Here is a 288,358-nt window from a genome sequence, read left to right on the forward strand (position 1 = left end):
GTGCGTATGTGGATGTGGAATAATAATAATAATAATAATAATAATAATTAAAAAGGTAAAACCTGTTGTTAGCACATAGTCTACTCCTGTCGAATAACACCAAGAGGTCTGCTCAAGGCTTTACATCCTCATCCGACGGACAAATCAACATCAACAGCGTCATCCTCACTCCTCACAGCGGAAAGGTTTGGAATTTAATCCAGGCTTTTGGTATGCAATCTAGTGATTAGAAACTGTATACCACCACCTCCCCTACCCTGCCGGCCAACATTCTGATGGTGAACATTTTTTCAACCAACGGGACTTGAACCGACTAACCAGGTGACAGAACATAGACTTGACGCCTTAATGATCATGGCCACCAGGCTGGTTACTTAAAATATGAAAACTAGGGAGATAGTTGAAAGATAAATATAATTTTCAAGAACTGGTATGACTTTACTTTTAACATGAAAATATACATTTCATCCTTCACCTGGAGAAAGGTAACAGTGACCTCTCTTGCTCTTAATATAACCTTCAAGTTTTTTCAGTCCGACGAAACACAAAATACAACTGAATCAGTTATTTGACAAACCACACAGGTCCATTTTTGGACAAAATATCTTTAATGCATATTTATATGTTACAATTATGTGTATTCCCATACTTCAGAAAGAAAGCTTATATGTCAACATTATAAGGTTTAAATGAGACCCTGAAAATTTTCTCCTGGCCTACTGTTAATAGGCAGAACATATCTGAAGAACTTAAATAACAGCATGACATGACATTCCCTTGGCGTTACTGTTAACAGGGAGGATATCAATACGTGATATTGTTAAGACGAACAATGTTGGAAAATGTTCTAAATTTTTACTTTAATGTTGTTGTATGAAGGGAAATTTAAAGATGATACTTAATTACATAATTAAAATTTGATATGTAGTACGCTTAAATATTTGTAAGCATTGAAAACATTTCTTTTTTTTAATGAGCAGAATTATTACAAAAGATCTGATAAATGATTTGTATAAAAATCAGACACAAATTCTAAACATCAGAAACTGTAGGCAGCTTTTTTTCACTTTTCTCAAAACTAGTAGTAGTGGATGTGTGTGCTTTCTGAAATAACCGATTCAATCTATAAAACTGTTTGAGATCATACTGTTATTAATGCGTTCTTTTACAGGTAGACCTATTTTGTGTTTCGAAAGACTGAAAGAAACTTAAAAGGTTATATTAAGTCAGTTGACACAGAAGAATATAGCTTTCTTCTTAAACATCCCTCGCACTTTTCACATTTCTGTGACAAAGTAGTTGATATCACTGCAGTGAGTTCTTTATGTACACGACTATAAACACAGCCCACACGTCACGCCTCACAAGCTGCTACTACACCTGAAACAGCAAAATGAAACACCATTCGTTAGTCAACCTGCCTCCACCAAACTTCAAAGGAAGTTCCTTTGGAACGCCATTGAGCAGGGTGTAAGCAGCTCTCAGGGTACACCACAACATGCAAGGAAGTGATGATGCATACAGGATAACAGGAAAACTTCACTTTCACAATATTTAACCCTACAAGTGCCAGCTTTATATCCTGGAATGTCACCATACAAACCTGCAATTTGTAGCCTGCAGATTAAATGCTAAGAGTTACCACAAATTTTATAAAATGTCACATATGTGAATTTTTAGAGCAGATTCTGCAGTATAATTATATGTAGTAAATAACTTTACTTAAGAAGTGGAAAGAACTAAAAATGATAACATTTAAATCAATTTAAAATTCAAGGCAAAATTATCAGAAAAACATTATGTAAGTTGAAAAATCTAATATATACAAATTGTTCCTTGATATTTTCTCAATCACCAGTAAAAGTATGGTTGCCATATTTGCAAAACTAGGATCTCAACAGAAAATAATATGAATGGACATGTAAAGCAGGAAGTTAGGTTATGTTACGTTGCTTGAGTTTTCTGAGGGGATCTCTCTGTTGTTCTTCCTTGTTGGAATGTTGTGGTTTTCTCATAAAAATAAAATGTCGTGTAAATATCTTGTATATATCTTAAGGAAGACAACATTGAGGTTATGTGTCGGTAACTCAGATAATTGAGTGGAGTGGTTTATCTTTGTTTGCTTTTGTTCTTTGAACGTTTGAACTGCTTCGTGTGTGTGATGCTCAGTTGTAGTCAACAGCTCGTAATAAATGGATGTGTGTGATGAAGCTGGTGTTTCAATGGTATAATCTGATAACCTAAACCGGTGTAACGAGCAGAAATGAAGATATATCAAGATTCCTTTGCATCACTCCTCTAAGGCCTGTAATAGTGTTCTAGTTGTCGAAAGCATTGTAGGCATAACTTTATCTGCATTAGCAGCATCGAAAAGTTACATCATCCTCGGAATCACGCGATCACTGTTTTCTGGCATTTGAGTCTGCTCTGGCCCACTATCACTGTCACTACTCGTATCAAAACTATTCATTTTCACTGTGTTCCACATCAATAAATTCACTTAATCAATTATCCCACAATAACATCAATATCGCCAACATCGATATCATGAGTCACCATTTTGGCCGCTTGTAAACACTGAAATTCCAAAGCAAAGAGGATACATAACATGGAATATTTACTGTACATGGTCAGTGTTCTCCCTAGGACCTTTTTAATGGGTGTACCGCCCTGTTGTTTATACGGACTGCCTGGCTAACATAACCTACGTAGATGCTAGTTACATAATATTAATGCATATTTGAGTCACAGGGTGTTCCAAATTAAAATGAAAAACTGTTTATTTAATAATCTTCATTATTGTCAGCAAAACTGCATCAATTACATAGGAGTTTAAATGTTCATCTTGACTATCATATAGTGCCATGCGCGAATGGCGTATAGATTAGCATGGAATCATATGCGAGCACTCGATTCTGCAGGACGTAGCAAACCAACATGGTACTCCACAGCAACCGAGTGATAAGCCCCGGAGTTATATGATTATGAATGAGCAATACAACACTAGAAGTTCAAAATACTATGTTGTGTCTTTTTCGTAATAATAACACTAAAATAGTTCAATTTTATAATCAATGTTTACCTGTCTAATATTATTGTCATTGCCCTGAGGGGAATAAATTGAGATTTTATCATATTCATTTTTTACGTAGCGTTCACCGCCCGGCTACTCATTCCTGCCACCCAACTGATGAAAGTTTCTGGGGAGATCACTGGTGGTTATGGAACTCGTTACGGCAGTAAGAATAAACTTTCAACTACGCGTGATAACTTAGTTTGTGTCTTATATCAATAAATATTGCCTAAAATACCTTCATCATGACTTTTAAAATTTTTAAAATTAAAAAAAAGAATTTTTTAAAACAATTTGCTTTACGTCGCACCGACACAGATAGGTCTTATGGCGAAGATGGGACAGGAACGGGCTAGGAGTGGGAAGGAAGCTACTGTGGCCTTAATTAAGGTACAGCCCCAGAATTTGCCTGGTGTGAAAATGGGAAACCACGAAAAACCGTTTTCAGGGCTGCCGACAGTGGGGTTCGAACCTACTATCTCCCAAATACTGGATACTGGCCGCACTTAAGCGATTGCAGCTATCGAGCTTGGTATGAAGATATTGATTCCCTTAGGGAACCTGAAATATTTGGGGTGAAACGCTGGCAACCAGTGATGAGTTAGCTGGAAAATTTATAATGTACAATAATGGACCAAATGTATTGGTGTAACTTTTATGAAGGTCGATTTTTTTAATGCTGACACTACAGACAGTTGTACAACGTTGAAAAATTGACCTTTGGCTCTTATAGGTTAAATTAAATGTAGATACCGGAAATGGAACAAAAGATCAGAAGGCGAAAGATCAAAAATGAAGTGAACAGGAAGGTGCTATTTGCTTTACGTCACACTGACACAGATATGTCTTATGGCGACGATGGGATAGGAAAGGCCTAGGAATGGGAAGGAAGCGGCCATGGCCTTAATTAAGGTACAGCCCCAGCATTTGCCTGGTGTGAAAATGGGAAACCACGGAAAACCATCTTCAGGGCTGCCGACAGTGGGGTTCAAACCACTATCTCCCGATTACTGGATACTGGCCGCACTTAAGCGACTGCAGCTATCGAGCTCGTTGAACAGGAAGGAAGCCAGCATCAAGGTTCCTATTGCTAGCGTTATAAAGAAGCGTAGATATGTAATGAGAATAGACAATGAGAGAACTGCAAGGGAACACTTCAACTTCAAAGTGGAAGGAAAATGACCAAATGGAAGACCAAGGGACTGTTGAGAGTGAAATCAGGCTGGAGGTAAAGGGATTCACGTGGTAAATGTCCAAGAACAAAAAAGTATTTTGAAGATATAAAGAAGTAGCGAGCACTCGTATATCACATCTGGGAAACTGGAGTTGGAGAATGACGATGATGCAAAGGAAAGGAAGGAAAAAGTGAAAAATGAAGTCATTTAATGAAATACAGGAATATGAATAGGATAAACATGACGACAAGCCTCCGAGGAGCAAAAGAAAATGAGACGAAAATTTCTTCACAATGGAAATGTAGAGTTGGAGAATGACGATGATGCAAAGGAAAGGAAGAAAAAAGTGAAAAATGAAGTCATTTACTGAAATACAGGAATATGACGACAAGCCTCCGAGGAGCAAAAGAAAATAAGACAAAAATTATCTTCACAACGGAAATGGCTCTCTGCTCATCAGTTCCAGTTCTTCTCAGACATCTATGAGCTTGTTTCTACTTATCAGGAGGGCAAGCATCTTCACAAATCTCAAGTCTTGACGTGGAAAGTGCATGATAAGCAGGGTAAAGAGAGGAAAAATGGAGAGACAAAAAGACAAAGAAGAATCATCATCATCACTGGGTCCTTCTGCGCAAAGCACATAGGGCACCAAGCTTCTGCCAACGAGTCCTGTTCGAAGTGGCATTCTCGATATCGTCCTGCCTGATGTTAACTATTCGTAGATCTTTTTTTAATGTTTAACACAATGTTTTGCGTGGAAGCCTGATTACCGCCCGCTGCCTAGTTTGCATGGCAGTCTTCAAGTATCGGCTGCCTGGTTAAGTGAAGAACATGGTTGACTAGATGCATTCGATATTCTGCCACAATTTCCTGCAACCACTCTGTCATAAAATTTCCTCACTGGTGATTTAGTCGTGCGAAGTAAGCAACATCTTCTGCGTGCGTCGACTGCGTTATGTTTCCATGCTGTCTGCGCCGTAATTTTCTAAGTTTCACTGGCAAAGATTGCTGTTGGCATGATGAATGTTTTATAAAGTTTGAGTTTCATGTCTTTATTAACCACTGAAGTGGACCAGCTGGGTCGCAAGTGCTGAGGCTTTGCCGATTCTGTAGCGGACATCTACACTGCCATCTTGCAATAAGACTTTACCGAGGTAAGTGAATTGTTTCACTCATTCGACTGGATGCTGCCCAAAGGTGATTGGCATGACAGTAGTGTGATTACCATTCAACACTGTTTCCTTCATCAACACTAACAAGTCCAACTATTCCAGCCTCAGTGCCATGTCTTGTAGAGAGGTACAGATGGTAAAACGCTACAAAAGGAATACAGGATAAACACAGAAGAAAAGAAGCCCAAGCAGTTATATAACAAAAAACGAAAAATCTTGCATATATGGGTAAAAGGTAATTACATAAGGACTCAGTTATATTGAAGAAATTCCTATCTTTGTTCTGTACAATGTTATTTGAGTTAATCAGGAACTCAGAAGAATTAGGATTGATAAGGAGAGGACTTTGGAACCATGTTGGCCGTCATACGTGATATATCTGCTCAAAGACTGTGTCACATTAGGTAATAACTTCAATCTGAGGCTCTTTTACGTTTGAAAGCAATAAAAGAAGCTAACCACTGGCTTGCTGGGCCTATCGTGGATCTTCGCGCAAGTGTTTGGTTTTGCACTAGATGGTCAGTACCTGACAAGCATTTCCTCATGTCAGCTAGATCTATTGTTTTTCTACTATTTCTAGACATGGAAAAGGTTTATGATAGCTTACCAAGGGAGCATATCTGGAAATACCAAAAAGAGCTGGGAGTTCATGACAGTCTTACTGCAAAAGTGAAGATGCTGTGTGATAAAACCAGAAGTTGTGTGCAAGTGGGTTGCAGGCTGTCCAAATGGTTTGAAACAAACAGAGGAGTACAAAGAAAGCGTTTTGTCACCTCTCTTATTTATCACTGTGATGGATGCCATAATAAAGGCTCTAAAAAGGAAGGAACAACAGGACTTGCAAGCTTTTATCTTTGCAGACGACGTGGTGATCTGGGGTGAAATTGAAACTGAAATGGAGAAAAAGCTGCAGAAATTGAGTCAAGAGTTTAAGACGTATGATTCAAATATCAACAAGGCTAAGACAGTGGTGATGAAGATACAGAGGGGAGATGGCAAACCACAAATCAGAATAAATGACACCAAACTGGACAGTGTTCCAACGTTTAAGTACTTGGGTAGTACAGTATCAAAAGACAACCTTGCAAAGTATAAGGTGGACAGTCGAATTAGCAAGGCAACTCAATTTTACCATCAAGTAAGACAGCTGCTGTGGGATAAACAAGTACCATTAAAAGCAAAGATGACATTATATAAATCATATTATACACCCATCCTCACGTATAGCTTGATCCACCTTAACGAGACAAGAGAACTCAAAACTCCAAGCTGCAGAAATGAAGTTCCTACGCACCATGATACAGAACTTTACAAATAAAAAGTATTTATATGCTCCTCCTTTTCAATACAAAACAACCATCTATATTACGCTGTAAGCTTAGTGTCAATGTGACATGAGACTGACAAGGTCGCACCACTTGAGACGACTGCCTTTTAACAAATGATGCACACTTATTAATCCTGTTACTGATGGTCTCGCTACGCTGCCCAACACAGTGTCTCATTTTAAAAAAGAATCAGCAAGTTTTATGTAAATACGACTTTTCAAATGAGAGGATTTTTTATCTCAACATGTTTTTACTTTATCAATCATGATCACTGTATTTTAATTCCACTTCAGTATTTTTAACTTGTTGGTATAACGTAATAATTGAATACCTGTCGGCAAAAACGTTGTAACCCTCAAAATGAAAGTTTTTCCATTGATACAACATTTCTGCACCCGAACGACACGTGGCGAAATTTAAACAAAAGAAAAAAGGCGCTCAACGTTCAAGTTTGCCAATATAACTTCCTACATGCCTCACTCTTACCGCATACATCGTTTATGCACGGAAACCCAGCATTCTAGAAAAGTGAGGGTTACAACGTTTTTGCCGGCAGGTGTTCAATTGAACTTCTACTGAGGGTGGCCTTTAAATTGAGCCACATCCCCTCCCATCGAGGACACAATCCAGCACAAATAAATACCGTGAAAGAGATTTGAGGCGTAGATTGTGACTAGGAAAGGCCAAAGAACACAGCCTTGAACTGGAAAGTAGTCTGATTACCAATTTAAGAAAATAGTAAGAGACTAATTCTACAAGTAATAAAATTCAAGTACACGTAATGAGGGTTTATTAATATCGTAAAATAAAGGCAGAAGGAAAGAATAAAAGGAATCAATTAAAGGATAAGAACGGGTACATACATTAGTAGACCTGGTCCAGTTGGTGGCATAACATTGGTACGTGAGCATGACGTTATCAAACTTCAAGATAAAATTAAACTTTCAACGAGCTCACTCATTTAAATGGAATATCATTATTGAATATGCCAGTATAAATATTACTGTCATAGATCAAGCACATCGTTCTTCCCATGAGTTTAATATCGTATCATCTTTCTCACACACGTTTCAACACCCTCATACCAACAATCACCATAGATCGTCCAACTCCCACGCATCAAGGAGAAAAAACCCCGAGCAGGAAAAAATAAAATATGTTAGATATCAGTATGGCACAGACAAACATCTCTGGACCAAGGAAACAATATAAAATAACCAAAAGGAGAATCCCAGGCATGCGCATAGCCCAAATATAAGAAACATAAACATGGCGGCCCCATGGGTAAGTAAGCGGCCAAGACAGGTGCGAAGGCAAAAGAAACAGCACCGCATGAAAAGCAAAAAATAAGATACAGAAACAAGATTAAAATGAAAATTTAGCTGACCGATACGTCATTTTTTCACTCCCCCCTCACACCAACATACGTGCACACATTCAGACACAGCCGGGATCGGCAACCAATGTGAGCACAGGGCCGGTTAAAAGGCGAACTCAATTTCATATAGCATGACTCCAAGGTCACAAACGAGGTCTCATTATTATTAGAAGTTGCGTGCCCGGCACAAAGGAATTAGCTGCGGGATCAGAGAAATCCCACAGTCATGCACAAACCCATCAGGGTTAGCACTTCGTACGACACGAGTGGAAGCTTGCGCCGACACGAAGGGCAAACAGTCATTACATGGCGGATTACATTAGAATGCAGTGCACATGAAAAGAAGTAATATGAGACCCAAGTATCAACATATCATAATCAAAATAACCACAGGGACCCAAGTATCAACATATCATAATCAAAATAACCACAGGAAAACATGTAGCCCATTTATACTGTGGAGCGAAAAGACGCATATCAATCAGCTATGAATAATAGAACAAATATTACGAAAGAACAGTCGAACAAATAATAACATGAAAGAATTACCATACCTGGAATATATTAACGAGCAAAGTAAGGAGGAGGATGGTAGTATAGGCTAAGTTTAAATCTTTTAAAAACCCTTCTGTAACTCAAAAACGCCACTCCGATCTGCGTAGGGTCCATTTTTATACTTCTCTCTAAACCAAAACAAAGATTCGAGTCAAAGAGATAAAATTAGTATCTCGTGGGAAAGATCGACCATCCGCGTCCACCATCGAGGGAGCTGCCCTCTCTAGTACAATCATGGGAATAGTTAAGTTATTTATGGCGAGGCCGGAAGAGACCATTAGCAATAACAGAACAGTTACATTTATGAATTTGCCGTGCAGACATGGCTCAAGATTAGGCTGAAAGATGTATAGATATCGTCCCATCTAATATAGCTGGTTGTTTTGTATTGAAAAGGAGGATCATATAAATACTTTTTATTTGTAAAATGATACTCATCAATACGGAATGAGATTTATAACATGCAACCATGATACAGAAGACCAGGATGGACAAATTCAGGAATGAAAAACTCTCAGAGGAGGTGGGAATAGGAGACTCCCTACTACAGAGGATTCAGAAAGCAAGACTGAAGTGGTTTGGTAAGGATGAATGCAAGCAGAACTGCAAGAAGAGAATGTGAAAGAGAAGTAAGAGGAAAAAGATCAGTGGGCAGGCCCAGAGGAAAATTGACAGATCTGATGAAGAAAGATGTCGAGAGAGGACAAGAATGGGAAAAGATTATGAGAGAACAGTGGTTCATGGACAGACAAAGATGGAGGAGGCTCATACACCACACCCGGGCAACTGGAGCTGGAGATGGATTATGATGATGATGATGATGGTGGTGGTGGAGATAACCCATCTCTTTGAAGACAAAGGGTGTATGAAGATGCAGATTTACGTTGCACCATCACAGACAAGTCATTAAAATTGAAATAATTGATAAAGAGATTCAACCTATTCAATACAAAAGAATAAGAAATGTAGTGAATTACATTCTTATTTAATAATAAGTAGAAGAAAAGAAGTCACCATAAATGGTAATAAAATCAAAATAGTAACTCAGTTTAAATATCTTGGAGAAGTAATAACACATAACTTAAATGAAAAAATCTCAATCCAAGTAAAAACAAATAGATTAGTTAAAGCACAAAAATTAACATGGGATATCTACAAAAAGAAATGTCTATCAATAAATACAAAAATAAAACACTACAACACAGTTATAAAACCGGAAGCTACATATGCAGCAGAAACACTCTTTTACCTGAATAAACAATCAAAGACTGACAGACTTCAGAAAATTGAAAGGAGGATTGGAAGAACCTGTATCAACAAAAAATATCAGAAAGATGGACAGTGGCGGTTAATACCTAACAAAGTCGTGTACAAAGAGCTAGAACCCATTACAGATACTATGCGTAAGAGGAGACTGGGATTCTTTGGACATATCATGAGGATGCAGGACTCGAGACTTCTGAAACAACTAGTACAACACAATCTCGTCTCAAAAAATACCACAACAGGATGTAAATGGATCAGAGAAGTAAGAGAGGATCTGAAGGAAATAGGCCTTACAACAGAAGACACCAAAAATAAGATAAAATTGAATACAAAACTCAAGAATACAAACCTCCGCTTTACCCTTACACAAAACAAACCAACAACACGCACATTTTCAACTGAGGAAAGGGCACGAAGATCGGAGCGTCTGAAGAAGTACTGGGAGGACCGCAAAGCCCGAACAATCCCTTCAAAGAGACCTGAACGACGGACTGACTAAAGTGATCCTATGTGGTCATAAAAGAAGAAGAAGAAGAAGAAGAATAAGTAGAAGTGGTACCGGTTTCGACCCTAGTCCAGGTCAATTCTATAGGAGAATTCTATAGGAGCACAATTATTTAATTATATTAAATTATATTATCTTTATCTATATACAGTAGAGTCTCGCTCATCCGACCTTCGCTTATCCGACATTCCGTGTTATCCGACACTGTTAGACTTAATTTCAACTTTTGGTGGAGACTAAATTCAGGCACACCCACTGTGGAGGGTGCGACCATGGGACAAGCACTGGCCTGAACGCTGGCGGTAGGACTGGGTTTTTCTCAAGGACAGGTGCAGTGAGTCTTCAGTCATTGTAGTATTGGTTGGGTGCGGATGTTATAGTTTTCATATCCTCTGTGAGTATGGCGAGTAAATGGAAGAAAGTGACTGTTTCTATGGAACACAAATTGAGTGCATTAAAGAGACTGGACAAAGGGGAAATTCTTCAAAATGTGGCTTCAGATTATGGTGTTGAACGTGTTACAGTGGGAGACTGGAAAAAGAAGAGGGAAGAAATTGAAAAGTTGTGCTCTACCAGAGCAGAGAAAAACAATGAAAAATGTCAGTACGAAAAAGTAAGTGAAGCACTATTTCTTTGGTATCTCAACACCGGGAAAAGGGCCTCCCAATATCTGGCACCATTCTGCAGGAAAAGGCTGTGTATTTCCAGAAGTAGTTTAATGAAGGGGACCCTTTTCCTGCCAGTGCTGGGTGGCGTGATCGGTGGCAAAAACGGTACGGTATTAGGTAGCTTAATATCTGTGGAGGAAAGTTTCTTTTCGTAAGACATCTGGAATGTTTTCGTTTAATACTGCATGTACTGTACAATTGAATTGGTAATTCAATAAGTAGAGCACCGTAAAACATGTCATTATTTTAGCCTTCCTGTTTGTTTCAGTTAATTTTCAAAGTTATTCTGAATTATCCGACATTTTCGGTGATCCGACGTACTCCAGGTCCCGTTTACGTCGGATAATCGAGACTCTACTGTACTTACTTTCCCGCAACCGAAGAAAATTACTGGATCATCAAGCTATTCTCCATTTTACTTTGGTGTTTGAAACCACAGTGCCTGATGTTAAATATACCGCGCTGAGCACTGGGAGCTGGCAAGTTACTTCAATAGATCTACTTATCTTCAACTCCTGCACGATTATGGATCTTGGTATGTGTTTGATTATGATATGACTTTGTGCCTGACAGTGTTTAAAAATTAGCTCATTTTACCGTTCTCCGCTACTCATAAACATTATAAGACTTTGCCTAACACTGCGTGTGCCATACTGCCGCTCAGAAAATTACGCACCGTTTTCTTTTAAGTGACTTACATTTTACTTCTTCTGAATTTTACAGTGTCTACCCCGTTCATTTTTATATCGCCTCTTCTACTGATCCGGAGTGTACTTGATCTTTTATTTCCTTTTCCTCTGCATTGTTTTTCATGTTTTAATCGGCTGATGATGACCTGGACTAGGATTGAAACCGGTACCACTTCTACTTATTATTAAATAAGAATGTAATCCACTACATTTCTTATTCTTTTGTATTGAATAGGTTGAATCTCTTCATCAATTATTTCAATTTTAACTGTAATATTCTTCAATATGGAACAATGAAATTTTTAACTTTAAATAGATAAGTCATGGTGACGATAGGAAAGGCCTAGGAGTTGGAAGGAAGCGGCCATGGCCTTAATTAAGGTGCAGCCCCAGCATATACCTAGTGTGAAAATGGGAAACCACAGAAAACCATCTTCAGGGCTGCTGACAGTGGGATTCGAACCCACTATCTCCCAGATGCAAGCTCACAGCCGGGTGCCCCTAACCGCACGGCCAACTCGCCCGGTTTTGGTGTTTTCCATTACTCACTAGTACTAAAAGTGATGCAGTGAACAGCAAGCCTGTTTAACATAACTAACTCTTACCCGACAAGATAGAGGAGAACGCTTGTGAAGCTGGAGACTCGGGCAAGTCTGTCAAGAAGTTGTTACCCTCGTCACAACTACGAGCAAGTTGAGGATCCAGAGGAAGACTACCCAGGAAAGGTATACCCAGCTCTGCAGCCATCTTGCTGGCACCACCGGTGGTTGCCTGGAAAATCTGAGACTGCACCTGAAAGAGGAACCGTGCTGGAGAATATGTACTATTACAGAATACACAGCAGAGTGTGAACACTGCAGTAGCTAATACCTTGCACTTGGGACAGACGAAGGTACTCATATTCTCGATGACACCCAGCACTCTGATGTTGACCTTGCGACAGAAGTCAATCTCCTTGCGTACATCGAGCAGAGCTACCTCCTGAGGTGTCGTCACGATTATGGCCCCTGTGAGCCCAGCTCCCAGGAGATACTGGGCGGCAGACAAGTGCTCGTCAGATGTGCCAGGGGGTGTGTCTATCACCAGGTAGTCCAAGTCACCCCAGTCTACATCGCTGAGGAACTGTCGGATCATCCCTGACACACACACAAAGTTGATTAATACATCTTTATCTTGAGTGGGGAAAAAAAAAAAAAAACAGAACTATTTGGTCACCTATACACAAATCAATACAAGAATAATGTGTTTATGGAGGTGTGTTTATAATCCATTACTGTCAGGTTCTTGTTGTTGCTGTTATAGTCACACACACATTATACTCATTTTATGGAACTGCAACACTATGAGAGAAACATGAAACTTGCAATAATTGCTGAGTAATGTATGAGAAACAAGGAATTAGAATTCCAGAGCGATTTGCATTCCTAGGCATAGCAATGCCTTCAGGACTATCCAGTTATGTGTATAAATAGAGGGCTGTTAAAGACCCAAGCTAACAGAGCCAACAGGTTGTGAACACCAAGAGTAACTTTGCCTTGTCATGTTAAAAGGGAGCAGAGTTTGAATGGGGATTATCCACCTATGAGATGTGTTAACATCACACTGCTGTTTGTATGGGAGGTGATGCCAAAGCAGTAATGCAAATGTGGAAGCAACGTGCAGATTTATGTATTTATTCCTGTCAGAAGTACAAAATATGAAACATGAAAACATTTTAAAAAGAAGAAGGAAATGGACACAACTACACAAATGTGTTCATCAAGTGACTTCAAACAGCTCCTGCTCAAAACTTATCCGCATTGAGAGCACTTAAATTAGCTGGTTGCAACACGCACACGAGGGCGAAATGCAGGCAACCAAGAATGAGTTGGCTGGAAAATTTGTAATGTCCAATAACGGACCATTATATTGGTGTTATAAATTTACTCATTCGGGACAAATATTTTAGGTTCCCTATGGGAATCAACATCTACATCATTTGATGGCCAGGCAGGCATCAATTTTTGAAAATGAGACATAGTTCTCATAGTGCATTGGCACTGCTGGTGGCTTCAAGTAGCCTATGCAGTGGCCTCCACGATATGCACTAGCCTTGCGTCTTGGGTGGTGTGCTAAGTCCCAACTGACGAGCCTAACTTAGCACACGAGGGCGAAATGCAGGCAACCAAGAATGAGTTCGCTGGAAAATTTATAATGTCCAATAAAGGACCATTATATTGGTACTATTTTTATGGCAGACGGATGACTTTTCTCCACCAGACTTTCAAGTAACTGAGACACACTCTGGGAGCCAAGTAGTGTTTGATGACAACCCAAAAATCATTGATTTTTTAAAAACTATTATGCCAGTGGAGTTGGTGCAGCTGGTTGTTGATGAAACAATTCAATATCATAAACAGCTGGTGTTTCACCACCACTGAGCTGTCACCATATTCCAGGTTTAGAAAATTATTTAAAATATCAACTTATGTACTTTTAAGGAGTTACTGTATTATTTGTCTACAGATTTTAGGAAATAATTTTATTTTGGGCTCTTTACTTTGTATAAAGATGATGTACACATGGGCATAAAAAGAGTAATTTTGTTTTCTCTCAAAATAATATTGAACATAAGGATAGGATTTTCCATTTGCATTTAGATTTATAAAGAACCAACATTTATAAACATTTTCAGCTAACCACCTCGCTGAGAAGTTAAAAACTGAGGCTTTTAGAATTCTTTTATATATAAATGAAATAACTCAGCACTGGTAACTCAGCACTTAAAAGGTTAAGGTACAGCCTGGTATGAGAGGTATTACTTACCAAGTATTGCTTAGTGTCAATGACCAGGCGTCAGGCGTGATGGTGTGGAGCACAACAGTGTATCGTTCACAACCTTTGCTGGTAAATATCGAGGGTAATTTCAACAGCAACCAGTACATCAGTGTACTCCTAATCCTACGAGCGAGACAACACCCATGCACATGTCAGGAAAGTTCACACTTTCGTCCGAGCAACAAACATGTCGTATTCAATATATGTGGGATATAGTTCATCAAGAACTAACCCGACAAAGTCCTCTGGCAGTCAGCATCAATGAATTATGGACTTGTACACAAGGAGCCTGGTAAGGATTTCCCCGGGAAGACAAACAAGGCCTCTTCGATTCCATCCCATAACTTGTTGCAGCTTGCGGAAGCTTCACAAAATGCTGCTGTTTTTGTATGTGTAAGTGTGAAATTTTAATGATTCATTTACATCAGTATTACAGTAGTAATTATGTAGAATACATTTGATTTTTTTCACATGACTACTTCTTGGTGTTGCAATTTTCATCGACATGAGTATACATTTGCTACCGACTGCTTTTGAATTCAGTCTGGATTTGGTTAAAATATTAGACAGTTACCGTTCTTCTTGGGTCCTCTCCAGATGACAGCTGAATCCGGGCTCTCCAGTAAGAAACCAATGGACATGAGAGCCAGGTTGTCCTCAACATACTGCAACAAGTAAACCACACATGAGCCTCAACACTTCCTCAGTCAACTTACTGTGATTATAGCACTACACAAAATTAATTCTTTATAATTCAATGACTTATAAACATTAGCGTTATACTATGATTTGTCTCTTTTGTTGACGTAGTCTTCCTGGTCTTATCTCAATAATGTGTACTCCAAGGATACTCCAGCGCATCTGGGATTCCATGCAGCGGCAGGCTGATGCGCAACGGAGGGCATTTTGAACATTTTGTGTCGTATGCTGGTATGTTCTGATCCTGTGTATTTCCCATGATTAACTTACTATATAGAGTTGTAGAAAATGAGTTCTATTTTTATTTTTGCTAGTGGATTTACGTTGCACCGAAACAGATAGGTCTTATGGCGACGATGGGATAGGCCTAGGAGTTGGAAGGAAGCAGCCGGGGCCTTAAGGTACAGCCCCAACAATTGCCTGGTGTGAAAATGGGAAACCATGGAAAACCATCTTTAGGGCTGCCGACAGTGGAATTTGAACCACTATCTCCCAGATGCAAGCTCATATCCGCGCGCCCCTGACCACACGGCTAACTCGCCCGATGAAAATGAGTTCTAACGTGGAAATAAAGCATTTCCAGCCCCATATCCATATAAAATATTTCCTTCTTCTACATGCGAGGAATGCGTTCTGAAAATGTGGCCATGCTTCATTGTTACACCCTGTAGATGTGTGTGCAAAAGACATGCCACGCATTCAGCAGATCATTATACTTCTCCATACAAACTTACATCTGGTGAAAAAACTATATCTTCTACATTACTGTTTATTTACTTGTGCATTGTTTTTTCTGTTTTTGAGTGATCGGCTGATCATGACCTACAACTTAGGGTCGAAACCAGTACCGTTTATGATCAACTAGCGATGTAACCTTACATTACTAAGTTTACATGTATTGCAAAGGTGGAACTATTACATAATTTTATTAATTTCAATTGTGAAACTTCAGCTTTCTGTACTTAACTTACAACCAGCTTTGGTTCCGCGAACATTATCTTCAGTGCCCGAGCCTGGACTGATTTCAGGTCACTGGCCTCCACTGCGGCTTGCTAACACAAACCTGTCTGTAGGGAAAGTGGAAGTAGAGACAGAAAAGTGCTATGTGGCTGTAGTCTGTCTGTCTTTATGTGTACAAGAATGCTTGTTAATGATCTTTCAATGAAATCAATGAATTAAAGAGTACTTTGTATGACTACCGTATTTACTTGCGTATTAGACCCCTTTTTTCCCCCACTTTTACAGCCAAAAATAGTAAAGTGGGGTCCAATATGCGATAACCTCAAAATTTTGTGCAGCGAACACACGACTTCTAGGCTATAAAGAGCTATAAATTGTACGTGTAAACATTCTATACTATTATTTAACAAACTTAGAATGTATTTAAGTTATACTGGCTATTTTCGTTGGAAGGCAGTATTTCTAAACGTAAAAAGACAGTAAATGGTGAACATGACTTTTAGACCTACGGTACTTATAGAAGTCTGTTTTAGTTACTCATATCACGTCATTCGTTATATCTCATTAATTCCTCTGGTGAGGCTGACGTCAGGAAGGGCATACGGCCATAAAAACTCGCTACGAAGATTCGTCTCACTTCATACTCGACTCTGTAGAAAAAAGGGATAAGGGCATCGTGTTATCATATAATTAAATATTGATACAAAAGAACTTATGATGGTGATGATGATGATGCTTGTTGTTTTAAGGGGCCTAACATCTAGGTCATCGGCCCCTGATGGTACAAAATGAGACGAAATGCAATGACAAAATAAAAATTCAAAATCCTCCACTGAACAGAATTCAAAGCATGAGGACGAAAAATGAACGGATGGATATGAAGTTAAAACAATCAGTAGAGCCGACCCGCAATGCCTCAGTCTCGGAAAGTGACGGAAAACAATAGTAATACTGACCAAGGGACTGCATCTATAGCTCAATACTGAATCGACGATGCTTGCAAGCTAAAGGGATCCAAAATATAGGTCATCGGCCTCTCATAATGGTACTTATCGCTTGGAAAGTAGAACCATGGTATTTGACATGCTGCGGTACTAATCATAAGTATCGTAGACTCGCAGTATTCCACACATTATGGTACTACTCACAGGTAATGAAATTCGCACATGTAATACAGAGCTATGGTGTTTCACATATAGCGGTGCCATTTACAGGCAACGCAAACCTATGGTTTTCATCACATAAGTGTACTAACCACAGGGACTCGTACTATCCCGTGGTGTTCCTTATATAGTGGGTACTAATCATAGGCAAGCCAGAACCCTGGTGTCGCTCATATTGTGCTACTTATCACAGGTACCGTAAAAGTCTGACCGCACGGTGCTCCTGATTGCTACTAATCAAAAAGCCAATTTGGTACCTAACATAGTGGTACTACGTGCAAGTAATAGCGAACCATGGTGTTCCCCACGTGGTGGTATTAATCACAAGTAGTTTCATGGTTCTAATCCAATCATCCCTTGGTCGCCCCTTTTAGTCGCCTCTTACGACAGGCAGGAGATACCATGGGTGTATTCTTCGTCTGCATCCCACACCCACAGGGGGTTCTGTGTTTGATCCGCGAGAGGTATTTTATTTCCCTCAAGTCCGCCGGCTAGGACCCTGCAATCCGCCACCTGGGGCGCACCTCGTGGGAGTATCACCTTTCCCCCGGCTACGCCAGCGTAGTAGGTTCGTGGACAAAAGAACTTAATGGCCAGTCATTTGTCTCTGTCAGTTCAGCAGTAGGCCTACCACACAGTAAACTTGATCACTGCTTTCATTTGAATTATCGCTGTGCGCCGCCAACTTCCCTGCCCTGCTACCGGCGTGTTGGCAATTCAAGTGACGTTATCTTCACTGCCATCTCGTCAGTCGTGTTGTGACGTCCCCACTCTGCCCACAAATGTGTGACAAAATTATGACGTGGCAGGTCGCCTTAATATTAATATAAATAAATAATATATAATTGTTTCTCAATAAACAATATCCCATGGACGCCAGCCTTCAAGCTTATGGCTTGAAAACGATAGTAATGAATAATAACACGTAAAGAGACTCAAAAAAACTCCCAGGGGTGGGGTGACGGAATACTAACCATTAAGTACACTAACTTGGAATTTATGGATCATTAATAATAATTTCAGAAAATACAAATTAAAACAGTTATTTATTAAGATGAAAAACGTGACGTAATGGTGTATTAACGAAATCTGAACTTACGGAAGCAAAAGAAAAAATGAATGAAATAAACTCTAAGAACATGAATTGTAACGCGTAGACTTGCAGTAATTTATGCCATTAGCTCACCATTTGTAGACTCTTATCTGGATACGATCTATGTAGTAGCTGATGATTTATGGATCTCTCGTACAGGCGGCGCCATCTCTTGTGGATTCCAGTCCTACTTCTGTTTTGTGCATAGTACACTGGTTGTACCATAACTTTCCTGCCTTTAGCACTTCCTACTGTACTCCTTACATAAAGTCGTAATGAGTCCTAATTTTAATAGCAGAACCACCATGGGTTACTTTCATGGAGTGAATACACTTGTATTCTTCCGTATTATGGAACAGTAGCGTAACTAACTTCATAACAAAAGCTCTCCTACCCTATACTAGCCAAACCGGTCTCTCGTTGACTTTACCTCTCGTCATTGAGATAACAGGTCCCAATGAGAGTAACTTTTGAGTAGTACACTATTCAGATGCGAAGTGAACTAAGTTAAAATCTTCTCCAACGTGCAGACGTAGAATCGTCGTAAGATTGTCTTCCAAGAGTACGAGTACAAGTGTGAATGTGAATGTTCTCTCCAGCTCTTGTCGTCGAGTATATAGCTTTCAAAATCTCCCTCCATCAACCATATCACATGGTCCAGTAAGATTCGAGGTCTCATCCCTTCTCCTATGTATTGCTGTGAATCCATCATCTTGCTTCATTACGTCCATTCACATAGGCTGAACTTTCCCGCGGAAATAAAGCGTCAGGTAGCGAACTTCGAAAAGTAGACGTTAATAATGTTTCAACTGTCTCTTCATAGTATGGAAGGGGTTCGGTCTCTCGTAAGCTTGATGACGTACATTTCCTGGTAATGGGCTGAAATTAGCCTGCTGACTCTGGTCATCTCACTACGGCTATTTGAAAATTTACTGCAAGATATTAATACAAATCATGTTGAAATACTTTACACAATAAGTTGTTAATTCAGAATACGTTATAGCCGCGATACAAAGAAATGAAATGATGATGTGAAATAGATGATTAAAACCCTATATATATATACATAATAATTTACAAATGACCTACCAGTGATTAAATATATGCATCTTATCAATTAATTATATAGTTCAATAATTTAATACATGCACTGATGTCCCAAACATCACAGTGTCAGCCATGCTTCATTCTCTTTGAGCCATGCACTGCAATCAAGAGCATACGAGGTCCCTTCTTTTTGAACCTTTTAAAAATAATTTCGTTCCCGACTATAGAGTCTAAATAGTGTGAATCTATTCCCAAATGCTTTCTGGAGATGGTCTCTGATATTCCCAGTTGGTGTATATGTAGCAGAAGCCACTCCTTCTGAATAAAGTTGTGCTGTAGTAGGCATGCTAAACCATCAGCTGATAACTAGCATTTGTTACGAGTTGTACTTCCGAATGTAGTACATAGTAACTGGAAACATTATTTTCATAACTGCGGCTGTTGAAACATGGGCCCTTATTTTTAAGTACATTTCATGCTTGTTCTCTACATTTATCACATCAGGATTTACGTAAACAGCTGTCCCTGAGATAAGACAGACCACATCGTTTAGGTTAGGTATATTATCGCCCTGATAGTGCCAAAGGTTCCTCGACGGAAAGAATAAAAATAAATAACAGGAAAATATACAGCATTTATGGATATCTACAGGTGTGGCGGTAATACATTTTATTATTATAATGTTTAATTTCGTCCTAGTATGTTTTGTTTGGCGTCTCCGAAAATCATTTAAAGTACATGGGGACATAAATTATTATTATTGTACCGGGCGGTACACCTCTACTCTGTTTATTCAAAAGTTGCGCCAGTTGAAACTCCTCTTCTGGAGGAAGGTTGAACTTTATCTATTCTATTAATTCTCTACTTTCTCAGAAGATGTCACCACGTGGAAAATTTTGAGTTTTTGAACTGTGTCACTTTTGATGTGTTTTTGTTTCGCTTGAAGTAAGAAGTGGGAACTTTCTCTTCTAGAGGACACTACTGAAGAATTACAATAGTGCAACCTAGTGCGAAATCAAAGAACTATTTTGTTGGAGAAATTTTTATTTCAAAAGTTTGTTTCTTGTTAAATTTCTTTCTGTTATTGTTTAAGTTGGCTGTATACCCCTCTTTTTCCCCTTAGTTTGGATCTAGCCAATCCCGAATTTCTTTAATTAATTTTCCACCAATAATGTGTTTCTTTTTCCTCTATGTAGGGGTTTCTTTTCCCGAACCAATAAAGATTTTGTGGGAGGGTGTTTTATTTCCCCTAACGCCTAGAATCTTCCGCGAGAGGATATAAACTGCTGATTTTGGGGTCTCCGGGCCACTTCTGTTCCATCTTTCAGTGTATTAAGTACATAGCAGGAGGCGGGAAGCGCCTCTTTCCTCGGCAGCGATCTACTACCAGGTAATGGCCTATTCATATCTTCTTTTCTTGCTAGGTCGGCAGTTTAACTCTCGCGGCGGGTTCGAAGCGTTTTCCATCATGTAACCTTTTCCTAAAATGTAACTACTCTTTTCTTCTTTGGGATAGAGAGTGCTAACCCTCTCGAGCTCCCACTCACATTTGTTTTGAGGTGAACTTATTTTCTCAAACTTTTCTTCGTTTATGTAATGTAAAGTGTTCTTCTCTAAGTCACCTCTGTAGTATGGGATTAGCCCTTGCGTTAGTGGCCCAGAGCCAGATTAGGTTTTAAAAGCAAAGTGTATTAGGAGTGCAAGTTCGCCTCCTCTCAAGTTGTATTTTAGAGGTCATGTATTAATCTTTTCTCACCTAATAGACCTCAGTAGGTTGGGTATTTTACCCCTGTGTATATGTCCTTTGAGGACAACTTGAAAGTTGAGTTTGGTGTGGCCTGGGAGAGGCTTAACTTTAAGAGCGAGTGGCTCTTTTCTAAAACTGAGAGTTGTATGCCTCGAGGAGGCTTTGCTGTGTAATTTGGAGCAAGGGCTCCAGGGTTTGAGTGGGGTCTTCTGCCCCTTTTGTTAAAATTGGTATATCGTAAAGTTGAGCTAGTTGCTCAAGAATTGTGTTTTCAGGGCTCGAAGCCCAAATTCTTTAATCCCTGTAATTGTACATTTCAAGTTGTATTTCGGCTACTAAGTACCTGTTCTATTTGTTGTTACCTAATTTTGAAAAGAAAATATAACCTTGTTAAATTTTAAAATTTAATTTCTCTTTAGTAGCTTGAGACCTATTCACCACCCAGCACCTTCTTTCATGCTTAACTACCACAAAAACTCGGTAACAAGTGGTAGCAGAGCGTGGTTGAATGGGTCTCAATTTAGCCCCTTTTGACGGCTAAACATTGCTTTGATTCGAACTCTAACAATTTTCTCAGTTGCTGGAATTTTTTGAGTTTTTCAAAATTGTTCTGTCATCATGCCCGGCCCTCGCGATGTTCTCCTCCTTAACTACTTGCGCAAAGAGGAGTTGATATATGAGTTAACTATCAGAAACGTTCAATCTGGAGGCACGGTTGCAATAGACACTAACAAGCTTAGAGAGTCCCTTGATTTGCCCATTTCCATCCCCAATTTGGGAGAGAAAGAAATTGACGACTCTCTTTCCACGATTGTCGAGAATATTACTGGGCTAGCATCGGTAGTCAGCTTTTTTGATGAAAACGATCCATCTCCTAATCAAATTAAGCGTGTGCAAGGCAGGCTGTATCACTTTGCAAATAGAGTTAATGATCTATTGTCTCTAAAGGTGAATGACGTTCAGAGGAAGCAAGCTAATACGCTCCTTGAAACTATTTCTGAATTGTCTAATAAGGTCACTCAATTGCTAACCGGCGAAGCTCCTCCCAAAACTGATCAACCCGCCACGGTGAATGTAGGTAACGAGGAAGAGCCTCCTCAGGGAGAAGTCAATAGGATAACCGTTGCTGCTCAAACTATCTCTGCCCCATCGAACAACGAATCTGAACGCCGTGCGTCATTGAGTAACATCCGCTCTGAATTAACTTCCTTGCCCTTGAAACCTTTAACGACTATGACACCTGGGTTCAGCAGCTTGCCTCATCCATTGGCAATGTTGCTTAGAGGTATCTCTAAGTTTTCCGTCAACACCACCAGTGACGTAATTTCATTTTTAAGATTTCTAGTGGAATTTCAGGATCATGCCCTTGTGTTTTCTCTTTCCCCATGTCAAATTTTGCAAATTATCTATCCTTATGCTATTGGTGTTCTATCTGACAAAATAGTTAGAGCCATTGCCGAGCAATCTTCTATTGAGGATTTCCACGCCCATTTGCTAGCTAACTTCATCCCGGCTAGGGCCAGGTCCTACCTTATCCAGAAATACTATTATCGGGTACAGCGCTTGGATGAAAACCTGGCAGACTTCATCCAAGATATTAAGTTTTATACTAGGGTGTTTGCTCTCCACTTCCCTGAGGATCAGATCGTGCAAGCTATTGTTGAAGGGATTTCACCACCCTACAGGTCATATTTGTGTTTCGCGGCGTGCCCGCAAACCTTCTCTGAACTGGAAGCATTAGCCGTCTCTGCGGAAGGAGTTAGGTATGCCGATTCCTTGCGTGTGGCGAAAGAACCCCCGCCTTCCTTTAGTAACACTCGGCCTCCACCTCGCCGACCAGTCAATCCCCGTAAATGTTATGCTTGTGGGTCGCCTGACCATCTGCGGAATAAGTGTCCTCTGATCAAGTCAAGTGGGACAAGGAATGGAGTAGGGTCATCACAAGGCTGTTTTAAGTGTGGGGCCTTCTCACATATCGCCAAGAATTGCCCAAACTCAAATAGCACCCCCTCCTGCTCAACTTCTGGTGCAAATTCCAGCTATTCCAATAATAAAAAGTGACTAGTGGCGTCGGCTGAGCCGACTAATCCATCTTCCCGAGACTTAGCCCCTAGTAAACAGGTTGTAAATGCAGAGAACGACCAGCCTTCAAATTCATCTTTTGAATGCCCTAAAGAGTGTCTTAGGATTGCGGCGGATACCCCCGCACCTGTTCCTTTTCTTAAGATTGAGTTAAATAACGAGCCTATAACAGCTCTCTTAGATTCAGGCAGTGTTTGTTCCATTATTTCGGCTGATTGGTATTCTAAATTGAAATCTGTTTGTAAACTCCCTGACTATGTCTCTTCTCCTGTTCAATATGTTTCGGCTAATTCATCTCCATTAGAAATTCTAGGTTCCATACATGTCAAAATTCGGGTTTTTAAGTTTACATGGAAGATCAAATTGTTTGTGGCCAAGCGTTTGTCTTGCCCCATCATATTGGGAGCGGACTTCATTTCTCACACTGGTCTTGTGCTCGATCTCCAGAGTAGGTCGTGCATATTCAAATTTGCGTCCAATTGTAGAATTCCCTTGTTAAAGTGTAATTCTGTATCATGTTCATCTATTTCGCCTACCCAGGATGAGATGTTGTTAGACCTTAGACATCTACCTGAGGAGCAGGCTGATAGTATTCGGAAACTGTGTCAGTCGTTTCCCGAGGTGTTCTCTGATACTCTTGGTGTTACTGACCTTATTGAATACAAAATTGAGGTCACGGATTCAATTCCTGTCCGTTTTCCACCGTATAGGCTATCTCCACCTAAAATGAAGGCTCTGAAAGAAATCATCGATCAGATGTTGAAGGATGGTATTATTAGGCCCTCTAAGTCAGCGTATTCTTCGCCTATTTTTCTAGTCCCGAAACCCCAAGGAGGCTTCAGGCCTGTCATTGATTACAGGGCTCTCAATCGGAAGGTGGTGTTGCAATCTGTGCCCCTTCCCGACCTTCATTCTTGCTTTTCATGGTTTCGTAAGGCCAAGTTCTTCACCATCTTGGACTTGAATCAGGCCTATAATCAAATTCCCCTTGCCGAAGAGTCTAAACATCTTACAGCGTTTGCCACGGACTGGAATTTATATGAATACAACCGCGTGCCTTTCGGGCTCCCCACGGGGGCAGCTGTGCTCACTAGGCTACTAGATAGGGTCTTTTCCGACATCAAATTTGAGTACTTATATCACTACTTGGATGATGTCGTCGTATTTTCCGAAACCTTTGAAGAACATCTAGATCATTTGCGAGAAGTTCTCAATCGCCTTCGTAAGGCTGGGTTAACTGTTAAGTTGTCCAAGGTTGCCTTTGCTAAGCCCTCTATGTCATTCCTAGGGCATATTGTGTCACCTGATGGTGTAGCAGTCGATCATTCTAGAACACAGGCCATCCGTGATTTTAAACCTCCTAAGGACATCAAAGGTATCGCTAGATTCATTGGTATGGTGAATTTCTTCAGGAAGTTTATTCCTAACTTTGCTAATAGAGCGGCGCCCTTAAACCTTCTTCGTAGGAAAGGCATCAAATTCGAGTGGGGACCTTCTCAACAAGCCGCTTTCGAAGATCTTAAATTAGCTCTCTGTAATGCCCCTGTACTTGCTATGCCTGATTTCTCGAAGAAATTCATCGTCCAAACGGACGCGTCGTCGTCAGCTGTAGCTGCAGTCCTTCTTCAAGAGACTGAACTAGGGAGGCGTCCCATCGCCTATGCATCTAGGACTCTATCGGTTCAAGAAGCCAAGTATTCCATCTATGAGCTCGAAGGGTTGGCAGTCTTATTCGCCTTAGAAAAGTTCCGTCTCTATCTGGAACATGTCAAATTCGACCTGGAGACAGATAATCAAGCCTTAAGCTGGGTCTTAGGTAGGCCGCGTCGTACTGGTCGTATAGCCCGTTGGGCCATCCGTATTTCTGCCTTCCAATTTGATGTACGACATATCAGAGGTACCGAAAATGTTGTTGCTGATGGACTCAGCCGTATGTTTCATAACGACGTCGAGACCCACGAACCGGTCGATAGTTCATCACCTTCCGAGTCCATACTATCTGGTGTTAATGCCATCTTAACAGGTGCTCCCATGCTTTTTAGGGATATTGAGAAATACCAACGTGAAGATCCGACGCTGGCTCCTATAATGGAAACCCTTTCTTCTGGGGAACATGTTGTCCCTTATGTTCTGAGGAATGGTGTTCTATGTTGCCCTTCGAGGCATGATAAGTTGATGAAAGTTGTTGTTCCAGCGGTTCTTGTACCTATGATCTTCAAATACTATCATGAGACCCCATTGGGGGGGCATCTTGGAATCTTTAAAACTCGTGAAAAGATTCGTGAAATGTTCATATGGAAAGGTATGGACGGTGAAATTCGAGAACTTGTAAAAGCTTGTAAATCTTGTTTGATCAGTAAACCCACCATGTCCACTAAAGTAGGCCTTTTGTCTTCTCATCAAGCGTCGCGCCCCATGGAACGCCTGTATATCGATTATGTGGGACCCTTCCCCCAGTCAAAGGGTAATGCCAACAAGTTCATCTTTGTGTGTGTAGATGGTTTTACAAGATTTTCCTGGTTATTTCCGACTAAGCTGGCTACCGCTCAGTCCACCATTACTTGCCTAAATTCTATTTTTGCTTCTTTTGGTCCGTGCCAATACATTGTATCTGATAATGCTAAAGCTTTTACATCAAATCTGTTTCGTAAATTCTGTTTTGACTTGTCCATCTCTCATGTAACTACATCTGCTTATTACCCTCAACCATCTCTGGCTGAACGGGTTAACCGCAATCTCAGGTCCGCACTTATTGCCTATCATCATGAAGATCATTCTAGGTGGGACACGTCCCTGCATTGGTTAGCTTTTGCTTTGAATTCGGCGGTTCATGAATCTCACAAATTTACTCCAGCTTCTTTGATGTTTAAGTTCGTTCCCAACACGCCGCTCTCTAACCTCTGGTCTCTGAATGACATTCTGCCCGAGACAATAGATCCGGACAACATTAAAGATCTTTGGAAGAAGGCTAAAGCTAATCTTAAAGTGTCTCATGAAAAGGTTAGGGAAAGGTATGATCGTGGACGGAGACCCACCACTTTGAAGGTAGGTGACCAGGTTATGGTCAAAAATTTTGTTCCCGCGGGCAAGCTTGCCCCCAGATTTCATGGGCCTTGTATCATTCTCGATTTTCTTACGCCGGTTACCTTATTGCTAAGTAATCCAGCCACCGAGAGGATATTTAGAGTTCACCTATCCCAGGTGAAACCGGTGTAATTTCTGTGTTAACTTGCTCCATATTATTTTGAAAGGATATGAAGGTTATATTTTTTTTGAGTTTCACTTTTAAGGCATTCTGCCCCTTCTGTAATATTTTGGTTTTAGATGTAAGCCTTATGTAAAACCTGCCCCGACCCGTTAAACTGCCATCCTGTTCTTGCCACGGCCATTACCACGCTCCCGTCTCCTGCTCCACTCTACACAGTGGCTTAATGAATACCATGAATATCTGCACGCCGCTGGCCCCTCACTCTCTCTACAAGCCTGTACCCTCAAAGAAAATAATTGTCCAACACAATTCTGCCGCCTAGCTTTAATGTTTCAGCGCCCCCGCAGCCGCGCAGCGCCGTGCAGCGACTGGGGAGGGGGATGGGCCCCCTCCTCTCCAGCGAGGACGACATGTGCACGGCGAGCCGGAGCTCACCTCCCGGCCAAGGCTGATGTGCGGCGCACGACCTGCTACATGCCCGCAGCCTGTATCTGTTCACCGCGGGCGCGGCGTACTTCAACACCTCTGCTCCCCTCATAGTGCGGGCGAGCGGTATCTCAGGGTACTTGAGGGGTCCGAGCGGCCTCCGTTGGACGCAAGCTGCAACGGCCGGTCTGGCCATCCGACTCAATCTACATCAACTACATGGACAGTCACCATAAGCAATAATTACATTTGGGAATTTAACAACAATATTTGGTGGACATTGCAAAATTTTTCTTCACCTTTAAGTATTAAAAGTTTATCTTCAGAAATACAAATTCTACAAACATAAAAACTTTACTGCACCGGCAACAACAAAATTTTGAAATTGCAACCAACCAAATTACTAAAATCTTATAAATGCTTCCGCAATTAATCTTAATATCAGCATCAAAACTTGGACCTTATTTTGGAAACAAAGCTTATGTTCTTCTGTGTTACCCCTTGGAGGAACTTTTGGGGGGGGAGGTCTGTACCGGGCGGTACACCTCTACTCTGTTTATTCAAAAGTTGCGCCAGTTGAAACTCCTCTTCTGGAGGAAGGTTGAACTTTATCTATTCTATTAATTCTCTACTTTCTCAGAAGATGTCACCACGTGGAAAATTTTGAGTTTTTGAACTGTGTCACTTTTGATGTGTTTTTGTTTCGCTTGAAGTAAGAAGTGGGAACTTTCTCTTCTAGAGGACACTACTGAAGAATTACAATAGTGCAACCTAGTGCGAAATCAAAGAACTATTTTGTTGGAGAAATTTTTATTTCAAAAGTTTGTTTCTTGTTAAATTTCTTTCTGTTATTGTTTAAGTTGGCTGTATACCCCTCTTTTTCCCCTTAGTTTGGATCTAGCCAATCCCGAATTTCTTTAATTAATTTTCCACCAATAATGTGTTTCTTTTTCCTCTATGTAGGGGTTTCTTTTCCCGAACCAATAAAGATTTTGTGGGAGGGTGTTTTATTTCCCCTAACGCCTAGAATCTTCCGCGAGAGGATATAAACTGCTGATTTTGGGGTCTCCGGGCCACTTCTGTTCCATCTTTCAGTGTATTAAGTACATAGCAGGAGGCGGGAAGCGCCTCTTTCCTCGGCAGCGATCTACTACCAGGTAATGGCCTATTCATATCTTCTTTTCTTGCTAGGTCGGCAGTTTAACTCTCGCGGCGGGTTCGAAGCGTTTTCCATCATGTAACCTTTTCCTAAAATGTAACTACTCTTTTCTTCTTTTTCTTGTAAAGTTACATATTGGGATAGAGAGTGCTAACCCTCTCGAGCTCCCACTCACATTTGTTTTGAGGTGAACTTATTTTCTCAAACTTTTCTTCGTTTATGTAATGTAAAGTGTTCTTCTCTAAGTCACCTCTGTAGTATGGGATTAGCCCTTGCGTTAGTGGCCCAGAGCCAGATTAGGTTTTAAAAGCAAAGTGTATTAGGAGTGCAAGTTCGCCTCCTCTCAAGTTGTATTTTAGAGGTCATGTATTAATCTTTTCTCACCTAATAGACCTCAGTAGGTTGGGTATTTTACCCCTGTGTATATGTCCTTTGAGGACAACTTGAAAGTTGAGTTTGGTGTGGCCTGGGAGAGGCTTAACTTTAAGAGCGAGTGGCTCTTTTCTAAAACTGAGAGTTGTATGCCTCGAGGAGGCTTTGCTGTGTAATTTGGAGCAAGGGCTCCAGGGTTTGAGTGGGGTCTTCTGCCCCTTTTGTTAAAATTGGTATATCGTAAAGTTGAGCTAGTTGCTCAAGAATTGTGTTTTCAGGGCTCGAAGCCCAAATTCTTTAATCCCTGTAATTGTACATTTCAAGTTGTATTTCGGCTACTAAGTACCTGTTCTATTTGTTGTTACCTAATTTTGAAAAGAAAATATAACCTTGTTAAATTTTAAAATTTAATTTCTCTTTAGTAGCTTGAGACCTATTCACCACCCAGCACCTTCTTTCATGCTTAACTACCACAAAAACTCGGTAACAAGTGGTAGCAGAGCGTGGTTGAATGGGTCTCAATTTAGCCCCTTTTGACGGCTAAACATTGCTTTGATTCGAACTCTAACAATTTTCTCAGTTGCTGGAATTTTTTGAGTTTTTCAAAATTGTTCTGTCATCATGCCCGGCCCTCGCGATGTTCTCCTCCTTAACTACTTGCGCAAAGAGGAGTTGATATATGAGTTAACTATCAGAAACGTTCAATCTGGAGGCACGGTTGCAATAGACACTAACAAGCTTAGAGAGTCCCTTGATTTGCCCATTTCCATCCCCAATTTGGGAGAGAAAGAAATTGACGACTCTCTTTCCACGATTGTCGAGAATATTACTGGGCTAGCATCGGTAGTCAGCTTTTTTGATGAAAACGATCCATCTCCTAATCAAATTAAGCGTGTGCAAGGCAGGCTGTATCACTTTGCAAATAGAGTTAATGATCTATTGTCTCTAAAGGTGAATGACGTTCAGAGGAAGCAAGCTAATACGCTCCTTGAAACTATTTCTGAATTGTCTAATAAGGTCACTCAATTGCTAACCGGCGAAGCTCCTCCCAAAACTGATCAACCCGCCACGGTGAATGTAGGTAACGAGGAAGAGCCTCCTCAGGGAGAAGTCAATAGGATAACCGTTGCTGCTCAAACTATCTCTGCCCCATCGAACAACGAATCTGAACGCCGTGCGTCATTGAGTAACATCCGCTCTGAATTAACTTCCTTGCCCTTGAAACCTTTAACGACTATGACACCTGGGTTCAGCAGCTTGCCTCATCCATTGGCAATGTTGCTTAGAGGTATCTCTAAGTTTTCCGTCAACACCACCAGTGACGTAATTTCATTTTTAAGATTTCTAGTGGAATTTCAGGATCATGCCCTTGTGTTTTCTCTTTCCCCATGTCAAATTTTGCAAATTATCTATCCTTATGCTATTGGTGTTCTATCTGACAAAATAGTTAGAGCCATTGCCGAGCAATCTTCTATTGAGGATTTCCACGCCCATTTGCTAGCTAACTTTATCCCGGCTAGGGCCAGGTCCTACCTTATCCAGAAATACTATTATCGGGTACAGCGCTTGGATGAAAACCTGGCAGACTTCATCCAAGATATTAAGTTTTATACTAGGGTGTTTGCTCTCCACTTCCCTGAGGATCAGATCGTGCAAGCTATTGTTGAAGGGATTTCACCACCCTACAGGTCATATTTGTGTTTCGCGGCGTGCCCGCAAACCTTCTCTGAACTGGAAGCATTAGCCGTCTCTGCGGAAGGAGTTAGGTATGCCGATTCCTTGCGTGTGGCGAAAGAACCCCCGCCTTCCTTTAGTAACACTCGGCCTCCACCTCGCCGACCAGTCAATCCCCGTAAATGTTATGCTTGTGGGTCGCCTGACCATCTGCGGAATAAGTGTCCTCTGATCAAGTCAAGTGGGACAAGGAATGGAGTAGGGTCATCACAAGGCTGTTTTAAGTGTGGGGCCTTCTCACATATCGCCAAGAATTGCCCAAACTCAAATAGCACCCCCTCCTGCTCAACTTCTGGTGCAAATTCCAGCTATTCCAATAATAAAAAGTGACTAGTGGCGTCGGCTGAGCCGACTAATCCATCTTCCCGAGACTTAGCCCCTAGTAAACAGGTTGTAAATGCAGAGAACGACCAGCCTTCAAATTCATCTTTTGAATGCCCTAAAGAGTGTCTTAGGATTGCGGCGGATACCCCCGCACCTGTTCCTTTTCTTAAGATTGAGTTAAATAACGAGCCTATAACAGCTCTCTTAGATTCAGGCAGTGTTTGTTCCATTATTTCGGCTGATTGGTATTCTAAATTGAAATCTGTTTGTAAACTCCCTGACTATGTCTCTTCTCCTGTTCAATATGTTTCGGCTAATTCATCTCCATTAGAAATTCTAGGTTCCATACATGTCAAAATTCGGGTTTTTAAGTTTACATGGAAGATCAAATTGTTTGTGGCCAAGCGTTTGTCTTGCCCCATCATATTGGGAGCGGACTTCATTTCTCACACTGGTCTTGTGCTCGATCTCCAGAGTAGGTCGTGCATATTCAAATTTGCGTCCAATTGTAGAATTCCCTTGTTAAAGTGTAATTCTGTATCATGTTCATCTATTTCGCCTACCCAGGATGAGATGTTGTTAGACCTTAGACATCTACCTGAGGAGCAGGCTGATAGTATTCGGAAACTGTGTCAGTCGTTTCCCGAGGTGTTCTCTGATACTCTTGGTGTTACTGACCTTATTGAATACAAAATTGAGGTCACGGATTCAATTCCTGTCCGTTTTCCACCGTATAGGCTATCTCCACCTAAAATGAAGGCTCTGAAAGAAATCATCGATCAGATGTTGAAGGATGGTATTATTAGGCCCTCTAAGTCAGCGTATTCTTCGCCTATTTTTCTAGTCCCGAAACCCCAAGGAGGCTTCAGGCCTGTCATTGATTACAGGGCTCTCAATCGGAAGGTGGTGTTGCAATCTGTGCCCCTTCCCGACCTTCATTCTTGCTTTTCATGGTTTCGTAAGGCCAAGTTCTTCACCATCTTGGACTTGAATCAGGCCTATAATCAAATTCCCCTTGCCGAAGAGTCTAAACATCTTACAGCGTTTGCCACGGACTGGAATTTATATGAATACAACCGCGTGCCTTTCGGGCTCCCCACGGGGGCAGCTGTGCTCACTAGGCTACTAGATAGGGTCTTTTCCGACATCAAATTTGAGTACTTATATCACTACTTGGATGATGTCGTCGTATTTTCCGAAACCTTTGAAGAACATCTAGATCATTTGCGAGAAGTTCTCAATCGCCTTCGTAAGGCTGGGTTAACTGTTAAGTTGTCCAAGGTTGCCTTTGCTAAGCCCTCTATGTCATTCCTAGGGCATATTGTGTCACCTGATGGTGTAGCAGTCGATCATTCTAGAACACAGGCCATCCGTGATTTTAAACCTCCTAAGGACATCAAAGGTATCGCTAGATTCATTGGTATGGTGAATTTCTTCAGGAAGTTTATTCCTAACTTCGCTAATAGAGCGGCGCCCTTAAACCTTCTTCGTAGGAAAGGCATCAAATTCGAGTGGGGACCTTCTCAACAAGCCGCTTTCGAAGATCTTAAATTAGCTCTCTGTAATGCCCCTGTACTTGCTATGCCTGATTTCTCGAAGAAATTCATCGTCCAAACGGACGCGTCGTCGTCAGCTGTAGCTGCAGTCCTTCTTCAAGAGACTGAACTAGGGAGGCGTCCCATCGCCTATGCATCTAGGACTCTATCGGTTCAAGAAGCCAAGTATTCCATCTATGAGCTCGAAGGGTTGGCAGTCTTATTCGCCTTAGAAAAGTTCCGTCTCTATCTGGAACATGTCAAATTCGACCTGGAGACAGATAATCAAGCCTTAAGCTGGGTCTTAGGTAGGCCGCGTCGTACTGGTCGTATAGCCCGTTGGGCCATCCGTATTTCTGCCTTCCAATTTGATGTACGACATATCAGAGGTACCGAAAATGTTGTTGCTGATGGACTCAGCCGTATGTTTCATAACGACGTCGAGACCCACGAACCGGTCGATAGTTCATCACCTTCCGAGTCCATACTATCTGGTGTTAATGCCATCTTAACAGGTGCTCCCATGCTTTTTAGGGATATTGAGAAATACCAACGTGAAGATCCGACGCTGGCTCCTATAATGGAAACCCTTTCTTCTGGGGAACATGTTGTCCCTTATGTTCTGAGGAATGGTGTTCTATGTTGCCCTTCGAGGCATGATAAGTTGATGAAAGTTGTTGTTCCAGCGGTTCTTGTACCTATGATCTTCAAATACTATCATGAGACCCCATTGGGGGGGCATCTTGGAATCTTTAAAACTCGTGAAAAGATTCGTGAAATGTTCATATGGAAAGGTATGGACGGTGAAATTCGAGAACTTGTAAAAGCTTGTAAATCTTGTTTGATCAGTAAACCCACCATGTCCACTAAAGTAGGCCTTTTGTCTTCTCATCAAGCGTCGCGCCCCATGGAACGCCTGTATATCGATTATGTGGGACCCTTCCCCCAGTCAAAGGGTAATGCCAACAAGTTCATCTTTGTGTGTGTAGATGGTTTTACAAGATTTTCCTGGTTATTTCCGACTAAGCTGGCTACCGCTCAGTCCACCATTACTTGCCTAAATTCTATTTTTGCTTCTTTTGGTCCGTGCCAATACATTGTATCTGATAATGCTAAAGCTTTTACATCAAATCTGTTTCGTAAATTCTGTTTTGACTTGTCCATCTCTCATGTAACTACATCTGCTTATTACCCTCAACCATCTCTGGCTGAACGGGTTAACCGCAATCTCAGGTCCGCACTTATTGCCTATCATCATGAAGATCATTCTAGGTGGGACACGTCCCTGCATTGGTTAGCTTTTGCTTTGAATTCGGCGGTTCATGAATCTCACAAATTTACTCCAGCTTCTTTGATGTTTAAGTTCGTTCCCAACACGCCGCTCTCTAACCTCTGGTCTCTGAATGACATTCTGCCCGAGACAATAGATCCGGACAACATTAAAGATCTTTGGAAGAAGGCTAAAGCTAATCTTAAAGTGTCTCATGAAAAGGTTAGGGAAAGGTATGATCGTGGACGGAGACCCACCACTTTGAAGGTAGGTGACCAGGTTATGGTCAAAAATTTTGTTCCCGCGGGCAAGCTTGCCCCCAGATTTCATGGGCCTTGTATCATTCTCGATTTTCTTACGCCGGTTACCTTATTGCTAAGTAATCCAGCCACCGAGAGGATATTTAGAGTTCACCTATCCCAGGTGAAACCGGTGTAATTTCTGTGTTAACTTGCTCCATATTATTTTGAAAGGATATGAAGGTTATATTTTTTTTGAGTTTCACTTTTAAGGCATTCTGCCCCTTCTGTAATATTTTGGTTTTAGATGTAAGCCTTATGTAAAACCTGCCCCGACCCGTTAAACTGCCATCCTGTTCTTGCCACGGCCATTACCACGCTCCCGTCTCCTGCTCCACTCTACACAGTGGCTTAATGAATACCATGAATATCTGCACGCCGCTGGCCCCTCACTCTCTCTACAAGCCTGTACCCTCAAAGAAAATAATTGTCCAACACAATTCTGCCGCCTAGCTTTAATGTTTCAGCGCCCCCGCAGCCGCGCAGCGCCGTGCAGCGACTGGGGAGGGGGATGGGCCCCCTCCTCTCCAGCGAGGACGACATGTGCACGGCGAGCCGGAGCTCACCTCCCGGCCAAGGCTGATGTGCGGCGCACGACCTGCTACATGCCCGCAGCCTGTATCTGTTCACCGCGGGCGCGGCGTACTTCAACACCTCTGCTCCCCTCATAGTGCGGGCGAGCGGTATCTCAGGGTACTTGAGGGGTCCGAGCGGCCTCCGTTGGACGCAAGCTGCAACGGCCGGTCTGGCCATCCGACTCAATCTACATCAACTACATGGACAGTCACCATAAGCAATAATTACATTTGGGAATTTAACAACAATATTTGGTGGACATTGCAAAATTTTTCTTCACCTTTAAGTATTAAAAGTTTATCTTCAGAAATACAAATTCTACAAACATAAAAACTTTACTGCACCGGCAACAACAAAATTTTGAAATTGCAACCAACCAAATTACTAAAATCTTATAAATGCTTCCGCAATTAATCTTAATATCAGCATCAAAACTTGGACCTTATTTTGGAAACAAAGCTTATGTTCTTCTGTGTTACCCCTTGGAGGAACTTTTGGGGGGGGAGGTCTGTACCGGGCGGTACACCTCTACTCTGTTTATTCAAAAGTTGCGCCAGTTGAAACTCCTCTTCTGGAGGAAGGTTGAACTTTATCTATTCTATTAATTCTCTACTTTCTCAGAAGATGTCACCACGTGGAAAATTTTGAGTTTTTGAACTGTGTCACTTTTGATGTGTTTTTGTTTCGCTTGAAGTAAGAAGTGGGAACTTTCTCTTCTAGAGGACACTACTGAAGAATTACAATAGTGCAACCTAGTGCGAAATCAAAGAACTATTTTGTTGGAGAAATTTTTATTTCAAAAGTTTGTTTCTTGTTAAATTTCTTTCTGTTATTGTTTAAGTTGGCTGTATACCCCTCTTTTTCCCCTTAGTTTGGATCTAGCCAATCCCGAATTTCTTTAATTAATTTTCCACCAATAATGTGTTTCTTTTTCCTCTATGTAGGGGTTTCTTTTCCCGAACCAATAAAGATTTTGTGGGAGGGTGTTTTATTTCCCCTAACGCCTAGAATCTTCCGCGAGAGGATATAAACTGCTGATTTTGGGGTCTCCGGGCCACTTCTGTTCCATCTTTCAGTGTATTAAGTACATAGCAGGAGGCGGGAAGCGCCTCTTTCCTCGGCAGCGATCTACTACCAGGTAATGGCCTATTCATATCTTCTTTTCTTGCTAGGTCGGCAGTTTAACTCTCGCGGCGGGTTCGAAGCGTTTTCCATCATGTAACCTTTTCCTAAAATGTAACTACTCTTTTCTTCTTTTTCTTGTAAAGTTACATATTGGGATAGAGAGTGCTAACCCTCTCGAGCTCCCACTCACATTTGTTTTGAGGTGAACTTATTTTCTCAAACTTTTCTTCGTTTATGTAATGTAAAGTGTTCTTCTCTAAGTCACCTCTGTAGTATGGGATTAGCCCTTGCGTTAGTGGCCCAGAGCCAGATTAGGTTTTAAAAGCAAAGTGTATTAGGAGTGCAAGTTCGCCTCCTCTCAAGTTGTATTTTAGAGGTCATGTATTAATCTTTTCTCACCTAATAGACCTCAGTAGGTTGGGTATTTTACCCCTGTGTATATGTCCTTTGAGGACAACTTGAAAGTTGAGTTTGGTGTGGCCTGGGAGAGGCTTAACTTTAAGAGCGAGTGGCTCTTTTCTAAAACTGAGAGTTGTATGCCTCGAGGAGGCTTTGCTGTGTAATTTGGAGCAAGGGCTCCAGGGTTTGAGTGGGGTCTTCTGCCCCTTTTGTTAAAATTGGTATATCGTAAAGTTGAGCTAGTTGCTCAAGAATTGTGTTTTCAGGGCTCGAAGCCCAAATTCTTTAATCCCTGTAATTGTACATTTCAAGTTGTATTTCGGCTACTAAGTACCTGTTCTATTTGTTGTTACCTAATTTTGAAAAGAAAATATAACCTTGTTAAATTTTAAAATTTAATTTCTCTTTAGTAGCTTGAGACCTATTCACCACCCAGCACCTTCTTTCATGCTTAACTACCACAAAAACTCGGTAACAAGTGGTAGCAGAGCGTGGTTGAATGGGTCTCAATTTAGCCCCTTTTGACGGCTAAACATTGCTTTGATTCGAACTCTAACAATTTTCTCAGTTGCTGGAATTTTTTGAGTTTTTCAAAATTGTTCTGTCATCATGCCCGGCCCTCGCGATGTTCTCCTCCTTAACTACTTGCGCAAAGAGGAGTTGATATATGAGTTAACTATCAGAAACGTTCAATCTGGAGGCACGGTTGCAATAGACACTAACAAGCTTAGAGAGTCCCTTGATTTGCCCATTTCCATCCCCAATTTGGGAGAGAAAGAAATTGACGACTCTCTTTCCACGATTGTCGAGAATATTACTGGGCTAGCATCGGTAGTCAGCTTTTTTGATGAAAACGATCCATCTCCTAATCAAATTAAGCGTGTGCAAGGCAGGCTGTATCACTTTGCAAATAGAGTTAATGATCTATTGTCTCTAAAGGTGAATGACGTTCAGAGGAAGCAAGCTAATACGCTCCTTGAAACTATTTCTGAATTGTCTAATAAGGTCACTCAATTGCTAACCGGCGAAGCTCCTCCCAAAACTGATCAACCCGCCACGGTGAATGTAGGTAACGAGGAAGAGCCTCCTCAGGGAGAAGTCAATAGGATAACCGTTGCTGCTCAAACTATCTCTGCCCCATCGAACAACGAATCTGAACGCCGTGCGTCATTGAGTAACATCCGCTCTGAATTAACTTCCTTGCCCTTGAAACCTTTAACGACTATGACACCTGGGTTCAGCAGCTTGCCTCATCCATTGGCAATGTTGCTTAGAGGTATCTCTAAGTTTTCCGTCAACACCACCAGTGACGTAATTTCATTTTTAAGATTTCTAGTGGAATTTCAGGATCATGCCCTTGTGTTTTCTCTTTCCCCATGTCAAATTTTGCAAATTATCTATCCTTATGCTATTGGTGTTCTATCTGACAAAATAGTTAGAGCCATTGCCGAGCAATCTTCTATTGAGGATTTCCACGCCCATTTGCTAGCTAACTTCATCCCGGCTAGGGCCAGGTCCTACCTTATCCAGAAATACTATTATCGGGTACAGCGCTTGGATGAAAACCTGGCAGACTTCATCCAAGATATTAAGTTTTATACTAGGGTGTTTGCTCTCCACTTCCCTGAGGATCAGATCGTGCAAGCTATTGTTGAAGGGATTTCACCACCCTACAGGTCATATTTGTGTTTCGCGGCGTGCCCGCAAACCTTCTCTGAACTGGAAGCATTAGCCGTCTCTGCGGAAGGAGTTAGGTATGCCGATTCCTTGCGTGTGGCGAAAGAACCCCCGCCTTCCTTTAGTAACACTCGGCCTCCACCTCGCCGACCAGTCAATCCCCGTAAATGTTATGCTTGTGGGTCGCCTGACCATCTGCGGAATAAGTGTCCTCTGATCAAGTCAAGTGGGACAAGGAATGGAGTAGGGTCATCACAAGGCTGTTTTAAGTGTGGGGCCTTCTCACATATCGCCAAGAATTGCCCAAACTCAAATAGCACCCCCTCCTGCTCAACTTCTGGTGCAAATTCCAGCTATTCCAATAATAAAAAGTGACTAGTGGCGTCGGCTGAGCCGACTAATCCATCTTCCCGAGACTTAGCCCCTAGTAAACAGGTTGTAAATGCAGAGAACGACCAGCCTTCAAATTCATCTTTTGAATGCCCTAAAGAGTGTCTTAGGATTGCGGCGGATACCCCCGCACCTGTTCCTTTTCTTAAGATTGAGTTAAATAACGAGCCTATAACAGCTCTCTTAGATTCAGGCAGTGTTTGTTCCATTATTTCGGCTGATTGGTATTCTAAATTGAAATCTGTTTGTAAACTCCCTGACTATGTCTCTTCTCCTGTTCAATATGTTTCGGCTAATTCATCTCCATTAGAAATTCTAGGTTCCATACATGTCAAAATTCGGGTTTTTAAGTTTACATGGAAGATCAAATTGTTTGTGGCCAAGCGTTTGTCTTGCCCCATCATATTGGGAGCGGACTTCATTTCTCACACTGGTCTTGTGCTCGATCTCCAGAGTAGGTCGTGCATATTCAAATTTGCGTCCAATTGTAGAATTCCCTTGTTAAAGTGTAATTCTGTATCATGTTCATCTATTTCGCCTACCCAGGATGAGATGTTGTTAGACCTTAGACATCTACCTGAGGAGCAGGCTGATAGTATTCGGAAACTGTGTCAGTCGTTTCCCGAGGTGTTCTCTGATACTCTTGGTGTTACTGACCTTATTGAATACAAAATTGAGGTCACGGATTCAATTCCTGTCCGTTTTCCACCGTATAGGCTATCTCCACCTAAAATGAAGGCTCTGAAAGAAATCATCGATCAGATGTTGAAGGATGGTATTATTAGGCCCTCTAAGTCAGCGTATTCTTCGCCTATTTTTCTAGTCCCGAAACCCCAAGGAGGCTTCAGGCCTGTCATTGATTACAGGGCTCTCAATCGGAAGGTGGTGTTGCAATCTGTGCCCCTTCCCGACCTTCATTCTTGCTTTTCATGGTTTCGTAAGGCCAAGTTCTTCACCATCTTGGACTTGAATCAGGCCTATAATCAAATTCCCCTTGCCGAAGAGTCTAAACATCTTACAGCGTTTGCCACGGACTGGAATTTATATGAATACAACCGCGTGCCTTTCGGGCTCCCCACGGGGGCAGCTGTGCTCACTAGGCTACTAGATAGGGTCTTTTCCGACATCAAATTTGAGTACTTATATCACTACTTGGATGATGTCGTCGTATTTTCCGAAACCTTTGAAGAACATCTAGATCATTTGCGAGAAGTTCTCAATCGCCTTCGTAAGGCTGGGTTAACTGTTAAGTTGTCCAAGGTTGCCTTTGCTAAGCCCTCTATGTCATTCCTAGGGCATATTGTGTCACCTGATGGTGTAGCAGTCGATCATTCTAGAACACAGGCCATCCGTGATTTTAAACCTCCTAAGGACATCAAAGGTATCGCTAGATTCATTGGTATGGTGAATTTCTTCAGGAAGTTTATTCCTAACTTCGCTAATAGAGCGGCGCCCTTAAACCTTCTTCGTAGGAAAGGCATCAAATTCGAGTGGGGACCTTCTCAACAAGCCGCTTTCGAAGATCTTAAATTAGCTCTCTGTAATGCCCCTGTACTTGCTATGCCTGATTTCTCGAAGAAATTCATCGTCCAAACGGACGCGTCGTCGTCAGCTGTAGCTGCAGTCCTTCTTCAAGAGACTGAACTAGGGAGGCGTCCCATCGCCTATGCATCTAGGACTCTATCGGTTCAAGAAGCCAAGTATTCCATCTATGAGCTCGAAGGGTTGGCAGTCTTATTCGCCTTAGAAAAGTTCCGTCTCTATCTGGAACATGTCAAATTCGACCTGGAGACAGATAATCAAGCCTTAAGCTGGGTCTTAGGTAGGCCGCGTCGTACTGGTCGTATAGCCCGTTGGGCCATCCGTATTTCTGCCTTCCAATTTGATGTACGACATATCAGAGGTACCGAAAATGTTGTTGCTGATGGACTCAGCCGTATGTTTCATAACGACGTCGAGACCCACGAACCGGTCGATAGTTCATCACCTTCCGAGTCCATACTATCTGGTGTTAATGCCATCTTAACAGGTGCTCCCATGCTTTTTAGGGATATTGAGAAATACCAACGTGAAGATCCGACGCTGGCTCCTATAATGGAAACCCTTTCTTCTGGGGAACATGTTGTCCCTTATGTTCTGAGGAATGGTGTTCTATGTTGCCCTTCGAGGCATGATAAGTTGATGAAAGTTGTTGTTCCAGCGGTTCTTGTACCTATGATCTTCAAATACTATCATGAGACCCCATTGGGGGGGCATCTTGGAATCTTTAAAACTCGTGAAAAGATTCGTGAAATGTTCATATGGAAAGGTATGGACGGTGAAATTCGAGAACTTGTAAAAGCTTGTAAATCTTGTTTGATCAGTAAACCCACCATGTCCACTAAAGTAGGCCTTTTGTCTTCTCATCAAGCGTCGCGCCCCATGGAACGCCTGTATATCGATTATGTGGGACCCTTCCCCCAGTCAAAGGGTAATGCCAACAAGTTCATCTTTGTGTGTGTAGATGGTTTTACAAGATTTTCCTGGTTATTTCCGACTAAGCTGGCTACCGCTCAGTCCACCATTACTTGCCTAAATTCTATTTTTGCTTCTTTTGGTCCGTGCCAATACATTGTATCTGATAATGCTAAAGCTTTTACATCAAATCTGTTTCGTAAATTCTGTTTTGACTTGTCCATCTCTCATGTAACTACATCTGCTTATTACCCTCAACCATCTCTGGCTGAACGGGTTAACCGCAATCTCAGGTCCGCACTTATTGCCTATCATCATGAAGATCATTCTAGGTGGGACACGTCCCTGCATTGGTTAGCTTTTGCTTTGAATTCGGCGGTTCATGAATCTCACAAATTTACTCCAGCTTCTTTGATGTTTAAGTTCGTTCCCAACACGCCGCTCTCTAACCTCTGGTCTCTGAATGACATTCTGCCCGAGACAATAGATCCGGACAACATTAAAGATCTTTGGAAGAAGGCTAAAGCTAATCTTAAAGTGTCTCATGAAAAGGTTAGGGAAAGGTATGATCGTGGACGGAGACCCACCACTTTGAAGGTAGGTGACCAGGTTATGGTCAAAAATTTTGTTCCCGCGGGCAAGCTTGCCCCCAGATTTCATGGGCCTTGTATCATTCTCGATTTTCTTACGCCGGTTACCTTATTGCTAAGTAATCCAGCCACCGAGAGGATATTTAGAGTTCACCTATCCCAGGTGAAACCGGTGTAATTTCTGTGTTAACTTGCTCCATATTATTTTGAAAGGATATGAAGGTTATATTTTTTTTGAGTTTCACTTTTAAGGCATTCTGCCCCTTCTGTAATATTTTGGTTTTAGATGTAAGCCTTATGTAAAACCTGCCCCGACCCGTTAAACTGCCATCCTGTTCTTGCCACGGCCATTACCACGCTCCCGTCTCCTGCTCCACTCTACACAGTGGCTTAATGAATACCATGAATATCTGCACGCCGCTGGCCCCTCACTCTCTCTACAAGCCTGTACCCTCAAAGAAAATAATTGTCCAACACAATTCTGCCGCCTAGCTTTAATGTTTCAGCGCCCCCGCAGCCGCGCAGCGCCGTGCAGCGACTGGGGAGGGGGATGGGCCCCCTCCTCTCCAGCGAGGACGACATGTGCACGGCGAGCCGGAGCTCACCTCCCGGCCAAGGCTGATGTGCGGCGCACGACCTGCTACATGCCCGCAGCCTGTATCTGTTCACCGCGGGCGCGGCGTACTTCAACACCTCTGCTCCCCTCATAGTGCGGGCGAGCGGTATCTCAGGGTACTTGAGGGGTCCGAGCGGCCTCCGTTGGACGCAAGCTGCAACGGCCGGTCTGGCCATCCGACTCAATCTACATCAACTACATGGACAGTCACCATAAGCAATAATTACATTTGGGAATTTAACAACAATATTTGGTGGACATTGCAAAATTTTTCTTCACCTTTAAGTATTAAAAGTTTATCTTCAGAAATACAAATTCTACAAACATAAAAACTTTACTGCACCGGCAACAACAAAATTTTGAAATTGCAACCAACCAAATTACTAAAATCTTATAAATGCTTCCGCAATTAATCTTAATATCAGCATCAAAACTTGGACCTTATTTTGGAAACAAAGCTTATGTTCTTCTGTGTTACCCCTTGGAGGAACTTTTGGGGGGGGAGGTCTGTACCGGGCGGTACACCTCTACTCTGTTTATTCAAAAGTTGCGCCAGTTGAAACTCCTCTTCTGGAGGAAGGTTGAACTTTATCTATTCTATTAATTCTCTACTTTCTCAGAAGATGTCACCACGTTGAAAATTTTGAGTTTTTGAACTGTGTCACTTTTGATGTGTTTTTGTTTCGCTTGAAGTAAGAAGTGGGAACTTTCTCTTCTAGAGGACACTACTGAAGAATTACAATAGTGCAACCTAGTGCGAAATCAAAGAACTATTTTGTTGGAGAAATTTTTATTTCAAAAGTTTGTTTCTTGTTAAATTTCTTTCTGTTATTGTTTAAGTTGGCTGTATACCCCTCTTTTTCCCCTTAGTTTGGATCTAGCCAATCCCGAATTTCTTTAATTAATTTTCCACCAATAATGTGTTTCTTTTTCCTCTATGTAGGGGTTTCTTTTCCCGAACCAATAAAGATTTTGTGGGAGGGTGTTTTATTTCCCCTAACGCCTAGAATCTTCCGCGAGAGGATATAAACTGCTGATTTTGGGGTCTCCGGGCCACTTCTGTTCCATCTTTCAGTGTATTAAGTACATAGCAGGAGGCGGGAAGCGCCTCTTTCCTCGGCAGCGATCTACTACCAGGTAATGGCCTATTCATATCTTCTTTTCTTGCTAGGTCGGCAGTTTAACTCTCGCGGCGGGTTCGAAGCGTTTTCCATCATGTAACCTTTTCCTAAAATGTAACTACTCTTTTCTTCTTTTTCTTGTAAAGTTACATATTGGGATAGAGAGTGCTAACCCTCTCGAGCTCCCACTCACATTTGTTTTGAGGTGAACTTATTTTCTCAAACTTTTCTTCGTTTATGTAATGTAAAGTGTTCTTCTCTAAGTCACCTCTGTAGTATGGGATTAGCCCTTGCGTTAGTGGCCCAGAGCCAGATTAGGTTTTAAAAGCAAAGTGTATTAGGAGTGCAAGTTCGCCTCCTCTCAAGTTGTATTTTAGAGGTCATGTATTAATCTTTTCTCACCTAATAGACCTCAGTAGGTTGGGTATTTTACCCCTGTGTATATGTCCTTTGAGGACAACTTGAAAGTTGAGTTTGGTGTGGCCTGGGAGAGGCTTAACTTTAAGAGCGAGTGGCTCTTTTCTAAAACTGAGAGTTGTATGCCTCGAGGAGGCTTTGCTGTGTAATTTGGAGCAAGGGCTCCAGGGTTTGAGTGGGGTCTTCTGCCCCTTTTGTTAAAATTGGTATATCGTAAAGTTGAGCTAGTTGCTCAAGAATTGTGTTTTCAGGGCTCGAAGCCCAAATTCTTTAATCCCTGTAATTGTACATTTCAAGTTGTATTTCGGCTACTAAGTACCTGTTCTATTTGTTGTTACCTAATTTTGAAAAGAAAATATAACCTTGTTAAATTTTAAAATTTAATTTCTCTTTAGTAGCTTGAGACCTATTCACCACCCAGCACCTTCTTTCATGCTTAACTACCACAAAAACTCGGTAACAATTATTATTATTATTATTATTATTATTATCATCATCATCATCATCATCATCATCATTTGTTACATACGTTGGCGAGTAAAACAATCATTTTAATTGGATAGCTTTTACCACATTTTAAACTTACTTCTCTCCAAAGATATACCTATATTGGCCCGAGTTACGAGATATTAAACGACCACTTTGTTAATGATCTCGCCTGCTTTATAAATAGAGACAACCGCGAATATTTCTCAACTAAAGTAAACTCGTGTCCTCATCCCGAGGTGGTACAGCTCTTTTTAGGCACACCCCCAGTGGAGGGAAGTTACATGTACCGCTTTTACCGCATATCAACTTTCCTGCCATTCACAAATCTCTGGCAGTATGGTACCAGGAATCAAAGACAGACTCCCGAGAACAGCAACTAATTGTGTTAACCATTACGCAGGAGGACATTATTAACTACAAAAAACAGACATACAGCATGACTGATGCATGCTTGAAATGCGCGGGTCGGACACGAAGCTAGGCCTACTCACCTATTTGTGCGACGTCATCAGAGCTGCAGTAGACCTACGGTACGGCGGCGGACATTTCTTAACTACGAAACACAGATGTACCGCATGGATTCGACGCGTTTTCATTGCGTAGGTAGTAAGGACGAAACTATTCACAAATTTGTGAGATGTTATCAGAGCTGCAACAAAACTTGTACCCGCTTCGAAGCAGAATCGTTGTTCTTCTCTGATGAATTACGTTGGGGGTCTTATATGTGAGATTTATTTTTTTCATTTCCTTCGTCTCAAAAAGCCAGGGAGGGGGTCTAATACACGAGTAAATACGGTATCTTTGGTGATAAAATTACAGCCTGGACATATCGATCTGGCAAGAAGAAAAGACAGATTGAGAGGACACATCCAGAGACAATCAGAATATGTTCAGTTAGTTTCCGAAGAAAGTGCAGGCAGTAAGAACAGCAGAGGTACACCAAGGCATTAATATGACAAACAGATTAGAGCAGATGTAGGATTTGCAATGATTTACATCAAACCAGTCTATGGACTGATGATGAAAACAACAACAAATGTATCATAAACAGTAGATACTGGGCACAGTTTCCAAAAAATTTCTTGTATAAGTCAAACTTCAATTTTGGCAGATAGGCTGCATTAATTAAAACGAGTGCATTCTACTGTAGTAACTGCTAAGGTACTCACCACCGGAGACCAGCCGGAGCCACTCTGATGAACCTAGAGAGAAATAAGGACAATTAATAACTGAACATGACGCCAAGCGTAAATGAATGATGCCTTTGGAGTAGATACATACCTGCTCACCAAGAACACCAAAGACTCTGGGCATGGACGGCCCGCATATGTCTATATCCAAAACTGCCACCTGCAACAAGAACAAAGGTCAGCTTTTAAGAAGTGTAGACCATATTCAGGGTAGTCAGACCACAGTCGATAAAACCTCCACACTGTCTAATTTCCTTTTCAGATCTCATCACTTCATCAGCACCATTGAGATTCCCATCCTGTTAACGTCTCATTATGGCACCGTGTCTTTTCATAATACATTTTTCCTAAATATCAGCAATGGTGGCATCCTCCTTAATTTTTTTGTACATCTCCACGAGGCTATTGTAAGACAGGTTTGTAACACAACAGAACTGACTGCTTGACTATGCTCCACACATCCCAATTTACAGAGGAAATGTGGAAGGGATGTCTTCTAAGTCAGCCAGTGGAAAGCACAAGACTAATTGGGGGTCCGACAATTTCGTAAGGATGACTACCTGCAGCTGGATCCACTCTCATATGACACAGTTTCAAAGTTACATACCGTGCACCGACATTTGCAACAGGGTTACAAGTTGTCCATTTCATGACCTTATCGATGTTTAATCAAGAAGTAAGTATAAATAACCACCTAATCGATACTTTATTAATGCCTGAGTATCGATTAGGTGGTTATTTATACTTACTTCTTGATTTGCAACACGGGTTTGAAAATCACAAAATGCAATAGACAATTTTTTCTCAGCAAAATAAGAATGATAAATCTGAAGTAACACCGCTCAATCTCATACAAGGTGTTTCAAAATCAATTCAGTGAAAATGCTTGTAACTCATCATCATCATCATCATCATCATCATCATCATCATCATCATCATCATCAATGTCCCACTCCAGTCGCCCAAGTGTAGTTATTTTGATGATGATGATGATTGATGCCTGTTGTTTAAAGGGGCCTAACATTTACGGTCATCAGCCCCTAATGGTACGAAATGGACGACATGAGATGATAAAATATTAAAATGTATCCACTGACTAGAGTTTAAAATAAACGGTGATGAAAAATGATTAAGAGATTAAAACAATCAGTGGATCTAATTCGCAATGCCTTATTTTCGAATAAAGGAATAGAAAATAGAGGTGATAATGGAATAAGGCATTGCCTGGACATTAAGATATATACATAAAATTCAAGTTATTAGCTAAAATAATACATTAAAATATGCAACACGAACTACAATAGTCAATGGGATAAAAGCGCAGTCGACAAAAAATACACTAACACTAGAACAATATTACACACGAGAAAAAAGACCACTATCCCTCATAAAACGGACGACGAGGTCTGCGGACTGCCGTAATCGCGCAGGATGAGGGAGATGGTACGAGGGGGGGTTTAGACTACGGCGCAGACTGACCATGTCCACGCACTCCATAAGGATGTGTACCACGGTAAGATGATCGCCGAAGTACACACCGGAGGGGTTCTCCTTTCAATAAATGGGAATGCGTTAGTATACCGTGGCCGATCCGAAGACGACATAATACCACTGCTTCCCTCCGAGAAGCCTGAAGGGAAGTCCTCCATACCTTCGTTGTACCTTTTATCGCTCTCAGCTTATTTGGAAGAAGAGTGGCCTACCACTCCATCTCCCAATGGGACATAACCAGATGTCTCAGCTGAGAGCAAATATCACTTGCCAGAACCTTGTAAGGCAACCTTGGCAGCCTGTACCAGACCCATAACTCCCTCACAGATAATGTATTAAATAACACCAAATGTAAAAAAAAAAAACCACACACACACACACACACAGGGGAAAATGAGCCGTGAACCGCGACTAGGTAAAGCCAAGAGAACACAGCCTTGAGCTGGAAATGACCCTCATTGTTGCTGAACAAGGATATGAAGAGGGTTTATTGATAAAATTAAAGAAAAAACATTAAACAAGAAAAAGGAAGCCAATAATCAAGAAAAAATACCAAGTGGATATTTACATAAACGTACCTTCTCGAATGAATGTCATCACATCGACGCGTGAGCGCAGCATTACTATTATTTCAAGACCCAAACAGATATAATTACAAGCTCACCGTCTCAGAAATACCTTCATTACATCATATGCCAATTTTATTATCATTATCATGGCCCAATTTAGGTCGTCCTTTTTACGAGATACGTCTCATTCATAACATGGCTCTTCTCCACTCAACAATACCCATAGCACTCAAAGACCCACGCGTCACAGAGGATAAAAAGGAGCAGGTAAAAATCAAAAGCAGAAATCGGGATGGGACAGAGAGAAACATCTCTGCACCAAGCGAACAATAATAAAATCAAAGAGTATCACAGGCTTGCGCATAGCCTAAATATATGAAAGAAAACATGGCGGCCTCCTGGGCTAGCAAACATCCAAGACAGATACATGGCAGGAATAAATAAAGCTGTACCGAGAACTAACATACGGTACAGACACCAGACTTAGAATGCAAATGGGGCCGATCGACATAGCATCTTTCCTCTCCCCTCGCTCAGCAGCACACATCCAAGCATTCACACATATGAAGGTATCGGGAAGCAATATGAACAGCCGTTCCAGTTACTAATGTCAAAATAAATTTATATAGTGTGACTCACATGGCCACACACAACAGGTCTCGCATATACCAAGCAGCAGCGTGCACCACGCAAACAATTTTACAACGGGATTGAAAGTCACCCGTGCTGAAATCCATCAGGTCACGCGCTTCGTACGACAAGAATGTAACTTTAAGTCGAGATGGAGGGCATAAACACATCTGATGGTGAAGTACCATAGAACGCAGTGCACACAAATAGAATCAATCAGAGACCCAGTTACCAACATTTCATCACCACAATAACAACCACACACACACAGCAGTTCCACGCAGCGGAGCAGAAGAGATGCATGTCAATCTGCTATGAATGGAAAGTTATGAATCATCACAATACCAAAAACGAAAGCAAATATCAACATACCTGTAATATCAATGGTCAAAATAAAAGGTAACATGCATGTATGGGCTAACTTTGATTATATTCAAAACCCATTTAAAACATAGAAAGGTTATATCGATCTGTGCAGCTTCCATTGTAATTACCTCTCACATAAACAAGGCAAATAGTCGTTTCAAAGAGATAATACTACTCCTCCTCTCGTAAAATGAACGATCTTCTGGGTTTACAACTGAGGATGCTGCCCTCTCTAGTACATTACCAGAAATACATAATGTCATTGGAATAGAGGCCGTAAGAAGCCATTTGCATATGAGAAACGTCACATTGGTGAACATGCTATTTAAGCATGGGTCAACAGGTTGAGGGTTGATATTATCTAAAAAGGGAGGGGTTTGGTTCAAATGGTAGCAGATGCGTGCTCGATTAGGATATCTCCTCTGGAAAAGAACCGGACGAGATAGAACTGGAAATGGTGTTATATGTGATATAGTAAGTGAATCCTATTTCCCCTTAGATTTAGTTTTGTATCATTAGTCCAGCCCGTGGACCGCTATTCACACAGACGCGTAACGACTGTCGTTTGTTTTCTCGCTCGCGGCCGCCTTGGAAAGGATGTTCTGCACCAGTGCTCAGTGCTGCCAACCTCTGTACTAAGGAACTATGCTTCAAATTGTATACGTTTAGGACAGGATCTAGGCAAGACGATTGGTCTGGACGGTTAGGATTCTTGCCGTGGACAAGACCATTGGTCTGGACGGTTAGGATTCTTGCCGTGGACAAAACCATTGGTCTGGGCGGTTAGAAGCTGCGAAGCGGCGTTAGGCCCCTAGTTTCGTATACAGTTAGGATAGGATCTGGGCAAGACCATTGGTCTGGATGGTTAGGATTCTTGCCGTGGACAAGACCATTGGTCTGGACGGTTAGGATTCTTGCCGTGGACAAGACCATTGGTCTGGTCGGTTAGAAGCAGCGAAGCGGCGTTAGGCCCCTAGTTTCGTATACGGTTAGGATAGGATCAAGGCAAGATCATTGGTCTGGACGGTTAGGATTCTTGCCGTGGACAAGACCATTGGTCTGGACGGTTAGGATTCTTGCCGTGGACAAAACCATTGGTCTGGACGGTTAGGATTCTTGCCGTGGACAAAACCATTGGTCTGGGCGGTTAGAAGCCGCGAAGCGGCGTTAGGCCCCTAGTTTCGTATACGGTTAGGATAGGATCTAGGCAAGGCCATTGGTCCGGATGTTTAGGATTCTTGCCGTAGACAAGACCATTGCTCTGGACGGTTAGGATTCTTGCCGTGGACAAGACCATTGGTCTGGGCGGTTATAAGCCGCGAAGCGGCGTTAGGCCCCTAGTTTCGTATACGGTTAGGATAGGATCTAGGCAAGGCCATTGGTCTGGATGGTTAGGATTCTTGCCATGGACAAGACCATTGGTCTGGACGGTTAGGATTCTTGCCGTGGACAAGACCACTGGTCTGGGCGGTTAGATGCCGCGAAGCGGCGTTAGGCCCCTAGTTTCGTATATGGTTAGGATAGGATCAAGGCAAGACCATTGGTCTGGACAGTTAGGATTCTTGCCGTGAACAAGACCATTGCTCTGGACGGTTAGGATTCTTGCCGTTGACAAGACCATTGGTCTGGGTGGTTAGAAGCCGCGAAGCGGTGTTAGGCCCCTAGTTTCGTATACGACTTGCGCTTTTATTGTGCTGCGGTTGGTAACGGATTATCATCAACATACTTGACGGGAAGGAGATCACGTGCCACTTTACATTGGCCAATAAGAATACAAGTACCTACTTCAGAAATGAGCATGGCGTGTAATAATCTTTATTAGGTTATAAAAGTAAATATACTTCTTGGGGCGGGATAGTGGGTTCCTGGACATCGCAAAGAACACACCTCTCCTCTGAGACGCTCTCCAAGTAAGATTTCACTAATTCCACTCACTTGTAACATTAAAAATTACGCCGGTCTACAGGCTGTACTAATGCCGTTTTGTGAAGTCAGAATTTTCTTTATCTTAATCCTGTGTGTTATTTGTAATTTATGCATTGTTGTGTCCATTTGCATGTGTGTGTGTGTGTGTGTCGTCTTTGGTTACCGTTGAAACCTTGCTTGGAATGTGGAAAGCGAGATACCCTCAAATATGAGTAAAGAAAGTGAAATTTTTGCTGGGGAAATCACCGACCTTGAGAAAGAAGAGAGGGAATGTATGGATGAGGTTAATGCATCGCTTGTGTCCGGTAGCGATAGTGGTAGATGCCCTAGCGATAGGAATGCGGTTGTTAGTAGAAATTGTGCCCTCGACGAGACCCGTGTAGAGATAGGTTCCCCCAATTCTAGGCCCACTAGTGATCATAGCGCTAATGTTAACCCTTTTTTTGACGTCGTCAGAAAATGGAAGTTCAATTTTTCAGGAGAAGGGGATAACTCCAGCGTCATTGAATTTCTTGAGCGGGTAGAGGATATTGCCGAATGTAGCTCGATTCCCCTTGACCTGTTCGTACCTGTCATCCCGGGGATGCTGGAAGGGCCAGCATTAAAATGGTATAGGCTGATCAAGCCAAATATTCAGTCATGGGACGATTTTGCCACTCGCATCAAACAGCGATTTAGGTTGTCCGATATGGACTACTGTTTGAAACAAGAAATTTTCCGAAGGACCCAGGGAGTAGGGGAAGGTATTGATGATTACGCCACCGACATTTTAACCCTTTTCAACCGTTTATGTGTTAAGGTGCCTGAATCCAAAATTTTTTACCAGTTTTATCGAAATCTAGCCCCTGACTACAAATTATACATTAAAAGATCTCAGGTTGAATGTGTTGATGATATCATCAATTTAGGTTGTGAGTTCGAGTCGACAGTCAGCCAGAATAAACTGTACCGTTCGCCTCCTACTCCGTCCAACTGTTCAATTCCCGACGTTGCCTATCGTACGCCCGTCAGATCGGTCTCTTTTGGTGCAAACCCTTCTCTGTCTCGCCCCTTTGGCAGTCCCGAACGCAGGTCCAGCGTGGTATCTCGGCCTCGACGCTGTGTTAATGCCATTCAACCTACTCGAGCAGCAGCGTCTACCTTTTGTCTCAGCATATTTTTGGAATTTATGGCCCCCCGAAAGTGTTAGTGACGGACAATGCATCTACTTTCAGCAGTCGTAAATTTCATCACCTGTGTTTTGGGTGGGGAGTGAAGCAGGTTTTTCTGAGCCCCCACTATCCCAAAGCTTCTCACGTTGAAAGATTTAACCGCAACCTCAAATCATGTTTGAGTGCTTTCCATAGCGCTGATCCGCGCAGTTGGGACGATAATCTGGATTTTTTTGTTCTAGCGTTCAACAGTGCTGTGCATGAATCGCACTGGCACACGCCAGCTAATCTATTTCTAGGAAGGAACATTAATGACCCGCTCCAGTTGAAATGGGACATTGGGTATCTATCCGAGCCATTGAGAAACATGGATGTTGAGGGAAAATGGAAGGAAGCCGTTGCGCACTTGGTCAGAGCCCGAGACCGGGTGGCGAAGAGGTTCGACCAGGAGAGGAAAAGAGTCACCCTGGAAGTTGGAGACCTGGTGGTGGTAAAGATGTTCCCGATAAGCTCGGCAGCGGACCATGTCGCAGCCAAACTCTGCCATAAGTGGTCTAATCCGAAAAAAATAGTAAGGTTCCTGGGACCAGTAACAGTGGAGTTAGAGGATCTGACCAATAAGAGGTTATCCAAGGCTCATGTGAGTCTGTTAAAGCCATATCATCAATGGAGCCAGTAAAGTTTGACTCAATTTCAATTTTATTTTAGTAGTAACACATGTTTGATTGGCTTGTTGTACAATTACCTGTCTTCTAAAGTCCTTTTTCTTTCAGGGGAATTATGATATAGAGGAAAAAAAGGGAGAATCAAAGGAAATATCGCTGACACTGATTATAGACGAGATGAAATAAGTTGCAAATCCCTTGGAAACGTATGGATGTTGCGTTATTGCGACTTCCCCTTGGTTATCTGATGCCAATGGAAGGAAGTGTTAAATGAATTACTTGAAATAGACTGATTGATTCAGCGTGGTATTGTTTATGAAAGTACTGAGCCTCAGATCGAGGTGGACTGCATACTTTTATGCTCTGTTGTAACTCCTTTGTAATTATGCATATGTGTGTTGTCCTAGTTTTAATTTAGATCTTAAGGTCTTTTAGTATTTAGCAGTGCGTGCAGTTTAGATTTAAGAATTGAAACCTCATTTTAAAATGTGTCTCCTTGTCTGATCAACAAGAACAGATACATTTTAAAATGGGGGCAGCCTGAAGATGAAACATGCTAATATGGCATGTTCATTAAATTGATGTTTTCTATATTGCAAAGAACTTGTGTCAGCCTCACCTCAATTGACTTATGTATTTCCATGATTGTACCCTAGAGAGCAGCTCCCTCGGTCGTGTGCACGGAGGATCGTTCTTTTGGCGAGATTTTTGTCTTATCTCTTTGGAGTGAATCTTTGCATTGTTGGAGCAGCGTTCTTATGTTATAGTTATAAATGGGTTTATAACAGATTCAAACATGACCCATACTACATTGCTTCTTATTATTTAAATTACTGATATGGCAGGTACGTTAATCTTTATTTTAACCATGCTTTTACGGTGTTTGTAAGACATTCTTCACTATTATGCATAGCTGACTGATATGCGTCCTTGTACTAAGAGCGAGAATGGTTTGTTTGTCTTTTGTTGACGTGATATTATTGTGTTCGTGGCTGGGTCTCTGATTGATTTATTCTGGTGCACTGCATTGTAAAATACTTTGCCATCGTATGAATGTATGCCCTGCGTCTCGGCTCGGAGATCCATTTCGGGTCATGCGGAGTACATAAGAGATGGGCTTATGCGTGACCGTTAGGTCACTAATATGTTGCTGCTAATTGCCTGAGCTGTGCATGCTATCCCTACATATGTGAGACCCCATATTTGTGATCAGGTGAGTCACATTATACGAGTTTGTGTTCAACTTATTTATTGGTGCAACTGCTCGTATCATTTGCCGATGCTGGCAGTGTGTATGTGTTTGTTTGCATGTGTGGGTGTATGAAAGGAGAGTACGGATGACGTATCGATCAGTTTATTAAATATTTTAATCTTTTCTGGACCTCATGCTTGTCGTGGGTAAGGTTATTCTTGTTTTGCCTTGGTGTCTGTCCTGGCTGTTTGTTGACCTGGAGGCAGCCATATTGTTTATTTTCATTTGGGCTATGTGCTTGCCTGTGCTTCTCTTTGGTTTTGAACTTTAATTCTTTGGTCCAGAGATGCTGCTCTCTGTGCTAAGATATGATCTTGCGTGTTTGATTATGTTTCTCTGGGTTTATTATTTACTATTCTTTTTCTGCTCCTCACTGCGTGGGGAATTATGATGTGTAGTAATTGATGAGACGATGTGGAAATAATAATAGACGCATGGGCTTGGAATTTTGTTATGCTCGCTGAAAGAATGATTGCATTAATTTGTGTGGATTGTAATTGCATCACGGTATTATGTAGCGAGACTACTGTTGAAAAGGTGAGTGCGAACCTGGTGTTTACAAAAGAAAAGATGTGGTCACACATCAATGATATGATCTCCAGTTGGATGGGTATTGAACGTGTATGTATTATCTCTTTTTGATTGCTGGCTTCATTTCTTATTTGTTCCTTTTTTTTTGTTGAATTTTTCTATTATTTTCAATAAACCCTCATTTGAATTTAATTTGGTTTTTACTGTTAGCAGTATACTGCGTTGAAATGGGGGACATTTCCAGTTCAGGGCTGTGTCATTAGCCTTTCCTAGTCCAGGTCCACGCCTCGATTCACCCGTTGTGCGTATCATATGTCTGATATTATCTAAAAAGGGTGGGGTTCGGTTCAGAGTATCACAGGCATGCTCATAGCCTAAATATATGAAGGAAAACATGGCAGCCTCCTGGGCTAGCAAACACTCAATACAGGGACATGGCAAGAATAAATAAAACTGTACCGAGAACAAACATAAGGTACAGACACAAGACTATAAATGCAAATGGGGCCGATCGACATAGCATCTTTCCTCTCCCCTCGCTCAGCAACACACATCCAAGCATTCACACAAATGAAGGTATCAGGAAGCAATATGAACGGCCGTTCCAGTTACTAATAACAAAATAAATTTATATAGTGTGACTCACATGGCCACACACAACAGGTCTCGCATATACCAAGCAGCAGCGTGCACCACGCAAACAATATTACAACAGGATTGAAAATCACCCGTGCTCAAATCCATCAGGTCACGCGCTTCGTACGACAAGAATGTAACTAAGTCGAGACGGAGGGCATAAACACATCTGATGGTGAAATACCATAGAACGCAGTGCACACAAATAGAATCAATCAGAGACCCAGTTACCAACATTTCATCACCACAATAACAACCACACACACACGGCAGTTCCACGCAGCGGAGCAGAAGAGATGCATGTCAATCTGCTATGAATGGAAAGTTATGAATCATCACAATACCAAAAACGAAAGCAAAGATCAACATACCTGTAATATCAATGGTCAAAATAAAAGGTAAGGTGGGCTAAGTTTGAATATATTACAAACCCATTTAAAACATAGAAATGCTACATCGATCTGCGCGGACTCCATTGTTATTACCTCTCACATAAATAAGGCAAAGAGTCGTTTCAAAGAGATAATACTACTCCTCTCGTAAAATGAACGATCTTCTGGGTTTACAACTGAGGGTGCTTCCCTCTCTAGTACATTACCAGAAATATATAAGTCATTGGGATAGAGGCCGTAAGAAGCCATTTGCATATGAGAAACGTCACATTCGTGAACATGCCATTTAAGCATGGGTCAAGCTAACTCGTTTTCCTCTACACCCATGTGGCTTCGAAGCCACAGAAACATGAATCTGGTGCCGGCATCCGAGCACCCGGCCAGTAGGTCCTGGATCTGCTGCACCAGAGTGTGCCGAGGGAAACAGGTATCAATAGACTGTAACGAGCTCAAGGAGTCAGTACACAGAAGAAAGTGTCGGCGCTCATCGGACAGTGCGTACTCAGAGCTTCACAGATAGCACAGAGCTCTGCTGTATACACACTACAGGTTTCCAGGAGATCAAAAAGAAACCTATCAGTGTTGACAATGTACGCATAGCCCTCTTTAGTGTCTGTTCTAGAGCCATTCATGTAAACGATGACTGAACCTGGATATAGGCCAACAATGGACAGAAAGAGCCTCCGATAAATCGAAGGGTCCATGTTTTTCTTCGGGCCAGTGTACAGATCCAGGATTATTTCAGGACGTCATACTACCCACAGAGGTACCCCACTTGGTTGTCTGACAAGGCAAGGAACCGAAGGTACGTGAAACAATCTGTGACTGCTATCCAAGCGTATTCCAACCAGCCGCACTGCTCGAGGACAAGCAGCATACAGCCAACAGTGTCTATTGTTGAATACGCAAGGATAGCTTGGGTGAAGTGGCATCTGTCGCAAATTTGCAGCAAACAACAGAAGGAGCTGCTGGCGCCTTAGGTTTAAAGGTGGCACACCAGATTCAGTGAGCAGGCTAGCTATGGGGCTTGTACGAAAAGCTCCCATCGCCAGCCTAACCCCGCTGTGGTGGATGTTGTTCAGTCTCGCAAGTACGCTTGGTCTTGCTAAACCATATGCTGCACTGTCGTAGTCTAACTTGGATAAAATATGTGCCCTATAGAATCGTAGGAGCACCGTGCAGTCAGCTCCCCAATTAGTGCTGCTAAGAAATTTCAAGAGATTAAGCCTCTTCGTGCATTGAACTTTTAGTTGCCGCACATGTGGCTCCCACAATAATGTACTATCGAAAAAGAGCCCAAGAAATCAGTAAGTGTCAACTACAGGAATAGCAACATTTCCTAAATAAAGTTCAGGAGGAGGGTGAAGAGTACGTTGACGACAAAAGTGGCAAACATAGGTCTTTGTGGTGGAAACCCAAAAACCATGTTTGAAGGTCCACTGCTCCACTCTCTTAATAGCTTGCTACAATTGTCGCTCTGAGACTGTCGTATTACGTGAGCTATAGTGCAGAGCAAAATCGTCCACATATAGCAACGGTATTACTGCTGAACCAGCAGCAGCAACAATACTGTTTATGGCAATTGCGAAACAGAGTGACACTAAGAACCGATCCCTGTGGGACTCCATTTTCCTGAACGTGGTATTGCGAATATGCCCTCCCTACTAGGACACAGAATAGACAGAAGGACAAAAAATTCGCAATAAATACCGGCAAATGACCACGGAATCTCCACTGATGCAGGACTAAAAGGATACCATATTGCCATGTGGTGTCATAAGTCAAAGAAAACAGCTACCAAATGCTGTTTGCGGAGAAACGCATCCTGGATAGAGCTCTCCAGGCATACCAAGTGGTCAGTGGTCGAGCGAGCGGTTCGAAAACCACACTGGTACTCTGACGAGAGTCCTTGTTTCTCCAGACACCACAGAAGTCGGCGATTTACCATCCTCTCAAATAGCTTACACAGGCAGTTTGTAAGACAAATCGGTCTGTACCTTCCTGCATACTTAGGATCTTTGTCAGGCTTGAGGACAGGAATGACTATGCCTCTCGCCACTGAGATGGAAAATCACCCTCTATTCATATTCGGTTGAACACACGAAGGAGATATAGTAGACTATCCTCACTAAGGTGTTTCAACATCTAGTTATGGACATTGTCTGGTCCAGGAGACGTTAACGTTGCAAAGCGTTAAGGCGCTGCGGAGTTCCCACTCCATAAAGGGCAAGTTGTAGTCCTCTGGAGTTTGAGTGGCAAAACTAAGGTGATGACGTTCTGCCTCCCGCTTCAGAACGAGGAAATCACAATGGCAATTCCCGGAGCCAGATACATCTGCGAAATGACTAGCTAGATGGTTAGCAATCACGAGTGGTTCAGTGACGACACTGCCTGCAATGGAAATTCCCGGTACAGAAGATGAACCTTGGATACCCAAAATACGTCGAAGTTTAGTCCACACTTGGGATGATGGAGTATGTGATGTCGTAGACGACACATATCTCTCCCACAAAGCTTTCTTACTTTGGCAAATAATAACTCGCGCCTTAGTGTAGACTTTTTTAAATGTGACCAAATTGACCACATTAGGCTACCTACGATAACGTTTATGAGCGCGACTGCATTCTTTGATAGCTGCTGCAATTGCGGCATTCCACCAGGGAACAAGTTTTCGGCGAGAAGTTCCTGAGAAGGAGAGAATCGATTATGCAACAGCAGCAAGAATAACTTGGGTGATGTAAGTTATTTCCTCGCTGACGGACCGCCTGGGCTCGTCATTAAAGACAGCTAGTGATGTGTACTTTGGCCAATCAGCATGTTTAAGAATCCATCGAGGAGGAGCCTAGACGGATTGTTGTTTCAACAAATTAAGGATGATGGGAAATTGGTCAATGTCGCAGAGATCATTGTGTGTATTCCACTGAAACAGCGGAACCAATGTTCGGCTGAATAGACTTACGTCTATGCGAGAATACGTGCCGTAACGTACACTAAAGTGAGCTTGATTTTAAAGCACCCTCCACAAAACTAGGTTGTTTTATCATTATTGTTTCTTAGAACGCATGTTGCAATTCTCATACTCCTCTGGCAAATGAAATATCCAGAAAGAAATAAGGACAGTTACAGACATAACATAATGCCATGGAATCGGGAGATAAGAGGAATATGGAATGAAAATAAGCGCGGAGAAGAGTAAGGCTATAGTGATGACAAGAGATAGTAGAGAAGGGGAATATTGAAGTAAACGGAAGACAATTAGAAGTTGTATAAAGCTTCAAATATACAAATACTGCACCGCTCCCGTATCCAGGTCGAGTCACAAAGAAATCCTGACTAGCTCAATTTATCATTATCAATCAATCCAGTACCAATTTCGGGTCATAGATTCCAAGAGTAGAGTCATCGGGTGAGATAAACAGTTAAATTTTCATAATATCAGCTCGTTGGAAGTCTCCATCTCGCGAATTAATTCATATCGCTTCATTACTAACTATCATACTTAATCCATGGATACTTATAAGTACTCATTTAACCTAAGACATCATTAAAAGAGTGAATAAATTCATCTAACATCTCTTTATTAAATTAAATGATCTTGAAATAGAATTGAAATAGAATATTTTGTTGAAAATCTGACTATTTCCCCACCTAACTAATCTAATTAATATCAATATGAAACTATTTAAAGATCTTTGATGTCAAAGAAAAATAAATCCTGACTATATACATTACTTCTGTTGAAAAGTAGAAAATAATTCAGAGATGCTCATCAATATGACAAATTATTAAATTAAAATCAAGTTTAGGTTATTCTTTTCTTTTCTTAAACTCAACATAATTCCTTAAATTCTTCTCCTAAAATTTTTATATAACACCGTATTTACGTGAATAATCCCTACCACCGAATAATCCCCGCACCCTAATTTTAGGAAGGCTGATTTTGATAAAAAAATTGCCAACGTTGGCGCAAATAAAACCCGCACTCCAATTTCGTGCCTCAATTTTTTTTTTAATGTGCGCATATTATTTGCGTAAATACAGTGTATTGCAGATCTATTCACAAGTTATCAGTCTATTTGCCTGCATGTATCTGTCAATATTTTACAATTATGCTCATATCACGTTCATTAATTGTTAATATAAGGAAAGCATTCGTTTTCTTATTCATTTTTCGAGTATTTGAGATTGAATGTCTTTTATCTTTGTACACACAAAGAAGAAAAATTAAAGATAAGTCATTTAAACATTGCTTCATTTTCAAATGATCAAAAATTACCATTACTAATCATTATGTCGATCATTTAACATAAATAAAAATAAATTCCCAAAATTAATTTAAGTGCCAATTATTTATATCATGTGCGATCTGTCAGCGTGTCACCAGTAACTCCTAACACCTTATTCAATGTTATTTCTGGAAATTCTGTGGCCTTTCATCTAAGAATGTCATCATCGTCTAATTATGGAGAACCTCTTCGGTGATATCATTGAAATGAGCAAGTAAGCATCCTAACTATTTATTTAAATAAACATGATTGTGGTTAAGAATTCTGGATAATGTGGGCTAATTCCACTCTCTCTTCCCTATATGGATTCATTTTTGATGATCTTCGGGTATCTATCCGACATATGTAAATTACATGGATCATATTTAATGCTGGATGTGGAATACTGAAGGATTAATATATTTTATGGAATTAAATATATTCACTCTTAACCTTAAATAGCATCAACTAACTTAATATCACCATTAAAATACATCCATCTCTTCTATCTCGATGAAATAGTAATCATCACCATCATTATTCTTCTTATTACACAACCATTCTTCATAGATATAACATCTGTTTCATATTCTTTGTATCATATCTCATCCTGCATTTCAATAACCCCAATAATTTATCTTAACTTGACGCATATGACCTCATAATTATTATTTATTCACTTATATATTCCATTCCCTTCTCAATTTTCTTCAGATTCATCTCATATTGCTCATATGTCTTCTTATGATCCCAATATAATCTGTAATCTGGATGTCATTTCATGGTATAACACACTAATTCAATCATAACATTAACCACACAGTCGGTATAATATTCACAACCGAAGCAAATTAACCTCTTATTTAATACAGACAGCATTACAAACGCATAACCTGGTTATCACTGATTAAATACATCCTAACCAAAGGATTGTCATTTTAAGTTAGATGACTACCTATAATCCTCCTACGTCGTTATATCAATGCTATTTCACACATGAATTCACTCTGCTTGAACATATCTCTATGACAGCACTTCACACTTATATTACATGCAATTAGAAAATGGCATTTTTCAAAACAAGTTATTTAAGTTACAGTAATGTTATCTCAATAAATTTATCTTTTCTTCCCTGTATTCCCTCGCTGCTGTGTCCAAATGAGTTAGGACATCTTGTCAAATATGACTGCTCCATCATGCCGGTCTCTGGGAAACATATGGGTAGATCATTCTTCTAGTCCGTCATCTAGGGATAGCTCCGCCGACTTCAGGTCACCTTGGTCTACTTAGTGCATGACGCCGGCCATCTCTTGTGCAGTTAGGACAAAAATACAGATAAACATGGTCAGTTTTGTCATCTTCGTACTCAAAGCCTTCTAACATTCATAAACTTATTGGAAAGAATGCTTGTTTCGATTAGATTCAGCTTAGGTCTTGCAGACTACTAATATGGCTATTAAAATCTCAATTATAAACAGATTTAGTTTCCTATAGCTTATTTTCAATCACCGCAGTATTTATTATTTCTTGCCAGTAGCTTAGAATGCTATCTCGTGTGGTGTCTTGTGACGTAGCCAGTTACGTAATTATTTCTAACAAATAGTTTTAATTTCTCAGCTTATTAATACGTGATTCTACGCAACACTTGTGTAGCCTTGCTCTATTTTCTTGATGTCATTCCTATTTCTTTTGGTTCAAGCCTTTTTCTATCCTCACTGACTTCTTTACGTATTAATATGTTGTATCGATAAGCTTGAGATGGTTTCTTCTGGAATGATTTTTGTAATAATAAATTTGTAACAATCCTGTATCCTTCATTCTTTTTCACCGCCTTCTTGATACTATTTCTCGGCTTATCCCTGATATGAATACAATCTTCTCGACATTGACGATTAACTTTGTGTGTCGTGTTTAATTTTCTCGCGGCATAGCATCCATTTTTGTTCCAAGACGTTCACTCCTAACAGTGAAATGACACAATACAAAGAATGCAAAAGTCCACCGTTTCAACGTATATTCAGATAAATAAATCACAGAATATAAACTAGTAGTACACATTTCATCCTAAATATTGGACATCTTCAGGTACTTGTTGTGCAAAGATTAATACAGTACATAAGTTAATTAATCTCATATAATTGAAAAAGGGAAAAATTGCCTTCTATGTTAAATATTATGCAAAAAGATCCATTAAGTTAATGTTACTGAGCAGAAGAACTGGAAAAATCCAAAGAAAAGCAATTCGATTTGTTCTGGGTGATTTCCGACAAAAGAGTAGCGTTACAAAAATGTTGCAAAGTTTGGGCTGGGAAGACTTGGGAGAAAGGAGATGAGCTGCTCGATTAAGTGGTACACAAAGGAGAAACAATAAAACTTGTATCCACTATTCAATACATTAAAAGCAATTATAAAATTAGGATCTCATCCTTATTTTATTGCTTAAATATTAAAACATTAACATTAAGCAATTTCAACAGATTGTAAATGTATTGACATTGTATTTTAAATACTAGAATAAGGTTTTAAAGGTTGAAACTTAATTATTATTTTCTAATATAATAATGTTATTTGTTTTACGTCCCACTAACTAATTTTTAAGGTCTTCGGAGACGCCGAGGTGCCGGAATTTAGTCCCGCAGGAGTTCTTTTACGTGCCAGTAAATCTACCGACACGAGGCTGTCGTATTTGAGAACCTTTAAATACCACCGGATTGAGCCAGGATCGAACCTGCCAAGTTGGGGTTAGAAGGCCAGCGCCTTAACCGTCTGAGCCACTCAGCCTGGCAATTATTATTTTCTATATGACGACGTAATGTACAAACGTTTTAATATTTAAGAGGTTTTTCAAAGCTCATTAAGGATAAGTTTGTCAAGGGCAAACCATAAGTGTAAGTTCTAAAACAATGTTATCATTTAACCTTGTGAGGATATTTATGGCTGAAGATGTTCAAAATATGAATGAAACATGTCCTATGTTTTAATATTTAAGCAACAAAATACAGATGAGATCCTAATTTTATAATTGCTTTTAATGAATTGAATAGGTGGATACAAAAGTTTTATTATTTCTCCTTTAAATGGACTTTCAATACGGAAAAATGAGGATAGTCTCTTGCAATAAGTGGTACGTTCCAAGCTGTCGGTGGAGAGATGGCGTGGGGGGATATCAGTAGACAAATAAGTTTGAGTGATGTCTTTAAAAGTAGGAAAGATCACAATATGAAGATAAAGCTGGAATTCAAGAGGACAAATTGGGGCAAATATTCATTAATAGGAAGGGGAGTTAGGGATTGGAATAACTTACCAAGGGAGATGTTCAATAATTTTCTAATTTCCTTGTGATCATTTACGAAAAGGCTAGAAAAACAACAGATAGGGAATCTGCCACCTGGGCAACTGCCCTAAATGCAGATCAGTAGTGATTGATTGACTGACAGAATTCGTAATACACAGCGTTCTCTGATAGATTAAAATATCTAGGTAATCATTAAACAAAAATTCAGCATTAGGCCTTTCCTGCGTCCAGGGCAGGTCATGAAAGAAATCCAGGCCAACATACTCTCAGGGTGCACGATTAATATTTTTATCGTGAGTTCCGAGAAAGATGAGAAGAGCTTTTCGACGAGTGCATTACCTGCCAGTAGTAACGATGGATGTCTCCATCCTACGAATCGTTGGTTTCCGCAAGAATATAATTTATATTCCTCCTTAAGTCTAAATATATTCAAATTGCTGAAGCTAATTGATGAATAGGAATCCCAATATACTTTAATCATAATCATTTATTCAAAGTCTTAAAATTGAGAAAAGAAAATGAAATCTAAGGAAAACTATTATCTCATATTAAATTCATTAAATCTGTTTCAACGTAGTAAATATGAATGTTGATCAAAAACATGTTAATTATGTACAATCAAAATTATTGAAATTCAAAATGAACTCATGTATCATCATCACATCATCAATCAAATTATGAAAATGTACATCAATCAAAGTTAAAGTCTCTTTAAATTAATTACAAATCAACTTGGAGAGCACAGGATAATGTTACCTTGTTTGGTCTCTATCAGCATCACATTTCTTCACGTGATAACTTAGGATGAGAATTAGGCTTCGTTTGTTGTAGGATTATCAAATTATTTATACGCATCAGGAAAAAGGTAAGTATATCTGCTTAGCAGAACATATGCTAATATTCATCTTAACTTCAAACATCATTTATCAATACATATATATCATTCATCGCATTAATCTTCGATTCAATTTGACCATAAAATGTAACTAATGAAACATATTCTCACACGAGTGTCTGAATTCTAACACATTACCTTGTGTCATTTTAAAATATGTGAGGGATATCTTTCACGAAGATTCTTGAAATTATCTAACCTCCTGGAATTATTTATAAGGAAATAATAATGCCTATGCATGTGACTCGATGTATGCCATGCTCATTTTTAAGGAAAACACAACTTTATGGTAGAGATACTAGGTTAAAATTCATCAAATTTCTATGCAAAACTTCCTAGTAAGATTCATTGCAATGATCTACTTATGCCATAACTCTTTATAACTACCTCAACATGTTGTCACTATCGTAGGATATGGATTTCTTGTCAATGAAATATCATCATGGTGTCACAAACATAAATGATCCTGGATTGCATCATGTATCCTCATCTTTCTCATATAAAACAATCATTTTCTTCTTTATCAACGTAGCAACATATATTCCATCTATCCTTCATTATACTCATATAACCTTACAATATCACTTTCTTCTCGCATATCATCTCTCTTCCATTTCTCTTCAGTAATTCTCACATGTACTTCATCTTGACGCTTAAAATCATTTCATTCCCAATTGATTAAATCTCTTCATATCTATTCTCATATCCTTATATTAACCTACTCTGACTTACTATGGCACTATCTAAGCTTTATATTCCAAAATATCGATCATCACTTCACATGTAACCTTAAATATTCTACCAATATACACTTCACAATTTACATAGAATAATAACCTTCCAATATTTGATTTCATAGCAATGGCATTATTGTATAATTCACTTCACACTCCCTAACTTAGGATTGGCTATATCTTTAAGATGACTACATGTAGGCCTACATTGACACAAATGTAAAATTATTTTGCGAGAATCTTAACATAATTGAATCATCTCGAAGATAACAACGATCTAACATCTATTCATAAACAATTAAGATGACTACATTGGAATTTATAACACTTATTTACCTTACTTTAATGAAAAACTTATCTTTTTCCTTCGGCTCCGGGATTGGATTATGTCTGCCTCAACATCTGCGGGTCGGGTTTGGCGTTCACATTCTGCCGCTGGTCATCGGAATGCTCTGGGATATGTGGTCCTTCGTTGCTGTCATCTTAGCTTAGCCTCCTCCAGACAATCTCACCATAGTTTTCTTAGAATTTCATGGCAGCCAGATCTTGCGCAATTGGGATACAAAGACACATATATGAAGTTGGTTGTGACATTACGTTGAATTCAAAGTCTTCTAACATAACAGTTTCATCGATAATTCTTTTATCTCAAATTTAATCATAATAACGTTTGCAGATCACCACTATGTCTTACCCTTATTTCACCTTTATATATTGTAATTAGAGGTTTAGAAGTTCAGTTAGCTATTGCCGCGTTATAATATTCAACTCCTTTTTTCCTAATTGAGTCAAGGCCTAGTCTTCGCTGTGATAAAACTTCAGTATATGAATTTCCTTTTAATTTTCTTCTTTTTTCGTAGATTCAATTACTGCTATTGTAATTATATGTTATTTAGCTACTTCTGACATTGCAAATCTGTTTTCTTCTGAAGATTTTCTTTCAAGTCTTGAGTTTATAAGTATGTTTCTAGCCTCTTCAAATTAGCATGTCCGCTATTTAAGATCACTTATTCATTTATCATTTTGCAATAGTACAGTGTCTGAGTCTTGTTTTATCTCATGTTGATTTTTACTACTGTATTCCGATCTTGTGCTGTATCAGATCTCCTTGATGTGAATGATTGAGTTTAGGCGTTATGTTTAAATTTGATATCGGCAATTGTGACCATCTTAACTCCACTGAATTATAATCTTAGGGCAGTGAAATGGCACAGTAAATAAATAAGAGGGAATCAATATTAAAAGTCCTATGTGCTAAATATTATTGTAAAGTTTTAATAAATAACTACAGATGTTGCTTAAACAAAACAATCCATACATGCAGTACATTCATTAACACTACAAAGGTAGGTACATCAAATGGAGCACATAATAGGAAAAAGCCAGGCTGAGTGGTTCAGACGGTTGAGGCGCTGGCCTTCTGACCCCAACTTGGCAGGTTCAGTCCTGGCTCAGTCTGGTGGTATTTGAAGATGCTCAAATACGTCAGCCTCATGTCAGTAGATTTACTGGCACATAAAAGTAACTTCTGCGGGACTAAATTCCGGCATCTTGGCTTCTCCGAAAACTGTCGAAGTAGTTAGTGGGATATAAAGAAAATAACATTAAATTATTAATAGGAAAAACACACCTGCAGGTCAGTGTGAGAAAAAGAGAGAAATAGCAGAACAACTTTTAAGGGAAGTTTACCTTATAGTAAAAATCATCTCCTGTACTTTATATTCAGTTTCTTTTTTATACTATAAATTATCTGGTACTTTAATTTAGATTTTTTTTTAAATCATCTATACTTTATATTCAGCTTTTTCTCTTTATACTAAAATCTCATTTCTTATACTTTATATTCATTTTCTCCTTATACTAAAACATCTCCTGTACTTTACACTTTGTTTTTACAAAACATCATCACCTCTACTTTAAATTCAGCCTTTTCTCTTTATACTAAAACATCGCCTACTATACTCTATAAAGTTTCTCTTTACAATAAAAAAAATATCCCATACTTTATATTCAGTTTTTCTTTATCCTCCTCAGTCCGTATGTAGCATATGCTCTACATGTGGTTTTGTCTACTTACAATAAAACAAAGTAATTTAAAGAAAAAGGTAATAATGGTAGGAAAGTCAACTCTGAGTCCTGATGTAGCATATATGCTACACGAATAAAACAACTTAGTGAAACACACTAATTTTCTATGGTGAATTTTTAAAAATTATTTGAGCAAAATATAACACATCGAATGCATCAACAGGCTCGGGACTGAAGAGCTTATACTAAAACATCATCTCCTGTACTTTATATTCGGTTTCAATTTATACTAAAACATCATCTCCTGTATTATCCGCGAAACTTTTGGTGATACTTCGGTTCCCTAGTGCTGAAACTTCGAGATTCGTATTGGCAACCTTTAACACACAGACTATGAATCACTATGAGACATCTGGCATACACTTTACGTACTACTACTGTTGTTGTTTACACAGCAAAGCCAAAATATAGAATTCATGCTAGGAACAAGATTTGCAATGAGAAATGTTATATAATGTGGGCATGACATAGTTGTTGGCTTAAGATAATAAAGGTTATCAATCGTTCATACTATCGATTTAATTCAGATTTCATTTCCATTCAGTTGGCAGTATTACCGGAACTGGGATAGCTGCCTCCTTACTCCTCACCCCCGTAAAACCCAAGTATCACTAAAATTTTTGCGTATAATACTTTATATTCAGTTTCTCTTTATACTAGAACATCATATCCTGTACTTTATATTCAGTTTTTCTTTATACAAAAACACCATCTCCTGTACCTTATATTCAATTTTTATTTATACTAGAATATCATATCCTGTACTTTATATTCAGTTTCTCTTTATACAAAAACACCATCTCCTGTACTTTATATTCAGTTTTTCTTTATACTAGAACATCATATCCTGTACTTTATATTCAGTTTCTCTTTATACTAGAACATCATCTCCCGTAATTTATATTCAGTTTCTCTTTATACAAAAACACTATCTCCTGTACTCTATATTAAGTTTTTCTTTATACTAGAACACCATCTCCCGTACTTTATATTCAGTTTCTCTTTATACTAGAACACCATCTCCTGCACTTTATATTCAGTTTCTCTTTATACTAAAACACCATCTCCTGCACTTTATATTCAGTTTCTCTTTATAATAGAACACCATCTCCTGTACTTTATATTCAGTTTCTCTTTATACTAGAACATCATATCCTGTACTTTATATTCAGTTTCTCCTTATAGTTGTGATAGGTGTCATCAAGAAAGAACAGCAGAATTGCATTTTTGTCATCAAGAAAGGACAGCAAGATTTCATTTTTGTTTGTAATATTTTGTAATCTGAGAAATGAAGAAATAAGAACTCTGGACTCTGCTGGAATATTTTTTTATGTAATTTAAATATGTTTGTAATAAATGTTTTTAGGTAAACATCAAGATATATTGAACAGTATGAACATTGCAAGATGCAAAAGTATTTTGAAGTGATTGTTGTATTCAAATTTTATGTAACTTGACCAAATGTTGATTTGATGTTTGTAATGTGATCCGTATATCAAGATGTAATTTTGTAACATTTGAAACATGTAAGGTGCTTTAATTTTGAGGCACCCCATACTGCATGTGCAGTTACCGATGTTGAAACAGGTGATGTAAGTCCTCTTGCATCAGTAGGCCAGGAAATGACTATATATGGTCATGCAAATGTATTGGCAAACGGGAATCTAGTGGAAATTGCATCCCATTGGTGAATTGTGATTTCTCAATTTCCGGCCTTACGCCGCTTCGCGTGCGGGTTGCGATTAGGCCGCGTTTATTCCATCTGATCGCCCTCGAGTGCGGTTGTGATCGAGAAGTTCCCCTCGGGAACTCCCGCTTTCCCCAGTAAGGGCTATTTTCATGTTATTCTCAATGTTTTCTAATTTCGTTGATTTAATTTCATTCCTTTGCGTTTTGGTATTTTCTTGCTTAACGTCATTTTCAAGGTTTTAAATTCAACGTGTCTGAGTTTGCCCTAGGTTTCCGCTATTTGTAATTTCAAGTCTTTCACCTGTTTTCATTTGTGTTTTTGGATTCATAATTGTATCCGTTTGTCAAATGTGTTACGGAACAGCTGCTCTATCATTTAACTTTGTTTCTTGTCATTTTTCATTTGTTATTTTTTAAATATATTTGTGCTAGAGGGTGATTCTTGTGAAACAATCCCGAAAATGGTACATTGTTATCAGAGTGTGTGTTATGGAGGAAGAGAGGGTTGGCGATAATCATTCTCGGCTGGCTTTTCTAGAGTTAATTTTAAATCTTAAGTCTGAATATAGGTTGTAATTGTTACATGTGTATTCTTAATTTCCGATTTTGTTTTTCTTGTTTCTTGCCCGAGTTTTCGCACCACGTGATTTTTGTGCCACGAGGTGCAGTCTGAGTTGCTAAGTTTAATCTTGAAATTGGTGGTTGGAGGAGGTGGTGCGTCACTGTTTGTAACAAGTTTTTTTGGTTTAGTTAATTTTAATAAATTTTCTTGTGCGGCAGGATTTCGCTTGACTGCGTGTTTTGTAGTAGGGTGATATCTTCACATTTCGTGTGCTGTGTTCGCGTTCCAAAAGTTTTCTTTGATAAATTTTAACACACCGGGCGAGTTGGCCGTGCGCGTAGAGGCGCGCGGCTGTGAGCTTGCATCCGGGAGATAGTAGGTTCGAATCCCACTATCAGCAGCCCTGAAAATGGTTTTCCGTGGTTTCCCATTTTCACACCAGGCAAATGCTGGGGCTGTACCTTAATTAAGGCCACGGCCGCTTCCTTCCAACTCCTAGGCCTTTCCTACCCCATCGTCGCCATAAGACCTATCTGTGTCGGCGCGACGTAAAGCCCCTAGCAAAAAAAAAAAAAAATTTAACATGTTTGATTATTTCAAGTTTTCTTCGATAAGTGTGTTTTCATCTTAACATCCGAGTTATTTGTTGCTTTAAACTACGTCGTGAAATCATGCTAAGTATTGTACGTTCTTGTCTGACTGCATGTTATCTTTGAACAGCTGGTGTGATTATCTGTTAGACACCTGGTTACCGACTTATACCTCGAGTCTGCACGCGCATTTTCCATCTTATAAATTTACTCGTGTCGTAATCTTGTGTTTCTTCCAGGCCACGTATATTGTAGTGTGAATTGTCAGATTGATCATTGTGTTTTGGTTAATTTTAGCATGATCTCTTATTAAGTTTCTGAAATTTCTGTTTTGGTAAAAATATTGCCATATTGCCATATTTTGAGGTTAAAGTTCATAAATTTTCGTCTATTTCTTAGTGTTTTTCTGTTTGTAAATCTCATGTTTTAGCAAAGTATGTTCAAAATTTTGTTTCTTGTACCTGTTGTGTTTTCTTTGGCAGTATTCTACGTGTGTGATCTTTAAAAATTATTTTGTGTCGTATTTTAGCTCGGTATGTATTTAAATTTCCGGTCATATGGTGGTGTTTTTGGTCTGTTGCTGTATCTGGGTTCATTTCTGGAACGGTTCCCAGCTAATTGCTAAATTCGATGTTTTCCTAGTTTACTTGTGGTGCTCTTCAATCGTGTGTCTGTTCCCTTGTCACGTACATTTTTTTACCCGTATGTTCCTATACTTCCTAGGAAGGGTACTACATTGACTGTGATAGTCTTCTGGGTGAAACGTGCTCACCATATTCATAGACCAGCGTCACTGAGGCCATTTGGGCAAATTTGACGGGTTACGGATCTGCACTTGTGCTCGTGACATGTTTCAAATCTAGTGTATCTGATATGAGATTCTTCTGTGATCTTTTGGCCCAGTATTAGGTGCATAGACGGAAAATAATGTCCTTTGTGATTGCAGAATGATTACTAGGAAGATTTTCTGCAAATGTTCATTTCGGTGTCCTTATGCTGACCTATAAATTGTTAAATTCATAGTAGGTTTGCAGGTTGTCAAGATTTTCGTTTCTGTTATTTGTCACTAGTGAAATTTTGATGGTCTCTAGATTGAGCTAAGCCAGTCAGTTAATTTTCCTGCTTGTTTTGTCTTGTTCGATTTTAAAAATTTCTTGCATTACGGGTTGCATGTCTTTTAAATTTATTTGCTCAATTTGCGGAAGTATGGGATTCTGTAGACTGAGTGAGGTTCAAAATTGGGTAGCCACGCAGTATCTGTCCTAATTGTGTGTTTGTCTTGGGTGCCTTGGGAAGGCACATATGCGTGTACGTACTGAGACTTAGGGCTTAAGGTGTTGAGAGGCCATTCCTCTCCTGGGAGTACGATATTGGCCCTAAGAGTCTCATTGTCATGTGATAAGTTCAAGTGTACTTGAGGTCATGTACTGTCCTTTTTCTATTGCGGGTACTTCTTGATGTGTCATCGCACGGATGTTTTTGTGTGTGTGTACTGTGATCTTGTGATGTCGTGTGATGGGAGTCAGTGTTGAGGTCGTTCGTGCCTTTTACCATTGGTTGGTTACGCTGATTCAGAAGTCACCGCACTTGTGTCTTGTGTGTCGGAGGACAGATCGGCTTGCTAGTCTTGTGTCGTGCTGCTGATAGTCTCTGGTATGAAGGTTGTATTTGTGCTTTTTTATTTCTTATATCATTGAGCTGAATTTCTGTATGTGCACTCTTGCATCGCTTTCATTTTTCATTTTTGAGTTCCTGTTGGTAAAGTAATGTGATTTCGATTTGGTATTCCTGGCTTATTTGTGCCTTAATTTGACCAGTGCGACACGTAATGTGCGTTTATCTAAGCAAACATTTTATGAGTACATGACATGGTAAATGAATAGTGACTTACTAACCTCAATTCCTTGAAAATGGTTGCAAGCTAACGTGATTAGGTATTTATTTCCCTGTTTTGAGTTCCCTTGCAACATTCTAATTTTTTGATTTTTATTTGTTTGGTTCTTTTCTTAATGTTGGGTGATTAAGAATGCACACTGTAATTTCATTTAGTAGTTATTAGGAGTTTATTTAGTTGTAAGTCAAATTCTAGTTAATGGGCTGCACAGACGTATCTTGGACCTTATAATTAATAATTTAATTAAGGGTTGCCTTCGTTGTAATTAGTATGGTCATTTGTGACCGTATTAGGTATATTGTAATGTAATGTATTTTGGGGTAAGATTAGAATTTTATTGATGTGCATAGTTAGGGATTTTGTAATGTTGTTGGTACTAGGGTAAACTCTGGAAGATTTTCTTTTAGTCTTTTAAATTGTCGTAAATTCTGAAATAGCACTTGCCAAGGGGGCTGGGGTATCCCAGAACTATGGGAGGGGACCTCCCTACGGAGTCTTGTTATTGTTACTGAAAAAAAAAAAAAACACCCTTGAACCTCAACTTTAAGTCTTCAATAGTTCAGGCCATTGGCCTTATTTCTTCAGTTCCAAGTTTCTGCTGCGTCTGTTTATGTTCCAGTGACTGCAATACCATGGACTCTGTTCAACCTGGGGTATCGGTTTGATGCCTGCAACACACCTATTGGCCACTAATATCTGATGATGGAATGGGAAGGTGTTTCTGATGGCGGCAGTAGTCAGTGCTGTGCCAGCAACCTTTGCCAATCATGAGCCAGTTCACTAAGCTGGTGGGCTGTACTGAGGCTGTAAGAGAGCTATGGAGGGACTGCAATATGGATGGAGACGTTGGCATCGAGCGCGGTCAGCGACTTCGTTTGACAGCGATACCAACGCTCTACTTGTTTTTACATGCATAGACGTTCCTGAAAAGAACGTAAGTATTGTGATGTACATTGTCGGATGTAGTATGGTCACAAACCCCTCACTAAAGTTTAAGTGTTTTTTGTTTTGTTTCTCTCGAGTACAAATAGAGTTTGAAGGAGGGGAAGATGTGATAGGTGTCATCAAGAAAGAACAGCAGAATTGCATTTTTGTCATCAAGAAAGTACAGCAAGATTTCATTTTTGTTTGTAATATTTTGGATTCTGAGAAATGAAGAAATAAGAACCCTGGACTCTGCAAGAATACTTTTTTATGTAATTTAAATATGTTTGTAATAAATGTTTTTAGGTAAACATCATGATATATTAAACAGTATGAATACTGCAAGATGCAAAAGTATTTTGAAGTGATTGTTGTATTCAAATTTTATGTAACTTGACCAAATGTTGATTTGATGTTTTGTAACATTTGAAACATGTAAGGTGTGAGGCACCCTATACTGCATGTGCAGTTACCGATGTTGAAACAAGTGATGTAATTCCTCTCGCATCAGTAGGCCAGGAAATGACCATATATGCTCAAGCGCGATTTTGCTCGAGGAGTTCCCCTCGGGAACCCTCGCTTTCCCCGGTGAGTGCTATTTTCATGTTATTCTCAATGTTTTCTAATTTTGTTGATAAATTTCATTCCTTTGCGTTACGGTAATTTCAAGTCTTTCACCTCTTTTTTTAAAGTCAATAATACATTCATTTGTGTTTTTGGATTTGTAATTGTATTTGTTTGTCAAATGTGTTAAGGAAAAGCTGCTCTATCATTTAACTTGGTTTCTTGTCATTTTTCCTTTTGTTATTTTTTTAATATAGTTGTGCTAGAGGGTGATTCTTGTGAAACATTTTCTCCCCCATAACACCATACCTTCCAATGGACCTCCTAGCGTCCCTGCACCTTCAACAATGCTTTCTTAGTTGTCATTATTAGGCCTATAAGTTCCTAGCGTATGATTTGATTTTGAGCATTCACAGCTACTGTCTCGCTTCCAAGTTTGATATATATTCACCACCACTGTGTTATTTTACGACTTCCCTATCCATATTATTAAGTGTCAACATTATTTACTATCTCCTTATTCATTATAAGTGCCAGTATTATTATTTTCTGTGTTTATAATATTATTATTATTGCATTATTATTATTAGTAGTAGTAGTAGTGGTAGTAGTAGTATGCGTAATTATCCCGATAATGGTTACAATACTAAAACACCATCTCCTGCACTTTATATACAGTTTCTCTTTATACAAGAACATCATCTCTGTACTTTATATTCAGTTCCTCTTTATACTAGAACATCATATCCTGTACTTTATATTCAGTTTCTATTTATACTAAAACACCATCTCATGTGTTTTATATTCAGTTTCTTTATATTAAAACATCATCTCCTGTATTTTATATTCAGTTTCCCTTTATACTAAAACATCGTCTCCTATACTTTATATTCAGTTTCCTTTTATACTAAAACATGATGATGATGATGATGATGCTTGTCGTTTAAAGGGGCCTAACATCGAAGGTCATCGGCCCTATACTAAAACAACATCTCCTGTACTTTATATTCAGTTTCTCTTTATACAAATCATCATCTCCTGTGTTTTATTCAGTATCCCTTTATACTAAAACTTCATCTCCTGTACTTTATATTCAGTTTTTTTATATTAAAACATCTCCTGTGTTTTATATTCAGCTTCTCTTTATACTAGAACATTAAATCCTGTACTTTATAATCAGTTTCTCCTGAACAGAACATCATATCCTCTACTTTATATTCAGTATCTCATTATACTTAAACATCATCACCTGTACTTTATATTCAGTTTCTCTTTAACAGAACATCACATCCTGTTCTTTATATTCGGTTTCTCTTTATACTAAAACATCATCACCTGTACTTTATATTCGGCCTATCTATTACAAGAACACCATCTCCCGTACTATATATTGTTTCTTTTTATACTAAAACACATTCTCCTAATCTTTATATTCTGTTTCTCTTTATATTAGAACATCATCCCCTGTACTTTATATTCAGTTTCTCTTTATAAGAACATCATCTCCTATACTTTATATTAAGTTTCTCTTTATACTAGAACATCTCGTCCTGTATTTTATATTCAATTTCTCTTTATACTAAAGCATCACCCCTGTACTTTATATTCAGTTTCCCTTTATACTAAAACCTCATCTCCTGTACTTTATATTCAGTTTCTTTTTATACTAAAACATCTCCTGTACATTATATTCAGTATCTCTTTATACTAGAACATCACCTCTGTACTTTATATTGTTTCTTTTTATAATAAAACAACATCTCCTGTACTTTATATTCAGTTTCTCTTTATACTAGAACATCATATCCTGTACTTTATATTCAGTTTCTCTTTATACTAAAACATCATCTCCTCTGTTTTATTCAGTTTCTCAATACTAAAACATCATCACCTGTATTTTATATACAGTTTCTCTTTATACTAAAACATCACCCCCTGTACATTACATTCAGTTTCCCTTTATACTAAAACAACATCTCCTGTACTTTATATTCAGTTTCCCTTTATAAAAACATCGTCTCCTGTACTTTATATTCAGTTTCTTTTTATACTAAAACATCTTCTGTACATTATTTCAGTTTCTCTTTATACTAGAACGTCATATCCTGTACTTTATTTTCAGTTTCTCTTTAACAGAAAATCACATCCTGTTCTTTATACTAAAACCTCATCTCCTGTACTTTATATTCAGTTTCTTTTCATACTAAAACAACATCTCCTGTACATTATATTCAGTATCCCTTTATACTAGAACATCATTTGTGTACTTTAATTTGTTTATTTTTATACTAAAACAACATCTCCTGTACTTTATATTCAGTTTCTTTTTATACTAGAACATCACCTCTGTACTTTATATTGTTTCTTTTTATATTAAAACAATATCTCCTGTACTTTATACTCAGTTTCTCTTTATACTAGAACATCATATCCTGTACTTTATATTCAGTTTCTCTTTACACAAAAACATCATCTCCTCTGTTTTATTCAGTTTCTCAATACTAAAACATCATCACCTGTACTTTATATTCAAGTTTCCTTTTATACTAGAACATCATCTCTGTACTTTATATTGTTTCTTTTTATACTAAAAAAAATCTCCTGCACTTTATATTAAGTTTCTCTTTATATTAGAGCATCAACTCATGTACTTTATATTCAGTTTCTCTTTATACTAGAACATCATATCCTGTACTAAATATTCAGTTTCTCTTTATACTAGAACACCATCTCCCGTACTTTATATTGTTTCATTTTATACTAAAACACCATCTAATGTACTTTATATTCAGTTTCTCTTTATATTAGAACATCATATCCTGTACTTAATATTCAGTTTCTCTTTATACTAGAACACCATCTCTCGTAATTTATATTGTTTCCCTTTATACTAAAACATCACCTACTGTACTTTATATTCAGTTTCCCCTTCATACTAAAACATCATCTCCTGTACTTTATATTCAGTTTCTCTTTATACTAGAACATCATCTATGAACTTTACATTGTTTCAACTTGTACTAAAACAACAACTGCCGTACGTTATATTCAGTTTCCCTTTATACTAGAACATCATCTCCGTACTTTATATTGTTTCTTTTTATACTAAAACAACATCTCCTGTACATAATATTCAGTTTCTCTTTATGCTAGAACATCATCTCTGTACTTTATATTGTTTTTATACTAGAACAACATATCCTGTTCTTTATATTCAGTTTCTCTTTATACTAAAACATCATCACCTGTACTTTATATTCGGTTTCTCTTTATATTAGAACACCATCTTGCATACTTTATATTGTTTCTTTTTATACTAAAACACCATCTCCTGTACTTTATTTTCAGTTTCTCTTTATATTAGAACATCATCTCCTGTACTTTAAATTCAGTTTCTCTTTATATTAGAACCATCTCCTGTACTTTATATTCAGTTCCTCTTTATACTAGAACACACATCCTGTATTTTATATTCAGTTTCTCTTTATACTAAAACATCACCCCCTGTACTTTGTATTCAGTTTCCCTTTATACTAAAACATCATCTCCTGTACTTTATATTCAGTTTCCCTTTTACTAAAACATCATCTCGTGTACTTTATATTCAGTTTCTTTTTATACTACAACATCTCCCGTACATTATATTCAGTTTCCCTTTATACTAGAACATCATCTCTGTACTTTATATTGTTTCTTTTTATAATCTAACAACATCTCCAGTAATTTATATTCAGTTTCTCTTTATACTAAATCATCATCTCCTCTGTTTTATTCCGTTTCTCAATACCAAAACATCATCCCCTGTACTTGATATTCAGTTTCCCTTTATACTAAAACATCATCTCCTGTACTTTATATTCAGTTTCCCTTTATACTAAAACATCATCTCATGTACTTTATATTCAGTTTCTTTTTATACTACAACAACTTCTCGCGTACTTTATATTCAGTTTCCCTTTATAATAGAACATCATCTCTGTACTTTATATTGTTTCTTTTTATACTAAAAAACATCTCCTGCACTTTATATTAAGTTTCTCTTTATATTAGAGCATCAACTCGTGTACTTTATATTCAGTTTCTCTTTATACTAGAACAGCATATCCTGTACTAAATATTCAGTTTCTCTTTATACTAGAACACCATCTCCCGTACTTCATATTGTTTCATTTTATACTAAAACACCATCTAATGTACTTTATATTCAGTTTCTCTTTATATTAGAACATCATATCCTGTACTTAATATTCAGTTTCTCTTTATACTAGAACATCATATCCTGTACTTCATATTCAGTTTCTCTTTACACTAAAACATCATCTCCTGTACTTCATATTTAGTTTCTCCTTATACTAGAACACCATCTCCCGTCCTTTATATTCAGTTTCTCTTTATACTAGAACATCTTCTACTGTACTTTATATTGTTTCTTTTTATACAAAAACACCATCTCCTGTACTTTATATTCAGTTTCTCTTTATACTAGAACACCATCTCCCGTACTATATGTTCAGTTTCTCTTTATCCTAAAACATCATCTCATGTGTTTTATATTCAGTTTCTCTGTACTAAAACATCAACTCGTGTACTTTATATTCAGTTTCTTTTTATACTAAAACATCATCTCCTATACTTTATATTCAGTTTCTTTTTATACTAAAACAACATCTCCTCTACTTTATATTCAATTTCTATTTATACTAGAACATCATCTCTGTACTTTATATAGTTTCTTTTTATACTAATACAATATCTCCTGTACTTTATATTCAGTTTCTCTTTATACTAGAACATCATATCCTGTACTTTATATTCAGTTTCTCTTTATCCTAAAACATCACCTCATGTGTTTTATATTCAGTTTCTCTATATTAAAACATCAACTCGTGTACTTTATATTCAGTTTCTTTTTATACTAAAACATCATCTCCTATACTTTATATTCAGTTTCTTTTTATACTAAAACAACATCTCCTCTACTTTATATTCAATTTCTATTTATACTAGAACATCATCTCTGTACTTTATATAGTTTCTTTTTATACTAATACAATATCTCCTGTACTTTATATTCAGTTTCTCTTTATACTAGAACATCATATCCTGTACTTTATATTCAGTTTCTCTTTATATTAAAACATCATCTCCTGTGTTTTATATTCAGTTCCTCTATACTCAAACATCATCTCCTGTACTTTATATTCAGTTTCTCTTTATACTAAAACATCATGTCCTGTACTTTATATTCAGTTTCTCTTTATACTAAAACATCATCTCCTGTACTTTATATTCAGTTTCTCTTTATACTAGAACTTTATCTCTGTACTTTATATTGTTGCTTTTTATATAAAACACCTTCTCCTGTACTTTATATTCAGTTTCTCTTTATATTAGAACACCATCTCCTGTACTTTATATATAGTTTCTCTTTATACTAGAACATCATATCCTGTATTTATATTCAGTTTCTCTTTATACTCAAACATCATCTCCTGTGTTTATATTCAGTTTCTCTATACTAAAACATCATGTCCTGTACTTTATATTTAGTTTCTCTGTATACTGAAACATTATGTCCTGTACTTTATATCAGTTTCTCTGTATACTAAAACATCATATCCTGTACTTTATATTCAGTTTCTCTTTAATAGAACATCATATCATGTACGTTATATTCAGTTTCTCTTTATACTAAAACATCATCTCCTGTACTTTATATTCAGTTTCTCTTTATACTAGAACACTATCTCCCGTACTTTATATTGTTTCTTTTTATACTAAAACACCATCTCCTGTACTTTATATTCAGTTTCTCTTTATATTTGAACATCATCTCCTTACTTTATATTCAGTTGCTGTTTATACTTGTACATCATATCCTGTACTTTATATTCAGTTTCTCTTTATACTAAAACATCATTTCCTTTACTTTATATTCCGTTTCTCTTTATACTAAAATATAATCTCCTGTAATTTTTATTCAGTTCCTCTTTATACTAAAAATAGCAGTTACCCGCAACTTTGCTCACACGGATTTAATTTGATAAAAGTAATCGTTCCTCGGTGCCAGCCCTGTGGTGTAGGTGTAGCGTGCATGTCTCTTAGCCGGAGCCCTGGTTCCGATTCCCGGCCAGGTCAGGGATTTTTACCTGGACCTTGGGGCTAGCTCGGGGTCCACTCAGCTTATTTGATTAAAATTGAAGAGCTATCCGACGGCGAGATAGTGGCCCTGGTCTAGAAAGCCAAGAATAAGGGCTGAGAGGATTCATCGTGCTGACCACACGACATGTTGTCATCTGCAGGCTTTCTGGCTGAGCACCGGTCGCTTGGTAGGCCAAGGCCCTTCAAGGGCTGTATAGCCATAGGGTTTGGTTTTGTAATTGTTCCTTGGTACTGTACTGAGACATTATCTGAATGTCCTTAAAGTGTTCAGAAAGAAACCATATTCTCCAGTGTCGATTTATTAAATGTCGTAAGAAATTTCCAGTCCTCAGACACACAAAAGTTTCAAATGTAAATAAAAACACTAAAGCATACCTGTAAACATCACATATTATATACAAAGAAAGTTTTGATTATATTTAATAAGTTAACACTGGAAAATATGGTTTCTATATCAACAAAAAAATTCTTTGTATGTGTGATGTTTACAGGTATGCTTATAGTGTTTTAATTTACATTTGAAATTGTTGTGTGCCTGACAGATTGAACATTTTTTTCTTATATACGTCCCTAAAGTATAAAACTCACTGAAAAATTGATATTCATTTCTCTTTGTAAACTATGTTTGTGGTATTGCCTTTTGGTGTTAAGATGACCAGGCAACATGCACTGTACATGTGTGAAACAGTTTTCTCTCAAGTCAAAAATAAAATAAATAAAATTACATGTTTATTTTTAAAGGAGATTCCAAATACCTATTTCCACGCCTGTAACATCTTCAGTTTTTGTGATCTAAGTATCCCCGTAAAAAGAATTCAACCCCTTTATCAGTCCTTCCCCCAGCCCCTACCTGACCTCAGTGGATTTACCAAAAATAAAAAAACTGCATGTTTACATTTTAATGGAGACTCCAAATATAAATTTTCACGTCTGTAACATCTTCAGTTTTTGAGATATAAGTATTCTCATAAAAAATAATTTTTTTTCACTTCTGTTCACCCCCATTAAGTGCCTTTTCCGAAAACAAATAAGTACATGTTCCTGTATTTTTAAGGGACTTCCCAATTACCAAGTTTCTTGTCTGTAACATGTTAAGTTTTTGACATATACTGTAGATATACCAGTACTCATTTTTAAAATTCACCCGCTTTTGCAATTCCTTTTAGGCCCTTAAGTGGATTTTCCAAAAACAAAAACAAAAAAATATATGTGTTTTCCCATATTTTAAAAAGAGATTCTAAATATCAGTTTCCACGTCTGTAACATCTTTACGGTTTTCGGAGACGCTGAGGTGCCAGAATTTAGTCCTGCAGGAGTTCTTTTAGGTGCCAGTAAATCTACCAACACTAGGCTGAGGTATTTGAGCACCTTCAAATACCACCGGACCGAGCCAGGATTGAACCTGCCAAGTTGGGGTCAGAAGGCCAGCGCATCAACCATCTGAGCCACTCAGCCCGGCATCTTCTTCAGTCTTTGAGATATAAGTATCTTCATTGAATTTAACTTCTTGTTCACTTCTTGTCACCCTCTTCCCCCCTTAAGTAGACTTTCCCAAAAAAAAGTACATGTTTCTTTATTTTTAAAGGAGATTCAAAATACCAACTTTAACGTCTGTAACATCTGCAGTTTTTGAGATGTATCCTCACAGAAAGAATTCAACTCCCTCTACTTATTTTCAACCTCCCCCTTTAAAAGTCCATTTTCCAAAAACAAAAATGTTTATTTTTAAAGGAGATTCCAACTACCAATTTTCACATCTGTTACATCTTTATTTTTTAAAGATGTAAGTATCCTCATACAAAGAATTCAACTAATTTTTCAATTTCTTCACACCCCCTAAGTGAATTTTCCTAAAACAAAGAAATAAAAAGGCTATTTCTTTATTTTTTCAGGAGACTCCAAATACCAATTTTTACGTCTGTAAGATATACAGTTTTGGGGATAACAGTATCCTAATAAAAAGAATTCAACCTTCTTTTGTATCCTTTTTACCCCTTAAGAGTTTTTTCCAAAATAAAAAAACACCTCTTTATTTTTAAAAAAGATTAAAAATACCAATTTTTCCATCTGCAACATTCTACATTTTTGAGATATACTGTAGATATGCACATTTTAAAAATTCACACCCTTTTCCAGTTCCCCGTAGGCTAAGTGGATTTTCCAAAAACAAATCATCTATGTTTCTTTATTTTTACAGGAGATTCCAAATACCAATTTTCACATCTGTAACATGTTATGTTTCTGAGATATATTGTAGATATAATCTTTATAAAACTTCACCCCCCTTTACATCTTCATGGTGGTCCGTATTGAAAAGTGTATACTATCTTAAAACAATTAACTTTATTAAAATGGTCAACCTATTCAATATAATACATTCATAAGAATATTTATTAACATATACATGACATTCAGATTGGGACATGTTTCACCCTAGTTGTGGGCATCTTCAGCCTAACTTTCATCCTCAAAATCAAATGTTATCGGGATCCCGATATTTGCATATTGAACCATCTTAATAGCTAAAATAGTATGAGTTAAAAATACAATATGTCGGTCTTATTACTGACAGGTGAACAATTATTTAATGGAGTTCTTGAAGCAGTCTTTAAAATAGATTCACATTAAAATATCTGTTGTTGGCACCTATTAAAATATTATCATGTGGTTAGATACCCTTCATATTCTCCAAACCATTACAGCAAGTGAATTAAGTTGCCAGACAACCATAGATCGTTTTTAAAAAACAATGAACCAAGTGCTAGGCTACAGCATAACTCCCAGTTGTTTCGACTTCACAATGTGTTAATGTGCCTTTTGTGAAGAAGACTTGAACTTAGAAAAAATAGGATTATGATTTTAGAAACATCAAGAGGTTTTTTCTAATATCCTTTGAATACTGATGATAGATGTTATCAGTCAACAAACATTTTAATTAACACCCAGATAACTTAACTTAAATCTCTTCATCCTGTAACTGTACACAGTGTCCTAATATGGTGTTTTTTTGTATCAAGTGTTAATGTATCTTTATTTGCTAAACATTGATTTATAAGACGAAGGGTACCTAACCACATGATAATATCTTAATAGGTGTCAACAACAGATATTTTAATGAATCGATTTTAAAGACTGCTTCAAGAACTCAATTAAATAATTGTTCACCTGTCAGTAATAAGACTGACATACTGTATTTTTAATTCGTACTATTTCAGCTATTAAGATGGTTCAAAATGCGAATATCGGGATCCCAATAACATTTGATTTTGAGGATGAAAGTTAGGCTGAAGATGCCCACAACTAGGGCGAAACATGTCCCAATTTGAGTGTCATGTATAAGGCAAAACATTCTTATGAATATATTGTACTGAATAGGTTGGCCGTTTTAATAAACTTAATTGTTTTAAGATAATTCACTCCCTTTGTCACTCCTGTTCACCCCCCATTAACTGGATTTTTCAAGAATAAAAAAGTAAATGTTTCTCTTTATTTTTAAAGGAGATTCCAAGTATCAATTTTTATGTCTGTAACATATTTAGTTTCTGAGATATAAGTCTCTTCATAAAAGGTATTCAACCTCTCTTTCATCTTTTTTTCACCCCCTTAATGGGATTTTCCAAAAACAAAAAAATATGTGTTTACTTTTAAAGCAGATTCCAAATACCAATTTTTACGTCTGTAAACATATAAGTTATAGGCACTAATTTAAACAATTCACCCTCCCCCATTTCCACCCCCTTAGCGATGGAATATCCAAAAATCCTCCCTTAGTGAGCACCTACACTCTAATATATATGTGTCCTCAAAATTTCATTTTATTATGTCCAGTAGTTTTGGCTCGGCGATGATGAATAGGTCAGTCAGTCAGGATATGTTATTTTATACATATACAGATATCTCCTGTACTTTATATTCAGTTTCTCATTAGAGTAAAACATAATTTAAATTGCTTTATATTCAGTTTTTACATCATCATTTCCTGTACTTTATGTTCAGTTTCTCTTTATACTAAAACCGTATCTCCTGCATTTTATATTCAGTTTTGCTTTATACTAAACCATCTCTTGTAGTTTATATTCAGTTTCTCATTAGAGAAAAACAAAATTTCATTTGCTTTATATTCAGTTTTTACATCATCATTTCCTGTACTTTATGTTCAGTTTCTCTTTATACTAAAACATAATTTCCTGTACTTTATATTCATTTTCACTTCATACTCCGGTATTTTATATTTAGTTTCTCTTTATACTGGGATAACGTCTCCTGATACTAGAGTATTTTTGTTTCATCTCACATGTCATGTTAGGATACTTTATCGTGCAGAGGGAACCTACCTGTACCTTGCACGGGTAAAGTCTGTCCCATAAGTTAATGAACACTGTTCCACATTTTATTTTACACTGAACCAACAAATGTTTAATAAAGCCTCATTGTTTTTGCTTGGTTGAGTGGTTGTTTCTTGATCTTTGGACCACTGGGCACCAGGGTCGATTCCTGAACAGGTTGTGAGGTTTTAATTGCAAATGATTTTTGCCCTTGGCTTGGGGACTGGGTGTTAGTGATGTCCTAAATACTCCTGCAACTCACACAACACTACCCTCCACAACAGAAACATGCAGTTTCCTATACACTGCAGATGTGGTCCAACATCATCAGAAGGTCTAGCTTACAATGGCTGCACCTAGCTGTAATACCCACGTGAAATAATTATTATTTAAAAATATTTTTCTTACAATTTGTTTTACGTTGCACCAACACATTATTATTGCTATTTACTACAGTGATAATTCTCTTATATTTCACCTTTATTCATCATTTTCTTTATAGAAAAATTTTCCCCTTTAATCTGGTGAAGTAACTTAATTTTTCTTGACCACTTTAAAAGACGTGTTTGTAAATGTCCATGCCTTATGTCTATATCCCACTCTCTCAATATGTTTGTTGCACATTTTCCATAAAATTCATTTGTACACAGTGCGGATATCATCCATCAAAAAAGTCTGAAGATATTTACATCAAATTTTGCATGGTAGTTTATTTTAATGTATGAAGATTCTTTCTTTGACGTAAGTTAGTTATCTTTTAAAAAATAATTAGAAAAATGTATATGAAATATGATTGAGTGTAGAAGCAGACCCTCTTGAAGAAGCTGGGAAGAAGAAACAGGCTTAACAGGGGCTGAGAAGAAATGGATATAAAAGAACTGAGATTAATGACGAGAGAGCAAATCTATTTGAAGACGGCAGTGTATGAAGAGTGGAGATTGTCCTTGCCCTTTTAAGTTGCCTTCCTATTTGCCCTCTCCCCAATCTGACCAGTGATTGTGTTTTTTCTATTATGCGTTCCTTCTGATGTGCCTAGCTTTCTAAAAATTGTTTGTTAATGAATGTATGTATAGAACATTTTGTTTAAGCAACATCTGTAGTTACTGAGCGATAAAAATGTGAATTTTACTTTTTTTTTTTTGCTAGTTGTTTTACGTCGCACCGACGCAGATAGGTCTTACGGCGACGATGGGACAGGAAAGGGCTAGGAGTGGGAAGGAAGCGGCCATGGCCTTAGTTAAGGTACAGCCCCAGCATTTGCCTGGTGTGAAAATGGGAAACCACGGAAAACCATTTTCAGGGCTGCCGACAGTTGGGTTCGAACCTACTATCGCCCGAATACTGGATACTGGCCGCACTTAAGCGACTGCAGCTATCGAGCTCGGTTTTTACTCAATTTAAACTAGGGAAAAGGGTATCTCCGATCGTAAGGATACTGGGACATGAGCATGGCACATTTTACACCTATGAATACTCACATTTCAAAGTTACATTCCATGTACCTCCATTTGGAAGAGGGGGGTTTGAAAATCACAACATGCAATGGAGAATTCTTTTTAAGCTGCTCAATCTCACACAAGGTGTTTCAAAATTAATTCAGTAAAACGACTTTAACTTATATATTCTGCTAATTAGAACTTTATAGATCAGTTGAAAAGGCCCACCCATTCTTTCCTAGAATATTAAGAACACACATCTTGACAAAATAAGGGTGTTGTTATTTTTCTGATAATCAGAGACATGAGCTATAAAAAAAATTAACAAACACAAATTACATTTTCCTCTTCATAAAGTAATTCTTCTAAATTTTGAATTATCTCCATTCATCCCATAAAACTACAAACCATAAAACAGACAACTTGAATATTTTTTGAGAAAAGTGTAATCAAACCTACAAAAATTGTTTTTACTGAGCTAACACCCTCCACAAAATTAGGCTGCTTTATCATTATCATGTTGCTGTGAAAGAATTTCCCACGGCATGTTGTGATTCTCATACCCCTCTGGCAAATGAAATGTATTTATTCAACACGTGCTAGTATCACCAGTGAGATGTCACGGGACGGACTGTACGCACACGAGGTCAGTAGGTCACCGCTCCCCCTACTTTCACTTATAAATAGTGGAGCAGCTCATTGATCTGAAGCATGCAGTCTGGGGGCAGCAACGTGCATGTGAGGAGTCATCACGCAGCGTCACCCTGGCCGGCATTTACATCCCCAAGACGAAGCCTGGAGATGTCGAAAAGGTAATAATTACTCATTACTCACACTACTGACTTCATTGTCACAGTCCTGGTGGGCCTGCACTTGGCCCTCAGCGGATCAATACTCCTGCTCCTGACACAGTCTGGTACACACACAAACTCAATAAAACTCCCTTCAAATATGTGTCATCTGTAGGGCTCGGATGTCTATGATTATTTGTTCTTCTGTTATGCTGATAATCCTGTTATATTTCTGCTTATAGGGGGAGGCGTACACCTTTATGGCTAAAAAAAACATCACCTTAAAAAATATATATATTCATTGAATTTCCTCTGCTACTTCTAGAGATACAGTATGTTTGTAAATATCCATGTACCATTGTCATGTTTGCAATGGTGGGAAGAGTACAAGAAACTGGGCTGAATTACAGTTGCCTAAGAAATATTTTACTCAATTACAATTACAAATTAATTTTTCAAGAAGTAATCAGTAAAATTCTAATGACTTTATAGAATGCCAGTCTTAAGGAAATCACTGACAACTCCCCACCCCCAGATAACACAAAGTTTGCAAAAAATATATATTACTTTGTTCTGTGTTTTTTCTCTCTCTCTCTATCTCTTTTTTTTTAACACAGAAACATCGAGTGGCTATCATCAGTAGGTGAAACTAAACATGATACCTTGGAATTTTCAAAATTATCGTTTTCATCATTTTTATTTTAGTTAAGGACTTTTAGAGTTTTAAATAATTTACCACTTACTTTGCAAATAAATTAATTGGTTCTTAAGGTTCTCATTGCTAAGCCTCAACATCTCTGGGGGAAAGAACTTTGCATTTAGTGAAAAGACGCCCTACAAGGGCACGTGAAGGAATACCTGTGTTTTTTTTAAGAACACTGTTGGTATAAGTATGATGTCTCTGGAAGTACTGGAAAGGTAAAAAAGTACTCTCATCTGGAACTGATAAAATTGTTAGTTTTACTCTAACAGAACTGCAAAAAAAAAAAAAAATCCCTGTTTCTGCTTCCGTAAGATGTACATGAATTACTAGAACATACCGGTCACTAAAAAGTAACAATTACAAGTTAATTTCAAGTAGTAATTTACACATAAAAACATTTTATAAAAGAAAGTAACGATTACAAGTAAAAATGACTAAGAATGTTACAAGTAATTCAATAACTTTTACTAATTACTTCAGAACTCCCCATGTTTGTTGCTCATCTATTATGTATACTAACATATGAGGTAGTCAAGTGAAAACAGTTACCCAAAAGTTATCACCTGATCTGTTAAAACATTTATCCCATTGCGTGATAAATGTGCTAGTTACCAACTGATGAGCCCAAATTGGCACACTGTGGCATAACGCTGGGAACCAAGAATGAGTTAGCTGGAAAATGTATAATGTCCAATAGTAGCACACTCGTGTCCTCATCCTGAGGTGGTGCAGCTCTTTTTTTCAGGCACACCCCTAAATGGAGTTGAGCTGCATGTACCATTTCAACCACATACCAGCCCTCTAGCTATTCTTAAATTTCTGGCAGTACCGGGAATCGAACCCGGGAACCCAAGGATGGCAGCTATCAACACTAACCATTATGTTATGGAGGCTGACATAATGTCCAATAACAGACCATAACAGGACAAATATTTCAGATTCCTCATGGGAATCAATATCTAGGCCCTATATCATCACCACATTGATTGATTGTACAATGATTGTGGCCCCATGCTTGAGCTGTAGAAAGTCTTTCATGTATGTTGGTTAACACTGGACGACGACAGGTGTATGTCTGGGTACAGATGTGGTTCTCTCAACAGCCCGCCAGCTTCTTCAGGAATGGTATTCAACATCTCATCACCCAGTGGATAAATATCTTTACAATTCTGTTGATTACTTTTGAGGTACGAAATGTTCTAATACACTTTTTGGCAGGTGAGCTGTTTTCATTTTGTTGTAACCACAAAGATGTACACACGTGATGCTGTCAATTGTGTACACTGTTTTATTTACAAATTAAATACACATTATACACACACATTAATAAACCACCATTTTGAACAAAACATTAGTACAAAGAAAAAGAAGAAGAATGCAACATTAGCATGTCAACCAAGTACCAACACAACAAAATCACAAAGTGAGTTCACGACTTTCACTAGCAACTGTCGCTAACAACTCAACTCTAACTCGCAAGACTGCCTCCTTTATATACATTGCCTTTCTAGGCTTCTAGAAAAGTATGACATAGCATGTTTTCTCGTAATTTCTAGATTCTCCAATAACCTATTTATAAATGGATCGAATGTTCTGTAACTCTAGTGACAAAGATACATTGCTCTGGACTATTACCCTGTGTTGCACAACATTATATTGGATTTATACATCATATTTACAGGTAATAATAAGTTATAGACTATTAATTACATGTTCTTACATTAAATAAACGATTACTAATATACATACAGCAGATGTGTCGTGACATAATCTCACATGTTTCGTTACACAAGACACAAATAATAAATTATACGACCATGATTTATACCGAATCAAGTCCATACATAACTAAACAAATAATAATAATACTAATAGATGTAAACAACTTCATAACCATACCTCACAAGTCATAATAATAATAATAATAATAATAATAATAATAATAATAATAATAACAACAACAACAACATCGTCGCCATAAGACCTATCTGTGTCTCCAAGTTATACTAGTCCATTACACTTGCATCTATTTGAGTGCCTCATATATTCTAAAGCAAGCTGCAGGAAATGTATGCATGAGACTGTTGAAAGAGAGCACACTGCCTAATCTGTAAGAAGTAACAATTCCCTGAAATTAATATTGGTGGCAGAGGAGAGGCATGAAACATGAAAGAGAAGTTGAGCAGCAGTGAATTATTATTGGATTGTGCATTTTGTTACCAACAGAGCACAAATCTAATTCTAACTTCAACACAGGTACTGCTAGTTTTTCATAGTTTTCATTTTTACATGTGGTTTTTATAAATTGAAATCTACTGAAGAGTTTAGCATCAGTGTTTCCATGATAGTACCACACTTTTAAAATTCTCAGACAAATTTCTGTCATAGTGCAAAGGGGAAGAAGATAATAAGGGAATAAAGGTGTGTGAAGTTGTGTACTGTTCTTTGCTACAAAGCATTCACATACAGCAACAAATATTTGAAAGTGATTTATCAGAATTATGACAAACGGGTCTTGTTTTCCACCGGAAAATGTAATTTTTCATTGTAATTTTTTATTACAGTCCCTATAAATTTTAATGGTGACTGTTCTGAAAATATTCACACAGCTAAAAGCATTTCACAGAATTTAAAGTTTACTTTTAACACCAATGAATATGGTCTTCTGATACGTTCGTTCTTAATCTGCTCAACCCTTAATCATCCAGGCCTGCAGCCTTCCCATTTCGACATTTACTCAGGGCGAGATCTAACTCGGCCTGAGTAAAGGGTCGTAGCAAGGTAGTAGTTTCTTGGTCAGATTGTCTCTCAAATGTCTTCCTACCGGACTTGACCGTAGAAGGTGGTTTCCCATTTTCTAGGAGTTGATGGGCAATTTGATCAGCTCGAACATTCGCATACATATTTGCCTGTGAAGGGTCATTATTCAGTTGTCTTAGAAGTCTCCAAGCATCTTGTCTGCTCCAGCTCATATCACATTCTGCCAATTCTGCCATAAATTTTTCCCCGCTGTTTCTTCTTTACCTCAGATATAGAGGAGACTTCTTTTTTTTTTCTTTTCTTTTTTCTTTTTGCTTTACGTCGCACTGACACAGATAGGTCTTGTGCCGATGATGGGACAGGAAAGGCCTAGGAATGGGAAGGAAGCGGCCGTGGCCTTAATTAAGGTACAGCCCCTGCATTGGCCTAGTGTGAAAATGGGAAACCATGGAAAACCATCTTCAGGGCTGCCAACAGTAGAATTCGAACCCACTATCTCCCGGATGCGAGCTCACAGCTGCGCGCCCCTAACCGCATGACCAACTCGCCCGGTAAATATTGAGGAGAGAACGGATCTAGCTTTGTGGGATGTTTCCTTCCTTCTATTCACGTTTCCAGTCTTCTGGGTCGGGTTGTGAACCAAGGACCTCCACAGATTTCTATCTTTCCACTACTCCCTTCCTTCCTCCAATATTTCTTCTTGAGCAGTGTAACTGTTTCTGAAGTCACACCTTGCAACCTCTTGGAATATATGCTCAAGAACAGATTGTAGCAAGCTCAACAAATTGATCATGGCTATCAGGTCCAGTCTAGTAAGATTACTAAATTTGGAGGAAAGCTAAAGTTATAGCTATTTGTAAACCAGGAAAGGATAAGGATGATCCTAGAAGTTACCATCCTATCTCTCTCCACTGTCATTTGTATGAAGTTCTTGCAAAGCTCATTCTAAACAGAATAACGGAGAAGCTAGATTCAGTCTACATACCACAACAGGCTGGATTCAGATCAGGGAAGAATCACACGCCTCAGGTGTTGACACTAACACAGCACATAGAAGATGGTTTCGAAAGGAAAGAGATTACAGGAGCTGTATTTATTGATCTAACAGCAGCTTATGATAAAATAAATCACAGACTACTTCTTATGAAACTATATAATGCTATCAAAGATTACCAACTAACTGGCTTCATAAGGAATATCCTTGTAAATAGAAGATTGTTTGTTGAATTTCAAGGACAAAAAAGCAGATGGAGATCGCTTGTGTGCTTGCTCCTGCGCTGTTCAACGTTTATACTAAGGATCAACCATTACCTGAGGAAACGCAGATGATTGTTCCATACTTGTCCAAGCTCATTATTTTGAAAATGTTGAACAGACACTTACTAAGGCATTGACAGAATTGTCTATTATAAGGAGAACCACCTGAGACCAAATTCCAGTAAAACACAGACTTGCACTTTCCACCTTAAAAACAGACAGGCAACAAGAACCCTTAACATTACCTGGGAAGGAATCACACTAGAACACTGCACAACTCCAAAATATCTAGGCATCACCCTCAATCATGCTCTAACTTACAGGAGGCATTGGTGAATACCAAACAAAAAGTGGCAGCCAGAAACAACATTATAAGGAAGTTAACAGGCACAACATGGGGAGCTAATCCTACCACTGTAAGAACATCTTCCCTTGTACTCTGCTACTCTGCCAGGGAATATGCAAGCCCAGTGTGGTCTCGATCTAGTCATGCCAAATTAGTAGATGTTGCTCTTAACGATACTTGTCGGATCATCACCGGGTGCTTAAAGCCCATTCCGTTTGACAAGCTTTATTGCCTTGCTGGTATTGCACCTCCTGACATCTGTAGAGAGGTAGCGGTAAAACACGAGATGTCCATCCTTCTATTCCCGTTTCCAGTCTTCTGGGTCGGGTTGTGAACCAAGGACCTCCACAGTTTTCTATCTTTCCACTACTCCCTTCCTTCCTCCAATATTTCTTCTCCTTTTCTCATCTCTTCTCTATGATCTCCTTCACCGTATCTGTCCACCTCTTTCTGGGCCCTCCCTGCTGCCTTCCTACTATTATTTTCTCCATAAATATTTGCTTTGGAACTTTATCCTCATCCATTCTCATTAAGTGTCCATACCATTTCAACTTATTGGTTTCTATCTTCCCCTTCAGTTTAGGGAATCCATTCCAGTTTGTTTATCCTATCTTAATCTTCACAGTACTTACACACTTTTCATACATGGCTTTGATCATTTGTACTTCTGCTCTACCTACCTTCTTTTTTATCAATGCATCCCAGTTGCTGTGGTACAAATGCCTTCTCAGTATCTATAAATGTCATCAATAAATCCTTCCTGAACTCCCATCTTTTCTGCATCAAGGTGCAAACTTCTCAAGCACATCCATTACATGGATATCTACCAGAAACCCCATGACTAAAATCAAGGAACAGCTTCCTCAAAACAATAGAGGCTCTTATCGGGACACCACAGCATTCCCGAACCGATCTCTGGTGTGCAAAGTTTAACAGCCCTGAGGGATGGCTCACACCCTGTGAAAAACTTCCTGCTGGATACACAGAGAAATGGACCACATGGAGATCGCTCAATAAATTACGGTCAAGAATAACTTAATGAAATGGGGTTTCTGTATGGAGTCGCTGCAATGTGAATGTGGCGAAGTGCAGACGTCCTCCCACCTGCTCCAATGTAGTCAGTGTCCAACATCATGTACTCTGGAAGACCTAATTTGTGCTACACCAAATGCAATCGATGTAGCTAATTTCTGGGCGGCAATAGTGTAAACGAACTGTCAGTGTTATACTGTTCATGTATCATGTTTTCATGTACATGTTATGCATTATTACCATATTAACTTCTATCATTGTAAGTGCTTCTGACACAAATTTTAAAAAATAGGTTTGTTAAGAAAGTCCATTTAACATGTTCTTGTGAATAATTTTTAACATAATCTATACTAAATATCAGCAATAAAAATAGAGAATTTTAGGACAATATTTAATTTTAAATAATGCAAAGTTAAACAATAAGCATGGCATGTAGATTGTTGTTTTAAGATTAAGTAGTGGACTGCTGCGATGGGAATGGAAGAGGGAAGATGAATGGATTTCTAGAAGCATAAAGTACTGTGGTATGCGTAGAGCAATCATGCAGCCCTTTAGTTACAGTAAGCAGTGGAAAGAAATTTCTAGAACTCACATTTTTGTCTGGATTGCTTAGAGCAATACCACGTGACAGCAGAGATGTGAACGTCGTCTTTCCAACGCCTCCCTTCCCTGATAACACAAGGATCTTGTGCTTCACCGTGGCAAGGCGACTACGAACCAGCTCAATTCCTGGAAAAGGTCGGTTAACAGTGTCACACAACATTCCTTTTTTAATTCTGAGCAATGTACAAACAAAACTCTAAAAATAACCACATACAGTACAGGATGGCAACAAAAACTGAAACAACAAATATGGTTGGATCAAACAAATTGGAAAAGGCTCATTTAAACCCATACCCGATTTGTATGATGATGATGATGATGATGATGGAGGAAAAGAAAGATTTGTCATTTACAGCAAAATGACTGCAACAACATGAGGAAAAATGTAAATGATGTCACAACATCCTGGTGGGCCTCTTCAGTGCTGAGAGAACAAGGGTGTTAATGACATATTTGCTGATTCTGAGTTTGTCGCAGAAGTCAACAAATACGTAACCACAGATAGTAGGGTATACATGGGTTATTGTTTTCTTCTCCTTGTCGACTCCTACATTAATTTTTTTTGTTGAAGGCAGTTACATCTACTCGATGAGTGCTGCCAGCAATGTAGATGCCACGAACTTCTTCACGGACAACCAAGCTGGAATGTTTTAAACTCTTGGTTAGGACTGCATTAATGTCAGGGTCAAACTTTATGAGAGCATCCTAGTCTGCATGGTTTATACCACTGCTGCAAGTACTGCTGTACGATGCTTGTTTGTTTTTAGGGATGTAGATGTGTGTGTGTGTGCGTGCACTCGTGTGGATGCATGAGTTGTGCAACCAAAGACGTCACTGATATTACCTAGCAGTATGCCACAAAAACGTAATGACATTAATAGAGTATAGCAAGAACTAAATGACAAATACCCATTCGGTAAAACTTAACAACACCCTCCCCAGTGCAAATGGATCGCATCACACCGGCAGAACTGCTGTGTGATACTCGTTTCTTGCTAGGGATGTACTCAGTTCACTGGAACTGCAGCCAACTGAAAACATTAAAGTATGTTTCACTTTTCATCATTGGTTTCTTCACAGCATATATGTTGAGCAAACCGAGGCATACGGGGTTTGAAAACTTATCACTACGGGTTTATTTACAGCATTTATTTACAGTGTACATGCCAAGCAAGCCCAGCTGGTGCCTATGATCGTTCAGGAGTCGAATCTACAGAGCCATCAGTATGTTGGATGATAGGAGAGGAGAGAGAAACAATTTCTAATCCCTAGATTGCACGACTAAAGCCTGGATTCAATTACAAACCTCTCTGCAGTGTTCATGTGGAGTGAGGGCATATAACAGTGTTGATGATGTAGGCTATGTGCTGGCAATGGGTTTAATGCTCTCCCTTCCTACCATCATATATCATGTCATTTATTTAATCTCATTAACTCCTCTGACGAGTCTGATGTCAGGAAGGATATCCGGTCGTAGAAACTTTTTACCTATGGAGATTCATCTCACTTCATACCTGACCCCGCAGAGAAAGGGGAAAGGTTGGACACACACATACTGTATACTCATATATGCCAAGTGAAAGGGGGGGCAGGTGTGGGCAGGTGTGGGCAGGTGTGATGTGATAGATTGTATAAAATTCAGCCAGTGGTAAAGAAAATGTTCTACAGTTTATGAAATTATACTCTGCAGGCTTTACTTCTAAATTGGCATTTCGCAAAACAAATAAGCATCGCCATACCTCTGTTGCCAACGCACTACTGTAGCGAGAACAGCTGATGCACTACGACCGCGATAAACTGCCTTCATAAAATGTAATACTGTACTCAGAAAAGCTAATGCATCAGGATTGGAAACAAATTCACAAAAACTACACATACTAACAACATCCAACACTAAAAAAAATATATTATTATATATATATAATTAAGAATATATTATTAAGAATACAAAATGAGGAATAATACATCACTCACCATTAATGGCTGGCACAGGAAGGAGGTTATGGCCTATAAAGGAAACACTCCACTAATCTCAGAGTCACTTTCTTGCCACTCGTCTTTCCTGAACTACACTGATACATTCTAAACATGCACAAACTAAGTACACTAACTAATACATGGACGTAAATAAAACTACAGCTATTTTTATACACTGAACTAATAAATCTGTATTTTACTAACTTATGCTAGGCTAAACTGTAAACTATGCTATACTGTACTATACTGGAAAGATAAAGACTAATATGAAAAACACAAGTTTCTGAAAGAAAAAAAATGCAAAAAATCGCGAACCGTACCGAATACCATACATGCTGAGCAAGTTACATTAACCACGTGGTGAAATGTAAATATCAGAGTTGGCAACTAAGTTTCCAGATCGCACTCTGCCAATATAAGTCCATATGAATGGCAGCTTCGGATTGGTTGAATGTCTATGTTTCAGCGCATAACCACCAGAGCCAAAACGTCAATTTAGAAGTAAAGCAGTGCGGAGTATATATAGGTTATAAAAGTAAATATACTCCTGGGTGCGGGCTGGTGGATCCCTGGCCATGGTAATGAACACTCACTCTCCTTGTAGCCTTTACGAGGTAACATATATATGATTTACTTGTCATGCTTTCGTTGATCAATCGTGTGTAAAAATAGATTAAAAATAAATATTTAATTGCGCACAATGTGCATGAATACAAGTATACAAAGTATTACACTGTCTCACAAAAGTTTCTCAGAGATTCTGTTCTCAATTTGCACTTTAGTACATGGTATCTCTCACAGAGTTCACCACATCTTCTGCACTTACAGTCATGGCAGGGTTCATGAAATTGCTTGGATTCACACAGTTTATGGTAAAATCCATGCTCGGCGAGCCTTGTTGATATATGTCTTAATTTATAACCTCCTTGCATCCACTCTAAGTTCACTGCGTCACTGAGGTAAAAATCGTCCGATATGTTGTTCCTCTTTTGAAGAAGTTCCTGCAGTAGTGCCTTATACGTTGTGGTGGTGGGGAGCAGGAACTTCAGACGCAGCTCTTCTACATAGAACAGTTCTGTTGTCAGTACGTAAACGAGGCGCAAAGGAGTGTACTTGGATAGACAAAGTACTCTTTTAAGAAATGCTGAATTTATATTCTCTAAACTTTGCAATTGTGCCTTGGTAAGATGCACCCATATGTTTTCTATCCCGTAGGACGCAACTGGACTGACTTTGAGATGAATCAACTCTATGGCCGTCGTCAGCGACAAGCTGCTGAGAAGTTTGATGTCACTCATTGCTTTAATGGCCGCGTTTAGTCTTTCTTTGACATAAAGGGAAAGCAAGATATAGCAGATATCTTGGATTCTGGAGGTCAAATGGACTGTATCGCGATTGACCTGTCTAAAGCATTTGATAGGGTGGATCATGGGAGACTACTGGCAAAAATGAGTGCAATTGGACTAGACAAAAGAGTGACTGAATGGGTTGCTATATTTCTAGAAAATAAATCTCAGAGAATTAGAGTAGGTGAAGCTTTATCTGACCCTGTAATAATTAAGAGGGGAATTCCTCAAGGCAGTATTATCGGAACTTTATGTCTTCTTATATATATAAATGATATGAGTAAAGGAGTGGAATCGGAGGTAAGGCTTTTTGCGGATGACGTTATTCTCTATAGAGTGATAAATAAGTTACAAGATTGTGAGCAACTGTAACGTGACCTCGAAAATGTTGTGAGATGGATAGCAGGCAATGCTATGTTGATAAACGGGGTTAAAAGTCAGGTTGTGAGTTTCACAAATAGGAAAAGTCCTCTCAGTTTTAATTACTGCGTTGATGGGGTGAAAGTTACTTTTGGGGATCATTGTAAGTATCTAGGTGTTAATATAAGGAAAGATCTTCATTGGGGTAATCACATAAATATGATTGTAAATAAAGGGTACAGATCTCTGCACATGGTTATGAGGATGTTTAGGGGTTGTAGTAAGGATGTAAAGGAGAGGGCATATAAGTCTCTGGTAAGACCCCAACTAGAGTATGATTCCAGTGTATGGGACCCACACCAGGAATACCTGATTCAAAAACTGGAAAAAATCCAAAGAAAAGCAGCTTGATTTGTTCTGGGTGATTTCCGACAAAAGAGTAGTGTTACAAAAATGTTGCAAAGTTTGGGTTGGGAAGAATTGAGAGAAAGAAGAAGAGCTGCTCGACTAAGTGGTATGTTCCGAGCTGTCAGCGGAGAGATGGCATGGAATGACATTAGTAGACGAATAAGTTTGAATGGCGTTTATAAAAGTACGAAAGATCACAATATGAAGATAAAGTTGAAATTCAAGAGGACAAACTGGGGCAAATATTCATTTATAGGAAGGGGAGTTAGGGATTGGAATAACTTACCAAGGGAGACATTCAATAAATTTCCAATTTCTTTGAAATCATTTAGGAAAAGGCTAGGAAAGCAACAGAAAGGGAATCTGCCACCTGGGTGACTGCCCTAAATGCAGATCAGTATTGATTGATTGATGATTGAATTGTTTTCCAGCTAATTCTTTGACATGAAGGGAAAATTGTTTTCCAGCTAATTGAAATGTTATTCCCAAGTACCGGAAACTTGATACTGATCTTAACTGCCGGTCCCCATAGTAGAATGTTCCCTTCTTGCCTCCTCTCCTAAAAGTCATTGAGACGGACTTATCCTCATTCAGTCTCAGCTTAGTATCTTCTGCCCATTTAGGCCTACTCACTTTGTTAAAATGACTTTGCAGGTCACACTCTGAGATGGACGTTAAGGCCATGTCATCTGCATACATGAGTAAATTGACATTACTACACGTTATCGATTTTGTAATGTCTGCCGTTGCAATAATGAAGAGTAAAGGACTCAACGGGTCACCTTGGTGTACACCAATAGTTTGTAAAATAGGACCTGATCTGGTAATGCCGTCACTGATTTCTATCCGATTGCTGGAGAGCAGATCTGTAGTGATATCGAGTTCTGTAACACTGGGAAAGTATCTTTCAAATGTTCGCTGAATAAGAGATCAGAGCCACATGCTTTCTTGTCTTTCAGGTTATAGATGGTATCTGATATTTCATCAAGTGTGAATTCCTCGTAATGGAAGCTAGCCTCCGTGCGGGGTAAATGAAAGTTAACCGGCCGCGTATCTCTCTCCTGTAGGATTGCAGTTAGATGTGTCTCCCACACACTCATTAGTATATTCTTTGGAAACGATGGTTGCCTTGGGCGAAGGGCTTTATATGGAATCTGTTTCGCTTCCTCAATTAGTAGTTTCTCTTCCTGCTCTCTGAACTATTTTTTTGCTTCTGCGACAATGACTTTATAATCTCTTCTTAACCTAGCGTAAACTACTAACCGTTCCTTTGTCCGTTGCACTTTTTCATCCTGTAAGGCTTGTAAAGCAATTTTCCTTGCATTGAAATACGCCATAGCAAACCAAGGCTTTTCTTTTCTTTGGCAGATGTCGCTGGAGATGACAGCGTTTTTAATGATCTTTTCTAGTTTTGTTACTGCCTCTGACAGAGTGCCACTTTGTAATTTTTCAATAACTATCATATTTTCCGAGTCACCAATTAAGGACAGATCAATCCGCCTGCTCACTTGAGTTGGTAGTACTTCTGGGCACGTGTAAAAGTTAACTAGTTTCAATCTCGTCTCAACTGGTAAATGTTTTTGTTTTTTTCTGTTTCTGCTCTAACTACTTGACTGATTAAAGTTAATTTTGAGTTAATGAATACAAGGTCTATCGTACTCATGCCATAGTAGCAAATATATGTCCTCTGATCCTTATTATTGAGTAGATGAAAACCCTCCTCCTCTAAGTAACTACCGACCTCTTTTGTTTTCTGAAGTGGAATGTCTATACGACAGTTAAGATCTCCCGCAAGGATTAATGTATCCTCTCTTTTTGTCACTTGTAAACAGCGGCTGATTTCATCAATAATGTCTGTTGAAGTGACGTAAGGTCGAAAATAAACACCAATAAGAACACACAGTCTAGTGCGCACTACAAGAGCATTCTGGGACTTTCGCTGTACAATGAAAGGCGAGAATTTATCTGAGGAAAAAAACAAGAAATTCCTCCTTTAGGTCTTCCAGTAGGTCCTTTGTCAGCTAGAACATGCGCTGAGTAGTGGCTATTAACATTCCATTCCGATGTTAAAAAAGTTTCCACAAATATTGCAACATCACACGTCTGCAGCATTGCTCGAATTGAATGAGCTATACCTAGTAGTCCTTCAGTGTTCCAAGACAGCAGCTTGATTTCTTGAGGGGAGGGGTCATCCTGTCGCTTAATTGCGTGTATCGAGATGCATACTGGTTTTTTTTAATGGAGTGAAAAGAAAATCACCTAACCAGCACATCCTTAGGCCAGAAATGTGAACAGTTAACCGTGTCTAAGAAGTTAAAATCTATACCGACACAAAAATCTTTGTTTGTGCCTTTGGTGTTCAGTTGAGAACAAGATATGTTACAGTTAATCCCATTGTCTTGTAGATATTTCATGAGGTCCTCTGTCTCTGGATGTAAACTGCCAACATATAACCAAGGAACCCTGGCTGCCGCTTGAAGTTTGTTACCTTGAGTTTGTTTAGATCCTCTAATAAATGGTATACTTGAACGATTGCGTTTAACTACCTCCGACCAAACTTCACACTCCTTATCTGTCTTTTTGTCTTCATCTTCCCCGTAACTGATTAGCGGAGCAGTGAACTGGATGTTGGTATCGGATACCTGGGAGCGATCCGGCTTGACAGATGAGGCATCAAACCTTGACTCAAGGTCATTTGATGTTTGATTGTTGAGCTGTAGAGCAGGTGGTTTAGGTGCAGTTTTCTTCTTGGTCAGACTTCCCTTTTTTCTATCATTGTATGCTGGAACCTTTGAGTGGCTCGAAATTTCACTCATAGGCCTATCTCTCTGCTTCAATTGCGGTAAAACTTTTCTAATTCTCTCTGCGACTGTCTGTTTTATAATATCTTTCATGTTATGGATTTCTTTCCAGATTGCCTTCAGCTCTTCTTTTCCATTCTTCAAAATGGGAAAATCAAATGATCATAAATAGCTCTTTTAATAAATGAAACTCAAACTGATAATTAATTTCTTTGCATCTAATGATTAGTTTTCGAGAGACAAACGTATGGAATTTGGAGTCGACAAGTGTAGGAAATGGTGCATCGCAAGAGGGAAACTGACTCACGGCCTATGAAAATATCACGAATGAAATAATCAGTTCTCTAAGTATGATGAGATGAGGCCTCTTTGATAAAAGAGCCTTCTGTATGTCTCTAAGTCATGGCCATCCATCAATATTTTCACATCAGAGCCTGAAAGATCACATCGATCATCTGTACTCAACATCGCTGTTTGATAATATGTCTCTCAGTCATGGCCATCCAAAACAGTTCATATCAAGCCTGCAAGATCACATTGACCATCTTTGATAACGTCTCTCAGTCATGGCCATCCAATAATACTTCACATTACAGCCTGCATGGTTGCTAGATAATATTGTGTCATATATTTTGAATTGCTAATTTTAGATGACCCCAGCCAAAAGACATTATGCTCCCAGATCAATGGTCTTGTCCAAACCTGTCTTCTCTCCTCTAAATTTTCCAACACTGGCAAACTTTTATTACTTGTGGTGTCATGAAGCTGCACCATGTTGGATCTCTATCTATCTTTCGCAAGTGGTCAACGGACGTTTTACCGATTTGTCTTTGGAAATAATATGATTCATTAAGTTCTGCCATAACACTTTTAACCTAGACAACTTCTATGGAATATTCACCCTATTAAGGATTACACATTCTAGAATTAGCATGAGCTTACTACAAGCTTTCTGAGGGATGCACATAATCAATTCCTATCTACATTAAGCTGGGACAATGAAAAACTTATGAAATTAAGCTGATCAGTATACCTGGATCAGGTGTACGGGCCACTCCTGAACTGCATATAGCTTGGTTTGGGCAACCTTGACATGCTGCTACCTTACCGGCAGTATCACTTTTGGTTCCAGGACAGTCTATAAAAGAAAAATTTGTTATGTTAATACCGAGATTACACATAGCATTTAAATCTACAACTTTCAAATACTTATTTACAATACGCTGGTGTTTTCAAAGTAATTATTTGTAAAAATTGGGGATTAGGAAAAGGTCACGCTAACCTTTCCTCTAACGGTGACACTTCTGAGTAATGAGACGAAACATCAGGATACGGGTTGAGGTTAGGAACGAATACTTCTCATAGATCGACCACGAAACAAGTAATCAATCAGTTTAACCAAGTGGGCATTACATTTATGCAATATCAATCAATAACATAGTAAGTAATGCTAACAAATTGACAGTGATAATTACGTTCAGGAGCATCAGTTGGAACATCACTTCTAACATCCTGGTCGGCCATAGTTTATTATATTATCAACAACATCAACAAATCATCAGACACTGCCATTTTGATGTTTTGAACGCATCCTTTCCACACAATCGAGAACGATGAATGTGATCGAGATGGCATGGCTCGAAATTTCGAATTTCCCAAAGTTATTGTCTTTTTAAATATTTAACTTTTCACAACCGCAATTAGGTCTATTTGAAAAACATTTTCAGCTTATTATAAAATAGGCCGTGTAGAGAATAAATTGCTTTTCGTCCTGATAGGACTTTTTTTTAAATTTTGTTATTCATTGCCCTCTGATAAACACGAATTTACATTTTTTTTAAACAAAAAATCGTGCTACATGTGTGAAAGGATGGCTCGCTTAACTGAACGAAGACACTGGAATTTATGAACCGTACATATCAAAATGTATTGTTATTTTGCAAGAATTATTTTATTTATTCAAAATTTGAATTCCTTTGCACAGAAACCCTGTTACCGTGGTTACCATTGCAATAAACAACACTGTGGACATGGAATCCTTAGGACTCAACAATACTGCGCCCGTCTCTTAACAAATGCCTCGATGAGGCGCCGACGGGCACACGGTGCTTGACATACGTCATTTTATTATTAGGAATTAAATTATAGAAAAATATCGAAAATGTCGGCCGACACTATTATGTACTCCGTAAGTATATCCACGTTTGAACACATTACATTTTTATTGTATTAACAAAACCAAATATAAACATTTTCGAGCATGTTATAAAAAAAGGAATTATATATATATATATATAAGGAGCACTCGAATGAGTATTAAGTTTGTTGTGCTAATTTACATTTTGTTGTATTCTGTTAAGAGTCTTTACTCTGTTTTTGCACTTTAGCAGATGGTAGTGGTCGCACTTTTCCTTACACAGTGTACAAACACAGTCATCTGTTGGGTTGTGGAATTTTGTCTTTGCGCATACTGAATTGATACAGATATCTGCATTTTTCATTACACAAATTATTTATCTTCTTTATTTCTGGACGGCTGACGTTGAATATAGCCGTCATAAAATGCAGCGGCAGCTGGTGGTATTTGAAGCTGGCTGTTGCACCAACATTTTTAGTGTCACATTTTTATAGCTTACAGATATACCGGTAACAAGAAACTCTATTATCGTAAAGTAATGAACTATGGTACCGTACATTCCTACTAAAACTATAATATAACTGGCAATTACAACCAGGAAATAAGAAGCTAATTATACACTGTAACTACAGTTACTCTTAATAATAATGTTATTGGCTTGACGTCCCACTAACTTTTTACGGTTTTCGGAGATGCCGAGGTGCCGGAGTTCTTTTACATGCCAATAAATGTGACATGAGGCTGACGTGTTTGAGCACCTTCAAACACCACCGGACTGAGTCAGGATCGAACCTCCAACGTTGGGGTCAGAAGGCCAGCGCCTCAACCGTCTGAGCCATTCAGCCTGGCACAGTTAATTTTGCCTCACTTGAATTGAAAATTTTCCGTCCTATTTTTCATTGAAGCAAGATGTTGGTAATATTGTGGGTGGTCTGGTATGGCGTGGAAAAGAAATTACCCAGCAAGTTGGCCATGCGGTTAGGGTCGCGTAGCTGTGAGCCACTCTCGAAAGCCCTGAATATGGTTTTCCGCTGTTTCCCATTTTCACACCAGGCAAATGCTGTGGCTGTGCCTTAATTAAAGCTACGGGAGCTTCCTTCCAACCCCTAGTCATTTCCTATCCCATCGTCACCATACAACACATCTGCGTTGGTGCAACGTAAATTAAATTTGTAAGTTTAAAAAATAAAAAATTAATTACCTTTGCGAGAGGAGAGAAAGTAGGAATGAAGTAATCTCCGCAGAGTGGCGCAATCTAACGGGGACATTTGGAACTGTTTCTCGGTAGGGGACATGCTAGTCTCCCTGAGACCGATACTGGCGAGCATGCTACCTGATGTTATGCAGGCTGAGGCTCGTCCCTGCTGAGGTACATTGCACCACGCTGTCCGCTAGGGAGTTGCCATAGGAAAGCAAACCCCCTGAGTTTGATTCGAAGCCAGCAGCGTTTGTTGGTCCGTTATGAAGCATTAGTACAGCGAACGACCAAAGATAGTTGATTTTAACATGTTTTCGAATACATGTTAGGTTTATTAAACTAAAACATTAGAAGAAAAGACGACACATTTGTGCAAAATTATTGGGAGTTGTGCAACACTGCAACAATACCACGCACCGCCCCTGATAAAATGTGAATAATTGTCATAACTTCACCAGACCCAACTCCTCCCTTGACCCCAAAACATGATGGTCATTTTCAGTCATTAGTGTGCCAACCATAGAATGCCAGCTGAGCATAGCAATCCCCTTTGACTGGGCAAATGTTATTCCTTTCCATTCCAATGGTGTTGAGTTTGCAAGGCATAGGGAGGTACTGGTATTTTCTGCCTGTTTATTCTTTAGCTGATACCATTATTCTTCAAGGGGTCATAACACTTCACATTTCTCAAGTTACTAATGTTAATGAGCACTAATAATTCAGCAACTTTTGTCCTTATACCTGCAATGGTTGGGCTCACTTCCGTGTACTTCCGTGCACTGGAAAGATGACCCTTTGTGCTATTTTAAGTGCCTTTCAGGATATGAATTAATTTCAGGGCATTTCAGAGTAATCATGGTTCATAATGTGGGTTGTTGTAGTCCCATCCTAGTCACGAACCATGGGCAACGCTGAGTGGCCTAGAAAACTTAAGTGGTCCTGAGAGTCGGGATACCAGTTGCTACAGAATAGGAGTAGGCTTCTTAGACATATTTTGAGTCATGGCCCTCCTTGTAATCAGGAATCCACTGGTGGTCCCTAGAGGAAAGATCATCACTGAGACTATGTGTAAGTAGGGTAGCATCTTGCTTCACAGAAGTTTTACAGAGCACACTCAGAACCTTTCAAGCGAGCCTCAGACCTATGGGAGTAATGCAGCCCCACTTGTATTTGACAAGCGAGTGACGCCTTGGAAACAACCTGGTGAATGAAATGGAATTAGATGGGGAGCTATCAATGCTAATGGGGCTTAGTCAGCAAAGAGGAATAATCTGGGTGTGTTAGGAGTTAATGATATTCTAGTAAGGAGATATAATGAGTAAGAGATATGTTGTTTAAGTCATAAGTCCATAAACTGATTCAATGCAGCTCTCCATCTTATCCTGTGCTAATCTTTTCATTTCTACATAACTACAACATCCTACATTTGCTTGTCATATTCATATCTTGGTCTACCCCTATCGTTCTTACTGCCTACACTTCCTTCAAAAACCAACTGAACAAGTCCTGGGTGTCTCAAGATGTATCCTATCATTGTCTCTTCGTCTTCTCAAATTTAGCTAAATTGTTCTCCTCTCACCAATTTGATTCAGTATCTCTTCATTCATAATTTGATCTACCCATCTCATCTTCAGTATTCTTCTGTAACAACACATTTCAAAAGCCTCTATTCTGTTTCTTTCTGAGCTAGTTATTGTTTTTGTTTCACTTTCATACAATGTCACGCTCCATACGAAAGTCTTCAAAAACATTTTTCTAATGCCTATATCAGTGTTTGAAGTGAGCACATTTCTTTTCTTAAGAAAGGACTTCCTTGATCTTGCTAGTTTGCATTTTATGTCCTCCTTACTTCTGTCATCATTAGTTATTTTACTACCCAAGTAACAATATTCATCTACTTCCTTCAAGACTTCATTTCCTAATCTAATATTTTCTGCATCACCAGACTTCATTCAACTGTACTCCATTACTTTTGTTTTGGACTTGTTCATTTTTATCTTGTAGTCCTTCCCCAAGACTCTGCCTATACCATTCAGCAATTTCTCCAGATTGGCAAATCTCAAGGATTTGATTTCCTCTCCTTGGATTGTGATTCCCTTCCCAAATTCCTCTATGATTTCCTTTGCAGCCTGTTCTATGTTAACATTGAAAAGAAGGGGGGACAAACTGCAGCCTTGCCTCACTCCTTTCTGGATTGTTGCATCTTTTCCAAAGCCCTCGATTCTTACCACCGCAGACTGATTTTTATACAGATTGGAGATAATTCTTCATTCTTGGTATTTGATCGCAATCATCTTCAGAATAGCTTGGTCCAATCAACATAATCAAATTATTTTTCTAGATCTCTGAACTCCACGTATGTGGGCTTGTCCTTCTTAGTTCGGTCTTCTAAGATCACGTGTAAAGTCAGGATTGCTTGACGTGTTCCTACATTTCTTCTGAAGTCAAATTGATCTTCCCACAACTCAGTTTCAACTTGGCTTTCCATTCTTCTGTAAATAATATGTGTTAAAATTTTGCAGGTGAGATACTAAACTAATGGTGCGGTAGTTTTCACACTTGTCACCACCGACTTTCTTAAGAATAGGTATAACAACATTCTGCCGGAAATCAGATGGCAGTTTTCCTGTATCATACATCTTACACACTAAATGGAATAACCTCGCCATGCTGCTTTTTCCTAAGCGGTCAGTAATTCAAAGCGAAAGCCATGAATTCCAGGTGCCTTGTTTTTATTCAGGTCTCTCAAAGCTCTGTCGAATTCTGACCTCAAAATTGGCTCTCCCATTTCATCAGCATCAACAGCCTCTTCTTGTTCCAGAATATAAGTTCATCCTTCGTCGACTACAGCGACTCTAGCAACACTTATTGTTACTGTCTGTCGACACCCACTCACCAAAATCTAACACGGCAATTTACAGTTGCTTGAAAACATGTCTAGACAGGTGGATTGAGTGGTACTTGAATTGAGGTTTCACCTCAGGACTCGTCCTAAAAGTTCAACAACGTACTACTGTATCTTCTGCTCACAACTCGCTGAGAGGATTTTCGAGATTTCTGCCATTTCCACCAGAGGTCTCCATCGAATAGTGTACAGCAGCTAATTGAACTTTGTGGATCGTCACGTATCACTACACAGTCACCACCAGTGACACCTGCACCACCCCTACATCAACAACTTCTGTTGTATCAGCCGCTCTCCACTCTGTCACCGCAGCCTACCATGCTGCCATCATATCCTCCTTTGCAGATCCCAAGTACCAGAAGAGATTTCTTCCATGAGTTCCATCTCCAACGTGGGACGCCAACTGCCTTCAGTATAAAAGGTCTGTCTCCCCGACCACCCCTCCTGAAGATGCACAACAAATCCAGCGCTTGGCGGTCAGTCTAATAGATACTCATCAGGTCAGTCTTGATCAATCTCCAACCCTCTGCATGGAAACTGCATCTGAACGCCTTCTTCCTTGTATCGGAGAATCATTTCCAGTCTCAGGAGCCTGCCATCCTCTCAACAATTCACGCTCTCTCCAGACCCCACCAACTGGTACCCACGTCTATCTCCTTGAAAATCCAGCTCAACAATTCTACTCCCCTCACATCCTTTCCACCCTCCTCCAATATAATATGTGCCGAGAAGATATAGCAGACATATGGCCAACCACAAATGGTGTTGTCATAAAGATGAATGAAGACCTCATCGCCCAAAAACTCACTACGTCCATAGGAGCAGCATGACTTGGTTCTGCCGCTCCATTCAAACTTCTCTCGCAACCAGTGCTCAAGACTCCATTCCCGCCTCCTAGACATAGGCTTTTCAGCTGTGTGGTATGTGGGATAGATCCAGCCATCACGAAGGAGGAAATCATCACTGAATTACACTCCGAAGGTATCCCAGCTTGTAAAGCCTTCCGAATACGGAATGCAGCAGGTCCAATTTACATGGTGCGAATTCTACTGCCTACCACCGCAGATCTCAACAAGGTACTAGCTTCGAGTGTGTCCATTTACCACTGCCATTACAAAGTTGAATCATCCTGTGCACTCCCACCACAACCTACTCACTGTGAAAGACGTTTGACATACAACTCTGAACAGCACCAACCAGTGTCAAGCTCCGAACCGAAAGTGCGGATATTGTCTACAAGAACATCCATCCTACAAGTGCCCTAACACTGTGCAACCTCCTGTCTGTAACTCTTATGGAGAAGCACACCTGACCTACGCCTGCAGATGTAAAGCTCATCCCACCCCTCCTCCTGATAATCCCGAACTTGTCGCACCTATCCGCACAGTTGATTCACCTACCAGTCCTAGCCACTCTCTTCTCCCCTCTCCTACAATCGCGGATTTAATCCGATTCATCACTATAGCCCTAAACAATATTCACCCCTACCACCATCCTCTCATTCTAACACACCTACAAGCTGCTGCAAACTAAACCCTCAATGTCCACTTTCAGACTTCACATTCCGGACCTCAGAAACCCTTTCTGAATCCTGTCGCTCATCCCTTGCCCCTACCACTGATTTTTCTCTTCAGTGTACTCACCCTCCAGACAGGCAAAAAAAAAAAAAAAAAAAAAAAAAAAAAATCCCCCTAATAAAGCAACCTTAGCCAAGTTACCTTGATACAACTGTTGGATATATTCTTGCCATCTTTCTGCTTTGTCATCTTTCCCTAAAAGCGTTTCTCTGTCCGAGCTCTTAATGCCCATACACCTTGCTTTCGTTTCTCCAAAGATTCCCTTGATTTTCCTGTATGCAGCATCTACTTTTCTGAAAACCATACAACATCCTTATATTTCTCTTTCAGCTATTCTTCCTTAGTTGTGCTGTACTTTCTATCCACTTCATTCTTTAATCGCCTGTGTCCTCATTTTTTCATTCTTGTACTTTCATCGTTCATCAATCAGGTCTAGTATCTCCTGAGTTAACCACTGATTCTTAGCTGATCTTTTTTTTTTCTCCCTAATCTTTCTTCAGCAGCCCTACTTACCTCATTCTTCACGATTGTCCATTCTTCCTCTGTTGTGTTTCCTTTAGCCTTTTCATTTAGTCCTTATGCAACATGTTCCTTGAAACAATCCCTCACACTCTTTTTTTTTTAACTTTCTACTGTAGATTCCATCTCCTTGCATTCTGTCCTTTCTTCAATTTCTTCAACTTCAGATGGCATTTCATATTCAACAAATTGGGTAGAAATTCAGTATGACTTACCATACTTTTATAGCATGATAAGGATGCAATATGTTAGAAATCTTAAGTGGAATACCTTGTACAGGAGAGATGTGTTCACTGTGACAGCCAAGAACCCACCCGCCGTCCCCCAGAAATAATTTTGCTTTTATAACCTAATACAATTTACCACGTGCCATAGTCCATTGCCTAACTACATACCAGCATTTCCATTGGGTGAGACACAATGGGATATGACAACACTCCCAGCAATGAAGTAAAATGAATTCCGTTACCAACCTGTGCACAAGAAATACACAACTGCACAATAAATACACAAGTGAATGCATCTGTAAAGAAAGAATGTATAATACAGAAGAACAATAATTCTCTATTCAACTCACCTTAGGCTTGATCGTTGTCCAGTGGCTTTGTCACTAACCTACCCTAACATATCCACACCAGTTGTTTTGTCACTAACCTACCCTAATGTATCCAGACCAATGGAGGTGTCACCCGGGATACTAGAGGCCTAAGGACGTCTAGCCCTGCGGTGTAGGGGGCAACATGGACGCCTGCTACCCGGCGGCCCCAGGTTCAATTCCCAGCTGGGTCAGGGTTTTTTAATTGTAAATGATTAATATCCCTGGCCTGGGGACTGGGTGTTTGTGTCATTCTTAACGTTCCTTTCCTCACATTCAACACTCTATACTTTCGCATTTACACTTACACACAGGTTCCTATCATATGGTGAAAATAGTGGCAAAAGATCTGCAGAGGTTGACGCCACAAACAAATATCATTTTAAAAAAAGAGCCCTAAGGGCTTCTAACCGGGGGGCTTACACCCCCAGAGCCACTTTGCTTGATCCAGACCAATGGCCTTTGTTACTAACCTACCATAACATATCCAAACCAATGGAGGTGTCACGCAGGATACTAGAGACCTAAGGGTTTTGCCACAAATTGTGGTGAGAGTCCACACCTGTTCCTAGGAAAGTCTTGCAATTCAACACCTGGTTTCTGAATCTCTCCCTAATCATAATGAAGTCTATTTTATACTTCCCAGTATCTACGGGTCTCATCCATGTATACAGCCGTTGTTTGTGGTGACTGAACCAAGCATTAACAAGGACTAAATCATGAATGGTGTAGAATTCAACCAACTGACTTCCTCTTTCATTCTTTTGTCCCAATTTGAATTCTCCTACTGCAATATGTTCTCTTCCTTGGCCTACCACTGTATTCCAGTCTCCCATCACAATTGGATTTTCATCACCTTTTACATATTGCATTGAATCTTCTATCTTTTCATATATTCTTTTGATTTCTTCATCATCCGCTGAACTAGTAGGCATATAGACCTGCACTATTGTGGTGGGCATTAGCTTGGTGTCTACCTTGACAACAATAATCCTTTCACTATGCTGGTTGTAGTAGCTTATGCGCTGCCCTATTTTCTTATTCATTATTAAACCAACTCCTGCATTTCCTCTGTTTGATTTTATGTTGATCATTTTGTAGTCACCTGATCAAAAATTCTGCTCTTCCTGCCAGCGTACTTCACTTATACCAACTACATCTGACTTTAGTCTATCCATCTCCCATTTCGGATTCTTTAATCTACCACAGTGATTCAAACTTCTAACATTCCACTCTCCGGCTTGCAGAATGTCAAAAACATATCAGATGTAAGGCTTTTCAGGCGTTTGCTCTATTAACCAGCATTTCATCTTAGGTCTGACACTAGACTCATCAGAGGAGGGATGGGCGGGCCGACAGCTATACGCGTAGCTCTTTGGCCATTGGGAAAGGAAGAGAGTTGTGAGAGTGAAATATACTTATATATATGTATGTCTTGTACATACCATAAAAAGAAAATTGAAATATATGAAACCTGTAAGCGCAGAGTGAAAACCATGACAACAGGGTGGACCCCAAGGGAAGCCCACAGAGCACCCCACCCAGGAGATAGACCCCCCCAAATACCCCGTTTATTGATCAGAAAACACAATACAGAGTAGGCATGAGGCAGTATTTACAAACAGACCATGGGTATGGAAACAAAAACAAACAGAGGAGTGGTTGGCCTTGAGCTTGCTGTGGCCATGAAAAACAAGTACTGAGTCCAGAAAGAAACATAAACAAAGAATAAGGTCATAGACCACACTGTACGTAAGTTCATAAGCGTCTTTTAAAGCAGATATATCACAAGGCCAAACGAATAAATATACAGAAACTGAGATTACGTTGTGACACAGAAATGAAAACGGCTAATACACTGTACCATAGGAAAGGAGAGTAGCCTTGAAAAGGGACATGAGCACAAACACTGAAACAGACTAAGCACTACAGTACACAACACGTACTGTGACTAAGAGAGGTAGGAAGAAAAGAACTGTGTCACAAGAGATATATAAGTAATTTATATGAATAATAATAAAGAAACAAAAATCACGCAGTACAACAAGTGTGGTGTGCACCACTGTACTCAGGAGCAGAGACAAGTTGATTGAAAAGAAATCGAGATAAATATAAAGTGACAGTGGTGGCAAAGTGGGGAAGCTAAGTAATAGGAGGAGGGAAGAGATGAAAATTGGCAGCGATACGGGCGTCGTTCAAAATAGCCATGGCAAGGGGGGAAAGGGATAATGATTCGGTAATGAGAGGATGGTTATGAAGTTGTCCTGTGGTGAGGTATTTCTAACGAAGAGAATGGAGATGTTCGAGAATGGTGGGAAAAGAGTATAGGGGAGTAAAGTTGGCGGAAGGTGTATCAAGAGGAAGGCGATGAGCGATGCTTAGAGCGTGGCGGTCAAGTTTAAGTAGTTGGAAATACTGTGGTACGTCGGCAGTGATCCAAGTGAGGGAGGCGTATGTAATGATGGGACGAATAAAGGATTTATAAATATTTATAATGTGAGTGGGTTTGAGACCCCAGGTATGTCCGGTGAGCATATGCAGGGTACGAAAACAGGAGTATGCTCGCTTATAAGCAGTAAGATGATGATTTCAGCGGAGGTTGTTCTGGAAGAGGATATCAAGGTATGTTAATGTATTAGTTTCTCATAAGGGGGTGTTATATAGGGTGAGGGGGACACGATTACGAGGAGGGCAAAGATGGGACTTTTTACGAAAAACAAGGAATTGAGTTTTAACTGGATTGACAGAGATATGCCAGGAATTGAACCAGGATTCAAGGACATCAAAGTAGGATTGGAGTTTGTTAATAAGGGAAACAGTGTTATTACATAGGGCAAGAATTGCAAGATCATCCGCATATTGATATAGGCGGAGGGGAGGATCAGGATTGGGAATATCGTGAGTGAAAAGAAGATAGAGGATCGGAGATAAAGGGCTGCCTTGTGCAACACCGGAAGTGATAGGAAAGTAATATGATGGGGTATGATGAATAAGAATGCAAGCAGTGCGGGAGTGCAGAAAGTTATAAATAAAGCGAATGAGCGTAGTAGGGAGAGGGAGTAGGCGGAGTTTGAATAGCCAAACAGAGTCGAAGGCTCGATTGACATCCAGGCATACCAACGCTGCGGTCTTACGAGGGCGAAGGAACATATGAAGAGATGCTGTAATATGGAAAAGATGGTCATGGGTAGAGAACTGAGAACGAAATCCAGCTTGAGAAGATGGGAGGAGGTTTAAAGAGGTAAGATAATGGGAAATTCTGCGGGCTAATATTCCTTCGAAGATCTTAGATCTTAGCGTTAATCCATATCCCCCTCGTACACCACTGCTGTCCCCACCGCTCCCCACCTCTACTTCGTCCATAGTAACCACTACTATTACTAGTACTTTCACCGTTTCTGCCCATACTACCCCCTCTACTTCCGTCCTTACTACCACTACTTGCCACCCCTCTCTTATCATGTCAACGTCCACCACCTCCCTACCTATCACATTACGCAGTTCCCAGCAACCTTCTGCCAACCACACGGATGTCACCATCGCAGCTCCGCCAGATTCCCATGGTCAAGCAGATGACTCAACTCCAGCCCAGCAGCAATTTCCATCTCCGAGCTGTGTCGTCCGTGGCATTGACCCTACCATCCCCGAACAGGATATCCTGCATGAACTGCAACTGGCAGGTGTCCCCGCCCGTAGGGCATTTCGTATCTTCAACACCAATGGCCCGACCTTCATGGTTCACCTCCAGCTCTCATCAGCTGCTGATGTAGACCATCTACTCACCACCAGCGTCCATTTCTGCAGGCGAACCTACCGAGTGGAACACTCTCGCTCCCCACCCCGTCCCGTCCGCTCCCCTCCTCTTTCCCCTTCTCATAGCCCACCACCCGCCCTGCCACCGCAAGCCATCTACCAACCTATCCCACAGCCACCCTCTTTCCTACCTCCCCTCCCCATCTTGGACTTACTTCGCCTACTCGCCACCTCAATAACCAATATCACCACAACCCTCTATTACCTCATGTCCCAATATTACCCTACTCTTTACGCCAACTTCACCCTGAAACCCCCCCCCATTGTACCAGCTCAATATATGTAACTACTTCTGTAACTCTCTGTAATAGCTGAGGTGGTACATCACCTTCCCCCGACATATACGGCACAGCAAGTGCCATCAGTGACTCATGTGTTCCTCATGTAGTGTTTAGTGCTCAAGCTCTTTTTTCGCAATGTTGTTCCTTACTTCGTTTCTTCCCCTGTTAAACTCTGTTTAGTTAAGAGTCTTTAATGGTGTTGACTACGTTTCTAATACGTGTACTGATTTATTACTCATATTAGTTGTATTCTCTTCATTTCTATGTTCTTTTGTGGCTGTAAATGTTTACGCTGGGCTCTATGCCGGTTTACATTCTTTCTTACAGGTATGCACAACGCATACTCCTACACTTTAATATTTTACAAATTTTTCTCTCTATTTCTATGGCCTAAGAGCCGCCCGTTCGGCTGATGGCCTGCCTAACCCTGTTGGGTTAGGAGTTGAAATAACCTTTTGAAATTAAAAAATGAAAAGTTCACCTGCATACACCCCAGCGTCAGTTGGTAGGGTCTGACGCATCCCACTCTGATGAGTCTAGTGTCAGACCTAAGACAAAACGCTGGTTAATAGAGCAAACGCCTGAAAAGCCTTACATCTTATATGTTTTTGACATTTTTGACATGCTCTATTGGTGAAAAAAATCTAATTTCCTCCATGGGAATTTAGAATTTTCCATCCATTGCAGAATGTCAGTATTCAGCTTCCTGATGATTGCCCCTCTCGTGTAGTCCCCACCTGGAGATCCGAATGGGGGACTACTTTACCTTTGAAGTATTTTACCCGGGAGGAAGCCATCATCAGTACATCATTCATATAGAGAGAACTACATGTCCTCGGGAGTTAGTTACGGCTGTAGTTTCCTGTTGCATTCAGCCGCGTAGCAGTATCAACACAGCTAAGTCATGTTAAGTATCGTTACAAGGCCATATCAGTCAATCATCTAGAATGCCACCCTTGCAACTTCCGAAAGGCTGTTACCCCCCTTTTCAATGAACCAGTTGTTAGACTGGTCTCTCGACAGATGCCCATCCAGTATGGTTGCACCTGCGGCTTGGCTATCTGCTTCATTGGGATGCACAAGCCTCCCCACCATGACAGTGTCAATGGTTCACAGGGGAGGGAGGAGGAGATAGGAGATTATGAAGTACTCTTAACAGGTGTTAGAAAGGGAAGGGCAGAGTGTAGAGTAGGACGGTTCAGTAGAAATACTACTGCATGCAACATACTGTAGTTTCTGTTAGGCACGTAAATGAGCGAATGATGTGGGTAGATTTAGCTGTTGGAAGAATTAGGAAGAGAATTGTCTCAGTGTATTCACCATGTGAGGGTCAAGTTGATAAGTTTTATGAAGCAATGAGTGACATCGAAGTCAGGGTTAACAGCAAGGATAGGATAGTGCTAATGGGCGATTTCAATGTGAGAGTTGGAAATAGAACTGAAGGACATGAAAGGGTGATTGGTAAATGTGGGAAAGATATGGAAGCTAATAGAAATGGGAAGCATTTAGTAGACTTCTGTGCTAGAATGGGATTAGCAGTTATGAATACATTCTTCAAGCATAAGGCTATCCCCTGCTACACATGGGAGGGTAGGAGTACCAGATCCGTAACAGACTATATCATAACTGACTTTGAATTCAGGTTATCTGTTAGGAATGTGAGGGTATTCCAGGAATTTTTGATGATACAGACCACTATCTGATCTAAAGAGAACAAAGCACAGGATAGAGAATGTGAAATCTGTCTGCAAGACAAATAAGGGTAGAAAGTCTCGAGGTCAAGGTAATTAGACAGAAGTACATGGATATGATTAGTAAAACGTTCCAAATAATAGACTGTAATAATAATAATAATAATAATAATAATAATAATAATAATAATAATAATAATAATTTATTGATGGTAATACCATTTTACACAACAATAGAGAAATGAAAACAAAACAGTAAGCAGGTTGAGGATAAACAAAGAGAATGGGTGTCATACAGGGCTGCTTTAGCAGAAACAGCAAGGGAATGTCTAGGAATAACTGTGTGTAAAGATAGAAAAATGCAAATATCTTGGTGGAATGATGAAATGTAAATGTAAAAGGAAATCGTATCAAAAATGGCTCCAGGAAAATAAAATGTAGGCCAGTGAAATTAATTTCTGTAAGAAGTGTGATAGGAAAGAGAAGAAAGGAGAGAAGAAGAAATGAGGATGCCAGGTAGTGGAGAAGCCTTAAGACAGAATGGATAAGACTAAAGAGGTTGAAAACTAACAAGAATATTAAAATTACAAGAAACGTGGATTAGAACACATTTAAGGAGGAATAATGGTGGTTGGATAGAGAATGATGGAAAGGTGTCATAAAGATCCCAACCAGCAGGTGCTGGACAATGGAAATTAATGATAATGATGGTTTTAATTATTATGTTATTTATTTATTAAATTATTATGATTTGGATAATAAATAAATAAATAAATAAATAAATAAATAAATAAATATTATTATTATTATTATTATTATTATTATTATTATTATTATTATTATTATCATTATTATTATTATTATTATTATTATTATTATTATTATTATTATCATAAGTAATTTTTAATTGTCATGTATATTTTGCTTCTAGTTTTAATGTCTTTTAAAAATTCTTCTCTCATTATCATGAAATTTCTTGTTTTGATATAATTCCTTGTAATGTTTTGTTTCATGTTAGTAATAATACTTATGTGCTATGTTTCAGCAACTCCAACCATGGAGTGTTGTGGGAGCTCCTCCATGCATGGAGCAGGTGGCAGGTCCGGGTGTGGCTGCCCGTATCGGAGCATATTACCAGACTCCACGACCACATCCGTGGAGACCAACCCTTGGCTATGAAAATGTTGAGGTCATTCCACTGTAAGTTACACAATTCATTGCAAGGAAATGTCTGATGCATGAGTAATGTCTGACGCATGAGTAAAAATGCTTAGGTTTTCATGGCCAGCATCTTCATGAACATGGAAGATATTATTTTCCAGTCTTACAGGCCATGATGAATTCGCACTGCAATTCCCAAAATTTATCTGGAAATGAGTCCAGCATTTTCAAGAGGTCCATCCTTTACAAGCTCTATAAGATATACAGTAATTAGAAAAAAAAAATTCAACCGTACTGCTTGACAGTACAGGATTGACAGTATGGCCACAAAATATGTTACACAAAATTTAATGGACATACTCTCAACCACAGTACACTATCATGGTCACTTAAAATGGGGAGCCATGGAAATTTTCAAACATACCAACTGTTTCAATGGGAAGAAAGACAAATCTGAAGGGGTAAATTGAACCTGGATACCTTCTCTCAAAACAGCTAGGGGAAAGTACAACCAACCAGCACAGACCTCTTCAGCAAAGTAAAAGTTTGGATTGCGCTCAGAACAGTGGGTCACTGCCATATATATGTTGGGCTATCTCAGTTCCCTCCACACATATCACCTGATTAGTTGAAGATAGTGAGTGAAAGGTTTTTTTTTTGCTAGTTGTGTTTTTTTACGTCGCACCGACACAGATAGGTCCTACGGCGACGATGGGGCACGAAAGGGCTAGGAGTGGGAAGGAAGCGGCCGTGGCCTGAATTAAGGTACAGCCCCAGCATTTGCCTGGTGTGAAAATGGGAAACCACGGGTGAGTGAAAGGCAGTTTAATAATAATGTTATTTGTTTTTAGGTTCCACTAACTACTTTTATGGTTTTCATAGATGCCAAGGTGCTAGGAGTTCTTTTATATGCCATTTAATCTACCGACACAATGCTGTCGTATTTGAGCACCTTCAAATACCACCGGACTGAGCCAGGATCGAACCTGCCATTTTGGGGTGAGAAGGCCAGCACCTCAACTGTCCAAGCCACTCAACCCGGCAAAAGGCAGTTTTCACTTAGATGAATAATTACAGATGTATGCAATGTGTTTGTGCTTTAATAAGCACCAAGGCAAGAATACCACGTTGTTTTTCTTTAAACAGAACTCTGCTCATTTCTGTCGTCTACAGTGTGCATGTTTTCATATGTGGGGCTGACAGTCTGTAGGTGAAGATAACTCATACAGTATGCAGCAAAACAAACATCACTCCTCTAACAAGTGTTACAGTCCCTAAAGTGTAGTCTACCACGAACATTGCTGCACAGGATCCAAAAACACTTGACCAGGTAGTCAATAGAGTTTTCATTTGTGCAGGGTTTGTGCTGTTTTTGCCGTGCCAGAAATGTATCCCTCCAACGATAATGGATGCAGCAAGAGGCAGCAAAATCTCACACTCTAAAAGGCAGTCACTTGCCCTCCTGCAGTGACATTTTGGAGATTGCCTAATTTCTTGTAGAACTTCATTCCCATACCTCTCCTGCTTTCCAGATCTTATGGCCCCAGAAGCCTACTATACGGGGCATGTTGAAACAATCAGTTTTCAAGACAGATGGTCTACCAACAATAATTCCCAAAATACGCAGGAAGATAACGTCATTTTTCGTATCCTTACAACAACATTTATTCATCACATTTTGCTTTTTCTTTTGCTTTTCATCACACCGACACAGATAGGTCTTATGGCGACGAAGGGACAGGAAAGGCCTAGGAATGTGAAGGAAGCAGCCATGGCCTTAATTAAGGTACAGCCCCAGCATTTGCCTGGTGTGAAAATGGGAAACCACAGAATACCATCTTCAGAGCTGCCAACAGTGGGATTCGAACCCACTATCTCCCGGATGCGAACTCACAGCTGTGTGCCCCTAACCGCACAGCCAACTCACCCAGTCATCACATTTTGAACACATACTGTACATCATAGCATGATTACAACAATTATATGATGAAACCAAGAGTCGTGTACAGGTCCATGATGGAAGTTCTTTTTTTACAAGTTGCTTTACGTTGCACCAACACAGATAGGTTTTATGGCGAGAATTTGCCTGGTGTGAAAAGGTCTCAAAATCAGCATAACCAAGACAGTTGGCTTGATGATGAGTAGAAACTTTCCAGCTCTTCATCTATGAACTGGAGACGAGGAGATATATATAGTAGACACCTTCCTTAATTTTAACAATTTGCTTTATGTTGCACTAACAACAGGATAGGAAAGACCTAGGATTGGGGAGGAAGCAGCTGTGGCCTTAATTAAGGTTCCTTCAGTACCTGGCATTTGCCTGGTGTGAAAATGGGAAACCACGGAAAACCATCCTGAGGGCTGCCGACAGTGGGGTTCGAACCCACTATTTCCCGGATGCAAGCTTAAAGCTGTGCGCCCCTAGCCACACGGCCAACTTGCCCGGTAGGGCAACTTCCAGTACTTGGGTAGTATTCTGTCCTTAGACAATACCATACATCAAGAGGTAAGCGACAGGATACAGAACGCTTCCGAATTCTATCACTCTGTACGTCAAATACTTTGGGATGAAACATTTCCTTTAATTTCCAAGATCAGCTTGTACAGAATGTATCTGGTACCTATACTGACATATGGTCTGGAATCAGCAACACTTACTGGAGCAACAAAGAGTCATTTTCAGGCAACAGAAATGAAGTTCCTCCATTCCTGTCTACAAGAAAGCAAAAATGGGTAAAATAAGGAATGTGAATATCCAACAGCAGCTTAGATTGGAAAGAAGCTTGCTGGAGAGACTCGAAGTGAAGGGATTACAATGGTATGGTCACATGAAAAGGACTCCTCAAGCATACTTTGTGACTGCAGTGTTCCTGGGAAGAAACCAAGAGGAAGACCTCGTGATGTTTGGGAGAATCAGATTTTCACAGACCTTGAAATTAGAGATGTAAACTGGTATTGTATATATGAGCAACATCTGTTGATCAACTGGACAGAGTGGAGAAGGCTCGTACACAACCACACCTGGCTTGCTGGAGAGAAGAAATAATGATGATGACTGTATCAATGCAATTAAGTAATAAATAAAAGATAATTACAAGAGGAAATCGAAGATCAACACTAGATCCTGACTTCAGTATGATGTAATTAACACGTTGAGTGCCAGACCGAATTTCATAGGACTGCCGTCTAGTGCCGTGAGCTAATAACATCTTGTTACTCCCTGGTGCCAAAACGTTCACAGGCTTAACCAAGCAAATGATCGCTGAAATGACGTATTTATGATATATTAGGTCAACTTATCATGTATATTAGGTAAAATATTGCGACCCCATGTGGGGTCGTATTGATCATTACGAATTGTACACGAACACGCGCCCCCATATGGGGTCGCACTTATACAGTAGTTACTGTCCCGACACTCGGTCTTACTTACCTTTTCCTTTGCAGGGACGCGTTATATGCTGTTGATTATGAGAGATGTGTTAGCTTGTTCATATTGGAGCCATAAAAATGTACGATCCCCGATTTTAGGTCAGGAAATTTTTGTAAATGGCGATCTTCCGATTTTAGGTTAGGAAATATTCGTATAAAATGTTGTTATATAAAGTAGTGAAAATCATGTAAATTTGGTTAATGAGGATGTAACAGAATATTATTACAAGAAGAATTAGTAGTTACGGAATATTGAATAAGTATATAATTTTATTTGTATAACATTTTAATTTGAGTAAGAGAACCTAGCAGCGATGATTGTGCGACATGGGAAACCACTGACTATATCGTTGAAGACGGTCGTAATTGTTGCAACAGCTGGCTTGGAAACCCGAAATACAGCGGCGATGTGTATGCTGAAGACTGTAATTTATCAATATGGATGAACGTGCTAGATCGCTATTTACTCTGTACTGGGTTCAAAATCACTGTAACTATATACTGCCCCCATCATGCCGGGCTCAGCTCGCCGGTGAGCGAGAGTCTCAGAGGTAGACCATTCGCTTATCAGCTGTGCAGAAAATTTTAAAGGCAGGAATAGATGAAGGACTAGCGACAAATGAAAAGAAGCTAAAATAGGTTTATACATTTATTAAAAACTATCACTCTTCCAATAAACAATTAAATTTACAAAATCTGGGACTAATTCTTGAAAATCTCTTCTCCTCGTGCTATCGTCTATAAGGAATCTTGATCAAATTAAAGCTCAATGAATGTTCTTGTCTGTAATAATAATAATAGGGATCATTAATTTACTATAAACTGGATTGAAAATCAAAATACTATCTGGTATCACTCTCTCCAATAATGATAATTAAATTGCTTAAATTAAAATATTCCTTCTGGATCTCACTTAATTCTACAAGAAAATGATCATTTTCTTTCCCTTATTAAAATTATTGAAAATTTTTAATTCAAGAAATTGTGGTTAATAAGTCTTCCTTAGACTTTCCCTTCATCAATCGATTCATTTTTATAATTATTAAGTGACTGAACTTCTCATAATTAATTCTTATTTGATCTCATATCAACCTAAACGTTACTCGTTGTTATGCAATAAGTGACTGTACAATAACTAAAAATTCAGCCTCGTGACATCAATCCACGGACGTTGCCTTCTCTTATTCAATTTATTTTAGTGAATTAGATCCTAATCTACCTTAAATTATAATAAAATCTTCTAAAGATTCATAATTCATCAAATCACGGACACACGAAAATAACGTAAATCGGTCAAAATTTGACGCGCGCTGTGGAGAACATCATCATAAAACCATTCAAGAAAATTCACAAAACACAGAATATAATCAAATCACACATCACACATTCACACATAGGTACACGACAATATTACAATATTATTTACACGAACACTAACCCATTATTATTAAATTGTGGATTTATTCCAAATTAGGGAAATCATTCTCTAGATGACAATATCATGTATATTCCAGGTATCGATCTAGGACATGATAGAGTTGAGGTTATCACTTTTATGCAGAAATTAATTATACAACGATGTTCAAGGGAATCCTTTAAACAGAAATCATTCAAAATAAGCAAGAAAAATACCTACAGCACAGGTCAAAATATTAGAATACGCGCTTACGGTACATGAGTTGCGGCATTTATTCTTATTCTCCTACTATATTGTGGCTCTCGATTAATCTGCACTCAAGCTCGAAGAAATCATGTCCAGTGACACATTTCTTCCAAAAATGACTCTAATGGATGCATAAATTATCACACAAAATATAATGTCCATCTGCAAGTCCTAATCAAATTAATAGCACAGTAAAATATACGTATAATTCATCATTACTCCGTCCAGAGGATGCCATGTTCCAGGCCTACTTTACATAAAGTGAGCACACGACAATTCTTTCCAAGAACAAACCAACATTAAACCCATGACCTTATTAAAATTTTAGACCGTAATTAGGTTTAATTATTTTTACTCATTATTATTATTATTATATTTATTGACCGTGCCTAATCACACTTGCAAAGCTATCGTATGAAATTATTCAGATGACTCTAAACGAACTAAAGTCCACAGAAATGTCGTATAATCGTAGAATGAAATTTGACACTTAGAAAAACACTAGAACACTGTCCTAATCTGTCTCAATTAATTTTCAAACTATTTCAAAATCATTCAAGATTTTTTTTTTTTTTTTTTTTTTGCTAGGGGCTTTACGTCGCACCGACACAGATAGGTCTTATGGCGACGATGGGATAGGAAAGGCTTAGGAGTTGGAAGGAAGCGGCCATGGCCTTAATTAAAGTACAGCCCCAGCATTTGGCTGGTGTGAAAATGGGAAACCACGGAAAACCATTTTCAGGGCTGCCGATAGTGGGATTCGAACCTACTATCTCCCGGATGCAAGCTCACAGCCGCGCGCCTCTACGCGCACGGCCAACTCGCCCGGTGCATTCAAGATTAACGCGGAGGTCATTTACTTTTATTTCTCCTGCCGTCTTAAATTTTTAGGACAGTTGAGGTCTCTCTCGATGACATTCACTCTTATCTCTTAACTAATAGAACCGAATACACATTCATTCCAGAGCACATACTACCTCCCACCGAGGAAAGAAGAATGAAAAGTCAAACTACTGCTAAACTAATAGAAAATCTAAATGAATAAGGTAAGGCTACGTTTTACAGACATTTTACAGAAAGATAGAAAGATGAATTCTTAAAGAATACTCATGTGGCTGGATTCTGGCTGATGACCTAGTACGTGGTCACATCACCTTCCATCGAACAAAGTCTTGCCCATGTCCGACGCCTTACATAATTAGTGACTCATGGAGAAGATGAAGGTGCACAGGAAACAGTAGGATTCATCTCGGAAAGGGATAGCCATCTTGAAGCGAGCTTGAACCAACGACCTTCCTTCTTCTGAGTTCTCGTAGAAAAGCTGAAACTAATAAAAGTCTTAGCAATAGTCCAGGATACACACGCGATGTTTAATAATTTGGAGATGGACACTTATCTTATGACAGTCATAAATAAATCGTAGAGAAGTTTTTCAAATGCCTGAATTGCAGTTTATTCAGTCCTCAGTGCCTTCTCTAATGCAAAGTCTCCCAGTAAAGCAAACGACGCCCAGTCTCGACCGTAGCTGCATTCAGAGTAACGCTCAAATCAAGTGTATATCAATCTATAAAATTTCCTTTGGAATTACCATAAATTCACTGTCTTAAGACGGAGGTGTGCCTCTTGATTATATCTGATTGGTGGATCTGTTGCATTCCTGTGAAGGTTGTCATTTTTATTGGCTGCCCTAGTTTCACGTCACACGACCTTGCAATTATTGATCGATTATAATCACGCTGCCCGCCCAATCACGTGGCACACACACACATGTGTCTGAAGGACACCTAACAGGAATTTCACCCTGCTTCCTCGTTCTTTTGGTAGGTTGGGAAAACCGGTTCGCAGGCGGCTTGTTCACGCTAGCACGGGAGTGTAAAATCTCACCCTCCTGGCGATCGAAATAATGTTTCAACTCACTGATGAAATAAATCATTCTCCCTTAATAAATTATTTCCACTTTTGAAGGGGACAATACTTAGTTTACATCATTGTCCGACTTGTTCGATATATCGTCCAGACTATCTGCACTAAGTATTTTACTGCTCGATTTACTAGTAACGACTTAGAAATGAAAAGGGAACTCACAGCACTGCACACTTACATAAACAATCCGTGCGTGAGATAGACAATGACTTTGCCACCCTACAAAGCACTCATGATGTACCCATATGGGGTCGCGCCAAAACAGGAATTGAGGAATGGAAGGTGAACTACAAACGTACTTAAATAGACGACCAGCAGATGGCAGGAAGAGAACTTATACAGCTTCGAAACACATACTTACTGCGCACCCAAATGGGTTCGCACACTTCTCGATTTAGAACGAACGTACGACCCCATATGGGGACGTGAAGTTCAAAAACATGACTACTCTCACGTACCCATATGGGGTCGCTTGGCACTCAACGTGTTAAAGGAAAAACACTGGGAACACAGAAGGCTTATGATAGTGTACCCAGAGCAGAGGTATGGAAAGTAATGCAATGGAAAAGATTTCAAAAACAAATTATAGAATATGTCCAAGCAATGTACAAAAATTGTTGCAGCTTTGACCAGACACATGTTGGGAGGACAGAGTTGTTTAGAATGAAACTGGACAACGAGACGGAATTATGCTGTTACCACTGATATTCATAATGGTTACGGACGAAAATGTGAAGGATACAAAGGTAAAATATGTGGGCAGGAAGCTGAAAGAAATGTTTGCAGATGATATTGTGGTGTGGGGAACAAACAGAGAGGAAGTACAGGAGCAACTTGGCATATTGAGTGAAATTACCAAAAATTATGGAATGAAAATTATTGTAGAAAAGAGTAAGAGAATAGTTTTGTCTAGAGGAGAAAGGGGAAGGAAAGGAATTTTTTTTTTTTTAATTACAATTTGCTTTACGTCACACCAACACAGATAGGTCTTACAGCCATGCTGGGATAGGAAAGGCCTAGGAGTGGGAAGAAAGCGGCCGTGGCCATACTTGAGTTACAGCCCCAGCATTTGGCTGTATGAAAATGGGAAAACATGGAAAACCACCTTGAGGGCTGCCAACAGTGGGGTCCGAAGCTACTATCTCCCAGATGCAAGCTCACAGCTGTACGCCCCTGACCACATGGCCAACTCACCTGGAATTTAAAAAATAAAGGGGTGCTTAAGGTACTTGGGAAGCAAACTGATGTAGGATACAGGACTGGATGTAGAGATCAGTAAAAGGATTCAATAGGGAATTTACATCACACCAACACAGATAGCTCACAGCTAATCACACGGCCAACTCACTCGGTGGTATGGAGGAAAGAAGTACCAATGAAGAGCTGATGTATAAGATGTACTACTGACTAGAGACCTGGATACTCACAAAGGGACAGGAAGATAAAGTCCAGGCCAGTGAAATGAAATTTTTAAGAAAGACAAGAAAGGACAGAGTCAGAAGTGAGATCACTAGGGTTTGGAAGTTTATGACCTAGAGAAGTACAAAATATGCAAGCAAATATTCCCTAAAAATTAGCTAAATATGACCTAAAACAGGGCCTCTCAGGGTGCATGCATGGCGCAAGGTGCAGGAGACAACTTCACTAGGTTGACCAGAGTGCAAGACCTCACTCCTCTCTTCCTACATCTGTTTCACCCTTTTGGCATGTCTCTGCCTTCTTCACCTTCCCCGCTGATTCTCCCCTCGCTGCGACATATTTATGTGCGGTGAGCAGAGACACTCTGTTGTATGGGACAATGTTACTTGTGTTAAGAAACTCTTCTTTCAATCTGGTTTGAGCAGACAATTTATATTCTCTAGCTCTTCTTTTCCTTTTTCTTTGCAATTATACCAGTATTGTCTGGAACAGGGGATCGGCTGACAACAATTATGAGAGCCGTCTTTGAATTGCGATCAGAAATAGGCCTACTCGCATGCAATCTAGTTTTCGTACAAGTCAAAACAGAAAAAAATCTTTCATATATGCATGTGGAACCAAACTTCTCAATGCAGCTTAGGAAAATCTTCCTTTGACAAATTCTCGTAGAATTCAAGCAAAGCTGTGATAGTACATATATCACACCCTCGCACTATATGTAGAGGTGAGAGATATCATTGTCAGTATTCAGTTTATTATTATTATTATTATTATTATTATTATTATTATTATTTATTTTTTTTAGTTCCATTTGGGCCTGCTATGGACCACGTGGTTCTTATCTCTAGCAGCTTTCTTCTTTGACCAGTACTCCTTCATTCTTGCACTGTGAATGTCTTTTCGCTCCTGAGTCCATTTCACACCTCCTCCCGGACGTACTGTTTTTTCTGTTAGTGACTGGAGAGAGTTTGATGTTCTGATCAACGTTCTGTACCTATTCCTGTCATAAATTTCACTGGGAGCAATGTCCAATTCTTGAAGGTCTTTTCTGACGAGTCTTGCCCACTTGGCATTAGTCGCTTTCCCTCTAGAGATGGTGTGAAAGATTCTGGAGGTGAGCCTCTGATTGTCCATTCTCATGACATGACCGTAGAAGTTCAATCTCCTCTTCCTCATAGATGTTGTAATGCTCTCCAATTGTTGGTACAGTTCGTTGTTGTGCCTGATTCTGTACTTGCCTTCTTCTTTAATGGGGCCCATGATTTTTCTCAGGATCTTCCTTTCCTTCAGCTCCAGTTTTCTAAGTTGCCCTTTTCTTACCATGTTTAGGCATTCTGAGGCATATAGTACTGACGGTCTCACTACAGTAGTGTAATGCCTGATTTTGAGGTTAAGGGAGAGGGATTTGGATTTGTACATACTCTTACATAGGTGGTAGGCATTTTCCAATTTGATGCATCTGCTGTTCATGGCCTGATCTTCATTCATGTTTGGGGTTATCCATTCTCCTAGGTATTTGAAGGAGTTAGTCCTTTGTATTGTTTTGTCCCCCAGTGGGATTGATTTGGGTGCATCTTTGATGTTGGTGATAAACTGTGTTTTGTTGATGGCGATCTTCAGCCCTACTTTAGCTGCTATGTGGTCGAGAGAGGATAGTTGATGGATAGCTTCCTCCACACTGGATGCCAGGAGTGTAAGGTCGTCTGCGAAGGCTAAACAGTTGACTGTTAACTTGTCTTTCTTGTAGCCAATTCTCAATCCAGAGTCATCCTGTAGCATTTTCGTCCACTCACGAATGACTTTTTCAAGTAGGCAATTAAAGAGGATTGGAGATAGGCCATCCCCTTGTCTAACACCTGTTTTGATCTCAAATCTCTGGGACAGTTCCCCTCTGAATTTGATTCTGGCAGTAGTGTTGGTAAGAGTTGCTTTCACTAGATTATTATTATTATTATTATTATTATTATTATTATTATTATTATTATTATTATTATTATTATTATTATTATTATTATTATCATCTGTATTTCATTTGTATATTTATTCTTATTTGTAAGTTGGAAGGTCTCCATATGTAGGTATGAGTAATTTGTTTTGTACAACGGCTGGGATAACATTGCTATATTGGACTTGGAAAATTTGAATGAGTCATGTGTCTACCCCAGTGTTTGATGAGATATACTTGTTATTGTCGTTGGGAAGTTCTATGAACCATGTGAATAGCCCAGAATCACATGAGCTTGTTGATGTTGTACTCGGAAAGTTCTATGACTCATGTGAAACACCCCAGAGTTTGTTATTTTCTTGGGACCAAGAAGAATTTCATGGCATGGTCTTGACTAGATAATACACTCATGACTGGCTGGCCAGGATCAATCTTGGCATATCATGTGAGAGGAAGGGGAATGCTGATGTCTATAAAGGTTGATCATATGGCGGGAAACCACACACACTGTACGGGAAGGAAGTAGTGCTAACACACACGGGAGTGAAACTGGATATACGGTACTGGAGTGAGACTGCTGCACTGTACTGGACTGGACTTCAAACGTTGGTGGAACGTACTGTTTTTATGTTTGTGAAAAGTGATTGACATACAACTATGTATTGTATCACTTTGTGGTGGCCTGGTATTACATGTTGTTGAAAGCTGGGAGGTGCTCTGTCTCAGACTTTCCATAATTTATGCTCAGGAACGACAAGCATGTGTTGCTCAAATGTATATATCTTTACAACAAGTGTTAAAGTCTGTGAACACAGTATTACGAGGTACAGTATCTGTGTAATTTTATAAGTGCTGATTATGAGAATCGCCAAGTCGTGTTGATACAGAGACAGTGAAGGGTTCTTATATACATATATGTACATTAACTACAAATGGTGGCTTAGTTCTTGCTTTCGTTTTCCCACTGTTTTCTTTGGTGGTGTTGTAAATATGGAGTCTTCCAGCAATCTTTTGTTTGTGTATTATAAGTGTACTTTGGTGTGTTAATGAGGTGCTCATGCACAGATTTTATTGAGAATATAGTTAGATATTTTAGAATCAGTGGAGTTATTGATGAACCTAGGTGCAGTTCCTACCTATTTAGTCGTTTTCAGAAGGTTAGGTAAGGCCTGAAGCAGATGTACCAGTACGCAGCATTATGTACACGCCGTGGGGTATAAAGAATTATCATGCTCTATCTAAATTCGAGAGATCCATTCTGGTGAACTCTGGCACCCTACTATGGACATTTTGATTAATTATTTTTATTAATTCATTTTATTTCAAGTATTTTATGTTTTTGAGTAATTTTAATTATTCAGTTATTTATATTTTATTTATTCAAATATATTATTTATTTTATTTATATTCACAATAAGTTTGTATTGAAAAATAGATTGTTTTGATGATCACTTAATTATTGTCCCACAGATTAAGCATTCGGCTTTATTGTCATGACTGAGAAAAAAATACGAAATTTCCCAGTTCGATTGAAATGGACTTTTGGAAGTTTTTGTTTTCTTCGAAACAGGTTGTTCCATTATTATGTTATTGTCGTGCGCTTATCTATTTCACTGATAAACAAGTCGTCTATCACTGAACGCTTCGTCGCTCTCAGCACACTACACCATGCGAGTCAAGCCGAGGTGACCCGAGTTGGACCGATGCACAGTGCACAGAGCCTCTGTGCATCGGTTTGCATGCATGAGATTTTGGGCGTTTGAGAGGCCTTGACCTAAAACATAAAATATGACTTACGGAATTTAATGATAGGTAGCAAATATGAGAGTATTAAAAAAGCAAAGCCATCTCCGTACAGGCCATGAAGGCCCTTGGAGGGGTGGAAGGTAAAGGCTTCCACTATTCATAACCTCAGCACTTGATGGGGTAGAGTGGTTAGCTCTATGCCCGGCCGCCTTTGCGCCTAGGAATTAACCTGGTACTCATTTTTGGTGTAGGCTGAGTGAACCTCAGGGCCATATGCACCTCCAGAAGTGGAAATTTCGTTTCTTAAATTTTATGACTTCCTGACGGGGATTCGAACCCACATCCTTCCGGGCAAACCGAGCACGTCTTTACCACCTCGGCCAGGTAGCCCCTAAATATGAGAGTATTACTAACAATAAATGTCTTAAGTACCAAAGAGTGATTAGTGACAATACAGTAGACAGATTAAATCATGCAAACTGACAGAGCTACATAGTATGTTAAAACTTGACCAAAGAGAATTGTCTTTCAGTGAGCCTACTGAAAATGCCTTCACTGAACTCTTTCACATGATTTCTTAAGTTTACATCTTCACTGCGCTTCACATTAGGTATGACAGGATTCATGGTAGGCAGTAGTGGCGCTTAAGAACCTCGGGGCACCCCCACAATAATTGAAGATGGGTCCTTCTTTTCCTGATAAGGAAAGTTACAAGTTTATTTTGTAATACAGGGTTGCATATTATTACAATGAACAACAACGATGCAATGATAACAACAATAATAATAATAATTACATAATTTTGTTTTCAAATCCAAAGGAATTAAAATAATACGCTTATATGGTACGAATACACACATACATACACAGGAAATGCATATTCCAATTATAGTAACAAAAACACGCTGACCGTCACAGTATTAAGAAATAATCTCATTCCTAGCACCAAATAATTTACAACTCAGCCGTCCATCGTAACTGACTGCCGAGTTTTATAAACAGGCTCGAAACTTCAGTATTTACAGTTTAGATAAGGAGAATATCTTTGTTATCACATCTTTGCTGACTACTAGGTTCTCAGAACTGACTAATTACTTCAAAAGTCTTGTTGATTGTTGTGAGTGGCAGCAAGGGATGGTTATTATTGGAACAGGTTGGGAAACCCACATTGTTTCAGAAATAACTACTTTACTCCTATTGATGAAAGAAGCTCTGCACTACGACGGCCTAAGTTTGAAATAACCCTCTGTAATACAAATAATACTTCATTGTGTGCTGTAGCTTTATCAATATGTAGAATCACTCTTCAGCTATTGAATTAAGAAACAGTCATGGGCCCCTCACAAGCCATGGGCCCACCCGCCCCGCGGGGTCTGCGGGGTCCTTATCGCCGCCACTGACTGTAAGTCTAGAAGTGTGATCAATCAGTTGAAAGTCGTTGGTAGTGACAGGGGAAGAGGGTTGTAACTGGACTTGTCAAGGATGAACTGGGCGAGAGAAAACATGGAATTCCCTTGTTTGCTAATTGCTTCTCAGCCAAGTATATCTACAGAAATGACATCCTTGTCAATAAGACATCTGCACAGGTTCTTTCTTGGAATCAGGTTTTCTAAACCTGCTGCCTTTCTATTCCGGGAAAAGAAAGAAAAGTATGCCTACTACAGTATTTAGAAATCCTGTGTTCAAAAATCAGCGTAGATAACATTTATCTTGTTAAAAATGACACCTCAATTTTAGCAAAAAAGCTCAAAACATAAACAAATATGACCTTATATAATTAAAATGAACAAAATATGAGCAAAAAACATTAAAATGGCCAAAATATGCATTTTTAAGCAACATAAAGTTGCTTTTAACAGGGTCAAGGATCCATAATTTACAGTTATTTTTCATTTTTTTGCTAAAATAAGCTCCGGAATAATATATCACTTTTCTTTAACATCCAAACCTCAAAGATCAGTAAAGAAATTGGAGTGGAAATGCTTTATAATATAATGGAGAGTGATAAATTTAAATGGTTTGGACGAGTTAAGGGGATGGAAGAGGGAAGGATGTTGAAGTAGATGACAAAGACTCAGATAGAAGGAGGGAGGGCGAGAGGAAGACCCAGACTAAGGTGGTTGATAATGATCGAGAATAGTATAATTAGAAGAAACCTGGATTGGAACACAGTTAAGGAGGAACAATGGTGGTTGGATAGAGGAAGATGGAAAGGTGCCAAAAACATCCAACCCAACGGGAGTTGGAAGAGGGAAATGGATGATGATGATGGCAGCACTATTTCATCACCTGATGACATTATTCTGAGGTCAGACTCTTGTTGCTTGGTCCTTCCTATTGAAAATTAGATACTACTGTCGGATTTTTTATTATGGACACTTGAGTTTAGGCTATAATTACAAATGAACCAATAAGCCTGTTGCAATGCGAGTTATACCAATATTTTCCTTGTTTAATTCTACATAAGCATATATAAGACATATTGTTTTCAACGTTCATTAAATATTTGTTGTTTGTGGTTGTAATCAATGTTGCCAGCGTTTTTGGCTTCTTCTCTAGGAAGCGCTCACTTAGGAATATATAAAGGTTAACAACTTGTCTGATGGTAATGAAATTTTTATGTTATAACCACATGCATTTGTAGTGTAATACTAACGTTTTAATATTTTTCAACCACCCTGAAAAAAGTTCTTATCATTTTTCTAAAGCAACTGTTTCTCAGCCCAGGATAAACATACAGCAACAAACTTGGGCTTGTTTTGAAGCACTCAGTCATGGTTATCGGAAACTACAACAACTGTAACCGTACAGTGTGGTACCAAATTTATGAAGAGTAATATTGAAATGAGGTTTTGTGTATGCCGGACAGTGCGATTAACAGCAGGCCGGGTGGTGAAATTGGGCGCAATGTTGCTGCGTTCAGTAGTATTCATGCGTGCAATGAACACAGCTTTTTGTTTACTTTCAACCTTTAATATTTCTGCTTATAAATTCCACTTCTCATCACCTTTTCTCATAAGGGCTTTGGACCTTCAATGGCAGGTTTAAAAATGGTTGACTTCCTAATTTAGAAATATCACACTGTACAATTTTTACAAGAGTTATTTGCATTATTCTTTACATATATTCACAATATTTAATTCTATAAATTTTCTCCATCTGAAAAATCACTGTGTTTCGATGAATCGGTGCTGCTGTCATTCATGTTGATTATGACTGGCTCAAAATAAGGGATATTTTCAGACAGTCCACCTTTTTTCCCAGTAGTGGTCTTCAATTTTCTTAACGTGTTTAATACATTGTTTCCAGAGTTCAGGGGTCACGGTACGTAAGGCTTCTCAGCATAAAGCGTTAATTGCTTCCATACCTCTACCATTTTCTAATGTGTTAGCCATATTTGTTTTTTGTTTTTTGCACCCCACTGTCAGCAGCCCTGAAGATGGTTTTCCGTGGTTTCCCATTTTCACACCAGGCAAATGCTGGGGCTGTACCTTAATTAAGGCCACAACCACTTTCTTCCCACTCTTAGGCCTTTCCTGTCCCATCATCGCAACAAGACCTATCTGTGTCTGTGTGCCGTAAAGCAAATTGTAATGGATTAAGCTCGCAATGGGCCACTGGTAACCAAATAAGCTGTACATCTGTTCAAAGTCGTTTAGTTAGTTGTTCCAGCTTCTTTACTGGTGTTTGTAAATAAGGCCTGGCAAGGACAATCAGCTTTGATTTAGTTAATTTGTTATAATCGTCAACTCCAGGTGGTAGTAAAATATTCTTTGATGTTATCCAAGATATAATTTCAGGTTTCAGCCATGACATGTTCGGGTTTTTAGATGAATGATCGACCATCGTATGATATGGAGATTGATCTATAACGACAGCCGACCTTTGAAGCAATAAACTCGGGACTTTCGTGAACCATTCTTCATAATGAGTCGAGTTCATCTCATTGTGGTAATCACCACTTCCTTTCTTGCCAATAAAACAAAGTTCTGCACCGTCAAGAAATCCTTCTTCACTTCTGATGTGTAAAATTATGATGCGTTTCCCAGCTCCAGACGATGTTTTGAACCCTCCATGCCATCCATAAATTTGCTGAATGTACCCTCTGTACAGATTATAGTTGTCAAAGTCAACCATTTTTAAACCTGCCATTGAAGGTTCAAAGCCCTTATGAGAAAAGGTGATGGGAAGTGGAATTTATAAGAGGAAATAAAATTAAAGGTTGAAAGTAAACAAAAAGCTGTGTTTGTTGTGCACGTGTATACTACTGAACGTGACAACACTCCACCCGATTTCACCACCCGGCTTGCTGTTAATCACACGGTGTGGCGTGTACAAAACCTCCCTTCAATATTACTCTTCATAAATTCGGTACCATACTGTAGGGTTACAGTTGTTGTAGTTTCTGATAACCATGACTGAGTGCTTCAAAACAAGCCCAAGTTTGTTGCTGTATGTTTATCCTGGACTGAGAAAGAGTTGCTTTAGAAAATTGATAAGAACTTTTTTCGGGGTGGTCGAAAAAAATTGTAACTTGTGTATTACACTTCCAATACATGTGGTTATAACATATAAAAATTTCATTACCATCAGACAAGTAGTTTTCCTTGTATATATTCCTAAGTGAGCGCTTCCTAGAGAAGAAGCCAAAAACACGGGCAATATTTATTACAACCACAAATAAAAAATATTTAATGAAAGTCGAAAACAATGTGTGTCATATATGCTAGTGTAAAATTAAACAAGGAAAATATTGGTATAACTCGCATTACAATAGGCCTATTAGTTCGTTTGTAATTGAAGCCTAAACTCGAGCATCCATAATAAAAAATCTGACAGTAGTCACTGTTGTTGCACCTGTAACTTGAAATTATTTCAATTTTAAAACTTTTCTATTTTAGTAACAATCACCACCCTAAGTATGGTTCCAGGGCAATAGACATATTTCTACATTCAAAAGAAACTTAATATTGCTGCCTCAGTACAGTGTACCACTATCTTCATCTAGCCAAGAGATATTTGAGCTGAAAAACTTAGGTGGGCCACCGTGTTGGAGCATGCAGCCACAGCTTCAGTCTACATCTGGCCTTGAGAAAGAGCAGACCCCTTAAAAACTGTAGGAGCATTTTCTGATGTAATGAGAGCTAGAAACTCAATTCAACTACAGCCCACTAGCCTGGAACATAATTTATTCTGCAGTTCTCATAGTAATGTGTTTCTAATTAAAGAAAACTTTGTTCTCTAGTTCTAGGTCAATCAATCAACCAATCAATCAATCAATCAATGATCTGCATCTAGAGCAGTCACCCAGGTGGCAGATTCCCGATCAGTTGTTTACTTAGTCTTCTCTTAGATAAATTCAAAGCAAATTTATCAAACATCTCCCTTGGTAAATTATTCCAATCCCTAATTCCTCTTCCTGTAAATACTTGCCCAATTTGTCCTCTTGAATTTCAAGTTTATCTTCATATTGCAACCCTTCCTGCTTAAAAAAAAAAAAAAACCCACTCAAGCTTATTCATCTACTAATGTCATTCCATGCCATCTCTCCACTGACAGCTCGAAACATACCACCTAATTAAAAACATTAATATAGTTTACTAGTAAAAATTATCTCAGGAATGAAATATCACTTTTCTTTAACATCCAAACCTCAAAGATCAGGAAGAAAATTGGAGTAGAAAGGCTTTATAATATAATGGAAGTGAATGCGGACATAATAAAGGCAGCAGGCATCCAGGATATACAATGGCTGCACAGAGTACTAAATGCCATATGGACAGACAACAAAGTACCTACAGATTGGAGCAAGGGCATTATAATTCCCCTGTTTAAGAAAGGCTGCAGATGGAAACCCATCAACTATAGAGGAAAGATACTGCTGTCTCATGGGTTAAAAATTCTAGAGAAGATCATAGAAGGGAGATTGAGAACCATCATTGAACCACAGTTAGAGGAGGAATAATATGGATTCAGAAGTAACAGATCAACAATGAATCTAATTTTTAACACCCGCATGCTGATGGAAAAGTATTGGGAGATGCAAAAACCTGGTCATTGTATTCTTGGATATAGAAAAGGCCTATGATACTGTTATAAGAGATAAGATCTGGGAGTGCCTGAGAAAAAGAAATGTGCCTGAAGGACTGGTAAGGAAAATTCAGATGTTGTACAAAGACTGTACTAGCTGTACTAGCTGTGGGGAAGGTCGATCATCATGGTTTGAGACCAAGAGTGGAGTTTAGCAAGGAAGTGCACTGTCCCCACTACTGTTCATCACTGTTATGGACAATATAATGAAGAACGTCAAAGAAAAGTTAGGTGAACTGAATGCAGTGACCTTTGCTGATGATATCATGATTTTGGGTGAAACAGAAGAGGAAGTACAGACCAAACTCAATGTATGGAAATCTCAGTTCCAGGAATATAACCTCAACATCAGCGAGACCAAGACAGTGGTGATGGCAGTCAACACAGAAGGGCGTCTAGCAAGTGTAAAACTAGGAGACCACCAGCTACAGTATGTGGATAGTTTTCCTTACCTTGGAAGACAGTGTAATCTTCAGTGATAATTTGGTCACAAAGGAAATTACAGACAAAGTGCAAAAGGGATCAGAATTCCACCAAGAAGTGAGAACACTTTTATGGGATGACATGATTCCAAAACCGGCCAAACTGATGACGTTTAACAGCTATTTTATACCAATATTGACCTATGGTATTGAAGCGTGCACCCTCACAAAAAGAGATTCATCAAGACTGTAAAGCACCTGAGATGAAATTTCTTAAATCCACCATCCAGACGACCAAGATGGACAAGTTAACAAATGAGGAGGTGAGGAAAGAAGCCGGAACAAAGACATCCCTATTAGACCGAATTGGCACATCCAGACAATGGTGATACGGGCATGTGATGAGGATGGAGCCTACAAGAACAGCCAGAATAAGTTTGGAAAGACAGGTGGAGGGGCAAATTCCTGCAGGAAGGCCTAAAACCCAATGGATGGACATGATCAAGGTTGATCTAGTTACCAGAGGACGGACAGTGGATGAGGTTCTCCATTACAAGTTGTATATGGACAGGAAGAAGTGGAAGAGGCTCATTAACAGTACCTGAGAAACTGGAACTGTACAATGATGATGACGATGATGATGAATTTAGATTACTAGTCCACCTAATCAATACACCTCCACTTTACAACTGAAAATTAATTTATTCGTGAATTATTTATGCACAATTTGGTAGATGTTTCATCTTCTTTTGAAGAATGTCACTGTCCAATTACATAATATACTAATGAGTACATGTCCTTTCAAGGATATTTAAAAACATTTTTTTCTGTACAAGCAGCTTTGTTGTAGTTCTGTTCTAGCACATTCTTGAAATAATTGTAATATTACATGTTAAAAAGAACATTATAAAATTGTTGAATGAAGTTTGGTTTAGCTTCAATGTACTGATTAAAAGTTGAAAGTTGAGTTGTAGCTGTAGTTTTTATTCAAACATGTACCAAACTGTGCATAAATAATTCAAGAATAAATGTATTTTCAGTTGTAAAGTGAGGTGTATTGATTGGGTGAACTAGTAAACTAAATTAATATTCTTAATTAATCCCTGAATTAATTAATTAATGTTTGGGAAAAACAGATATTGAAGGACCTTGAAATTAGAGATGTGAACTGGCATCACATATATGAGTAGCATCTGTGGATGGATAGTATAAACTGGAGGAGGCGCGTACACAACCGCACCCGGCTTGCTGGAGCGAAGAAATTATGATGATGATGATGATGATGATGAATATTCTTAATTAAATCATATAAATACGGACCACCGGACGAGTTGGCCGTGCGGTTAGGGGCGCACAGCTGTAAGCTTGCATCCGGGAGATAGTGGGTTTGAATCGCACTGTCGGCCGCCCTGAAGATGGTTTTCCATGGTTTCCCATTATTATACCAGGCAAATGCTGGGGTGCATCTTAATTAAGGCCAGGGCCGCTTCCTTCCAACTCCTAGGTCTTTCCTATCCCATCGTTACCATAAGACCTATCTGTGTCGGTATGATGTAAAGCCACTAGCAAAAAAAGTAAATAAATAAATAAATAAATTCGGACCAAAATAATGAAATTTGTTAATTGTAACATACCACTTAGTTGAGCAGCACATCTCCTTTCTCCCAAGTCTTCCAAGCCCAAACTTTGAAACATTTGCTGATGCCACTCTTTTGTCGGAAATCACCCAGAACAAATCAAGCTGCTTTTCTTTGGATTTTTTCCCATTCTCGAATCAAGTAATCCTGGTGAGGTTCTAATACACCATACTCTAATTGTGGTCTTATCAGAGACTCCCAAGCTTTTACATCTTTACTACAACTCTTAAATACCCTCATAATCATAACCTTTATTTACTATCCTTTTTATGAGATTTTGTGTATTTTTGGATTTGGGAAAAACTCATGATACAGTTAAGAGAAAACATGTATGGGAATGCCTACTGGAAAGGAATGTACCAAAATCATTAATTAACAAGACAAAAACGTTGTATCATGAGAGTAAAAGCAGTGTACAAGTGGGGAGCAGTGACTCTCAAACATTTTATACAAAAAAAGTCTCAAGCAAGGAAGTGCACCGTCGCCATTATTGTTTATTATATTGATGGATGAAATCATAAAACATGTAAAACAGAGTATCAGTAGTGAAGAAGTGAACGCTTTGGTAATTGCAGATGATGTGATTTGCAGAAAGGGAGAAAAGTACAAAGGAGACTCGACATTTGGAATGAAATTCTGAAGGAGTCTGGAATGGAAATTAGTAAAAAGAAAACTGTAATCATGCACTGTGGAAAAGAGAAAACCGTTCACCGTCTACATTCACTTAGCTTCAAGTGAATGTAGACTTAGCTTCAAGTGAATGTAGACGGAGAACGGTTAGAGAATGTAGAACAGTTTACATATCTGGATAGCATTATTAATGGAAGTAATGAAATCAACCCTGAAATTACTAACAGACTAAGTAAAGGTACAACATTTTATCATCAAGTCAGAGATCTTTTATGGGATGACAAAGTACCCAAGAGAACGAACTTAACATTATATAAACAGTATTTCATACCAGTTGTTACATATGGACTAGAAACGCTGGTAACTAATAAGAGACAAGATAGTAAGATCCAAGCAGTAGAAATGAAATTTTTAAGAACATCGGTTAAAAAGACAAGAAGAGATAGAATCCAAAATATTAAAATAAGAGAAGAGCTAAATATAGAACCGTTAGTACAGAACATACAGAAAGCAAGACTGAGATGGTTCGGATATGTAAAAAGAATGGAAAAGGAACGGGTAGCAAGAAAGGAATTAGAAAGAGGAGTTAAGGGAAATAGACCCGTAGGAAGACCGAGAAGAAGGTGGGTGGATCAGATTTGGAAGGACATTAGAGAAGCTGGATTGGATGTGGCAGAAGTAATGGAGCAGGTAAAGTGGAAGGACAGAAGGGAGTGGAGGAAGCTTGTTAACCACACCTGGGCGACTAGAGTGGGACACTGATGATGATGATGATGATGATTATGCAATTACCCCAATTACTCCCACACATATAATTAAGAACTTTAATTACAGTATTTGATATAAATTATGCAATATTGAACATGGCCTGAGTTCTTATGCTGAAATATTACACATAGATTTTTGTGGGGTAATGTCCACATATTATTTGCACTTGTTCTTTTCTGTTGCTGTAAAACATAGTTTGAGTTCCTGGTTTCTCAGAAACTGTTATCTGTTGTTAAGCCAAGTCAGCCTGTGACCAGTGCAATGATGGATCCTTGCTACACCCAAACTGGGATGGCAAGAGATACCAACACAGTAATTAAATCTGAGGGGACTTTCCCTCTTTGTAAAACTCACAACCTGACTTTTCACCCTATTCCACAATGTGATAACATTGTCAGAGAAATAGTGACCCATAGCACACATATAATTGAAATGAAAATAAAAATCCACAGCCTGTTTCCAGTCATTTGACCGGCTCAGGAATGAAGTGAATGAAGCTCTGATCTAGCAGTGACGATAGAAATTGTGCCGGTTGGCGAAGTCTGTTGCACTCCTCTGGGGAAATGATTAATGACTGAAAGATGAAATGAAATTATGTCAGAGAGTATTACTGGAATGCAAGATGACAGGGAAATTAGGAGTACGTGGAGAAAAACCTGTTCCTCCTTTGCTTTATCCAGCACAAATCTCACATGGAATGAACAGGATTTGAACCACAGAACCCAGCAGTGAGAAACTGAAGTACTGCCATCTGAGCCATGGAGGCTCCCGCGGATATAATAAAGAACTTGAATTATTTGATATAATATTTGATATAAGAAACTGAAGTACTGCCATCTGAGCCGTGGAGGCTCCCGCGCATATAATAAAGAACTTGAATTATTTGATATAATATTTGATATAATGTATTATTGATGAGAGGAAAAAGGCAAGGAAAGGGCACTGTGAAAATTGGAAGTCAGAGCCTGGAAATTGTGGATAGCTTTAAATACCTAGGAAGTGAATTAATGCAAAATGCTAGGGCGGATATGGAGATTAGCAGGAGGGTACAGCAGGGTAATGCATTGTACCAAAATGTAAGGAAACTTGTTTGGAGCAAAGAAGTACCAAGGAAAAGTAAAGAGAGAATGTACAAAATGTACAACGTACTCATACTGACTTAAGCAGCTGAGACTTGGACTACCGAGCTTGATAGCTGCAGTCGTTTAAGTGAGGCCAGTATCCAGTATTTGGGAGATAGTGGGTTCGAACTCCACTGTCGGCAGCCCTGAAGATGGTTTTCCGTGGTTTCCCATTTTCACACCAGGCAAATGTGGTGTACCTTAATTAAGGCCACGGATGCTTCCTTCCCATTCTTAGGCCTTTCCTGTCCCATCGTCGCCATAAGACCTATCTGTGTCAGTGTGACTTTAAACAAATAGCAAAAAAAAAAGAGAGAGAGAGAGAGAGACTTGGACTTTGATTAGCAGGCAAGAGAGTAGAATTCAAGCCAGTGAATTCCTAAGAAGTATGATAGGAAAGACAAGGAAAGAATGAAGATTTTAGGAAGGAAGTTGGGATAGGAAAGCTAAGTGAGAGAGTTGAAAAGAATAAACTAAGGTGGTCTGGACATGTAAAGAGGATGGAGGAGAATAGAATTCCAAGACAGATGCTGGAGGCAAAGTGCAAGGGGAAGAGAGCAAGAGGAAGACCTAGAACAAGGTGGATTGAATCAGTGAAGAGCATCATAAGAAGACAAAACTTAGACTGTAACAAGATCGTGGAAGAGGAATGGTGGAAGGAAAGAGGAAGATGGTGAAATCCCATAAATACTCTGACCTGGTAGGAGCTGGATAAGGGGAAATGATGATGATAATGCAATATTGAACATGGCCTGAGTTCTACGCTGAAATATTACACATAGTGGTTTTTTTATGGTGCAATGTCCACATGTTATTTGCATTTGTTCTTGTCTGTTGCTGTAAAACATAGCTTGAGTTCCTGGTTCCTAAGAAATTGTTATCTATTGTTAGGCCAAGTCAGCCAGTGACCAGTGCGATAATGGACCCTTGCTACACTCCAACTGGGATGGCAACAGAGCCACTCCGTTTTCCTAATCTGGTGACTGGATTCGAACGTAACCCAGGACATGCTGCACGTGCTGCCCTCTACACCAGATACACTCCCTACGAATGGACTCAGAACAACATCAGCAACTTCAACGAGGCAGATACCAACAGGAACTATGCCGAGAGGCTGCGTAATGATGCAGTGAGGGTCATGAGGTGAGTATGATTATGACAGTTTTTCTATAGAACAACTCATGATTGGTATCATGTTGGCCATCGTGTATTTCAGAGCGACAGACGAGATCACCGCCGCAAACCAGCGTGATTCTGGACGTCGACTGGGTGAGCGCATAACGGATACCACCTTCTGGAGGAACGAGGTGGCGACCGAGCTGGAGCGATCTTTGGCACAGACAAACCTCCTGCAAGACAAGCGCAGGGATCTGGAGAAGGCCATCCAAGATATTGAAGGACCATTACACATAGCCCAGGAGTGTCTGTACCATCGCGAGAACAGGATAGGTCTGTCACTATTTTACACTGCTACATAGTTACAGACCAGTTCAAAGTTTCATTTTAGAAATTGATTTAATTAACTGTTACCAAATTATGGAAAAAATATTTTGAAAATCTTGTCAATAAAAAAGGAAATATTTCTATTGAAGTCTATGCTTTACAGTGTTGAAATTCTTCATTATTTAAGTAAGAACACTTTATCTGTGTATGGATAATAATTCATATGATTATTATTTTTATTGTTTCTCCCGGAAAAAAATAAACGAGTGACAGCAGGGCAATCTATCCTTAACAGTGTTGAAGATTTTTATTACCTGCTCAAATGCTTATTCCTTTCATTCTTTCTACAGTCTAAAATGATGATTAATGTGTCTGCTATATTGCCCGATTACTTTAGGACTTTTAATTGTCCTGCAGTTGGTCATAACAACTCGCTGCCTTGAATTAGGGGAGTGATATTACATTGGGCAAATTTTCAGCCAATGGCAGAGTCCATTGGTGCCTGCCATAATTATTATGTTATTCATTCTGGTAAGAGCTTCATAAAGTTTTGAATAATATGACAATTGGTTCACAGATGACCCAATGGCACCCTTACCAACCACTCAGTAGCTGAGGTCGTACGTTATTAATAACTTATGTACATCTTGTTCGTTCCTACAGGAATTGACCTGGTCCACGATCAAGTGGAGCAGGCCTTGCTGCGAGAGGTAGAAATCCTGAGAAACTGCCAAGAGCGCATCAAGAGCTTGCACGAGAAGACCGTCCAGCAGGTAAGAAAGAAGAATTTTGATGTGGCATCACTGAATCATTCCTCCATGCAACACTGGAAGGAGACTGTAACTCAGTTCAATAAGGAGAAATGATTTTAGCATTGCTTTCACATTTTCTCTCTGACATAGTAAACTACTTCTTCTTTTCTCATCCACCCGCAGGTTGATTGGCAGCAGCTCGCCAATGCCTCTCTGCTTATAGGCTTCAGTTTGAAAGCTCTATATGTCAGGCAGACAGTGTCTTCCATTATCTCAGCCTGCCTTTGGTGTTCTTATCCTGAACTTCTTCCTCGATTACTGTTTTAATGAGACCCTTGTGTTTTAACAGAGGTGCTATCCAAATGTTTTTCTGGTTTGGATGAGTTTCCAAAAACATGGTGATGCTCCCTCTCTTCTCAGTAGTACCTCATCATTTGATACCTTGGCCACCCAGAAAATCTTGAGCATCCTGGGATAACACCACATCTCAAATGCCCTCAGCCCTTTTTTTCTGTCTCTCCTAGTGTCCACATCTCGCTTCCATATAGTAGCACATTCCAGACAAAATTTCTCATGAGATATTTTCGGAGGTGCATATCTTTGCTGTTAGTTGTAAAGAGGTTCCGTTTCTTTTTACACATTTTCTTAGCCTAACAGATGCGCTTACAGCATTCGTACTTGACCTACTGTCCAAAATAGTGAACTTAACATTTTGAGAAGAAGAATAACAGAATTAAAAGTCTTCAGTCTGGAGATTGGCTTGCAGCAATTCTTCACTGTGCTCTATTTTGAGAGTTCCCTTTTAACTGCTCATACGTTGTGCATCTAGTGTCCTCAAGAATGATGTACTGCTGATGTGGTGCCCATCTGCAGTTCTTGCCATCAACTTGTCCTTCAGTCACTGTTTTCAGCAAGTTTTCTTGCTTTTTTTTTTTGCTAGTGGTTTAACGTCGCACGAACAGATCAGAGGTCATCAGTGACACAAGGCTGGGAAAACTAGAATTTGAAAATGGAAAACAACAGAAAACCATCTTAAGGGCTGTTGTTACTAGAATTTGAACCCACTATCTTCCAAATGCAAGCTGATAGCTACGTGACCAAAAACGTATGGCCATTTGCTTGGTTTTTCCAGTTTTACACTAGGCAAATGCTGGGGTTGTACCTTAATTAAGGCCATGGCCGCTTCCTCCCCGCTCCTAACCGTTTCCTATTCCATTATCGCCATAAGGCCTATCTGTGTTGGTGCAATGTAAAGCAAGTAGTAAAGAAAATGGGAAACCATGGAAAACCACATTCACGGGTGCCGATGGTGGGATTCAAACACACGATCTCCTCAATTCAAGCTAACAGCTACATGACCCTAACTGCATAGCCAACTCACTTGGTAGCAAGCTATCTTGCAGAATGTGTCCGATTAACTGCATAGCAGGTAACAGTCAGTCTGCACATAACGCACCGGCGAGAAGGTCATCATGGGTGAGAGGGAGCAAGTCCAAATCTTATCACACACATCGCATGTAGGATTTTTTCAGATATTATTTGCCGATCAACAAGTACTAGTTTTTCTGTTTCCGTTGCAGGTTCCGTTCTTTCTTCAAACCAGTACATGCTGGAACCTAGTAGATTGAAACACAGTTTGATTTCCCAATTTCATATCGGTCCATTTGACCTTTAAACAATGCGTAGTAATTTTTTCATAAGGCCCCACCAGCTTACTTCCTTTTGTAACAACATAATATTACCACTGTCAGCGGTAGTTTCACAACACTAAATTACAAGGGATTGTATGTATTACTTTCGCCGGTTACCTGTCAACAGTAAAATTTTGTAAATAAGGTGTTTGCTTTTACTTCAAGACATAAATGTGCAGTACGTTTTTCAACAACTAGTTTTAAGGATGGTGCATTTTGTCGAATGACAATCAGAACTTTTTTAACTTACCTTTTTTAAAAAACATTCTCATAATTCATACGACAAATCTTAGAGAAGTTTTTAGGATTATAGAGTGTGGATGTTTTTTATTGAACCTATGAATTAGGAGGACTCATCTCAGATCACGCAATCTTGATATTGTCACATCATTGTTTATTTATTTTTATTTATTTTTGCCTTCATTTGTGGCGAAGTTAAGGCTCACGGCTCTCTCTTACACTTAATGTGTTTTTTAGTTCTTAAGTTTCTTTATATGTAGCTGAGTAGGGTCAGATATTGACTGAAAGTAGTAGGCCTACTACTTCTAATGAGGTAAATTAAGAATTTGTTTTATTTATAGTGTTGATTAGGTGGGAGTTTTAATTCCTTTTTTCACACAAAACATACCACATATGAAAAGTTAAAAAGATGAAATTAGACTTGACGTAAGAAGAAAATAAGATTTACACCCCTAATGATAATAGCAACAGTATTTCCTTCATTGAACGCGAACACATTCTTAACCTTAAAATGAAAATTAAAGATCATAACCTCATTATTACAAAAGCTGACAAAGGTAATACTACAGTAGTAATGGATAAATTTGATTACATCAAAAAAAAAATTTCTTCAGTAGTAATACCTTTTTTATAATAAAGAAAGACCCTACTCAACAGATCCAACATCTCCTTAAACAAACCCTAAAGAACTCTTCATTCTTATTTACTGAGCATGAAAAAACAATATTATTGAGTATGAATCCAGGACTGCCAACCGCAAACTGTTTCCCTAAGATTCGTAAGACTGATGTCCCCATTCGACCAATTATTAATTACAGACCCAGCCCACTTTACAAATTAGCACAATTCATTCAGAAATGTCTTAAGAATAACTACAAATTTTTCTCGATTAAGTCTGTAAAAAACACCATAGAACTAATTGAGATTAAATAACTTCAAAATTCAACCACACCATTCTCTACACACTTTCGATATTGTCAAGATGTACCCCAGCATTAACATCAAAAAATTATTTCCTATTATTGAGAAGAATTTAAATACATATAGTTGCTTAAGCAAACTTGAAATTAATGACCATCTTAAAATTAGTAGTTAATAACAACTTCTTCATCTTTGACAATATAATTTATCAACAGGATGGTTTGGCAATGGGTTCACCAGCCTCAGGGATCTTAGCGGAAATATACCTAGATTCTTTTAGAGCAAAATTTCATTGATAACAACAACGACTTTAAACACGTATTTTTTGAGCCAGGTATGTAGATGACACATTTATGATCCTAGATGACAGAGCTTTTAATGCAGCATCTACTCTTAATAACCTCAATAAAATTGATCCGCATATTAAATTCACTCTTGAAACAGAAACAAACAAATCAATTAATTTTCTAGATATAACAATAAGCAGATTATCTTCCTTATTATCATATATGATTTATAGAAAACCCACACATACAGCTAATACCATAAACCAAGACTCTTTTCATCCACAGACACATAAACACACCTCGTACAACAGTATGGTTAACCGTGCTTTCAAAATTCCACTATCAAAGGATAACTTAAATAAAGAACTAAATATCATCCGTTCCATTGCCAAATTTAATGGTTATAATAGATATTTTATTGAACGAATGATTAACAAATTTAAACACCATCCTAATACAACACTCTTAAAAGATAATCCTAAACCAGCTGCTTACTCCACATTCACATTCAACATAAATGCCTACAGTATTGATAATGTCTTCAAAAAACACAACACCATGATTTCTTTTCGAACTAATAATAGAAACCTTGAATTATTACATAACTGCAATCCCTTAAATAAAACCAGTGTCTTTTCTAAATCAGGCATATACCATTTTAAATTCAACAACTGTAACTCTTCTTACATAGGTTAAACTGGTCGTAACTTCAAAATTAGATACTTTGAACACGTTAATGCAATAAAATACAACAGATTTTCGGCAGTGGGACAACATATACATGACACAAAACATATTTTCACTACAATAGACCAGGATATCAAAATTCTCAGCACTCCAAATTAAGGCCCTCTCCTAGACATCACTGAAAACTGTTCTATATACCTTGACCAGTTTTTCAATCCAAACCTTAACCTGATGATATTTCTGAGAAGCCTAATGCCCTTTTCAATTTTCTCATCTCCATTTTAACTAATCTCAAGTCAACAAGTAAGCGATCAATTTTTCACAATTTACACTATACCCTCTCATGCTACTTGCCCCTTCCACAATGCCCCCATGATCCTCCTTAGATATCCCCCCCCCTTTTTTTCCCCTTTCCCTCCCATCCTCTAATAAGCACTCATTATTCCCCACCCTTTTCTCTATTTATCGTCTCTCATACATTTATCAATCACGACGGCAAGCTGTTTGAGTTGACCCTTACATTGTAATTCTTTAAAATTTTCTTCCTATTTTTAAAATATTTTTATTTGGTGTTATTCTTTTTTAATGATTCAAATTTCTTTTTAAGATTTATATATCCACTTTGAATTGTTGAAATTAAGTCCTACACGTTATTCCTTAGACTTCAATTACATCGCTTTCCATTCTTCGGACGAAAAAACAAATGCTAGGTAAGCAATCAATCAATCAATCAGTCAATACTGATCTGCATTTAGAGCAGTCGCCCATGTGGCAGATTCCCTATCTGTTGTTTTCCTAGCCTTTTCCTAAATGATTTCAAAGAAATTGGAAATTTATTGAACGTCTCTCTTGGTAAATTATTCCAATCCCTAACTCCCCTTCCTATAAATGAATATTTGCCCCAATTTGTCCTCTTGAATTCCAACTTTATCTTCATATCGTGATCTTTCCTACTTTTATAAACGCCACTCAAACTTATTCGTCTACTAATGTCATTCCACGCCATCTCTCCACTGACAGCTTGGAACATCCCACTTATGTCTCAAATATTATTACAATATTATAAGTCCACCTGTTCAATACAATACAATATGATCCACTATTTCATATGGTCAAAATTTTTATACATAATACATAAAAGTCAGTGGTACATGTTTCACCCTCCTTACGGGCATCATCAGCCTATATCAATCTTAAAAATAATACATATGGAGTCATTCTAATCTTATAAATTATAGGTTAAAATGTTGAAAAATGATTTCGTAAAACATTATACAATAACATCTAAAATAACGATAATGCACCAAAGTATGTTAAAAGAGAGTAATTAACTGTTTTTGAAGATTAAAACGTGGTTAAACATGAATTTTGAGAGTTTAAAACTAAAATGGATCCTTTTTTTTATAATATCATTAAGACTGTGATGGCCTTGAGTGTAAACACAATCATCAAAGGGGGATGTTTCTTCAATTCCCAAGGTTTGAATCGAAGATGGTAAAATCACCAGTTATTTAAAACGGAAGTGTGAACGTAACAAACATGTTAAAATGTATACGGTTGGTATATCTGGAAGTAGAAAAGAAAATGGAACTTCTTGTAGAGGCGTTGCTAATGATAAAACGTATGTCAAAGCTAGCGGATGTCAATAATTATGTTGGTAGTCGATTTGATTTAAGACAGTCAAGTTGATGTTATAATTCCGTTGAAACATTTGTTGGAAGAAATGATCAAGTTTTTCTGAAACAAAATGTAGAAGAAAATGGTTAAATAATACCGTACTGTACAAGAGACTTCCCGTACGTCAAAAATGCCTAAGGCGGTACTTACTCGTACGGTGCGTATTAAGTACGTCGGGTTGTTTCAGCAACGCTAGCTTGACTGAGCTTTCTACTTCTAGTATTATAACGGTGTGGCTGAGGCAGTGAAGGACATGGAGGGGGGTAATGGTGGGTGGATCCTTGTGCGCATGTGTTGTAATTGGAGGGCTGTTAGGAGCAAGATGGGCGGGCCTAACACTTGATGAGGTGGTGGAAGCTTTAGAACAAGAAGTTCTAAAAGTTTGCGGGATTGTATTATGTTTTGAATTCACCATGCCTAATAACCTTGGGAATTGAAGAAACATCCCCCTTTGATGATTGTGTTTACACTCAAGGCCATCACAGTCTTAATGATATAAAAAAAAGAAAGGATCCATTTTAGTCTTAAACTCTCAAAATTCATGTTTAACCATGTTTTAATCTTCAAAAACAGTTAATTTACTCTCTTTTAACATACTTTGGTGCATTATCGTTGTTTTAGATGTTATTGTATAATGTTTTACGAAATCATTTTTCAACATTTTAACCTATAATTTATAAGATTAGAATGACTCCATATGTATTATTTTTAAGATTGATATAGGCTGGTGATGCCCATAAGGAGGGTGAAACATGTACCATTGACTTTTATGTATTATGTATAAAAATTTTGACCATATGAAATAGTGGATCATATTGTATTGTATTGAACAGGTGGACTTATAATATTGTAATAATATTTGAGACATACGTCAACTTCAATACGGAACCAAAATGAGAATAGTTACTTGTAACATCCCACTTAGTCGAGCAGCTCTTCTTCTTTCTCTCAATTCTTCCCAACTCAAACTTTGCAACATTTTTGTAACGCTACTCTTTTGTCGGAAATCACCCAGAACAAATCGAGCTGCTTTTCTTTGGATTTTTCCCAATTCTTGAATCAGGTAATCCTGGTGAGGGTCCCATACACTGGAACCATACTCTAGTTGGGGTCTTACCAGAGACTTATATCCCCTCTCCTTTACATCCTTACTACAACCCCTAAACACCCTCATAACCATGTGCAGAGATCTGTACCCTTTATTTACAATCCCATTTATGTGATTACCCCAATGAAGGTCTTTCCTTATATTAACACCTAGATACTTACAATGATCCCCAACAGGAACTTTCACCCCATCAACGCAGTAATTAAAACTGAGAGGACTTTTTCTATTTGTGAAACAACCTGACTTTTAACCCCGTTTATCAACATATACATAACTATACATTACTGCATATCACAAGTTGAATTTCATAACGAGTTATCCTTCAAGTTTTCATCTTAGAACAAGACCTTTAACTTGTTATTGACCTTTAATACAACATCTTCATACGTCTTCATATGTGAATGCAGCACAACAAGATTATACAAGACCTGCTTATGAACTTCAACTGGAATTGTTTTGGCATGAAAATAGTGCTGTTCCTCTTTTGACTGTGATCATTGTGTTATGAACATCAACTGGAATTGCTTTGACACGAAATAGTGTTAATTATTCTACGTACTCATTTTGACTGTGATCATTGTGTTATGTGTTTTTAGAATTTTATGATTTAATTTTTTCTCTTCCTTGCTAATTGGCACTTCTAATGTGTTGAAACTGGTCCCAAATGAACAGGTTGTAACTTCCATTTGGTTCAACTTAATAACAGAGTATTGAAAAGGTGGATCCTACCTTCTGTTTAATATTGTATACATACCACATAGTCGAGCATCTCATCTCCTTACTCCCAGGTCTTCCCAGCCCAAAGTTTGAAACATTTTTGTAACACTACTCCTTTGTTGCAAATCACCCAGAACAAATTGTGCTGCTTTCCTTTGAATTTTTTCCAGTTCTCGTATGAAGTAGTCCTGGTGAGGGTTCCATACAGTAGAGCCATACTCTAACTGCGGACTTACCAGAGACTTATACGCCCTCTCCTTTACATCCTTACTAGTACCCCTAAATACCCTCATAACCATGTGAAGAGATCTGTAACCTTTCTCAGCAATGTTGTTAATATGATTACCCCAATGAAGATCATTCCTTAAATTAATACTTAGGTACTTACATACATTGTTCCCCATGAGTTACTCCTACCCCATCAACACAGTAATTAAAACTGAGAGGATGTCTCCTCTTGGTGAAACTTAAAATTTGACTTTTCATCCCTTTTACATTCATACCATTGTCTGCTGTCCATCTCACAACATTGTTTAAGTCCTCCTGCAGTCGCTCACAATCCGGCAACTCATTTACTACTCTACACAGAATAACATCATCCACAAATAGCCTTATCTGTGATTCCAGTTCTTTACAATCATTTATATATATAAGAAAGCTTAAAGGTCCAGTAAAACTGTCCTATAGAACTCCCCTTCTTAAATCAGAAAACGCTTCACCTACTCTAATTCTCCAAGTTCTATTTTCTAAAAGTGTGATGTATTCACAAAGATGCAAACAAAATGCTGTCAGTTGTGTACATTAGTTTATTTACAAATTAACTACACATATTCACATGCAAACTAATAAGCTGCCATCATAAAACAAAACACTAATATGACGAATAAAGACAAGGAGAGACTGCAACAGATGCCTGTCAACTAACAACCCAACAAAACCAATTCACATACTTGACTTCAACACTCGGTTAACATGACTTTCACACAAGTCTCATTAAAATAAAATAAAAAATAAAAAGAACTCCTCTCTACCATCAAGACTGCCTCTTTATATACATTGCCTGGCCAGGCTTCTAGAAGAATATGACACAACATTTTTTCTCGTAAATTTGAGAGTTTCCAATAGCCTAGTTAAAATATAAGGAACTTTCTACATATTTCTGGTTGCACATAGCATTGTTCTGGACTTATTACAGTGTGTTGCACAATGTTATGTACAGGTAATAATAATTTATAAATTATGTGTTCTTACATAAATAAACTCATATTAATATATATACAGCATATGTTTCATGACATAACCTTACAAATAATACGATCATGATTTTATCAATTAAGGTTCGTACACAGCTACATAAATAATAATAATAATAATAATAATAATAATAATAATAATAATAATAATAATAATCAATATTTGCTTTATTTACCCATGGGTTAAAGAATATTGTTTCCAAGTTATATTGGTCTATTACACTTGCGTCAAGTGTAGCCACCCATTCAACCACTCATTTGTCTAGTCTAATAGCCCTGATTGTCATCACTAATCTCAGATGATTTACGCCCCCATCCTCTCACCACTACGGACAACCAGTCAGTGACAAGACGCGCGTGCAGTGAGTAGCCCACTACCATCACCACTGCCGCCAGTCTGTGTACCCCTTGACAGTGTAAAAACGACAAGAGCCTGAACCCAGAGCTTCCATCTCCTGAGATTTCCAGCAGTTTCTACTTGTCTGAAGGACTTCGAAGGGCCAGCCTCTCTATAAAATGGCAGGCGGATGAATGCGAGATGGTTCAGTGTGGGCTCACTCAGACAGCGATTGACAGCAAAGAGTGCAGTGCTATGAGGTGTATGTACTACTGAATACTGGATCAAATTGCTACATTGTCAATAGAGTGCTGCATGTGGACTATGGAACAGTCTAGCAAACAAGGGATAATGCAAGAAGACTGCAGTGTAAGTGCAAATCGTGAATCTCATACGGATTTATAAGACTGTTATGCACGCTCTTAAATTGTGAACAATGTGGCCGCTAATAGTGTACTGTGAACTGTATCATGAACTGCCCTAGGGTGCAAGTGACAGTTACAGAAGTAACCATAAGGTTTAGGTGTTAGCTTGTAAGTGTTTGAGTGAATACAAGTGCGACAGAATGTTGAGAACACATAGAGAGCGCGAACTGTGTAATTGTGTGTAAGTAGTTATTAGTGACACTATAAGACCAGAGAAATCTAAGGCAATGAACTTGAAGATCCATCTCCTATATGGATATCAACCAGCAACCCAAAGGCTTAGGTCAAGAAAAGCTTCCTTCATTCAACAGAAAGCCTCAATGAACGATCTTCAAAATTTCAAGTAAATTCATGGCATTCCAGATACAGCTACCGTACCTTGCAGAATGGATGGTACCTTCCAAAAGCCTCCCTTCAGGTCATGGGAAGGTTGGTCAACATGAAAGGCACTCAACAAGCTGTGCACTGGAGTTGGCAGATCAAAGTGGGGATTTGCCTGAGACTTCACACTGTACGAATACAGTGAAGAACAGACCATAAACCATCTCCTTGTCTGCAAGTTATGCCCAACTACATGTTCTGATAGATGCTGCCAAGGAAGCATGTAAATTGGCTAGATACTGGTCACACTACAGTTAAATTTTAAATGTGCAGGGTAGGGCCATGTGATGTGGCATTACCTTGTTTCTAGAAATGATAATATGCTTGTAGTACCAATTTCGCACATTAGTTGAGAAACACTGTGAAAAGAATAAGCCGATTCATCTTGCTTTTCTGGTTTTTTAGGAAGGCCTTTGATCTGGTGCCACATGACCTAATCTGGGATCTGTTCCACGAACGAACTTTGCGACTCTTCAACTTTGCACTCTTCACTTTTCAGTTCCAGCAAAGTGCTAAGTCTTTCTGTTCCACCATGATCTAGGTTGTACTTTTCAATTTCTTCGCAAATTGAAAAGTCTTTGCGAATGAGAGATCCGATCATCAAGTTTATTCCACGGACAAACTGTATAGGCCTAATACTCTTATGATTTTAGTGCTTATTTTTCACAGCGAACTTGATGGTATAATTGTGGTACCATTAGTTTTTAAGTTTTTATCATGGGAGAGAAAGGTTATTACAAGAAGCTGGCTGTGCTAGAAGTTGTCAAGGAGAAACAGAATTAGGCAACTTTAAAAATAACCTCTCAAATGATGACACGCATCAATATTAACGACAGTACCGTCAACACATCCACACACAAAAGGAAATTCACCCTTCATTAGAAATCCTGTTGCTATATTATGTGGATTTATCAGGCCAACATACTATGTTAGGAAATATTACATTTACTATAACATCTACGACTTTGGTAACAGTTCTGCAAATAATTGATTTTGATGTCCCATGCATTGCTGCTACACCATGCAGCTGGGCACCATTTACTTACCAATGTAAGCATATAAGAGTTTGTTCTTTTTCGGAAAGGGATTAACTTCTTTTTGTTGCAAGTTTCAGTAAATGACCGATCATTTCAAGAATATAGTCAGCCTGTATTGGGGTAATACGAAATCACTCGCGAAATTCCATCAAAGTGAGGTTATGAAAATTAATCCTGTCTTTCTACGTTCTCTTGTTAGATTCTTCATCACTGTCCTCACTTGATGCTAACAAACGTGTTTATATCATTAAACCAAATTCTACACCGAGAAACTAGTGTAGGCCTACATACTTGTCAATTAACAGATGAAAAGGGAATCATCCCTTTGCAAAATTTCTGAAAACTTTTCACTTCATTTCTTTACACTTTGCATTTCTGTACCAATGGAGGAACATAACAGGCTTGCAAGCTAAATCTGAAAAGTGATGGTGGAACAAAATCTGAACTGAAAAGTGCAAAGTGAAAAGTTGCAAAGTTTGTTCGTGGAACAGGCTCTTGGTTAGTGCTACGAGAACATAGCATTCCAGAGCACCTTGTTAAGTCGGTACAAATGCTCTACATAGAACCAAGGAGTTATGTTCAAGATGATGCAGGAGCGTCCGATGATTTCCACATCACTGTAGGAGTCTATCGAGGCTCTGCTTTATCACCATTGCTGTTCATTCTTGTGATGGACACTGTTACATCAGACCTGAACAAGCCAATACCATGGACACTTCTCTACGCTGATGATGTCATGTTGGCTACTGAGAATAAGCTTGATCTTCAGCGCCAAACAGAAGAGTGGAACAACCGACTAGCACAATATGGCCTGCGCCTCAACAAAAAGAAGACATAATACATGACATTAGATCCTCGGGAAGTTGGAACCCTCCACGTTGACGGTGAGGATCTACCACAAATAGACAAATTGAAATATCTTGACTCCACAATTTCTGATGATCACTGACTTACTGACAAGGTCAACACAAGGATACACGCAGCCTGGCTGAAGTGGCGAATGACAAGGGGCGTCACCTGCGACCGTCGGATGAATGACCATCTGAAATCTAAGTCTACCAGACTGTTATCCGACCTGTCGCTCTCTACAGCACCGAGTGTTGGCCAGCTACAAAGGAGGTAGAACGTCGACTGAGCGTCATGGAGACAAAGATGCTTAAGTGGACAGTTAGCATCACTAGACTGGATCATATTTCAAATGACGATATTAGGAAATGTTTTGGCATTGCACCAATCCGGAAGAAAATGCAGGAAAACCATCTGCACTGGTTTGGGCATGTTTTGTGTGCAGAAGACAATACATTGGCAAAGTCAGCTTATACATTGGAAGTCGCTGGAAAGAGGCCCAAGGGACGACCAAGACAGTGATGGACCGATACAGCACACAACAATCTGAAAGCTGTAAGACTACATCCAGATATAGCCCGAGACCAAATTAAATGGAGGCAACGAATTCACACAGCGGACCCTGCCATCAGGCGGGACAAACACTAAAGAATAAGAAGATGTTATATGTTAAATGTATAAAGTGTTAATTAGTAAGAGTAGAATCAGGAATAGGGTGGAAGAAAAGCTAAGAGGAGAGCAGTATGGCTTCAGATCAGGAAGGTCCACAGTAGAACTTATTTGCAGTTATGAAAACTGCAAGAGCGTCATTATGAGTGGGGTAAAGAAGTGCTGATGACCTTCTTGGACTTTGATAAAGCATATGGTCATGTGTGCAGAAACAAGGTAAGGAAAGCCTTGCAGAAAAAAGGCACCGAGAAGAAGACAATAGAAAGAGTGACAGAGATGTACCATGGAAGTCTCAGTTGTGCGAAAGTAGCAGGAGAGAGAACAGACTGGTTTGAGCAAAAATGTGGATTAAGACATAAGTGCTCTGTCACCTTTGGTCTTCATTCTAGTAATGGAAGAGTTACTGACAAAAGTGGCAAGGAAAATTGGGAAGGAAAAATGAGAGTGATAATGTTTGCAGATGACTTGTTAATCTGGGGAAAAAAGGAAGAAGATTTCCAGGAACAGTTAAGACGCATGGGAAGATGAGGTGGAACAATATGGAATGAAATTTAATGCCAAAAAGAGTGATATCATGATCACAACTAGAAATAAGGAGAGACCTACCAGAGGGATAATACTGTACTTGGAGGTGATTAGCTTAAGAAGGTAGAGAGTTCAAGAACCTGGGAAGTATCAAAGAGGAAAGTGGAAGAAATGAATGAAGAAATAATCAAGCGCAGAAGACAAGTGGGGTGCGTTCCTGAAAAGTATCAGAAGCCTGGTTTAGAGCAAGGATGTCCCTCAAAGAAGCAAAAGAGTGATATACAGGACTTAGTATGTACCACAGGCAAGTGAAATGAAATTTCTGAGAAGCAGGATAGGAGTAACAAGAATGGATAATATGATAAATGAGAAGGTAAATAATAAACGAGTACACCGAAACTCTCTTGGGTGTCTATGGCTGATATTTAATGTGCCGGGTAAACACCAAATGTGTCACCAGAAAACCTTTAGATGCCGACATTGTACGACGTGTAGTGTCGAATGGACTTTTTTCCGCCCTTCAAAAATCCGACTACCTCCACCGGGTTTGAGCCTGCTATCTTGGGATCCGGAGGCTGACACTCTACCACTGATCCACAGAGGCAGTTAATGAGAAGGTTAGAGATATAGTACAAGAAGAGCCATTACAGAACAGGATAGAGGCATCTAGACTTAGATGGTATGGACACATGAAGAGAATGACAGAGGAAAGGACACCCAGGAGGATGCACGAAATGGAGATAACAGGAAAACAGGTAAGAGGAAGACCAAGGGATGGGTAGATAAAATGAGTGGAGGAGTGTATGCAGAGAAGAGGAGAGGAATGGGAAAGGTTGAAGAGGGAGAAGTGGTGGGAAGACAAGAGGAGAGGGAGAGGCTAATGTTCCAAGCAGACCTGGCCAACAGCTGGAAACTGCATACAATCATGATGAGAGTAGACGTTATCACTCGAGTATATATTTATCTACTACCCTGCCATCACTTTACAATATCAATAAAATATACTTAACACTGACTAAAATCAGCGACCACTATTGGAAGCAATAAGCAATATGAAATGAGTTGCCTCTTGTCCGTTAGTGCGGCAGGCTGGGAGGTAGTGCGCATACTTGCAACTGTGGCAATCTGGAAGTGACATTATTCAGCAGATCAGCTGGTTTATATGACTGCTGCTTATGAGGACACCCTTTGTATTTAATAGAAAATTGTGTATTATTACTAGGGAAGTCTGAAATCAGTATGATGTTAGGGTACCTTGTTATGATCAGAGTTATTTGCATTAGACATAATTTTAATTTGCTGCATCCAAATGTTACAGCTTCGCAACTGTCGGGCAGCCCAGCACGAGTTGGAACGTGATGTGAAGTCCAAGGAATCTGCTCTTGGTATAGACAATATGTGCCATCAACTGAACAACTTCTCAAGAGGTATTAACTACTACGGAGGTATCGAGAAGTTCGACCCCACAGTGAGCACTACCGAGTCGTGGGCAGAGAACAGCAACAGGGTCGTTCAACGATCGCAGAACGAGCGAGCTAAGTGCACACAACTCTGCTCTGATGGGGACAACCTCATCAGCGCTTGTGCTAACGAGATTTGGAATGCCTGGACTGCCACAAACAACGCTCTGGCCAGACGCTCATCTGAAATTCTCGAAACCAAGAGCAAGCTTCAGATGCACCTGCACAAGGTACAGTATAAACTTATTTTATTTACAGTGTAAAGTAGGTACATTCTGTGGACCAAATCTCAACCCACTGGCTTACTTTGACAAGTGCCACTCGTGCATAAGATACTTTGATGAGTGGAACTCCCAGATTGTTTGGTCATTAATTTTTATCCTTTAAATAGTTCAAACTACCACCAGAAGGTGGGAGAAGTTTACTGAAATGTTCAGTTACAGAATTTATACTCGTAAAAGCACAGCCTTTTACAAAAAAGAATGATTTTTTTCGTACTGCTTCAGTGTATGTCCATTAGTCTGCATATCATTGTGCACATTCACTAAATTAGTGTCAGGCAGCAAAGCCTTCGGGTGGGCATGGTAGGTATTCGTGCTAATTTTCCAAGGGATTTAAAGCAAATCAAAAACTGCCTATTGGATAGTTGTAGTGAAAATAACGGCAATCTATATATTAAAAAAATGTATGAAAACTAAAGTCAGTCAGTCCGGCCATTCTATTTGGTCGATTTGCTTCATTCTTTTTTTAACTGAAAGGTATTCATGCACAGATTTGTCATCAGGTACTATAAATCAATTATCTTCCGCCTTCCTGAAATTATTTTATTTTTTCAACTTCTTGTCTCTTTGAAGCAATGATATCTTTGGTTCTAATTGAGCTATGGAGTTCGTTTTGGCCTAAGAACACTTAGTGGATCAAGCTCTTTCAGTTCAGCTCTTAACTATTCAAATTGGTTGATTCTAGGGAAAGTTATGAGTACACATTCAATTTGACGTCTCATTCCATCAACATTTTTTTCTCATTGAAGCAATCATATCTTTCGTTCTAATTGAGGTACACGATTCGTTTTGGTCTAAAAATACTCAGGATATCAAGAGTTTTCTTTTGAGATAATAACTACTTAAATTGGTAGATTATGAGAAAAGTTATGAGTACATTTGTCTTCATGATGAAGATCTTTGAAGGACTTTTTAACAGTTCGGCACGTAGCGTTGTTCCAAGGAATGTTTAATTCAGTTTCTTTGTGTGATGTATTTTCAAGTGTTTTGTTGACATAATATTACATTCTGTTACCACAGCAGATCATGTGTTTTATTTCATTAACTCGAAACTTTGCAAATGCTTCCGTGAGGATAGTAACGAACAACACCATACTTTGTACATTGCGGGCGGAGCCAGCGGGAAACTGCTAGTCTGTATATTAAAAAAATTGATGAAAACTAAAGTCAGTCAGTACGGCCATTCTATCCGGTCGATTTCCTTCATTTTTTTTTTAACTGAACGGTATTCATGCACAGATTTGTCATCAGGCACTATAAATCTCTTCTTTCGCCTTCCTCAAATTATTTGATTTTTTGTCTCTTTGAAGCTATCATATCTTTGGCTCTAACTGAGGTACGGAGTTCGTTTTGACCTAAGAACACTCAGTGGATCAAGATCTTTCATTTCAGCTCTTAACTATTCAAATTGGTTGATTCTGAGGAAAGTTATGAGTGCACATTCAATTTGACGTCCCATTTCTTCAACCTTTTTTTTTTTTTTTCATTGAAGCAATTAAATCTTTCGTTCTAATTGAGGTACGCAGTTCGTTTTGGTCTAAAAACACTCAGTGCATCAAGCACTTTCTTTTGAAGTAATAACTACTTAAATTGCTAGATTCTGAGAAAAGTTATGAGTACATTTGTCTCCATGACGAAGATCTTTCAAGGACTTTTCAACAATTCAGCGCGTAGTGTTGTTCCAAGGAACATTTAATTCAATTTCTTTGTGTGATGTATTTACAAGTGTTTTGTTTACATAATATTACATTCTATTACCGCAGCAGATCATGTGCTTTATTTCATTAAGTCGGAACTTTGCAAATACATCCCTGAGGAGGGTAACGAACAACACCATACTTTGCACATTGCGGGCGGAGCCAGCGGGAAACTGCTAATCTATATATTAAAGCCATTGTGTTAGAACAGTCCTGATGGAATTATTATTATTATATTTACATATTTTATGCCCACATTGGAGCACTTAAATCAAACCATATGCTTCTAAGTCTTCCAAGAATTAACTGGGAATTTAGCTTTTATCATCTTCCTCCTGTCCCAGAACCTCTTCATTCTTTCTGACTTGGCTGCCCTGTAATACCAATTTTTCAGCTAACTCATTCCTGGTTGCCAGCATTTCACCCCAGTGTGCTAAGTTGGGTTCATCAGTTGGTAAATAGCACACATACCAAGACGCGTGGCTAGTGCATACTGTGGAGGCCACTGCGTAGGCTACTTGGAGCCATCGGCAGTGCTAATGCACTATGAGAGTCTTTGTCAAATATTGATGCCTGCCTGGCCATCAGATGATATCATTCTATATCATTGGCTGCAAAGCTTTTAGTTTAAGTCTTATATGTTTATTCTTCAGAATCATTTTCTCTTGTCTATTTGCTGCATTGTAATATTCAACCTTCTAAAACATTTTGGGCTTCTTTAAACCAATATTTTTTTCTTTTCCAAAAGTAGGTAAACAGTTATTTCAGTAGCCTGTTTCATCTAATCTTGATATATGATAGAAAAAGTCAGTTCTCCCTTTTCACACTGTGTCTAATACTAACTCACTCTTTCTGGTATACCACTGCAAAAACAAAAAATGGAGTTGGTGTTGTTATGGATCATCAAATGAAAGATCATGTAGTAAAAGTAAAATATGTTTCTGATTGGATTCTTCACATAATGCTAAAATTGTATTCTTCCCAGAACATCAACATCATTCGGTGCTATGCACTACAGACTGGTTGCGAAGATGAAAAAAAAAAAAGAACATTTTGAAGAAGACATGGAGGAAAGCATAAAAGCAGATGGAACGATTATCATAGGGGATATGAATGCTCAAGTAGGGACTAAAAAAAAAAAAATTGTGTGGCTTTTTCTAGCCGGGCGCAGCCCTTGTAAGGCAGACCCTCTGATGAGGGTGGGCAGCATCTGCCATGTGTAGGTAACTGCATGTTATTGTGGTGGAGGATAGTGTTATGTGTGGTGTGTGAGTTGCAGAGATGTTGGGATAGCACAAACATCCAGTCCCCGAGCCAAGGATTTAACCATTTAAGGTTAAAATCTCCGACCCGGCCAGGAATCGGATCCGGGACCCCTATGGCCAAAGGCCAGCACGCTAACCATTTAGCCATGGAGCCGGACAAGTAGAGACTGTGAGAGATGGATATGAAAGTATTGTAGGAGCACATGGATGGGGTCCACAAAACCAAGAAGGAACTAGACTCCTTGATCTCTGTCTGAGGAACAACCTTGTACGTAATAGGGAACTCATGGTATCAAAAACAAAACAGCCATAAGGTCACAAGATATGGATGGGATGGAAAGAGTGAATCTCTTATAGACTACTTTTTGATCGAGAAACAACTACAAAATAGACTGTTAGATGTAAAAGTGATTCCTAGTGTCTCCCTGGAAAGTGATCATAGACTCCTCATTGGATACTTCAAGTTTAACAAGTTAAAATAAGTAAGAACTACACAGGTAAAGAAACTCAGGACTTGGAAGCTGAAGGACAATGACAGAATAATAGAGTTCCAAGAAAACATCTAAACAGTACTACCAAAGACAAATGAAAGAACAGTTGAGGAGGAATGGAAGGATCTGACAGAAAACCTAGTAATGATAACTGAGAAGGTATGTGGATGAACCAGTGGCACAAGAAGATGGAAGGAAACTCCATGGTGGAATGACAGAACAAGAACTGCTGTCCTGAACAAGAACAACATGTTCAGAAAATATTACAAGGACCAGACTGACCATAATAAGGAACTATACAGGGTTGCTAAAAAATAGTTGTAACAGAAGAATGAGAGAAGTGGTTGAACAAGTGGAGTGATGAATTGAAAGAGGATGTTAATGGTAATAAGAAAATCTTATATGGGATGATGAAAAATAGAAAAAAAGATAAAGAACACTCCAAATACCTAAGAGATGATGATGAAAATCTGATCACTGAAGATAAGATTGAAGAGACTTGGGGGACTTACTTTGATGAATTGCTAAATTAGAATTGCATGCAGCCTACACACACACACACACACACACGCACACACGCACACACGCACACGCACACGCACACGCGCACGCGCGCACACACACACACACACACACACACACACACACACACACACACACCAGTACTATCGTATACAAGTCTGCCTCCGACAACGGATTAGACTTAACATGGAGTGATGTAGAATATGGCTGGAAATACATCAAAACTGGAAAATCAGCTGGTGCTGATAAAATTAATGGAGAAATGATCAAGGCTATGGGCATTTCTGGAAAACTTTGGATCTACAGACTCTTTTGTAAGATCTGGAAAGAAGGGGACATACCAGTTGATTGGAAAACAGGCATCATAATTCCAATTTTCAAGAAAGGAAATTGTATATATACCAAAAAATCTAAAGATGTTACAAATGTGGAAACTGGTATTTGGAATCTCCTTTAAAAATAAAGAAACACGCATTTGGAGGGGGAGTTAACTTGGTAGGGGAAGGGGGGGAAACGGAGATGAATTCCTTTTACGAGGGCACATATATCTCAAAAACTGAAGATGTTACAGTCGTGATAATAGGTATTTGGAAGTTCTTTTAAAGAAACAGGTACTGTTTGTTTTTAGAAAATTCACTTGAGTGGGGAGTGTGAAAGGAAGTAAAAAAATTGCAATCTTTTTCTGGAGAAACTTGCATCTCAAAACTGAAGGTTACAGATGTGGAAATTGGTATTTAGATGGGGAGAAACCAACTTAACGGGCAGAGGTGGTGTGAAAATGGAGTTGAATTCTTTTCATGAGGATACTTATATCTCAAAAACTGAAGATGTTACAGACATGAAAATTTGTATTTGGGATTTTCTTTCAAAGTAAAGAAACACAATCTTTTGTGTTTGGAAAATCCACTTAAGGGAGGTGAATTAATTGAAAACTTAGTTGAATTCTTTGTATGAGGATACTTATATCTCAAAAACTAAAGATGTTACAGACATGAAAATTAGTATTTGGAATATCCTTTAAAAATAAAGGGGAAATCAACTTGGGGGCGGGGACAGTGAAAAAGGAGTTTAATTCCTTTTTATGAGGATACATGTACCGGTATTTAAAAACTGAAAATGTTACAATCATGATAATTGGCATTTGGAAGCTCCTTTACAAATAAAGAAACAAGATTTTTTTGGTTTTCAGAAAATTCACTTATGGGGGAAGGGTGAAAGGAAGTGAAAAATTTTAATTCTTTTTATGGAGAAACTTAGATCTCAAAAACTTAAGGTTACACACGTGAAAATTTGTATTTGGAATCTCATTTAAAAATTAAAAATCACACATTTTTTGGAGGGGGGAATCAACTTAACGGGCTGGGGTGAAAAAGGATTTGAATTCTTTTTATGAGGATACTTATATCTCAAAAACTGAAGATGTTAGAGGCATGACCATTTGTATTTGGAATCTTCTTTCACAGTAAAGAAAGCCGTGTTATTTTGCCTTCGGAAAATCCAATTAAGGGGGGTGAATGAATTTAAAAATTCGTTGAATTATTTGTATGAGGATACTTATATCTTAAAAGCTAAAGATGTTAAAGACGTGAAAATTGGTATTTGGAATCTCCTTTAAAAATAAACACACCCTTTTGAGGAAGGGGGAATCAACTTAACGAGTAGGAAGGTGGGGGGTGAAAAAGGAGTGGAATTACTTTTATGAGGATACTTATATCTCAAAAACTGAAGATTTTACAGTTGTGAACATTAGTATTTGGAATCTCCTTTAAAAATAAAGAAACGCGCACTTTATTTGTTTTGTTTTTTCTTTCGGAAAATCGACATAAGGGGTGTGGGGTTGAAAATAAGTAAATAAGGAGTTGAAGTATGTTTATGAGGATACTTTATCTTAAAAAATGGAAGCTGTTACAGACGTGAAAGTTGGTATTTTGAATTTCCTTTCAAAATAAAGAAACACATTTTTTGTTTTCAGAAAGTCCCCTTAAGGTAGGAGAGTGGTGGAAAGAAGTCAAGAAGAAGAAGTTTAATTATTCTTATAAGTAGGCCCTATACATTTATCTAAAAAACTGAAGGTGTTACAGCTGTACAGACATGAAAACTAGTATTTGGAATCTCCTTTAAAAAGAAAAATGAAACACATATTCTTTTGTTTTTGGAAAGTCCAGTTAAGGGGCTGAAAAGAATTGGAAAAGCGGGTGAATTTTTAAAATGAGTACCGGTATATCTACATTATATGTCAAAAACTTAACATGTTAGAGACAAGAAACTTGGTATTTGGAAAGTCCTTTAAAAATACAGGAACATGTAGATTTTGTTTTCGGAGAAGGCACTTAACGGACGGGGGTGAAAAGAAGTGAAAAATAGTTGGATTATTTTTATGAGGATAATTATCTTAAAAACTGAAGTTGTAACAGACATGAACATTGGTATGTAGAATCTTCTTTAACATGTTGACTGCCAGGACACATAGCAAGAAACGTCCCGGTGGCCAAAGCATGTTTTCTACTATGCATGTAGTAAATAAGCAGTACAGCAAATTTCGAAGTGATATTTCACTTAAGTGTTCAATGTACGTACGAAATACAAAAAAATTCTCAGCACCGCGAGGTACCGCCGTGGCCCCACAGAAAAGTTCACTGCATGGTTTTGCCTAGGCGGCCAGAGCGGTACAGTCTAGTGGTACTAGAAGCTTGCATTGCTTGATAGTACACATTGTAGATAACAGAGCGTGCCACGATTTGTTTACTAGCGCTTAGGACTACAATCTCAAGGCACTCTTTAGTTTACAGTAGGGTGTGTGTGAAATACTTGCGAGATATTTCTAAGTTATTTTACCAGTGAACGGAGAGGTTAGTTATAAAAATGAAACCGTTTTCTTCTCGAACTCGGAAGAATGACGGTAGCCCTTCAGTATGAGATCTCTGGTAAGTAGTGTCCATGTCAAACTGATCTATTGCGTTTTGCAACACAAAAAACTCTTCACCAAATTAAATTTGAAATATATTTATTTCCTGTTTACTCCTTGCCAAATGCTCAACGGTAATGTAAAATTTTGGTATGTTGTCAGTTTAGAAAATACAAGCACGCTCATTTTTACGCTATATTTATTGCGATAACCGTAGAAATCAGCTCAGGTATGGGTGCAACAGTTTGGAAGGAATCAGTGTGGCCTATTGATTAGGTAAGCGTAAGCTTGGGGTGAAAAAGGGAAATCACAGAAATCCATAACCAGGTTTCCCGACAGTAGTATTTACGCCCACGATCTCCAAAATCTTGAACTTGCGAGTTAGCTAACCTAGCATACCTAAGCGCATGGCTAAACTGATTGGACAAATACTCAAATATTGCCAATAAAAGGAGGTTGGATTAATAAAAAAATAAAGACTATATTTTGGAAACCAAGTACGCCAGGATTTGCTCCGAGGCCATAGCGGTACGCTAGCATAGCGAATTCAACGGCTCAGCGGTCCGCCGGCCCGGAAGGGAAAGTCAAATAGCAACACCTGTCAGCGGTACTTTGTACCGCCGTGGCCTCGTGAAACACTAACTCAGCGGTACAATGTACCGCTCTGGCAGCTAACGTGTTAAAAATAGAGAAATATGTATTTTTGTTTTCGGAAAATACACTTAGATGGGGGTGGGGAAGGACTGATTAAGGGATTGAATTCTATTTATGGGGATACTTATGTACATCTCAAAAACTAAAGAAGTTTTATAACAATCAAACGAGTTTTCAGACAAGAGGACTTTTTACCTCAACATGTTTTTACTTTGTCAATCATGATCATTGTATTTTAATTCCACACACTGCATCAGTATTTTTAATTTGTTTGTAAAATGTCATATTGAGCTTCTAATGAGGATGGCATTTAGATCAGGTTGAAACATGTATAGATATCGTCCCATCTAATATAGATGGTTGTTTTGTATTGAAAAGGAGGATCATATAAATACTTTTTATTTGTAAACTGACATGCATAATTCTTCTGACATTCATTACACTCAGATACTCCTATTTGACTGCCACAGATTATGTGTCTTCAGACATTCATGGCGCTCTTTACACCACCGAACGTGCTTTATTTTTTTAAATTTTTTTTTTGGGTGGGGGGGGTGTTCAAACTAAATGCAATGATATCCTTTGCTGTTGCAGATCCAACAAGAGATCTTTGACATGGAGAAAAATATGGAGTTGTTACGTAAGGCCATCATGGACAAGAGTAACCCAATGAAGGTGGCTCATACGAGACTGGAGGCTCGTACACACCGGCGAGACATCGAGCTGTGTCGAGATGAAGCACAATCTAGGTAATATAATGTTATAGTTAAAGCTTTAAAAGAACATCAGCTATCCAAATTTCAGAGCTTTGGAAAATTTTCTTTCAAATGTAATGTTGAAGTTTAATGCAAGAACAGTATTAGAACAGACATGGTTTAAAGCAAAGGCTTTTGTGAAACATAAATTTTTGCCACAGTTTGCCTTGTTTCATATAGCTTAAAACCAAAGAGACTGTATGGTGGTCTGTGAAAAGCATTTAAATAATATTCTTTTCTATTTTATATATGTTGTACCTCTTAGTCATGACAACTATTGCTTATCTCCTGAAAATGTGTCTACACTGGAAATTTTAAGACAATAATTCTTTATAATGGTCCACCTATTCAATATAAGTTCAGGCTCTCCACTAAAATCTAAATGATACAAAGTGTGTATCAGAACTATACCGAGCTAAATGGTAAACGTGCTGGCCTTTGGTCACAGGGGTCCCGGGTTTGATTCCCGCCAGGCTCGGGAATTTTATCCATAATTGGTTAATTTCGCTGGCACGGGGACTGGGTGTATGTGTCGTCTTCATCATCATTCCATCCTCATCATGACGCGCAGGTCGCCTGCGGATGTCTAATCAAAAGACCTGCATCTGGCGAGCTGAACTTGTCCTCGGACACTCCCGGCACTAAAAGCCATACGCCATTTCATATACTAACAAAAAAATCAGGGATGTTTAGTTGAGAATGATGGTGCAATTGGATTGTGGAGAAAAAATTTCTTTTCGAGACAGGGTCAGCATATAATTTTATGCAGTAGGGCCTAATAACCAAACTTATATCGATAACTTGAACGAATTATGTGACAAATACATTTCAGTTGAAAACTATGATGAAGTTTTTTTTTTAAAGGGGCCTAACAGGGGTCCTGAAAACTATACAAGCATCATTTGTGTGCACTAAAAGATAAAAAAGTTCCTTAAATTCCAGTATGTATGACTTCTACATATTGAAAGTAAACAAATAATTACTATCTACGAAGCCTGAAGTTCTCGCGCCACACAGTAACACGCAATATTGAAAGTAAACAAATAATTACTATCTACGAAACCTGAAGTTCTCACGCCACACAGTAACATGTAAGAGAGATAGTATCTACAGCGAAAGGCTAAACAATGCCTGATTGAGTAGGAGGATCTTTTTAAAATGCTTGTAATAACCGAAAGGTAATATGTTGACATGATTGGCAGTTGTGAGCCCCTGTATTTTAATATTTTTGCCTCGTTTACAGTTTATTAGCAATATACCGTACATACATCACATTATAAAATAAGAATTAGGAGATACCGTGTTTCAGTCAAAATGATACTTAAGCAGAGGGTAGCCAAAAGCAGCATGACAGCTAACCTGTTAAACTGTGATATTCACATTGTTAAGATTTCCTGGATAGTGTTAGCACATTTTTGACAGATAAAGGAGAGTAGCTTTAAAGGAAATGGAATGAAACCTTGTTTTCTACACACACGTCAAACTTAATTGCTTTATTCACAGCACTTTACTTACTAATACTTTTTCAGATGAATCAAAACAAAAAATCTGTCTGTGGAGATTACAGTTTTTCTCTTCCATGTCCATAGAGCACTAAAATCAATAGTGTAGGTCAGTAACAGTTGCCATGACTCATGGGGCCGAGCTCACCATACAAATTGTGAATTGCTTGTTGTACAAAATTTACTTATTGCTCTACAGATTGGTGCAGGAGGTCCAGGTAATCGGGGACAGTATAGAATCCCTACACCGTAAGCTCCAAGAAGCCGAAGCTCAACATCAGCAGCTGCTCAAGACTCGATCCAACCTCGAGTCAGATCTGCAAGTGAAGGTCAACAGTCTGTTCATCGATCGTGAAAAGTGTCTGGGGATGAGACGTAGCTTCCCTATCACTGCCACTATCAAGTATTAGTCCTTGCTAGAGATTTATCATCATGTTAGACCATTGTAGAGTTTATTGAAAGAAATAAGTTTTACACTCTCATAGTGGTTGTAATTATCTCATAATCCTCTCATGCAGAGCTCCATATCCCTTCATATCCCTTTTAGACCAAAGGGTACAATTTTTATAAAAAATATGACTTCTATACTATATTTACTTGCATATATTTTGCTTTTTCTCGTGAAAATTCATGCTTAAAAGTCGGAGTGCGAGGTATTTGCATATAGTTAGTAAATGAAATGATGAGAATTAAAATGCTTTTTAAAATAAAGCACTTAATAAGGCACTGTATGCTTCAGAAATCCTCAATCTACAACAAAAAGGATTAAAGAAGCAACATAAGATTAAGGAATGAAAAATTATGAAAAAAATCTTAGGGCCAAGAGTTTAAAATTAATTCATTACCCTAAACCTAATAGTGAAATATATCAACGTCTTTCCAAAATCAGAGATGCGATGTGACTGTGAGGAATCCAATTTACAGGGTGTTTAAAAAGAGTGGGTCGACCCGGGAAGCTGGAAACAAGAAATGAATATGATGATTAAAAAGAATGGACTCTATCAGACATTTCTGCAATAAATTAATGGAGAAAGCCGTTATTGAAACTAGGGTCACCAAATGTACTAGATCAGAAAGAAATCAAAATTATAGTCCAAATACAGGGATTTTAGGAAGAAGACCGGAATCCAACATGAGGTAAATGATGGGAGGAACGGAAACTTACACAGTGCTTAAGAATGAAGAACTACAGGGCAAGAAGGGAGCTGAAATAAAGTAAATTCAGTGTGGCCATTCCACATTAAGAAAACAGTATTGCTCTTACGGAACTACAAGGAGCAAACCCAGCCCCTCTTCGAATTCCTCCGCGTGATTAAGGAATATTATAATATACTTTATATTGTATTATGAAAGAAAGGAAAAAGGAGGAGGTACACGCCCGTGCATTAAAATAACTACTTAAGATTTTTCATAAATACATTCGCAGGGAGGAAGCACAATGGCAGGAACAGCCATCGTTTTGTTCCCTCCCTTCATTTTTCTTCCTATGTCGCTCTGGTACATGTAACGCATAATCCATTACTCTGTGAATTGCTGGCAGCTTACCACTGCTGTAGATAAGTCTATTTTTATGATGTGTATGGTTTTTTAGTTGTTATATTAGTGTGTACTTATCTTAAACTTAAATACTGATTGTCAAATATATATGCTGCAGTTTTCCCATTATGCTGTGAATACCAAAATAAGCCCCCAGTCTCCTTGAGTTCATGAAAATAATTTTCAGCTTAGTTTCCTCCCATGTTTATCTTGATCTTAAATATTGATTTTCACAAATTTACGTGCAGACATCTTCCCATGATGCTGCTGAGCAGAGCCGTTCAAAATGGCAACAATGTTGTCATAAGAGCAATACTGTTTTCTTAACATGGAATGATTTATAGGTGACACATTCGCAAAGAAGGAGGAGGAGGAAGCCTCACCACTTTGTATAACAGATTACATTTTATTACGTTCCATAACATATTACTCAACTTGCATAAAAGTATTAAAGTTTGTGGGATTCCATTCGTAGCCAAAACACTTCCCTACCATTCCTGCTTCCTCTTCATGAATCGGGCTATCCATCCAGGCTCGCCTTCAGTTCTGTATGGCTAATATCCTGCTTTGCTGCTATTTCACCGCGTTTGAATTAATAGCATTTTATGTGAATTACCATTTGCATCATCATGTTAACATTTCACGTACAGCACTGAACCAGTTCATTTTCAACCTCACGAAACTTTCCTCTTTTCGGACCTTCTATGCTTTTCTTAATTTGTTGTTGTTTTCAAGAGCAACTTTCTGTTTTTGCAAGTAGCGTACATTAAATTCTCAATTTGCAAATTGATTAGTATGTTTCTCCACATGATGAATCGCTTGAATTTTAAAACTTGTCATATAACTTTAGCACTTATCCATAACTCACTTATAAGCAAAATCACACTAGAAAGCAAATTACAGTATCATAATACACTGAAATCAATCTTATACCTTACGTCTGACACACACCTTACACTGATATATTGAAACTGCAGCCAGTTCAAGAGTGTCACATTTCATTTAGCACATTAGGCCAGAGAATATCTTAGGATTTGTAATTACCTACCTGTCTTTCACCAAAAGAGGTTAAAGAGCCGCTGTGACTATGATACAGGGAGAATTACAGGACGAAGTTCTACTTTGAACAGACACTTAACTACTCCTACCACTACTATTACTATTAATTTCCTTCACACAATATACTATAAATTGGTTGAGCGCCACTTGCTGTAATAAGCAACAAAATTCGGGGAGCATGTCTCTTATCTTAATTATTCTCAAGGCGTGAGGTGATAAACTCACACATCTGGCAATATACAGGAATATGGATCAGGACAATTGTAGGTTATGGTTGCATTTCCACAATTGAGGACTGTATTTGGAAATATAATTACTTATTATTATTGAAAGAAAACTGAATTCATGACTATAGTTTACATCACAATGAACTTACATTGCCGTACTTTAATATAATGAAAATTACCCTGTGAGATTTGTTGTTACAAAAAACTTGATCTAAATTTAAAAAGCTATAGGCATTCAGTGTGAATTAATTGTGAGATCACCACTGATTAAATTCTTCTTCATGTTATTTATGCATAACATGTCTGATGCTGTAATTACCTGATGTCTGCAAACACAGCTGTTGAACTTGATATTCCTGGAAAAACCGCCGGGTCAAAGTCGGAAGCCGTCTTGGGTTATCTCCTCTTCTGTAATATTCAGGCATGTTATCTACTCTAGTTTCACATGTTCTGATAGCTAATATAGAGACTGTTGAAATTAATACAACAGTTCTATGCGATGTTAGATGCATCTATGTTTGATTCAATTCTCGAACAAAGTTTGCGAATTTCATAGTAGAATTCAAAAAAAAATTTGAAGTACACTGACAACTGTTAACTGCATATATTGGTTAAATTCTCTCTCTCTCTCTCTCTCTCTCTCTATATATATATATATATATATATATATATATATATATACTACCTATACCTCTACAGACCATGGCACCAAGTCCCTGGTGAATCTACTGAAATAAACTGGTATCTATCTGTCTATCTATCTATCTATCTCAGAATTAGATGTTGCTGCTTCTCCATGAGATCACACAGATCAGAACAATCCTCTTAGATCAGGCCAGACCTCTTAGACCACTTCGACTGGACAACTATCCTTACATCGGCAAATATAAACTCTTGATGACCACACAGATCCCTTATACCTGGTCATCCCTTCCACAGCAACACATGGTAGCTAGTGAATACAGACACTCGATCAAAACCACGTGGCCACACAATTTACAAAATCAGTCATGTGTCTAACTAGCTTCCCCACATGTACAAACGGTTACCACCTAGACGTGTCAGCAAAAAATTTGCTTGCCTAGTACCACCTCGGTTAAACATAGCCTTGGTTGCAAAATATCATGCTAACTCATCTGCCTACAGTTACTAGTTAAAGTATGACTTTTTCAATTCAACAAATCTCACTTATTTATATACAGAATAATTACAAACAATATTCCCTTATCCAATGATTAAATTACATAATATACGTGATACCTAATTACATTACAGTCTAAATGTTGGAAATCAGAATATAAAATCTAATAAATCGGGTCAATTAATGATAATTGTACCGGGCGGTACACCTCTACGACGCAAGTTCAAATCTTGCGCCAATTGAAACTTCTCTATAGGAGAAACCCTGAACTGTAACAACTGAATTAACTCTCCTGTTTATCAGAAGATGTCTCTAGGTGTTTTTGATTTGCTTTTGTTGATCAAGAAGTGTGGACATTCTCTAACAGATGTCTCTACTAAAAACTATGATTGTGCACTCTGGTGCGAAGGAATGAACTTTCTTGGAGAAATTTTGTATTCATAAGTCTTGTCTTTACTAAATTTTGTTCTTTTATTTGAGGGTTGGCAATATTAAGCTTCCTTTCCGCCTGTTTTGAATTTAACCAATCCTAAATTTCTGTAATTAATTTCCAACCAATAAGGTGTTTCTTCATCGCCTTGTGTATAAATTTTTGATGTTAGCCAATAAAACTTTTGTGGGCGGGTCCTCATCATTCATGAAAGGTCTCGAATTTTCCGTGAGGGTATAAAAACTGCTGATTTTCTTGTCTCCGGGCCACTCGTATAACACCTAACTCAGTGTGTGAATATGTAACAGGGGGCGGGAAGCGCCTCTTTCTTCAGGCAGCAGCTCTTCAACAAGGTAATGGCTCTTTAACATCTTTATTTCTCGCTAGCTCAGCAGTTTAACTTGCGGGGAAGGTTCGAAACTATTAATATTGCACCATCCTGAGGGGGTTTCATTCTTGCACCATATTGGGCGACCTATCAATTGCTCCGGCTATATTTCCCCTCAATCATCCATCGCTTCTACAGATCATTAAATGGATGAATGCATATAATAAAAATGATGCTATGTGTCGGTAGCTATGCTCGCTTCTAATATTCATTGTATAAACAGTTACCGCATCATAAAGTTTAAGCGATACCATCATCTTCATTTTTCCTATCATATTTATTGATATGATATTCCTTTAGTTGCCACGCGACACCTCTCAGGGATAATTAAATTGCATCTGTGAACCGTACTGTTTTTACGTGAGATCAACTGTGACACCACGCTTCCTTCTCAATAAATAACCATCGATATCATTCGTCCTCCAGTATCAATTTCAAGTTTTCCAAGTCCAATCATTTGAAGAAAATAAAATAAATAAAATATATTTTTTTTAATGAATTAATTCAAAATCATTTATATCCTACTGATATCAGCCTATCTCCTAAACTAATAACATCTAAATTGGATAATCTATTATTTATTTCATGATTCTAGAATCATAAAAGAAAATCTGATAATATCTATCAACATCAATAATCTTCCTCCTCTCTAAAAAAAATAAATTGAATTAATCTATCTTGGATCTGATTCAAATATTCTTCTTGCATCAATTATGCGCATCACAAAAATAAAAGATAAATTCTCTTAATTATATAAATTGAAAGTACATATTCTAACTATTGAAGACGTAGTACAACTTTTTTGGGTTAAAAATAAATCTAAGTCCCTAAGTCTAAGAAATCTTCGTAATAAACATGTTAAATCTAAGTCCATCAGTTCTTGTTTCTTTCTTTAAAAAAAATTAAAAAATGCTTCTTTTCATCATTATCAAATTGATATCCTGTCAATATCACGCGTATCTTCTGATGTTATAACGTTAGCAATCGCAAATAAGTTCCAAATATATTGCACCATCCTGAGGGGTGGTTTCATCCTTGCACCATATTGGGCGACCGTTTTTAATATGTGCGTCTCATTGGATGACCTAACAATTGCTCCGGCTATTTTCCCCACAATCATCCATCACTCTTATAGATCATTAAATGGATGAATGCATAATAAATTTGATGCTAAGTGTCGTTGGCTAAGTTCGCTTTAAATATTCATCGTATAAACAGTTATCGCTTCATAGAATTTTAGCGATGTCGTAACCTTCAATTCTCCTATCAGAATATTTGATATGGTAATCCTAACATTGCCTCGCGACACCTCTCAGGGATAACTAAATTGCTTCTACGAACCATACTATTTTAACGTGAGGTCAACTGAGGCACCACATTTCCACTTCAATAAATTATTATCGATACCATTCATCATCCTGAATCAATATTAGGTTTTTCAAGTTCAATCATCCGAATATAAGTGAAGAAAATAAATAAAATATTTTTTTATGGATTATTTCAAAATTACTTAAATCCTAATAATATTAGCCTATCTCCTAAAATAATAACCTCTAAATTAAAAAATCTATATTTTATTTCTTGATTCCGGAATCACAAAAGAAAATCTACTATTAATTATCATCATCAATTATCTTCTTCTTCTCCAATCGAGAAAAATTTTTAGGTTGAAAATAAATCTAAGTCCCTAATCCTAATTAAACTTCATAAAAGAACTGTATTGTTTAAGTCCGTCAGTTCTTGTTTCTTTTATTTAAAAAATGCTTATTTTCATCATTATCACTTCAACATTCTGTCACAATTCACTTAATTCGATGTTATAACGTTAGCAATCACAAGTAAGTTCCAAATATTTCGGCCCAAAAATGGCTATTTCAAATATATATTGTTCTTAAAATGAAAAATATTGGTCTCCTCGACCATATCATTTGATTAAAATATTCAAATAACACCTTAAATAAATGTAGGTATCGTTCAAAGTCTAATTATAATCGTAGTTCATATAGAAATTATACCAAACATGTTTTATGGTTTAGCAATAATTAATCAGGTATCACTAATTCCGTAGGAATGCATTTGGTGACCTATTTTATTTAATTGCGGTAGAGATTTTAAATTATGGGATTGTTCTATGAATTAAATTTATTCTTGACAACAAACTTCCAATAATATTCAGTACAACGTTGATATATACTATCTATGAAGACAACAAGTTTCCCTTCATTTATTTCCTACTTGGATATTTCTTTCGAAGACAGTGTATGGTAACCCAAATATACGAAATATGCGATGTATTTATTTGTACGCGTGTACCATTAACCCAATATATACCTCTCATTACCATTTTATTATTTTGCCGCAAATGGTAATCATCACCATCGGCCCATAATACGTCGTATTTACCGCCAAAACTATCCATAAATACATCTATCTTTCCATCTATCAATATTAATTACCATAATGTATCATAGTTCAATCTCATAAACATATCACGACGAATAATTACTCACAATTCCACATTAATATGCTACTCAAATCATAAATTCTCTATGTAAACATTTATCATCACCAACATGACGGCAAATCATTTCAACATCACATTACTTTACTACAATGGTACTCTTTTGGGTTAGAATTCATATATTATACGCGTAAACACGCTAGCCTAAAAATGAAATGCATATATAAATCAAATAAGTTAATATGTACTCACATTTCATTGCGTCGTATCAGGAATCACATATAGGTTATTCGTAAATCAACTATCTTCTTCAAGAATATAAAATTAGGGTTACGTCACTTTAAATACGATGTTTTTGTCCCATAATGGTTAGAAATTACATTCCAAATCTCTCCTTGCTTAGCTTTAAGCATTCCTATATTATGGCTTAGATTGTAAAATCTGGAAGAAGTACCTATTCCTCTATTAATAATAATAATTCAACATGGACAATCTCATTGCGAAGATGGTAACGACTGTGATTTTATCACGAAGAACTAGGTAAAACAACGTACCAAATATTCACTTTAACTACCACTACTAAATTTACTGCATATCAATTTCAAGAAAATAAAATAACTCTTTGGAACTTATCTTGTGATCACTGACGTTAGATGATCGGCTTTGGCCTCGATGTTGTCATCTAGGGATTGCGTCGTACGGCTCCATCCTCTGCTACGTCACCATCAGGTTGTAGTTTCGGGACTCGGGATAGCAGAAACAGCTGGGCGGTTTCCGTCAGACAGCCGGCTCCATCTTCGGTTTAGCCTCTCATCATGTTGTTGCAGTCAATCATAAAAGAAAGAAACATTTCCAAATCGTGAGTTAATTTCACATCCATACTCTCAGGAATGAATATCAGGTTTGTATCTAAGATCAGGTTTTTTTAGGACAGTAATTCAAGATTAATTCTTAGTAGCAATTTAACAGTTAAAATATTTCGAGTTATCTCTGTCAAATTTTCTTTTGTTCGGCTAATCAACCTATACTGCGTAATATTCAACTTGGTTCCTCGTACGGTCTCGAGCATATACTCCGACTACAGTTCGGGTATTTTCTAATTCGCTCTTCACGATATTCCTTCTTTTATATTTGATTTCCAAATATTCTCTCGCTTCGCAGGTTCTCCAGCCGGTAACTTCTACAATATCTCCCTTCTATTCACACGAAGATTGGCTTTCTTCTCGAGGATAAATTCACTTCGATTTACGTAACGGATTTTTTTTATATTCTTCAGCTACTACTTCTTGTTTTAACAATGTTGAAAACCTTCTATTATTTTATCACGGCCGCATGGATCCTTGATAACTTTCCGTCTCGGTCCGTGATCTAGGCATCTTTAATTCATCAAATAAATATCTTTGCCGTCACGTGCATGGCCCTCTTGAATATATACACGTTCGTAAAATGTATACACTTCGAAATCACGGCCTATTTTACTTAATATATGCATTCCTTTCTGACGTATAGCCCAATTACGTAATCTTCGCGATCATTACCGTGCATGGCAAACTTATAATTTCGTATGACGACCTTTATTCTGATATCAGGACGATGAAAACGGTACATTTATCCTCCTGCCATAGATAAATAAATATGCTGCTCGCAGTATATTTATTTCAATTTTTGTTGTTCTAAACTGATGTAGCTTTTCATCGGCCTGATTTCGCTCATTTATATCATATGTTTCGGATTTTAGTTAGTACTCTATTCTTGATCTTCTTTATAATATGGTTTCATGTTTGACGCGTTGTATACGTTTTGATATGTCCCATCTAGGCTTTCTATCATATAGGCGTTGTTTCCAAAAACCTTCTTTACCACATGTGGACCATCATATAAATGAACGAATTTGGCGAATATTCTTTCTGAAACGTTAGAGATTGGTACTTTCTTTATCATTACCAGGTCATCAACCCGGAATGGTGGGTGGAATTTCTTATTTCGGACTCTTCTTCGGCGTTTGTTTGCCTGTTCTTCTAATTTGGCACTTACTATTTGATTAATCTCTTCGCAAGTAGGTTTTGGTTCTTCGTCTTTTCCTATAATTTCATCCCATGGTCGAGCTGGTCGTTCGTTCAAATGTACGAGTCGCGGTATCTGGCTCGTTGATTCATGGACAGTGTCGTTCATACATGCCTCGATTATTTTTATTACTTCAATCCATTTCCAATGACTTTGGGAGCAATATATCCTACAATATTTAGAGATTTCTCGCATGCATCGCTCCACTGGATTGGCTGACGGGTGTCTTACTGAACAATAGACATGTTTAATTCCTAAAATTTGCATTGCATCCTGGAATTCACCCGATGTAAATTGTGTTCCTCTATCGGTCAAGATTTTTTCGGTTTTCCCATCTGAGGTATAACGTTTTTGTTTATAGCTCTCAATATTTGCTTTGTTGTTGCTCTCTGTATAGGCTGTAGGACTGTGAATTTTGAGAAAATGTCCATCGTAACAACTATGTACCTATTTCCTTTAACAGCTGTTGGTAATCTTCCATATAGATCTGTTGCAAAGATCTCACGAGGAGCTGTTGGTATTATAGCAATTGGTTCCTGCTTGGTAAGGAAAGGGCTATATTTCGTCCTTTGGCATGTATCACAGGTCTCGATCACATCTCTAATTGGTTGTCTCATTCCTGTCCATGTAAATCTTTCCATTATCGTCCTCACCACCTTTTCTATTCCCCCATGTCCAATTATCCTATGGGAATGCCAAATTATCCCTTTCTGCAAAGATTTGGGTACTACTATTTTGGTCCTTTTCAAATCCTTTCCGACATATTGCTTCAATATTTCATGTTCCATTATATATTTACCAACTCTGTTACTTTCCCTGTCGTCATCGAAATTACTTTGTTCAATCCTTGTTATTTCTAGCATTAATTTCTCATCTGCTCTTTGCCATGCCGAAATATCCCTTAGTTTTTCTAAAAATTCCTCGTCCTGTCTTATTAATTCAATCTGATTTATAGTTTCTTCTTTTGCCACAGGATTTCTGCTTAATGCATCAGCGAGGATATTGTCTTTCCCGCTACAATGCTCAATTCTGATATTAAACTGTTGGGCGAAAAAAATCCATTGTGTGACTCTTTCACTTAGCATCGCTGCCTTAAGACCGAATTCCAAAGCTTTGTGGTCTGTACGGATAGTAACTGGGAATCCATATACAATCTTTTTCCACTGTTGCAGAGCATAAATAATTGCTAGTAACTCCTGCTCAGTTGTTGTATAATTTACTTCATGGCTGCGTAACTTTCGGCTTGCAAATGCCAAGTATACTCGATCCTCATCATTTTCTGGTGCCTCTTGGTATAAATATGCACCTATACCGACATTTGATGCATCCGTTTGTATGATAAATTCTCTAGTATAATCCGGATATCCTAATTTGATACTATTTGCCATTAATCTTTTCATTGCCAAGAAAGCTTCTTCTGTTTGAGTATTCCATTTCCATTTGTTGTTTAATTTTAATAAATCTTGCAATGGCGCTGCGATTTCTGTATACCCTCTACAGTGATTTGCAAAGAACTGGGTCATCCCCAAAAATTGTCTAACTTGCTTTATTCGCGTTGGCCTAGGAAATTCGCAAATTGCTTGAATTTTAACTGGATTAGGTTTCACCCCGTTTCCGTCAATTACATGTCCGACAAATAATATCTCATTTTGACAAAATTTTGATTTGGCCAGGTTAATTTTGAATCCTGTAGTCTCCAAATTATCTAATAATTGCTTCAGCTTACTACAATGTTCGTCAAATGTCTCTGTTGCAAAAACCATGTCATCCACGTAACATGTCACATACTCTTTCACGTCAGGTAGCAAGTTCCTATCTAATGCCCTTATTAATACGGCACAACTGTTCTTTAATCCAAAAGGCAACCTACAATAAGCATATGTTTGGTTGTCAAACATAAATCCGGTTAGAAGTCTAGATTTTTCTTCTAAAAGTATATGATGAAACGAAGATGTAAAGTCTAAACTTGAAAAATATTTCTTGCCCTTAAATTTCTTTATTATCTCCTTAATTTTTGGAACCTGGTTATATTTTGGTATTAATTTTTCATTTAACTTTCTACAATCAAGGCAAATTCTTAGTTTTCCGTTACTTTTCTTTACAATGACTAATGGATTCAAATAAGGTGTAATAGTCTTTATGATTATACCATCAGCTATCATCTCTTGGATGATCTTTCTCACTTCCTGGAAATATTTTTCAGGTATGTCATATAACCTTCCTTTGTATGGTGTCCAGTCATTTACGATGATTTTATATTTAAAATTCGGAATCTTTCCCGGTTTATCCTTAAATATTCCTGAATACTTTTCTATTATCGAATATAATTTCTGTTTCTCTTTAGGACTCAATTTCGTTTCTGCGATCTTTCTCCAAATGTCTGACTCTTCTTTTTCTTCATCTTTTATGAAAATCTTCTCCAAGCTATGTATAATTTCTTCCATTTCCTCAGTCTCATTTAACGGTATTTCCTCTTCCATTAACTTTTCAGTTTCAATAGCTTCAAATTTCATATGCTCCGTGTTTTCTGCCTTTCCCTCTAACTTTATCCTTTCCTTAATTATCTTTCCACTTTCCTTAACGATTGGGAATCTTACTTCCTGATTTTTCAAGTCTATTATCATCTCCGTTGTTATTATAAAATCCACCCCAAGAATCACATTATACTTAATTTTGTTCATAATTATGAATGGGTGCTCAAATATAAATCTACCAATCCTGACATTTAAATAAGTTTGTATTTTACATTCAACAGATTTATCTGGTATAATCCCTCTTATTTTCATTTGTGCAACTGGTATAATTGGCAATTTTCCTTCTTGATTTACCTCAACAAATAACGCTTTTGATATAACACTTATACTCGCCCCTGAATCAACCAAACAATGTGTTTTCAGGCCATTTATTCGTGCGGTAATAATGGGTAAGTACGATTTATTTTCTTTGTGAATTTCTTGTGACTCATCTAGTAAGTCATCCGGATCGATATCCCAAGCCTCAATTTGTAGTACATACCAACTTTTAATTTTTTTACTCAATTTTTCCAAAATATTATCTTTCTTATTCTCTACATCGAAATTGGCGTTTTTTTTACTCTGGGAGTCTGTTTGATATGATTGAGCTTCTGGATTCAGTTTTTGCCCTTCTCTATCTTTTCTTTTGTATTCCTGAAGCTCTAGACTCTCGGCTCCCTCTATGTCTCCATTAGTAGAGTATCTAGAAGAAAGCTGGACCAGAGTTTCGATAGAAGAATTCTGGACCAGCGGCAGCCACTGCGCATGCCCCGTGCGCTTCACTCCCTGAAGGGGCCTCTCACTTGGCAAGGCACGTGCGGGGGGCGCCTCTCGCTGTCAAGGCTACACACAAATGTGGAATGTCGCTCCTTGCGGTAGCTTACTACTGCTATGCTTAGGGTGGGTGGGCGTGATAGGTGACATCACTTGTTTTGGTGCGTAATTGAGTATCTTTTTACTGAAAGGTATTGTAAGAGCAAAACAAGTTCACTATTAACCTCACTCTTCTAGTAGAGATTAAAAAAAAGATCCTCTATTGAGTGTAATAAAAGTGCTTAGCTCAATTATCAAAAAAAAATATATTCTACCCTACTTGCCTATGTGATTACCTCTTGAAATGTTTATGTTGGTGACAGGAAAGACATTTTGACAAAAATCATCATGTTAGATTTGGTACTAAATTTATATATTTTCTTTTGCAGAGTTCTTTTTACTTGTTAGGGTGCATGTAGGAAATGTTAACTACACTTACCCAGAGGTCTTTATGTAAGAGGTAAATATTTCTTGAAAGGCAAGGTTCTGTGAGTAGATTTGCTTCTAAAAGTTACTTGGTGGAGTTTCTCTCACTGCTCAAGGTGAGACAGCTACATGTTAAATAATTGCAGCAACTGGATTTGCTTGACAAGGTTACTTGCTGCCCAAAAGGTGAACAGGATATGAGATTTTTTTTTGTAAAAAAGAATCGCTCCTCTCCTCCAGCTTTGGTCTGTTGAAGGTTAGCGAGTAACAACTCTAGCCAACTGGTTGGTGATGAGTGAAGGACAACACAAAAGTGCTTAGTTTAATTAAATAATAAAAATATTTTTCATGACTACTTACCTTTAATTATTTTTTCAACAGGATGCACATCTAGCTGTAATTCTTGACGATAGATACACGCATTGTTTACTAACCTTACATCAATAAATGTCATCTATGAAATATCATTGTACTAGGTAAAAAACAAATTTAAAAAAAAAACTCGGATAAAGTCTGAAATCAGAGGTTGATTAAGACATTCCGTTGTTACGAACGCGATAGTATGAATTTTTACATACGGAATAAAACAAAAACATCTCGCCATTTTTGTTGGATACGTCGGCAACTGTGTATACTCATCGAGGTCAAACAGCTCATACATGAGAGTGTCATGTCTGTGATTTCTTATTATCTTTGTCCAAGATGGCTAACACAAAAAAATGCATTATGATCTCTGAACTAATAAATTAGTTAGGCAAACACATGATGTGTATCTCATCAAAAATTATATCGAATATATATGTTTAGCACGGAAGATGAAATAATAAATCGTCTAATGAATCGGTTAGGGGTGCGTGAATTCACCGCAAAGAACAACAGCAAAGAACTTCAGTGAACAAAGACATCAAACACGACAGTGTTTTAACAAAACAAAAGAACGTGCTGCCACGTAGCTGAAATATTGGTTGAAAAACTGTAAAGCATGGTTTCTTTTTAAATAAAATATTACGAATTATGTCTTAATCAACCTCTGAATTGAGACAGTGTGTGAGTGAAAGCTATAATTTGTCACACCTACACAGGTTGGTGATTTGAGGATAGAAAAATAAAATCTGGTAAAGGATTCAAGGTTATAGCATTTGGATGGTGTAAAAACAAAAAAAAATATGTGTATGCATATATAGGTTAGGATGAATTATTCAAGCAACTCGAATAATAAGTGGAACATCACACTGTTTTATTTACCTGTTAGTTCAAAATACATGATTAAATTCTTTCTTACATGCTTCACAGTCTTTAATCATTGGAATCGCTCCGTCAAAACCATCAACCTCGTCTTGTCCTCTGTAGCAATAATGTCTGACACACGGGCTGCAAACTGCTATTTCCAGTTTTGCTTTTACATAGTAGGGTAGTTTCTCCCATGCTTCATCTAAATCTTTAGCGGCATATGTTGAGAGAAACCCAGATGGTAAATAGCGAATTAGATGTTGTGGCATTCGAAGTAAACTGCCATGTGTATAGTATGATGTAATAGCCTCACTTACTAATGAGAAATATATTGTACGTAAAGGATCAGGTTTAATACTTGGTGTACAAAGTTCACATTTACACTGGATGTTACGGTTTCTCTTCTCACCAAACTCATTCTTTACTTGTCGCTCCATGACTGATGACACGCACACACTGTTGCCAACAAAGACAATACCTTAATATTTATTCACACACTTTTTTAAATAGTGTGCTACAGTTTACGTTACGTCACACTGACATGGTGTATACTCCAGTTAGCTTTAAAGTACACTTCTCTTAGCAGTTACCTAGTGTTAAAATAGCGAACTAGAGAGAATAATTTTATGATTGCCAACGAGGAGGATCGAACTTGTACTCATCTAGATGTGAGCGAATTCACTTGCTTTATATAAAAATTTTAATGCTAGGTGTAAGATAATCTCACATTATATTACCAGACGCAACTTTATTGTGTGTAAAATTATTATTTTGTAGACATATGTTTGAAGCAGAACATTCCTTTGTAGTGTATATCTATCCCGGATGTTTTCTGCAAGCAGCTTTCGCATAAACCGGTTAACGCCTTACTTCTTTCGCGGTCATTGCTGGTCATGGTCGTGCTTTGACCACGGTTTCATCAAGGCTACAAAAAAAGAGGATGCGTGAACTCAAGTGCGGATCGCTACGCAGCTTACTAGCAGATGTTGTATCCAGGCAGGTTTTTTGAAACTAGTTGTTTTTTTTTTCAAATTACATATCACCGTTAGAACAGGTATATATACTGCGATCGCTTGCTGTAGGTACGTTACAGTTTCAAACTGCCTTCGAAATGCCGTCCGTCCAAGAAACTCTCTTTGAAAAGCTTCTCGCGCTGCGGGAAATAGTTAGATTAATGGAAATGTGTGAGATAAATAATATAGTAGAAGTACAGGGCTCATTTGAAAGAGCGATCGTTAACAGAATTCGGCATATGACTAACGAAGAGTTTCGGCTTCTCGTTAGGCTGCATACACGTATTTTGTTACGGCGCGAAAGCCCGAACTTCAATATATTATTTATCCACAAATTTAGTTTCTTTTCGTGCAACGCGATGTTAGCAGAACTAAGAGAGCTAATGGACGATCACGGAAGTGATGGCGATATTTTTGGTGAGTTTTAACTTTTTTCTAAATTTCAAGACTTCGTCTATTGTCGGATTGCGAAAGATTTTAATCTTACATTAACTTTTTCTTTCTATATAGGAGAAGATTAAGAAGTGATCCTGGAGGAGGAGGAGAATTTAATTTATTTGAACTGTTATAGGTGAGTGCAAAAATATATTTTATTTATCTTGCTTTCTTTTCTGCTCTTAGGAAGATAAACTAATTAAATATAATTTTTTTTACGTCGCACTAACACAGATACGTAAAGGAGTAGGAAAAAGGTTGGAATTTAATATTAAAAAAATTACAAGAGGTTATCTTTAGTTAAATTTTGTTTATTATATTTTATTAAGATACATGTTACACAAATGTTTCGAATTAATTATGCAGAGTTGAGGTGGAAATATCTTCTTGCTTGAGGTAATGTCCAACGTTGTCATCAACAAAACAAACAGCACAGTTTCTTGGGCAAGGGAAGTCTGCAACAATAGAGAGAGGACACTATAAGATGGTAAATCTATCAGACATTAGAGTAAAAAATTAAAAATATATTATACTAGCGTACTTACTATTGATTTTTTTTAGAATACATATTCCTTCGGAATCCATGAATTATGCGTGGCGTCGAATCCTAGCCACGATACGAAAACTTTGTCGTTCTTTCTTTTTTAAATTTTATCAATGAGGTATATTTTAGGATGTTTTGTCTTCTGCAGTTCTTGTTCAGAGAACGCACCAAATATTGGTTTATTTTGATAGTCGTGAAGCAAGTAAGTTCTCGGTGATGTTTCTTTTACTTTTCTTACAGTAAATAATTCATTACTCCAATTAGGAGTATAGCCCTTTGTAAAATATCGCTTAATTTTACTTATTCGTACTGTGTCACCTACTTTAAATTTTGGTGGATAAGGTGACTTCTTTTTCTTCATTTCCCGTAATTTGTACACAGTAGCAAGTTGTTGTAGATTGTTTGTGACGTCTATAGGTTTCATACCAATCGTACGATGTTTTCGATTATTATATTCATCTAATAGTTTTGGTAGCATGCGAAGCCAGTGGTATGATCCGCACGCCGAGAATTTCCTCCACATCCACTGCTTCAGTGTTCGATTGAAGCGTTCAACTACGCTTGCCTTCAAGCTGCTCCCTGTCGAATAGTGCTTAATTTTTCTTATTGTAATCCACTGTTGAAAAATCTTATTATAAAATTCTTTTCCCCTGTCAGTTTGCAGATGTTTTGGATAGCGTTTACATTTTGAATAGATGCGTTCCATATTCTCCACTACTTCGTTTCCTGTTTTTGTTTTAAGTGGAACTGCCCAGGCATACTTTGAATAAACATCAATAACAGTTAACATGTATTTATATCCACTATTAACTTTCGAAAACAGAGACATATCAACAAGATCCGCTTGATGTAAATCATCTCTCCCCCGGCTAATAACGCTCCGTCTTTCAAAATTCTTTCGCACTGGAGCGTGGAGTTCTTTCGCTATTTCTTCTCTGATATTGTTCATAAAGTATAGGTAAAAGAATTCGTTCTGTGTCGTCTATTCGTTTCTTGAATCGCAGTCGATCTATAGCCAGTTGTTGCCAGTTGCTTCTTCTGTCTTCACATCCAATTTCATAGATTACTGAAATATCCTTTGAGAATCTAACCGCTTTAAATATATTTGCGAACGGAAGTTCGTCCCACCGCGCAGTGTTCATTTATTCGATGTACCTCGACTTTCGAAGTTCTTCTTCGATTGACAAGATTTCGTTTTCGTGTGACGAATGACCAGCACTTCTAGATGCTATTAACTTTTTCAATCTCTCCACTAGACTGTTTGGATCATTCCAGTGAACTAATTCGATCTTCTTTCTTTGTTCATTTTTCCACTTGGCTACTTTTGATCCTCTTCCTGTACGTTTGTATTTGTGTACACTTACAAATTTTGGTGTGCTCCTTCCTTTTTTCACTTTTGCATCTTCTACTAATGGCTTGATAATTTTTTGAAATTTGAGCGATTTCGTGCCTCTCATTGGCTTGCCTGCGTCATACTGTTTCCTGTGCACGTTAGTGTAATTTAATATATGACTGTAAGCTGACAGATCCTTATCATCATACAACTGTGCGTCCGGATCTTTCTGAAATATTAATTCAAGGAGACCTTCAGTTAAAGGATAGTTAAAATTGTCAATTATAAGGTTGTTATCGCGAAACAGTACTTTTTTTCTCCCTAAATAGTGTTCTCCATGAACTACTCGAACCCCGAATATTCTATCAACTTTGTGTCTCAATTGTGGGTTAAGATAATTTTGCAGGAGAGTTGTAACCTTTCTGTCCAGAGTTTCTTCTTCTTCTTCTTCTTCCGATTCTTCTTCTGCCTCATCACTTATATAACTATTTAATTTTCGATTTTTCTTTGCAACTAATCCATTCGAGTTAACTGTAAGCTGCTGTAGTTTATTTAATGGTGCAGTTATTGGTTTAAATGTTTCTTCTAACTTTAGTTGGTTTAAAGCCATATCTGCTTTAAGAGAGTTATATTTTTTTTTACATCTTTTCTTAATTTTGCTAGTCTATCCTTTACACGACTTTTTTCCACTATGTTCGCCTGCATTTTTTAAACTGAAGCGTAACGTCTATTGTTTTACTCATATATAGTATATTCAAAGAGTATATGGAGCGGAAGATCGTTAGTATTCCATTGTTCTGGGTCTTTTAGGCGGAATTGAATTTCATCACCTTCCTTTACAGCAATTGGTGTACCTACTTCTAATTCGATTGGATTGTTCACGTGATTAATCATCGCATATACCAGAGAACCACGTGTACTTGTTAACGGTGTAAGTGTACCCGTGTAGGGAAGCTTATACATAAGACGACAGTTTTGTAGCATATATATTGGTGACTGATTTGACGGTAGACTGTTAATTTGAAAAAGAGCTTTTCTTGGTTTTTTGTGCAGTTCCTTTTTCATCACTTCAAACTCTTCTTTTGCAGTTGCAAACGTTTCTAAATACTGTTTGTTAACAACATCTTGCTCGTGGATAGGTGAATCAACATTTGTAATTCGTTTGTTCTTCATATTTAATTCTCCGTTAGATTCTACTGGTAGAGAATTTTTCTGAAGTTTAGATACGACAAGTTTTAACTCGTCAACTTCTCTCCGTGCAGCTGCATACTGTTCTACAAAGACTTTATTTGCAACATCTTTCTCATTTAACGGATTATGTACGTTAGTAATTCGCTTATTTTCCATACTCAAAGTACCACCCCCATCAACGTTTAGTTTCTGTTGATTGCTTATTTCATTCTTCAGTTTTTCGAGTTCTTCACGCGCTGCTGAATGTTTTTCCAGGTATGCTTTATTAATCGCATCCGTCGAATGAATAGGTTTGTCGATGTTTGTTACTCGTTTATTTTGCATATCTATCGATCCATCGTCATTCACTTGTAGTAGTCTACCTTTTGTATGCTTTTCTAAAAATAAAAGCGAAATTGCATCTTGTTCCTCTTCAGGATCTGCCACACCCGATATTCTCTTGTTGTTCATGTTGAGGATATTGTCAGTTACAGGAAGGTGATCATCCACAATATCACGTAAAAGAGAATCAACATATTCTATGCGTGCAGAAACGTCGTTAACTCGTTTCTCTAAATTTCTCTGCACATGGTTAGTGTGCGTACGCATTGTGTCAAGCGAAACTGCTTCGTTTCCATTCATCGCTGGAGCTATTCCTGTCAGCCTTTTGTTCTTAAAATCAACTGCATCCTCTTCTAGTTCACATATGTCATGTTTTTCATTTTTAAGATCTAAAATGTCACGTTGTATTTCTTCTTTATTAATACTGTCCATAACGGTTTTTAACACATAATTTTTATTACAAGCATCCTCCATGTTTATAGGATTGCCGACGTTCTTTAAACGTTTACCATGAATACTTAAGTTTCCGTCAGATGTTGATGTTACGTAATTTGTATTAACCATCATTTTTTCATCTACATATGATTTAGTAGCAATATCATGACGTGATGATGGTCGCGTTACATACACGTTACTGGTTCTGTTGTTTGATGCCATCGTGATGTTCTTTCTCTACTCAACAATTCGAAAATGAGTTCGTTAATGTATACACTCTCGTATTTATATCACATAAAATATATCGAATCCATTTCGATATCGACCTTTGCTTATTTCGCTATCCTTATCGATAACGAGAAAGCTGAATTTCGACTGTGACCAACAACGATAACATAAATCAGTGAACTGGTTGTAACTCATATCGGTGTTCACGTGATCGTCGTAGACATGCCGAAGATTTCTTGCATCTTGTTTAAACAGAATAATGAAATTAGCGTTGTCTCTAATAAGTTGTTTGGGAATGCAGGAATAGGTCTGACATAAGTAAAAAACATCCACGATATGGTGTCGACCTCTACTAAAGTAGTCTTTCATGTGCTGCTGTTTGTCGCTTGCTACATCGTCAAAAATAAACACGGAATTTCTTTGAGCTTTTTCTGGCGGTATTACTTGCTCACGATCAGAGTAAAACTCGCATTTTATTTCTTTAATAGATTTTAAAAGCTTCTCTAGCTCAATATATTTCTTCTGCGACAATGATTTTGAGTAAACATACACATTCTCAAAACGTAACCCGTTCGGTTGCAATAACAAATTAATCATTACATTAGTCTTCCCTGCATTCGATGGTCCGCATATGAGACAGCGTATTGTGTCCGGCAACAGTTTACTATGTTTATTTTTCTTTCCTACTGAACGTTTTGTGTCGTTCAGATTTGCAACAGGTAAAGATATCGATTGTTTTATTGTCTTCACCATCACTTTCTTTTGATGATGATAATTTTCAACGATCGAGTGCACAGTGGATTTCTTTTTTCTCAAAGTTATTGTTGATTACTAAATAAACACGAACTTTTTTTTACCTTCTGTTTTACTTATCTAGTTCCAAAATGGTTCGTGCATCACACTACACGTAGTATTAAGAAGTGCTGGAAGAGCTGTCCTGTTATAGTGATCTAATACTATGTTGCCAACTTCACAACCTCTCATATACCGACAAGAAGGCGACCATTTTCTATGTTCTGTTAACGGATCATCATCTTTATCCCACGAAAATAATTCGATTCCGCAAAAAATACATTTAACTGCGTCTAGGTATCCCGTGAAGTAAAATCCAGCTTTAGCTAAACTTAAAGGGTCTATCCACGGTACACGCCATCTAGCGAAAGTCCTTATCCGATCTACCTCAGATTTTAAATTTAACGGACGAGGAATGTACGCCATGTCGCTGTAAAATGAGGAGAGCAGAAAAATATCTCTCTTATATATATATATCTTTCTACCTTTCAGAAAAAAAAAGAAAAAAACTTACATACATTTTTAGTACTCAACAGTTGCACATCGTGTAAAAATGTAATTCGTATATAACAACACACTTGATAGCAGGAGCTCTTATTTGAGTATGCTGCGTCGAAGATGCAACGTTGTAGCAGCTCCATGTAAACGAGTAGGGAAAGGAGGAATAATAGGCAAAGTTCTTAATAAAGCTATAGATAATTTACCAGTAGAATTGCACATACCAGGTTATGAATTCTGTAGACCTGGGACAAAGTTAGAAAAACGACTTAAGCGTGGTGATCAAGGAATAATCTATTAGATAAGGCATGTAAAGAACACGATATCGCTTACGCTACATACAAAGACCAGAACAGAAGGAAAGAAGCAGATGAAATCTTAGCCTCTAAGGCTTGGTCTCGTGTAAACTCTCAGGACGCATCATTAGGAGAAAGAGCAGCTGCACTAGCAGTTACGGGTATTATGAAAGCGAAAACTAAAGTAGGTGGTGGTAGACGAAGAAGAAAATCAAAACATCGAAGAGAACGAGTAAAACCAAAAAAAAGACAACATGCTGTAAAAAAAAAAGAAAGGTGGTTTTCTTCCACTCCTTCCGATATTTGCAGCCTTGTCGGGCTTGGGCGGTCTAGCAAGTGCAGCTGCGGGCATAGCATCGGCTGTAAACAAGGCGAAAGCTGCACAGGAAGAATTAAAAGAAATGAAGCGCCACAATCGAATGCTAGAAGCGATGCGTGGGAAAGGGCTTTCTACTCGAAACAAAGGAAAGGGCATTTACTTAAATCCTCCAGCATACAAAAGATAATGGAAGGTCTGCCGAATAGAGCATTAACTAACATAGATCTGTATCGTTATGCATATCGTTTAAAAATTCCCTACTTCAGAGGTGTGTTTATGCGAGATACGTTACCGAAAATTTCTCGTAAAAATGAGAGTTGTATTTTGAATTTAGATCCGATAAGTAAATCTGGTTCGCACTGGGTTGCGTTCAGTAAACGAGGTGCGTATGTCTACTACTTCGATAGTTTTGGTAATTTACGTCCCCCTAAAGAGGTATTAGAATATTTAAGAAACTGTTACATTCGATATAATTTTCATTCTTATCAAACTTTTAATTCATCAATTTGTGGTCATCTGTGTTTACTATTTTTATACTGTATAAATAAAGCAAGACCTTAGTATTTGTGTTCAGTGTGCACGATGCCGTATGAAAGACGGATTACACTCGAGGGTAGAGGCTCGAAGATTGATGTAGTATTAGAAACTCCGATTTATTTGAATAGAGCTTCTTTCTATGAAATAGGTCTTGCCGCACTATTTACATCTAATAGTATTCGAAATGTCACTAGTAAAAATAATAAGTTTGCTATATATTTGAATGGTAAAACAATTCTTTTGAGTGTAGCAGAAGGCATTTATGAATTCGAAGATCTTGTTGCAAAAATAGAAAGTTTGCTAACTATTAAAAATGTGAAACTATTTCTGCGGGAGTACACTCCAAAACTTAGTTTTTTTATCTCGACTACTAACAACAAACCTACTATGCATTCTCCGTTTGACATTGATTTCAATGTACCGAACAGTGTTGGCACTAGCTTAGGTTATCTGTTAAATGTATATGAGAAATATGCTAACCACGAATCACAGCTGAATGAAATAGGTAACGTAATCGTTAATAGCACAAATAACCAGATTGGTATTAAAATGAAGGGAGACAAAACAACTGTACTCACATTACCGGAAGGTAGTTACACTTTTTCGGAAATAGGAGCTCTAGTTCAAGAAGCAATAATTAACAACTTTCCTATTCTCGAAGAGGAGAATGACCCTCTAGATGGAGATAGTAAACTTATTACTATTACTTACGAAAAGACCTATCTTCGCTGTAAAATGTCCTCCAACCTAGACGTAGACTTTGATGTTTCCGATTCAATTGCTGATTTGTTAGGATTTTCACGCCGAAAATATGATGCTAATAAATTACATATTTCAGGAGAGATTATTAAAATTAATAACGTGAACTCGATTCGTGTATGTTGTAATCTCGTGTTAGGTTCCGGTTCCTACCTCAACGGTAAACAAACACATTCGTTATACAATTTTAAACCGCTTGTTCCAGCAGGCTATCCTATCGTAGTTCAACCGTCAACTATAAGCTTCTTACCGGTAAACACTAGTGTTATTCAACATATATCCGTTGTACTCGAAGATCAGTTCGAAAACCCAATCGACTTACAAAATTAGGATGTAACAGTAGAGTTAATTATTCGTCCAGTAAAAATACAGTAATCATATATAACATAAAGCGTACACTTATGTACTATCATTCGAGTAAGGAACAGTTGAACAACAACATCATGGTAGTAATTTACAACAACCAGTCAAAAAACCGAGGATTAAAAGAGGAAGCAGCTAGAGTAGTAAAATATAGAGTAAAGCTAAAAAAACAATCTCATCGTGTACGCGACAAGAAAAAATTAACCACAAACAATAAAGACTTTTTACAATCGCTAGGCTACCGACTACTATAAGTTCTATTTCTCCTACAGAAACTACTTTACTCTCTTTTCGTGTGCGTAATCAAGGTAACATCACTCTCTTTTTGTGTGAATTCACTTTACAATGCTACCGACTACCCCCCTAGGATAAAGCATATAAATTCTAATTCTCTACCAAAAACTACTTTAGTCTCTTTTTGTGTACAATCACGCTAACATCAAGGAGAAATATGTTCAACGTAACGGACAAAGTTATATTTGACAACAGAGTTGCTAGGCGGGAAGTAAGGAGCTATCATCCATATGCTGGCACGAAATATGAAAACAACGATGAAATTCGAGTTCCTGTACACAACCAAGAACATATATTTTTACCCTCTGAAGCTGATGTTCACATCGAAGGTGAAATAGTTAGATCAAGCGCAGATAATACACCATCAGCTACAGCCGTTCCCGATCAAAACTTTGCAGCAAATCTCTTCGATGAAATGCGTATTGAATTGAATGGGAAAGAGATTGAAAGAACACGACGTGTAGGCACAACTAGTGCTATAAAAACTTTCGCCTCATATTCTAAAAATGAAATGTTAGCGCTGCAAAATGCAGGCTATTTTCTATCAATTTCTACACCACCAAACGAAGCTAATATTGCCCACGCAACTACAAAGCTGTTCCACGCAATTATCCCACTGAGTCTTCTTTGTGGATTATTTGAAGACTACAGGAAACCATTCATAAACTGTAAACTTGAATTTATCTTTATTCGTTCTAGAGATGACAAATGTGCACTGTTTTCAGCCAACGCGGAAGATACAGCTAAGGTCAAAGTACGAAAAATGTATATAAAGCTACCAACTCTAATACTGTCCGACGAGGAAGAAGTTAAACGCATAAAGTTAATCCAAAAAAATCCTTCTATTCCTGTAGCATTTCGATCGTGGAGTTATCACGAGTTACCTACTATTCCAAATTCAACGAAAATTAATTGGACTGTTATGACTACGTCACAAATAGAAAAACCGAGAGTTTTTATGCTTGCTTTCCAAACCGATCGTAAGAAAATTAATGTTTCTTCTTCTCTGTTCGATCACTGTAATATTCGATCCGTTGGCGTATTCTTAAATTCAAACTTTTATCCCTATGAAAAGGCTGTAGCTAATTTTAACAATGGTGACTACAGTGAATTGTATGATATGTTCATCAAGTTTCGTAATGCGTACTATCAGCTTGATGATAATCGTTCCGAACCGAACATATCACGAAGTGAATTTCACTCGCATTGTCCTATTGTTGTTGTTAATTGCATGGAACAGGTTGAATCGATAAAATCTTCTTCTGTAGATGTTCGCGTTGAAATTGAAACGAACGAACCTATTCCAGCCAACACTACTCTGCATTGCATTATTATTCATGATCGCATAATAAATTATAAACCACTAACGAATGAAGTATTTTTCTTCCAATAATCTTGCGCGAGTTTTTCTTCCTTTTTTTTTCCTTGCTAATAGTGTATATAAACGAGAGAGTGAAGATTCTCTGCTTCAGTTCTTCGATATCAAGCACACCATGAGTGCAAAACCCAGAGGAGTGATAGTTGACATTCAGAGGTTACCTACTGGAGGTTACGAGATAGCCTGTTGTAATATAGATTCGTCTACAAATGTGTTCTCTACTGCTCTATTAGGTATGAGTGTACCTAATTTAGATTTCACGCTTACGTCGTTTTTCAATCTTCTCAGTGAACAACAATACCAATATCTGGTTGTGTGCAACTGTGTTAATGAGTTACGTCTATTAGCACTGCAAGAGTATCCTCGTACATGCATAATTGACTTGAACACTATAGAAGGTGTACCTGATTTAAGAACAATGCGTAACGAGTGTTTCCCTGTTGACTGTCCGCGCCATTTACCACATGTTGCAAGACATTCAGGCAGCTGTGCTATGTTCAACGTTCACGCAGTTCATAGTTGGCTAAAATCGACAGATGGTGTGATGAGAATAGTGTGTTCAGTGATAAACAAATTTAAGAAAGAAGGTGTGAGTAGATTCAATAAATTTGAGTGGGCTTTCTTCCCTGAAAACATATTATCTATTTACGAACAACATCAGTTAAGTGCGCTCTGGCAGTATCTACCAGATCATCTGAAGGCGAACTTACACCAGGCTTGTCAGGATTCAGGAGCTAACAACAACGACATCGTCCGAGCTTGATATCAGCTACTAATACATCAATTATTAAGGTGAAAAAAAAATATAGATATAATACCATCCTTTTTTCCTTGGTTGTTTTTTCGGTTTTATTCTGCTTCTAACTAATTTATTTATTTTTTCTCCTCTGCAGGTGTCTCCTCATAGTGGGATCAACAACAACAACAACAACGACGTCTGAGCTTGATATTAGTTACTATTTCATCAATTATTAAGGTAAAGAAAAAAAATAGTTTCTTTTTTTTCTTGCTTGCTTTTTCTGTTTTATGCTGCTATCAACTAATTTTTCTTTCTTTTTTCCCCTCTGCAGGACTCTCCTCTGGTGGCGGTAGAAGATTCAGTCTCTGCAGATCTCTCCTCGTGGTTGCAGTTACAAATTCAATCAGAAGTTTATATTTTGAAAAACCTCTGTAGTTTCCTATTCAATAAACTTGATTGTAAAAAAGAAATATGTTCTCTTTTTTTTCATTCTCCTACTCCTACTTTAGTTAAGAGTACAAGGAATAAAAGGAGAGGCTGCGCAGGATAGTTTGAAAGAAAATCAAACTTTTTGATCATCTAGTGTAGAGTTTTTATTTTTTTCGAAAAAGAAAAAAGATTAAATAAAGGTTTACAATGCACTTTAATATATAAATGATAGAAAATTAACTTACAGTACAATACTAGTTAGTACAATAGTATACAATGTACTTAAACAGCGAGTGTAATTCTATAAGATTCCTTTTTTTTCATAATTAAATAAATATAATAGTATGCAATGTACTTTAAAAGTATAAATACAGTACAATACATTGAATAAAAGAAACAGCGAGTGAAATGTTTATCTAGTTTGAAATTCTATAAGCTTACATTTTTTTTTCATTAATTACAGAATGAAACAAAAGTTTCTCTAAAATAAAAAATGATTAAAGTAATCATAGGAGCTTCTCCTCTTATTACTTAATATTCACCTTCAGAGAAAATTACATTATTTTACATACAGAGGGGTAAACTGATGACAAAGTGGAGGAGGTGTTCACAAAAAAAGCAAACCTACTTTGCAAGATAGCTATACATTAGTTATACTTCTTTTCTCTGCAAGACTGTAATGTCCAAATGGTAATGTATTAATTTTGTTATCTGTGATGTACCTTTTGTCATCATTAGCTGTGAGTGCTAGTTTGTATTGACGAACCGTGAACACAGAATGAGAATTGGAAGTAATGCACACTTGTAGTTTGGTCACTTGTTCACCTTCATACAGACAACGTCTATACTGATCAATTGTAAGGTGATCGACAACATTTTTTTTGACACCCTTAGCTTTACATGTAGGTTTCTCTTTTTCACACAACTTAATAGCATACATCTTTGGTCTCAAACCTACAAATTCTTCAACAATACTTCCACCGTTTTCATCCTTCATCAAACCTATTTCACCTGAATTTTTTCTTTCAATTTGGAAAGGATTATTTTCATCATAATTTCCTGTATCAAACAAAACTGAATTTTCCTTCATAAACTCATATATATCAAATGAAAAATTGTATATTAAACTGTCGGTGTCAGTGTAGAGTAGTTGTGAGTTTGATTCTGTGTTTCTCAAAATAACGTTGTAGTGAAAATCGTTCATTTTCATTTTTGACAAATCTAAAATTGTAGCACCGAGGTAAACCGGTTGATTGTGATGAATTTGAAGTTTCTTCATTTCGATAACCATACACTGTTCGTCTACTATAATACGACGTTTGAAGTTTGCTCTTGAGATCAACGTACCAGCACCATAACGTCCCTTCCACTGTGTGACCCATCTGACGTCGCGCAGCTTCCTTACGTTCATTAATGAACGACCAAAAATTGCGTTATTCATTAATTTATAGAAACTTTTCTCGAACTCATTTTTTGCTAACTTTCGTTTCTCTGTGTTCAAATCAATGTAGCATTTTAACCATGCGCTCTGATTAAACTGAATCGCTCTGTAAATGCGAGCTACTTTCATACCTAATTCTACACACTGTTTTAATAGCCTATAATGAAGAACATACCGTTCCTTGTTGTAAAGAGTGCTCATTAGTTTCGTAGATTTTTCAGGACACAATGGATAATCGGCATGTTTATCATGAAGTTCTAGCGGGTAGATTAAATCAACTTCTACCATAAACCCAACATCTGCTTCATCTCCTACATTCATAATGTCTAAATTCTCAACGTTTTCGACCCATTTAAAGCCGCCCGTTGGAAGAAACTGTTGCATAGCGAATCCATACAAATTGTTCACGTCAAAGTACATTATGTATGATTCCGGTTTGGACTCATCGTATGTTAACATGTACTTGTTATTTGCTACTGCATGCCGCGTAACGCATTGCACATTACCACCGCGTATGGAGCGTTCGAAAAACTGCAGCATGTCGATATCCTGAAGTAATTCTAGCTGGACAGCTGTTATTTTCTTCATAGCACTCCATGCCATAGACGGTACCGTGTAGAAATGAGCGGCATCAATACCATATGTCTCTTTTCCACTCAATCTAAAGTTTTCAAATACATCGGCCAAGAGTAAAGTATCGATTTTCAAGTAACGATCAGAATATTCACCCAACGATTTACAGTTAAACTTATTCCAAATAAGCTGAGCAAACGCGTAGTTTTCTTCCGAAACAGTTTCACCCTTTAAAGAGCTAAAGAATGAACTCCTTGACGGTAAACTAGTGTCGTCTAACACCTCCATACTAGTAACATATTCGTATGGAAATATCCCTTTCCGAGAAGCGAGTTTAAACTGTAAATCATCGGTGAAATACCGTCTCGTTACAAGCTTTGACTCGTCACTAAGTAATAGCGACATTTTGTCCAGCGAAAAAGGAATAAAGTTGTAAGTGTCTATAAATCTTAGTTCAACACACTGTCTTTGGTTATAACGTATAAAGTTTGAAAATCCTTTGTATCGTTCCATGTTCACTGCTAATAGTTTAATGTTCGTTCTGTGATTTGTCACAACATCCCCTCCCTTCCTATGCAGTTCTCTAATTATGAAATGACCATCATAGGCTGTCAAATTATGGAATGCTACCGGCAAGATAGAAATTTTACGATACTGTAAGTTACACAATTGATGTGCTGATCCCCTGTAAACACCCGTTAAATGACAATGATCGCGAACTTTAATTTCATTATCTGCAATTTCCTTCTCATATATGTGACATAATGTAGACGAAAGAAATTCATTTTCTTGCTCAACAGTTAATGCTAACATTGGTTTCGTATCAAAATAATAGGGCGCAAGCGTGTCCACCAAGTTATACATCTCATCTACGAACCATTTTACACAATCACTACCTCGATAGAGTTTGAAAGAGCACAAATCTCTGTCAAAACTATAGTGTAAATAATATGCTACGCTGTATGGCACATGTTCGTGAATTGGAGTTGAATGTGAGGTGTCATCACTTGGAAAACAAGTAGACACAGGTTTCAGTATGCATTCTGTGTCAGCATACACAATAAAAGGCACTGGCTCTTTAACCTTATACTCGGTAATGTACACTAGCCGTTCGCTATCCGAAGGCATTATACTTTTGCCCACCGGAAATTGTATACAGTTATTAGTATGCAAAGCTAATTTTTCCTTATTAGAAAATTAAGACAAACACCGTCTGCAAATATAAATTCTATTATGGTTCTTCGTAAGAGATGAGCGCACAAGACGTGGAAGATAATCAAACAAAAGTGATACTTCTCACTGTCGCCAATCTGAAGCATTAGAAGATCTACGATCTTTTCACACGTTTTATGTGAAATGTACAATGGTACAAGAGTAAACTCTTTTTTGTCATCATTCCGTCCTATGCACACCCAGTTGTTCTCGTCATACTGCGCTCCGAATACATTCACGGAGATTTCGTTTTGATCTTCAAATTTTCTCATGTATCTCATTTCCATCGGGATTGGTATGTCTTTTAAATTTAAAATTGCATTATAATGTGGATAAGAAGAAATGCGATCTACATGATGTTTAGCTGGAACTAAGCCAGCAACTACACTCCACGCAAAGCAAGCATCTCGTGTGTTCCGCAGATTAATAACTGCTTTCTTGTTTCGAATTGCTGTAGGCAACGTTAGACTAGTTGGCGACTTGCCCACGTGAAAACCTACATTTTTATTAATGTTTATTCGCAATTCGCGAATTCGTAGCAGAGACCATCCCGAATCACGAGCCTCGAACTCTGATAATTTTTTCAGAATCGGTCTCGTTACATGTTCGTTGTACCATTCTCTTAAATTAGTACCTTCAGTAATTTCAGCGTTCCTTGAATGAAAATAATTGTTATCGATTTTATCGTGAAGGACATGTTGTGTGCAGAGAACGGTATTTACTTTTAATGCTTGTGTCTTGAGTGCTTCCTTCACGTATTTATTAAACCACACGTAAGATTTATCTAGGAACTCTTCGGGGAGTAAGAAATCATTGTTAACATTTACCACCGCTAGTGTGTACACTCTGCGCCGAAAAGCTTCCTCGATTTGTTTACACTGGAAAGCAGACAAATCTTCTATCTGAAAAGTTAGTCCATTAACAGCGCGAGCGTGAAAATAAATTTCTAACATCTGATTACGCATTTCCTCTAGCTCGTTAAGATTTTCAATCAGCTTGAACTGAGCTTCTTCTCGCTCGTCGCTAGGTTCGAACCGATATGAAATTAGTATTGATCCATTTACCTCCCTCATAAACGCGCGAATGCGTTCAAACGCTCTATCAAAATGAGTTTGCATTCTACCCGCATCTTCATCTGTCTGTAAATTAATGTCTAGTTTCCTACGTTTGCTGCTCGAAGGATACTCCATGACTACAAAAAAAAATTACGATTTGGTGCTAAATTTTTCAGCAATCTCAAGACAAGTCCAGCAGTTGCTGTAGCAACGACTTATCAAGAATGTACAATCCGTCATTACACAGTATAACCATCGAGCTAGGTCACTACCTTCTGCATCGCGTGAACAGTGTACAGCTTCGCTAGGAAACTCCTCCTGAAGCTTCCCTAGCAATGTATTACGGTAATAGGAAATGTTATTTGAATTTTGTGACGAAAAGGAAAATTCAATTTTATAAATTTCTTCGAATGTATTATAGCCAAGAAATAGTAGAAAATGTTCATTACTTGAAAGTTCACTCAAAAGAAATCGCACTACAGCAGCTGTCACTTCCTGCTGGCTTTCATAAGCTTTACTCAGGTTCGTCACATATACTGTATAATTAAAAAGAGAACCCCCTCTGTTCCATAGTTCAATACAATTAGCACTCACTTCTTGTTCTTGTTGTGCGCTCAGTTGTCCCGCTTCATCTTCAACAGGCTGTGAAGTAGCGACCACATCCTCCTCTCGATGTACTTGAAGACGACGACTCTGTATGCTTGGATATGCTTGATGTTCAGTTCCTGGTTTAATCTCAACTTTCTTCCACTTCATCATATTACCACCTCGGACCTGAAAAGAAACACCACATACTATTTTCAATTAACAAAACAATTATGCGAATACGGCGAAAAAAAATTACATTAAGAACGAAAATACTCTCTGCATACTTACTTAGTTAAAATAGATGTCGTAACTGATGACATTCTACTGTAGGAAGCACACTTGATGGTAGCCCCTCTCCATGCCTCTGTACATCATTTTCAAGTTGTTTTTTAAAGAATTTATTTCTTCTATTTCTTCTGCTGTAAGTTTTGAGAATTGCGCCGGCAGGAAAACACTCACAGTCTCCTCATCTTCCCCTTCTATATCAACGATTATTTTCCTCCCAAATCTTGTTTCTACCGCTCTCAGCGCTTTAACCTTAAATGGATGGTTAAGTTGCAACTCACTTAACTTTCTATTATGAAATTGTGGTGCCTTGGCAATTTTGTTTAATTTCATTAACATATCCATTTTGTTGAAACTGCTATATCTTTTTTAAAATTAACAAACTAAATAAACTTACACTTACTGAAGAGGAAAGAAAAGTAGTAGTAGTAGAGAACTCTTCCCACTAGATGATAGTTTTCATGTTGTGCTCTGCTCCTTAAATACTCCCTGCCACCACCTTCACTCCTCACCAGTAGGCTGGACTTGTCACTAGTTCACCTTCACTCAAAATTACAACCTACAATAAACATCCTGTTCGTGACAGAGATAACCTTCAACAAGTTAGAAAGCGGATCTTGCCTAGTAACAGCTGCACTGTAGCACTCCTTAGTGTTTCCCCCTCACCCCTCTAGTAAGAGAGGAGTGAGGGATCATTTTTTTTTACATAAACTAACATCCTGTTCAGCTTTCACCAGCAAGTGACCTATTAAAGCAAATCCAGTTGCCACATAGTTACTGTACCTTGCCCACAAGAGTAACCTTTCAAGAAAATTAATTACCTCTTACATAAAGACCTCTGAGTGTGTTGTCCTCATTCTACATGTGGTTGACCCCCTTAGCCAGTGAAAGCTACTCCAGCAAAATCCAGTCACAGCACCTTGCCCCCCACACCTTTCAAGAATTAATTACCTCTCACATTAAGACCTTGCAGTATGTGTAGTTAACATTCCACACGTGCCTTGCCAAGTGAGAGGCCCCTTCAGGGAGTGAAGCGCACGGGGCATGCGCAGTGGCTGCCGCTGGTCCAGAATTCTTCTATCGAAACTCTGGTCCAGCTTTCTTCTAGATACTCTACTTCCATTGATGTCTCGATCCCTGATCGCTTCTTCCCATCTTTTCTTTTCTCTAGTTTCTTTTCTCAATTCCTGTATATTCTGTCTGTTCCTATTCTCCCTATTATTGTACCTGTTCATCGGTGCTCCATGATACATTGGCCTCTGTCTGTAACTTCCTCTTTCTCTTTCATTTCTAAATCTACTAGGCTGTCGATGATATGGCAAAAATCGTCTCTCTTCATTCTGCCTTCCACTATCGTGCCCATTCTGCCTGCATCTGCATCGGTTTCGATCACCTGTCCTCTCATCATCATCACTAAGTTCTCTCTTCCTTGAGCTTCTATCATTTTCTCTTTTCTCGGATACCGATTTCTTCTGAGTGTTTTCCCAATTTATTACGTTCACTTCTTCTTGATTGTTTGTGTTCCTATGGATTCTTGCTGTCGGATGACTCGACGTCATATCCAACTGCCTTAAAATGCTTTCCATTTCGATTGCGGAAGTCACATTTGCAGCAGCTAATAATCTTTGAGTTTCTGGAGGAAACTGCTTTTGAATTGTCTTTATCGCCTCTAATTCGCTGGGTGCAGAATCTAGGTCCTGGAACCTATGAAACTGGTACGAAAAGTAATCACTAAATCTCGTTGGTCCTACCGACGAATATCTTTTCGAATACAACTCCAATCTAAGGTTTTGTTGAATCTCCGGATTCCAAAATCGTTTGAGAAATGCGACCTTGAACTCATCGTAATCGTGGAAAGTATACTTAAATGCCTGATACCACAAATTCGGATTTGCATCTAAGTGTTTTTCTATTATCCTGAGTTTCTTTTCGTCGGGTATTCTATTCTCTTTAAAGTATTCCTCCATTTCTCGCAAGAACCTCTTTGGTGACATTGCCGCAGTATTGCTAAAATTTTTGGGTCTGTCATCGTACGTTTTTACAATATTTATAATGGCTGGGCTTCCATTTCCAATATTTCCAACTATAACGTCCTTACTGCTCTGATCAGTTTCGCCCTAAATTGTCGGTGTTCCTTCCCTGTCATTTATATTTATATCTACGATTCTCTGATCATTCAACTGCTTTGACATTTCTAGTTTTGTCGTTTGAATTTCACCTCTAATATTCTGAATTTCTTTCTTCATCTCATCGATTCCCTGCTCCGTTCTAATTATTCTCTTCTCCGTTTCATTTTTGTTCTTCTTCATCTCTTCATTTAAAATTTTCATCTCATCTCCTATATGGTCACGTGCTAATATAAAATTATCTCCCAGCGTTTTATTTGCTGTTATTACGTTCTCATTTATGTCTTTTAACTTCTCTTCATATTGATTCCATTTTTCTTGGGAATCTAACCTCATCGACTCCATATTTTCCGTTAGCTTCTTAATTTCATCCTCTTTCAATTCCTGGATATAATTTCTGTTTTCGGCTAATTCTCCTCTAATTTTATCCATTTCATTATGGACCTCTTTGTTTTTATCCTCCATCTTTTCCATCATTTCAGTTCGAAGTTCGCTTATCCCGTTTTTCATCTGGGAAACTTCTTCTTCAATTTTGCCAATTCCTGTTCTAATCATCTCTTCTTGCCTCTTCTCCATCCTTCTCATCTCCTCAATCTGGCTTCGATGCCTTTCTTCTTGTCTTATTTGGTATTCCTCTTGTTTCTGATTACACTCTTCTTGTTTCTGTCGGTACTCTTCTCGAAATCTTCCAGATATTTCTTCCAATTGCTCATTCTGTCTCTCTTCTTGTTTCCTCATCATTTCTTGCTGTTTCTCTTCTTGTTTCCTCATCATTTCTTGCTGTTTCTCTTCTTGTTTCCTCATTATTTCTTGCTGTTTCTCTTCTTGTTTCCTCATTATTTCTTTTAACATTTCTATTATTCCCTTCTGTTCGTCCTTTGTCTTGCCTAACTCTTCAGTTATCTGGTGTATCTGCTCATCCTTTTCCTTAAATTTCTGTTCCTGTTCTCTTTTTGCCTTTTCTGCATCCTCTATCATTCTATTTATCTCCTCATCCTGTCCTTGCAGTTTCTCTCCCTGCTCATTCTGATATTCCTCAAATTGTAAACGAAGCTGGTTCAAACTCGTCATATTTGCACTTACTATTATCCAACCTTCTTAAAATTCCAATTTCTCTAAATTATGACTTAAATTCACTAAAAACTATATCAATTGCTCAATCAATATGGAAACCGACTATCTGACTTCCCCCGCTAATCAGCCGTCCTACCATCCCAGTCATCTAAAATATTGAAAATAAGCATTTTTTTTACATTACTACCCTATTATCTACTGTTATCTAGACATAATACAATATAATGATTGAAAACAATATTATACATTATCTTAACCAATTAATTATTTAAATTATTAATACAATCTATTTTAATCATTTTTATCCATCTCTTCTTCCGCCTTTCTTCCATAGCCTTGAATTGTTTATCTTTCTCTCAACTTCTTCTTTCCTTCTTGGTATCTTCTGAAAATATCCGATCTCAAATAATCATCTATTCTTCACCTCACTGCTGATTATTATCTTTCTCAGCCATCCTCCTTCATTATTTTCTCCCATACTCCCACATCGAGTATCCTCAATCATGTTTCAACAGTGAATTGCCAATTCAACATTTGGGCTAATGTATCTTCAATCTTACTTTAATGCTGGGCATCAATTTACTGTATCCTGCAATATTGAAAATATACTGCCCCTGAGTATCCTCAATTTTTGTTCCAACGTTTGGCGTTATTTTATTTTTAATATGCGCCACATATGGTACCTCAGTTTTGCTCCGAAATTATGCGTCATTTTTAATATGGGCTGAGTGTCCTCAGTTTTACTCCGAAGTTGGGCGCCATTTTTAATATACACCATCCTGAGGGGTGGTTTCATCCTTGCACCATATTGGGCGACCGTTTTTAATATGTGCGTCTCATTGGATGACCTAACAATTGCTCCGGCTATTTTCCCCACAATCATCCATCACTCTTATAGATCATTAAATGGATGAATGCATAATAAATTTGATGCTAAGTGTCGTTGGCTAAGTTCGCTTTAAATATTCATCGTATAAACAGTTATCGCTTCATAGAATTTTAGCGATGTCGTAACCTTCAATTCTCCTATCAGAATATTTGATATGGTAATCCTAACATTGCCTCGCGACACCTCTCAGGGATAACTAAATTGCTTCTACGAACCATACTATTTTAACGTGAGGTCAACTGAGGCACCACATTTCCACTTCAATAAATTATTATCGATACCATTCATCATCCTGAATCAATATTAGGTTTTTCAAGTTCAATCATCCGAATATAAGTGAAGAAAATAAATAAAATATTTTTTTATGGATTATTTCAAAATTACTTAAATCCTAATAATATTAGCCTATCTCCTAAAATAATAACCTCTAAATTAAAAAATCTATATTTTATTTCTTGATTCCGGAATCACAAAAGAAAATCTACTATTAATTATCATCATCAATTATCTTCTTCTTCTCTAATCGAGAAAAATTTTTAGGTTGAAAATAAATCTAAGTCCCTAATCCTAATTAAACTTCATAAGAGAACTGTATTGTTTAAGTCCGTCAGTTCTTGTTTCTTTTATAAAAAAATGCTTATTTTCATCATTATCACTTCAACATTCTGTCACAATTCACTTAATTCGATGTTATAACGTTAGCAATCACAAGTAAGTTCCAAAATATTGCGGCCCAAAAATGGCTATTTCAAATATATATTGTTCTTAAAATGAAAAATATTGGTCTCCTCGACCATATCATTTGATTAAAATATTCAAATAACACCTTAAATAAATGTAGGTATCGTTCAAAGTCTAATTATAATCGTAGTTCATATAGAAATTATACCAAACATGTTTTATGGTTTAGCAATAATTAATCAGGTATCACTAATTCCGTAGGAATGCATTTGGTGACCTATTTTATTTAATTGCGGTAGAGATTTTAAATTATGGGATTGTTCTATGAATTAAATTTATTCTTGACAACAAACTTCCAATAATATTCAGTACAACGTTGATATATACTATCTATGAAGACAACAAGTTTCCCTTCATTTATTTCCTACTTGGATATTTCTTTCGAAGACAGTGTATGGTAACCCAAATATACGAAATATGCGATGTATTTATTTGTACGCGTGTACCATTAACCCAATATATACCTCTCATTACCATTTTATTATTTTGCCGCAAATGGTAATCATCACCATCGGCCCATAATACGTCGTATTTACCGCCAAAACTATCCATAAATACATCTATCTTTCCATCTATCAATATTAATTACCATAATGTATCATAGTTCAATCTCATAAACATATCACGACGAATAATTACTCACAATTCCACATTAATATGCTACTCAAATCATAAATTCTCTATGTAAACATTTATCATCACCAACATGACGGCAAATCATTTCAACATCACATTACTTTACTACAATGGTACTCTTTTGGGTTAGAATTCATATATTATACGCGTAAACACGCTAGCCTAAAAATGAAATGCATATATAAATCAAATAAGTTAATATGTACTCACATTTCATTGCGTCGTATCAGGAATCACATATAGGTTATTCGTAAATCAACTATCTTCTTCAAGAATATAAAATTAGGGTTACGTCACTTTAAATACGATGTTTTTGTCCCATAATGGTTAGAAATTACATTCCAAATCTCTCCTTGCTTAGCTTTAAGCATTCCTATATTATGGCTTAGATTGTAAAATCTGGAAGAAGTACCTATTCCTCTATTAATAATAATAATTCAACATGGACAATCTCATTGCGAAGATGGTAACGACTGTGATTTTATCACGAAGAACTAGGTAAAACAACGTACCAAATATTCACTTTAACTACCACTACTAAATTTACTGCATATCAATTTCAAGAAAATAAAATAACTCTTTGGAACTTATCTTGTGATCACTGACGTTAGATGATCGGCTTTGGCCTCGATGTTGTCATCTAGGGATTGCGTCGTACGGCTCCATCCTCTGCTACGTCACCATCAGGTTGTAGTTTCGGGACTCGGGATAGCAGAAACAGCTGGGCGGTTTCCGTCAGACAGCCGGCTCCATCTTCGGTTTAGCCTCTCATCATGTTGTTGCAGTCAATCATAAAAGAAAGAAACATTTCCAAATCGTGAGTTAATTTCACATCCATACTCTCAGAAATGAATATCAGGTTTGTATCTAAGATCAGGTTTTTTTTAGGACAGTAATTCAAGATTAATTCTTAGTAGCAATTTAACAGTTAAAATATTTCGAGTTATCTCTGTCAAATTTTCTTTTGTTCGGCTAATCAACCTATACTGCGTAATATTCAACTTGGTTCCTCGTACGGTCTCGAGCATATACTCCGACTACAGTTCGGGTATTTTCTAATTCGCTCTTCACGATATTCCTTCTTTTATATTTGATTTCCAAATATTCTCTCGCTTCGCAGGTTCTCCAGCCGGTAACTTCTACAATATCTCCCTTCTATTCACACGAAGATTGGCTTTCTTCTCGAGGATAAATTCACTTCGATTTACGTAACGGATTTTTTTTATATTCTTCAGCTACTACTTCTTGTTTTAACAATGTTGAAAACCTTCTATTATTTTATCACGGCCGCATGGATCCTTGATAACTTTCCGTCTCGGTCCGTGATCTAGGCATCTTTAATTCATCAAATAAATATCTTCGCCGTCACGTGCATGGCCCTCTTGAATATATACACGTTCGTAAAATGTATACACTTCGAAATCACGGCCTATTTTACTTAATATATGCATTCCTTTCTGACGTATGGCCCAATTACGTAATCTTCGCGATCATTACCGTGCATGGCAAACTTATAATTTCGTATGACGACCTTTATTCCGATATCAGGACGATGAAAACGGTACAATATACAAGCTTAAAATAGCTATTTTAAATATATATAGTTCATTAAATGAGAAATATTGGTCACCCTGACCATGTCATTTGGTTAAAACATTCAAATAACATCTTAAAATTAAATGTAGGTGTCGTGTAAAGAATAATTATAGTCGTAGTTCAAATATAAATTATACCTAACATGATTTATAGTTTTACCAATATTCAATCAGATATCAAAAATTCCGTAGGAATGCATTTGGTAACCTATTTTATCTAATTGTGGTAGAGATTTAAATTATGGAATTGCTCTATGAATTAAATACATTCTCGACACCAAACTTTCAAATAATATTCATTACAACGTTGATATATTATTTACGAAGACAACAAGTTTCCCTTCTTTTATTTCTTATTTGGATATTTAATCTGAAGACAGTTTACGGTAACCCATATACGAAATCTACGATGTATTTCATTGTATTCGTGTACCACTAACCCAATATATCTCGCATTACCATATTAATATCTTGCCGCATATATCAAACATCACCATTGGCCAGTAATACGCCGTATTTACCGCCAAAATTATCCATACGCATACCTATCTCCCCATTTATCAATATTAATTATCATAATATATCATTATACATTCCCACAAACATATCTCAGCGAATAATTATTCGTAAATCCACATCAACATACCACTCAAATCGTAACTTTCCTACGTAAACATTTATCTTTTCCAATAAAACGGCCAATCATCTTAACATCTCAATAATGTACTGCAACGGTACACTTTTGGGTTAGATTTCACATATAATACACTCAAACACGTTAACCTGAAAATGAAACACATATATAAACTAAACAAGTTAATGTTTACTCACATGTCATCGCGTCGTAACAGCAATCAGATATTAGTTACTCAAAAATCAACTATCTTCTTCACAAATATTAAATCTGGGATACGTCTCTTTTTATACGTTGCTTCATTTCCTTAATGGTTGAAAATCACACTCTAAATCTCTCCTTGTTCTATCATAAACATTGCTATATTATGACATTGATTGTAAACTTTGGAAGAAATACCTACTCCCATAATAATAAATCAACAAGGACTATCTCATTGCAAAGATGGCAACGACTTAGATTTTATCACGAAGAACTACGTAAAAACAACATACCAATGTTCACTACAAATATACGAATATTACTTCTACTGCATATTAATTTCAAGATAATAAAGTAATCCTTTGGAACTTATATTGCGATCACTGACGTTAGATGACTGGCTTTGGCTTCGATGTTGTCATCTTAGGACTGCGTAGATCGTATGCAACATCCGTTACGTCACCATCATGTTGTGGTTTTGGGACCTGGGATAGTAGAAACAGCTGGGCAGTCTACGTCGGACAGTCGGCTCCACCTCCGATTTAGCCTCTCATGTTGTAGCCGTCAGTCATATAGAAAAGAAATATTTCCAAAATGGCAATTAATTTCACGTCCATACTCTTGAGAATGTGAATCTAGTTTATATCTCTGATTCAGGTTATTAAGACAGTAATTCAATATTAACTTCTTGCGACAGTTTAACAGGTAAAAATGATCGAGTTAGCTTTCTAAAAATTTCTTTTGTCCAGCTAATCAACCTATATAATGCGTTAAACTCCACTTGATTCATTTGTAACGGCCTTCGGTCTATACTCCGACTACTGTCCGGGTATTTTTCAACTTGCTCTGATTTTCCGTCACGATATTTATTCAGATATAAGTGTGATTTAAATATTTCTTCGCTGTGCAAGTTCTTCAGCCCGTAATACCAGCAATATCTCCCTTCTTCTTTATACGAGGATTATTTTTTTCTCGTGGATAAATTTATGTAGTTTTGCGTAACCGATTTTTTATTGTTCGCCTGCTTCTTCTTTTTTAACAATTTTAAAAACCTTCTATTATTTTTGTCACGGCCGCATGGATCCTTTATAACTTTCCGTCTCACTCCGTGATCTAGGCATACTTAATTCGCCAAATAAACATCTTTGCCGTCCCGTGCATGGCCTCCTTGATTTTATACGTTCGTATTATATATATATATATCACGGCCTAATTCACTTAATATATGCGTTCTTTTCAGATGTATGGCACAATTACGTAATCTTCGCGATCTCATTACCGTGCATGGCAAACTTTTAATGTCGTATGACAACCTTTATTCCGTTATCAGGACGATGAAAACGGTACAATATGTAACCCTCCTCTTTAAAATGTAAATCCCTTTTCAGTCTATGTAAAATCTACAAATCTCTTTAACTGTAAAGCGGGGATAGAGAGTGCTTTACCCTCTCGAGCTCCTCTTCATTTTGAATTTGAGGTGACTATGTTTTCGTAACCGTTTTTCTCTTCCTTCTTAATGTGTTAAATTTATCTTTTATACTAGTCACCTCCATAGATTGGGATTAGCCCCTGTGTAATCGGCCTAGCGCCACTTAGGTTTTAAAATGTGTATTTAGGAGTGCAAGTTCACGCCTCCAATCCTCTCTGTACTTTGGGCCAGTAACTTAACCTGTTGGTTTTTTCTTCATGCGAAGGCCCTATAGGTTGGGTACAAGATACCCCTGTTTCATTGTAAGTGTGCCTTGAGGGCAGTTAGAATTAAAGTTTGGTGCGGCCTTTGATAGGCTTGTAAAATTGAGAGCAGGTCAGCTCTTTCTGGTAGTTTGGAAGGTGTCTCTAGGAGGCTTGACATTACTAAGCGGGAGCAAGAGCTCCATGTAACTAAGGGTTTTCTGCCCTTTTGTATTTTGTGGTTGTGAGCTGAGAGCTCAAGGATTGATGTATTGGGGCTCGAAGCCCAGGATTTGTAAAGACAATTAACTTGTGTTTTCGCTTGTAAAAGTATTATTGTACCTGAATTTTTTTTCTATTTCACTTAGTGAAAATTGTTAAATGTTGTTACCTGTTGAAAATATAACCTTTATTTAAATTTTAATTCCATCTTTACGACTTGTAGTTAGACCCATTCCAGCCCGCACCTTCTTTCACCTCTGCTGTTCCACAGATACCTCGGAACAATAATAATAAAAAATGCTGAATGAAATCTGTAACCCTGTTGTACGGTTACAGAACGCCTCCCTCATTACATAATAGATTAACTGAATCGATTGATTCATGAAATATTTACATCATCACCTCAAATTAGGTACACTATTTATACGTGTATAAAAACATTCTTTACAAATAGGATCATCGTATCATCCATCTGAATGTTCATTATTACACATTGACAAAAAAAACCATATCAAATATCATTTTCACCTTGATTATACAATAATTTTTACATATAGAGATTGCATTCTTTTTCACTTTGGTCATTCCAAACATTCATTAGGGTCCAATAGTAATTTTCGTCGACATTACATTATACACTTTCCCAAAACACTGGCATTTATTGCACAGTAGTGCTTCACTTAATCTCACAATACACGCTAATTGCACTGAAGTCCTGTTCACAATGCCAGCTTCATAAAATATGGTGAATTAACATAATAATAAGAACTGATGAACAAACTCACATGATATATTTCTTAAGATTTCTTATATTGTATGTGCCTAGGATCTTTCCTTCTTTGTCTTTTAATGAATAAGCACATTTCCCAATCTGTTTCACTATGGTGAAATATCTCTGATATAATAAGAAAAACCCTGTGGTACCCTGAGTAAAACCTTGTCACCAAGCTCAAATTAATCCAATTTAGTATTCTGCTGGTGAATTCGTTTATCTCCTGCTTTCTTTAAATTCTCCCTAGCCAGCTGGATATAAAAATCCTTAATTTTCTCCTCTCTCAAGTCCAAGCCTAACATACTCGCAATTTCATTGGTAGGTTTGCTGCCGCGATGAATTTCATAGGGCGTAAATCCAGTGGACTCAAGACGTGATATTACACCAACATTCAACATTACCCAACTGTGAAAACCACGAGTTGTGTTTGTCATGCACATATGCCCTAACTATACGTCCTATTTCATGCATCGTCCTTTCAATCATATTGCCATGCAGGCAACGTACCGACGAAAATATAGTTTTGATCCCCAGTTCATTTAGTTTGGTATTCCAGATCTTCGAAATAAAATGGCTGCCATGATCAGGTTGGAACTTAAATAGTGGCAACTATTTATTTACAACAGATATAAAAGAGTTGCATGTTAGCAACCTTTACTGTTCTTCAATGTAGTTACCAGCATTGTGTATAACCTGTTGCCAGCGATGTGGAAGTCGTAGTATTCCTTCAGCAGAGCCTGTTCTGTTGATGGTGCAAATGGAGCAGTCTACTGCCTGTCGAATCTCTGCAATAGTTCTGAGCTCATGAATCGTCTGGTTTCGATCACTATCCAGTAACGCGGCAGGAGCATGCACTTCTTCTTCACTGGCGCTCGTAGGACGACCTGCCCGATGAATGTCTGCCACAGTTTGCCGACCATCGTTGAAGGCTTTTACCCAATGTGCCACTGTTCTGTAAGGCAATGCAGATTCCCCGCAAGCCTCTTGAAGATCTTGATGACACTGTCGTGCTGTACGACCTCTGGCACATTCAATCTTGATCCAACTCCGTTGTTCACTGTTTGCAAAAAATAGTGAGGTTACGTTAGACCGCTAGCTCACAAGTGACTGTTTTTCTCGCTTGTGCGCATGCAGGTGATGTGGGAAGGGCGAGTCCATTTGCTCTGAGGTAAGGTAACCAACGTGTGCTATCAGCGACAATATTAGATGCCGTTGTTGCATAGCGTCTCCACAGCAGTGTTGCCACTATTTAAAGTTCCAACCCTCGTATGTGTCCACGACTTGTTTGAGACAACCTCTCCCTGTTGCTTTCTTCAATGGGTACATCTTGATATATCAATCAAAACAAACACAAATTGATAACCATATCGGGATTTGACTAAAGATTCAAACAGATCTCCACTAATAAGCTGCCCAGATCTTTCAGCAATAACAGCCTGCCTAGGAGTCTCTTGAATTCTAGTCGGGTGCTTCGAGCACTGACATAGATCACACGTAGCGAGTATTTTCCTCATGTGCCTTCTCATATTCCTCCACACAAAATTAACCTCAATAGCATATAAGACCTTATCCCAAACTGTCCCAGCTCCTTATGAAATCACCAGATCATGTCCTCTTACAGGGCTTTGGGTACACATACTTTAAATTGCCTAAAATAATATTTCCTAGTGAGTAAACCATTACATAACTTATACATAAGTTTACTGTTCTCAAGAACAGAACCTCTAAGCAAGGTGAACAGTCCAGCCGACTCCTCTTCTCTTTCCTGCTCGACCAAAAGATAACGAAGTCTATCCCTTTCTGCTGGATTATCCGTCATAGAGCCAACACAAATCAGAATACCTTCCTTCAACTCTAAAGAGACTGTATTTATGTCATTAGGGAGATACCTGCTGAGAAAGTCAGCCATCACATTATCTTTCCCTTTAATATGATGTATCTTAAAATTATATTCACTTATGGCTAAAATCCAACGAATCATACAATTACTAGTTAGTCTGTATGTATTTAAGAATACTAAGGCCTGATGATCAGTCCATATCTCGAATTTGTTACCTAAGACATACATTCTAAACTTACTTAATGAATACATGATTGCAAGATATAATTTCTGTAATCGTATATCTCTTCTCTGCCATACTGAACCCACAACTCGCCAAGGAAACAATGCCTAAATTGCCATTATCATCTCTGACATAAACATCCAGCAACTCCCTTCTCTGAACCATCAATCATGAGAATAAATTCACGATCTGGCACAGGATATCTCAACTGTTTCATTAAACTTCTGGAAAGCCTGATCATGCTCTTTCTTCCACTTCCATTTCACGCCTCATTTCAATAGCTCTTGAAACAGCTCTAACAGAGCAGAATATTTACCAACAAAACGTCGAAAGTAATTACACATTCCCAGAAAAGATTTCAGTTGTTTCACATTACGTGGAGTAGGAGTGTTGTTTATCTTGTCTAATCTCGTCTGTTCCGGTTTTACCCCGTTCTGTTACAGTGTGTCCCAAAAATGTGATTTGTTGTGAACACAATGTTGATTTACCCAGTTTTAATGTCAATCCCCCTTCCCTGATTTTATGTAGAAAAATCTGTAAGTGTTTCATGTGTTACTCAAACGTGTGGGCTGCTATTACAATGTCGTCTATGTACATGGTCACAAAACTATCCGTGTCCCTCCCTAATACTTTACTCATGGCCCTAATTAAAGCACCCTGGCAAACTGATACAACCAATTCTTGTATGCAATAGCAGTAAGTGGACGGTCTATTTCTCTAAGTGGAATCTGCCAGAAAGATGACTACAAATTAAAAGTGGAAAACCATTTTCTACCTTCAAATCGTTGAATAAGTTCCCCTACCGTTTCCGCCCTTTGGTGGTCGACTTCTGTTCTCATATTCATTAATCTGGCATCAATGCAAAGACGTACCATGTTATCTTTCTTAGGTATAATTACAAGTGGATTTAAATCAGGACTACATGATGGTTCAATTATATATGCCAATCTGCTCTTCGACAGCGCTAGCGTATTTTAACGAAATAGGATATTTCGGTCCTACAAAAGATGAGTTATCATTAACATTGAATTTGTGTTCGTAAAGATGCGTTCTACCGGGCCGATCACAAAAAAGATCTCGATGTGATATCAACAATTCACACAATTTGTCCTTCTGACTTTCCTCTAGATTATATTTCTCCACTGTACAATTCATCTCTAGAATATCTCTGTATAGACACATGGCAAACATCAATATTTTTCCTCATAGTAGGAACTTCATTTGACCCTTCAGTACTAGAACACACTTATTTCTAACACATCATCATATGGTAACCTGACTTCCCTGCTACTCTTTCCCCAAATAAGACTGACATTACATAGATCAAAATTTAATTTTGCCTTATGACACGTTAACCATTCAGTACCTAAAATAACGACATAAACTAAATTGGGTAAAACTAAACATGGTTGAAAAATACATTCTCCACTGATGTTAATGGGGACAGCAATTTGTTTATTCATCCTTTGAGACTTGTTTCCAACAGCTGTTACGATGAACGTATTCTTCACGGGAATTTCCACTACCTGATGCTTCTCTCTCAATACTTCCTCATACAGCTTCGAATTTATGTATGATTTCTCACTTCCCGAGTCCAACAAGATCTTAACCTTCCTGCCCTATATCATCAGTTCAATCATCAGTGTTACAGTAACACTACTTAAATTATCCTCATTACATACAATTAGATCACTTAGGGGCCACATACAGCTCAAACTTATGTAATATTCAATTACAATTTTCACAGCTTCCATGAGGCTTTCTTAGCTAAACGTTTGCATGCATGAATACAAAGTCTTTGTAAACCTAAATATTTATGAATATTTAGAAAATTAAAATTGTTAAGGATGTTTTTGGACATTACAAATTTTGCAATTTTTTTTTCACACAAGAGTACCGTTTCCCTCATATCATCCACAATTTTGGACTGATTCTAGTATTTTTTTGATTTTGTATATTCCCAAATACTTGAGGAACAAAATGAATTAAGTTCTCTAAAACATTTTATTGTCAAGTAATATTTTTTAAAACAATGCTTCCGGTCATTCATTTTCAGAGATTTTTTCAAGAAATTTTTTTTTTTTAAACAGATCTCTCCATAATATCACTACAAAATTAATTTGCTTTTTAGAACACTAGAAACTGATGTGAAGTACAAACTTTCATGCTAATATCTTGAAAACTGTTCATGTTACAAGGGAAACCGTTTTGAAAAATGCAAGTTGTGATAAATGAGCATTAAGTAAGATTCTATTAAAATAAAATTTATTGTAGCCACCTATCCAATACAATTCACAACAATAAATATTATTCTAATAAAATCTTACTTATTGTTATCTTCAATACAGAACAAACGTGAGATTAGTTACTTTTAAAATGAGCATTAAACTTTCAACTGAAGTGAATGAACTCTAGAACATTCCTGATGCATACATGATTCCCTCTTGTGAGTTTCTATGGGATGCTTCTTCCATCCTTAATCTTCTCCTTACTTTCCTTGCCTCCTTTGTGCATTGTTGAGCTCTTTTAAGGCTGTGACTCGTTGAACATTGATATGACTGAAAGCCTGGAGGCAATACTCTACAGCAACAAGTTGTAGCTCTTCAAGCACTTTCAATCTACTCTGCACACTATCACTGAATGTCATAACAGCATCACTTACTGCTATATCTACCACTTTATGCCCTGCAAAGCCGTTCTTTGTGCAAATTCTCCAACTGTTGGAGTTTAAGGATTCATTATTGTTCTGGGTGTGGCCTCCCACATGCCTCTTCAGGAGTTCTGTTTAAATAAATCTTTAAACACAGGTTTGACAACCTCCATTAGAGAAAGGGGCACGGTATGTTGTTTTTGTGTTTCTAAGCCTGAAATTGCCCTTCAACTATGGCATTTTGGTAAGAGCCCCAAGAATTAGGCCCTTTTGGGCAGAAATAATGGTATGGCTTGTCATCTGAGGATGCTTTGTAATACCATACAGCCGTCCTCATCTCATTTACGGAATTGCAATTTTCCCTGATAGCATTCCCATAGTAAATGGTCACGGTATTTATTCTAGCACCTGTCAGACGATTCCTTCCTGAAAGGGGCTTCCCATCATTCAAAATTTTCCCCTTTCAATCCTGCTTTAGTTTTCTGAGGCGAGTGCCCGTTATTTTCTGTACATGACCAACACATTCTAGTTTTGTGACGACCACATTAGGTCCAAATGGTTGAAGGTCAGATACATTCTTAAATCATTTTGTGTCACTATCACCAATATAATTTACATAACGGAGATTATGTTTAGCCAGAGAGTGACTAAAAATGTCCTTCATCCCAGCTACTTCCGTGCTCCCAGCAGTGCCATTATGGTTACCATCACACTCTTTATCATGTCCCTCCATCCACTCAGAATATTCTTATAGGAAGATTTTCTCTTTCCCCATGTTTCACTTCAGAACACAACTCCCTAGACAATAGATTTACGTTATAAAAACAGAAGGCACATGTGCATACAGCTGATCTTCCGTAAGCATGGATACAAATAATAACAAAAGGAGTAAATGGCGCTACCGGTGCAATGGAAGTGTGAGAAAGTGAGAAAGTGATATGACAATCAGTTCCTGCGCCAAATATGAAATTGCCTGTAGTAATAACTTGGAACAAGGCACGAGCACATTCCAATCTATGTGACAGCAGAAAGGGGCCTGTTGCCAGCAAGGATTTAAATTACATTTTAAGCCATAACTCAATAACTATTGCACATACTGACTTAAATCTTTCATGGAATTACGCATAAGAGTATTATCTAAAATCACATAACAAAATAGAAAAATCAATTTTTTTGACCACTTAAGCTGTATGTGTCCCCTTAACAAATCTTGCCTTATGTCTAAATTTACATTACATATAAAATTTACGTTTTACGATTAAGTCGTCATTAAGACATTTGAATTATTGTTACTGAGATCACAATCATGTTCACTTACAACTATAGGCTGGTTGACATCAACTGACTTATCCACCTTTTTTGTGAACTCACCATATTTGGATTGTCTGAGTAACTTGTTTATACAGCCCATTGCACGTTTAAATTACTTGGTTCGGTTACGACCTGTTGTTTATTATCTCTAGTTTCATTATTGTTTTTACTGGTATTATTATTATGGCCCATACTTTCCCACCTCCGTTCTGAAATGTTCCAAACTATTCTGATAATTTCTCTCCCTGTGGAAATTACTATTAGGTCTCTCCTGATATCCTTTTCTGTAATTACGATTATGCATAGGCCTGTCCTGATTATTAGATTGAGGACCCCTTCCTTCTACATTCCTATGAGGCATGCTTTTTAAGTAAGTACCGTTTTGATATAGAAAAAAGTTACTGCAATTCTTAAAAAATAATTTGTTTACATGTAAGCCTGCACTTTAAGCTATTTCTCAATATAAGTTCCAAGCATATTAAGGCACTTTTCATATCGTGAAACCAGATTCTGAATTCCATTCTCATAGAAATTTGCCGCCTGATGTGCCAGCCACTGTAGCATGGTCGGTTTTAGGTCATTGTTGTGGCGCTTTCTTTCTAAATGCTTTTTCAAGAGCAGGGACAAGTGGTAGTCACCAAGTCTTCTGTAATGACACACGGTCGTCTTATGCGTGACAGTTGGGTAGGCCCTGCTCACTTATATCGAACGGGTGTCTCGCCTTGTGCACGTCTTTCTGTAATACTGTACTGAGCTCAGTTGTATTTTTTATTTTATGTATTATCCATTTTAAATTTATTTTATATGGACATGGATAGGGGTGAAAAATACAATTACAATTCAAGGAACAAATACAGTGCAATCTGCAATTGAGATGAGCTGTCTACTGAAGTTTTACTCAGTTTCTCAAGCTCTTTTCTTTCTTTTTTAAATTTGGATTTCCTGCAATTTCAACTGCTGAAGTAACACAAGCCTTTGTAGCCGAGGAAGTGAAATCTTGTCGGTTTCAATGGACATTAGGTTTTTTACACCAGGCCCATCATATGAGTTTATCATAGTGTGCCCTATAATGTCTTACAGTAGTTCCCGACAGGCTAATGCCGAGATTGAACTAAGTGCATCATAGTGAACAATACATCCACAAGAAGTGAATAAATACGGCACATAACTTACCTTGCATAAAGTATCCTCTCCATGGGCTCCGGCATAACAGGATCAAACAGGGGTGACGGGTTACAAAAACGGTACAACAATGAATTTTAATGAAGAGGATAATAAAAAATTATATGAATACCAGGTGTGAACCAACACTAACCAAAAATAACACAAAATTTAGCTGCATTTAATTTTAACAATCAGATTTATTACAATATATATGGATTTTATAATGAACAAATGTCCAAGGCAATTATGATGGATAAGACAATTATAATACATAATAGGTATCTTGCTGACGATGTTTTGTTATGACCTATATTTGGTGTCGGGGAGACATCATAGTCCAAACAACTTCCAGTACAACCATCACAAAATTTTCGTAAATAAAATGAATATTTAAACAAGAATCTGCACAATGGGCAAGCCACGTTTATCCCTAGCATCCTTCTATCTACACAGATCTATGCCTCAGTGCTCTAAAACATCCTACAAATACGAACAAACATGCTATTTACACTCCATTGTCGGGGGAATCGATCCCTAGACCTACCAAGTACAACACGCGTAGAATAACATTTAAAATAACGGGAACTCAAATATAGTGTCCTACTTATATATCAAACTAGTAGCTGGTCTCTATAAATGACAATGACAATCCGAGACATATAACATCTTTTAGGACTGTAATATAAAGGCCGTTGTTCTACTGTATACTCAACAGACAACACCCAGCTTTTAACTTTCAGACATCCGTGTCATGACATCACAAACTTCACCCACCCCCTCTCAAACCCTCATGTTTGAGCGGCAATTTCCCTTGGCTATAAAAAAAACTCTCCAGCTGACGTAGTGTAAACACAGACAGGGGAAGGGAGTATTTCTCTGCTTCTTCGACCCTTAAATCTGGCCCGCCTATTGCTATCATATAATCAATTGACCACAGGCCATAATATACATTACATTACCAATTCAACATACTTTCGCAGACCCGCTACATACAACAGGCTTATACATCATTTAGCATTGGTGCTCTGTATAGCACATTCCTAGTCAGGCCATCTTACAGGCGCTCGCATCGCACAAATGCATACATCATTGTCATTACAAATATTCAATAGGGCCTCATTCTTTGAGCACAGTAAGCTTGTCACAGAATTCTTATAGGCCCCTTAGGATATGACTCGCTCAACCTGATATGGCAACACGAGTAGTTTAAAGGGATTATTGAAGATCTTAGGCATCCTGCATAACACAACAAATAATTACGATAAACCTGACACATGCATCTGGGAAATACACTGACTGACAGAGCAAATGCAACACCAAGGAGTGGTCAGAACTTTATGCCAATTGCAGGGTAGACTGACGTCACTGAGGTATGCTCATGATGTGAAATGCGCCGCTGTGCTGCGCACGTAGCGAACGATAAATGGGACACGGCGTTGGCGAATGGCCCACTTCGTACCGTGATTTCTCAGCCGACAGTCATTGTAGAACGTGTTGTCGTGTGCCACAGGACACGTGTATAGCTAAGAATGCCAGGCCGCCGTCAACGGAGGCATTTCCAGCAGACAGACGACTTTACGAGGGGTATGGTGATCGGGCTGAGAAGGGCAGGTTGGTCGCTTTGTCAAATCGCAGCCGATACCCATAGGGATGTGTCCACGGTGTAGCGCCTGTGGCGAAGATGGTTGGCGCAGGGACATGTGGCACGTGCGAGGGGTCCAGGCGCAGCCCGAGTGACGTCAGCACGCGAGGATCGGCGCATCCGCCGCCAAGCGGTGGCAGCCCCGCACGCCACGTCAACTGCCATTCTTCAGCATGTGCAAGACACCCTGGCTGTTCCAATATCGACCAGAACAATTTCCCGTCGATTGGTTGAAGGAGGCCTGCACTCCCGGCGTCCGCTCAGAAGACTACCATTGACTCCACAGCATAGACGTGCACGCCTGGCATGGTGCCGGGCTAGAGCGACTTGGATGAGGAATGGCGGAACGTCGTGTTCTCCGATGAGTCACGCTTCTGTTCTGTCAGTGATAGTCACCGCAGACGAGTGTGGCGTCGGCGTGGAGAAAGGTCAAATCCGGCAGTAACTGTGGAGCGCCCTACCGCTAGACAACGCGGCATCATGGTTTGGGGTGCTATTGCGTATGATTCCACATCACCTCTAGTGCGTATTCAAGGCACGTTAAATGCCCACCGCTACGTGCAGCATGTGCTGCGGCCGGTGGCACTCCCGTACCTTCAGGGGCTGCCCAATGCTCTGTTTCAGCAGGATAATGCCCGCCCACACACTGCTCGCATCTCCCAACAGGCTCTATGAGGTGTACAGATGCTTCGGTGGCCAGCGTACTCTCCGGATCTCTCACCAATCGAACACGTGTGGGATCTCATTGGACACCGTGTGCAAACTCTGCCCCAGCCTCGTACGGACGACCAACTGTGGCAAATGGTTGACAGAGAATGGAGAACCATCCCTCAGGACACCATCCGCACTCTTATTGACTCTGTACCTCGACGTGTTTCTGCGTGCATCGCCGCTCGCGGTGGTCCTACATCCTACTGAGTCGATGCCGTGCGCATTGTGTAACCTGCATATCGGTTTGAAATAAACATCAATTATTCGTCCATGCCGTCTGTTTTTTCCCCAACTTTCATCCCTTTCGAACCACTCCTTCTTTGTGTTGCATTTGCTATGTCAGTCAGTGTACATGATTGCGTGCCTTAGTTCCTGCGTTGAGCCCGTATTGGTACGATACATGAAATACACGAAGTAAAGTTCGCGATCATGGCAATAACACAGGCAAGAATGACTACACTAAACCAAGAAAAAACTAACAACATGCATCTATGCTAGCCTGAGTTCGAGTCCTGGGGCATAGATATATGTATACACGACTATATTACCCTAACTTATCTACATGTTGGCTGATGGCCAAATTTTTCTACTGTTTCTGAATCTGTTATGGCGCTGCATGCTTATACAATGGACAGCTCTGACCTGTATCCGTGAACATATCCGAACAGCTCCCTTTGCGGACCTTTCTGATTTACTGCATCATGATGACTTTAGATGCTGGTGGCACATATGGTTTGAAATCTGGAGACATCCTGGCTGGCGGTAGTGTTCCTTGTGGCTCGTTCGGTGGCTGGATGATCGCCGCTTCGATGTCGTGCTGAGTAGACGTCACCGATGGTCTTGGGTCGACTCTCGATGCCGTGGAGACTGCTTGTCAGCTTCAGTTCCAGTTACCGCTCCAGCATAACAGATGAGCAGTGTCTCGACCAATCATGATGTAGGGGAAAACTGTAAGAAAACGCACATTACACAATGTCCTATGTTCAAAGCCTATCTCCTCTCTCAGCATCACTTTGGTCTGGTAATATCAAGCCACTTTCAGATTGTAGACCTGATACTAGAATCACTTAATTCCCACTGCATAATAATTTTACACTTAACAGTTCTCACAATTTGACTGAACTTCATTACCCAATCATTATTCTGAGCCTACATTAATATGTGTCATTCGTTTGGTACAATGTGAACCTCAGATTTCGTGAAGTGAGTAGTCACGAACAGTACCTTATCAGCAGAATATTTTCCCATGAAAACAGATCAACACTTGTAGTATAAATTTTAAGCTCAATTATCTGTGGTAGTTAGTTACTTTTCCCAAGACTTAGTTAAACTTTGAGTACGCGGCTCGTAGATAACGACGGTCTTCTCTCCGCTGATTGGCAGTGTGACAACCTTCATGTAGCAGCAATACACCCGATGAACGAATCTGGCACGCTTGGCAGCCATATATATATATATATAAAATCAGGCTCGCTACCAAGCGCTGAGTGGGTGGGCTCTCCTTCGCGCGCCCGCGGATGGAAATTTCTCCCGCAATATGTGTGTGAAGTATCTCGATTATCATGTCCGATTACAACTATAGTCGTGCCGCATATCAAAATTTTCGGGAATTTGTCCTGGTTGCAGTTCTTGTATCAAATTCTCTGCATTCCTCATGTAGCATGAAATATTAATTTCCAGTTCCCTCCAAGATGAAGCGGTGTGCGTCCAACGCTACAGGTGAAGAAGCTTCGCTTGGGTAATAAATTCTTTACGAGTCTCTAGAAGCTTCATTTCGCTTCTGATGCCACGTTCCCAAGAAAAACGTGTACTCTCAGATGCTCTTACACAATAAAATGCTATCCAAAGCGCTTTCAGGGTGGACTCATGCAATTTCTATAATTTATGCTAAAATCAATTTTCTTCTGCCATGAACAGAATGGTTCAGTAGGCGTGGTTTTGGATGTTGGTACGGTCGTATTCACTGATAAATTACCACCACTTTGCTCGTTTGCATTACTAGGATTGATGACTTCAGTTGTTGTGAAGCACTTCCTGACACTTTGTTGAAAACAGGGTTTTCTTCTCTGGAAAGCAATGATAAAAAAGTCATTTTCACAGCTCTTTACCTTAATTGGTTTAATGCCGGTTGCCTTTATGTCTGCTTTCTTTATCTGGCTCTACATATTTATGAATAGTTTATTCAACTGAGCAACAGTAACATTTTTACCCATTTTTTTTCTTGCACTAATTTAGGTACTCTACAAGTTTCAAGAACAATATGGTCTGATAATAATTTAACAAATAATTGTTTATTTCCATAATTTTTATCACAATCTTCACCTGCACTGGATGACATGCTGCAGTTGTGAATTTGCACGTTATCCCAGCCACGTGAACTATCAACTACCAACTGTGCAGTAACAGATGACAGGAGCAGAGGAGAGAGAAGGGGAAGTGTTGATGACAGGTCGTAAGCGGAAACCAAGATGTATCTTACTCCTTTTCCGGGCAAAAGATACAAATACCTAGACTTAGCTTCTGTTTATTCACCTCAAAATTAGTTGATACTAAGCCTAAGCACTAGATTCTACTTTCTACCTTTTATTCACTTCACCCATTACATAAGGAACATCTGCTCAATCCACAACTCTAGCATCTTCAGCTCCAAATAGGAGCATTAGTTCATCCCTTAGAATATATCATTATGAACATAGTGAGGTTATAGACATTACAGTCAAAACTCAAGCAGTTCATATAAAGAAAACCGTCCAAGTGCAAACTCAAACTCATATCCAAGAAAGATGAATGGTAAGTACAGATATTCAACCTGCAGTAATTAACATGAGAATGATATAGATTTTAATTAAGAGGAAATGGCTCCATTAAATAAAGGACTACATCACAATATTCCATTGGAATGTACTATATAATTTGATTTACCGTACAGCTTTTAGCGCCGGGAATGTCCAAGCATGTGTTTGTTGTTAATGAGGTAGGGAGAGAATGAAACCTGGTGTCAGCACACAGCCTATTCCTGCTGAATAACACCAAGGGGTCTGCTTAAGTATCAATGTCCCCCATCCAATAGATCGACAGCGTGATATTCCCTTGCTCCATATGAACTTTCTAAATGTTATTTTTTACAACTTTGTTCCACATTGCACTAACATAGAAAGGTCTTAAAGCGACAATGGTATAGGAAAGGGTTAGGAGTGCAAAGGAAGCGGCCGTAGCCTTAAGGTACAGCTCAGCATTTGCCTGGGGTGAAAATGGGAAAGCACGGAAAACCTTCTTTAGGGTGGCCAACAGTAAGGTTCAAACCCAGTATCTCTTGAATGCATGTTCACGGTTGTATGACCTTAACTGCATAGTCAACTCCCTCAGTCAAATGAACACTGCGAAGAGATTTGGAGTTAAATGCAGGACTGAATGACAAGAGGTGAAAAAATCAATGTAGCTAGTTAGAAATAGCAGACAGAGGATAGTGACTGCACAATGAAAGGCGATGAATTCAAACCACACTGTCCACTCATCATTTCTTCGCTCCAGCAAGCCGGGTGCAGTTGAGCACAAGCCTCCTCTAGTTTGTCCTATCCATCCACAGATGCTGCTCATATATGAGACGCCAGTTCACATCTCTAATTTCAAGGTCCTTCAATATTTGTTTTTCCTAAACATGAGGTCTTCCTCTTGGTCTCTTCCCACGAACGTTGTGGTCAAAGTATGTTCGAGGAGTCCTGATCTGCCAGATCTGCATACAAAACAACCAGTAAACAATTCCAATACACATGAACCAACTTAGTTTCACAGACAGAGTGGGAACAAGAAAGACTAGCAGGCCATGCCTATCAGTGTTGTGGTACTCCACGATGTTGCCCAATATTACATGTAATTTCTCAAAATTGTACAAATGTTCAGTTTTTCTTAACCCTTTAACACTCACATTATTTTATGTCTAGTTTGTGTACAAAAGCAGTGGCTAAATATTTAGACACTTCAGAAAGTTGAATATGCTTGATAGAAGCCACTGATATTGAGCCTTATTGAATTTGATGGTGTCTGCAGACGTTCAGTGGCTTAATATTTGGCCACTTTCTGTTCTGTGTGTCATTTCCTGCACTGTGCTGCCATTTTGGGACGAAAGTGGCTAAATATTTAGACACCGAGTGCTTGCATACCTAGCAGTATCGCATGTTGTGTATATTCTCAGTTTGTTGCTATATATTGAGTGTTTCTGGAGTGATTGCTATATTATACGCCGATATTCATAATTTAATGTAAGTATAATGATTTTTAACTATTGTCAATAATCCATGTGAAGCTAATAGCTAACAGTGCACATATTGTCAGTAGAAATGAACAGTGGCTAAATATTTAGCCACCAGGTTCTGAAGTTTGTTTGAAAGGGTTTTATGAAAAAACAATATCAAATCAAATGACATCCAACTAACAGTTACCCCTGCTACAAATAATGTTCTTCTAATAAAAAGTAAAATTTGATCACTCAGGGAAAAATCAGGTGGCTAAATATTTAACCACTGACCTATAAAGGGTTCAATCATTTCTTTTACTAAATGCGAGAGATTTTCAGTTTAGCAATACTGGCAACAGCATCAAGAGTAGTCAAAACTGATTAAGACGTCTCTCTCTAGCGTGTTTCCCTGGTTATTACATCATTATTCCAAAGTCCCAGCTCATGTCCTATTAAATACAGGTTCAAGAAACCTGGATAACACATTTACGTTACTCTTTAGTACGTTCGTAACTCCTACCATGAAAAAAATTAAGTTAGCATCGCCGGCCACGCTGTGCGCACGTTGCACCAGAAACAATTGGCCTCGGTAAGGATGTGGTAGAGAACTTACCATTTCACGGCCCTAACATGTCGGCCTACAGCTGTAGGGAGTGTCAGTCTCAAGCCAGTCTCTGATGTGGGCGTTTGTCTGGAATGCACAACAGTAGCTAGAGGGTGATGTGTGTGTGCTTAATTTTATGTTTGTGAGCGAAATGTGTACCAATGTACATATACATACATATACAGATGATGTATTAGTGCTTAATTTTATGTTCACACGTGAATTGTGTAACAACGGACATGAATTAGGCCTACTGTACTTGCACACAGTGGTTTGCAGGACATTGTTATGGAGAAGCAGCAAGCTAGACAGTTTACAAATGATGAAAATAAAAGTTTGAAAAAGTGGACGCTAATCCATACACGAAACTTGTGCAAATCCCCCAAGATGTTGGACATTCCTACGATAACTTTAAACATAATTGTAAGCAACGTGTACAGTTTGCGTCTCTAAGAACATTTTTCCTTGATGTTTTACAATGTTGGTGGTCTTAAAATGTATTATTTCTCTATTTATTTCATTAATTATAAACACGTGTTTCTTTGTTTTCATCGTCATTATTTTTATGTTTAAACCTAACCTTAAATTTAACATTTTTTAGCACATTCCCCTTTTATTACGTATTTTTCTTGGTCCCCACAAGAACGTCCTAACCAGTTTTGGTTGTACACTGTACAGAAAAAAACCCCTTTAAGTAGATGAAAAATCCTGCCTTGAAATGATTAATTTCCTAAAACAAGGAAAATGGAACAATTTCTATTTTGAATCAATATTTACTTCTAGGTAAAATTTACATGTCCTTCATATCTTCATTGGTTTAACTATTAGTGTCATGCTAAGAAACCAGAGGATGGAGCAAATCTAGGTTAACAAGTAAACACACCTTCATCAAATTTTTACATTTAATAGAGATAGTAGATACATATCAAGTGACTATTTGTACATCTTACAACATTTTACATGTCAATGAAATTGTTTAACATAAATTAAACGGCTAGTTACTGGATTTTCCCTGGGAACCTGTTCTCTTCAATTTGAGTGTTCCACTTCTCGATCCAGGCTATAGGGCAAATGGAATTAAACACTTTCTTAAAGTATTCACAGGGTTCATAGTCCTCTCCTTTCACAGCGTGGCAGCGGTGATAGTCAATAAAACTCTGGTAACAATACCTGAAACACATACAAAACAATTTTTACATTCCTTCTAGTCACGGGCAGTGTATCCTTAAAGAGTAGCATCACACAGAACTTATCTTCCTACATTCCGCTAGCTACATACAACATAAAATTAAATCTTGCATAAAAACAGGGAATATTTCAACCAAATTTGACAAATACACTTGCAACATTTGTTACATTCAGATTATTTTTCAAAATCCAAATTTGAAGAAAAATACCTTATTCCAAAGAATACTAAATGCCAAGGCAAGATGGCACTGAACATGTTAACCTGAGATTAAGTTTCTGATTGTCACTGAGGTCAGCCAAAGAATTTCACTTTCAACAAGATTAATGAACAGAAATAATCAAAGTAAATTTGGAATTTCTTGAAGAAAAAAAAAAAAGTGCCTCGACATTCACTAAAACATGACTTATTGCTTAAAAAATCTGCACAATGCTTGAATTAAAGAATTTTTAGTCCGAGAAGAAACTACATCAACACAGTCTTTTTTTTGAAAGATTGTTCTGAGCTAGGATCGTGTATGTAACGAAACTTACCGAGTCTGGTTCTGATTAGGGAAGCGTGGGTCAAACGGTGCCGTCTCTAGTTTTATATCCCCATTCTCCTTACTGTCAGCAGCAGACACGGCAGGCATAATAGAAGGCATCTTTAACAAAAAAGAAAGATAAAATAATGAGATCCTTCACACTGTCAATGAGAAACACCTGTTGTTATAAACACTTCATTTATATTCTTGTGAAGAGCACACAAGTGATTCACAATGTGGTTTTTGAAACTACACGCACTAGACAAGAACTGTTCACAGTAAAGATTATCATACAAAGGAGCAGAGATGTACGTTCATATTTCGTAAATTATGCAAAGGTTTTTGACAGATGTCAACACGAAAAGACTATCACCAAACTGCAGCAGAGTAGGCATAGATGACCAAGATACTAGAATTGTTACATATTTAATGGCATTCGACCGCACAAGTCAGAGTTGAAGGGCATGTGACAGAACAGGTCCCAGATTTGTACAGGTTGGTTGACCAAGTGACTAATGAAGATGGGTTGAGGCGAATTAATAACGAAAGACAGCTACTGTGCAAAATGCCAAGAGACGTGATAATACTCTTGGAGCATATCATGAGAAATGAAAGTATCAAATACAACAGGGGAAGCGGCCGGGTCGGGGATTTTAACCTTAATTGGTTAATTCCAATGGCCCGGGGGCTGGGTGTTTGTGCTGTCGCCAACATCGCTGCAACTCACACACCACACACAACACTATCCTCCACCACAATAACACGTAGTTACCTACACATGGCAGATGCCGCCCACCCTCATCGGAGGGTCTGCCTTACAAGGGCTGCACTCGGCTAGAAATAGCCACATGAAATTATTATTAACAGGGGAAGGTCTTCGGGAAGAAAATTTTGAGGATGCCGATGGATCTTCAGGTGATGTGTGGCCTCCAGAGAGACCTGGTGCAGAAGCCCATTGGCGACCTGCGTGTCTGAGTACGTGGTGGTCATGATTAACAGGAAGTAGCCAAACAGTTTCAGAAATAACAGAATTTTATAATAGATGTATTACTCCAGTGGATTGACAAACCTGTTAGGCTTAGGCGTGAGCACCTCATCTACTTCAGGTTCAGGTTTTAAAAGTTTTTTTTTTTTTCATTTACTTCCATCCAACTAGAACAGCTGAGTTTTGCTTGAAATTCCTTCCTGATGCAGCACTCTACTCGTACCAAATTCGGATAACACCCAGACCTAAGGGTATGTAATTGGCGGGAAGGAAAGTTGTATAAATGTTTCATATATCAACTCTTCACCTTCAGCCGGAGGTTTGCAATAGTCCATAAGCAGAATGGGCTTATTTTATGCTGGTGTTTAAATAACTTTTGACAAAGGACATTAAAAAGAGAAAACAAGAGAAAACTTGATTCTTGGTCTTTGGTTTGTTGAAACGTTTGACTATCAATCAAATCACTGGTAAAATTATCAGACCTTTGAAAGCTCGAGTTATGGTATTTCCCTACTGTGAATGGTTGTGGTTTAAGATCCCCAAATTTCATTTTCACACAAAAACTGTTTTAGTAATATTTAAAAATATTAGTGGACCCGCACTGCTCTGCAGCATTCTTTATGAAGAGGTCAGATAATTTGATAAGCCAGTCAAAGTCACATTGTTATGTCTGCCCTTTTCAATAGTGAAGCCGATTCCTGCTCGCCGTGCCCCTGCATAGGTAGTCGGAATTGAATTTCAGTTACCTAACTGAACGTCAGCATTCCCGAAACAATACAATTCATATAAGATGAGTAACATGTTTTCCAACAATCGGGAAGGGCTCGTATCAGAGCCAATCATTACAATTATTTCTGTAAACACAGAAGGATTATCAATGTGTAAAGAAGAGCTATTACACAACCTTTGTTACACCCACAAATGTGATTTATTATGTGTTCAGGAAACAGACAGGGACATTCATCAACGACGCCCTAAGATCCGAAAAATGAAATTAGTGGCCGAAAGACCTCACGGCCAGTACGGTAGTGCCATCTTTGCCAAACCAGATCTTTAGATTCTTGCGACTTACACCAGAGAACAAAATAACGTTGAAATAATTACTGTAGAAGTTAGCAACCTTGTCATTTCCTCTGTCTACAAACCTCCCAATGAGGTATTCTCATTTAATCCTCCTGTTAATTTCAGCAGTCTGAAACCATTTGTTATTGTTTGTGATTTCAATAGTCATAGCACTGATTGGGGCTATTCTCAAGATGATTCAAATGGAGATGCCGTACTAGAGTGGGCAGAACTGCATCGACTATCCCTGATCCATGATAATAAACTTCCTCCATCTTTTAATAGTGGTAGATGCAACGTGGATACAACCCTGATCTTATTTTTGTGAGCGAGAAGTTAGTTAATCAAAGCATAAAGTCAATTTGTACAGCGATTCCTCACCGCCCAATTATGTGTCCGTTGGTACCAGCAATCCGGCCACACACCGTGCACTTCAGGTGAAGGTACAATTTCAAGAAGGCTGACTGGCAAAAATTTACCACAATGCTTGATGAGAGGATTACAACAATTGATCCCGTTCCAGAGGCATATGAAGAGTTCTTGGAAGTCATCCAGTATTGCTCCAGAAAAGCTATTGCTAGAGGATGTAGGACCAGGTACATTCAAGGTCTTACCTCTGAAACATCCACTTTGCTGAAAGAATATCAAGACCTTTTCAAAAAAGCTCCTTTCTGTGACAAAACTATCCACAGCAGACAGCGTGTTATTTCCTCCATTTCAGAATCCAAACGTAACCAATGGGTTAAATTAATGGAAGAGCTGGAGATGGGAAGAAACAGTTACGTGTGGATATTACTTAAGGCACCTCAGTAATGATACAATTAAGACCTTAGAACATAGCAACGTTTCTACAAATCAAATAGCCAGTCAGCTCGTAGAGAGCGGCAAAATCAAATAAAGCTGGGAGAGGATCAAAACAAAAAGAAGAAAAGCCGACTAATCAAGAAAACAGCATTCTCTCTAACCGGTTTGCTATGGAAAATCTACATAGAGCGGTGAATAAATGCAAAAATGGTAAGGCAGCAGGCCTTGATGACATTTGTATTGAGCAACTCAAAAGATTTGGTCCTGTCAGTAAGCAATGGCTCTTGGACTTCTTCAACAACTGCATCAAATATTGCAAAATTCCTAAACTGTGGAGAAAAGCAAGAGTTATAGCAATACTCAAACCTGGTAAGAACGCAGGTGATCCGAAGAACTACGGACCAATTTCCTTGTTGTACCATTTATACAAAATCTTAGAAAGAATGATTCTGGACAGATTAACTGAAGTGATGGACCCATTACTCATACCAGAACAAGCTGGCTTTCGACAAGGGAAAAGTTGTACTTCCCAAATACTGCACCTCACACAATATATACAAGACGGCTATGAAAACAAGTCACTGGAGTAGTTTTTGTTGACTCGACATCAGCCTACGATACAGTTAATCACCATATACTGCTTCCTAAAGTGCACAGTATAACTAAGGACTATAAACTCACCCAAATGATTGAGTGCTTTCTACAGAACAGAAGGTTTGTTTTTTTAATTCCAAGGCCAGAGGAGTAGATGGAGGAACTTAAAGAATGGCCTTCCACAAGGGAGTGTGCTAGCACCTATACTTTTCAACATCTACACCAATGATCAGCCTCGCCCACAAGGGACAAAGAGCTTTATTTATGCAGACGATGTCGCTCTGGCAGCTCAAGAGGAAACGTTTGAACTAGCTGTAGAGAAGCTCTCTCCTATGCTCTACAAATTCTAAGGGGTTACTACCAAGAGAGCCAACTAAAACCAAACCCACCAAAAACACAAGTCTGTGCCTTCCACCTAAAGAATCGACAGACAGCAAGAAAATTGCAAGTTATTTGGGAAGGTAAAATATTAGAACACTGCTCCACTCCCAAATAACTAGGAGTAACTCTTGACCGAGCACTAACCTATAGAACACACTGCATGAATACCAAAAGGAAGGTGTTTGCAAGGAACAACAGTATCCGGAAATTATCGAGGGACGTATCCTCTCCTTTTAAGAACTTCAGCAATAGCTCTCTGTTATTCAGCAGCAAAATACGCCTGCCCTGTCATGTGTAGATCTAGTCATGCCAATCAAGTGGATGTCGCCTTAAATGAAACCTGCAGACTCATTACACGATGTTTGTGACTACACCACTTGATAAAGTTTATTGTCAAGCAGATATTTGCCGTGAGTGTGCATCCAGACTGGAGAAATCTAAAGCACGGAACCTGACGACCCATACTTTATATGGGTACCAACCAGCAACCCAACAGCTCAAATCAAGGAAAAGCTTTCTCCATACAACTGAAAGCCTCACTGAATCACCATCGAACTTCAGAGTTAATTCATAGCATTCCAGATCCAGTCACCTTGCAGGACGGACGACGCCTTCCAAAAGACTTCCTCCAGGCCACAAGGAAAGCTGGTCAATATGGAAGACGCTCAACAAGTTGCGTTCAGGAGTTGCAAGAACAAAGACTAACATGAGAAAGTAGGGTTTTGTTTGTGATTCTGCTCTATGTAAATGTGGTGAAGAACAGACAATGAGCCATCTTCTTGTTTGTAACTTGTGTCCACTACTTGCTCTCTCCAGAATGTGATCGACGCTACCAAGGAAGCATGTAAATTAGCCGCTTATTGGTCACACCACATTTAATTCATTTTGTATTTATGCAGGGCTTAAATCACATCGTTACCTGCCATCATCAGAAATGATTAATGATTATAGTACCAGATTTGTTATTGTCCTGTATAATTGTCAGTATAATGTACTGTATGTTTCTGACAAATAAATAAATAAATAAATAAATAAATAAATAAATAAATAAATAAATAAATAAATAAATAAATAAATAAATAAATAAATAAATATATATAGTTTTATGAATATTTAATACTGGTAATGTAGTTTTACAACACTTCTTTCCATACAATATTCTCTGTGCTTTGAACATTTGGCCGTACCTGGATCTTAACATTATCATACGATCCTGCCCGAGATAGCGCAACATACAATTGGCCTGGCTGAAAACTGGCTCGGGTAAATAACCATCCACGTTTTCAAGAGTTTGTCTCTGCACTTTATTAATGGTCATACAGAAGGCTAGTCTATATACATGAGCATTTACTGGAGGTCTGTATAAAGCTTGTGCATGGTCTGGCACATAATCAATATACAAGGGTCCACCAATGTATTGTCTACGATCCATTATTTGTTGCAAGTTGCAACAGCGTTCATGGACTGTCTATGGTCCAGTCTTTATTGAATACTATCCGTTGGCTGATAGCTGGTCTGTGTTGGTGAACTGGTATAATCTACGTCCTGGTTTCAAGGCTTATCTGTAAAGCCCAGATGTTGATGACCTAAAAATGTATTCAAATATGACAATAAATACGACTTAAAAAAAAAATGTTGCTGCTGTTTAAATTAACATTATATTGAAAATATGCTTTTAAAATCTAGAACATTCAATAATATTAAATAAGTAAATATATAATTTTTTTTATTAAATGAAATAGATTACATATATTTTAAAGTTTTCAAATAAAAACAATCTATTTTCTCGCCACATTGACATGTAACGGGAAAAAGACCGCTCAACATCGCAGGACATTACTGAGCCATATTTGAAATACGTCAAATCACCGAGCTCACCTTTCTGTCACTGTATACACATCTGTCTCTATACAGCTTACTCTCCTAATTCACATAAATATATATTTCTAAGAAAGATGTGACATTATTAAGGAACTTGGACTCTGGCAAATAAATTGAAATCCGTGTCACATAATTAAAGTTACAAAGGAACGTAGCTGATGTGCATCGCAACGCTGCCTGTTGGTGTAGCTAGATACTAAAGCCTCATCCACTTGGTGGCGCTCCTCGCGGCTGCCAGTCTGAACTACGACAATGAAACAAATAATTGAAGTGGACAAGAGACGAACAACCTTTGTAGTCTAGATCAAGATGGATGTGAAGTTTGATGCAAATTGGTGTTCATTGCAAAAAGGAATGTCTCGAAGAGTAAAATTTGACCCAGGATAGAAACCACTATTGGTTTCATGATTGAAGAAAAAAAATTCTTAAAAACTTTTAATCGGCGCTAGCCGCTGTTATTTAATTTTTCTGGTATTATTTATTTTTGAGCAAATCATTTGTCTTATGCCCATGTTGTAGCCTAGTATAATTTCAGTTCAAGTATTGATTTCTGAACCTCTAAGTATATAAACCTTTAATATGTTGTAAATCAAAATTGTAAGGCTGGTTCCTGTGGTCATCCAATCAGCAGATAAACTATACTTGTAATTCATAAATTATTCAATTTGGAATCCTTAAAAACTGCTAAAATTGAAAACCTTATTTCGGTAAACATCATTTCTAGTGAGATTTAAAACCTATATTATTATTCTAATTCTTGGATAAAGCTTTCCTTTAACGTATATTGTGATCGTCTTATTTCTGAGGTTAGACCTAAAGGTTTATAACATCCTCTCGACGCATTCTTTTTTAATGTAAACGAAACCTCAAAATTATTAGTGGCATGAGGCTAGTTTTCTGTACGCTATTTGCCTTGCCTATCGTTATGTCTTATTGCGGGGTTATGACCTTTATTTGATAATTTTTTTTGCCCTCTCTCTTGTTTTAAAAAATTTACTGTCTTCTATGTTACTGTTGGATGGTATGGTTGACTGATGACCATATAATTGATTCTGCAAGCTTGTCATTTAGATGTGGATCCTATTTGATGATCTTTTATGCTTGTCATTCTATTATTTATTGCCTGCTGATCTTGCATGTTTAACAGTAAATTTTATTTTTTTAAACTACCTTTCCAATTTACCATAGCCTGTTGTGATTTTGAGGTTCCGGATACAATACACTAACCCTTTTTGGGAATAGTAAGATGTTGTAGTCATATTTAAAATAGCATTGAGGTACCTCACCTTTGGATTATTATCTTGATTTGAAACTATTTCAACCTACTAATTATTCAATCTACAAATATTATTTTAATTACCAAGATATTAACTTACTCATTTTATTCATTTACCTTATTATGATCATTATTATCTGTAATTATGAACAGATTTATTAAATCCATTTGAGTTTAATGGTGTGGCTCATTTCAAAAGACCGGGCGAGTTGACCGTGCGGTTAGTGGCGCGCGGCTGTGAGCTTGCATCCGGGAGATAGTGGGTTCAAATCCCACTGTCAGCAGCCCTGATGATGGTTTTCTGTGGTTTCCCATTTTCACACCAGGCAAATGCTGGGGCTGTACCTTAATTAAGGCCACGGCCACTTCCTTCCAACTCCTAGGCCTTCCCTCTCCCATCGTCGCCATAAGAGCTATCTGTGTCAGTGCAACGTAAAGCCATTAGAAACAAACAAAAAGCATTTCATAAGACACGGAAAGGAATCTAAGTTAATACTAGATCCAGGCCTTTGAATAATTTACAATAAGGTATGAAACTCAACTCTAGCTCGATGTAACTGCATGTGTATTTTTAGATTATCACCAAAATGAGCACGTAATTAGGATTATAATACTGACCTAATGTAATGAAACATTGCTCCGTCAGGTCTAATAGTAGGCCTTTGTTCATTGTTTCCATGATGTCCAGATCGTTGCTAATACCATGAAAATTGTTTGTATTCTTGTATATGCTGGCCTCACAAACACCACACACAGAGTTCAAGCTTAAATTATATCAACAACTAGAGGTTTTATAATAGTTATACAAAGACTGTGATATTTTAAATACGAAGGAAAATTTATATACGATATTAATCTTATAACTGTGTAATGTGAGGGACTGTTTCACATAAAAACGTACAACTCATACCTTAACCAAAGAACAATGTTCTAGAAATTATGTATTCAACACGTCAGATGTTATTGAAGGACTGATGATAAATTTTATAAGGGACTCCTTGTACTTTTCTAGGCCAATTTTAGACATTTTTAACTATTAAACTTTTTTGACATACAAGATAATATTGTGTTTTAAGACGTATTTAACTTTCTAAAGATTAATTGGTCTTTGCTACTTGGTCAAATATATTTTAATGTGTATAAAAGTAAGAGACACTAAAGCCATTAACTTTTATACTTTATAATGATTATCCTTTATTTAAAATTGTGTTAAATACAAAAATTTCACTTTATTTTTTATTTAGTGGGTTAAAATACAGTATAATTTACGTTTATGGTTTGATATAATGATTACCTATGTTTATAAAGGTGTTAAAATTGGGAATATGGAAAAAGAAAATCCATTTTGGACAAGAAAATATTTATTTTTTACGAATAATCATCCACCCTTGTTTATGTTTAAAATATTTAATTTTAGTTTATTTTTAAAAGTGAATTAAGTTCACTTTTTGTTTAAATGCACGTTTATCATGAGAATTTTAGGCGTGCGACAGTCTTTGCCACTTGCTCTTTGGGATGAACATCTGCCTGACCCTGCTGTTTAGTCATAAACTCTCTTGCTCTCGGCAGTTATTCGGCTCACTTGCAGGTTAGCTGCCCAGTGAACTGCGAAGGTATAAACTACTTCAGGTTATAGTAATCGTAAAGTGGCGAACACGGATACCAGCAAAACACTTCAATGTATTGTGCAACTTACACTATTTTCAAGTATTATTCTGTCATGGTACTGTAATTCAGATCACCCTCATTATACTGTACTTTTTAGCCACTCGATTATAACAGTTTAATTTTACTGTTCATTTTTTAAAAACATATCTTTCATAACTCATATAAGTAGGGCCTGGATGTTTATGACATGTCATTTTGTTTCTTTATATTACTTCCATTGAAAATACAAGTTGAGCATTATTTTATGTGCGGTGACTAAAATTATGCAGTTTTCACGGGTCATATAAAGTCATGTTTTGGATCTTTAAACGTTTTTTGTAATTTTCCGGTAATTTTTCATATTATGTTCAAATTTCCCTGTGAATTTTTATGTTTTTATCATATTTTATCTTCTTATTCAATTTTTGCATACCTGCTTTGTCATCTCAAATATGGATTTCTAACATCTCCTAATTGTTGTCTGTAATTTCTAACATTATCTTTCATCACAGAACAAATATACTTACCAATGCTCATCTTCAGTCCAATATTTTTGAATGTGTTGTTCCATTCATTAAGTTTTTTCTGAACTTCAGCTTCTGTCTCTCCCCATAAAAGCACATCATCAGCAAATACCAGGGCATCTGGTTCACTGTCCATTTTCTTGATAGATTTGATGACCTTGTCCATTACTATTACGAACAGGAGTGGTGACAGCACTTCCTTGTTGGACACCTCTCTTTGTTTCAAACGAATTTAATCGTCCGTTGCCTATCTGGACAGAGCTGTAGCACTTCTGGTATAACATCTTGACTTTGTCAATTAAGTATTTTGGCACCTATGGTTCCCATATTTTGTTTCGAGGAACATTATCATATGCTTTTTCAATGTCCACAAATGCAATCGCAAGATTTCTTCCGTATTCCCAGTACTTTTCTGTCAGCATTTTTACTGCAAAGATAAGATCCACAGTACTTTGACCTTTCCTGAACCCGTGTTGTTCTTCCTCAAGCAAACGTTCCACTACTTTGACCTTTCCTAAACCTGTGATGATCTTCCTCAAGCAAAGGTTCAACTTGCTTCCTAAGTCTCATTTCTATGATCTTTTCCAGCAGCTTCAGTGAGTGTGACAATAGCGTGATGCCTCTGTAATTTCCACATTTCCGTCAGCTGCCCTTGTTGAACAGTGGGAGATCATGAAAGCCTGGGGACTTCCCATTTCACATGCTCATTAGCGCTATTTCTACCTCAAGCCATGTTAATGGGTATTTGTTGTTTTTGGCTTCATCTACACTACAGTCATCGGAGGTGGTGTTGCCCCCCATCTCCATTTAACAGCATGTTGAAGTACTTCATTTCATCCCTGATCCCTTCCTCTGTTTGTATTAAGCTACTATCTATTTCCAGTGCAAGGATGTTTATATATTCATTTCTTTTGCTGTTTATTATTTTGTACAGTAGTTTCCTACTTCCTTGACAGTCTACCTCTATCCTTGTAGTAATGTCTTCCCAGCACTTTTCCTTTTCTTCCTGGATCAGTCTTTCTACAGCCAGTTTCGTTTTCCGGTATTCCTATGCTAGATGTTCAATTTCTAATGCATTTCGTCTATCATCTGTTTTCTGTTTTTTTTTTTAAGTCTAATTTTCTTTTCAGTGTATTTCTATCTTTTACTGCTGTCTTCACTCTGTCATTCCACCAAGGTGTTCACGTCTCTTTTGGTGTGGCAGTTGTTTTTCCACAAATTTCCGTGGCTTCATTTACAAAGGTTTCTTTGAATAAGGACCATTCTACTTCTACTCCCCCTTTCTCAGTTTTGGGTAATTTAGCGGTTATCCTTGCTTCATAGTTTCCTTTCTTCTCCATATCCTTCAAGCCCAAAGGCTGGTTGGATCCTCATCAGGCCCACCATTAGCTGTCCTAGATGGCCTAGGTATCAATGAAGAGGCGTACTAGGGCAATGAGGAGTGAGGTAGTTTCCCGTTGCTTTCCTCAGGGTGTAATGTACTGTAGTTAAACATTTAAATTATCCGTGGATAACTATTCATGGAGGCGGATATTATTTTTTATTTATTTTTTATATCCGCGCAGGGCTCTACCTATGCCAAGCACTCTTGGCATCCATCATACAGCTTTTAGTACCAGGATTCTCTGAGGAAATGTTCAGCTTGCCTGGTTCAAGTCTTTCTATTTGACGACCTTGGGCCATCTGCGTATCTGGATGTGGGATGACGACGTACGGAGAGGGTGAAGCCCAGTGTCGGCATGTAACCTACTCCTGTCGAATAACACCAAGGAGTCAACCAAAAGCTTTTCATCCTCATCTGATAGACAAATTGCCATCAACAGCGTCGTATGCCCTCACTACATGAACAAAGCAGAGGTGTTTGGAATTTAATCCAGGCTTTAGGCACGCAATCTAGTGATAAATTGTATACCACGAACTCTCCTACCCTGCTGGCCTACATTCTGTTGAATATTTTTTTTTACCAACGGGACTCAAACCAGCTAACTACAGTGTCCGACCATTAAAGACATGACACAAATGATCATGGCTACCAGGCGAGCACACCCTCCTACGAGTATACAAACAAGGGCTTCCAGAATTGTGAATTACAAAGTGGGATAATAGGAAGGGATTCATTCCTTGAGCTGGATTCCTCTTGACACTTGTAATGTTAAAACCTAGAGCAGTTGTGAAACCAACTCTTCCCCATGTACAGGCTGAAAGGTATATCCTAGTTGCCTCTTCAGGTTAGACCCACAATTTATTACTAGCCACGACATGCGCAAACCAATCTCTCCCAGGATGTACCCGACTAGGTGGTAACATCTCAGCAATTGACATAGCTGCAAAATCATCCTCTGTGCCCATTGCAGTGAGTTTTGTGGGTGCAGGACAACAATGAACTTCTATAAAAGCATCTCCAGTTAGAGGAATTCTCACCATTACTCTAAAAAACAGATTACTATAAGCTTAAACCCTCACGTCACAGCCATTTAAAGAGCTTCCTACCCAGCGGGCGGATGAGATTTCAACTACGCGCGACAAATACATTGATTCAAGTGTTATCGTCAACTGGGTTTACTATGGTCACTTTTTTCAGTTATTTGTGAATATCTCTCACATTTTATGAGATATCCACATAAAAATGAAATATGATTTAGTATAGGGTTGGGTATCATCAACTTACTAAAATAAATTTTTCGAACATCAGGTAATTGTCTCACATCTGAAAATACAGTGACCGTAGTAACCCCATGGGGTGGGGACACTATGGTCATGTATTAAAATCACTCAAAAATTGTTTCTAAATATGAAGAAATTAGTAGAGGGTGACTATGGTCAAACAGAATAAGATTTTCCAAGCATATTAATGCAAGAAATCTTATATTTAACTATATTCTAAAGCTAAAAAAACTTACAATTGTGCCAAATATTAAAGAAAAATCTGCAAAATTTTATAATTTCTCCTTTTCATTTATAATTGTCTCATTTCAAGTTGAAGCCAGTAAACTTTACATAGAAGCTAAGTTTACTCCTTTCTTTAACTGGAGGCGATAGTATTTCAAGAATTTCATTCACAGTGATAAATGCAATGTCTGCTTCCTTTGGCATTCATGACATCATCTACACTGAAAGTCAAGTCAAGAGCTTAGGAAAAGTATCCTTCCGCATGTGAGCACGTCCCCTGTTCCCCCTTCCCGTCTCCGTTCTCCATCTCCGCCACAACCAGCTTATTATTAACGTCGTAAGTCGAGTACTTCATTCTCAAATAGTGAAGCATCAAAAGAAATCACTTCCTTTCACATAGCTGTACTTTGATTACGTACCATACCTATTTATTCCTTTATTTACCATGTAAAACCTACAGATTACTGACGAATACCGAGGCAAGAGAAGCAAGGTTTATTTTTATTTCATAAAGCAATTTGTGTGAGGCGCATAGGGACTTACAATGTAAGCATACGACTCCGCTCTCGTGCTACGACTGTCAGTGGCAGTTTCTCACAGTTCAACATTTCTCGCCATTTGGAAGGTAAAAACGAACTCATGATCCCTTCATGCCTTCATGACAACATTTCTGCAGGTAGAGGGTGGTTACAAATATAAAGTAAAGTACAAATTATTATTATTATTATCAGCAAATATGCCAAGGATCCAATTCCCATTCTGTGTTAAGGCCCTTCCTGTTTTATTTACGGCGAGTGCATAGTTCGAACTAAGCTGACACGTAGGCCTACTGACGAACAGCCAAATGAGCAAACGTTTTCTATCAGATAAATGTTGCATGCACCTTAGTTGAGTGACATTTTCTTTATCGCCTTGATTGCTTGTTTACATATTGAGACACTTCTTAAAACTAAATGTTCAGAGACTTTACAGAAACGTGTCATCGGAAAGACTCACGACATATAAACAGCCGCAGGAGAGTATACGGTGTAGTACCACAAGGAAACATAATAATTCCCTTTCGACCTCTCGCTGGAGACTTGGATTTTCTGTGAAGTTTAAATTCCACGCGAGCAACGTAAACACTGTACCGGTACACAGAAACGTCAGTCAGCTGCGCAGTTTTTTCACCAAGTCTTCCACAGTCTAATTCTAATCTCGTAGGCTACTGTAAACGTTTAAAACAATTTGTTTAGATTTCCTACTTATTTTTTCTCCACTTTTGTTAGTTTTAAAGTATTTCACAGGGGACTTAAGCGCCACAGCATCACACACGTTACAGCAGGCAGCCATTATGAATACTGGACAATGGACATGCTGTTGCAACCAGTACTGCCAACAGTTTTCTTGGATCCATCTTCTACGTCGCAAATATTATGCGAACTTATCAGCAATTGAAAGAACTCGAACAAAGTACACAGTGTAATAAGATATCAATCCCATATTAAATAATTATGTTGCTACATGCGCCACTGAGAACAATAACTATTCATAGCCATCTACGTATGAAATAGAAGAGTTGGAAACGAACCCGAATAACATACAACCTGTGATATATTTTCCATATTTATACAGGGCAAAAATTTTTAATTCGTCAAGTCTGTTCACCAGAATATCTAACCAAACTGAAGGAATCTCCTGACTTCAGGAACAAGCAACAAACCTAGGGAACTATTTGGCGCTGCGGAAGCCTTTTCACCGACCAGAAGTCGAACATCAAAGGGACCGCTAAGGACTTGAGTTGACTCTCAGTATAAGAAATGTAATTATCACTTCATCTTCTTGAGAAGTACCATAATCATCTATCACTTTACCTATGCAATGGAGTTTCGTTTTTTTGGGTACTAAACTCAACCATAACATAGTCTCCTGCTGTTGGTTTCCTGCAGCATTCATATTTTCTTCTTCTGCCATCATGCCTACTTCCATCTCTTGCCAAGTTTCATCACTTTCAGAGTTTGATGAATCTTCTCTTGTATGCCTTTTCTGCTTCTTTTTGGAGACTGGTACCGGTAGCACTGATGTTTCACCACTTGTTCCTGCTTGAAACTGACTTTGAAGATGTGGACAAGGTTCAATATCCTCCAAAGAGAGACTCTTTCCTGGCTCAACAAATAATCTCTTCTTTCTTGTGGGGCTATTTTTTTTCTTTGAATAGCACATTTCTTTCAAGAATCTTAAAACTGACTCAGCAATGTCACTAGCAACTGAAGAATCGTCAGTTTTGCCGCTAACACTGAAAAAGGAAAAAAACAAGAAAATATGAAACAAACAAGTGAATAATAAAATATAAATATGTTAATTGTATACAATATTTAACAAGAATAATCTAACATAACCTATAAGACAATTGCAATGAGTTGATATTCATGACCATAGTAACCCCAAAAAACAAGACAATTTCTTAAAGATAAAATTACATACATACCTTCAAAAGGAATAAACAAAGGTAAACAACACTTCCAGATGACATTTTGAAGTGATCACCTAGGAGCAAGAATGAACAGTTTAGCCAACTTTTGTTTGTAATTTAAAAAAAAAAAAACCCAACTGCTGGAATAAATTATAGTAAGAAAAACTCATTTCGGATTAGAATCACAAGTTTTCCCTTTCTGGAAAGAAAAAGCTATTAGTCCAGCCCGTGGACCGCCGCAATTTGTAATGTTACAAGTAAGTGGAATCAGTAAAATCCAACTTGGAGAGCATCTCAGAGGGGAGATGTGTTCATTGCGATGTCCAGGAACCCGTCATCCTTCCCCAAGAAGCACATTTACTTTTATAACCTAATTAAGATTATTACACGTCATTTTCATTTCTGAAGTAGCTACTTGTATTCCTACTGGCCAATGTAAAGTGGCACGTGATCTCCTTCCCGTCAAGAATGCTGATCATAATCCGTTACCAACAACAGCACAATAAAAGCGCAAGTAAACGCAACATGTGAAGAAAACCGTGTTTCATCAGAAAACTAGGGGCCTAGGGCCGCTTTGCGACTTCTAACCATGGCAAGAATCTTAATCATCCAGACCAATAGTATTCTCCACGGCAAGAATCGTAACCGTCCAGACCAATCGTCTTGTCTAGATCCCATCTTAACGATATACGAAACTGGGGGCCTAAGGCCGCTTCTAACCATCCAGACCAATGCTATTCTCCACGGCAAGAATCCTTACTGTCCAGACCAATCGTCTTGTCTAGACCCTATCCTAACCGTATACAAAACTAGGGGCCTAAGGCCGCTTCGCGGCTTCTAACCATCCAGACCAATGGTCTTGACCAAGGCAAGAATCCTATCCTTCCAGACCAAGGGTCTTCTCCACGGCAAGAATCCTAACCGTCCAGACCAACCGTCTTGTCCAGATCCTATCCTTATCCCAACCGTCCACGCGGCAAGAACGGGGAACAATTCGAAGCACAGTTCCTAAGTACAGAGGTTGCCGGCACTGAGCACTGCTGCAGAACATCCTTTGCGAGCGAGTAAACAAACGACAGTCGTTGCACGTCTGTGTGAATAGCGGTCCACAGGCTGAGCTAATAAGAAAAATGTGCCTAGATTGGAGAAGAGTTTAGAAATAAGATTTTAAAAATGAATAATATATAAATAAGCCTCAATAACATTTTTCCTCAGTTTTGCCCCTAGTCAGCCCTGGGACCATTGTCACCGAAGATGACGGTACTACAAGTATAAGAGTAGCCGGATATTCACGAAATTTGGAATTCCTTATGATAGAACTATGTACATGCAGATAATTACATAATTGTTTCACATTACCTTAGTAATTTAGTTTCGTGTTCGAAGCACTCTGAGACAGACACCCAAGTCACACTCCTGGCAGCATTACACCGACGTCTTCTTTTCGCCATGTTTTGAACACACGATACGTCTCTGAGGTTTGGATTTCTCACTCTTGAGTGCTAATTTACTGATGCCATGAATATTTCGTTCCCGGCCAAGCGAGTATTTTGTAAACAAAACTTCCACCAGCTGAACCCGATAACTGCTCAATGTTTGTCCCTGTGGCTTGTCTAAATATTTCTGAATATTATTAGAGAATTTAGGAATCCGAATTCACTGTTGAAAACTTCCCTGTGACCTGTATAATTATCCAGTCTCCCACACAAAATTTCTAAGTAGACCTACTGGTTCCTCCTCATCACTCATTTACCATCACATCCGCCACAACCACATCATCTATTTCATTATCACTGCTACTCGTACTGCCACTACTACTTCGGACTAAACTTTCATCTCAATTATACAATATTTCAAGCACGCTACTGTCAATCAAACCATGCCCGGAGCTAGCCATTGAGCGCGGCGCGTCACACGGACTGATGAAGCTGCAGCGAGACCGAAAGCAGCAGGGCGAAACTAAATGAGGGGAATAACATTTATGACGAAACAAACCAACTCGATACATATTTCAGATAAAAGGTCGAGACATCGTCTTTCAAACGAGATATATATCATGAACAACTCGTATCTTATGACAAAGCAGCACTAACTCATGCCTACTCAGAGCGCTCATGGAGAGTTACGAAAATATTACAAGCCAAGAAATAAAAACAAATATAATAAATAAACCGCACTCTCAATGTAAAAATAGAGCAAAGAACATCACGCAAAAAGACAAACTTCTCAGATCATCATTTCTTTATTCTGTGGGAAAGAATGAAGCAAACAGACTAAAAAAAGCAGAGATTAGTGCTCAGACTTACTTGACAAATGTTTATCCTTGCAAAAACAACTACATTTTAACTATCTTCAATTCTTATTTACAACACTGACAAACCCGAAAATGGTCTTGGAAACAAAACAACTTGCATATCCGTAACTCCCAAACTCTTTGCGCTATAGCCGTAAATGTGAAACCATGTATGAGTTTATACCACGTATAGAGGTCGGCGGCTACAGAAGAAAAAAGGGTCTATACCACGTGTAGAGGTTGGCGCTGAGGGGTTGATTCATACCTCTGCTGTTAGACTACCTGGACACAAGACGTCACTTAAGCAGCAGTTACATGGGGTTCTATACCTAATAGGATTGGTTTAATATATAATTAGCACTGTAAAAGTATGCTCAGTATAGAAGGCTGCAGAGTTATGTCACTCTCTGGGGCTGTACTACGATGTCAGATAAACAGTCAGATACGTCGGCTGCAGTTTTGCAAACTAGAAGTTAAATATTATCTTGCATACTGCCAACAGATTTTAACGACGTTATTGTTAAGCAGAAGATTTAGAAACATTTTTATTTCATTGGTAATAAGGTTACTGAAAATACAGTGAAATTTAGCACGGTGGTATGTGTGTTCCTGGTGTTTTCATTTGTTTAGCGCTATTCCTTTTGAAATTGCATTATTAGAGTCCAATATCAGACACTTATTAAGCTACAATGTGGAAGTACAGGTATAAAACAGAATTAGGACTAAAATCTACACACTGGTACAAATAAATGTTAAAATTAATTACCTTTATATAACGAAACTCAGAAATTGTTATACAAAATAGGAAGACTGAAAATGAAACCCGGACGCAAAAATTAAGATTCAGGTTATGCATCTTACCAAATAATTCATTTTGTTTTTGTTCTAATACTATGTACGAGGATGCGCGTTACGGCGAAAGTAAAGTTTATATTCGTAATTAATATGCCACTGTATGTTGCATAGGATCATTCATTTTATTATTAATTCAATTTATTGTTGCTAATGTACTGAGTAGCTAGTTTCTTTTCTCCAAAACGATGTTAGAATATTGACTGGCAAGCATTTATCTCACGTTAGTGAGAATACTTAGTAGCAAGTTGTTATGAAGTCAAAGAAATATAACTAATGTCCTCATTCGACGGACGAATCACCATTAACGTCGTATATCTTTACTCCAAATGTGCATCGTGGATAGATTTGGAATAGAACCCAAGCTTTTGACACGCACTCTAATTTATTTATTTATTGCACACTACAGGACTTAGTGTCCCAATTACAGTGGCAACTACGACAGATAAGCTACAATTAACATGGTGAAACTTATATCTAAACTATATTCTACAATTTTATCTAATCTCCTATACTATTGATATATACGGTAATATGAAAGTATTTTTCTAAAGACTAAAGAGGCTTATGTTAATGCGGTGGAACAACACACGACAAAGTAAAATGATAGAATAAATAAAGCAATACATTATATTGCATAATATTGATATAAAATATGAAAGTATTTTTCTAAAGACTAAAGAAGCCTTATATTAATGCGGTAGAACAACACACGACAAAATAAAATGATAAAATAAATGAAGCAATGCATGATATTGCATAATATTGATATAAAATATGAAAGTATTTTTCTAAAGACTAAAGAAACCTTATATTAATGCGGTGGAACAACACACGACAAAGTAAAATGATAGAATAAATAAAGCAATACATTATATTGCATAATATTATAGAACTTCATCTTACAATTTCCCCTATTTTTAGGACTTCATATAATTGCGCGATGAAGTTCAGTTACAAACTCACTCAATGGCAAACTGAAGTCAAGGCCATTATTTTTCTGAATGGCACTGTTGAAGATACTGCAGAGTCTGTTTACCGGCGAGTTATCATGGGCACACGACCTGGATTTTACATTTAAAAATGTTATGTTATTTCTGGAATTGAAGCGAGGTACATGGAAATTTAGGAGAGAAAGTAATTCAGGATTATCAACAGCATAGTTTACAACTTTAAAAAGAAATTTTACTGCATCCTTCCGTCTGCGAATTTCTAAACTCTCCACTCCGAAATTTAAAAGGATATCACTATAGGGTACCATACGGGGATAGCAGCCAGTTTTTTATATTGTAAGTATTTTAAAAATCTTTTTGTAATTTTTCAATCTGATAAACATATGTTTGACACCTAGGGCTCCAAACAATGCTGGCATATTCTATTTTTGGTCTTACTATGGTATTGAACAGACGAATGCAAGTTTGTGTGTTTTTGAAGGGTTTTATATTCCTGATAATGAATCCTAGGGTCTTGTACGACTCAGCTACCATTTTCAGTATATGCGAATTGAATGTAAGCTCGTGGTCGAATAAAACTCCGAGGTCTTTCATCTCTCAAACTGATCGCAAATCACTGTCACCTAGTTTGTAAGTGTAGTGGACGGGAGTTTTCCTTCTGGTGAACGACATCGATACGCATTTTTCTACATTTAAGTACAGTTTATTTTCAGTCGCCCACTCCAATACACTTTTCAAGTCTAGCTGAAGCTGTTCACAGTCGTTTATGTTTTCAATGGCTTTGAACACTTTGAAATCGTCTGCGTATAGCAGACAGCTGGAATATTTCACTTGTTCAGGCAAGTCATTGATGAATGCGAGAAAAACCAAAGGGCCTAAATTTGACCCCTGAATTATTCCTGAATTTACAGGGTATTCCCGAGAAGAATGTCTCTGGAAAGAAACGAACGGCTTCCTATCACCCAGATAGGAACTGAAAAAATGCAAGAGCTGTTTCGAGAAACCGAACAGGTTTAACTTAGTAGAGCATAGTGATTAATTTTATCGAATGCTTTTGCGAAATCTGTAAATACTACGTCCATTTGTCCGCCCGTGTCAAGTTCTGTGGACACTCGCTGAGTGAAGTTAACCAAGTTTGTGACTGTGGAACGTCGTGAAAGGAAACCATGTTGTTTGTCTGATATAAGAGGTCTTAAATATGTTGATTAGGAAATGTGTATTATCACCTCTTGTACACTAGCGACTAACATTTAGAAGGTAAAAAAATGTTGGACTATTGAGACTCGAATCCATAAACAACTGCGTGGCAGCATGAAGTGATGCTGCCGTAAAGACTATGGCTACCTAGGACGCTTGCTGTTGAACTGTTTGCACGCAAATCGTATAATCAGTAACAACAACTTACGAGTTTTGGTAAACTTCAAAAATTCTGAGACAGTTGGACAGCAAGCATGATATATTTTATAAATATATACATAGATTACATTGTAACAACTTATTTTCTGTATAGCATCATGCAGATGTAGATTCATCACGATGTGTAGCCATCTTGGTTCTTATAGTAGCGTCCCCGATAGGAGAAAAGTCCCAGATAAGAGCGTTACGGCCTAACTGCCTCTCCAACTCCGGCATAGCTAAACTCTAGAATATTCTCCCAGACTGCACATAAATGAAAGTCTTAATCACGTTTTCAACTGAACTTCCAGATAAATGTGCAAACTGCCACAAATTTAAAACGTACTTTTATCTGGCTGTCGTAGAACAGGCCCCCAAAGGAAGCATATGTCGACATTTACGTGATCAGAAACACAGGAGAAAAATTATTAGAAATTACCAGAATCCATGTCAATCTGAGATTTACCTAATCATCATCCATTTCCCTCTTCCAGCTCCCACCAGATTTATAGCACCTTTCCATCCTCTATCCAACCACCATTGTTCCTCCTAAACTGTGTTCCAATCCAGGTTTCTTCTATAATTATACTATTCTTCATTGCTTTCAACCACCTTGCTCTCCCTCCTGGATTTCGATCATTCACTCCAGCATCCTTCCCACTTCTATCCTCGTAACATGTCCAAAACATCTAATTTTATCCCTCTCCATCCTGTCAAAAAGCTTTTCCAATCCAGTTTCCTCCCTGACGTCATTTCTTATTCTGTCCTTTGTTTTTCCTCATCACGCTACTCAAAAATTTCATTTCACTGGCCTGGATTTTATTCCGTCTATTAGTCAGTATCCAGGTCTCCGATGTGTATGTCAGTATCGGGCAGAAGTACATCTTATACATCACCTCTTTACACTTCAATGGTAATTCCTTCTGCCACACCTGGTTTCAGACACGCTGAGGCCCGGTTTCTTCAACGAATGTTAAGTGTTAACTCTGCTGTTAAGGAGACTTAACACGTAATTTAACACATGGTCGTCTCATAGAGAATTAATAACTAACAAATTGTAAATACTTGTGTTAAATTAACCTGGCAGCAGCCCTGTGTTAAACCTCTTGACAGATGCTAAAATTTGAAAGATGCAAGTTAGAAGCTTTACTGCTGTATGAAGTCTATTTATAAACTGAAGAATGCAAAGGACGACCCATACTAAGAAATAGTTCTAATTATCAAAGCCATAATGAACAAGGTACTAGACGATATTGAAAATAGGTTAGAGTTTCCAACAGACTGAAACTTATCAGTCTCTCCAGTACAACAGTTGCTTATAGATTTTACAAGGAGGGGTCAGACCCTGCATTCAATCGATTTCAACAAGCTAATGTACCTGCTGGAGGACACTCAACAGTTAACTCGTGTATAAGGGTTTAGGTCAATACGCTTTCGTTTTTGAAAAAAGTGAGGACAAATGTCATGAGGCAGGATGCGCTTCGGACCACATGGAGGTGATAGAACACTAAAATGCGAACACATTTTACTTAAACCTGTCAGGTCCGCAACCTAATAATTTCCGAAAATTTATGAATCCCCAGATTCTAATGCAACGCGTTCATACTTGAAGAGTTGCAACACGGGAAAGTGGAGCAGTGGCCGAGTGGTCATTGTACTTGTCTCCGAACTGCAACGATGTGAGTTGGAGTCCCGGCATAGCCATACCTTTTTTCATACAAATTAAATTATTATTTAGGGAATGTGAAGGTAAAAATGCGAATAAAATTAAAAATCAAATTGCAGTGGAACTTTATTTTCTACCTCAAATTAATATATGAGTATATATACAGGGTGCGGCAGAAATACCCGACGAATTTCAGATGTAAATAACTCTGCAACGCAACAAGCCATTCACAATTTTGTTCCGCACTTTAAAAGAGCAGGGTTTGCCATTTATGTCACATACAGTAGATTGGAGCGAACTTAAGGTCGTATCGGCCACAGCTTTCAAACAAGTGTTGTCGTGGTGCGTGCGGCCTTGGAGAACACTTGTACCGCCTCGCCCGGGCTAGTCAGTCAGTCGCTAGCATGGCGTGGAGTGGTGAACACCGAGGTTTCGCGATTGAGACTTATTTAAAAAATGCCGACAATGTTACTACAACACAGCGTTTGTTTTGCAGACACTTTGGCTTAGGTTGACATGAGAAAGTTCCGAGCAGGAACACCATTCTGTTATGGGTGAACAGTTTGCGAAAAAGTGGCTCAAGTGTGAAGACAAAGCCGCCTGGTATGCCTCGTAGCGTCCGAACACCAGAGACCGTCAGCGCAGTGAAACGCCGTTATGCAATCTCCTCAACGTTCAGTGAGTAGGCATTTACGTGGTCTGGGACTCTCGAAGCGCACCATAAGGAGGATTTTACACGCAGACATGGAGTTCCATCCGTACAAAATGGTGGGTGTTCAGAAACTCTGTGAACGTGATTGGGCCAACCGCAGAGCGTGTTGTGAGACTATCCTGGAAGCTGTAGCAGCTGATACCAGTCTCCTGGCAAGTGATGAAGCGCACTTTCATTTGTCAGGCTACGTTAATCAACAAAATTTTCGGTACTGGTCCGCAATCAATCCTCAACAGATCCATGAGACACCTCTTACACAGCGAGCGTGTTACTGTTTGGTGCACTGTCGCTGATTTAGGAATTGTAGGACCTTTTTTGAAGAGGATGACTGAACTGTAACAGTAACATCGGATCGTTACGTACAGCTGTTAAGCAACTTCCTACAACCGACACTCACCGACTTAGGAAATCCTGCTGTGTGGTTCCTCTTAATCTTTAAACTGCATACACAGCCAGGGCTTCGATGGGTCTCCTCAGAGAAATGTTTCCAGGAAGGAAGTCTCGTCTCCTTACAGGGTGACGTTCCCCTGACCTCGCCCCATGCGATTCCTTTCTCTGGGATATTTGAAGGATCGCGTCTTCCGAGGTAAGCCACGAACACTACATGACCTGAAAGCTGCCATCCGTGAAGAAATCGAGGCAATACCACAAGACATGCTCAAGCAAATCATGCGGAACTTCAATCACGAAACCTTGTGTTCACCACTCCACACCATGCTAGTGACTGGCTTCAGAGGTGCATCGTAAACAGGACGGAAAGCATTTGGATGACATTTTCAAAACCTAGTGTGTATGTGATGCAAATGGCAAACGCTACCCTTTCCAACTGTGCAATAAATCTTTAAATGGCTTGTTGCGTTGCCGAGTTATTTACGTTTGAAAATAGTTAGGTATTTCTGCCGCACCCTGTATATAGTGAAAGAGATCCAGCAGTAACTGAGAGAACATTTCAGCCTTTATTAATTTCAGGCAGAAAATGAAGTGTACTGCAATTTGCATAATATTTTTGTTCCAATTTTTATCTTAACGTTCCCTCAAATATTAATTAATTTTGTACAACACAGCTGCGACGAGATTCGAACTCACGTCTATGAGGTTCACAGACAAGTGCGGTGACCACTAGGCCACCACCGTTTTGGTACGATGTTAACTCCCAAGTATATATGCTTTGCATTGGAATCTGAGATTGATCAATTTTTCAGAAGTTATTAGCTTGTGGACCTGACATGTTTAAGGAAAATTTGTTCGCCTTTTAGTGTTCTATCACCTCCACTTTGTCCGAAACGGATTCTATGTAATGACATCTGACATTCTTTTTTTTTTTTCAAAACTGAAAGCGTATTGACTTAAACCCCTACACACGAGTTACTGTAGAGTGTCTCCCCACAGGTATATTAAAGCTTGGTGAAATCGGCTGACCGCAGGGTCTGGCCTCTACTTATTACATATTATGCTTGAGACACTTTTTATGTAATTGCAGGCGACTATGTCCACGAGTGCAAGGAAAGAGTGTGTAGAATCCTGCAGAGAATTCCTGCTGCCATTGCAGCATTAACAAGGCATTACATTATTTTCTCCGCAATAAAAGAATGCCCTAAAATCATTCAAAACATATCAATTATCACATTTTCCCGGCGATAAGAATATAAGAATAGCCTACAAGAATAGGCTATATCGGATGTTGTGATATAACAGTCCGTTCTTTCATTTTTAAGCACAATCGCATAATTTGAAAACTGTAACATTTGTCTTGCATTCATAATCATAACTTTTTTTTTTTGCAAGTTGCTATACGTCGCACCGACAGATAAGTCTTATGGCGACGAGGAAAGGGCTACGAGTGGGAAGGAAGTGGCCAGGGTCTTCATTAAGGTACAGCCCCAGCATTTGTTTGGTGTGAAAATGGGAAACCACGGAAAACCATCTTCAGGGCTGCCGACAGTGGGGTTTGAACCCACTATCTCCCGAATACTGGCCGCACTTAAGCGACTGCAGCTATCGAGCTCGGTAAAACGCTTTTGTTGCCTCTAACTTGACATGTTTACGTCTTATCAGTCTCCGCTAACCATGACCATGTCAACCATGTGTCTGTGTGACAAAATACTATTTCAACACATCACTACGAGCGCTTTATGTAAAGAAACAAAAGACCTTCACTGCCAAACGCGCTCTGAAATCTCACGGAAATGTGTTAATTTATCTTTAACAATTGTTGGAAATGTGTTTGTGAAACAGGGCACTTTTAAATGAAGTGTTAAATTAATAACAATTGTTAGTTAACATTTGTTAAGTAAAATTTAACAGAGTTGAAGATAGAATGCCTGATAGAATGCATTTCCACACTGAGTCATATTACTGATCTCCATGTCCAGTTCTGCATCTGTTCACTTCCCAAGTACTTTAAAGTCTGCACAATTTCAATGTTTTGTCCCTTTATAGTTCCTTTCTTATTCCTCTCTCCTCCAATCAACACCATTGTCCAACTCTTCTCCATACCAATTTTCATTCCATAATTTTGAATAATCTCACTCCACACGTCTAGTTGCATTTGTACTGCCTCTTCTCTCTCACACCACAGTATCATCTGCAACTGTCTCTTCACAATTTTGTCCATAACCATTATAAACAACAGTAGTGACAGCACACTTCTTTGATGTAGTCCAGTTTCATTCCCCTGTTTCATTTTCCATGCAGGTGTTTGGACACAGCTGCAACAATTTTTGTACAGTGCTTGCACATATTATATCATTTGTTTTCCAAATTCCTTCTGTTGCATTGTTCTGGGTACTCTATCACAAGCCTTTTCATGATCGAGGAATGTCATCACCATATTTCTTCTTTATTCCATTAACTGCCTCACAAGATCACGTCTAATGTTGATCCTTTCGTCCACCTCCGTAGCGTAACGGTTAGTGTTATTAGCTGCCGTCCTCGCGGGCCCGGGTTCGATTCCCGGCACTGTCAGAAATTTAAGACTGGCAGGAGGGCTGGTATGTGGTTGAAATGGTACATGCAGCTCACCTCCAATGGGGGTGTGCCTGAAAAGAGCTGCGCCACCGCGGTATGAGGACACGAGTTTACTTATTTCGAAAGCCATATTCCTCATCTTGTAATTGTCTTTCCACCATCTCATTCTTTTTTCTAGTACACTTTCAACTATTTTTGCTACCTGAGATATGAATGTAATTCCTCAATTATAACGTATCTTTGACCCCCCTTCTTACAGGTATTAATTATTATTATTCAGTCATTTGGCAATGATTTTTCTTTCCAAATAGCCTACACAGGCATTGTAGACCAACAAGTCCGCATCCATTTCTGCCACTTCTCCCCCCCCCTCCCCCCTTCATTCGTTTAACAGCAGTTTCAACTTCTTCCATTGTGATTTCACTCTCAGAAACAGTCTCCTCACATCACACCCCTTCTCGAATTCAGGAGTCCATCAAAGCAATCCTTCCACCTTTTCCTTATCTCGTGTGTTCTCCCTCCTTCCCTCCCTTTCATCAGCTTTGTGTAGACCTTTTCTCTTCCTTCTTAAAATTTCATATACCATCCTTTTACTGCTATACACATCCTCTTCCAACTCTCGCGTAAATCCTTCCCAGGTTTTTTCTTCTTCACTTACTACTTCTTGCAATTTTTCATTTCCAGATACTTCAGTTTCCTGCTTATTCCATAATTACCATCCTCTCTTTATTTTCAATTGCATTCTTTTGCTCTTTCAAACCTAAATTGGTCTTAAAATACATTAAAAGAGCAACAATTTTCAAAAATTAGATTACTTTGAGCACTCAATGTTGGTGTTTATGACAAATTTAGATATGGCTACGCTGAAAATTGCCAGTGGCAAGAAGGATTTAAGTCCCACCAGAAATTGTTAGTAAAAATACCTACAATTAGGTCCTGTAGAAGCTACTAACTATTAATAAAGATAAATGGTACAAATGAAAACCAACATTAGTAGGCTACGTTTTTCAAGTTCAAAGTAGGATACCGCTCACAGAGCTGTGCTCCTACCTAGAAATGCCTCACAAGAAAGCAAGAGTGAAGGACAGGATCAATAATCCCACCAATCAACACTTTAATCTCTTTCATAGATGTCAGCATAATCTAAAATATTGATGTCTGGGGCATATTGACAGTACTGAGACAAAACAGTTACCTGGTATTCTGTATAAAGAACAAAGAACAAGTGTCACATCAAGTCCTGCGAAAGAGAGAGAGAAGAAAAGGAACAAATACAATGAGAGGCCAGTGTCGGAAAAAAGAGGACACAAAGAGAAACATAGAAAACACGCAAAAGAACAATCTCATATCTCAGGCTCTTTCCTCATAAATCCCAGTTCTACATCCTACTCTTCTCAGCCACTGCAACAAGCTCAATGAGAGTTTATGCTGCCCTCCCAATGAAGCAGGGAAGCAGAAACAAGCTCAATAGGGGCTGAGAAAAGATTGATGTAACACCGGGATTAATGAGAGCACCTATCTATTTTAAGATGGCAGTTTGTGAAGATGAGATTACCCTTCTCCTTTTGTGCTTATGTCTGTCCTCATCTCCTGTTTCTGTGCTCCCTCTTCCCACATTGACCTGTCATTGTGTTTTCCCTATTGCGTGTTCCTTTTCTTATTTGGCATTCTGATGATGTAATGCAAATACCATGGTTCACATAGGCCTAGGTGAATCTCTTTGCACATTTGTGCACATTTCACTCATTTATATAGGTGAAATCAGTACTATTTACACAATAAATTCATAAATAAATCTCTCCAAATAAAGAAATGCATCCTAACCAAAACTGTAACCTACACAAAACTGTATTCAATAGGAACAAAAAAAGATCCATACGTCAGAATAAAATGTCAAAGCCATATTTAAAACAGCGCTGACGATTCACAACATTTAAAAAAATACAGTCGGTATCAGCACAAATTAAACATTATTATAACCAGTTTTGGGGATATAAATCCCATAAGTAAAAAATATAAAAGTTACATTTAAATGAGACTAAAATTTCTTTACTGTTCCCACAAAACATACTGCTGAATATAAATTACTTGACAGTTTTGATTTGATACTGGTAAGAATAGTTGGATATCAATCAGCATGGGTTAACTGCTGAAGTGAAATATAACTTTTAAGAATTTTTTTTCCACAAGATGGAATTTAAATTCTGAACATATAAGTTTTCATTTGAGCTGATACTAATTTGTTTGCTACTGTATCGAAAAACATAACGACAAACACCTCTAAATGTAGGTACCAGTTCAAAGAGCTACTCGTAAAGGATATATCACAACAGAATACAATTCAAAAATAAGGGTCACATTTCAGTACAGGCCCTAGGCTAGTGCTGTGACAGTGCACAACACGACTTGGAGGACGTACTCGCAAAATGCTATCAAATGTTGACAAAAATGCCAGGAGAGAGGACACCTGTACTGGCTGGTGACAAAACCCATTGGCCTATCGCATCAGGAGTGCTTAGCGTACAGCCTCTTGGAGTGAGCATGCCCTGTTTTGTGTCGGACCACTGGCCTAACAGCAAATACATGTAAGTTTTATTGTTTGCTAGTTAGTAATTATATCTATATTGAATTCTGAAAGCGACTCCTTACGGAATAAATTTCAGCCAATAGGAGTGATTGTTCATGCGGCTTATTAGGAAAGTATTGCTTGATGTGCGATACCTGGCTATGGTGGACATTTGGGTCCCAGCAATGGCAATTACACATTTCTCCTACATGTAATACAAGGCGATATTTCAAAGACTCACCTTACTAAATTGTGTGCTTTAGGCCTAGGACCTATTCTGAAATTTTACTGACCCCTTAGTATATTTCCTTAATATAAAATCTAGTATGATGTTCCAACAGCCATAATGCTCCTCTTGGGTGAAGTAAAAATTAACAGAGTATTCTCCAACAACATATAGAACTTTCGACATTAGCAGTGCTGGAAAGATATTAACGAGTTGAGAATATGCCCATTAAAACTCCATTGTAATAAATGCTGAGTAATGCTTTCATAGGTAAATTTGACTGGAATGTCAGATTGTTGGACTAGGTACTTTCAATTAAAATGCTGTAATAATTTAGATCACCACTGCCTGCTTGTAGTAAGGTACTATTAACATATTCTTGGTTTAATTAGAGAACATACCTATACCAAGTAAAGTGGGGCACAAGGGCTATTTCATTCAGGTGTATGTATTTAAATTTCACCCTTAGTTAAGATCCTTGTGAATGACAAACACTAGTTTGGTATCCTCAGTGGCACCAATCCTCCTAAGATTTATCTATCTATAGCATGGCTTTTAGTACCAGGAGTCTCCGAGAATATGTTCGGGTCGCTTGGTGCAGGTCTTTCTATTTGATGACCTTGGGCCACCTGTGTATCTGGATGTGGGATGAGCTATGGGGAGGGTGAAACTTGGTGTTGGCATGTAACCTACTCCTGTCAAAAAACACCAGTCAGCTCAAAGCTTTACATCTCCATCCAATGGACAAATCTCTATCAACAGAGTCGTATGTCCTCACTCTATATGAACACTGCAGAGAGGCTTGGAATTTAAACCAGGCTTTAGGCATGCAATCTACCCTGCCGGCCAAAATTCTGCTGGCGATTTTTTTTTTTCTTTCTTACCAACAGGACTTGAACCAGCTAACCATGGTGTCAGACCTTTATAGGCTTGAAACCGCAACGATCATGGCCAACAAGCGAGCACGCCCTCCTAAGAGTATACAAACGAAGGCTCCCAGAATTGTAAATTACAAAATGGGATAATAGGAAAGGATTCGTTCCCTGAGCATGATTCAAGAGTATACAAACGAAGGCTCCCAGAATTGTAAATTACAAAATGGGATAATAGGAAAGGATTCGTTCCCTGAGCATGATTTAAGAGTATACAAACGAAGGCTCCCAGAATTGTAAATTACAAAATGGGATAATAGGAAAGGACTCGTTCCCTGAGCAATGTTAAAACTTAGAAAAGAGGCAGCTGCGAAACCAACTTGGGGGGAACTAATCCCTAACCTTACCAACAAGCATACACTCTACCCTGTAAAAGGTTGAAAGGTATATCTTAATTGCCTCTTCAGGTCAAAGAGCTATCAGAACCAATGTTAGGAGTAATTACAAATCTACAAATATGGGCAATAGTAAAAGACCAACACCTCTACATGCATTCCAGTCACCTAAGCTAAAAGTTGCATGCTGTTGTTTACAATGATGGATGTGGTCAGTTTCATTGGACACTTACCGTTAAGCCACGCTTCCCCTCGCAGCACCCAGACACTTGACAACACACACAAACACAGTTCACTTCACCAGAGGTCTCGTCTTCCCTTCCTCCTCACACGAAGCTTCCTTGTACTTTCGCACTTCCGCCATGTACAGTGACCATGCATCTTTAGGAGTCTCTGGCACTTCTTCACCTTTCTTTTGTTTTTTCACCATACCTGTCGGCAACACCCTTCCCCCTCGCCGCTTTCCAACGATAGAAGTAGGTGCTCTCTTAGGCATAGTTTCTGTTGTAGCTGGCACTTCCGCCTCAACAGCTTCTGGAGCAGCTTCCTCTGTGCTCGCAGGTTTTGTTTGTTCCTGCATTTTTTTGAACATTTCTAAGAAGCTTCCATCATTTTCAAATGCATTTTTAAGAGGTTCCTTCTCTGGCACTGGTGGAGGAGTAGGTTCCTTCTGCTGTTCCTCAGCCTCGTCCTCCAGTTTCCAGTGCTTCGAGCTCTCCGCCTCCTCACGTCTGTAACGACTCGCACTACCACCATACCAGTCCTCACTCCGACGGTACCTAGAGCCTTCACCAGAATACCTAGAACCTTCTGAGTACCTTAAGTCCTCCGAGGAATACCTAGGCCCATATTCATATCTAGAATCGTCTATGTACCTCATATCATCCATGTAACGAGGATCATCCAAATAACGAGGATCATCCAAGTAACGAGGATCATCCAAATATCTGGATCTGTCTGAATACCTTGGACCATCCTCATACCGATAGCTATCTGGATACCTTGGGCTGTCACGGTATCTTGGCCGATCAGAGCACCTGTCGTAGTACTTCTCCTTGTCTCTCGATCTGGAGTACCGCCCTTCATCCCTGCCGTCCCGGGAGCGTGGACCTCTGGAGTACCTATCATCTCTCACACCTCGAGACCGACCACTTTCACTATAGTGCCTCCCTTCGTAATGTCTACTGCCCTCGTCATCCCTCGTTTTGCGGCCATCTTCATGGGCTGCAGGTCCGTCGCCAGACGCCGAGCTCTCCACCCTATGATACACCATCGCCTGCGTGCGTGTCCACCTAAAAGGAAGAGAAACTACCTGGTGTAATTAAGGTGCTAGCAACCCAGCATCTTCAGCAACAAGGATTTTCCGTGCCAACGCCAATGCCAGGAACTGCAACCACAATCCATCATTGTAAGCCATTATACAAAGAACAGATAAAGAACATTACCATTTATCAATGAAGAGCAGCTTGTTTGATCCCTTCCCAACTTGAGCTGCTACCAAGCAACCCAGGTACAGCAGGGGCAATTAAAACCAACTTCCTCTACAGAAAAAGTTATATATGCTTTCTCCTATTTAACTTTACCTATTAATTTAAAGCTCTGATTCATTAAATTCAAAGTCATTATTAACAAATAATTATCTAGTAGCGACCTATGTTGCCCCTTCGATATCTTTCCTAGTAATTACTACTCTACAGTAACATTATTCAATTAAAAGCAGAAAGTAAAATAAGCCTACAAAAGTATTTACCAGCCACTTTTTCCACTCAGCCCTTGTGCCATGTAGGCCTAATAAAAATATTATCTGAAAGGTTGAATAAATAGACAGGAGTCCTATGCCATGCATTTAGATACTAAAAAGCACTGAACTTTATCTCAAACCAGTAAAATGAAGTATAGGCCAATGCAGTTACTGAACAAATGCAAAGGAATTGCCCTCTTTTAAAAAGGAAGTTTAGAAAATATCAATCACCATAACTCATGAAACCCCCACCCAATTTCTATATAATCAAACAGATCACACTTTAATTATTAAATCCACCCAATATTCATTCAATAAACAATTTATGTAAATCAGAATATTCATAAAGACAAACACTGAATTAATGTACCCGCTAAATATATTAACATACTAAATGGGATAAAGCAGTAAACAACAAACACTATAAACTCATTAAAACAATATAATCAGAAATACTGGCATCAACAGTGCTTGTACCATGAAGAATATAAACGTTTACGTTACAGAAGAATCACTTATGCATACTAATGTCCGTCTTCAGAGAATGACGAAAGTAAAATATTAGCATTTTCGCAAACGTAATGAAAAAGCAGTTTGACTGTGGATCCAAACTTCATGAAGCTAGACAAATGATATCAAATCTACAAATGCAAACACTCTAGGTCGTAAGAGCCACTACCCAAAATTGCTTCGCCAAATTCTATACTTGAAATTCATTAAATTCATGAAGTATTCCCAATAAAGGTAAGAATCAAATAAAAATGAATCTGTAATCCGTAATATATGTTCAAATATTCTATACCTATTTTCCTACCTCTTCTAAACTGTATAAAATGGCCGACAGTCAAGGAAAAAGATAACTACGTCAGAGGTAATACAACCTATTCTGCTGCAGCACTCTAAGCTACTATGATTCTATGAGGCATTTAAACTGTACGAGTAATGCACATTACGCACACTAGAGTGCGCTCTAAAATAAAGGAGACGCCACAGATATAAAGCATACAAAATTAACTCCAAAAGAAAAGTCTTAGAAAAATGGTACTTTGCGTGAACATATGCGTCCAAATGAGACACATATAGGGAGTTACAAATATCACTTACCAGCGTCAACTGCAAACAGAAAACATGAACAAACACAGACACCCTTCCGCGGGGGGGTTAGAAGTACATTCAATATTTTATTACCGCTTTACAACATGGACAATGCCAGTCAATAAAACACGTGTTAATTAGATAGACTTGTTTTCATATCCTTCACATTTAAAATACTTACAAGTAGATGAGGACGAAAGAGAGTATGAGTCGAAAGTAGTTACCGGTACGGTATAAAAATTAAATATACATAACCGTTCACATTACCTTATAAATTATGACAATAATATATTTGTCGGTAGGTACCACAAATAAAATTATTATAGTTGGTGATAGCCAGGCGAGAGGAATTGCGAAGGAAATGAGCAATGAAGATATTGCAACATCGGCCGTCATCTACCCTGGGGCCCCAATCAAGAAGGTACCGGTACAGGAAAACAGGGAGCAGGAAGCAAAAAATCTCGGAAGTCGTGATGCAGTAGGCCTAGTGATCATCGGCGGGACGAACGACATACCTCACAATGACGCTAAGAATGTCAGTTCTCAAATTAAATGTATACTAGGTAAGCTGACTCACACTAACATCTTTGTAGTGAACATGCACCACAGGCGTGATTTGAGTAGATGGTCAAAATTTGTAAACATTTTCGCAATACTCATGCGATTGAATGCAGCAGTTTCGAGAGACACTGTTACACAAAACATGAACTTCATCTAAACAATTCAGGTAAACGAAAGATTGCAAATATTGTTCTCGACCTTATTAATCGTAAGATATGTACCTACTGTAAAAATGGCAACTCCCTTCAGTTATAATACCGAACAGGAAAGTTAGTGGAAAGAGCCAGCTGTAGTTCAACCTGGCTCAGTCAACTAGAAAATGAAACTCAGGAAACTAAAGAATTTCAATTTACCCAATTGCAACAGTCAAGTTTTAGGGAGGAAGGGGGTCTGAGATTGCTCTTGGTAAAATGTCAGGGTGTAGTGAATAAGCAATTAAAATTCGGTACATTGATGTAACCTTATGAGACTGGTGTGGTGACAGGAGTCGAATCGTGGTAGAGAGAAGGGTTGAGTAATAGAGAAGTATTTCCAGAAGGATATACAGTCTATCGTAGAGACCGTAGTGGATAATGGTGTAAGATGCAGGGAAAAATGTGGCAAATGCAGAAGAGTAGGTAGTGTAAAAATGGGATTCTGTATCGTAAGTGTGATGAATGGTACCATTTTCGTTGTGCAAATATTGTAAATAGTACTGATATTGAAGAAAGTGTGTGGCTGTGTCCCGAGTGTAAACAAACTGATAGTGAAGCAGAACAACAAGAAGGAGAGACTTACGAAATTATAATTAAGATTTTAGGAGTGCTACAAGAAGACTTTTGTTGTCTGAAACGTGAAAATGAAAGCTTAAAGGACAGAATAAAGAAACTGGAAGATAAAGAAGACATTGGAGAAGAAAGATCGCCGTGGACGGAACTGACGCGTAGCCATTTTCGGCCTAATGTTAAACATATGGGAGAAACAATTGTACCCGCACCTTTTAGTGACAGATTTTTGTATTCGGTTGAGAAAAAAGAAAGAGTACTGCCGGTTCCGGTAATACTGCCAACTGAATGGAAATGAAATCTGAATTGACTCGATAATAAGGTCGATCGTTATGAATTTCCCAAACCTTTATTATCATACGCCAACAACTGTGTCACACACATACAATATATAATACTATATAACATTTCCCGATGCGAAACGTGTTCCTAGCATGAATTCTATAGTTTGGCTTTGCTGTGTAAACAACAACAGTACCAGTACTTAAAGTGTACACCAGATGTCGCACAGCGATGATAAGCGATTCTTAGTTTGTGTTTCAAAGGTTGCCAATACGAATCTCGAAGATAACCGAAGACGACCGATTCAGCACTAGGGTGTAAATCTATCGCTAAAAAGTGCGCAGATAAAACGAACAACTTAAAACCGGGTAAAAACACTTTGCAATGCCAAAATAGATTTCAGTCATTGCAACAAGTTTCAGAAGAAGACACATCAAGTTTTCCAAATAATTTTAAATCCAGTGGAGGTAACCTACAGCAGAAGAAAACCAACCGAAAGTCAAGATCTCCAAAAATTCATCTCTAGGCAGACAGTCAAGGGCGGGATGTGGCAGAAGGCATCAAGGATGAGCTGCAGAATACAGAAACTGAGGTTTTAGGACTAATAAAACCAGGTGCCAAAACTGAAGACGTCCATTCAAGTTGTGATACTGTGTTAGAGAAGGACGATTATGTGGTCATTGTGGGTGGTACAAATTACATTGCTGCAAATGAAGGTGAGGAACTAATTACGACTCTCAGAGGTAAAATTTCCAAACTACCTGACTCAAAAGTAAGTGTATGACATTTTAGAGGACTCGTGTGTGTACAAAGCTGTACATGGTGTAAATATAAAAATCAAGACGTTATGTAAGAGTTTTAGAAATGTCTATGTAGTAGATACTTTAGGTCTTGGCAGGCAAATGTCCACTAGGCATAGGTTACATCTGAATGGTAATGGAAAAGCAACTCTCTGTAGACAAATTTCTACAATTATCAACAGAGATTTGCAAACTACCGGTAATCTGCACTTAAGAAAACCAATACCACTAAAGTGGCACATACAGGGAAACATGCCAGAAAACCCAGATCCTTAATGCAAGATCTATGTACAAAGATCTGGGTTCCAGGGAAGTTCTCAACCCATGAGTCAAATGTGAGTCATGTCTGCATGCGAATTCATAAATGTAACTATTGTGTTATTGCTAATGGCCTCTTCCGTCCTCACCATGAATGACTTAACTATTTCTATGATTGTACTAAGAGAGCAACTCCCTCGATGGTGAACACGGATGGTCGATCTTTCCCTCGAGATACTAATTTTATCTCTTGACTCGAATCTTTGTTTTGGTTTCGAGAGAAGAATGAAAATGGACCCCACGCAGATCGGAGTGGCGTTTTTGACTTACAGAAGGGTTTTTAAAAGATTCAAAACTTAGCCTATACTACCATCCTACTTCTAACGTTGCTGGTTAATATATTCCAGGTATGGTAATTCTTTCATGTTATTATTTGTTCGACTGTTCTTTCGTAATATTTGTTCTATTATTCATAGCTGATTGATATGCATCTTTTCGCTCCGCAGTATAAATGATCTGCACGTTTTCTTGTGGTGTGGATCCCGTTTAACCCAATTCTAGACCCGTTAGTGACCGTACCACGAATATTAACCCTGTTTTTGATATCGTCAGGAAATCAAAGAGGGTAGGGAGAATAGAGAAACTAGAAAACAGCCAATGAGGGAACTAAATAGAGTGACAAAGGAAGCAAAAGAGAATTGTACGAATGGCATTCTTCAAGAAGGCAATGACCACAAAGGGAAATGGAAAAAGTTGTATTCATATATTAGGAATCAAAAAGGAAAAGGAATCCAAATTTCTACAATGGTGGGAGAATGGGGTGAACCCTTTTTAACAGATACTGAGAAAGCAAATCTATTTAGTAGGGAATTCAGAGATTCAGTAGAAGATTGTCAGGAGTTGGAAACCGTAACAGAAGACAGAGAGGGAGAGACACATAGGGAAAAAAGAAGCTTCTCATTCACAAATGAAGACATTTCCAGAGAAATCCAATTGCTTCAGCAAGGAAAAGCAGCAGGAAGTGATCAAATTACTGGGGAGGTATTAAAGATATTGGGGCGGTACGTAGTGCCTTATTTAAAATTTCTCTTTGACTATGTCATAAACAATAGTGTAATACCAAAGGAATGGAAGGAATCTATAATAATATCAATTTATAAAGGAAAGGGTGATGGAAACCAGAGAACTACAGACCAATCCGCCTGACCAGTATAGTTTGTAAAATAGTGGAGACCATCAAAGGGTAGGAAGGGTCCACCTATTCGATACTCTTACTTTGTACATTGTCTTATAAAACTGGGACTAGTTTCGACCCCAGATTTATTGGGCCATCTTCAGCCACGCTCCAATTGGAGGACATAAGAATACATATAACCAATAATGATATATACACTTTTATGACACAATTTATAGTCATAATTTAAACCATTGATGAAGTCTGAATAACATATCTACATTTTAATCTAAATAACACATCGAAAATATTGTGGTTGATGGCGAACTATTTTGTCGTTTCTGCAGCAGCTATTGTTTTTGAGTTGTTCTGGGAGAAAAGGCTACAATTTAAAAATTGTTCATCGTCGACATCGTCCTGTAATTTATCTGCTTTCCACAAATCTCTTCTATTTTTCTTTACTTCCTTTACATAATTTGCCCAATTGCCCACCGTAATGTTCTTATACGCAGAGGTGATTAAATTTCCCACATCATTTTTCTTGAATGATACTCTATGATAAGGGATGCAGTTTTTCACCTGGGACCGACCTGCCGCTTTTGCCATTTCATCTATTCTCTGCTTATCATTCAGAGTCGTATGCTGAGAAGCGATGCGCAACAATTCTCGCTTGAGCATCCCATCCTCAAAAAATATTTGCTTTTCACGTAACCACTGTACGATGTCATCTTTTCGCCAAGAAGCCACCAGCAAAGGTTCCAACTTACGGGAATGATAAACGGCATTATCCAGCACGACCACGGCACCTTCGGGAGTGTTCTGCAACAGTTGTTCCGAAAACCACTTCTCATAAACTTCACCAGTCATTTCGTCGTGGGCGTCCGCCGTGTTTTTCTGGCATAAAAATGTTAGTTCAGCATTTGGAACAAAACCATGTTCATTACCCGCGTGGACGAATACGAATCGCCGTCCTCGGCTTTTCGGTGGCCTAAGTCTCGAACTCACCCCTTCAATGGCTGCCTGCCGTGCACTTTTCACTGTCGTATCCTTCCATTCTGTTGTCACTGTCTGCTCAATATTTATGCACGATATATCTGTGTAAATTATAGATGTATTTTTAGCCCTCAAACGTTTTATCTCCCTGAGATATCTGTGCCTCCAATTAATAATTTCATGGGTTTCAATGAAAGCTGCTTTATTACCCCGTCTTAAATAATGGAAGCCTATATATATCATGTAAGAAACGATACAACGTAGTTTTGGAAAATCGTGGTAAAGAAACTTCTCCATTTACCCGACTCAAAATCACGTTCAATTTCGGTGGTATGTTAGCAAATAAAAGAGAGTGAACCACCCGACATACTCCACTTTGCACTATTTCATCATATTTAATATTCCTTGCATTTTTCTGCCGTCCTTCTCTTTTTTGCTTTTTTTGCGGTAGTTCTCAAAGGACCATGTGTGTGTTCCCTTCTTATAGCATAGATCGTTCTTACAGAACAACCTGTACCTTTAGCTGTTTCACTTACTACGCCACTCACATTCATAGTCTTTGAAAATAATCCAGGACACTCATTAAAATATTGCGTTCTTTTCCCATGAGTTTACCTACGGAACGATTCTTTTTAATTTGACGATCCATTGTACATCCTTCTCAACTTTTTCTTCGAACTAAGAACCCCCCGCACGAGCACAAACTCACAACTACACAGACTACACAAACACAACAAACACAATCCACTTGCCCTCAAGAACTATACATTTATCTTTATTTAATCAATCTTATAACACTGATTAAATGAACACCACTGCACACGGCTGTTAGTATACTTAAAAGCTCACTGTTTGGGAAGTCTCTACTGACCAACCAGCCAGCTGAGTCACTCGTGAAATGCAAATAAACGAGACGTTCTCCCTGTCATAAATTAAGAGATAACAAGGTAAGGACTTAAGGTATGATTTAAAAATAATTTCCATATCCGAAGACTGTTTGCTTCGCTTTAACTACGCCATGATCCTTCTGCACTTTTTCTTCGAACTAAGATCCCCACGCACAAGCACGAACTACTGAACCACACAAACGAAAATACTTGTACATAAGTCATTGATATGTATTTCAAAACTATTATACATACTACTGACAAAATGAGACTGCACTGCATGCGACGGTCTGGAAATGTTAAAAGCGCATGTTTGGGAGATCACTACCTGTACTTCAGCCAGCCAACCGAGTCACGCGCGAAACCAAAATTCAAGGAGACATACTTCCTGTCACAAATTTAGAACTAAGCAATATGAGAACTTCTGGATTGTTTTAAAAATAACTTCCATATCTGAAGTCCATCCTCGCTTTGACCCCGTATGAAAATTCAATAGGAAAGACGCTGCCCAGCGACTGACTTTTTGGTACCTGCACATAAAAATCCCTGAACATGGCTGAAAATAAACGCATATACTGCACTTTGTTATCATTTAAATTTACAAATAAACTTATCTACATCGAGGTAAAATGTTTCTTTACCAGCAGTGAAAATAACAGGAAAATAATGAATATAAAATAGGAGTTATGACATGATAAGTTCTATGCAATGAAGATTTTGGATTTAGCGTAAATTTCCATTATATTACCATTTTCACACCAAATTATTTTTTACTTTTTTGTTAACGGCATCAAATGCGCCTTGAAATTCTGTAGCCTACATAGACGATGTTCACACATTTTAACCGATAACATACTTATTTACGGATATTTGGCAAACCCGTTGCATTAGAGTAGGACAGCGCTACCCGCAAAACACGGGGAAGGAAAGAGACGGAATTATCCCATTACTGCTGTACTAAATTTTAAGGTTGGAACGCTCTATAGAAAACAGCTAATAAGGGAACTTCATAGTGTGAAAAAGGAAGCAAAAGAATTGTATGAATGGCATACTTTAAGAGGGTAATGGCCACAAACAGGAAATGGAAAATGTTGTATTCATAGGTTTTAGGAATCAAAAAGGAAAAGGAATCCAAATTCCGACAACGCTGGGAGAAGGGGGTGAACACTTTTTGACAGATATTGAGAAAGCATATCTATTTAATAGGGAATTCAGAGATTCAGTAGAAGACTGTCAGGAGTTGGAAACCAAAACAGAAGATAGAGAGGGAGAGACGCATAAGGAAACAAGAAGATTCTCATTCACATATCAGGATATTTTCAGATAAATTCCACTGCTTTAGCAAGGAAAAGCAGCAGGGAGTGATCAAGAAACTGGGGAGGTATTAAAGGCAATGGGGAGGTATATAGTGCCTTATTTAAGTTTTCTCTTTGACTGTGTCATAAAAAGTAGTGTCATACGAAAAGAATGGACGGACTATATAATTATACCAATTAATTTATAGAGGAAAGGGTCATAAAAGGAAACCTGAGGACTACAGATCAATCAGCCTGACCAGTGTAGTTTGTAAAAAATTGGAGAGTTTAATAGCAAAGTACGTAAGAGGGGCGTATGATGATAAAAATTTGTTCAAGAGAGCCAGTATGGATGGGGCTTGAGGTATTTGGTGTTGTTGCTGATAATAATTCAATATGGCCATCCCAAACAAATTGTGACAGAGAGACCTCTGCATTTTATTTTTGATAATGTGCATATTTGAAATTGTGTGAGAAATAATTAGCTTAATCATTAGGGACAAGCAATGGCATTTCAACAGTTTTGTGACAATGTTCGAGATGGAATAGCTTCTCTGGAATCTTTGAAAACACTGCATGAATTAGAGAAAGATAATTTGTTGACATATGGTAGGTGTCTAACGCTGAAGTCCTTGTAACCATCTACTTTGGAAAAAAGAAAATGTACAACTTGCTGTGAACATTTTTAATCGTGACAATCTTGCTGCTCTGAGAGAAGTAGGGCCAAAGAATAATATTGAAAATTGGGAAGGAACTGCAAATGTTATTGAATTGATTTTTATATCGTGGGATATCATTGATGTAAAAACTGTCCTCAAGCCGGAAAGACTGAGAAATAGATTTCAAGAACCAATAACTCATGATTGCCATAACATTATTGATTTTATGTCCAATTTGCAAAATGTGCCGTTGAGGATTCTATAGGACTAAGTAAGCAGACTCAGGCAGCATTGTCCCATGCTTTAGTTGCTTTGTTATACTTGGCCACGTACTGGATCACTGTAAAAGAAAGGAATTATTTCCTCACGGGTAGGGTAGTGTTCAAACGGATGACCTTGAAGGCAGGTAAGTATTGTCCCCTTTTTACCGTGCATGCTCAGCTGGAGAACGAGAGTCTCGCGGTTGGACGGTTCGTTGTCTGGCTTTGCTTACTTTGAGGACAGGGAAAGAGACAAGAACTAGCGACAAATGTATCAGACAACAGGTTTCTGACATTTATTATCAACTAGCACTTAAACAATAACAAATTAAATTTAAACAAATCTTGACTGAAAATCAAATTTTTGGTTATTCTCTGCCGGTTCATTCGAATACAGCATTTAATTCCTCCAAATAGCTTTGACGTCAATAATTCTGCAAATATACGGATAGATATTAGCTTCGGGGCTTCTTGTAAGGTGAAGGGAAGACCTTCATTAAACGACTGTCTGGATAAAGGGCCGAATTGATTAGATCTAATCCCCTCAGTCCTTCTAAATTTCCGTCGAGTGAGGATTGGCGTGATCTCTGATATTAAGAAGGCTTTCCTTCAGATCTCTGTTCACGATCGGGATAGAGATTTTCTGAGGTTCCTTTGGTGGGTGAATCTCGAGGAGAAAAATATGAGGGTTATGAGACACTTTAGAGTGGTTTGAGGTGAACTGCTGCCCATTTATTCTGGGGGCTGTCATACAGCACCATTTGGATCAATGTAAACCATCTCAGAGAGAGGTGGCCGAGAAATTAATTCATTTTATGTAGACAACTGCGTCACGTCAGTTGATTCAGTAGAGGAACAGATGACATTTGTGGAACAAGCTACTGGGATCATGGCTGAAGGTAGATTTGAGCTGAGAGGTGGGAGAGCACTTCCTCACTATCAAGCAAAGAAGACTCAAGACCGGCACAAGTCCTCGGACACTCGTGGGACAAGAATGAAGATAAACTGTTCTGCAATATAGACGGACTGAGTATGCCTGAAGGAGTAATAACTAGGAGATCTGTTTTGTCAAATACTCTTGCAAAAAGCTGGAAGGCCAAGTTGACTTGGGACTCCGAGCTACCAGAAGAACTGAAGTCAGAATTTCTGAAATGGGTTGAAGAACTACCTATTTTGAATGAGGTACGGATACCTAGATGGACATTCCTGACCAATGCTGTCTGCTGTTCCATGCACGTCTTTTGCGATGCATCAAAATTATCCTATGCAACGTCTGTATTTCTGAGATGCAAAAATACACAGCAAGTAACGGTAAGTTTGCTATAAGCAAAGTCGAGGTTTGCTCTACTCAAAAGTACAACTATTCCTAGTTTGGAATTGTTGGCTTGTTTAATATGAGTACGTCTAGCCATGCAAGTGAATAAGGGGTTAAATATAACTGACATGAGGGAGTATTACTGGACATATTCAACCACTGCATTGTACTGGATCACTAGAGAAGGTTACTGGGGAACATTTGTTGGGAACAGGGTGAAAGAAATCCGCACCGACTCCTATCCCAAGGACTGGAAACACATCCCCGGGCAAGAAAACCCTGCCGATCTGCCTTCCAGAGGCTGTAATACAAGAAAGCTCCTAGAGCCGCGATGGTTGGAGGGTCCAAATTGGCTCAAATTTTCTGAAGAAGAATGGCCAAAGTTCCAGTCTGTCGTAAATCAAGAAGAGGTAAACCAAGAAGAGAAAAGGGAAGATGCTCTTTCGCTGGTTACCTCCTGTCAGAATAAGGCATGGTACTTGAGCTATTTCTCTACATATAACAAGATCCTTCGAATAGTAGCGTGGATGCAGCGATTCATTAACAACACAAGGAAGAAGACCATTACTGCAGAGTTGTCTGCCAGAGAATTGGAATTTAGTAAAGATCATCAAATAAGAAAGTTTCAGATATACAAAGGAATCGCCCTTGAAAAAATTTCACGTTTTAGAAGATGCAGTGGAGGTTCTCCGTTTGAAGACGCAGATAATAAGCCGTCAAGATGAAGATAACTTCAAATTTCCAATGCTTCCTTCAAATGATCATAAGCTGATTGAACGTATAATCGAATACCAATACCTGAGGACTAATCATGCTGAATTAAATGTTGTGCTCACAACTCTCAGAAAAAAAGTTTTGGATCGTACAGGGTACTAAGGCTGTGCGGAAGGTACTATCAACATGTGTAAAATGTAAACGTCATTTGGTTAAGAGAATACACGGATCTCCGTCACCGTTACCCGAAGACCGTGTGAGAGACGCCAGCACATATTTTGATGTTACGGGTGAAGACTTAACTGGCCCACTCATGATGAGAGATGGTAGTATGTGTTGATAGTGCTCTTTACTTGTGCAGTGTATAGGGCTATCCTCCTTGAACTGACAGCATCTTTGTCAACGAAGAATTTTTTTAGACGCTCTTAGAAGATTATTAGCGAGACGTGGAAGACCTAAGGTCGTCTATAGTGAAAATTGAATCAATGTTGTTGGAGCTAACAATAGCCTTCGTTGCACTGATTGGAGAAAAGTAGAGGTAAAATCCTTGACCAGGATAATTCAGTGCAAATTCAATCCACCCACAGCAGCATGGTGGGGTGGCCAGTGGGAACGCCTTATCCAAATGGTGAAGAAACTGTTAAGACGGGCCTTGGATCTGCATCCTTACATTATGAAGAGATATCTACAGTATTGTGTGATTGTGAGGCAACAATTAATTCAAGACCTTTGACATATATTTCTGAAGATCCCGACGACCCTATACCACTGACTACTGCCATGTTTCTCCAGGACATACCAGAAGTAGGTGTACTTGACCTTGACCACCTGGACCAAGTTGATCTCAGTAAGAGGTATCGATACAGACAAAGACTGAAAGAAAAATTAAGAAAGAAAGTTCAGATCCGAATATCTGAGTCAACTGATCCAAAGACGTCAAAGAAAGCAGAAAGAACGAGAGTTAAGAGTTTGTGATATAGTTTTTCTCGAGAATGGAGCGAAGAACAGGGCGTTTTAGCCCATGGCCCGAGTTGTTGAAACGTACCCATGTAAAGATGGCTGCACCAGAGTTGTTAAGCGGAAAACTGCGCAGGGAGAAATGGTTCGTCCTGTGCAGCGAGTTTTTCCCTTGGAGATAAGGACGCCTGCTGAAGTAATGATGAAGGAGAAGGGTATTCCAGGTCAGCCTAAAGTAAGGAAAGGGGGGTATACGATGCAATATGGAAGGAGGATAAAGATCACTCGCAGACTGTTGGACTAAAGGGGCCTGCAAATTAGGAGATAACTCAGATATGTTGTTTAGGTTTTGATTCTATATGTTGTTAGAATCTAAAGGTGGGAGGATGTTAGGATGTTAGATGACAGGCTGCGTTTATTCTGTGAATCTGGGAACTCTAAGACTGTTTTATCCAAACCCCTGTTCTGTTGTTTTACTAAAAGATGTCGAGACTTTTATGTAAAACAAGTGTCAATAAATACCTAGTGGAAGAATAAAACGGGTAGTTTTGTTTTTGTCCTAACATTATTGTTTTGTTTCTGTCCTAACACAATTTGTCAGTGAGCTTGGGACCTCACAGACATAGAGCGCCGAGAACTTCCAGAGACGACCGCTAGGGCGGAGCAGCTGTTATCACAGCACTCTCCCAAAATATCGGGCGTCATTCGTCGGCCGTGAAAGAGGCGCTGTTCTCACAGCGCCCACGCGAACTATAAGTTCCCCAAGAGCTGGTAGCCACCCAGACCAGCGCCGCTACTTTCTAGTCAGAGTGTCACTTCCCCTCCCTCACTGAACACAACTCCCGGTCATCGGATCCAAAACCGAGGCCTTAAAAGGGATAAAAGCAACTATGCCAGCTCCTCTCCCCCAGTCTACAGGGACACCGTTATGCGCCACACGCGCAGACGGACGTACTGTGTGACACGCATGGGGAGCGAACGGCATAAAGGGCAGACCCAATCCCACACTGAACGCCTCACGAGGTCGGACAAATCGCTGCGGACAGGTATTGCAAACCTGGCACTGTGTACATCACCTGACGGGCAAACACTATACCTGGAGCAGAATATCATCTCACAGGGCGATACATCGCAAACATGGTGCACACAATCGCAACGCACACAGTCATCCACCAAAACACGTACAACCCCCACCACAACCATAACCTTAGGGACGCACATACCAGTGCAAGCGGTACCTAGCTCTTCTGCATTATAGAAGAGCCCCGAACTAGAAGTGCGCCGCACAGGGAAAGCTGAACTGAGTGGTTAGTGGTACAGGAGGGCGAACGGGAAGCGGGACAATGCCCTGATGAGCCGGAACTTTCCCAAGGGGAGGAGTTGGAGGACTCGCTTGAGGTTATAGGCCGGAACGGCTCTGACGCAGACTCCAACTCAAACAATTCGAGGCTGGTGATAGATGAGTCTCTCGTCACCCAGACCAAGGACACATCTGAAAAGGGGGAAGGTAGGGCAGTACCGGAGATAAAAGCGCCCACCCTGCAGGCCGCGGCCCCGAGCAGGAGAGCCAGCAAGGGCGCTTTATAGAATTCAAGAGCAGAAGGACACGCCAAAGGGAGCGGAAGCAGGGTAAGGACACCCACCTAACGATCATTCTAACGCCTCTGTCCGCTCTGAAGGATCTCTCAGCTCAACAATACAACAACACAAGAAACGCCACAACAACATGAGAAACCACCCTAACACAATATATTCCAACAACCTAGTGAAAATTGAGTCTGCGCTGCTCAAGTACCTCCTACTCAGCGAAAGGAACTATAAGTTCGTAAAGCCCAGGAGGGATTCACACGAAGCTGTCCAACTGATACTATATTCAGAAAAGCTATCACCTGGCAACAATAGCACTTGACGAGCAACAAATTCAGTACACAATGCTCAACTACGGGAGGACTAAGAGACTAAGAAATTGGAGACGTGATCTCTGCTGAGCAAATCCCAGTTCTGGCTGTACAGCAGATGCGAACAAGGGAGGGGAGGAAACAAGCCCCACTTTAAATTGTCACGCTGTCCGACCAGTCGGGAGTGGAGAAGATGGAGAACCTGCGCACCCTCCTAAGCATGACTGTGAAGGTAGAGCCTTACCGGCCTAAGGCCACGTGCACCTAGTGCAGTGTGTGCCTAATGTTCGGTCACTCCCAAGCGGGGTGTAAGCTTAGCCACATGTGCAGATAGTGCGCTGGGCCCCAATCCTCCCGTGACTGTTCGAACGGTGGTCACAGGGAATACGTTAAATGTTCCAACTGCGAGGGGAAACACGCGGCCAACTACAGTGAATGCCCGAGACGCAGGGAATACGAAAGCTCCCTCAGAGCAAAAGGACCGAAAGGCGCAGGAGAAAAACAGCGTGGCCACCCTGAGGCTCAAAAACGCCCTTCGGACAACAAAGGCCCCCTAGCCAACCAGGCCCATCAGGAAAAACTGCCAACCAGGAAATCGAGGCCCTGCCAATGGAACCTGCCCCTCAGGCCGAGGCAAAATACAAAATATACAGAAACGGGAAAACAATCAACCCGAGGCTCAAACTAAACCAATCCCCCCTCTCCAAGCCTCGGGCAACAGAAACCCATCCTCAAACAACAAAAGTAGGACCAAATCCTAAACCAAATGTAATAAAAGGTTATCAAAGTCCACGCTCAGGGAATCCGAGCCGGAACCAAAGGGAGAACCCGCCGCCTGCTCCACTCCTCGCAATCAGCGCACGGTAACTAGGCTCACACACAAAGCATCCGCTACCAAAACCGAGCCTACTACCACTAACACAACCAAACCCGCCACCTCAGTCACAACCCCCACGAGATCCACCAACACTCCCGAAGACATATTGAAGCCAGTAGGCATAAATATTCTTCTGAGCATCCTAATCCCCACCATTCTAAACTTCTCTAAAAGGGTGGAAGAGGAGGAGAAACTCAAGTGGCTGCGGATAATAGTAAACCCAATCGAAACATTTATCTCTGTTCCCTGAAATGGCTGCACAAAATACATATCACATAAATATACACAACTCACATGGGCTGCGAGTTCTAATTTGGAATTGTGAAGGAATACGCAACAAGAAAATAGAACTCGAGGCCTTCCTTGTAAAACACGAAATACATGTAGCGCTAATCGCGGAGACATTTCTCGCCCCCGGTTCGAAACTAACAAGTAAAGGTTACATAGTACACAAGTACGACAGACCTACACTCAGAGGCGACGTGGTAGTTCTGGTAAAAAGGGACCTACAATACATGGAGTTAGAAATTCCAGAATTAGTGGCAATGGAAGCGTGCGGAATACGCCTAATAGTACGCGGAACGTTAATCAACGTCATACCAACGTACTCTCCCCCAAAGAGAGTCAACACAGGCGACATTGATGTACTCCCAGGTCTAGCCAGAAACACGATAATAGGCTGGGACAATAACTCGAAACACGAAAGCTGGGGCTGCCTTAAGCCCAATAAACAAGGCACCACACTGTACGAAAGTATGATCGCTCGCGAATACGTAATAGCCGCACCTAAGGAACCCACATTCCCAGCTCCTAGAGGGCAAATATCTGTTATACTAGACATTGTCCTACTCAACCACATCCCTCTGGAATACAATATGCAGGTGATAAATGACCTAGCATCAAAACATCAGCCAGTACTTCTAACACTAGATGCTGACCCAGAGGGATACGAACTAAATCCCAAGCGAAGGCTAAACTACAATGCAGCCAAATGGGACAAGTTCGAAAGGAAACTTGATACGATGCTACAAGGAATAAAAAATACCACCCCCGAAAGCCCAGCCAAGATTGAGGAGACAATCATAAACCTCATCAAAGCGATACAAACAGCGACTGAAGTGAGCGTACCAACCCACATATACAAGGAGCATACATTCGAAATCCCAAGTAACATAAAGGATCTCATACGAAGGAGGAACCAGCATAGGCGTAGCTGGGCCCGATACCACTAAGACATAGACAGGGAAGTGAAATATCAGCTTAACAGTGAAATTCAAAATGCCCTAAAAGAACGCCGGTCCAATGAATGGAACAACAAGCTGCAAACATTCGTAACGAACATTAGACCAGTCTGGCAACTAGCAAGACACTTCACACGCGAGCTACACGCAATTCCACCCATTAAGGGACTGATGGCCCAGTATTCGCCACACGGGAGAAGGCCGAAGTCATAGCCGATGCATTAGAGTCGGCATTCACACCGAACGATGACCCTTCGGACCCCGAATTCACACGGCGAACAGAAGCAAATCTAGAGGAATTTCTTAACAACGTACCGAGGCCACATCTTAAAAAGACCAATCTCCACTAAATAAAATGGATCATTGATCACCTCAACCCCAAAAAGCCGCTGGGCCAGACGACATCATGAACATAGTCCTCAAGAATCTAAGCAACAAAGCCCTCACAATAATCACCAACATATTCAAAGTCATTCTTAAGTTGCAATGCTTCCCAGAACAATGGAAATTAGCGAAAATTGTAGTATTTGGGAAGCCAGGGAAAGATAAATCGGATCCCAACCTCTATCGACCCACAAGCCTGCTGACAGCCATAAGCAATATATTTGATAAAAATTCTGAAAAAAAGGGTTCGTAAGATATATCAAGGAGAAAGGAATACTAAGGAACGAACAGTTTGGGTTCCGCAACGGACATCTCTCCACACAACCCCTTACGGGGTTCCTAGAACATACCACCACCGGGTTTAACAAGCGAAGGGACACGGGCACGGTGTTCTTAGAAATACAAAGGTCCTTCGATAAAGTATGGCGCGAAGGCCTGCTGGCAAAACTGATAGACTATGGGTTCCATTGTGGATATGTAAAGCTAATTAAGCCATACCTAAAAGACAGGAAATTTTAAGTAGACGTACATAACACTCTATCAAGTACACGAAACATCAGAGCGGGCGTAGCCCAAGGCTCACTAATAGGACCGATCAGGTTTGTCCTTTACACCATTGATATGCCGACAGAGGAGCTCACTACCACGTACCTCTATGCGGACGACACAGCAATTACAGTCCAGTATCCTCAGCTCCTGTGTACTCGAAAGGGGCTCCAGGTAGCACTTCACACACTGGAACCGTGGTTCACTAAATGACGCATCAAAGTCAACGTAGAGATGTGCCAAGCACTGATATTCACACGTAAAACAGACGCACAGGTCACCCCGCCAACATCAAACTACTGACACTATTCAAGAAGCAAATAGAATGGCACGAAAGAGCTACTGTATATATCTAGGTATAATCCTGGACAAAAAGCTAACGATGCTACACTACGTAAGAGATAATATACGGCGAAAATTTCACATAAGACTTGTCAAACTGTACCCCATACTAAACAGCAAATCCAGCATAAACACCAAGGTAGCAATCAACATGTATAAAGCCCTAATCGGGCCAATCCTCGTGTATGCTGCCCCAGCATGGGGATACACGGCTAAAACCTACATTAACAGCCTCGAAAACATACAAAACAAATGCCTGCGGGCAATAAGGGACCTAACCACTCCAACAAACATCCGCTCTATAAGACAAGATAACAGCTGAGCCTAGGCAAGCGGAAAGAACGGTCATGCTGTGTGTAGTATGCCGGGTGAGCGGAGTAAGAGTGGAGAGCCGACGGGGCGAGTAGAGTGTGTTCAGGAAGATGATCGGCGTGGAACAATATAGGGCCGTCATATGTAGATGGCAGGGAAGAATAAAGAAGAATACAACCAGAAGCAAGGAATGGAGTGTGGAACTGGGATTGAAGGGTGAGATGTTATTCGTAGTAGCGGTGGTCTCGGTGCTCTTGGCGATTGTGGGGGTGGAAGTAAATCCAAGCCCGCAGAGCAGTGGAAACATGAATTGGGACAACATAGAGGTGATAAAGAAAGTGGTACAGGAGGTAGTTCGGGACCTCTGCCCGTTCGAACAGTTAAAGCAGATGATTCAAGGGCAAGTCAAGGAAAATGAGAACACGAGGCTGTGGATCCAGGAAAATTCCAACGAAGTTAAAGGAGGAGTGGAAAAAGTGAGGGAGAAATAGTATTGCTGAGGGAGAAAAAAACGTGGCAGCCCACAATCAAGAACGGAGGAAGAAAACCATATTTATGTACGGTCTAAAGGAAGACAAGGGAGAAGCAAAAGTGGACATTAACTATAAGTTGGCAGATGTCATACATATAGACGACGTTGAGTGGGTAGGAAAGATGAGGGGGGGGGGCAGACCTATAAGTGTGACGCCGCTATCATCACTAATGGCGGACAAGTAATCAGAAATGCCGGAAACTTACAGAAGGAAAAAATATGAATTAAGCCGTACTTGGGAAGAGAGGGGAATAAAAATGTTAAACTCATGAAGAAACATATAGTTAGGGCAAGAATGCAAGGTCTGCGTCACATTTCAAGGGTCGGTCACGGGTGGTGTCCAATGGTAAGTGGACCCGCAATTGGACGGTGCCGACATTTTAGTCTTTGGAAGAGTGTTTAAAACAGGTTGAAACGAGTGCCGGAGAAGACAGACATTATAAAAGGCAAGTCCGGGAACCAGAGCGAACAAGGAAAACAGTTAGTTGAGTGATCTTAATGTGGAATTGAGTCCGGAGGATATAATGGGAAGGCAACAATGTTTCGACGAGTTTTGGTCTGACAGTGAGAAAAGGAAAATATGGGCCAGGGAACTAGGTAGAGAAATACGCATGAATTAGGAGCGTGAAGTGAAGAGAGGGGTGAACACTGAATTAAGAGGAGAGTCCGGTGGGGAGGTTTGTTTAATCCTAAGTGTGAGTGAATATGTTGTGCAGAGTGAGAAATTTAATGAGAGTGACGAAGTCAATATAAGTAAGGTTCTACATAAAGAGAGAAGTAGGAGCCTAAACGATTTATGGAGGAAGATAGATAAAAGAAAATAAGGTATAGTAACTAGGAGTCAAAATCTAAGTAAAGCTAGTAATTTAGGGCTAAAGATGGTTGATGGTGGTGTGTGTTCTGTTTGCATTGCTGTTATTGATGTACCCAGAATGGTAAGATGGTTTTTGATGGTTTGTTTTGATGGGTGAAAAGAAAAGTGTGATGATGAATTAGAGGTTGATGGGGTGGGATTTAAAGAGTATGATGAGTGAGTAATGATAAGTGCTGTTATTGTATCTGGGAGGTTGGCCATAGAGTGCTCAGAGTATGGTTGGTATAAGGTAAGAGAGCGATGGTAAAAAGGAAGTCAGTGGATGATGTGATTGGTAACATAGTGAAGATTAACCGGAAGGTGGTTGGAGGGTGACGATGGCATAAATTAACAGGTGATTGTTGAAATAGCAGTGAGGTTGACATGGTAAATGCTAAAGAGATGGCAATGGCAACATAAGTGTCTGCGGCATGGAATCTAAGGGATAGTATGCTTTTTGTAATTGTAATGTCTAGTGAGCTTGATATGACAAGAGTGGTTGTTGATATCTATATTGAACGTGAGTGAGATGAAAAATTTACTTAGTTGGCAATAGGTTGGTTGATGTCAATTGTAATTGTAATGTGAGAATGGTTGAAATATATTGTTATTTGTAAGTGGAAGATTTAGTGGTCTATATGAGATAAGAGTGTCTAAACTATAGATATGGTATGGTAATTACCGAAGGAGAAAGAATTGGTGGTATAAGCTAATGTCGCGGATGATTAAGAGTTGGTGTGCTGGAGCGATAAGAAGGTTTATATTTAAGGAAAAGCGAGAAGGATATAGTCGGAAGGTGAGTGGAGTATGGTTGGTAAAAAGCTGAAGATGGAGAGGTTCTGTGATACAGCCGGTACGGTAATTTGTGGGGGCACACGGTTGGATGGAGCAAGATTAGTGTTTGCACAGATGTTCGAGTGATAAAAATGGTAATGACATTGTGGATGGCGGTTCAGGCTCTGTTGCCTGTAAGAGGAAGATTTGGTGGTATGCTGGAGGAAAGAGTGATTGAGTTTATAGGTATTGTATGTTAAATGTAGAGGGATATGTGATTGGAATTTAAGTGTGGAATTTGAGTACGTGCAATTTGAATGGAAGAGAAACCAATTGAGGAGGTGGACGATAATTTGGAATGTGGAGTTTTCTGGCTTTTTATGTCTGTTTGATAAGAGAGGTAGCGGTGAGGTGACTGGGAGTCGAGGTTACATAGAGGGATGATGAAGCGACTAGGAGTGCTATACGATAAGATTATTTAGTGGTTAATAGGTTGGGTGATGGTATAATTTAATATGGGATTATCGTTAGTATATGTAGGAAATGTGACAGAATGAGAGATGGCAAGAGAGGTAGTGATGCAACAGTTGATGATTTACGGACTTGGTAACGTAGCAATAAATAGGATGACTCCGAGGCAGTAGAATATATAAACGAAATGTTATGGTTGTCTCAGCATGTAGTGTACAAAGTAATGCTAGACATGCTGACACAACCAGGTCAAAGAAGTGGTCATATTGAAATGCTAGACGAATTTGCACACATACACAGCGGGTGACGTAAATTATGAGGGTGTCATCAAACCTCAGTAGAACAGGTTAGGCTTTAAGGGATTACAACTGGCATTGGGGGTAGTCGTTTAAATTTTTGGTTTGTTGACACACTCAGGGAAGAGGAGGCAGATCATTGGCCTCCCTGGGGGAGAGACGGGATGGTTCGTGAGCAGCCTTACGTTCCTATGTCAATCACTAAATTAGCTGGTATTCACTAGGCTCTAACCGGCCGTTAGCACGGCCTGTGGGAGCTATTACCCCTATTAATCCACAGTATTACTGTTATCGTGAGCAGCCTTGCGATTTCCTGGTTTCCACCAAATATCTGGTAATTACCAGGCTTGACCTCGCTGTTAGCAAGCCTGGAGGGCCAATTATTCCTAGTAGGTGTTTTGTTATTATTGTAATATTATTATTATTATTATTATTATTATTATTATTATTATTATTATTATTATTATTATTATTATTGTTTTAGGAGAGTATAAACATTTGAAGGAATATACCTAGGTTATGCAATGTTATATTTCTCTTTTAAGGATCATCAAGGTAGAAAATATTGTAGATCTGGAGAAAAATAATAATGTATAAACAAACAAATAAACAAATATAAGACACCATCTTAGAAAGCAAACGCTACGAATGTACACCAAGGCGCGGGGCAAGAGAATCAATCTCTTAATCAGGGGCATTGGAAGGTATGACCCAGATCAATTCAATAAGTACCCCACGCCAAAACACATACTATTCAGCCACAGGAATAGAAGATAACGGGTTCTCCCCACCCCTCCTAAGGCGTCCACCACACCAAAAACATATAAATATACAAACGAATACCACTCAAAATCACCCCCCAAAAACCTATATATATATATACATGTATATAGCATGTACTCATGCTGTATCTCTATGTGTATGTATGTATATATGTTTCAGTAACGCGGGGGGAAAACAGGCGACCTGCACCTCAAGAAGCACACACACGGAGAACAAACACATAAGATTGCCTGCAGCGACAAGTGAGTGGAATGCTGAGTCCGCACTCAAACTTAGTGTACAATAATCATTATATTATCCAAATTGTATGCTTTTGTATGTTTATCTCTAGTATAGAAGTGACATGAGTGACCACCACCGCAACGCCGGGACAAATCCAAGGAATAAGAGAAGACGAAGAATACGTTAAGGAAGACGTCATCCCCAGCTTCGCAGCAGGCTTGGCTTATCCCTTCTCCGTAAATGGAGACTTGGCACCAGAGAACACTGGCCGCTGGACAATGGGACTTTTCCTGTAGTCCCAAAGTCCAGACGCCACTGGACCCGCGCACGGAATCCCTCAGTGCCAAGAAGGCTGATAACCCATAACAAACAAACATGGCAGGAAAATGGACGTGACTTGTGTATGATACATACTCCTGACTAACATAACTTTGGAAGTTCCAGCACACATCCTTGCATGTGCTATCTACAAAATGTAAGGTTTTACATGTAGGCATCTTTCTATCTCCGTGTATGTGGTTTTGTCCTGACCCTTATTACCCAACTACACAGCTATCGATACCCATCACCACATCTGTCCTGGTAACATGCTGAGCATGGGGACAGGCAGATACTCCTGTAGTATCACACTTCCAATCCTCCCTGCTATCTTTTTTCTTCTTAGAATTATTAGCATGTCGGAGCCAATGTAGAATAGGACGATAGCCACGCGGGGGGAGCGGACTTCGGGCCGCCCCGGAAAAAAGACCGGGTTGTCTTATTAATGGGTCCAGTCTAGTGTGTGTGTCTGCAAAGGAGGTAGAGTGCATCGTCCATCTTCGAGCAGTCCATCAGCTGAAGGTAATGGCAGTACCGATTTTATTACGTTATAGTCTCTGAAAGCTAGCTCGAGAGGAAGGGTTCGGGTCTTAACTAATGTAACTTTTTTTTAAATGTAACTTTCAAACAAGTCAAAAGAACTTAGCCGAAATCAGGGAATACAGAGTGTGATACACTCTCAGGTTCCCCATCAACTTGATTTTGAGATGACTATGATTTTGTAAACTTTTTCAATTTGAAATCCTTGCAATTTAAATATTCTCTCCATCTAGTCACCTCGGTTGCATAGGCTTAGGCTCTGTAACTTGGGGCCAGAAGCCCAAATAGGTTTTCAAAATTTTAATTGCAAATTTCAAGGAGTGCAAGTGTCGGCATCCGAATCATTTAGATTTTTGGGCCAGTAACTTTAACCTGTTGCTTTTCCACGAAGGCCCGGTAGATTGGGTATTCGATACCCCTGTTAAATTCTATTTCATTCCTTTTGTGTAAAGATGTTAGACTGTTAAACATAGAACACGGCGAATACTGTTGGAGTTTTTAAAATGCTGGTTGAGTCTTTGACTGGCCTGAACATTTCTGGACATAGATTCCCAAGGCTAAATTTTATAGAGCATAGATGCTCCTTCTCTTCTTGTAGGGGTGTTAGTGTAAATATTGAATGGTGCCGTTGGAAGGCCGTAAAGTTGTAATGTTTGGAGAGTGGTCTCCGAGATTATTTTGTGGAGCAAAGGCGCTCTTGGAAGAGTGTGTATTTTACTGTAAATACACTGTCTCCTGGTGATGTAAAATAAATTGGGAGGTTCGTCTTCTGGACTGTTCTTAGAAGGAGTCACAACGCTCTTAGAGAATGTATAATGAAGGAGCCGCAAGCTCAGGTTTGCTAAAGTGTTATTTGTTGATTGTTCAATCAATCAATCAATCAATCAATCAATCAATCAATCAATCAATCAATCAATCAATCAATCAATCAATCAATCAATCAATCAATCAATCAATCAATCAATCAATCAGTCAGTCAATCAATCTATCTATCTATCTATCTATCTATCTATCTATCTATCTATCTATCTACCTATCTATCTATCTATCTATCTATCAATCAATCAATCAATCAATCACTACTGATCTGCATTTAGGGCAGTCGCCTTGGTGGCAGATCCCTATCTGTTGTTTTCCTAGCCTTTTCTTAATTGATCGCAAGGAAATTGGAAAATTATTGAACATTTCCCTTAGTAAGTTATTCCAACCCCTAACTCCCCTTCCTATAAACGAATATTTGCTCCAATTTGTCCTCTTGAATTCCAACTTTATCTTCATATTGTGATCTTTCCTACTTTTAAAGACATCACTCAAACTTATTCGTCTACTGATGTCCTCCCACGCCATCTCTCCTCTGAGAGCTCGGAACATACCATTTAATCGAACAGCTCGTCTTCTTTCTCCCAAATTTTCCCAGTCCAAACTTTGCAACATTATTGTAACGCTACTCTTTTCTCGGAAATCACCCAGAACAAATCGAGCTGCATTTCTTTGGATTTTTTACAGTTCTTGAATCAAGTAATCCTGGTGAGGGTCCCATACACTGGAACCAGACTCTAGTTGGGGTCTTACCAGAGACTTATATGACCTCTCATTTACATCCTTACTACAATACCTAAATACCCTCATAAACATGTGCAGAGATCTGTACCCTTTATTGACAATCACATTAATGTGATTACCCCAATGGAGGTAATTTCTTATATTAACCCCTAGGTACCGTACTTACAATGATCCCCAAAAGGAACTTTCACCCCATCATAATTACTTTTTAAAAACTCCCTAATGCCTGTTTTATCAGCCATATGGTACTGCCCATTAGTCCTAATTTTAATACCTTCCTTTCACATTTATCTTTAAGTAAGACAAAAACGGCCTCGTGATCACTAATACCATTTATTTCTTCGGTTTCTCTATAGAGCTCATCTGGTTTTATCAGCACCACATCCAAAATATTCTTCCCTCTGGTTGGTTCCATCACTTCCTGAATCAGGTGCCCTTCCCATATTAACTTATTTGCCATTTGTTGGTCATGGTACCTGTCGTTCGCATTACCTTCCCAATTGATATTTTGTAAATTGAGATCACCTGCTACTATCACATTCCTTTCCATATCATTTCCAACATAGCTGATTATCTTATCAAATAATTCTGAATCAGCGTCAGCGCTACCATTTCCCGGTCTGTACACTCCAGAGACATCAAGTTGCCTATTATCTTTAGAGAAGAGCCTTACATCCAGAATTTCATGTTTTTATCCCTAACTTTTCCGTAGCTTACAAATTCTTCTTTCACCAGAATGAATACTCCCCCTCCTACCATTCCTATCCTATCTCTACGATACACACTCGAGTTCCGTGAGAATATCTCTGCATCCATTATATCATTTCTCAGCCATGATTCAACTCCTTTTACAATATCTGGTAAGTATATATTGCACCGATCCTCGGGGAATTGTTTATCTGCACTCTATTGGGTGATCAATCAACTGCTCCGGCTTTTTCATTTTCTTCCCCGGTCAATCAGCTATCATGTCAACGGATCAAATGATCAGATCGACGCAATAAAATGTGATGCTAAAAATGTCGGTAGCTATTCATATAACCAGATGTCGTGTGGTGATCAACTTGTCAAAATCAAATTTTAACCGACGCAGTAGCCTAATTCCATATCTACTATTCATTACTGTCGTCAAAATATATTCTATGTTGCTTCGTAACACCTCTCAGGGAATTTATTAAGCATCACTAAGAAAATTGTATATTTGTTTTACGTGGATTCAACCGGGAACCCATCTCTTCATATGAAAGTTTCACCCTTAATACTATCCATTCCTTCATGTTAATTCTCAGTTGTTATTCTAAAATCAGTCATTCAGTAGCGCATTTTTTATAAGAGTTCAGCTCAAACATATCTACCATAATCAAAATAAGTTCATCTCCATAATATTTTTTAAATCGTTTATTCATGATCATGAATTCTAAAAAAATATATAACTTCCAATAATAAATAAATTATTGCCTCTCAAACGGATTCGATCATTCTGCCATTTGAATAAATATCATAATTATCTCAAGAAAACAAAGAAAAATTAGCCTACTTTCAAAAAATTGTAGCTGAAAAATGAATTTAATAAGTTAATTGGATTATATAATCGATTCAATGAAATTAATTAAATGCATTAGAGAAGTTAGGTAAGCTAACCAAATATTGACACTTTCCGGTACACTTGTTTTGCAAGTCCAACTTATTTCCAGTTCCACTTATGTTCTGTTCAGGTAATTATATCAACTTCATGCCTCTCATAAAAAAATATTTATAAAACCGGCAATGTTAGCAAAGTTCCAATGTGACAGCTCAATTCAGCTATATAAATTGCATGCTGGCTATTATATTTCAGAAGACCATGTACATGATTTTAATGACAATGTTGACTGTTTTATCGCATTGCATTTTATAAAAAAAATATCGATCAATTTTATCATGCCATTACTATGTGAATAACCATCAAATATTCAAATATTTTACGTAGGTGTTAAATAATGACAAGTTATTAACGTAATATTATCAGTCGATGTGTCTATGGTGACTCAAAATCGCATCTAAGTCCGTATAACATTTCATAACAATTCTAGAAATACAGATAGTGATGTATTTCGTTTGCTAATAGCAGAGAATACGGTTTAAGAAGACCTTCCTCCCTTTAAAATATGATTTCATCAACAAATATTAACCAACATTCATTACCCCGTTTGAAATTTTCCAAGAAGATCATCAGATTTTAACCTTTCTCGAATTTCGTTCATAGATTATATCTAGAAATCTCACTCCCAGTTTCCCACATACCCATTCCATAATCTCATTTAAATCCCCAATCACTTTCTAGTCAGTATACCTCCTACAGAGTATTCCACTGATAACAATCTCCGCTTCCTTGAACTTCATCCGTGCTGCATTTATCAGATCCCACACATCCCCAACTATGTTGGTACTTATACCTGCTTGTCTTTCGTTGTTAGTACCAACGTGAAACACTACAACCATCTCCTTTCCCTCTTCCTTCTCTTCTACTTTCCTCAACATCTCCCTCAACCTAATTCCTGGATAACACTCTACCCTGGTTTCCTTTCCTCCACACACTTTCCCCACATGTCTAACGATGGAATCCCCCATGACCCAGAGCCTCAACCCTACCCACCTCATTTGATCCCCTCCGGATCAGCCCAATCTTCTCTGACTGCTGCAGAAGCTACTTCATCCTCCCTTTTCTCCCTCCCATGAACCTGTTCCACCTGCCTTTCCCTTTCCACTACACTACATTTCCCTTTCCTACCTTTTCCCTTCCTCATACCTCCACACATCTCAGCAACAGTTCCCTGTTCCTCATCTTCCCTCGGTTGTTCTACCTGCAGTGACTCGTACCGATTTCTAACAGACACCTGTCCTGAATTCTGATCCTGAACAGAGCCCATAGCCTGCAATCTCCTTCCCCTTAAAACATTAGACCACCTGTCTTCTACAGTTCCCCCATTTCCTTCCCATCCCTCTTTTACATCTACTGTATCCTGTACATTATTTGAGGGAGGCCTACTTTCCTTCCTGTCCTCTGAGAGAATCCTAATTATCTCCCTCAAACTCTCCAAATCCTCCCTCATACTCCTTAATGCCTGGCCACACACACACAGCCCCTACACTTGCTCTGCTTAGCCATTATTCACGGAATAATCGAAAAAAAGAAAAATAACTTATTCTGTGCAAATAAAAAGGAAAGGAAATAAATAAAGAAATACTGCCTATAAAAATGAAAGGAAAGAAATATTAGCAATATAAGTGAAAGGAAGGAAATATTGTCTAGGATAGTTCACAAAAATCACACAACAACAAGGTAATTAATATAAGCTATTACTACACTACAATACTACCGGTACTTATTTGTACGAATTCTTTTTCTACAACACCCTAACAGAATGAAAATTACTGTTAATTACTGAAAACCGAAGGTAATACACAAGAATTAGTTCTTCCAATTCTAACCCTTTCACTCCCGACACATATACTATGAGAATATGGGTGCGTAATTGCCATTTCCTAAGTGATTATGGTCTAAATATTACCAAAAATTAAATTTTCCCCATTTACAAACGCCACTAGGGGTATTTTTTGACCCCTCACAATTGTGAGGGTCAGTAGTAAACCATCACCCTCACAATTGTGAGTATCAGATTTACTAAGGCAATGAGGATGGTTGAGATCTTGCATTTGTCATCCTAAAATGTGTTTCGTGAATGAAAAATCAATTTTTGCCATCATATCCTTAATTAAAGTAAATTTTTAATAGTTTGTAACCAGAAATATAACAAATTATAACAACAAAAGTATTGATTACAGCAGGGTAAATGTCACTTTAGCATTTGTCTTCATAATGGAATTTCTACTTCACTGTACGTAACAAATGGAAACAATTATTGTATTTATTTAAAAAGAGGTAAACATTGCATTTCATTCATCGTGTGTGAGATCTCCGTTGGCAGCCATGAAGTGTGCAATATAGTGGCGTCTTCAAATTATCTACAACCGGATAATTTTCAAAACCATCAATTCATTTGTCTTTTCCGGACACACCTGCAGGTATTTCTTGTGGGGGAGAAAGTTTCCCATTCTGCTCATTGAAATCGTCATACCTTTTTCTCTTGGGTCACCTAGAATGTGCTCTCCAATGGCCAACCGGAACACTAGTAGGTCCATCATCTCTTCTGGTACCTTCCCAATAAACTTGCAATTCCTAAATTTTACTCACCCAAACTGGATTTCCTCCGTGTATAGAAATAAATTCAGGACCAGGTTTACATTTAAATGTTTTCATAGACCATGAGACACTTGACGAAGGAACCGGGTTCACTGGCACTTCTATTCAGATTCTGAACTAGAACCATCTGCACAAGGTTCTGGTTGCCATGCTGACTGGTCATCACTGCCATCAAATCCCTCAATATCTGACGTGTCTAATTAAACTTGAATAGCCCCTGGGTCATCTAGGAGGTTTTCTAGTGCCCGTAGTTTATCTGAAAAGCTACAAGAGACCTTGAAGTACATTTTTCTTAAAATTAGGGCTAGATAGTACAGACTGTAATGTAAATTAAAACAGTTACAACTACGTGAAAATATACTGCCAGCAAGTAAAAATACGATTCGACTCTGTAATTAGTAATAGGAACAATAGACAGGTAGATAAAGCTACTTTAATAGCAATAAATGCATGTCTGACGAACTTAACCTCAAAGCTGAGGGGTACACGTACACTCCCAACACTCACAAACGTGAGTGCATAATTCATAGATGAATTGAATACCCCAAACACTTTTAGATTGGAAACAAATGTATATAATTTAATTCTAGATAGTATTAAGTTAATAATTTATAACGATATAATAATTAAAAGTACAAATTGACTAAAATAGAAACATAATTACCTCGTTGTGCCATCTTGTCACAGAGTTAGCAACGAGACTCCTTGTTTTCAACTTTGAATCTGAGGTTTACCGCCAGACTGCAGTGGTTTCGCATAAACCACAACCCTCACTTTCATGTGAGAGCGGAGTGAACGAAGTCAAAAAAAAATTCGTATCTAGGCAATGTTAAATCTACACTCACAATTGTGAGTGCAGGGAGCGAAAGGGCTAAACTGTAGTTAAGTCTGCACTAATTACTGCAACAAAATTCTAGTAAGAGAGTTAATGCAGATATCACAGATACTATAGATACTACAGATACTATACTACACAAATATTTCACAGTAATAGAATAAACGCATTAATTTATAATAAAATACCTACTATAATACACTACAATAATTTTAAACTACGTTCAGACGTAAAATAATTATAATACAACAGGTTATTGCTAATCACAATCTGAAATGGAAATTACAATTAAAGTTTGAAATTCGCGAGACTACTCAAAATAATAGAATAAGCACTTTAAATCCTAAAAAGTCACTACAATACACTACAACAATTTTTAAACTACGTTCAGGCGTATCCTAATTACGATAGGTTATTAATAAGCACAAATAGAAATAAAAATTGCAATTAGGCCTAAAGTTTGAAATTCGCAAGAACTACCGTACTCAAGTATTACCAACAAAGTTAAACGCGTAGACAGAAGATTATTTCTTTAGGGTATAACTTTATCCTACTATGCTCTAATAGAAATGAAACCTTGCGTTTGGTTAAATGCTTAAGTATCGAAAGGATTGCCGTACACAAAGAAAAACACTAATATAACAGGCAAGATACTATCTAATATACCTTATCTTCACTACAATTCTCAACCGAAACGTGGTTATGTGATTATTACAGCTGGTGGATTACTATTATTTTCCTTACTCCACGGGGCGGAGAATAAAAGTGTCCTTAATTAGGCCTACTGAAAAATGCGAGATTGTCTACAATAATTTCTCAAAAATATTTCTGTCGAAACTACTCCCACTACTCCAGAGACTTGAATTGCAATTACTGGAATATATGAACTTTATTATTATTATTATTATTATTATTATTATTATTATTATTATTATTATTATTATTATTATTATTATTATTATTATTATTATTATTATCTAACCGCTCATAAATACTGAAAGATCGAGGGAGCGCAATATAAATTACGGAAAAATTATTGGAATACAAGATCAGCTGATTTTATTTAAATTTACTTGACTACACCACACCCTTTGTTCACGGCTGTAGCCAACAATGCAATATTTGAATATGAAGAGCGACAATAATCAATAACAATACGACTGTTAACTATTACCGTGTAATCTCTTTAACTTCTTCTTAAATGGAAGTTTACAGGCGTATCGTGTTTTTTAATGTAGTAAAGTATTACCTTCGTGATAGTTTGAGCGGATATCTATACGAAATACCGGAGAAGTTGCGGCAGAAGTTACGGTACTATTCCTTATGGTAATCTGCCTTTGTAAGTATTATACCAACGAACCTACAGATATTTACTAATATTTTTAAAGTTAATATTATTACCTAAAGTACCTATTTCCTAAACCTAAATTCGAAACAATGTACACCTAGCTAGCCTACTTAGCCTAGAAAACGTAATTTACTGAAGACCAACTGAATTACTTGTTATAAAATTTAAATAAATATCACTACTCCCAATTTTGTACCAACATGAACTAAACAGCACTATATAAACAGCACTAAATAAATCAGAAATACACAAAATTAAGCTATTTCAATAGGTTTTAACTACTTTATCACTACAAGAATGCAAGAGCTCTCTCAACAGCCAACCGTTCTCAAGCGCATCCAGCAATGATTTTCTAAACGTTGGCACCTAACTTGTAAGCAAATTTTGGTACCTGAAATTGTAAAGTCTATCTTCGAAAAGAAAAAAAAGAGAAGAAAATATCACTCTAATTTTTAAGTATTAAATTAATCTTTTGACTGACTAATATCGACCCATTCATACCAGCACATTCTTTCACCTCTGTCCGCAACGACATTCCAATAACACTATTTTAGGACCACCACTGTCTTTTCAGAAGAGAGTAGGAAATATTGATATATCAAAAGAGGATATTTTTAAAATCACCTTTCCTCATAGGATGAGACTGATATTGTGTATACGTAGGCTCTGTGTTTTTGTTGGGGTATTGACATGGATGGCTTGACTGAAAGGGTAGTTCCTGTGTTATGCTACATAGGGTATTACTGTTGTTATAAAATGTAAGTGTGTTTATTGCAATTTATTTATATCCAGGGATGATAATGAAATTCAACGTGATAGAAATAGCGTCATCAATCAGAGTAATAGAGGTGGCTTATGTTTCCTTAGCTCAGATGTAACAAAATTTATCAAATGTCCTTGCTGAAACAAAAAACATCATATAGATAAGGAAGAGTTGTTCTTGAATCAAACAAGTAACAAGTATGACTTTCAAATATAAGTCGTCGTTTCTCAAAGTATGTGACAGATATTTCGTATTCAGAGGCTCACAATGTTGTTGGTGATGATGACACAGATGACTTGAAAGAAAGTGTACTTCCTGCATTATCCTATATTGGGGTTACAATATAGTAAATTATTTTTATCTGGTGATGATAACTAAATTCTTGATGATGGAAATAGCTTCAGCAGTCAGACAGTGGTGGCATATGTTTCCCAAGCTCAAATGAAGTAACTTGTGTATCACGTTCTTGCTGTAACACAAAAGTCCTAGATAACAAGGAAGAGTTGTTCTTGAATCAAACATGTTAGCAAAATATTTTGAACCATATTTCACTTTCATATATCTATTTCTTCTGCCCATAATATTATTGTACTTCTAGTCATACTGTCCTTGATATTGTACATTCAATTTCAAACGTGTTTGTAAATATCGTTTTAAATATTACAGTAATTCAACGAAATATAATGACACTCCAGAGGAAATAGTCATAATTACAAGAGTTTTAAATTTTACTAAAATTTTATGTAGTTTTGTCCAGAACCACAACAGTGTATCAGAATAGTAATTTACTACTCCTCCTCACTTCTAGATTGTATTTGTTCCTTCATGATCAGCTGTATAATTCCCATATAATTATACCAATGATTGTGCTAAAATACCACTCGTTAACTCTCAAATAATGATGATAAATTAGTCCTTGTTGATTCGTATGGTGTCGTGTTGTACGGTATGTTATGGCTCATATCTTTGAGGAAAGGTAACGTACATAACTTTTAAAAATATAAATCTGAATATGAGCATTTGTTTTCAACGTTAGCGATAGTTCGACCGTCTCCTGAATGCTACACTACGTCGTACTCCTCGGTACACCTATATGCCGCACAGTAATGGCGTCACATTTCGAGTGTAGCGGCCTTGTATACTAGGTGGCGTTGAACCGACACGTGCTTCTGGACCACGGCCTATAAGCCCGGAAATCACTGATATAATACGTGTGGGTTAATTTTAAGATTTAATCTACGGACGTAAAGCAACGTTCCCTCTGGCCGTCGTATATTTTCCAGTTGAATACTGTTAAGGTGTGTTGTTGAGCAGCTCTCATTGCCAACTGCTTGATTTTCAACTCTGTTACACAGTGCCGATCATTTCTGGTACTGTACATTGCACTCCCTCACATTGGCTATCTGAATATTTTAATATTGCTTTCCTTCACATCAGGTGACAGAAAGCCCTTGGCCACATGTGTTGTAGGATTAAGATGAACAACGCCCTTCCTTTTTATCACGAAGTCAAACAGGTCTCCACAACATCCCCCGAAAACCAGCGTGCAAAACGGCTATGGATCTCACATCCTCTCGGTTCAACGTTCAAAATGTCTGTAGAGATGAATGGTTAATCACATCACCTTTGCCTCATTCAAATCTATGACGATACGACAAGAATGGCTGGTTTCTATCTGTCTCGGACGCTTTGGTCAAGTCTGAACAGAATTCGGTGTGGCACGGCTCGACCTGGCCCAGCCGTAAATTAGTGGGATTGCATAGATTCTCCACGATGTGACTTAGGGTTTGAAATGCAGGCTATCAACCATATCGTGCAGGAGTGCCTGCTACATTCGTATCTTGCTTCCCTGGATGAAATCCACTCAGCTATCCCTGACGCAATCGCATGGATTGACACTTTTTAATTAAAATATTAAATGACTGTAAATTGTGTATTTTGAACATGCATTTGTCATTCATTCGTGTGCATCATATGAAAAATAAATAAATATATATATATATATAAACAAATAAATAAATAAATAAATAAATAAATAAATAAATAAATAAATAAATAAATAAATAAATAAATAAATAAATAAACAACATAGGACTTAGACTATTGCCTAGGATAAATTGCATTCCTCTAAACTAATGTCATTTAGGTCTTTAGATTTTCCCGTAGATGTTCTTCATCTTATATTATTACTATTATTATTATTATTATTATTATTATTATTATTATTATTATTATTATTATTATTATTAAGTAGTAGGGCAATGTATGTTCTAGAACACTGCGTCAGCATTTTTTGTTCTGAGTCAACATCCGAGGTCATCGACCCCTAGCATAATAGTAGGGCAATGTGAATTCGCGTAAGAGAGCAAGCCTAAACTCACAGTCGCCATCCTGGAGGGGCCTAACCCCACTTTTAAGGAAAGAGGTCATATTTTGCATAACAGAGAAAGCCTAACCTCACAGTCACCATCTTGGAAGCGCTAACCTCACTTTTACTGCCGGGTACCCTTCCCGACGCGGATTTTGCTTAAGAGAACAAGCAGAAACTCACAGTCGCATCTTTGTGTGTCCTAACCTCAATATTACAGCCAGATACCCTTCCCAACGACATCTTGGAGGGGTCTAAACTCACAGAGCCTAGTTTCACGGCTAGATGCCCTTCCCTATGCCATCTTGGATGGTATTAACCTTAGAGGTCCTAGTTTTACGGAAAGATGCACTTATGTTCTTATATCAAACCCAAACTGTAGACAAAGAGCAACAGTGCCCACGTGATGACCAACGGTGAAAGAACGTTCGCTTTACGCTGAGAAGGGCCTGAATCATCCGTTTACTTTAATCCTCCGATCGAACTCGTTTATCAGCCACATATGTAGTCTTGGACTTGTGTCATTTGAAACCTACAATAAAATCTATAATGTGTGTGATGGCGTAAACAAGTTCTATTACGATGAGTATGTGCTAACGCTACCATCAGGCAGTTATTCAGTAGACGATATTCATAACTACATTGAAAGTACGTTAAATGAACATTTTAGAGAAGAGAGTTTTAGTATTTATAATTGCAAGTTCTCAATTACTGTGAGCAATGTCACACATAAATGTGTTATTGAGTCATCATTCATGATTGACTTCGAATCACAACCTCATTCGATTGGATCATTGCTTGGATTTTCGCCAAGAGAGCTCACACCGAACGTACGTTACTTGTCTGATCAACGTATAATACTCTTCGATGATCATCATGTAAACATTACTTGTTATATTATTACAGACTTGAATAGTAATCAACAACCTACTCACGCCCTCCACGACTCTATTATTACAGAGGAAAGTGGATATAGTATTCGTGAGAAACCGTCAGAATTTCTTTCTCATCCTGTGTCTGCAAAATACATTAGTAACATCACTCCTAGGCTTGTGAATAAACATTATCAGCTTATTAATTTAGATCGACAAAGTACGTAGCTTACAAACTTCATCTTAAACCAGTATGAAAATCTATAAAACACGATGTACATTCTGGAGACATACTACATGTTTGCAAAGACTCAACGAGTTAACAGATGCCCGTAAGCAGATTCTCCATGATTTAGGTTATACGCTACTACAACATAATGGAAGAAATGCTACACATTATGAACACAGTAGAATCACATGAAGATGTAATACGAAGTGAGCTTCATTCTTATTAAACTTTTACGTTTGGATTTAATATCAGTTATGAAATTCGCTTCATCATTAATCATCAAGAGGTATACACTTACCAAATGAAAGCTACCTCTATATTGATGGACATCTAGATAGGGCAGATGGAAATGGACCAAGCACATCTCAGCTAAACAACCATGGTCTAGCATGTCTCTTTTCTGAAGGGCGTTATGAAGTAAATAATGTGTAAATAGATAGATCGAAGAATGTGGTATTACAAGTGCAATGAAACTCTACCCTTCTTATAGTGATGAAGAAAGTAATCTCTTACGGTTGGCAGGATGGTTTACGGAAGCAATTAACAACTGGATGATTAATCAGGACAGTACTTTCTCTGGTATGTTACCATTAAAACAAATTATCGGCTGTGCAGATGATCTTAGACGCATTATAATCAACGCAAAACAAGAGCTAATTCTAATCTGTGATCGAAGTGATTACAATTATCTTAAAGCTGCAGAAACACTGGTAGACTCGAAAATTACACTTCATCGTATATTGTGGAGGATTCCACACGTAACATTATCTGATGGAGAAAAACTTCGATTGCTCAAGATTGTAGAAAATGATACACCATTACCTATACGTTTTCGAAGTTGGAAGCTGTATGAATGTCCTGCGTGACCACCGACAAACAAGTTTAGCTTGGCTGTTAAAACGTCACGTTTTACTGAAAAGCCATTGTATACAGTGGCGGCTCGTGAAAAAATCGTCCTACGTGCTACAAAAAACGCTAAATACACTGTTTTCAATCTGCATATTGCCATGATGAACAACTCATAAGTTACTTCAAACTTGTTAATAATAATAATAATAATAATAATAATAATAATAATAATAATAATAATAACAGCTTTTCTCACAATTTATAACACAGAACAAACAAAAAACATTAATTTGGAAGCAGATGAATACTTCGACAATTGTCTACGAGATAAATATTTATTTCGAGAAAGATT

At 38.5% G+C, this 288,358-nt stretch overlaps 3 protein-coding genes across 9 annotated transcripts; 1 reads left to right on the forward strand and 2 right to left on the reverse strand.

The window, feature by feature from the left end:
- Nucleotides 1–414: 414 nt before the first annotated feature.
- Nubp1 (NUBP iron-sulfur cluster assembly factor 1) lies at nt 415–99,820 on the reverse strand. The gene is made up of 9 exons (XM_067136008.2): nt 99,680–99,820; nt 99,238–99,342; nt 91,302–91,438; nt 44,880–44,948; nt 44,768–44,800; nt 15,201–15,291; nt 12,680–12,945; nt 12,415–12,601; nt 415–1,380 (listed from the first exon to the last, which is right to left on the reverse strand). The coding sequence occupies exons 1-9, from the start codon at nt 99,726–99,728 to the stop codon at nt 1,355–1,357; spliced, it is 963 nt and encodes a 320-aa protein (XP_066992109.2). The 5' UTR covers nt 99,729–99,820; the 3' UTR covers nt 415–1,354.
- Nucleotides 99,821–100,201: 381 nt separating this feature from the next.
- On the forward strand, nt 100,202–163,874 carry LOC136872331 (tektin-3). Of its 2 annotated transcripts, none has more exons than XM_067146146.2 (8): nt 100,202–100,392; nt 113,966–114,120; nt 137,769–138,020; nt 138,094–138,326; nt 138,984–139,093; nt 153,192–153,563; nt 161,743–161,897; nt 163,605–163,874. In XM_067146146.2, exons 1-8 carry the CDS (start codon nt 100,366–100,368, stop codon nt 163,813–163,815), a joined length of 1,515 nt encoding a protein of 504 aa, XP_067002247.1. In that variant the 5' UTR covers nt 100,202–100,365; the 3' UTR covers nt 163,816–163,874. The 2 variants fall into 2 exon arrangements, with proteins under 2 accessions (XP_067002247.1, XP_067002251.1); XM_067146150.2 differs by lacking the exon at nt 100,202–100,392 and adding an exon at nt 110,305–110,376.
- Nucleotides 163,875–220,579: 56,705 nt separating this feature from the next.
- LOC136857379 (cytochrome c oxidase subunit 6B2) lies at nt 220,580–253,655 on the reverse strand. Of its 6 annotated transcripts, none has more exons than XM_067136010.2 (3): nt 253,348–253,447; nt 221,411–221,520; nt 220,580–220,861 (listed from the first exon to the last, which is right to left on the reverse strand). In XM_067136010.2, the coding sequence occupies exons 2-3, from the start codon at nt 221,518–221,520 to the stop codon at nt 220,690–220,692; spliced, it is 282 nt and encodes a 93-aa protein (XP_066992111.1). In that variant the 5' UTR covers nt 253,348–253,447; the 3' UTR covers nt 220,580–220,689. The 6 variants fall into 6 exon arrangements, with proteins under 6 accessions (XP_066992111.1, XP_066992112.1, XP_066992114.1 ...); XM_067136011.2 differs by having other exon boundaries at nt 253,336–253,381; XM_067136013.2 differs by lacking the exon at nt 253,348–253,447 and adding an exon at nt 251,026–251,155.
- Between the last annotated feature and the right edge of the window lie 34,703 nt (nt 253,656–288,358).

This window comes from Anabrus simplex, chromosome 1 (genome assembly GCF_040414725.1).
Source record: "Anabrus simplex isolate iqAnaSimp1 chromosome 1, ASM4041472v1, whole genome shotgun sequence".
Lineage (NCBI taxonomy): Eukaryota > Metazoa > Arthropoda > Insecta > Orthoptera > Tettigoniidae > Anabrus > Anabrus simplex.

Excerpts from the sequence above, each read along its gene's own strand:
- LOC136872331 (XM_067146146.2), top strand. The coding sequence starts at position 100,366 with ATGTCGGCCGACACTATTATGTACTCC. Across the intron at positions 114,121-137,768 it reads AATGTTGAGGTCATTCCACT|GCCAAGTCAGCCAGTGACCA; the intron begins GTAAGTTACACA and ends ATCTATTGTTAG. Across the intron at positions 139,094-153,191 it reads ACGAGAAGACCGTCCAGCAG|CTTCGCAACTGTCGGGCAGC; the intron begins GTAAGAAAGAAG and ends CAAATGTTACAG.
- LOC136857379 (XM_068225169.1), bottom strand. The coding sequence starts at position 252,065 with ATGGTGTATCATAGGGTGGAGAGCTCGGCGTCTGGCGACGGACCTGCA.
- Nubp1 (XM_067136008.2), bottom strand. The coding sequence starts at position 99,728 with ATGGCCGACCAGGATGTTAGAAGTGATGTTCCAACTGATGCTCCTGAA. Across the intron at positions 44,801-44,879 it reads TTGGTGTTCTTGGTGAGCAG|GTTCATCAGAGTGGCTCCGG; the intron begins GTATGTATCTAC and ends ATTTCTCTCTAG. Across the intron at positions 12,946-15,200 it reads GAGAGGACCCAAGAAGAACG|GGATGATCCGACAGTTCCTC; the intron begins GTAACTGTCTAA and ends TGTGTGTGTCAG.